Source organism: Conger conger, chromosome 6, assembly GCF_963514075.1.
Source record: "Conger conger chromosome 6, fConCon1.1, whole genome shotgun sequence".
In the NCBI taxonomy this organism is placed as follows: domain Eukaryota; kingdom Metazoa; phylum Chordata; class Actinopteri; order Anguilliformes; family Congridae; genus Conger; species Conger conger.
Genome location: NC_083765.1, coordinates 57,185,998 through 57,474,355, shown reverse-complemented (window position 1 = coordinate 57,474,355; position 288,358 = coordinate 57,185,998). Strand labels below are relative to the sequence as shown.

Sequence of the window (288,358 nt, the reverse complement as noted above, 5' to 3'; positions counted from 1 at the left end):
AAACATAAGTTTGTTTTGTTAGTCCTCTTGATCACATTCATCTGCATAATAAATAATTGTAAAATGCATAAAATGTCAAATTAAGTTTGAAAAGATGTTGCTCTTTCTAAATGAACTGGCACAGGATAGTGATAGTCCTGGAATAAGTATATGTCTTAAAAACCTTACTTTTACTAAAGGAACTTATGGTGTCCTATATACAATACTTGCAGCACTTAAAGCTTGGGTAGGCGAACTTTGGGCGCGAGCAGAATCTGGGCAGAATAAAGATTCTGAATGTATACAGCAGCAAAAAAACCTACCCCCTCCTCTCCAGTCAGCCTCTCAGGGACGCATGCCACAATTTTGATAGGCAGGTAAGGCCGCCTCCTGGCTGAGAGTTGCCCTCATTGGATGTTAGCTTCTGGGAGCAATGAAAAAAGGAAGTCTCTGAAAATCTGTTCTGGTCACAGATATCTGATTTTTTCCCCCCCAGAGCAGCTGTTGGAATGTGAAGAGAATTTCACCAAATATTACCACAAAAAAAAAGAAAATCACCTACCCCAGCGTTAACTTGTTTCTGTTGAAAATCCAAGTAACAATGAGGAAAATCTGGGCATAAAGGATTAGAGTAAACAATATCTTAAGTCATATTCTCTCCTGTATTGCATATCTAGCCAAAACATTTTTCATTTTCCCCTGCACAGTGGTAATCAGCATATTTTTCTCATTTCTCCCCTTATTAAATAATTATGGAAAATAAATTCATTAGTCACAGAGCAGGCGTTGGTTTATTTGTGCCGTTCGAACAGCACATAATCGTGTCCTCTGGGCTGGGAGAAAACTAAATAAAGAGACTGAAACAGCTGCAGCTCACAGAGATGAGTCATACCCCAGGCTGTTTTCCTCTGGGTACTGCTTCACTTTAATGAAGGCACCAAAGGCAACCACGAGCCCTGCAGACATACGTAATAGTTGCCCAAACTTTGCAGTCCACACCTCTGCCATTTTAGAGACCGCATCCTGAGCAAGCAGCTCCCTCAGTTGCCCGTGGGAGGCGAACGGCGGATGATAAATTCTGAAGGGCACTCGAAAACAAAGGTTACAAATCATATCCCATCAAACAAAAAAAGTTCTGCTTGTTCAGTGTGTCAGAGCCACTAGCAGTGTTTGTTCCTAATTGTCTCTGTCAGTCAACAGCCATCTTTGATCCTGTTGGGACTGTGTTGAACAATGTACTCTACCCTTTCTCTGCCCACTGCCCTCTAATGACAACAATCCTCTCTTTCTCTAGCTTGCTGTTCAGAAAGGCTTCGAGAGTCGAGATGATTGCTCTTCAGCCTTTTTGCACTTTTACAATCATTAAAGACAAGAATGTAATGCTTTCTCCAGCTATTACGTTTCAGAGAATGTCTATGGAGTCACTCTTTCTCTCTCTTCCTCTCTATTGCAGTCTTGTCTGTTTTGGAAATCTACGTTATTGATGAGCAACACTTTTAAACCCTGTTCTGACATTTCTTATACAATGGAGGGAAAATTTAATACAGGTGAAACTCTCACAAGTGTACTATTCTACTCCATTTCCCATTGTAAGCCAAACAATAATATTTCCTTTTATGATCACTGCTATATGTTCCACGATCTATGTCACTTTCTCTTTGTTTGCATATTTGTACTCACTTTCCAAAAAGTGCATTGAAAAATTGGTTTTGTTTATTTTTAATAAGGCAGAGCATTGATTGTCTAGAGCCCTCGGGTTTCACATATTAAGTAGATTGCCAATTATTTCCATACATTTGATTTGAACTTCAGAAACGTGGGAATAGATATTAGAAGCTCACTGGGGTTCAAGTCAAGACTCTGCTCAGTGTTACATAAGTGCCCATTATTTGCAAATGCAAATCATTCAACACATAAGCTCCCAATGTGCTGAAAATCACACTCTGAGGATAGTTTTCTTATTTTTCACCCTCAAAGAATGGCACTTCACATTTTATGTAATGAAACTTTCGGTACAAATGTTCCAAATTATATTTTTGTACTGAGTAGAGCAGAGAATATTGTCTTTTGGTACTTTAGCTGCAGTCCCAGGTTAAACTGACCTTGAGATATAGTCCTAATTAGCACACATGTAAATTTTTCCCACTATAAATTGAAATCATTCTGATATTGTATAATCAGCAATACAGTTTCTTGTAATAGTACAGATGTTCTTGTAAAGGGCTTATTGTACATACATATAGTATAGTTTAGAGCAGCCGACATATCCCTGGACAACACAAGACACACTTTTACCTGAGGCTGACTATCAAATTGATGTTTATACCCAAGGCCAGACCATTTATGTGTGCCAGAACTGTGCATCTGACTCTAAAGAGTTAGATTAGTCAAATATACAGTAGACTACAGCTGCCGCATGCCACTGTGTTGTTATTCATTTTGGAGATTGTTGTTGGTTGGGGGGGGGGCAATGGAAGCTTGTCGTTCATCGTACAGATCACTGACAGGGAATGATGGGGGGGGGGGGGGGGTAAAGGGGTTCTGCAGTTGTTCACCATGGGGATTGTTGACGGTCGAAGAGGTTTGTCGCTGACCACAACGGGGTGGGGGTACCAGCAATTGCGCTTGGGGGGGAAAGTACCTCCCAGATCCAGCCTTGCTGGTCCTTTGCTAAATATTTGGTTTTGAATTTTTAAAGAAAAGAAACAAAAATCACAATGACATGGTTGTGTTCTTATTTGTTGAAAAATCCAATGTGACAACTTACCCACTGATGGGTAAGTGCGCACCCCCTACTTAAGTTGCAATAAGTATTGAAATAAGATATGAAGATGTTATGAATACAAAATATTTGCCTGAACCATTGAATCATTCTTTCATTTGGTTTGACATTTATTCCATTATGATATATTGCGCCCAGGATTGAAAAGCGTGACACTATGCCCCACTCTTCCCTCCATAAAACTCTCATCAGGCTGCGGTTTGAACTAAAAGCATAAATGTCAATATAATGCATTGTATTATTGCAAATATAAAAGAAAAACCTGAAGCAAAAACAACATTTAAGTGGCCTTAATACCTTTGTAATTTCTGAGATATAAGTAAAGAGTAACCAAAGGTGGAAGGTCCAGGGGTCAGAAAGTCCTGCTGTGTGTTTCTTCCAGCCGTAAACTCAGCCAGCTGATTTCACCTATTAGTTCTACCTCCTGGCTGAATAATTGTGCTAATTAGCAAATGATTGAAACAAAATACTGGGGAGGATCTTTACTTTCTGAACCTGGATTTTCCACCTCTAACTACTGTAGCGTAGTGTAATTTTCCCACCCAATTTGTTGGTCACTGTATCAACCCAACACAATTAAAACACACATTACAATAAATGATAATTCATTTTATTTTTCACTCACAATCACGATACAAAGCATTAAAACATTAAAAGATGAGCAGTGCTATGTGATTATCTGTACAATACATACAGAATAGTTATACAAATACTTCGTACAGTACCTCTGTAGTTGCAGTGACATTTAATACATCTTATGGCTTGGTGATGTAACGTGAGTCCTAGTGAATTTTCAGCTCTGCTCAAGCTATGCCACAATACTGAGCTCTCAGCAGATACACAGGAAGCAGCTACAGTTTCAGCTGCAGGCCCAACTGATGCAGGGTAGATATGAGGCACAACGAATACATGAAGCACAATCAAATTCTTCACATAGTTAATAGCTGATTTTCTGTTCATATTCGAGCAAAATGGCAAATGTATGATTTCCAATTAGCTACAAATACACCAGATAACAAAAAATGCATCTATCCTCTATATAGCTCATTGTGTTTACTAACATACATGGATTATGATGAGGGGATACTTTAGGCCCAATTTTGTTTTTCTCTGCAGTTTGTTTTGACTTTTTAAGTTGAACAAGGTTACCACCTAGTGGAGAAAAGTCAAAAGTGCACTAACAGCACCTCCATGACAGTCCCTTATCAGAGACTCTCATTACAGTTGAAACATATTGGATCCTGTCTTCAAGTTAATAACAGTAAGAGCATCACTGCTCTTACCTTGACATTAGGGTTTGACATCCAGAACATTGTCATTGAGTACACATTGTGCACCCCCCTACACATTTACATTACATACAGGCTATTCGGGTTCACTGGACCCGAAGGTTATGAGTATGAGGTTTATATGTTTTATAAGTATGAGGTTTGCTGTGTACCTTTACCTGGTCTTCCTCCTACCTTGGACTATTGTGTGTGTGTGTGTGTGTGTGTGTGTGTATGTGTGTGTGTGTGTGTGTGTGTGTGTTTGTGTGTGTGCGTGCATGCATGCATGCATGCATGCTTGCCTGTGTGCGTGTGTACTTTCTCCTTTAGATTTGTGGCATGTTTCATAGTTTGAGTGTGTGTGTGTGTAGTTTTCCACACTACAGAGGGCAAAGAGTGCAGGAGAGCAGGTCTGGTGCGTGGCAGACAAGGTTGCAACATTGTTACATTTCAATCACGAGAACCTGTCTGTTCCCACATTTTCACAGACTCTTTCTCGTCTGTGTTTGCGTGAACCTACACTATGTCTGGCGCATGCTCTGAAAATGAGGATCATCTCTCAGTTAATTCGGAATCTGAGAATGAATTTGAATGTGAGATTGACCTTCAGCCTGCCCCAGGACCAGCCCGACAGAAGCCAGCCCCAGGACCAGCCCGTCAGCAGCAGAGGAGAAATATGGACAGCAAAAAATGGAGATATTGAATACATCGCCAAGAAGAAGCGATGTGATGTGTGTGGACCAAAGCAGGATCGAAAGACTCAGTTCTCGTGCAGAAAATTCATTTGCAACAAACACACTGTCAGACTGTGCCCCTCGTGTGGTGTGTAGATATTGTGTTCAATCAGGGCCGTTTGAGTAATGACTGGGTCTCTGAACAAAAGTCCAGTGAAAGGGCCCTCCAGTTTTTTATGACTGGACTGCATTTGCCCCCTCCTTGTGGCTGGGCCCCAGAAAGCTTTGCTGTTTTCCGCCTTATTGTGGGCATGTGTTCATTGTTAAATTTGTATTCTGTATCCTAATTTCAATTTAATTTAAATCAATAAACACCAGTATTGAAGACAGCCTTCTCTCCTTTATATTTGTTGAAGATAAACATGATTTCTTCCTTCCAGTTTTGATTATTATTGATTTGTTTGACCAAAATCACATTTAATCACAAAAAACGAATACTAATGAATGTGATTTAGCAGGGGTAAATGGCACATATTAACCATATATGCAATATGTTACGGTCTATATTGCTTGTAATTAAGATAAGGTCAACATCTGTGAAGTATTTTTACATAAATTGTTATGACTGTATTGTTTTAAGACCCCAATAATGGTATGGGTCCACCAGACCCGTGAAAAGGTCCTGAGTAACAGAAATATGTCAGCCGCACAAGGGTTAACTCAACTTTAATTCTCAGCATCATCCACACAGGTTTTGATCAATGGTAGACCTACTTGGATGATCACGTTGACTGAAACCAGTTTATTTGTTACCTAGTCCGCCATAATTTGTTAAAACTTCTTTATGAAATAGCCAACACCTAGTCCAGTGCTTCCTAAGCTTGGTCCTGGGCCCTCCTTGTGGATATTAGTTTTTTTCCCAACCACAATTGCAATTCCATTTTTCTTAATTAGGTGCTTTTCATGTTTAAATCGATTATATTTACCCACATAAGCCACATTATGCCAGCAATAGCCTTGCATCCCATTAAGAATAAAATTTTCAAATACAGAAGAGATCTTTCACAGAGTTTCTGGTTATGCCTTCTCCAGTGCGCAGGTTCAAATCTTGTGACATTCTCTTTTTTTTTTTAAACCTAAAGAAAATTCCCATGTTATATAGTGCTTACATGCTATATTGCAAGCAAATACATTAAATAATAACGGTTTGTCGATTAAATGAAAGCGAGGTTAATCATTCTTAATTATTCTCTAGAAGGTTACATTGGTCACATTTAATTTGATCAGTTGAAAGTCATTTACCTCTTTTTATCCATGAACATAGGAATTGTGTTCTTCATGACATGCACAGGTTTGTTGGACATACTGTGGCTTAAAAGGGTAAATAATCTAAACACAAAAAGCACCTAATTACTAAAAAAATTACAGAATTGTGGAATTGCAATTATGGTTGGAGCAAAAACCAAAAGCCTACACAGAGGGGTGTCGGGACCTTCCCTTGTAAGCAGTGGTAGAGTGCAAGGAAACCAGAATTATTGGTGCCCTTGATAAATATGCAGGAAAAATGAAGTTAAATAAATCAATTAATTCTGGAGCCCACTGTATACACAGTCTAAATGAATACGTATATAATTAATATGTTCCCAATACTTCCCAAAAAATGCTTTTGTACCATTATGTTAGCCAGTTAGCTGTAGCTACACTTCCTTGCCTTTTATTACATTTTCAGGCCCAAACGTCATTGACTAGGGCTTTGGTATTGTTGTTGGTGCCATTGACCATACACATGAAACTATCAGTCAAAGTATCCTCACTGTTGCCTGCAGCAATTAGAGACAGATCCCCATAAGAAACCCAAGCTTAAAACAGCCTTAACACTCTGCTGAGTGCAGCAGAGGAGGGCTTGTGTTCCCCACAACACAAGTGTAGGCTACAGATTTAGGATTTGGAAAGAGTTCTATTGTATCATAAAATTTACAGGAAAGGAAATAATGGGTAAATATATACCTCCCATATGGAACAATTACAGTGCCTTTTTCACAGAACTGTATACAGAGCATTCCATAAGTATTTGGACAGTGGTAAAATCTCTGTTCTCTAAGCACTGTGCTCCAACATATTTGATTTTAAATTTGACGTGCAGACTGTCACCTTTAATTTGAGGGTATTTACATCCATATTGCTGGTGTATTCAATCACTTATTTCATGCAGGTATAAAAATAAATAAAAGATTTCAGAATCTACATAGAATACACCAGACTAATCAGAAATAGCTGAGGAGCCAACTTTCCGATTACTTTTGGTCCCCTAAAATAGGACATAGAGTATATCATGGGAACTACATGCATTTTAATATATGTACTTATATTGTATTATTAATTACATATACAATAATTATACCTATGTAATAATTCCACCTATACTATCATAAATATCCAAACATTGCCTGGTTTTGCATATTATATTTAACAAGTATTTACATGTTAAATATAATGTGAGACATAGGAATTTTATACATTTGTTTTTTAAATAACATATTTATATTGTTCTTAATTTCAAATATGACATGCAGCACAATATAGGCCATTTAAAGAAATTTTGAACGTCCCATTTAAATATATGACTTCTCCGTATGGGATAGGATATATTTTGGGACCACAATAAATTGCAACGTGTCCATTACTGAATGCACCTTACGAGGGCGATGTACAGGTTTGGCAGGTTTTCAGCGCGACGCATTCGCTGATTGGCTGATTGTTCTGCTGGTGAAGGAGAAGAACGCTTTCTCAATTGTTTTACTTCCTTCTTCCTCGTATAACGCAGGCTGGTTGGGCGAACAGAAATAGGCCAGCAAGGTAATGAATTGCCACTCATTTCCACAAATATATCAAAGAATGCTGAAACTTTGTTGTTCTAGGCCAGCTAGCAATACCGGTCTGCTATGTCCGAAAATGAACCAATTAGTTGGTTCAGTTAGTTATTATCAATAACTAATTATCTTCTATGCTGTGAGAATCTAGGTAAGCAAATCTAAAATGTGACAATACAATTCGAAGGAATAGGAAGGAATTATATTAAAAATTACGAACTTCTGTAAATATGAACGATAATTAACTTTAACATTGTATCATATTATTGAACATATTGCAAATGTGATACCTATCGAACTTGTTTTTGCTTGTTGGATTTAGTATTGTCACTTTAAGTGGATGGCTTCGCTTTCAGAAGGCGGGTCTAGGATGTAGACGTATTAAAAGAGCGCCAGTGTTCTTTGACTGTTGTACTTTACTTGCATGTTTAGGTGTACTGGAATGCATGAAATCACGGCTTGGTTCACCACATTACATTCATAACTCTTTTTTCATGTTTCTGCATCTGCAAACAAAATGAACAGGACTCAGTTGAAACGTTCGAAGATTCTCAGAATGGCTCTTGACGGCGAGGATTCCATGGATGGCAAGACGGATAGCTTTTTAGTGAGAGCCGTCAAGATAGCTTTTGTGGTGGCTCTTTATTGGTTCGTTTCAATAACTATGGTTTTCCTGAACAATGCACTGTTGGGTAGTCGTGAGCTGGACGCCCCTTTATTTGTGACATTCTTCCAGTGCCTTGTTACGGTGGCGCTTTGCTGGCTCATGAACTTATTGGGGAGGCTGTGTCCGGGTTCCGTGGATTTCCCCTCGGTCAAGTTCGACCCAAAGGTGTCCAGAGAAGTCTTGCCTTTGTCGATCGTGTTCATCGGAATGATCACCTTCAACAACTTGTGCCTCAAAAACCTGGGAGTTGCATTCTACACAGTTGGGAGATCGCTCAGTACGGTCTTCAATGTGCTCATGTCCTATGTGATTCTGAAGCAAACCACATCTTTGTATGCGCTCCTGTGCTGCGGAGTCATTATAGGTGAGTTTGCTAAACGGTAGTACTGTGCTGTTACAGCCTGCTACTCCTTGCTGAAACGGAGGGGCCAATAAATTATTGTATTTGTATAGAATGTCTTAAAGAAACAATGGGTTAGATTGTGTTAAAACATTGTTATAAGACCATTGTAAATCCCTTCCTATCATTGAAAAAATCTCACTCGCCCCCTGCCTGTGTTTTATAGTCCTTAAATTCGGATTTGAAAATATACAATTGACGGACTCTGTACCAAAACATTGTATAGCTATACAGTAATTGAAGCTCATTGGTTAGAATTTGGTTCTAATTGCCACAGCCAATTGCGTGGGGTTTCGATGTCAGCGCGTTCACGGAGAAAGGGGAGGGGTAAACAGTGTTGTGGTTTTTGTTGCTGCAATTCCTCTCTTGACCGTTAGAAGTCTGAAATTACCTTTTTAATTTTCACACCGTACATTTTCAGTTGTAAATTATTTGTTGAAAATGTCGTGACAATTGTACAATTGGCCTGCAATTATGGTTGGGGCTTAGACTTTTGAGGGGTAAAAAAATAAAATAAAAATGCAATAAAGTTGTTTGATGAAAATGGGCTAATGTGTAGTATCTGTCTCCGATATGGCGCAGGTGGATTCTGGCTTGGCGTGGATCAGGAGGGGGCTGAAGGGTCTCTTTCCTGGTCTGGAATCGTCTATGGGGTGCTGGCCAGCATGTGCGTGTCGCTGAACGCCATCTACACTAAAAAGGTCTTGCCCGTGGTGGACAGCAGCGTGTGGAAACTCTCGTACTACAACAACATCAACGCTTGCCTCCTGTTCATCCCGCTGATCCTGGTCTTCGGGGAGGTGAACAAGCTCTACAATTTCAGCAGACTGGACGACTGGCATTACTGGGGCATGATGATGCTTGGTGGAATCTTCGGGTTCGGCATCGGCTACGTTACCGGGCTCCAGATCCAGTTCACAAGTCCGCTGACGCACAACGTGTCCGGCACCGCCAAAGCTTGCGCACAGACTGTCCTGGCTGTGGTGCATTCCGCAAGCGTAAAGAGCGTTTTGTGGTGGACGAGTAACGGCATGGTTTTGGGGGGCTCGTTTGCGTACACCTGGGTTAAAGGTCTTGAAATGAAGAAGTCGCAGGAAGAACCACAGGTTAAAAGCAGAGCTGGTGTATAGGGAGAGTCTCCCTGATGCGTCAGTGAGATTAAAGAATGTAAAGACTGCTCTTTCGCTATTTAAGAGAGCTGGCCTCCCTCTTAAAATATAAGTGTAGCTGTGTTGATAATACTATTTTGTATAGTAGTAGGGTGATTTTTTGACTGTATGGATCTGACGCACAAGTTGCATCAATCAATGTGACCAGTGTTTTGTAGTTTTGTATTTACATTGGGTTCTATTGGTTGGAAGTAGATTTTATTTTTATTATTTTATTTTTTATTTTTTTTATATCTGAAATCATAGCACTCGGTTTAATTTAATTATTTTAATCTTTTGAATTACATGAACATGCACATATATTTTCTGGATATACCTTTTATAATTAAGGTCAACTTCACAACTGAGGGAACTTTTAAAAGCATTGATTTATATTAAACTTGTGGAAATCTGACTGCTTTGCTGTGATCAAAACAAATTTAACACTGAGCCAAGGTCTCAGATTATTTTCTATGGCCATTGGTAATGCTTAACACCAAGATTAATGTCTATGATGCTTATTGATTGTAAAAAAAATTCTGTAATAGTGAAGAAAAATTTAACTGTGAAGAAAGTAATTGAATGTGACTGACTCAGAACAGTCGTACATGCCATTTTTCACACATTGGTGTGAAACTTAATCGCGCGTGCGTGCGTGTGCGCGTGCGTGCGCGCGTGTGTGTGTGTGTGTGTGTGTAGCCTGGTCTGACTGGGATGTGGCACTACCCATTTCCTCACCTCTCCAATTTTATCCTAACATTGTTCATGTGACAACCTCCCCAGATATTCAGATAAAGTAGGAAATGCCTCCATAGAACAATTATAAGTTAGCCTTTTTGTTTTTATTTTGCCGTTTGAATTGTCATTGTCTGACAAGGTGTGCAAACTGCAGCCAAACTAAGTTCCCTAAATGGAATACAAAAGTATGGTCTTGTGATATGGCCAATAACAACTCCTGAAAGTCCCACTAGATGGCGCCAATATCCATTAATTGATGTCTACGGATTTGCACCCATTGGTATGATTCAGTAAATACAGGTTTTAATCTAATATGCTCAGTTGATGACATTAGATTTGTATATTTTATTATTGTCTTATTTTATCTCTCTATTATGCATGTCGATCGCGGCTCAACTTGGACGGAGGACACGCACTGCATCTCCATATGTATTTGTAAGTTTTTTCCAACTATAAACGTTGCTATGGTTACTAAGGGACGCAAAAGCTCGAATCAGCTATCAAGGAACCATGCTGTGTGGAGCACTCCACAGAATTAATTCAACTGATCCTCTCCACTAAAACCAACCCTGAACATGTATACCACACGTTGTTACATTTTTGTCATTTCACAGATACTCATGCCCAAAATTATGTGCACAGATCAGAGAGGGTTTTTATTTATTTATTTATTAGGCCAACAAAGTGTTACTGTGATGCAGTGTGAAACATCTAGCAAATAGTCAACACAATACAGAATTTCCTGGTATTTTTATCTAGAGTTGTTAAACATATCACCTTTTGTATCAGACCAAATTATTAGATGGGCAAAAGTTTTGGAACATGTGACTGACGGGTGTTTCTTGTTGCCCAGATACGTCCTGTTTGATTGGTTACAGGATAAATAGTTCTGGATGTCTACTCTTGGTTTTAGCCTTAGGTTTTGCCTGTGAAGACTGCATTTGTGTTAAAATAACATGCAGATCAGAGAGCTGTCTTTTTGGGAAAAGCAAGCCATTTTGAAGCTTAGAAAAGAGGGGAAATCGATCAGAGCCATTGCAGAAGCATCGCTCAGAGCCATTGGAGATAGATCGATTTCCCCTCTTTTCTAAGCTTCAAAATGCACTCGCACTGGTGGACCACAGTGTGGAGAAAGAAGGGATCTGCTCATGATAACATACAAGGTCATCTGTGAAGCATGGTAGAGGAAGCGTCATGGCTTGGGCTTGCATGGTGGCTTTATTGATGATGGTAGCAGCAGGATGAATTCAGAAGTCTACAAAAACTGCTCACAGAGAAATGCGTCCAAACTAATTGGCATACATTTCACCTCCTGAAGAGGAGATTGAAGGGAAAACCACCCCCCAAAACAAACAATTGAAAGAGGCTGCAGTAAAATCATTTCAAAAGAAGAATGCAACAGTTTGGTGATGTCAATTGGTCGCAGGCTTATGCAAGGGATATGCTACCAAATGTTAAGTGTTATTTACTTTCATTTACTTAAATACTCTCTGTTCCAATACTTTTGCTTGCCTGAAAATTGGGTGGTCTGATACCAAATTTGCTATGTTCAAAGTAGTTGAACACATCTAGGTGCAAATACCAGGAAATAAAAGCAGAAATTCTGAACTCTTGTCTTGTGTTCATATTTATTTATTTGTTTATTTTTAATCTCAACCCCAAATTTAGTGTATTGCAAAAACAAAGGAATTGGCCTAGCTGTTCCAAGACTTTTGGAGGAGACTGTAACTTAATGATACAGGCAAGCAACATTGCCATAGCAACTAGACGCCTTGCGTTTTGTTACTGTATTAAATATTTATGCCCCATAAAACGTCATAAATAAATTGGACACGTATTACAGCTGTAGTCCATGCTTTTCCCATCTTATTTCAGACCTCATCCGCTGGCAGGATAAAGATCAATGTGATAACTTCCAAAGATATTCTTGAAAAGACGTCTTGTTGACAAATCGTCCTGAAATTCGTACGTCGTATGCGTAAAATTAGACATTATATAAGGAAGTGACGTGTAAATAAAGCATGATGCCATGCCTTCGGTGGCGAAGCTTTATTCATGACAAATTCGAACAACTCTCCTCAGAAACGTGAAGGGGACGGGCCTACACGTGCTGAGCAGCCAATCGAAAAGCAGCTGGGCGTGTTGCTCATTTTAATACTTTTTACACGCGTCACACTCTAACCAATAGGATCCACAGGAGGAGGGAAATGATTAAGCCCAGTGTATCGAAGGCTGCCCACAGCTCGGTGCCTGTGACCCAAACTCAGAAGAGTCGGACTACGCCGGATGTTAAATTTTTTGGTGCAAAACATGGGACACGTTTGACACAGCATTAAATAACCATCGCCACCATTTGGATTTCTGAAGGACTGTATTGGAATCATGGTAGTGAATTCTGTGCATTGGTTTCGGAAGGGGTTGAGGCTCCACGATAATCCATCTTTACAAGAAGCTCTGAATGGTGCGGACACAGTACGATGTGTTTATATTTTGGATCCGTGGTTCGCAGGGTCGGCTAATGTTGGAGTCAACAAATGGAGGTGGGTGATACAGGCCTAGTTGGATATAGCGTCTTTTTAAATGTTATGTCTGGACCGCTCGTGCACTAGGGTAACACTGTCTGAGACTGCTTTCTGCCAGTATAGCTAACTAGAGTTGGCTGCTGCATTAGCCGACGCGTTACAATCAACGTGACTGTCCTGACTCATCGCTAAACTGTAACTTACCTAACATTGTTTACATTAACCAGTCAACTAGCCATCCATATTTTAGTGAATGGTTATATATTTGTAAATGGTTTTGAGATTAAGTGAAACTGCAACACGTTTCCCTCATTTTGGGTGACATATTTGAATACGTGTAAGTTATTATGTTCTTTTTAGTAAGTTGCGTGTATTTGTTACCATTTACAGTACAAATGTAGAAAAAGTAGCAAAGTGGTATTTTCTTTTTTTTAAAAGCAACGCTTGTTTTTTTCTAAATCAATTCGTGTCATAAAGTGCACACGCCCACTTTATTTTTGTTTTATAGGACTGCTGTAACACAGCTAGCATGACAAAATACTACAAGGTGCCAGGTTCACATAGTTACATTTTCAATATTGAAGCACGTAGATAAGTTATTTATATCTATTTGACACACAAAAAAAGGAAATATCCATGTGAAAGTTATTCGAAAACATACTTTATATGTTAAGGTTTACAAGTGGGTAGGCTATTCGTTTCATTATCAAAGGCGATGTAGCCCAATGGATTAAAGAGTAGAGGAAAGAGTGATTTACAAGAGTAAAGCATGTGATGTAACTTAAGGCATCAGTCGCTTTTCGTCTGGACCTTGGTACATTCCCATGGACTGCATTTAGAGCGTTTTATAATCCATCATTCGCGCTAGATGACTAGGCATTGTATCGTACATTAACTTCGTTCTGATAGGATAAGTAGTACAATTAGTATCAATTATTATATACATTTAGTATTAACCATTTACTTACCGAAATTCACATATTTTCTACATCCTAGATTCCTGCTCGAATCTCTTGAGGACTTGGACACAAGTCTTAGAAAATTGGATTCAAGACTTTTTGTTGTACGGGGTCAACCGGCAGAGGTGTTTCCTCGACTTTTCAAGGTCAGTGTCAATTTTAATATTTGATAAACACAAGTGTAGTTGTGTTGATTGGTCTCAAAGTGAAAGTGGCCTTTCCTGCAACGAGCTAGTCTAAATACCGTTTTAAATCAGGGGTGCCCAGTCATGTGCCTTGGAGGGCCAACAGTCTGCATGTATTTATTCCAACCAAAGACCACACCAGCAGATTAGTTGTGCCTCTCTTGAATGTGTGTTAATTAGGGAAATCAGCTGGTGTAGTGATACTTTGTGGCCTCAGTTTCTGTCATATTAGCCCTGTAGGCTAAGGCATCCAGGAACAAGTCCATTAAGTGCTGGCAACAGTGAAGGAGAAAGACCACAGCATTCTTCCAAATCAAATACTTGTCTTGCATACTAAGTAGTGACAGAGGTTTATTGGCAGCCACATTAATCCTGTTCCAGAACTAAGCTATGTGACAGTATAAATGCATTAGAATTCCCCAGATGTGTTATTGCATACTTTGGAGGGATTAAACATCATTGCGTCCATTGACACATACCCATGTCCATGCTTACTGTTGTCTGACTTTTTAAAATTAAGACAAAGAAGGAAGCAACGGAGGGTAAGTGTATGTGTGTTCATGGAAACGTATTTAGTTTTCTCTACATGCATACCACATGCTATAACACTGCTATAAATATTGATGACATCTTTTGAAAAAGATTTCGGTGGGGTTTTCAGAACTGGCTCTGTCTGTAATTAAGATCAAGGCATAGTAATGGAAATATTAAAATTTCAGATTTTTTCCAAGATGTGCATGTCAAACTCAGGTGCAAAAGCAGAAAGAACTGCTGTATAATATTAGGCTAAGTCTTGATTCAGAAAATTGTGAATCACAGTTGTGAATGTGTTGTGGACTGTCGAGTAGCCCTGCCTTGGAAAAACAGCGAAAGGGAAATCTTGACAAAGCTGCACATGCAATGGTTTGAAACCTTCAGATCTTGTAAATTGGTAAATTGGACAGTAATTTGAATAGATGTCCTCCCTCACTGGCTTGTATCCCCTTGAGAAAAATCTGATTTGGTTTGTCTGTGCCAGGGAGCTGCAACATAATGTTAGCACAAGGGAATAGATCAAATCTTGACCTTAATATAATCTGCCAGGTGCATCATCTTAATAAACGAATGGGTATGTGTGTTCCTGATCTAATTCTGCCTTAAACATAAATTCCCTACATGAGGTAGCTAATGCCTTCTGTGCCATGCCAAAGGGACGGTAATTGCTTAGAGTGATTCTAATAGTAAAATGAAGAGGAACAGATGCATAAATGCTGTACATGGTACGGAGGTTCTGCCCGATTCCAAGCCGACCATATCCTCTCTGCGTGGAGTTTGCATGTTCTTCCCGAGTGTGTGTGGGTTTACTCCGGGTACAACGGTTTCCTCCCACACTCAAAGACATACATGTCAGGTTAGGCATACTCCAGCCATTGCCCTTGACCAAGACACTGGCATCAGAACTGGAGTTGGTCCCCAGGCGATTCACTGCATCTGTGGCTGCTCACTGCCAGGGCCTAGGATGGGTCATATGCAGAGGACAAATCACCTCACAGGGTTCGACATCGTATATCATTGACTTTAGAATAGCTCAGATAGTCATGTATTGTGTGGCCTGTGGGTTCAGTATGTGGCACATTGTGCTTTCCCTGTATGTTACTGGCATGTAGTTGAGTTTACAATAGGGCTGCACCCATGTGGGTTTTTTCTCTGATTTTATCCCCAGGCATCTGCCGATGCCGATTGTTTCAAGAATTTTAGTGCTAATTCAGACAGAAGAGCTTAAGCTTTTCAGACATGCCTACTCTAATGATAAATAAAGTGATATCATGAATGTAAGAGCTAGGCCAATGTAATTGCAACACACAATAAATTAAATGACAATTCAAGGAGGAAATTATGTTATGTAGTATCATTCCTTTAGCTGGACTTTTATTGATAAATGAACAGCAATTTCAAGAAATCCGCACTGCTCCTTTCTTTTTGGCAGATGAAGGAGGGACTAAATGGTGAATTTAAATACTTGGCTCTTATTTTTTATAGCCCAATTCACAATCGATTTCAATCATCTGTGGTAGAATACCCAATCTGCCAATCCGATTGTGCATTTTAAAGCTCAAAACGGTCCATTTCCATCCTCTACTGATATATCGGTGTGTCCCTAGTTTATAACCTTCAGTGTGCATGACCGACCCCTTTTGATTATAGCCTACATTATAGTTTATCTGTGCACCTGAGGTACAAGAAGGGGATGAGCATGCTTTGATTGTGCTCCTAAAACCTGTATTTGTGCACAATGAGCCTGCTAATTTCAGTTGGGATCAGCTATGCGCAACTGATTCATTTTTGCTTAAGTTGTGTCAGATTTTATAGCACTCCCTTTTTGAATGTCACATTCAACCATGTTAATAAATAGGTTGGGTTACATTACATGTGAATTTAAAGGGAACAAGGTTTGATTATGTTTGAAATTATTTAACAGGTTCAAAGCTACCACATTTTTGTCCTATTCTTAGCCGACTAGACGTCACTACGAGCGTGCACATCAGTTAGCTCCTGCTGTCTTTATTTAAGTGGATCCACTCACATTGCAGGTTATATCTATTTTTGCAAGAATTGTTTGTACACGAGCAAGGTCTAATAAAGTAGAATCAGCTTTTATTTGCACTTACAAAGGGTGTCTGCAGAGTGCATTACTGTTAAGGGTATGCTGGCACAGATTGGAAGGCAAGGCAAAATGGCCAAAGTAGAATATGGCTTTTTTAATAGCCAATGTGTGAAGCCTGGACACAATATAGGCAGGCCATTATGAATGCATCAATAAGGAGCTTCTTTGAATGTGCAAAAATGGATTTGATTGTGTGTATCATTTATCACGCTGTCACATAGATTAGGCCTACTAGTCACCTTGTTGAAAGGTGTTGTGATGGGGAACAGTTTCCTTGAAGTGAAGAGGACTAAATAAGTTGTGCAATCTTGTCAGTTTGGCAAAGGTATAGATGAAAATAATTTTTCATGATCAGCTTTTGTGCTTTAGGAAAGAAACCATGTACCAGATACTTTTAGTGATCTTACATGTGTGGCCTTTGGTTCATTGTAAATTGATTTATACAGCGCTTTGCACTGAATGCCTCTCATTCACACACACTCACACACCAATGGCGAAAGTCTGCCATGCGAGGCACCAATCAGGAATTGGGGGTTGTCTTGCTCAGGGAAACTTTGACACACCCAGGTCAGAGAATCGAACCGGCAGCCCTCCAACTGCCAGCCAGCCTGAGCTAACATCAGCTCTGAGGGCCGGCTTGACTCTGACCTATGCCTTCCGGTGTGTCGCGGCCCTTGAATGTGGAAATTGTACTTCCCTCTAGGGTCTTTCAGCGAACTTATCCCTGGTTATGGGTATGCACTTTGTTGCACGTCGCTCTGGATAAGAGCGTCTGCCGAATGCCAATAATGTAATGTAGTGTATTAATTTGTTTATGTTATGAATTGTTCGTTCCCAGGAGTGGAACGTCACGCGGCTGACGTTTGAGTACGACTCTGAGCCATACGGGAAGGAGCGGGATGCTGCCATCATTAAGATGGCGCAGGAGTTTGGAGTGGAGACGCGGGTGCAGAACTCACACACCCTCTACAACCTGGACAGGTCAGGAGCTCTCTGCGTCCCATTCTCCCTCTTATCCATTTTCTATCCTTGCTTTCTATTTAGACTTATTTACTCATGATATGGCTAGAACTATTCTGAATTTATTTAGTACAGTGGTGTCCAGCCCTGGTTACTTGCATCTCAACGGGGTGCTGATTTTAAGGTGAAAACAAAAACCAGCATCAGGGTTAGAGACCACTGCTTTAGTAGGCTACGTGTTGTTTTTCTTTTTAAATGGACAATAGTTTAAATCAAAGATATATAAGGTAATATAAGGTGACCTGGATGTCTGCAGAGTTCATTTGACAATAATAATTGCATGCAAATTGGATATCTATGCAGTCTGTTGTGTTACTCACATTGTAGCTGTTCTCCATTATGAAACGAAAGACCTTACGTAATTACAAATGTCACTAAATATGTGAAAGGCATCACAGATTTGTGACGTCCAGACTGAATCAGAATGGAACGCGGTCTAGCAGACGTCAGCGGCGCAGCGTGATCCACGGAACGGCCAAAATTGCTCTCGGCTGAGGAACAGCAGAGTGCGCAGCGTGATATAGGCCTGTGCGACCTCTCCGGAGGGGATGATGCTAATAGTCACTCAGGGAGATCTCTTCCCGAGGGTGTGCGAGGAATAGCACAATGCGGTCTGTGAACAGCCCTTTCGTTCCGCTCACGAGTTTATGCATTCTCTGCCGTAGCCGGGTGAGATCAAATTCCAAAATATTGCGTCCTTATATTGCGCTAATACAATGTCAGGCCATTTCTCTTAGGCAATGTCTTTTTTCGCATTTCAGAAATATTATTTTGTTAAATATGTTTACAGTAAAGTAAGACATATTTCCCACCGTGTCAAAACAAAAGAGAATGTATTAGTTACATAAACGTGCCGCTGTATAAACTGTTACCGTGCGTAGCCTAATGTCTGCGTTGAGCTCTAAGGAGGGTTGTTTTCGCCGTCTTCGAAAGCGTGCTGTTGCACATGACTTCCCCAGCTCACAGCAACCGCACTGTTTGTGTGAAACTGCTGCCACCTGGTGGCCGCTGGTGGGGCCGGCAGTCACACTACAGAACATGTGAGGCTGGGTGGGACGCAAATCGGTCACCCTCGCAGACATGTGCTTCCCGGCGCTCTCTTCCGTGCTGCAGCACACACATGGAGGCCTCCTGGCACCGGGGATGTCTGGCAGGAAATGATCCAATGGGAGGAGATAACTGCGTACTAATATAGACGCCGTTGTATAAGCTGGAGCACAGGCCATAGTCTTGTGGTTAGAATAAATTAGAGAGGCATTGACTTAAGGGTGCACTTTCCCCTTAGTTTCCCCTATTAACTTCCTAAAATGCCTTTTAATGTGTTGTAATCAAACAGACAAATTGTAGTAATTTCCAGTAGTTGTATTAACTGTATAATTTCTGGTCTTGACTTGTGTCGATCATTATTATTATATTTTTTATTAATTTTTTTTGATGGGTGCTGATATAATTATAGCTTTACAAATGTGAATAATATTCTCAGGATTAATGTATTCAGGCAGAACATTTGCAGAACAAATTAATAGATCAACTGAAGTCTTCTTTTTTATTCCCTCTGGAAAATCAAGAACTTGTTTGTATAAATATGAATATGCAAAAATAAAATTGATTGATCTACATTTGTCAGCTGAAAATTTGAATGGCCTTATTCCTTTATCTGGCAATGATGCATGAGGAATATTAAAATGGTTTTTTTTGTTGTTTCCTTCACTTTTGCCGTCCATGGAAATGCTGTATTGTACTGAAGAACATTCGTTTTCCTCCCGAACAGAATAATAGAACTGAACAACAACAGCCCCCCACTGACCTTCAAGAGGTTCCAGGCCATAGTCAACCGCTTGGGACTCCCCAAGAGGCCCCTGCCAACGGTTACTAAGCAGCAGCTGGACAGCAGTCGAACCGCCATCTCGGACAACCACAACGAGCGCTACGCAGTGCCCTCATTGGAGGAGCTGGGTGAGGGGCCGTCTGTCTGTCTGTCTGAATCCACCTTAGAGACCTGATGTCATACGGTCATAACCAAACTGCCTTTTTATTGAATGTACTTATTGACATCTTCAGGTACTCTGTGACCTATTGAAATAGCCCCCAAAGCAGGTTTTATATTAAATATCGGTGTTAGAGTTAGCTGCGCTGTTGCTTGTATTGAGCGAACGCTCGTCTTATCTGCATTTTCCTTGTCAGTCAGTGCATTTTATTATGTTTAGAAGACCTCTCGGGGGGGGAAAAAAAGTGCCATTGATATTTTCATGAGGTAGCTAATGGCTTTAATTGATCGTTTTGATCGATTTCCTCTTCAGAGGTGGGTTTGCATCACCGCGGTTCGCGCCCGCCTCTAAACTCACGGCTGTCTGACCTCACATGGGATCCTTGGCAGCGCATGATAACGTGGCTTTGACGTAGTCGGCCGCTTCCTGTTTTGCAGGCTTTAAGACGCATGGGCTGAGCCCGTCGGTGTGGAAAGGGGGCGAGGCGGAGGCCCTGGAGCGTTTGAGCAAACACCTGGACCGAAAGGTACCCGCCACTCCTGCCCCTTCTGCACAGCCAGGAACCCTTTCAGTCCCCAGACCAGTGTGAAATGGCTCAAATAGGGGCTCAAAACAATATTTTGATAACAATCATTTTGATTGGTTGAAAAGGAATAAGGTAGAGTGCTCTTGGGTTTTTATTGGTAGTTACGCTCGAGCGCTGTAAGGCACCCTTGCGACTGAGGGCTATGGTGTAAGTTTAAGGTGTAAGGTCATCAAAATGTGATTAGATCAGAATTAACCAAACATGCTGATGTAATAATAACTGCTGGTAATTGAAAGCAACAAAGTTCTAATTTAGATTTAGAATTTTTTTTAATTTTTTAAAATTATTATTATTATTTTTTTGGATTTGAAAAACATTTCACTATTCAAAGGATTAAGACCCGTGTGCCAATGTCACAAGGAATGAAAGGCCCACACTCCTCCTGGTTTTAGTGTCTAAAATGCCGACAAAACATTATTAAAGAGCAGTGACGTAGGTTTTTTGAAAAGTCCGTAACCCTGCTCCCAACGGTCAGCTCTCTAATTATGTAAAAACATACATCATGCCATGTGTGAAATCGTTTTATAAATAGCATTTTGACTCTAAAATATAATCGATTTGAAAAGCTCGAAAACGCAAGAAATATGTGTGTGGGCCTTTACTGGGGCCCCCCTGTCCTATCTGGCTCATATGTTATGAAATACATTGTCAGTCAGATGCCACAGTGGAAAGTGAATGACCCAGCGACGGTCAGCAGAAACAGCCCTGTGACTAAGAGATGCCTGCTGTCGGCCATTTTCTGATCTTCGCGCTTCATGGCTGTTTAGGCTTGGGTGGCGAACTTCGAGAGACTCCGGATAAACATCTGCTCCCTGATTGCCAGCCCCACCGGATTAAGTCCCTACCTACGGTTCGGCTGTCTGTCATCTCGCCTGTTTTACTACGAGCTACGAGAGCTGTACATGAAGGTGTGTGCTCGCATTTTGTTACACAGAGCCTGCTCATTTCATTTATAGAGCCTGTTTCAGTTTTTCGCTGCTTACATGGTTAGCTGCTAGCTTGTGTCTGATAATATTTGCATATGCTTTTTGTAAAGAGCATTGACATATCACTTTGTTAAAAAGCCATAGTTAAGTTCATTATTAAAATTTTTACATTACTGTTTTACTTTTAGCTGATGCTTTTATCCAAAGTGACTTGCAGTTGATTTGACTAAGCAGGGGCCAATTCCTCCTGGATCAATGTGGGGATAAGGGCCTTGCTCAAGGGCCCAACTGATGATCTTATTGTTTCTACACTGGGGCTTGAATCACCAATCTTCTAGGTCCTAGACAAACACATTAGCCACTAGGCTACAGGCTTCCAAGGTCTTATAAATGAACCATCAATCCAATGTGAGGCTATATGATTGTTTTATGCAGCTATAATCCCATTTGTAAGTGAAATTGTATTAGGTCTTCAGGGTGCCCTTCACTCAGGTGAAAAGCTCTGCTGTTCTGAGAAAAATATCACTGCTGAATTTCAAACACACTTTCTAAGAAGGGAACCGGGATCTGTGTTGTGCATGTGATATCATGACGGTGGCCTACTCCCTGAATTTGCCCCAATTTCTGTGCGATTGGGTGTGTGCACTCCGGTGCCAGAAAGCTGTGTTGCAAGTTGTTGACACAATTGAATACTGTCACAGTGTAAAAATGAATGAACCGAGACCTTTACCCTTTCAGTCCCAAGCCCAATATGGACCCAAAGGGTTTTGGCTTTGGTTGAGAAAGTTTGGGATTTTAAAAGTGCTTTGGGATTTTATGGTAGTTTTGCTTGAGTGCTGTATGGCAATCTTTGGACTGGAAGGGTTAATCATCCTGCAGTGTTGCGTAAAACACAAGCGGACTATGTGTTGGTTTTCTTGTAGTCATTTGAAAGAAATTGATATGGGAGTGTGTCATACCTAACCTCCACCTTCACCCTCCCCCGCCCCCCCCCCTCCCTCCAGGTGAGGAAGCGATCCAGCCCCCCCCTCTCACTGTTCGGACAGCTGCTGTGGCGCGAGTTCTTCTACGCGGCCGCCACCAACAACCCCAACTTCGACCGCATGGAGGGCAACCCCATCTGCGTGCAGATCCCCTGGGACCGCAACCCCGAGGCGCTGGCCAAGTGGGCCGAGGGCCGGACGGGCTTCCCCTGGATCGACGCCATCATGACCCAGCTGCGGCAGGAGGGCTGGATCCACCACCTGGCCCGGCACGCCGTGGCCTGCTTCCTCACCCGCGGGGACCTGTGGCTCAGCTGGGAGAGCGGCATGAGGGTACGGTGCTTCTCCCGCGACATGGGGCACCTCTCACAGTGTGGGGCATCTCTCACAGTGTGGGGCATCTCTCACAGTGTGGGGCATCTCTCACAGTGTGGGGCATCTCTCACAGTGTGGGGCATCTCTCACAGCGTGGGGCATCTCTCACAGTGTGGGGCATCTCTCACAGTGTGGGGCATCTCTCACAGTGTGGGGCATCTCTCACAGTGTGATGGGCATCTCTCACAGTGTGGGGCATCTCTCACAGTGTGATGGGCATCTCTCACAGTGTGGGGCATCTCTCACAGTGTGATGGGCATCTCTCACAGTGTGGGGCATCTCTCACAGTGTGGGGCATCTCTCACAGTGTGATGGGCATCTCTCACAGTGTGGGGCATCTCTCACAGTGTGGGGCATCTCTCACAGTGTGATGGGCTCTGCTGGTCAGAGGTCTGAGGTTCCCAAAGGTTTTCTGCTCGTTTCGTTGAAACTGCTAGGCAATAAATGAGTAAGGAATAATCCACAAAGAGGTGGTCATTACACGATTTTAACGAACGATGTGGGGGCGAAGAACCACCCGGCGCGAAGTGGAGTGCGTTAAACCCGTGTAATGACCGCCTCGGTGTGGATTTTGCTGGCTGTAACTACTTCAAGTGGTTAAGGTGGCTACTGTTTCAGCAATAAGCGCCTTACATTCAAATTCAGCGCTTTATCTTTGACGCGCGCAGTGCTACCAAATATCATAATCAATAAACGACACAAATGTCAGACACCAAAAGACAATAAAAGATTGGCTCAAATAAAGGATTTTTTTTGTTTCTCGGTCATCATCCAAATTTTATTTTTAATTTTTAGAACCAATTTCTCCCCCACATTTTGAATCTTATCTTAATGTGACCACTGTGTATCGAGGTCCGTTCTGTCCCCCAGGAGATTGAGCTATGAGCGGGTCTGAAGGGGGTGGTGTGTACACGGTGTAGTGAGGTGCCTGCTCTCTCCCCAGGTGTTCGACGAGCTGCTGCTGGACGCAGACTACAGCGTGAACGCGGGCAGCTGGATGTGGCTCTCCTGCAGCGCCTTCTTCCAGCAGTTCTTCCACTGCTACTGCCCCGTGGGCTTCGGCCGCCGCACCGACCCCAGCGGGGACTACATCAGGTGGGCTTCACTCGACGCCCTGCAACACGGAGCCCTGCGTCCTGACACGGAACGTGTGTCACGCCTCTTTAACTGGGCCGCTAGTGTCATCTGATCATCTTAAAGGATGTACTAAGACAGCGTTCAGACTCCCATTTATGTAATTTATAATATTATATTATTGGCATTTGGCAGACGCTCTTATCCTGAGCGACATACAGTTGATTAGACTAAGCAGGACACAATGCAGGGCTAAGGGCCTTGCTCAAGGGCCCAACCGGATCTTATTGTGGCTACACCGGGATTAGAACCACCGACCTTGTGTGTCCCAGTCATTTACCTAAACCACTACACTACAGGCCGCCCGTTTCAGTGTGAAGGCCAGTTTATAGTCCAGCGACAGAACGTCACTCGACTAAGATCGCAGAACGTTTCTGTAAGCTCTATTGTTGCCTGAGGTAGACTGTGGTCATTGTCCTTAGCAAAAATATATCCAGTCCAGTCACCCAGAGTACAAACCAAATGTCTCATAGCGGTTCTCTGTCACTGGACTATAAACTGGCCTTAATGACTTAAGACTGACTGTCTACATTCAACAGTACCTGTTGCATCGAAAGTGCTTAGAATTGTTAGTGCAGGGACAGCGGTGTGAAGTCACATGCTTGACAAACGGCCTATTCACTTGACTTTTGAGCTGATGACAACATACTTGGGCATTTATTTTTCAAATAAGTTGACTTGGCTTGTACCCCATTGAGTTGACTAAATAAGTTGAGTTGGCTTGTACCCCATTGAGTTGACTAAATGAGTTGGCATTTTTCTTTGGGGCGTAGGAGATACATCCCGAAGCTGAAGGACTACCCGAACAGATACATCTACGATCCGTGGAACGCCCCGGAGACGGTGCAGAAGGCGGCGAACTGCGTGGTGGGCGTGGACTACCCCAAACCCATGATCAACCACGCCGAGGGCAGCCGCCTCAACATCGAGAGGATGAAGCAGATCTACCAGCAGCTCTCCCACTACAAAGGCCTCAGTGAGTCACTCACAGCTCCACATCACACGGGCCGCCTTTAAAGCACATTGCAACCGCGCTCAACAGAGGTTTAGCCCAGGGGTTCGGCAACCCTGATCCTCGAGAGCCGCAGGGTCTGCTGGTTTTTGTCCTCACCTGAAAATCAAGAAACAAGGTGAGGTGAGTTAACTGACTGCTTTTATTGATCAGTTAAGTGCTGAGTAACAATAAAAGCCAGCACACCCTGCAGCTCTCCAGGGCCAGGGTTGCCAACCCCCGGTTTAGACCAATGAGCAGATGAGCATGCAGAAACTGTGACACAGGCAATTTGGTCTCAATCCCGCATTACATTGAGAAACTATGGAAAGTCAATAGTCTCCAGTCTGGAAGGTGTTCAGATGGAGGGTACCCTCCTAAAATACTGTATCTACCTTGACTATATATTTTATATAGTGTTTTTTCTTGGTAGAAAGGAAAAATTGATCTTTTTTTGCCTCAGCAATGGAAACCGTTTCTACAGGTTTAGATGACCATTGATCTGCAATGGTGAACTCTTTCTTACTATCTACTATGTATTATATACTCACTATGATCACATATTTAGATTTAGGGGGTTTGTTGAAAAAATTTCAGGGAAGTCTACTGTTCATAATAAGGTCCTCAGGTCTAATATACTGTATCTGAACTGTACAATGTAATTTCACGTCAATTCTGCATTGCTGTCCAACAAACCAAACGGCTGTTTTCAGAACATTTTTGAGTCAGAATGTCAGAAATGACATCATTATATCAGCAGGAACACAGTCAAGTGGACAAAGCCGCCATCTGTGTCGTATGTGTCATGTTTGATTGGTTTGTCATTTAGAGTTACAATCGTGGGTGGGCAGGAATAAAAACCCACCCAGCGAGGTAATCCACAGAGACACGTGGAATGCAACCGCCTTGTGTGCTGTGTCCCTGATTTTCCATGATTTTACCATGTCTTGAACCTTTTCTTTAAAATCAAACCAGCAATATCAGCAGAAAAAAATTCTGCTGATATTGAGGGCCAATCTGACTTCCATGCCTGACTTCCATGCTACTGCTTTTTCAGGTTTGCTGGCATCTGTTCCCAGTGTTCAGGAAGAGGCAGAGCCGCCACTGACAGACGACTCAAACGCCCAAGGCAGCAGCACCAGTGGTAAGAGTCACCTGTCACCTTCCGACCTGTGCTGTGCGTTTGTGTTATGTTCCTGTGTTCTGTGTGTTAGTTTATCATAGTTTATTATCATTATTCTAGTAATTTATTATTTTTCATATTCATGTCTGGTGTTCTGTTTATATTCATTAGTCTTTGCACTCGTCTTCCCCTGTGATGTCTGAGTCTGAATGTTTACTTGCCCAGTCTGCGTGCCCCACTTTTCGGGTGTTTACGGTAGTTCCGGGGTTCAATCTTCCTTCCAATCTCGCATTCCTTACTTCCTGCTTTCTCTCCATTTCATGTTTGTACATAGCACTAATATACTAATCCCAAGTAACATAGAAGTTGTACAGTACTAATTATACTAACACACTAATATGTTTGTCAAACTAACAAACTAACATTCACTAGTTTTGGGTATTTGTAATTTAAATCACTTAACTAACTTAATAACGCATCTCCAGTTTCAATTCTGTTCTGTAACTCCGCCTCCCTATTCTATCACTGATTACTTGCTTAGTTTCAGCGAAGTATTTGCACCTGTCTCTCCGTATCTCTGCATCTCCTGATTCTCTGCAAATTGTCTACTCCCTAGTCCGGAGCTGTTTGTATTACGTGTGTCTCTGTGAATCCAGTCCGCGTTTTCGTTTCCCTCTTGTTATTGTCCTATTACCCTTTCATGTGTCTCACCTGATGTTTATTTGTTTGACCGCCCTCACTCCCATGCCCCATCTAGTTTGTCTCATTCCCCTGTGTATTTATACCTGTCCTTTTCAGTTGCACGCTGCTAGTTCGTCTTGTCCTGTTTTTGTTCCCGAGCCCTTTATTCCTTCCCCTAGTTCTAGCCCCCTTGTTCCTTGTTCCTTGTTCTTTGTTCTTTGGATTTCCTGGTTTTCACCCCTGCCTGCTTCCCTGGACTCTTCTTTGCTTGTTGTGGATATCTGTACCTCTGCTTTGTTGGACTGACCCCCTGGTTTTTGACCCTGGCCTGTTTTTTTGACTACGCTCTGCCCCTCCATCTGCTAGTAAACCTGTCATTTTCCACACCCCTGTGTCTGCTTCTGGTTCCTCTGTCCTCCCCGCCGTGCCAGTTTGACCGAGAGCATCGGATAGACTACTCCTCATGCTGCGGCTTTCACATTCATTATCTTGCTGATTTCAACCTGGGCAAAGGGTGTCGGGTCCCTAAATGAAAAAGGGCTCTGCCTTAACCCAAAATAACTACTCTCTCTCTCTCTTTCTCGCTCTCACTCTGTTCTCTCTTTTTCCCTCTCCCTCTCTCTCTTTCTCACACTCACTCTGTTCTCTCACTCTCTTTCTCTCTCTCTCTCTCTTCCTCCCTCTCTCTCTCTCTCTCTCTCACGCTCTGTTCCCTCTGGCATTTCTCCCAGGGTGTCCTTCAAAAAGAAACATGCTCTCAATGGACCTCCCCTGGTTAAATAAATTATCTAAACAAGGAAAAACTGACAGTATCCGTGCAGGAAGTTGATAAAGAACATCCTCTCCTTCTCATATTGTGGCTTATTTTGGGTACCTGTGTGTAAGGAAGGGTTGGAATGTGATGAGGAAGTATGACAGGCTTCATAGTGCAAATTATTTACAGCAGCTCTGAATTGAGTGAGCGCTTAGATAGAGCACACTCTAATGGTCTTTGGCGCCCCCTGCTGGATGTTTTAGACAGGACCATAGTTACATGGATTCACAACTGCATAGCCAGTGAAGGGGTGGTCCACAGTGAATTAATATACTTTCCCGTGTCATTACAAGACCTCACAGAAATGCCCATTAATTTAACCATACTCCTATCTCACTTGCATGCTGTATTGTTGATAACAATTTTGTCCAAAAATATGGGGTCATGAATTTATCTGGACTGGCTCATCGTGCATACGGAATATGAATCAAGGTTATTATTGCTATTCTTTATTGTCGGTCATTCTATACAAGTAACCGTTATTTTTATATTTATATTTTTTTATATTTTTAGTTTGTTAATAGTTAATAGCTGTTAATAGTGTGTATATATATATATATATATATATATATATATATATATATATTGTATTTTGCAATGATATAATCACAACAACATGACAAAAACACAATACCAACACACGCAGTATGTTTCCATTTTAAACGCTTCTATTGCCAATCTACAACATATGTTTTTGATTGATTGCATCCATGTAGTGTTCTTTTCACAACATATACTGCAGGGATCAAGCTACAGCCTTTAATTTAATTCAATCGGCAGCAAATTAAAGCCGTGAAAACCAGTTCTGTGGACCCGATCATTGACTTACATTAAGCAATCCAGAGCAGGAAAGGCTACAGGGTTAAAAAGCACTATCCCATTGTATTGTATTGTATTGCATTGTATTGTTGCAGGGATATAATCTTGGTTAGACCATGGAGGTTAGCCCTTCTTTGAGCTTAGAGTATAGTCGTTGAACCACTTGGATAATGACGTTTGCTGATTTTAGCTGAAGCCCCATATTGATTGTTGGGAATATGCTGAAGGAGGTTTTGTGGTTTCAGGTTTGTTTTGTGCGCATGAGAGCAGACCACTCCCTGTGAGGAAGAGGAACAGACCCATGGAGCTGCAGACAGTGGAGAAGTACCCCCAGCCCAAAGTCCAGCGCACCAGCACCACAGAAGAAGAGGCTGGAGACCAACAGTAGTAACAGGTACAGTTAGAACCTCAAAACCTGGGGTTTGTTTGTTTTAACTTTGTCCCGGCATACTAAATATCCATCCTTTTACAAAGTGCCAGTGATCTACAGTACATCTTATTTGTATTCGAGTTTTCTAAATGCAAAGGACAAATCAGGGGGGTGCCCTTATCGTGCCATGGAGGGCTGAGAGTATGCCGGTTTTCATTGCAACTTATCACCACACCAGCTGAGTGATTTCACTAATCAACACACCTCCAACCAGTGAAATCAGCTGGTGTAGTGTTTGGTTTGAATGAAAACCTGCATACTTTTGGCCCTCCATGGTGTGTGATTGGGCTCCCCTGGTCTTGGTTATGAAGCTGAATATACAGTATGGCTGGAGTCCGTCCATCCTGACCATCACATGATTGCTTTCTAGGTGTACTAAAGTTCAGGGTTTCACACAGAAAGAGTTATTTTCGGTGAACTGCAGACCTCAAATGATCCAGTATTATCATCTGGGCTGCTAGGGGGTACTCAGTATGTGGCATTCCATATGTTTATCAGGCCAGTAATGGCTGTACTTATCTATGTCCTAATCCATATGAAATTGTACATTCTGATCTGTTAAAAGACCTGTAAAATTGATTGATTTCGATTTGAGTTCTTTGGAAAAGGTTCAATTGGTAATTTCGGACTTCTAACGGTCAAAAGGGGAATTGCAGCAACAAATACGCTGAAACCACAACACTGTTCATCCCACCTTCTCTGTGAACGCACTGAAATTGAAACGCCAGAGGCTGTGGCAATTAGAACCAATTTTCCAACCAATAAGCTAAAATTATTGTACAGCTATACAATGTTTTGGTACAGAGTGCCGACCCGTCAACTGCTTATTTTTAAACCCGAATTTAAGGACTATACACAGGTAGAGGATGAGTCAACATGTCAGTGAGCCTTTTTTAATGATAGGAAGGGATTTACAGTGGTCTTGCAACAATATTTTAACACAAAAATCTTACCTATTGTACCTTTAACATTTAATGTTAGCCTGCATCTTTGCAGTATATACAGTATATCTATTACCTATCCTGGAATGCTGATTCAAGGAGCACTTTTTCGACTCTAATCATCTCCCTCTCTGTCTCTTTGTGTGTGTCCTTCAGACCTTCGCATCGAGGAGCCCGCTGTTCCCTGTGCTTCCTTCCTCCGTGGGCATGACCAGGATGTGAAACGCAAACAGTGCAATAGCAAAAACATCTCTAGTGTAAAGAAAACAAGCACAACCGTTAGCGACAGCAAAGCTATGCCGATTATCCTCCAGCAGCAACACAGACCACCCTGAACCAGGATGTATCCATTCTTTGATAATTAGGGGATTGTGGTTCACCAAAGCATTTGTGAAGAGTTTGTGCATACCCAGCCACAACATGTTTCTCTGTTAGCCTATTAGGTGGTCTGACTGGTTTTTTTTTTATTTGATTTGGTGCAGTAGATTTCCATGAACCATCCAGCAAGGGGTGCTTTTAAGAAATGTAAAAACCTGACTGGAGTGATCACAAATGAATTGTACAATGGCAATATAGTGTTACATACCTTGAAAAAGAGCAGATCGAGCAGTCACATATTTGAATGTGTCCAAACATAATGAGTTGCATAACTAAATAATCATAATTGTGGGAGGGTCACACAGCACGGCACATGTGTGTTCATGTGATTTTTCATACCTGTATTACTATTATCGGTACTTTATAACAATACACTCATTGGCAACCCTATGCTTTAATGACCAGTTTACATTCACCGCAATTGAATTGGGAAAAGGTGGAAAACTGAAGTTTGAAGTTCATCTATAGTTTGAAGTTGCAGTAGTTTGCCCAGTTTGACATTCACTCAAAAGCAGATGTGGCAGTTTTGAGATGGGTGTAGGGCCGTAACTTGGCGGAACTACATTGTATCGAATGGCTTAATGGTAAATCTCATTCACAGTGTGCCAAAATGTCCATTTGATTGAAACCTGTGCAGCGTTACTGAAGCTTTTAGCTGATAGTGCAGATTACTTTATGTGAAGACACTTCAGAGGGAGACGATGAGCTAAAGATGAAAACGGGCCGTTGAATGAGATTTTCTCATCGATAGCACACCATAACCCGAGCAAGTGAGAACTGAGAGATACGATCCTCTGATACGATGTCTGAAACGCGGTGAATGTCTCGGACAAGCAGATATCGAATGTAAAGCGCTGATAACAGACTTATTACGGAGGATTGTGATTTAGGAATCGTTCATTTTCCCAGCTCTTTGGTTTGACAATTAGGGGCAGTTGTTTTGATTTATTTATTTATTATTTTAAATATTACCACCAGGTATATATATATATATATATATATATATATATATATATATATATATATATATATATATATATATATATATATATATATATATATATATATATATATATAATAGGTATATTAAAAAGACCATCAGTTGACAACTGTCTTAACATCTTAATTCTAAAAGAGGGGATTATAAAATATTTTGGCCAATAATGGATATTTACTTCATTTTTTTCTCAGAACTGTTTTAGTTTAACAACTGTTAGAATCATAACCATCAGGTTATGATCTGCACAGATGGGTTATCAGTGGGGTTGAATGGCAAGTACTTGGACATAGGGTTTGAATTGGCACGTCTATACTGCAGCATTTTTTCAGAGCAAATATAGTTTGGTGGCTTGGAGAGCTGTATGTAAACTCTGCAAAATTTTAAGGAAAAGGGAGATATGCAGGTTTATATGCTTGCACAGTTGAACATTGAGCAAATTGGCACATTCCTATTTCAGGCAATCGGAAGTAAGCCTTTTGGAAGAAGCTTGGTGTAAAATGTTCTTTGGGCTCATAATATCTGATAGGTGCAGATCAGGGCTTGTTTTGTCAAACAGTAATAAAAATAAATGGTAAAGATTGTCATCGCTGCATGGCAGCAATATTGGTATACAGCTCTGCGTGAACTTTGCAGAAAAAAATAAGTGCAAATACCCAGCTAGATCACTAAACATCAAGAGAAATGTAATAAACTGAATTGTTTCAAAAAACAAGCTACCATATTTATCTCAAATCCCTCCATTATTTGCATGGTTCACAATACTTGATGAGTTTGACACAATAAAGCCTAGCAAACCATCTTTAGTCCGATTAAAATTGAGCATTTTGATTTGCACTAAAGAGATTAAATCAGAATATTCATGAAGACAATATTTCTTTCATGGGGAACAAGAGGAGTCTACAATTATCCTCAGTGATAGATCATCTGCATGTCTAAGAAAATTGGTTTTGTGACAGAGAAATGCTCTCACACATGTAATTGTTAGACTGATATTGGTTATCCAGGTAATTGTTTATTTGATTCGTAATCCAGGAACGTGAATGGAAACAGGTTATGAATAATACTTGGTTCTACAGTGTCCTGAAAGTATTTCTCCCCACCCGGATTTATCATTGCATATTTGCATATTTCATATCTTTAGACAAAATGTAATATTAGATAAAGGAAAACATGATACCAAAATCACCCCTGTGAACAAGTATAATTGCCCCCTTTAACTTAATAACTGGTTGTCCCACCTTTAGGTACAACAATTGCAACCAAGCCATTCCTATTATATGATATTAATCTTTCACATCACGTGAAGGAATTTTAGCCCACTCCTCTTTACAGAGCTGCTATACTTCAAACAAATTCTGAGCATGAAATACTTGTTTCAGGTTCTGTCACAGCATCTCTATTGAGCGTTTTTCATTAAATAAATGAAATACTAATTTATTAAATCTGTTTACTCAGGTTCCCTTGTGTAATATTCAATTTTGTCTAAAGATCTGAAACTATTCTGTGTGACAAATATGCAATAATAGAGGAAATCAGGAAGGGGACAAATACTTTTTCATACCACTGTAGGTAAGATTACTGAAGGCTTGCCAACACTACATGATCTTTGTGCGGGTATGTTTTTACACTACACGTTTGTCTTCTGGACGACATGGTACGTGTGGCATTATAGTCGCTCCCATTCGCCACTGGGAAATGGGTATTGCACAACTCTAAAAATGTTTCCTTAACATTGTTTTGATGTGGCAACATTTTATGGAATTACTTTGTACCTGGAAGTGCAATGTTTGTTTTGAATTGTGCACCTCTTTGTGCAAGCGTGTATTCCATCTGTCCAAATGTTTAAGTATCCAATCATTAAGTGTGTTTCCTGTAGTTAACTGAGGTGGCTGTGTCAAATATTGACACATGGCTTTTTGGCTAGTTTTCTTCTTTATTATTAATATTATTCATTTTATAAACTTTTGTGAAATGGATGTATTATACATATTTTGTTGTGCTTGTTTATATATAATTTGTAAAGTGTAAATACCTTTTTCCCTTATTAAAGTCAGCTTCTGTAAGTAACCATCAAGTGATGCGTATGTGTGTCTTTAAAAGGGTACAGAGTACAGTCTGAAGATTTATCGATCCGTGTATAGTTTGTAATATTTACTTTTTGCCACTAGAGGGTGGCAACAGTAATGCAGTCCATAGGCTCGAACTGAAACCATGTCAAATTTGAATATTTGTAAGTGCACTTGAGACTACAATTGTTCTCACTGCATCCATCTCAAACCGTCATTAGCCTGTGAGTAAACACTTTGCATTGTTTCATTGCAAATTAAGAAGACATTTTTTTTTTTAACAAAGCAATGCTTACATATGTACCACTTACAAACAGATTGTTTCTGTCCTGTCCCATACAATTACTGCAATGCATTTCCTCTTGTTGATATCACTGACACTTGTGACTTCATCAATACAAGCTGCACAGGAATGCACTGCAATAACAATGATTGAAGTCAATTTACACTGGCAGTGCTGTGTCAGGTATAGTGCAAAGTTGCTGAATCTGGACTTACGTAAATGCACCCTGGCAGTGAAGTCATATTCCTATCAAATACATTTTTTACCTTTGCTTCACATGTACACACCATAATCCAGGATGATTTAACTTTCTACTGCTAACATGTGTACCTTTGCAGCATTGGTGCACTGAAGACACACACATTCACGCTATTTCAAAGTCAAAGTGGCCAGAGCCTTCGTCCACAGTGCTGCTCATAGCTCATATTTTGGAGGAGGTGAGCATGATGAGCAGTTGTGCTATCATCATCGATTTGTTGCCAGAAGATTTAATGTCGGAGCATAGCCAGCAGGATTATCGCCCTCTAGCCTTCTGCAGAGCAGTGCAAGCAGAGCGGGGCCGGGTAGAGTCATGTTGTGTCCTCTTCAGACAACCCAATAACCCAAGTGGTGTTGGTGTTATCCAGCAGGGGGCTATCTGCCCTCTGGTGGCCTGCTAGTACTGTATAAACCAGAATTACACAGTACTGACAATCGCCCATTTTATCCATCAGATTTGTACTTTATTGAATGTGCAATCCCTTGTAATATGCTTTAAATATGGTGACCACGTTAACCACACATGAATTGTTTGAGTACAGCACCGAATCAGGAAAAAATATGTCTTTGCCTAAACATAGGGCTCCCAGTATAAGCCTTTGTACTGTAACTTATTTAAGGATTAGAAGCATGCTTTAAGTGTTTGAATACATGGACCAACATCATTTAAATAACCTTGCTGCCTATTCATATCTTGAATCAAATCGAAGTCATTGTCTAAGATAAAGCTTGCCAAAGCAAGTCCACCCATGTCACAGGTGAGAGGACAGTCATTGCAAAGCTACCTGCTTATATAAGGACAACAAACTCCCATCTGAAGTACTACTACTGGTGTGGAAAAGCCACACATTTACATAGCACTGTGCACAGGATCGTGACAGGCAGAGTGAATTCATACTGGCATACTGGTAGATTTACAGTGACAGCTGTCACTACCTAATTAACCACAGTGGTTACGCATCGAAGCGAGGACCACTGAAGTGCTGACTTAACAGTCAGTTCCACTCAGAACCCAGCAAACACAACGTTGCACACTATGTCATAGTACATTAAAGATCAGTTTGCTCTCCCTGTTTACTTATATTTTGGCATTAAATAATAATATATATATATTTTAAATATAATTACATTATATAATACTTTCAGTTCAGACTATGCACACATACTATTTGGGTCTTGGAGGTCCTTATCAATACAAGCAATGCAAATGGTGACATTTGTAACATAATGGCACTGTGGGGGGAAGGGAACACACAGCAGAATGATTAGATGGAATGGGGAATTGGCATGCCAGTCCTCCAAGAAACTGGATTATAATTTGGCTAAATAACAGATTACTAATGGGTCATTGGTATGCCCCCACAATGCCAATTTGAGTAACAGTGCATGAAATTTAAAAGAAAGAAAGAAAGATAACAGTCTGCTGAATTCCATCAAATTAAATGTGTTATTATGGTATAGAGCAATAAAGACAGTTCAAAGCTCACAGCATTAGTCTCAAGAGAATCATCATTAACAATATAAAACTCTTAAATATTCCACTACAGTTTGTTTTGCATCATGTTATGCTTGCTTGTTTTAAATCACCAAATAATTATAAACCAAATGTTTATACCCAGGTATCACAAATAATCTGATCATAAAATTGCATATGTAGATGATATTTTCAAGTTCATCAAGTTTCAAGTTTAGTCTTCCCATTAATTAAAATAACTTTACAACTTTTGCTTGGAACCAATCCGTTTCTATGGATGTGTTCTGACAGGATTTATCAAAACGATGAAGCCACCACATGCTGGGTGCTAGTGCAGCAGTTTCACCCTATGTGCACAAAAGCCCCTTCAGCCAAAGCACCCAGTCTAAACATCAATTATTCATAATATGTATCTCTGCATTTTCTTTCTGCATATTTATATTGTGCATTATCTTATTTAAGTTGAAATCAACAATGTTTACAATTTTATAAGAGAATGAAATTAATGGAACATAATAAAGGCATTAGAAATTCTATTTGAAGTCAAGGTCCTACCAGGATATAGTCTTCAGTCACTTCCTAATACCCAGGATATTACATTTCCATTGGATACCATTTGTAGTAATCAATGCATCAATGAAATATAAATAGCATATGTGGGGTCACTTCAGACTCAATCGGTCACATGTTCCAGATACATTGTCGGAGTAATATTTTATCACTGTATCCCACTGCGTAGTTTGCTCCAAAAATAAGGACTGTTTTACTACTCCGCGAAGCTACTAGTAACCCACAGCTGAAGGGTAAATTGCGGTCGACATATGCGGTAAAAAAAAAAAGACGCGAATACATCGTTTCTATGGTTACCAAGTATGGGGAATGGGAAATGGGTCAATCAATGCAGGTGAAGAGTAGGGAAGAAAAAAAATAAAATTAAAAGGGCAACAAGGGCAGCGGGAAGATACGCCTTCTGGTAAAAAATAAAAAAAGAACTTGGCGCATCGCCTACCGTACCGTACATTATAATGGCAATACGAAGCGCCTGCATATAGTGTAACATAACAGATTATATTGCGGAAAATATCAAGATACTACTACTTAATGCATTTGCCATGTTAATACCGATGCTATCTAGCTATGTTTTCTCGACTACTTTACCTTCGGTCCGGCTATGTATGAATAACTAGTTTTGCTGCAGCAACGCATTCTGAGAATTGGACTACGTCGAAAATTCGTAAATTTTCCAGTGAAAATAGATTTAGCTACTCTGCATACAGTCTGTCTATGGAAATGAGAAATGCACTCTTTGCCCAGCGCTTTCCTCCCCCCCTCCCCTAGTTCGGATTTCCTATCACAGCATCAGCGTTCCGATATTACTTTCTCGGAGGTAGGCTAACGCATGGAGAAGTAGAGGCACAGAATGGCGGACCGAGAGAAAAGGAAACACCCATCACCTGGGTCCCCTTTCCTGGGATTACAGATTGTCTCTCCTCCCAATTTCAGGTAAGGAGAAAACTACTGTCAAAATGTTTGTGCCTGATAATATTCGTGATACGCGGATGCACCGGGCTGGGGGAGGGATTCTGCCTGCCTCTGTCAGATTATTTTGCGGCAGATAGAGATATCAGGCTTGCTGATATTGCTGACTTGAAGATAGGCTGTCCCCTGGTATACTGAAGATGGTTCTGATAGCTGGAGAGAAACGGTGACACATGGTGCAGTTGGTGCTTATTATTGTGTTGTTTTGTTACCTCATGTACATTGACGGGGCGTAGCCTCACTCCCTTAGGTAAAGAATGGAAGACTAGCTCATTTTGTAAAGTGCAAAGTGAAACGATGAATATGGATATCTGTGTCAAGAAGTTTCAAGGTTTTACAAATAAAGGAAAAGCAATGCATTGTTTTTTTTAATTTCAAACTGAAAATACGCGTTGCGTTACTATAGCATAAATCGTTTTGAATCTCAAAGTATAGTTTATGCTTTTTGTATTTGTTTTCTTGAATGTCGTTATTTGAAAGCATGCATTGATTTCAAATGGTAGAACATCTGCCACACGACTTTTGACAGATACAATAATTACTAAATAACTTAAACAGATTTCAGAATCTGATATAAACATGTATCCTCATACTACCATTTCCAGTGAAAAGCGTAGGCTATACAAGGACATATTATCATAGCCGGAAATAGCATTATAACAACATGTTATTCATCCCAGCAGGGAACAGTGCGACACAAGTCCTCAATGGCTTCGAGAACACAACAATGACACTCAATTAACAAAGGTCGTAAAAGTATCGCACGTCATGTAAAGTACATCATACTCACAATATGTAGCTATGTGTTGTACTATGTACGGTTGTTCAGGAAAGCTCAGAGGAGAGTTGAGCGGGGAATGAAGAGCACTTTGTTGGATTACAGTTGGGCAGCCAGGTGAAGTGGGGGATCGCTGGCTCTTGCCAGTGGCCCATGGGCATTCAGAAATGCAGCGCGTTGTGAAAATGTTGCATCCGAAGCAATGTCCCGCGATGTAGAGCAGCGCTCGCCAGGGCCCTGTGCTGCTTTGATTGGCCGGAGTAAGGAAGAGCTGCAGATACCCTGCTTTGATCCGTTTCTCCTACGAGCCAACGGTAGTGATGCGTCGTTGGGAACAGTTAATTCACTGTGCATACTCTATGGTAAATCACCATATCTAAATTCAGTAATTTTATGTTGTTGAAGTTGACTGGGATAAACACGTTGGTCATTTCGTTGTTTTCCAGACAACTTTCCCAAGGTGCTGAAAATTTTAGGTATTTTTTTCTCTGAGTTCCTGAAATCTTGCCTTTTATTATATGGTGCTCCAAGCGGAAACATCTAAAAATAGCAATACTAGCATCACAGTGATTTAGAAAAGGCAGTTTGACTTGTTCTGTATTTTTTTTAACAAATAGCATTGAGCTTATAAGAAGACCCAGTGTGGCCAAAGATTTGTGCATGACAGATGGACACAGTGACTTCCTGTGTGTTGATCCCAAATATAAATCCTCTCAGAGACATTTCCTCTCCCTTTTCCTACGCTTTTAAACCCTTTCTGGAATAATCTGCAGAAATCCCCAGCACTTCGAGCACCAGGCAGGGACTCGGTGACACAAAGGTGTAGCCCTTTAATTGTAACCCTCCACAGAGGTGGGTAAAATCCGGATTTTGGCATAAAGATAATCTGAAGGGTTAATGTACCAGTGCTGGAAGTGTAAACTGAATCAACGCTTGGTCTCCCATTGATGAGTAGAAACATGGAAGGAAAATACAAATGGAATTATTGCTGCGATCTGTTTTGCTGTGGACCTCCAATCAGAAACCGGGGTATCTGCATACTTATGCTATAGGTGGGGTCATTTGTCTCCTGTGTAAAAACGTCACACAAAGCACCTCAGTAAGCTCGATAAGGATTCCCAACAGAAAATAATCAGTGCTCTTAACACATTTTTAAAAGCTATGCTATCTAATTAAAGCAAGGAAACTTAACAATAGTCAAGAGCAACAGAATTGTTTTTAATGTTTTTAAATGGTCTGCATTGGAATTAGCAGTGCATGTACAGTAGACCGTAATGTCCTTCTTTAAAAATTAGGATGACATCTGTGCCCAACTGAATCTCTCCAAAATAAAGGAGCGCAATGCAATATGCCTGGTTAGTGAAAGACAACTGTTGAAAGCCTATTGTATCTCCACCAAAGCAGATATTGCATGCAGGGCACAGATCTATCTCAGGGGGATTTTTGTATTTGTTAATCAGTGGGATCTTATTGAAGCTTATGCACTGCTGGATAATGGGATACACATTAAAGGTAACCCCATAATAGAAAGGAGAGCTCTTCTGTTCTTTCCTCTCAGGAACAGGGCATGGGAGGTTTTCTCCAATAAACCCTCATTGAGTTGACTCTGAGAGACAGGTTTTACTTTGAAGAAGCTCTTTGACCGTTATCACCAATTTTTTTTTCTTTTCTAAAGAGACTGTACTACAAAGTGTTTGTATTTGGGAATTAATGTCTTTGTAATTTTGTTGCATAGTAAAAATAACTGTCGATGTATGCACATTCCTACATGACCAAATGGTTTATTTTTGTGTGAATGATGCTGATTTCTCTATCTCTTCCCTAACCGATCGTACCATAAATAAAAGTACCCACAATACATTGGAGAAAAACACACGCATTCACTTGAGCTCAAGACAATAACTGCTGCTGTGAGAATTGACATAATCCACCAGATGACTTGTGGGGTACTTAGACCATTCTGCATTTTAATAACCTAGTGGATTAACTGTATGGAGCATGCAGTTATTTGTTATTGTCAGATGCTTTACAAACTACATTATTTACCACTAAATGTGGGTCACTGTACTAGTGCTAAGCAACAAAGCATACCTGTACTTCCCTTTGTTTTTCTTCACGAGTACTACATTTTCATCCCAGCCTGATTTGGCCAGACTTCTTTGAAAGTGTTTTTTTACATTGAAATCCTGAATTATAGACATCTCCACCCATTGCATTTAGAGCTTTTGTCAGTGTTTGTGCATAGACTGTTATTGAATCCCATGCTGGACACACAACCCAGTTCTCATTTATACCCCTAGCCTGTCAAGATGAAATCTGAGTGACAAAGCGCAAATCACATTTTCCGTCCTCTCCCTTGTACATTATGTTTACGGACGGTCATTAGTGTCAAAGCAATAGCACTTTGCAAAGCAGATATTGACCATGTCTTTTTTTGTGATTGTGAAGAAATAGATAAACACATATTTAGGCTTCTATATACAGAAGCTACACAAAGATATGCTTTTATCTGTGTAATTAGATTTCTGAGTTCAACTACATTATTTCCTAGAATAGAAAATCTGGCTGTACAATTGCAGTGACTGGTTAGCCAGACTAGAAAAGCTTAGCCGTCTGTCTTCTGTTTTTGTGTCTGTGTGTGCACATGGTGTGTGTGTGTGTGTGTGTGTGTGTGTGTGTGTGCAGGTGTGTGTGTGTTTGTTTATGACAGAGAGTGTGCGTATGTGTGTTTGTGTTTGTGTGTGTGTACATGTGTGTGTTTATGACAGAGAGTGTGCATGTGTGTGTTTATGACAGAGAGTTTGCGTGTGTGTGTTTGTATATTTGTGAAAACATCCAATGCAATGCTGGTTTGTTTCACTGCAGTAATTTCCCTCTTGTCAGGTCACTGGAAATGTTGTCTCCTTCATACCAGGAAGGCCCTGTGATTATGGTGCGATTGAGGCATCTCTGTCGAAAGGTGTGTCTCTAAATCAGGAAAACCTTTTACCGATTTGGGCTGAGGCTCTGTTTTTACACAAAGCACTAACCTCAAAGAGCGACATCACACCCCCCATTAATGTGTTTACCAATGAGGGAAAGGGCAATGCTACCTCTGTAGAGACTCTAAAGTGAGTCTACACTCACATCCTTTCATCCCTGCTGTGACTTTGCATGTAAAGAGCATCATTGTGGCAGAATGCATACAAATTACCCAATTTGTGTTGGTCAAAATTTCTGTGTGTGTGTGTGTGTGTGTGTGTGTGTGTGACAGAGATAAAGAGAGTTGTAGCTGTAGCATTAAAAAAAAAAAAACATTTCTTCTACAAGACAGACTATATTTTGAGCTTGGTGTTGAATTCAGAAAGAAAGCAGGAGAGAGAGAGATGGAGAAACAGAGAGAGAGAGAGAGAGAGAGAGAGAGAGAGAGAGATATGAATAAAACAGTTGCAGTTGCTATGCTGGCAGATCAAAAAAGGTGGGAAAGCAGTGGAATGGCTGTGCTTTTGCAGCAGTTATAAACCAGGCTTTACAGGCCGACCCTATAGCTCTGCACTTCCAGAAGGCATCAGGCTGAACTCCACACCTCCGCCAGGCAGAGGTCATGGCTTGGATTACTGAGGCTCAAAGAGGATCTCTGGATCTCCGTATCGCTCCGCTCCCATCTGCAGAAGCTTTTGAAGAAAGGAAATCAGCTTCAGGAATGTCTTGGAGTATATGAGTACTCAAAGAACGATACTTCCTAAATGTCATTATTTAGGAGGTAATGTGCAATGATATTCCCCGACTCAATTTTCAGCACCCCCCAATTTCCCTGGAGTGTTCTGTGAAATTTCAATTTAGCACAGTCTCTGTGTGTATGTGCAGGGGCTGCCTGCAGCTAGATCTGTATTCTTGTGTGCCTTGAGTAATTTGCCTCATCTTTCAGACTTGGCGTAGTGATGTGTCAGGTTTCTCCGACTGACGAAAACTAATGGCGGCTTGGCTCCTGTGCAGCTATGAGCATCAATTGATGTCTCTCCTGGGGCTTTGATGGAGCCTCAGCGCATCTCTGTTTTCCCCGACTGTGTCATTCAATAGTCACTGTGTGATAGAAACATCTCTCTAAGGTGTGTAACCTTCTCCTGACCTTCTGTGTCCTAGCCAGAGGTGTCGGGAATAGAGGCACGGAAGCAGTAGGGCATGCCACACTGCCATGCATTATGGGAAGGCTCGTATGTTATACTCCCCAGACCAGCGTTGACATTTAATCTGGTGCTGCCTAGCCGCATTCTAAACAAGTTTCGTGACACTGACCATAGATAAAAAGAGACTGACGGGAAAGATTTCACCTCATCTCTGCCATCTTCTCTGATGATAGTGCATGGCGATAGGTGAATGTGTTTTATCTTGGAATGTGATTAAGGCTGGAATATGGAGTGCCTCACCTGTGCCTTCAACTGGGCTTATTTGGGCCAGGTCTCAGGCTGATGGCACATTTCTTCTTGTACATTAAGTCATGCCAGGTCCACACCATGCATATAAAATGTTTTTTTTCTTGGATTCTGATATCTAATTGTCCGATGTGTAGCACTTCCTGTTATGATATAGCCTGTGCACAAAGTGGCTGCATCAGCAAATTAGTCACAGACAGCCAGAGAATGCTGCACACATTCTAACTAGTTACAGACTTTACAATTACAGGTCTGTGTGTATTATCCTGGAAATGTATGTGCTTGTACAGTCAGGTCCAGAGATGAAACACACAGTATGAATTAGTGTGGGTAGTGTAAGGCAATCCTCTAACACAGGGAGCTGATATTGCATTAGAATGTTTTTTGAACTTTTTTAAACGTATTTATGTAAAATAAATTCTGCAGCTCAAGTGCCATTATGTTCAAGTTAAACCTAACAGGACTCTACCACAAGAAGGAACATATACACATAACTCAGGATAGAACTCTGCATATTCAAGTAAGCTATTATCCTACCTCAAGAAAAGAGAGGGGTTAGTTACCTTCTTGGGTGAATTATTTTTTATTCTCAGAAATTCAATATAGTAATAAATGAAATAGGTAAATACAGTAAAATATATTTTGCCCAGTTACACAGCTGTACTGTACATTTGCAGATACATGTACTATTCAGGTAAATTCATTTATTGAACTACAGTATACAACAAGTATACATGTCCCACCCAGAATTTGAAACTGTTCACAAAAGCAATTTCACCACCACCTCTCTCTCATGCCTGTATGTGCTTGTATAGTTTTCTCCAAGTCAGCCTTAATAAGGAGAAACCACATCTGCTCCAAATGAGGCCTGCCAACTCATATCAGGAGTAGTGTTGGCACAGTTTCCATAGATACAGAGGCACTCACATTGAAGATGCGTTGACGACTGGCATAGGCCGGGTCAACAGCGGGAGGAGGAGTGAAGATGGATTTTAGAAGAGTCGAACCCAGAATGAGCTGCTACATAGCCACCTCTTCACGATGTCTCCAAGGAAGACTCTGATTTGCCTTGATTTTCCTGGACAGCCAATTAATTTCAGCCCCAACGCATCACTATTTGCCTCTTTGAATCTCTTTCCTGCGCTCCGACATGCCACCTTCTCCCTCAACCCCCTACCCCACTTCCCCCCACCCCTCCCTGCCCTGCAGGGAGACAGTGCAGTCGTAATTACATTAACCTCAACCAAATTGCATTTTCACTGATTGTTACTTGTTGGTCATGATGTGCAAATGCTGGCAGCCTTCCTCTGATGGAATGGAGAACTCCAATATCCCCACAGTCAGGTTGATGGATGTTGCTGGAGAAGCTAGCCTTCCATCATCTGCACCAGAATGAGCTTGGCCCACTATGCACCCAATGCCTGTGCTCCAGTCGCACTGTGTTAGAGACTACCACCCTACGCCCTGTCACCACACTTTCTTTACATAGTCGGTTTACATGCCATCGACTTGCTACTTTCTGAGGAATAGATACATAGATCATTGAGGTTTTTCTTTTCTAGACACACAAATCGCTTTATAGTGATGAGGGGGAAACTCGCCTCAACCACCACCACGTAAAGTACCCACCTGGGTGATGCACGGCTGCCATTTTTTGGCACAATGCTCACCACACACCAGCTGTAGAATCCACTTGAATCAGCTGATCGTTAATTGGCAGGTTGAAAGAGGCAGGTTTTTTAGCCATGATCCGACAAGAGAAAGAACATTGAATGTTTGCACTCTTGTGTTGCGTTTTCTGTCCCTTGTAACTGCTTAAATTGTGAAAGTGGGTTTGCAGTGCAGTAATAACATAGTTAAGGGCACTGTGAAGGAACGGCGTGCATGAATGAACTCTGTATGTGTAAGGCTGAACAGGTGAGCCGTTCTCATTTCCTATGCAAATTGATTTGGCCGTCTGTGCTCGACAGCCTCCGGTGTGCGGAGCGTGGTGTGAAAGTGGAGGTTTAATAGAAACAGCAGTGAAGCTCTTTCTCAGCCTCTGTCTGCTGCGCGTTGATTAAGGTTGGCAGTGCATTAGGTGTCCTGTTTGCCCTGCCTCTGTGCAAACGATCTCAGTGGTGCTCAGACAGCGCTTATAATCTGGTGTCCACACGATACGTGGAGGTTAATGGGGCCAGTGCCCCTGGGGCCAGTCAATTGTTTATTAGTCTGAGCGATTAATATTCAAAATAATGTAACTGAATGTATATTTTGACTGCCCTTCAGGTTGCTAAAGATCCCTTACAGTCTGAAAATAGAGTAAAGTGATCTCTGTTGAGGAGTCTGAAAAGCAAATACTGGCAACAGCATCAGAATTATCTGCCAAAGATTTACATAGACAGGACAGAGCAGATATAAAGGGGATCATTGTATTAAATTACCTTGTACAGTACCACAGATTTTTTATAGGAAACATTTCCCGGACAGACACTATTATTGAGTGCAGTTCAATGTTTAATGATATGCACTGTTTCTTCCGAACACCAGGGGGGGTTCGTCCTCTCTCCTATCCAGCTCTCTTCCACCATGTAATGGCAGTCATCCAGTGTATGTATTTTTTTATTGAATATACTGATCAATCCTTAGACCTTGAAAGAATAACAGAATAATGAATATAGCTTGGCCTCTAGCCTCTGGGTGAATATTATGCAAAAAAAGAAAACACCAATACATCCTGTGTTATTCAGTATTTAAAATTGTATGTACAGTATTGTGCAGCAGTTGTAGTCCTGGTAGGATGGCAGTTGTAGTAGTAGAAAGAAACTGAAGTAGAACTGTAGTATCAGTAGTACTGGTAATAAAGAATAATAATGGATTTTAATTGTTAGTTTTGTCAGTATAGCAATGGCCATAAACTATATATTTGCTTTTATCCCCACATCATTTTGTCGATATTTGATACTGTGTGATATACTAAGTGTATATCTGGCCAGATGCCAAGGGAATCCTCATGTCAGTAGCCTGGACTGTATCTGCATTTGGTTGCTCTCAAGGAATGGAAGGAAATTCCACTTTGCATGTTCCTATGAGGGCGGCACGGATGGTGCAGTGGGTAGCACTGCCGCCTCACAGCAAGGAGGTCCTGGGTTCAAATCCCGGTTGGCCGGGGCCTCTCTGTCTGGAGTTTGCATGTTCTCACCATGTTCGCGTGGGTTTCCTCCGGGTACTCCGGTTTCCTCCCACAGTCCAAAGACATGCAGGTTAGGCTGATTGGAGAGTCTAAATTGCCCGTGGGTATGTGTGAGTGACTGGTGAGTATGCCCTGCAATGGCCTGGCGACCTGTCCAGGGTGTATTCCTGCCTTTCGCCCAATGTATGCTGGGATAGGCTCCAGCCTCCTGCGACCCTGTTCAGGATAAGCGGGTTAGGAAAATGGATGGATAATGGATGTTCCTATGAAGAGATTTGTCATGATCTGTGTTTTTTTGTCTCCGTATTTTGTATAAGTCCACAGCATTTTGCCTTTTGTTTCCCACTTTGATTATCGTGTACACCTGATTATCGTTTCACCATGTTATCTGTTTATTTATACCTGTCTGTTTCATCTGTTCAGTGCCAGATGTAATGTGCTCCTGCCATTCTCTCCAGCGGTTTCGCTGTCTTATTTGCCTGTGTTTTGACCCACTTCATGTACCTCTACCACTGCCTTTTGGATTATTCTTCTGTTCGTGTGTGACCCACTGTGCTTGGACTTTGTTTGGACTCTTGGTTTTTAATTTCGAATTTCGTTATTGTTTTTGCCTGTTTTGACTGCCCGTGACCGCGACTACGTTTTGGATTTCCTTTGCTGTGCCTGTTAGCCCCGTTATCAAACCCCTGCCTGGACTATTGATTGTGAACTGTGTTACCTGGTACGTTGCCAGCGTCTGATCTTTGCTTGTTTTCCCTGCCCATTTACCAATACAGACTTTTATTGGAAATACTTTGAATTCGCTTCTGGTTCCTCTGTTCTGGAGCCTGACAAGATTAAAATATGTAGAGTAGTTTGCAGCGTATACGTTTGGAAGGATAATGTAAGGTCAAGGAGCCATAGATATGATGAGATGGATATACATTTCAATGAGAATATGGATGTACAGATCAATATCCAATATGACTATGCAATATGACTGCATTTAAACCAGTTGAAAACATGGGATTACATTTCCAGCTGTAGTGTGCAAAACGTAGAGTGAAAAGCAATTAAGCTCTTTTTGATTTATATTTTATATTGTGCATTAAGCCTAATTCCAATGCCACTGCTGGCTCCAGCAAGGCAATAATCAACCCCCTTCTCCACTTCAGTGTTATAGTTTGCTGATGTAAGCTCAATGCTTTGCCCTGATTATTTAGTGTGTCTCTAGCTGCAGCTCCACAAATTCATTTTGCCATTGAGCTTAGCTGTGCTGCCCCTTTTTGGTATTCAAGTGTTTTTGCCTGCCTCGCCTGGGCCCCTTTAAGCAAGCTCATCTGCACTGCCCCATTTTGTTAGACAGAATCACATTTAGCAAGTGGAACAGTGCGTGTGACATGCACTGTGAGCCACATGTGGATTTCGGGATTAGCGCCTGGCAAATCGGCCGCTGCTGCTTCCGGGGTGCACCTTCACGCGCGGCCGCCCCAGGACACGTGCAGGCGAGAGGAACGCAGTGCGCTAACGCAGCCGCGGGGCTAAAGCACCACAACCGCTCTTCAGCACAGATGACCCGCTAAGCCTCCCTGCTGAGATTTTACAGCTGCATCCGGTCCTGCGATCACAGCCACTCAGCCCCCTGCTCCTACGGGGGGGGGAGGGGGGGGAGCGCTCGCAGACAGAGGGGGCAACTCGAGCCAGATAAAGCCAGACCATTAATAATAAAGGAGTTGAGCTTTTTACAGGAGGGGCACCTTCTTCCGAGGCGCACGCAGAGAGCATCTCTCATTTTGTGTTCCTGTGCAGCAGAACGCTGTCGCCCCGTGTAGTTCCCGCTGTACTCTGGATGAACCTGGGACGGTGTAAATAAGAGAGGCATGCTGAGCCGCGGAGAGGGGAGACCAGAAACGTTATATAACAGCCAGCATCGCCCCACGCTGCCTGCCGTTGCTTCCTGCGTCCGGAGCCTCGTGGAGACCGAATGGCACTCCAGATGAGGGGCAGAGCCGGAATCGCCTCTTAAATCGATCGCGCTCGCCCGCTGCGCTCGTTCCCCGGCGGATGCAGCTCAGTTCCGCCATGGGGTCCAACGAGGAAGGAGATGGCTGGATGGAGGACCAGTGGGAGAAATGGTACGGATGCGTGCGGACGCTGAAGGAGCCTGGGTTGTAGGTTGCGGTGTTTCCCGTGGAACAGCGTGACCTTGTGTGCCTACGGACCTGCAGTCTCTCTCTCTCGCTCTCTCTCTCTCTTTCTCTCTCTCGCTCTCTCTCTCTCTACAATGTATGTCAGGCAGTGTCAGATAGGAACGTCCTTGAAGCTGCCAGGTTTGTAAAAGCAGGGACAAATGCAGGATTTAAATTATGCTCTTTCAGGGAGAATTACTCCTAATGCGTGTAGAATAGAATGCTGTTCTGTTGAAAGTTGAATCTTGAATGCTGAGTTGAAGTTTTCTGTCACTGGGTGCAGCTGCTGTGTGTGGTGTGTGGCTGTTACTGTGATGCATAATGTGCTTTAGTGTGCAGTAGAAATACTCTCAAAATAAAGACCTGCTTCCTGAATTAGTGAATGATTATGTGCTTTCATGCACGGTGCATTTCTGAGGTACATGTGCCAGTTAGTTAGCAAATAAGACCATTAATGACTTGATGACTGCGCATCTTTTATATATAATTTGGAACTCAAGTGTGCCATTAAACTCCAGTCAAACATTTACATTGAATGTGAAATATAAATTATATATATATATATACATATATACATATATATATGTATATATAATATAGTGTGGCATGTTATATACATAGATTGTTTGGCATCTTGTAAACCTATAACTCAACGCTTTTCCTACACCTAAGGACATTAGCTAGACAAAAGGAAATAAAAATTATGATGGTGTTCATAAATCCTCTCAATGGGGGATGACTTGCTGAAAGCGCAGGCCTTGCTTATCATTTGATATTTAAACGATGACATGTAATGACAAGACGATAAAGCTTAAAAATGTTGATCGATTGATTATGCACTTAGGGTAACACTATCCCTGAACTGAAACTGAGCAGCAATCGGCTCTTTTGTTTACTATGGTTCATTATTTTCTGCTAATGTCAGGCGAGTCTACTGGCTTTCCTGATGAAGGGAGTGCCCTGTAACATGATCTTTCTATTCTCTTTTTTTAAAATTATCAGCATATGATAATCATCATCATCTTTCCTTGGCTACTGTACATATGTAAAAATTTCCAGATTTGTTCCACTTGTTCTATTTCTCTGAAGAAACTTTCTGAGCCTTTATTTCCAAACTGCTGTCCCATCAGAGGTCATCTAATGTGCATTGTGATGTTGATTCACTGCTGGTTTATGAGCACACAGAGCATGTATATGATGCTGTGTTTCTGTCTGTGGCAATCTTCCTTCTGCAGTGAGTGCTTCAAGGCGGTTGTTGCATTGAGTTTGCCTTGGCATAAAAATGCAAAAAAGGAAATTGAAATGATAGTTTGTCTGGCACATGGACCATCACAATTTCGAGGTGCAACATCCTCTATAGTTTCAGGAAGGCACTGGCTGAACTTGAAATGTATGCCTCTCTTTTTCATTCTGCAGTCCCCCAGCTGAGCTGCAGTCATTCCATGAGTGTGCAAAACGTATGGTCACTAAGTATAAGCAGAGTCATTATTGTCCAGTAAGAGAGATATGCCCTGCCAACAGAAAGCCTTGCCCTGGGGTTAATGGTTTTGCCAATTATATCTCGCTCTGTGAGACTGCAGCTACAGTAAGCCCTGACCCTGTGAAAATTCAGTGCAGACTGTGGAGTGCATTACTGCCTTGAGGGTTAGTGCTATAGCTGAAAGCCTGACATGCTAACCAACTTCTACAGTATGTTCTATAATTTAGTTTGGCCTTTTCAATGGCAGATGATGTAATCCCTTATGCAGAGCTGACATGCTCTACCCTGCAGATCAACCCAGGACCCTTCAGTTATGATTTCAATGCTGCAGACTCCAGACTTCAGGGGGTCAGGGTTCAGCCGGGCAAAGCAAGGTCACTCTGACCGTGGTCGCCCAGCTCCTCGCAGCCTGTCAGAGGAGGTTAAGCCCTGCGCCTTCCGATTGGATCTCTCAGGCCCTGGAGATTATATTATCTTCTCTCTCACAGGCTCAGAGCCCACACAGCACCTCCCTGCCCTCAGTTCTCTGACTGTCTGTCGCTGTAGCTTTCCCCTCAGTGTAACAGCACTGGTCATTTTTCACTCGATTAAAGGATGTTGTGTTTTTCCATCCATCCATCCATTATCCTAACCCGCTTATCCTGAACAGGGTTGCAGGGGGGCTGGAGCCTATCCCAGCATACATTGGGCGAAAGGCAGGAATACACCCTGGACAGGTCGCCAGTCCATCGCAGGGCACACACACCATTCACTCACACACTCATACACTCATACCTACGGGCAATTTAGACTCTCCAATCAGCCTAACCTGCATGTCTTTGGACTGTGGGAGGAAACCGGAGTACCCGGAGGAAACCCACGCAGACATGGGGAGAACATGCAAACTCTGCACAGAGAGGCCCCGGCCAACGGGGATGCGAACCCAGGACCTCCTTGCTGTGAGGCGGCAGTGCTACCCACTGCACCATCCGTGCCGCCCGATGTTGTGTTTTTGTTTTGTCTGACTGGCTGCTGGTGGCCTGTGTGTGAACTGATGGAGGTGGGTTCAGTGAAAGGGTAGTATGTTTTTGTTGTAAATTTCCATTGTAAACATGTATTAATAAAGTGTTTACACCATGGGTAAAAATGCAGGTGCACACACTGTACGATGAACTCTTTGTCCTTGCCTATGAGGTTTTAACACATTTATTAATGTTTTTTCTTATGGTGTATACATTATGTTCAAGGGATTTTCATTTAATATAATGAGAGGGAATTGTAATTAGTTGTTTGAAGATAAACAGTTGAACAGTGATATAATACACTGTATTTGCATATGTAACCATTTTTAATAAAAGTATGCTATGGTGCACTTGTTATGCACTGTTATGCATGGTCGTACTAAGGCAGGTACATCTACTATTCTGGAGACACAAAATAACACAGGTAGAGCGCAGAATGCCAATAATTACATCTACAGCTATTTCAGAATATTACTGAACAATGCCAACCGTAATTACCACATGACTGTAATTGCCTGCTCATGTTGCACATTTTTATTTTCTTGATGATACTTTTATGAACAAATCTTAATGTGTCCTTGTTCATTTTAAATTTTAATTTCAGCAAGCCAGCTGTATGTATATGTAATACTGTAGTTGGAAGCTGGTTGCTAATGCACTGTAGGCCTATATCCATTCAGTTTCATGCATAGCTCATTGCAAACATCACTGTATGTATGCCTGGGATTGAAGAGAGTCAAAATGAATCCATACTACATTTGTAAATCATTTAATTTTCTAGCCAAGGAATATTTTTTAAGGGTTGTCCATTGGTATTTCAATTAAACATGCTGAATGATCCTGAATGATTAAAATAATGGGATTTACATACATTTTAAGAAACATAATAATGTTTTAACTTTGGTCCTGTGGGTAAAACTGGCTGGCTGTAACCTACCAGAAAACCTTGGCACAAAACTAACTAGTGAGGTAACTCACTCTCATAAAATCTTTGAATGTACAGCATATGAGATATTAGCTTCACAGAAATATTAACACTGTGTCTGACCCCTGTAGGCTCACCCATGACATCAGCCTTGATGAGTTTGAAGACGAAGACCTCTCAGAGCTCACAGAGATCACCGATGAATGTGGGGTGAGCCTCAACAGCAACAGTCTTGACATCAAGGTAAGAGCAAACGCAAAAACACACAAATTGCACCCAAGCGGCCAAAACCAAGCTCTGTTTCTGAAGCTAATTTCCTGGCCTTGTTTCGAGACTTTGCTCACTAGTGCCAGTGTGGTTAACTCCAGTAGAGGCTTTTCAGCCACCGGTTTCAGTGTAAGTCATTGGTAACAATACAGTAAAATACAAAGTCAATACCTTTTTTCTGATAAGAAAATTTAGGCGCAGTGGTATTTTTCTTTGTCTAATGTCTCTCCATGTGCCGATTTGTTACGTTACTGTGTTTTTTTGAACAATACACTGCAGGCTAAGATTTTGTGGATGAATTAGGAACAGTTTGTGTCACAGTCGAATCACTGTATCTCATATACTTAGTGGACCCAGACTTATGTCCATATACGGGTCCTACTTTTCCCTACTGTGCAGTCTCTGGCTCCATGTCTGTACATGAAAACTCAACTTAAGTGTCAAAACACATTTCACAAACCAGTGGAAAGTGGATGTGTGGCTTCACCGATACTAGCTTAATTTGTTTCTACGGTCTATGATTGTACCCCTTCTCATTTACCTGCATTTACCAAGCTAAAACTTCAAATACATTGAGTAAGCTAGATAAGCATCAATTGTACAGATGTATACATTAATGAACTAATTCTGAACTGTCATTTATTATTTTTTTGGATGTTATTCATTTTTCTTCTAAACTGGACTTCGATGTAAAACTTATTTGACATCAGCATATCATTACCAGAATGAAATTGCTAATGCATGCAGTGCAGTCCATTTCAAGTAATGAACAATGTCTGAAGCTGCTTCAGTGTCCATGCATAATTCACTTCAGATCTACATCGATTTCCCCTTATAAAATAGAATTGAGGTTGGTGTATTGTGAGTACTCCCAGGTACTCACAGGTAAATGTTGTCTTCAATACTCTGGTCTACAGTCTCATTTTTAGAAATCTACATTTACACTTTTGAGATTGCAGTAATGATCAAATGTAGCTTTTCCAAAGTATGTTGGGTATCTCTTTAAATAATTTATTAGGAAGTAGGTACTATTTTTAATACACTGTGGGTCAGTTTCACAGACATTAATCTTAGTCCTGGACTAAATTTAGTTTTGTATGGAGAATCCTGAAGAATGGAGAATTCAAAATGTAACTTAGTCTAGGACTTGGATCGATCAAAGTTTTTTTCATTGACTGAATCATATTGTAGGACTTCTTTTTAATGTGGTTAATTGTATTACAAACAAATTTGATCCTACGAAGAGCAGCTAAGGATACCTCTCAAACAATTCTTATATACAGTAATTGAGGGCTGATATAAATCACTGAAATTCCAGATCTGTTTACAAAATGAAGAGGTATACACGGTATGTCTATCAGATTAATATTAATGTGGAGGAATCGCGGATTTACCAATATCACTATGCCAGTCTCAACCAGAATGGGAACATAGAAGACCTAGCTTCACACCTGTAGAATGCAGTCAAATGAAGTGAATCAACTGTGCTCAGCATTGCAATTTTGCACGCAAGTTTCAAAAACCCAACCAATGCTGTGCCATGGGGGAGGATTTCTCATCCATTACTCAGCCCGTTCACAGTGGTTGGGTTACTTTATTCTCAGTTTGGTCTTTTGTTTGGAAATCATTTGTGTAACTCACTGTAAGTGCAATCAGTAACTGGAATGTCATGCCTTCAGACTGAGAAGATAAATAGTGAAGGCTATGTGTCTTCATTTAAATGGAATGGCAGTCTGATGGTCATTCCTTTACCTTGGAAGCAAATTATTATACAAGAGATAAACTAATGCAAGATAATGTACTTCAGTATGTAGTGTATGTACTTTAAAGCCCTGATAAAGGCTGCTTTGCTACTGGAACATTGGCAATGAAAAACTTTGGAATAATGAGTGTGTGTAATGAATTTAAGCATTTTATTTACATATATTACTACAAAATACATTATGTGGAATTTCCGTCTGACCATTTGTCTTCAGGTGGTCCCTTTATAGATTTGCAGAATCTGTTCAATTGGCTAAGCATCAGCTGGCACGAGGTGAATATAGCAACTGTCTTGATGACTCACATATCTCAATGTGAGTAATACACAGCCAGAATATTGTCCCTCACTCTCGCACCTCAAGGATATAAAAATATACAAGAAGACTCGGCCACATACCTCTGATCAGGCCATCTTGGGTCCAGGTTCTTGGAGAGAGTCAGGATTGTACACAGCTGGTGGCCCATGAGCAACTGATGGGCTATTGCCCGTAGCCTCACTTGCCATCACTTGATAGGCGAGGACAGCCATGTAAGGGTCATCCTGTTCAATGATTCTCGTTGCCTTCTGAACAGCTCTCTTGGCTTCTCCATTTTCTTGTGAGAAGTGTTGTTGTTTGAAGCCATACTGTTCAGTGCATGTTTTGAAATCTGTTGATGTGAATTGCTGCACATTTTTAGAGCAGACTACAAAAAGGCACAAACATGCTCTTTGGTGCTTCCTTTGTGCTGTGTTGGTCTGCTGATTTCACACTGCTCAAACTTCAATTGTCCTACAGAACCAAACACGCTCTCACTCACTTACATGACGCTATTATGTATCCCCTTGATCAGTACAATCAGTAGCTGCCCCCCATCCTAAAAGGTTGTCTCCCATGCCCCATTTACCTTATATGAAGAGAAGGAAGCCTGCACCATGATATGCTCCTTACACGCCTTTATTGCAGACAGCACTTTGATCCCAGTGGATCTTTGTCAGGTCAAAAAAGTGTTTTAAAAGTTTTTTTAGACCTGACGAAGATCCCCTAGGATTGAAACCTTGTCTGTAATAAAGGTATGTAAGGGGCATATCAGTGAGCTGCGCTTTTCAGCCCAGCCCCTTACTAAATGTGCGTATGCTGGCTATCTTCCTATTTACCTTATAAACATCGATCTAGAATGTCTTTTTCTTCACGAGGGCCTTGGCTTTCAGTTGGCACTACAAAGTGCCTCCTGGACTGCTGAGTACGGTGGTTGTTTTGTTAAGTGGTGGCTTATTTTTCAGGCTACTTTAACTTGCCTCTGATATTACTGTGACATCTGCTCTGGTGTCGATTTTAAAATTAAGCACTCTGCCTTCCATTGATATCATCACCCTCCATGGTGGTATTGATCCACTGATCAAGACTGATCCCAAAAACATCTCTCACCCGATGTTGGCATGTCTGATTTGTATTATATTTTCGACATTTTTGGCTGGGCAGTGCTCTGGTTATGATTTTTAATACACCTAGCGCATTTTCTTCTGTCACCCATCTCATCTCTGCTTTGTAACTTTCTCTGTTTATCTGCACCTCTCCTGTAGCCTCTGCCACGTCATCCCTGAGGGAATCAAGCCTTCTTCCAATTGCTTGGCACATGGCAGTTCGCTCTTTTGGCTTTTAATGAGCTCATGGTTTCATGCCTTTTCAACTGCCATAGCATCAGTGTTTCTTGCAGTTGTAACTTTTAATAGTGATATCTTGCCAAAACCAATTACTGTGCTATTGTGGATGTACTTTGGAGATATCTTTGGCATCTCTAAAATCACAATGTTTGGAGAGTTCATAAACCCATCTAACAAAAGCTTTGATTGGCTAACCCTCTTTCTCATGTCTCTCAAGTGAAAATTAGCACACTGGTATATGATGTTTCTCTGGGGGATGAAATGTTTGCAGCTTTGAAACTATTGTGGCTGTCTTCTTCCGTTATTGAATCAACAGAAAGGTACAGGTTATAACCTATGACATTGCAATACATTTTGACAGCTAGTAGGGGCTTGTTGTATGTTCTGATCACGATAAGTCAAGATGACGTGTACAGACCCTATGAGCACTCCTGTGGTCAAAGAGGAACATTGAATGAATACTGGTGCCTATTAAATGTGAGCAGCCTTTCGTATGACGTGTTGTGTAGGCAGAATTTAGTTGCCATGGAAATAGGCTTCCTTAGCCTGTGTTTTGATTTTGAATCCATTATCATTATAAATGATGAGAGGCATCTTTGATAACAAGCACAGGCTTTCCATGTAATACACTTCAAGGCCAAGTATATAGTATAGTATATACACTCAGTAAGCACTTTATTAGGTAGACCTTGCACCAGCTTGTTAATGCAAATATTTAATCAGCCAATCAAGTGGCAGCATCTGAATGAATAAAAGCATGCCGACATGACCAAGAGGTTCAGTTGTTATTCAGACCAAATGTCAGAATTGGGAAGAAATGTGATCTTGAAAAGTGTCTTTGACTGTGGAATGATTGTTGGTGCCAGGCAGGGTGGTGCGAAAATGGTGCGAAAAAAACAAAACATCCAGTGAGCAGCAGTTCTGCAGGCAAAAACCTCTCTGTTTATGAGAGAGGTCAGATGAGAAGGGCCAGAGCTGGTCAAAAATGGTGGTATGTAGAAGAGCATGTCTGAACACACAACACATCAAACTTCTAAGTGGATAGGCTACAGCAGCAGATGACCAATTAGTAAAAAAATATGTAGAAATAAAGTGCTCAGTGAGTGTATCCAAATGTAGTGCAGTTTCTACTGTAAGTATTTTGACAGTGACAATTTCTGTGGTTTTGGCTCTGTATTCCATCACATTGGAAGTGGAATGAAACAATTAATAATGAGGTTAAAGTTAAGACTGTGTAGATTTAATTTAAGGGTACTTACGCAACCAAGGTTTGCTTGAAGCAGTTTGGCAAAGTACATATTGCAGACATACTTTGTTCTGTGTTCTGGATAAGCAACAACCAGGAGGTTAGACTAGCAAGCTAGCAAAAGCTCACTAAAGCTCTAGCTTAGCTAGCTACCTAGCAGCCAAAAGCACCTCTGGCTTGACCTAGAACCATAATTACTTTAGTCTGATTTAAATCAATCTGCAGCTTGTACTCTCTGTTGCAATGGCTTTCTATTGACTTGAGTGACTTCTAGTGGAGCCAACATCAATTGTGAACAAGACTTTAGTCTTTGACATGTCTATGCCTACTGTACATCGTATGGAGTTTTCTTGATCTGTTTAACAGTTGAAAGTTGTTTTTCTTCACAATTGAAAGTATTCTTTGGTCATCAACTGTAGTGGTCCTCTGGGGTCTGCCATGTTGTTTGCTATTGTTGAGCTCACCAGCGCTTTCTTCCTTCTTAACAGAGTGCCAAACAGTTGATTTTGATACAGTTAATGTTTTGGTAATGTCTCTAATCTTATTCAGATTTTTCCACCCCATGATGTCCTGCTTTACTACCATGGACACTTATTTGTCCAGTATAAAAATGGCAATTTCTAAAATGGCAAATGGCAGGCATTTATATAGCGCCTTTATCCAAAGCGCTGTACAATTGATGCTTCTCCATTCACCCATTCATACACATACTCACACACCGACAGCGTTTGGCTGCCATGCAAGGCCCCAACCGGCTTGTCAGGAGCATTTGGGGGTTAGGTGTCTTGCTCAGGGACACTTCGACACAGCCCGGGCGGGGGATCGAACCGGCAACCCTCCGATTGCCAGACGACTGCTCTTACTACCTGAGCCACGTCTACATGGTAAAGCTAACAGTCTGCACTTTAAAATGATCATCATTCTTTAATTTCAAATCCAATGTGCTCGAGTACAGAGCCAAAACAACAAAAAGTGTGTCATTGTGCAAATACTTATGGACTGCATTGTAAATATACATATATTAGTCAAGAAGTAAGTTCAGTTCTTTCCCAATATGCAGAGTTAAACACGGTCAATTGTTGCCTCAAATCAAACAATCAATCAATTTTCAACCTACTCTGTCTGTAATTCTTCTTTGTAATACATTCTCAGGGTTAATCCATGCCTGTGAAACCCATACAATCAATTTACAAAGACTGTCAATTACCAATTATTCAAACCAACCTCTATAACTGACATGTGTCTTAAATTAACTTAAAATAGACCTTTTTTGGTCACTGTTGTCACTTGTGTAGGCTTGCCTCATCCCCTAATCCCATCCTCCCCTGGGCAGACATCACTTCCAGTCTGGAGTCTGGGATGCTGTTGTGAGCTTGTCAATAAATGATGAGGTCAGGTTTCTCTCACTCCCCATGGGGTGCTGAGCTCAGTGGTGAGGTAATTCCTCACCACGCTGCGTACTGGGCATGTGCGGAGGCAGAATCCTCCTCTCCCTTCATTCGGAGTGGGGCCATCTGCCTTGAGAGAGGATCCATGCCCCCATTATGATGAAGCACCATTTCATAGAATGCTGTTGGTGAACATAATTGGTTAATGGGATGTACTCCCTGGTGACAAAAAAGGTAGGATGTTGTCTGCACTCTGTGGGTCAACCTTAGGCTATCCTGTTAATGCTTTTGTGTCAGGACAGAAATTAAAAATTGTAATGACTATGAAGGCACAGCATTCAATTAGACTGCCACTTTACTGCAGGGAATTTATTGTCATTAAAAGTTTTGTTTTTGTTTTTTTTTTCCCAGAAGAACCTCCAACATAAGATCAACTTTTTTTTTTTCATTATTAAACAAAAATGTTTGTATAGTGTTAATGTAGCAGAGTCTGCATAGTAGATACTCTATACTATTATTCTAAATGTTTGACTGTAGCAGCTCTGATATAATGTGACATTGATTAAATGCACAAGCGGTTATGCACAGCAAGAGGGCTATTTGTCAGGAACTAAATCCATTCTCGTAGAAAATCTATTTGTTGAAGCTTATTCACGTGTATCACTCTACGCCAGTGAGTTGACAAAAGCAGATCCTGTCTCTGTCTCTGAGGGTAGTCCAACCTTTCTTTGTGTCACTCATGACCACGATAATGTGTGCACGAGTCATTCGCTAGTCACACTGCTCATTCAAACAGTTTATCGTTTGATTCAGCCATTATAACAATAGTGATTGCAATGACATGATCTGTTGTATGATATTGTTTTACATTTATCACCAAATTTAATTTAGCTCTTAGTAATCACGATAAGCGTAGCTAATTCTGCGTGAGCACAGGGCTATGATAGTTTGTGGATCGATACAATGCAGTCTGCCGTTCCTAATTACGTAGGCCCAGGCCATGGCATGTCAGCTGAAGGGCTCTGAAACCTGTCGGATGGATGTCACCCCAGGGGCATTTAAGAGGCTGCAAAACAGTCAGCACAAGCGCTGAAATCCTCCAGTGGTGTCTCCCTACCCCATCTCCAGCCGGGTTGCCTAGCGACAGTGTAAGATCTCTTAAAGAGACCTAGCATAAAATGAACCATAAAATAGACCTGGGGTTATAGGTTACTCCATGAGGGGAGCGTATTAGCAGTACATGTGTGATGCTTTGGAGATTTTCTATGTCTCTTTTATTAATAAAGCTATTACACAGGTAGTTAAGGGTGACATTGCCTTACCCCCCCCAAAGCCTTTTATTGATCAGTATTTTATCAAATGACCACACTTTCTTGGTGCATTCACTAGTATACTTTGTATGGCTTTGAGGTAATTTTTATTTTTTGAAGCGGATTATGCTTATCATCAGATGATGGGTTCAGAAAAAAGGAAGAATTATTAATTTACCACACAACAAGGCAAGGTTAAGAAAATGACACAAATCACACTTGTCTTGTGATTAAATCAAAGTGCGGAATTCCAATACACCTCAAGGAATGAAAGCATTTTTGACATTCCGCGATTCATGTTTGAGTGGATAATACGCATGCGAATTCAGCATTTGTGTATTATGATACCATAGAATAGGATTAGCATTCATCACATTCTCTCATCATGCATTAGCACACTTAATCTGAGCTGATCCCAAAAATAAACCCTCTTTTTACCCTTGGCGTAGATCTGTATGCCATTGCGTCACTGTACACATCACCCATTCAACCGTCATCTGGGGCTTAATGACTGTAATTATTGTACGTAGTTGTCATGGAGAGAGCTGATTTTAGCTTTTTGTTGTGCTTTTATTTGTTTATTCTATGAAATCTTTGGAAAAACCAAAAGGCATTTAAGTAGTGATTCTCACAGGTGCTATTTGTTCAGGCGTTATTTTTGGATTCCTTTCTCCAGAGATATAGCTAAATGTCTCTTAGGTATATATTGATTTACACATCCTAATAATTGTCTTTTTTTAAAGAAATTGCAGTTTCTAGGTGGTTTGCTGTCCCTGTGATGGCTCTTACTGGACCGTGCTTCTATCCGGGAGAGGTGAAGCAGAGACCGGGCTAGTACAGCGTAAAGTCACTTATCAGCTTAACCGCAACTCTCTACTACTTATAAGTACTCCACAGAGCAGAGAGCAAGCCAAGGCGGGTGTCACCTGGAATTACAGGCAGGTGGAGAGCCAATCACAGGCACTGTTAAAGAGGCACATGCTGAACTCGCTGTCCTGTGGCTGTTTTTGACTGTTTGCCAAAGAGGCATCGTGATTGGAGCTTGCTATGAGTCAGACGTTGGGATATATAGGGAACCAGACCTCTTTATAGGCTCCACCACTGTGATTGGAAGAGTGTGCTGTATGACTGTCACCAGATCTTCCATAAACACTGAAGATATTTGATTATGGAGGAAAGGTATTACTAGTGTGTATTTTAGCGGTGTAAGGTCTAAATGCCAGTTTTCATTTGTGATGAAAATGATCTGGTAGCATGTATTTGTGAGCCAGCCAAAAGGCAGTAAAAAATATTCTTAGGAATGTTATTGTTGTTATTGTTACTGTCATTGTTATTGTTTTGTTATTTTCAAGTAACATGTCCATGTTCTGTACATCCTATAGGACAATGTCAGTTAATTTGGTACAGCTCTTGAATGATAATAATTAATTTTAAATTATCATAATAATATCATGTTAACCTATGTAACTGTGAATACAGTCTATTCAGTACAATCAGATTTCTGGCTAACATTGAATTATAAGTGTCTACCTTTTGAATAACCCCATTATTAGGTTAAAGCATGATTATTGCTGACTGGTACTGTTTTATTTTATTGTTACATATATATATATATACACCCTTAAAATGCTTATCTGGTTATTTGATTTCACTGGAAATAAACATTGACTTTTGGACAGAATTAGGTAAGTGAAGAAATGCATATATGCACATACAGAGAAACAGAATATTAGTCTGAAATGCAGCCCATCAAAATAAGAAAAGGATTTAGCTTATGATCTCTGGAAAAAAACAGTAGTAAACCCAATATTAAAAATCCCGTGAATATGTCTGCCTCTCCTCTCTCCGAGCTGCCCCTACTTAAAATAACAAAAGCATCCAGCAATTAAAGGGTTACAGGCTCCTGTAAAGCCAGGCTGCAATTGGCTGGCTCAATCCCCCCACCAAGGCTGCAGCCAGCTTCTGCCTTCACTGAAACGCTGTCGCCCTGTCTTTCCAGAGTCATGTGACGCGGGGAGCCAATAGCGGGCCAGGGAAGGCAGAGGGGAGCGTGGCCACCAAGCTGCAGACGGAGATGCTCCATTTGGACCTGATCGATGCCGTGGACGACATTCAGGACGAGGAAGCAGCGTTGCCCACCTCCAAACCGCTTGTGAAGGAACCCCCTCCTGTCACCATGGATACCTACCGGCCCAAGAGACCCACCACGCTTAACCTCTTCCCACAGGTGCCCCGCACTCAGGTGAGCCCAATTAACCCTTCCCTCAGTGCTGTCTGTCCCTGGTACATGTGTAAGGCTGAAAAACAACAGGTCTCTTATCTGGCATGCAGACTGCTAGTAAACTGTACAACACATAAATGAACCTCCCTTTATATGACCACTGAAAATCCAGTGAACACAGTAAATTGACAGTCCTATTTTTGAAATGTTCGGCTCCATAAGACAGCTTTGTAGGGGTATGTTCTGCGTGGGCGACAGTGCACGATTGACTGTGTTTGCGCTTTTACAAAAAAAAGGCTCGTTGTGGTCGTTGTTTTTCTCTCAATCTGTGCTTTCTGTGAGTGTGCGCCATATGTTCCCTCGACTGTTCCTGTCATCTCGCCAGTCTGAAAATAGCGTCACGACAGTGGCGATCGGAGTGACGCCGTAGCTAATTAATTCAGCCGAAGATTACGCAGAGCGTATGATTGCTGTTGACCGATCGAGACAGGCTCTGGAAGCTGGACACACTTGTCATTCAGCCTGGGTACATTGTAACAGGGTGGCCATCAGAAATGATGGCTCATACAAGGAGGTCTCGGTGAGAAGGAACACCTCCCTAGGTTACTTACAGTGCCCAGTGCCCAATACCTCCAATACTGTGTGGAATCCAGTTGCATGCGTACAGTGTTAGAACAGCTGTGTTGGCCAGCACAGATGGTGTAAAAAGGCTTATTGATTCCCTTATTGATATTGTACTGAGATATGGATCCTCTTATGTGGGTTGCTGTAACATCTCAATGTGGATTCTGTGTAGAGAAGTAGTAATGAAAAAGCATTCCCTTCAGCTCATAGAAGGAAGGGGGGGGGGGGGGGCTTTTTCTACTTCGATGAACACATTTTTCATGCCATTAACGCTTGTGATCCGTTTACTTATTGTTGCCACATGTGAAACTTTTAGCCTGGGTCAAATATAATAGGACACTCCTGGGATTTTACAGCAATACGGAAATAAAACGTATCCAGAAATCCTCAATATATATTGTCGTACCTTGATTAATAACAATATGCTAAAATGGTAAATGTAAAATGGTAAATGGTTGGAATTTATATGCTTCTCATTCACCCATTCATCCACACACTCACACACCAACGGTGAATGGCTGCCATGCAAGGCACCAACCAGCTCATCAGGAACTTCAACACACCCAGGGCAGGATCGAACCGGCAACCTTCTGACTCCGGCAACCTTCTGACTGCCAGACGACTGCCACCTGAGCCAATGTAAAATGAAGAACAAATATAGACACAAACCAAGAACCAAATTTATTCAATTTAGTCACTGGTTATGAAATACATCTCTCAAAAGTATCATTGCTCTTCTACTGAGTTTAAAATGGGTCAATTCAACCCAAACCGAACACAAGGGTTAAGTAGGTTCTTAGAAATTATGCAAATTAATGACATATGCTTGACTCCTATATAATCTGACAGTGGAACATCTCCAACATTTGGGACCTTGATGGATTTTTAAAATATGATTATCATCTCATACTTTACCACCCTTGTAATGTACTGTGGGGTCCATAGGCAGAGCTCCAGCATAACCTCTCTCCCTTGTAAGACACTATATCCTGACCAGCAATTTACTGTAATAGTTGCCTTAGTCTAATGTACTAATACCCAATGTATTGGTATATTAAACCATGTGGGGTTAAACAATGATATCCAGGTTGACGTGATTCGTTTAGATGGGCAGGAAGAGGGAGTTATATACAGCCTTCATGGTGGTTCTCGAGTGAGTCTCCAGTTTAATCCCTAATCTCACTGCTGTCAATTCTGCACATGTAGACTGCTCTTGGCTCTGGTGGTGTCTGTGATCTCCCAGCTCCTCTTATTAAACAGCCTTCAGGTCTCACTTCCAAGAACACTCTCGGTGCTGAAATGCATATATTTACATACATTTATTCATATGGCAGACACTTTTGTACAAGGTGACTTACAAAGCCATTGTAGTAAACAATGCCAAGTGCATAAGCACCAGGAATAATTTAGTACTTAGTGCAAAACTCAGTTAACCAACAAACCACTTCACAAGTCAATGAAATTAAATATTCAATATATCCTGTGCTCTGCTCTGTTGCCAACCAGATGTCTTTTTCCCTAAACTGGCACAATGATTTAAGCATCTGTTGTGCGTGTTCACATTAATGTTATTTTATTGCAAGGTGTGAAAAGACTCGCACACTCACTATACGCTCCAAAAAACAAATGACATGATTTGTTGAGCTATGAAAATGGTTGACGTTTTGACCTCAACAGCCTTCATCAGAACATTATTTTCTCTTCTCACAGGTCAGTTTAAACATTGCACCCCACCTTAAAGGTGGACACCCTCTTTCACACTTTCAATTGTTCCTCCGATCCAGAGCCTTGCATAAATGTTCCTGAGTGATATACTATTTTGCTGTTATTCTGAACATGCACTCATGTTGCCCTCAATAAGCTCAGCATTAAGGACTCGCATGTCCATGACAAGTCTGTCAGCCATTTTGACTTTTGCAAATTGTCTAGTGTTTTTTTATAGGAATGCTGGATAGCTCATGTTGGGAAGGCACTGTTTCAGGGTGTAGATGGACCCAAAAGACTCTCTGGTACTCTGCCATTGCAAACTGTGGCCATTTGTGATCATTTATCTGCACTCACCAAATTTTAAGTATAGGGTGCAGCAATGAGTAAGGTGGTAAACATGACTGGGTATTCCAATTTGTGAGGAAAAAAGGGGGGAAAAGCTAACATAAAACTGTACTTTCCCTCTCTCTCTCTCTCTCTCTCTCTCTCTCTCTCACACACACACACACACACACACACAAACACATATCCACAGATGACAAAAATTCCTAGTTCCTAAAAAAAAGTCTATATTTGTTATTTTCTATTATGGGAGCACCTCCCCATGTCACTCCCTTAGCGGCATTTGTACTGTTGCCATGGCGATGGACCTCTATCTTTGCCAAATGCATCACAGAAGTGAGTCAGTGTTAGACTGGAGTTGGGCGAGAACAATGACGTCACAGACAATGAGATATCAGCATCCCTGCTGCCAGTGTGGAGAAGGCTCCTTTTTTGGAAGCGACATATATCAGCACATCGATCTGTGTAACACTTCCTGACTGCAGATCAGCGAGCATTGGCAACTAGCTTGTCACTGTGCTGTGGCATAGTCTGTCTGAAAACCTAATGACTTAGTGCGAGATTCACACAAGCAAAGCAAAATGTTGTTATTCTGTTTCAGTTGTTTAAGCTCAGTAGCCTGTTTGTTTCATGGCATTTACTATGCAGGAATTTACTGTCCGGTCCCATGTATAGCTTGCCTCGTTGAGGCAGTAGATTGGCAGCACTCTGCAACAAACCTGCGAGGGAGGGGGGGAGGGGTCCTGAAATCAGGACAGGGAAGTTGTCGACCCCCATGCTGAACAGCCTCTTGCACTTTTAAACAATCTCCCTTTTACAGGGCCAGGATGGTGTGTGTGTGTGTGTGTGTGTGTGTGTGTGTGTCTGTATCTGAGAGACGGAGAAAGAGAAAAACGCTCCTCTGGAAGGGAAAATGCTCATGTTCCCTTTAAATGTGCTCTGTGCACAAAGCGGTCAATACAAAAGGCTGTGGTCATTCAGCAGAATAAACCCTTTGCTGTGTATCCCCCCCCCCCCTTCTCTCTCGTGATCTCTCTCTCTCTCTCTCTCTCTCTCTCTCTCTCTCTCTCTTTCACTCTCGTCCTTTCTAATTGAATCATAGGACACGCTAAACAACAACTCATTTGGTAAGAAGTACAGCTGGCAGGAGAAGGTCCGGCACTCTTCCCCCCAGAAAACAGGTGAGTGTGGGATGATTTCCGGGTTCCCACCATTGCCTCTGCATTGGCTGCACATCCTTTGTTTAAAAGAGTCACCAGAGAGACAGTGTGTGCTTTAGCCTCTTGTTGAATACACACACACACACACGCACAGACACACACACTCACGGCTGACAGAATGGAATATGTTTGAATTCGCTGTGTGGTACATCCCACCAGTGCCTCTCTTCCTACTGTCCTTCTGTGGTTGAGTTGTCATGGAAACACGTATCTGGCTTTGGAAGGCTCTGGAAATTAAATTACAAGTGTCAGTGCTGCATACGTCTGCTCTGTAGCTCTGTAGTGTAAATGACTTGTGGAACTGTTAGCCATACCAGTTCACCACATACTGTAGATCTTGGGGCATAGCTAGTTAGCACGTACTGTAGTTCCATTGCCCTGTTCACAAAACTTGTGAGCAAAACACACAGTGTGCCTTATTTTAGGAAGTGATAATTGTGCATACATATTATTTGAATTAATTGAAATATTATATTACAGAGAAACAGAGAAACCATCTCATTGTAAATGATCATGTTATCCAGCGAAAGATACATGTATTAATTGTTTGTTATGTGTAATGCACGATCATTGGTAATACAAAAGAAAGCATTCATATTATCTGTTGCATAATGGCAGTTGAAGCCTCATGCATACTTGTGTCATTACCACAGTGAACACATATACAGAGATGAACCACATTGCCAATGCAGTACCCCACATTCAGTGCTGTAAGCATTTGGAAACCAAATGAAAGAATGATGCTTAGTCTAATCAACTGTAAGTCGCTTTGGATGAAAGTATCAGCCACATAACATTAAATATAATATATTTATGATATAATATATATGTTCAGGAATTATCAATGGGCTTTCTACCTTGAAAGCTAAAATAATTTTCTTCCTTTCAACACATCAGTGTGCGGGTGTACAGTAGTATGAGTCATAATCCTTTCTGTTCCCTGTTTTGGCCTAACTTTTAATCTATGCGTGGTTCTGTGTGTGTGTGCGTGTGCGTGTGGGTGCATATGGCTGTGCGCATATGCTTGTGCGTGCTCCTGTGTTTCTACGACAGCGGAACTGACACCCTCACACGAACACGCCTGCCTGAGCGAAGAGGACACGTCGCAGCACGCCGGCAGCACGCAGACCAAAGACAAAGGCACCTCCACGGATGCCCCTCGCCGAGCGACCTCTTCCACGCAGAGCGCGGGGGGCACGCGCTCCAAGCTGCAGGACAAGCCCCCGGGCGCGGCCCGAGGCCCTCAGTCCCCCGCCCAGGCGGCGTCGGGGGGCACGGCGCACCGGGAGCGGATCCGCTACCACACGGATGTGCGTCTGGAGCCCACCGAGGAGATCTACCTGACCCCTGTTCAGAGGACCTCCGACCCCGTGGAGCAGGACCAGCCCTTCCTGTCTCAGGCGGGCGGGGAGAACAACCGCATGTCCATAAGCTCCGACGCCGAGGGGCCCCCGCCGTACCAGCCCCTCCCCGACCGGACTAACCCTTCCATCAGCGAGGAGGACGAGGTGTACCCTCCCTCGTCGCCCTCCACGGTGGCCCTGGACCTGAGCGGGAGAGGGGCCGGAGCTGGGGTCGGGGCTGGGGCTGGGGCCGGGGTCGGGTTGGAGGTTCGCTCCGAGGCTTGCGTCCCAAGGACTTCCCTCAGCTCGGAGGCCAGCGGGCTCTCCTACGACTCGGTGAAGTACACGCTGGTGGTGGACGAGCACGCCCAGCTGGAGCTGGTCAGCCTCAGGCAGTGCTACCAGGGCTACAGCGACGACAGCGACTCGGCCACCGTCTACGACAACTGCGTCTCCTCGCCCTACGAGTCGGCCATCGGAGAGGAGTACGAGGAGGAGGAGGAGGAGGGCGGGGGCTTGAGGCGGGACGCCCCCTGTCTGTCGCAGGACTCCACCCCCGAAGCCGGCCTGCCCGTCTCGCGCAAGTTCCTCAACGTCTTCATGAATGGCCACTCTCGCTCTTCCAGTGAGTCTAATACCTCTTTTGCCATTTGGGTCAATATTAACCTGATTTTACTGCTTGGGTTGCTTGAAATATTATCTAATTTTCTCATGCTTCAAACGTAATTATTCTTATTATGTTCTATATCCCTATAACAGTATCTCAGACATTAGTTATACATTTGGACAAGCTGCTTAGAAGTGGTAGATTGAGAGATAAATGCTTCCTTCAGTTCTCATTCCTGCTGAAAAAAAACAAGGTTTTGAAACATCTGGTAGCTGGTTGACCAGCTCCCAGCTTGACATGGTTTGACCAGCTCAAGTTATGTTTTGAAACAGCAATTTAAAGCTGGAGTATATTTAAAGCTAGCACTGACTGGGAAGTAGATAATAGTGTAAGGTGCTAAAAGGTTTTTCTTCAAAATTTCAGCATGTCTAATAACAGTTGTGAAAGTGTTATAGTCAGGGTCCTCTCACTGAGTGACAGGATGGTTTTGATTGGAACCCGTGTGCCACTATGCAGATATTTCCATTTGTATTGTTCAGGCCTTACCTGCATTTAAATGAAGCTGGCCTTATTTTTGGGGGATATGACTTCCTAGTAAGAAAACAGTACATCACATCATCATATGTGATGACTTAATTATGTGGTGACTTTCCAGTAAATGTCATGATGTCCAATATATCTCTGTTGAATTCTTCCATAAATTATTTTATGCCTGTCTGAAACAATGATTAGCATACCCCAGTGAGCAATGAACATGACAATTTTATATATATATATTATATATATAGATATATATATATATATATATATATAATTGTCATGTCATGTATATATATATATAGATATATATATAAAGAAACACAATAGATCTTTGTAAATTTGTATGCAGGGATATTCTTGTGTGTATAATAGTTTATTAATTTATTTTTTGACTGGTGGTACCCAGTAAGTGGTGCAACACATTCTGACAGTGGCATGAAATGGCTGTCACTATCAGGAGCAGTGATTGACTGTTTTTAGATTGTGTTTAGGGACGCTGTCCTGGCATGAAGCCTCCTGCATTCAGCCATTTCAGACTCTTATTATGTGTTGTTTGGCATTGTGCTCTATGCCTACCATCATAATATGCGCATGTACATTTAAAAATGTATGGATGCTTCGTGTTTGTGCAGGTTTCGACTCACAGTAAATGTTTTTTTCCTCTTTCAATGAAATACATAAAAGCATACAGACATGGTCAAGAGTACGCAGGGATATTCTTGTGTGTATAATTTATATCTCAGCTCAGAAAACATGCATCAACTTTGGCTCTAAGCAATCAATTTTGGGGGGTCATATCTCCAAAAGTAAACATACTTTTGTGTGTAATTTTATCTACAAATGAGTGTCATCCGAGAGCACTTTTCCATTGTGTAAAGATAAAACATTGTGTAAAGATAATACTATTAGCTGAGATCTGACCCATAGAATATTCAATTTGACAATTTTTGGAAAATGTATTCCCATGTTGGATATTTCACCCGACCACTTTGAATATGTTGAAGTTACATCATTAATCAACTTTTATAGAAATAATTAGCTTTGGTACTCCATGGGTTTTGTTTATAAAACACTTCCAACTATCCTACCTTCATACATATGGTGCTGTGGTGCATCCTCCTGGAGGTGGCATGGAATGGCCCATATTCTTGCGAATGCAGCTTGTTTGGTTCTCTGAAATTCTCTAAGATTAAGTAAAAACACACCAATGTTATTTATTTATATATATATATATTTTAAAGGGCTCTGACTTTGTTGAGAGAAATAAAAAAATGTTAATAACATGTGAACAAGGTGCTAGCCCATCTCATTAAAAACATTTTCTCAGCTTTCTGAAAGACAGAGAATAATACAAATGCAGCTTTAACTGCTACCAAGTAGCAACATAAATATTTCCTCTTTTCTTTTACTGAAAACAAAAACACTATAAACTGTAATGGCATGAAGAATATATGGTAGACTATATATATGTATGTGTCCATTACAGACCAGGTAAGTGACCAGGAGTGTGAGCAGTTTGCAGCATCAGGGCAGGAAAGGCTTCACCCAGGCTAGAGCAGTTTCAATCTGCAGTGTTCCTCAGGTTACTGCTATGCGTCCTAGTTACTCACCAGTTAGCTACCAGTATCAGTGAGAGATTTTTTCAGTGTCTATGATGTGGAAAATGCTAATTCCAGTCATGTGGTAAAATCCATTTGAGGAGTGAGCAGCAGAAGTCCTTGCTGCGGTCACTGTGGATATGACTACAGTTTGTTTAAAGGCCTGCTATGTACAGTAAGATGGATATTGATTTTGCAGATAAATAAATACAGGAAAATTAAAGTAGTATCTCTGAGTACTGCCTTAGTGGGAATAATGTAGAACCCATTTCCCCTAAGAGTGTGTACATTTGTTTTACTAGTGACCTTTTCAATGGCGTGTTGTGAGAGTATTAAAATGGTGCTTTAAGTGATGTTTTGTGCAATGTTCACTGGTATTTGGGATTTCCATGCGGGCTGTTGAGTTGTGCTTGCAGAGGGTGGCTATGACCTGGGTCCAGGTGCACAGGTGTATGCTTGTCTAAGCAGGTGCCAGCCCACAGGAGGTAGTGTAGCAGCTGTCACATTCCTGCACCTGCGGCTGCCAGGACGGCATCCATCTTAACTAGGTGGCATCAATCGCCATGGACTTGTAATGGCAACGAGAAAGCACTGATAAATGTAGGCATCGTAACAGTCATTGTGCTGGTATAATTGTTATGCATTAATGTACATTCTGTTCTAGTTTAGTTAAGTGAAATGGATTTCAGGGTTCAGGGAAGTACATTAAAATGGTGTTTGATAGTTTTCACTTGTCTTACACATCACAAAGTCACTATTGCTTTACTGTTAATCACACCAGTACAGAGGTGTTGACAATGTCATTCATTATTATATTCAGTACTTCCAGTACAATGACTCATGGCATTAAATATTAAATGCATAATAAATAAATGCAAAACTGGTCTTACTGCATGAATAATGAGACATTATTCTAATTTAGGTGCTGCCAATTTCAAACTGATACATGCTTTTGTGTTCATTAAAGGTAGTGCATGATTTTCCAATATACTGTACAGTATATCACCCTTTTCAGACTATTCATAATTGCTTCTGTCTTGGCTGAATGGAGCATTCTACAGAAAGACTGATTAGGAGTTTCTGACAAAGTGATGAGCACAGGATTGGTTAAGTGGACCTTCATTGGACCATTAATCAGTTTGTGAAAGAGAGTCACCTTGAGATAACCTCATGGAATTTGTTGTGGCAAATGTGCACCTCACGCATTTTCAACATAGGCCAAATATAGGCTTGTCTGGGGGGAAGGGATTCGTACTGTAGGTGTGTGTGCGTGTGTATGGGGGAGGGGTGGACCGAGTGAATAAATACACTGAGATGAATAAAAGCGCATTGTAAAAATGAATCCTGTACTGTGCCTGGACTCCTTCCAGGTTTTGAAGTGACCATAATTCACCACTGAGTTTTGAATTTGAAAATCTTATTAGCTTGTGTAGTAATCGAGTCTGTCCATACATTACTGTTTATCAATGCCATATTAGAGGATTCTACAGCAAAGGGAACTTGATAACCCGTAAAACAAAAATATCTAATATTTTCAACATCTTATATTTTCTGTTAGCTCCTAATATGTAATGATGTTTTCATTACCACTCAGAGCTATGCATAACTGGAAGAACATTGCAGGATTGTCACAAGAGATTACAGATGTATTTTGTTGTAGGCTGGCACTCGTCTGGTTTAGACTGCATTTATTTAGGAAATGTGTCGTTTAGGTGCGTCAGTGTCCGTTCTGGAGGGTGATCATTTTTTGGCAACACAATGTGACCTCTCGTTCACCCCTCCTGCAGGTGCAGAGTCCTTTGGCCTGTTCTCCTGTGTAATCAACGGGGAGGAGCGAGATCAGAGTCATCGAGCTGTGTTCAGGTAGCACACTGTGTTCCCTTAAGATAACTCACTCAACTGTGCTCTACACAGACACTAGTATCACAGTGCAGTCCATAAGTATTTGGACAGTGATATTCTGTATTCCAGCATTTGAAATTAAACAATAAACACTGAGGTTAAAATGCAGACCATCCATATCAGGTAATCTGTGTAGAAGTTACATCCATTTATATGCATAGCGCCCCCCCTCCTCCATTTAGGGGACCAAAAGTAATTGGACAGTTGGCTTCTCAACTGTTTCTGATTAGTCAAGTGTATTCAATCGTTTCCTTAGTGCAGGTATAAGAAAGCTTTCAGTATCTAGTTTGGATTCTAGGCTTTTGATTGTTATTGGCATTTGTCAACTTGAGGACCAGAGTTGTGCACATGAAAGTCAAGGAAGCCATTTTATGTTGGGAATTAAGAAAAAAAGGTCTGACAGATAGGCCAAACAATAGGCTTACCAAAAACAACTATTTGCATGAGTACAGAGCAAAAAAAACAGACATTGTACCACAGTCCAAATACTTATGGACTGCACTGTATAGAGGTTGACAGGGTGTGGAATACACATATTATATTACTTCAAAATGTTCCTTTTATTATTTGCTTCTCAGTTAGGAATGCTCACTCCGAGGTGTAAATCTATCCGATCCCACCATCACTGGCTAGTTCAAACATCTGAATACTTAACATGCACAACCATTTGTTAGTTGCAGCTATTGCACCAGAGAACTACACAATTTCCACAAGCAGACCACAGGCACTCTCTAGACCACCGTTGATAAAAGCCGTCTTTCTAGGGTCATGAATGATATAGGCAATTATTATATGCATCGGCTCTTCGGGACTGCCAGGCACAGTTGGCAGTAGCACAGGTAGAATTGCAGACTCTGGGGCACATTATTCACTAAGAACCAGTGCATTAGCAGGATTGCTGCACACAAGAGCCCCCAGCAACAATCTGATATCTGTGGAACTGCTATCTGTGAAGATAGTATTACCACAGAGTCCTATATGTTTGATATTGGAATTATTTGTCTGTCTCTGGGGATTAATATTCCATGCTCCCAGGATAATACACATGTAAATTGAATTATTCAATCATTGTTTCCAGTTTATTCTCCATATTTATTTTCCATGGTTTAAATTTCTTACAAAGAGTGAGCTAGCCAAAAGAAGGCCAATTGTTCACCCATTAGACTTGAATAGCTGCTGTTTCAGATGGATAAGTACAATATTGTCAATGATACCTGTCGCCAGTCCTTACAGCGTGTTCCTTGTGGTTCTAGATTTGTCCCTCGTCATGACGATGAGTTGGAGCTTGACGTGGATGACCCATTGTTGGTAGAGGTACAGGCGGAGGACTTTTGGTACGAGGGATACAACATGCGCACAGGTGCCCATGGAATCTTCCCTGCCTACTACGCCATTGAGGTCACCAAGGACCCCGATCAATACAAAGGTACAGCCCTACACAATTGCTTCCCCCCCCCCACAAATTCACTGCCTGGAGTTCTTACTGGTACCTCAGTGTCCACAGAAAATTGGTTTCTGTCATAGTTTCAGCATTGTTATTAGAGTGTTATCACTTTACAGACGAGCTGAAATGCAAGTTAGAGCTGACTGATATTAAATAAGGAGGGGGAAGCAGAGCTACATCCTATGGCTCTGGGGGGAAGAATGTGCACTGTGTGAAAATACACAAGTATTACAATTGCATTAATTTATGTAATATATACACTCAGTGAGCAATTTATTTGGCAGACCAATACACCAGTTTGTTAATCGTTAATATTTAATCAGCCAATCAAGTGGCAGCAACTAATTGCATAAAAACATGCAGATGTGGTCAAGAGATTCAGCTGCTGTTCAGACGAAATGTCAGAATGGGAAACGTGATCTAAGTGACTTAGAATGATTGTTGGCGCCAGGCAGGGTGGTTTGAGTATCTCAGTAACTGCTGATCTCCTGGGATTTTCACACACAACAGTCTCTAGAGGTATGCAACAGTATCTCTGAACACACATTTCTTTTTCATATTGACATGCTGTAATGGCAGCTGTGAAATGACTTTGTTTAAAGGTTTTTTCTGGTCTCTGCTGAATTGTGCTGTGTTGCATTGCTCCCTCAGTGAAAAGCTCTGACTGGGTGGACACATTCCGGCTGAAATATCTGGGCTCTGTTCAAGTGCCGTATCACAAAGGGAATGATGTTCTATGCGCCGCTATGCAAAAGGTGGGTACAAAAGGCAATGTTATAATACCCAGACTGCACTGCACCAGCAAATGGCTGGGGGAGAAAGGGTAGAATAACTAGGAGGGAGAAAACATGGAGGAACAGCAAGGCTGAATTACAGAGAAAGGTGAGGAGAGGGTCAGTGAGATGAGAGAGTGAGAGATGGAGATGGGTGGGATTGGCCCTTATACTGTTCTTACTACCCCAGAGGAATATTGTGAAGCTTTTTTGTGCTCCATATAAAATCATTACTTGTTGTTAATGGAGTGCAGTATAGTATTTTCTATAATCATAATACAACTGTGTGTGTGTTTGTGCATGCGTGCATGTGTTTCAGCATTTAAGGAGTACAACTCTTTTTGTGAAACACGTATGTCATTTATTTGTGTTTTAAAAAAAGGCTTTTAATCCTTCCAGATTGCGACTAATAGAAGAATGACAGTACAGTTCAACCCTCCCTCCTCCTGCATACTGGAAATCAGTATGAAAGGCGTGAAACTTGCTGTTCAAGATGAATACAGCAGTTTTAGCAGAGTAAGTGCCATCTTAAATTATAAACATTTTATAACATTGCTGTAGTTTCCACTCAAATCGAAGCTGATTCGTATTGTCAAGTATCCCAAATATTAGCCATTTCTATTGTGGAGTACTGAGCCAAATCAAGAAAAATATGTATTTTCCCAAACTTTGTGGAGCTCACTGTATATACCTTCCAGTAATTACTTAGATTATGTTTCATAAATCACTCTGAGATTGATCATCAAAACAAGGACTGTCATTGTTATTCCAGTTAATTTTATAATTATTGTTGTAGTGTGATTTTCATCATTATAAACTTTTTTGCCGTTTCTACCACTGCTAGTCCTGTATTTCTCAGGATCTAATAAACCAAAGAAAAATTATGTAATATACAGCTTTTGCCAACTATTCTTTCATGGATGCATACTGCTTCCATTTTAGTATAATTACAAGGGTACCTGTATTTGTACACTGTGCATATTAAGCCCATTCATATTTCTGTGTTCTCTAGGGAAATAAATGCAGTCACTTCTTTCAACTGAAGAACGTCTCTTTCTGTGGTTATCATCCGAAGAACAATAAGTAAGTCAAACCAGATATGACCATATTCTGCCCCACTTTTTTTTTTTGCAACAAACTCTCAAGTTGAACAATAACAATACAATAGCAGTTATTACATTATACCACGTTATTGCTACTACTTGCTGGGTTCTATAAACAATATATTTCATGGTGGACATGCACAGTAAACTCAGTAATACCGATATGCATCTTGTTCATTTCAGGTATTTTGGTTTCATTACCAAACATCCAGCAGATGAGAGGTTTGCTTGTCATGTCTTTGTGTCAGAAGACTCAACCAAGCCTCTGGCAGAATCAATAGGGTAAGTACACATCATAGATTGCGATGTATATCACACCTTTCATAGATCCAAACGCATATAGCAAATGGTAAATTGTGAGGGGCTGCAGACAGCATGTACACATTAAAAGCCAAGTGTTAAAATAAATTGCCAGAGTGGATGCATATAAACTCAATTAGCTCAAGTTAGAACTCAATTAACACCAAACAATTCTGTGTAGCCAAGTGTAAATGAGCAAATATGACACCTGTATGTAGCACCAAGCTGATCACCACATGTTCTCTCTCACCACTTTACATGCTAAAATTATTTTATTAAATTATCTTACATAACTGTTTTCATGGTAAATGTTTATTTTGCTATTTACATTTTAAATTATGTGAATATAATGAAATTATTCAATATTACAATGAATTAATACCATTTTATTTGTTGTACCTTGATGTCTAATCCGATTGTATTCCTGTAAAAAGGGAGGCATTCCAGCGGTTCTACAAGCAACATGTTGAGTACTCATGCCCGACAGAAGACATCTACCTTGAATAGCCAGTCCTGCCTTCCCTGTACATTATTGTATATCATAATATGTTGCATGGTGGGAAACATAAGGAAATTATTACAATGAACACAAGTAAGACATTTGTTTCGGGCCAAGTTATTTCCTTGGAAAAGGTTTGAGTTCTATCAATGATCTTGTTCCAAACTCAAAGTGCAACACTGTGGTGTTAAGACTCCCTCTTGTGAGTGGACATATGACAAATATATATACATATATTTATTTTTCCTGATATTTAACAGTAGGAACAATTAAACAAACTAAAGTTCAAGGTGTTGTACATTTCAAGGAAATTCTGAGGCCAAAAAACTGATGTTTGAAATCATGTCGCAGTAGTCCATTTTTATCAACTCTTCTGTGGTAAATTGATAAACATGACATAATAGGAGAAACCAGAGATTTCTTTGACATCTGTATTTGTACTGGCAAAGAGACCAAAATGTGTGGCAGATCTTTTACTTTTTTGTTTTTATTTTTTGCCCCTAATGTACTGTACTCCAGTTCTAAATGCATTTTGTCATGGTGGAAACCCATATCTTATGTTTGATGTGGATATAAGCATATTTGTTAAAAGCTGTCCATGAAAGGCTTGATGACAGTTGGGGGGTATTAGATGACATATGGGGCTTTCATATGGCTTTGCTTCTGAAATTCCCTTTCATAACTGCAAGAACAGTGTAAGATCAACTGTTTCACCAGTAGACCATGCTTGTAGATCTTTCAAAATGTGCATTTTTACAAATTATAAGAAGAAAATCAGACACTCAAGCTTTTCCAGGACACCCTTCAATTTCTTTTGATGCACTGTAATTGAATTTAAATGTTGGAGGTCACTCACTCTACCCTGTTATGGGAAGTTGTTTTGGGATCTGATTTTGAGGTATTTGAATTATCATAGCTCTTCAGTCTTCCACTAAAGTTATAACGGCAAACCACAGCTTCTTCAACACCACGATATCCTGTTTCCCCAGCAGGTTGGTAGATGGCACCGCCATACTTTTAACACACTTCATTCCTCTTGAATGACAACCCTATTGAAGTTGCTCATTCAGATGAGACTTTGAAACAAACAAAATCCCAGCATTTCCTTGGCTTCCACTCCCAGTACCAAAATTGTCACTTTTATACCATTGAGATAAACCAGTAACCAGCCTGAGAATTCAGTGACTATCTGATACTGTCTGACAGTTTTTCTGTACTACAGATACCATCATTCAGCCCAAGGTTTCAGCAGCGGTTGAATAAAGACCGAGGATTATCTTATCTTGAATGTTTAGGGAGATTTCATTATAATTCTGATGTTTATGATGACGAAAACTCACTAATGAAACAGTGACCCTCTGTTTCATTAGTGGAATCCCAACTGACCTATTCTCTATTTAATAGATGAATCCAGGTGGTATGACTGGAATGAAATGTAGCTAAGGAAATCCTCTGTCCATAGCAGAGATACTGACTTTGTCTGGGAAGCACAAAGTGAGTCAGACTTTCTGTGACATTCAGATCTTCACAAGTAGTGCCTATTTTTTTTATCATTATCATTATAATTACTGTGTATATACATATTTATATATTTTGTTTATTAAGAGTTATCATGGGGCTGTGGAAATTGCTGTTGGTGAGTGGAGTATCTCAAAGTGTGCCTAAAGTAAAACAGTGTTCATGGCACTGAGAAATGTCTTCATTATAAAACATAAAATGCACTGCAGTGCTGCTGGACCATGTCAATGTTCAAATATGAAATGGGATATATGGTATACATGCGTTAACTATATGCATTCATTACATGCTTACATGAATTGTTTTATTACATGAGTTGTTTTATTAGGAGGAATCCTTGGAAATCATGTCTTGAAGAATGTGAATTGTTTTTCCAATTTTCTTTCCTGTTTTTGGGTTTCAAATTTTTGCTGTAGGCACTTTTAAGTTATCAGGACAGGTAGAGGACAATATATGTGTGTGTCACCCAGAGTAAATCTACCAAGTAAGAAAAAAACCGAAAAAAACCATATAACGAAGCACACAGCAATTAAACAAGATGGGCATACATTCTTTAAAGTGGATACCCACTGTTGTGATGCATACTATACAGTATGGTTCTTTAGTTTTCTTATGGTAAACTGAATCTGATACATGCACAACATGGCACATGGTCTTGTTGGCTTTCATTTTTTCGTATTCCAGCTTAGTAGGCCTGGCAATGCTAATGAACTGGCTGGTATCCCAGACTACAGTAAGTCTACTCAAAGCTGCATTATGCCAAAAGTTCCAGTACAACAGCAAGGGAAATCTCATGACAAGGTGGTAACCCAATATCAAAATCAGTGCATTACAATCATTTTGCTGTCTTCCTGGCTCTGTATCGTTGTGATGCACTTACATTGGCTTACAGTTTGGTGTTACAGCAGGTTCATTTTTAATTCAAGAGCCCAGATGTACGAAGAGATGTCTAAGAATGTTAGCATGCTATCAAGAAAGGGACTTTCATTTGTTACATTAATTTGGACATTATTGTATATAAAGTAAGAAATGACTTCAGCCTCACAAAAATTTAATTGTATTACTTTGAGCAGGATATTTTGCACATTTTGTAATATAGCCATTATTCAAGTGAAAATAAAAATTGAGAAAATATCGCCAGCCATTCTGCCTCGAGAATGACAATTTTCTTGACTCACTTTCCAGCAAAATTCCAGCTTTTTTATTTGTATCAATTTTGTTTAATCCAAAGTCTGGCATTAACACACAACAAAAACAGTGAAAAATAAAATCATAACATGTGTTGTAACATTACAATTCATATGATAGTATGTGTTCTTTTTTAAATGTATCTTTTTCCTTATTTAAAATATTTCAGTGCAGGGATAAGTGTCCTGTCATTCTTTCTGGGAAATTTCATATAGAGTATAGGTATTATTTATTTCACATTTTCCCCCCAGTAGTCTACTGCTCAACTTTATTCTGAATTGAAGTTCAGATTTCTAATTTCACTTGCGGACATGCTAGTAGTATTCCTCATCCAGGTTTGGCTCGTAGATGCCCTGTCCATGCAGGAGGTAGGGTGGAATTTGAGGTGGGATGGGCTTCATGCCATAGTCTAAAAAATGTTTGAAGACATTTGAGATCCATTCTTCAGAACAAATGCATACTGTGATTTTGTTTTAAGGTAATGACTATATATTGCTGCATTTTCAAGTGATGTACCTGCTGTACAACAATGATGGCTACACTGGGGATGTGATAAAAAGAAAAGAAAACTACCAGGTAGCCTAATATCTTACCATCAAACAGGGTGATGTGTTCCTTATGAAAGGCTGGGTCAAATATTGGCTCCATTTTCATCTCCGCGTTATCTCTAGGGGAAACGACATCGGTTCTGGTAAAGGAGGCACAAGTTGTATACGTGAGCTGGTATAGGCCTATTCATTATTGGTCATGAAATCATGCAACTTACTTTTCACCAAAAAGTTAAAATAGCAAGCTAGGCTAACGTCAAAATTCCATAGCAACTACATGTCTCTAGCCTATAACTTACGTAACGCTAACGTAGTAAGTAGCCTAATTCGTTAATGTTATTTCAACCGTAAATTATGTCTCCAGAAGTACAGAACACCATGGAGCAGAGTCAAATTGCCTTGTTTAATCGTCCAAATAAGCTATATTATAGCCATTAAGATAAGATACAAATGGAGAGCTGCGTGATAGCATAACGTTAACTACCTTTTCTGCAGTGGGACAGCGAGAAGCATTCCCGCAAACATTAATATCAAAACGAAAATAGCTCCCGTCCTCATTTCGATTTATCAATCTAAAATCATATATGCTGTAATATAGTAATCAACTTCATTGAGGTTTAGCGACATTTATCTCAAGACGTGTGCTTAATTTACATTGCTGCTAATGATGTCATCGATATCTAAAGTCGTTAACTTTTCAAACTAAGAAAAAAACAAACAAATTATAACCGTCCTGGGGGTTAAATCTATGACGTGTGAACTACAGTGACAGGGTATGAAATGGGCCTACACTCGTTAAATTACTCAAATTGTTGCTAGTGAGGATTTTGCAACAGTTAGGTTAATAAATAATACATAACAAGGTTCTTTATTTTGCATTTCTGCAAACTTTGCCTGCCTAGCCTGTTCGTAAGATTCACCTCTGGTTGAAGACAGGAATGCACACTGAATGGACACGTCTCCAATCCATCGAAGATTAATGCGTTCCCATTTGTACTGTTTTAGCCTAGGAGAGGAAGACCTCTAGTGCTACATGAGATAACTGCAACTTCAGCCGCATGTTCTGATCCCGATGGCCTGTGTTTTCCCACCCATACAGCATGGTCTGAGCTTTTTCTCAGAAAACTGGTCAATAATAATATTTGTTATTATTATTATTGCCCAGTAAACATGCTAAAGATTATTTACACATCACCAAGCTGTCCCTGTGATTTAAATACAGTACAGTATGTCACCCATGTTTCACAGTTTATAATGAATAATTAATAATAAGTTTGTTCATGCTGCATTTTCAGTAAAATGTCCATATTTAAATACCTATACATCACATACTTACAATTCAGTGTTCAGTTCTGGCTGCACGTTTATAGAATAATAGAATAGTTTTGTTACTCTGCAGTAAAGGAAACTGCTTTAACCCACCCTGCTAGACTACTTTACTGTGGGTGATTCATTTTCCCTTCATAAAAGTAAAATACTGCAGTCCTATTTTTGACATGTATTATAAATATTAAGATTGGTTGCCAAGCCTTTCTTGGCCATGGCACAGCATCTATGAAAAAATAAGTGTACAGACTAGAGGTCTGCAGATTCAAATCCCACTGTGAGATTGACTGTTGTTGTTGAATCAGGATTTTAAATAATGATACATTTTTTTCAATTACATAATTTGATAATATATGAAAAGATATTTAAACTTCTGTATTCAACTTCATGACAAAATACAGTGTACATGCTATTCCCTCTGTAGTTTTCAGGGTTTTCCTACTAATTTTCTAGGCAGTAGCTACCGTTTTTCTGGCTCACGCATGTAGATTGCTGCCTTGGTTAATTGGTATCCAGGTGCAGTCTAATTACCAAACCAATTATCTGTTATTGTTTAGGCGGGCTCTACTCTATTTAAGACTCATTGTCCCTCTGCTCTGTGCTTGAGTGTTACATTGTGTTTCATACACCAAGCCAGGTAGAGGTAGCCTGCAAGAGATTTAAAGGCGTGTTACTCTGTATTCAGGTAACCGTATCTGTTCTTCTTTAGTATTTTCTTTCACCTATTGAGTCAAAATGCACTTATACCAGGTTTTTCGGTACTATTTTTTGTTTTTTGTTTTTTGTTTTCTGTTCTCCTCTAGTGGTTCCCCTATATTATATTGGGGAGAACCCTTGATTATATGTGTATTATACGTCTGGTACCCCATCCCTGCTCCCTTACAGTAGTATTACAGTGTTTTCACTGAAATAAATGCCACAAGCTCATTCAAACAGCAATATTGCTTCTATCAGGAAAATATCTTGCCTTAGTTTCATTTGATGAACCCTTGTGAAGCAGTGTAAGTATTGATCAAGTAATACTTTGCTTTAATTTATTATTCATAGTAAAAATGACCTTTATCAACATAAATTATGTTTATGGCTATTGGACATATTGCCTGCAGTAATAAACAATTTAGCCCATAATCAAAACAGGTAAATTTGCAATTGAAGGAGTACAGAGTTTGATAAATGAATACCGCTTTTGTCAAATCTGCACCATGAGGAGCTCTCGCAGATGCTGGTCATTTTATTTCTTTGGTTTCTTGTAGGGCAAGGTGCCACTGTCGAGGTGCTTGCTTGCTTACATACTTATTCATTTTGTATATATATTTTTAAATATTGACATTAATAGAAACATTTAGATATAATGTTCCCCAATCTGTCTGTCATTCCACCATTTTGGGATGAGGACAGGGAAGAGCTGGGATCAAGCAGCGGCTGCCTAGAGGTTGAATGGATGTGACAGCCACCTGTTGGGATTAAAAAAACTATAGTACTATCTTTGCCCGATTTTATATTATTCCTCAAGGTCTGAAAAACATGTTTAAGGTTTTTTAATTATATATAATCCAGGGAATTTCTTACCCTTCACGCTGAACAGCGTTTTGGGGGTGCATTGCAAGTGTTTTCGTCCATTTGTCACATTTGATTGGTTAACTAACCTGGAATGATGCAAGTGTCCCTCGTCTTTTGCTATGCCACCGCTCCAGAAAAGCAAACACACATGACCTCCATAAATCAACTGATACACGGCCTATATGCTCCACCCAGAGTCTCATCTCAAACCACGGAGGAGAGCCAGGAACTGGTTTAAGTATCAAGGGCCCTGTGGAAACCATCGGAATGGTAAGCTTTTTATATCTAATCGCAGGTCTCTTGCCCAGGTCACCTATCGCATACCAAGTTGCTTAGCTGAACAGTCCATTCAGCCTGGTAATTGTATTTGTACAGTAGAACAGATTACACCAGCATGTGAGTACCACACTGCACAAGCAATGCCAAAAGGAGGTAAACTCTAAGAAATGGAACTTCTAAGCAAAGTGCTAAGTATGTTTGCAGGAGAGTCTGGTTGAAGATTTATTACATGTCATTTGGCATACGCTTTTATCCAAAGCGACTTACAGTTGATTAGACTAGGCAGGAGACAGTCCTCCCCTGGAGCTATGTAGGGTTAAGGGCCTTGCTCAAGAGCTGTGCGGATCTTATTGTGGCTACATAATAATATGTATTGAATGCAGGCAGCCTCCGGAAGTGAAGAGCGTCTGAATGTGGCGAGCACATCGCAGTTGGCACGTGAATTTTGGCAGGCTGGAGACCAGGAAGGCAACTGAATTCTGGTCAAGTTGCAGTTGCCTGCTAGTGGTGGCATCTTTTGCAACTCGGTCTTTTCCACTATTGGGTAATTGTTGAAAACATTGCAAGTATAAATACACAGAGTATACTGTTTGTGTGTTTATGTATGTATGTGTATGTGTATGTGTGTATATATATATATATATATATATATATATATATATATATATATATATATATATATATAGCTTGAAGGGGTTGCGAGTGCTGAAAAAATGACAAGAGGGTTTCTACAGTGTCAGCATATAGAGCAGTCTTGAAAAACTTTCTAAAGCACTGTGCCAATGGCTGTCACAACAATGACAGATCCCCTGTAGGCCTACTGCCAAGAAATAAAAGACCTCCAAGACATCTAGATGAGGGTGAGACTACCTATTATTTTTAGCCCAAAGGAATTTTTCAGGAAATATAACAGCATTAGATGTGTTGGATACTAAACTGGAACGCCGTTTTGATCAGATTGACATTCAAGTTTCCAGTGACCTGGAAAACATTCTGCTCCGAGCCACTAAGGGGTGATATTTACACTACAGTGAACATACCTGTATACGCAGGTGAAATTGGTTTTAACCACTTACAGGCACAACTCGTGACATATTCAAAGGGGCAATGAATAGAATAGAATATAATTTAGAATTAGAATTTAACTGACAAAAAGTTAAAATTTCCCTTTTTTTATATTTTCATAAATGCTGTACGCTGTCAGGGTACAAGGATTGTCTTATGAGTCTTTTTTTTTTTTATCCCTGCAGCTATGACAGTCAAAATGTGAAACGACTGAAAAAATGCAGTCTCTCTAAACTGTGAAGTAGGTTATATAACATGTTTTGTTTTCAGGATTAAAATTCAATGAGGTGGCTGTACCACAGGGGGTTCCGAGAGGGTGGGTCATATTTCTGATATCGGGATATCGGGTGCATACTGTACACACCTGAAATTAAGAGAACGCTACGGTTAAGGCCCCTATAAACATGGTATTACTCTCAGACAAATGCAGCCCCTCCAAAGAATCGCATCTCAAAAAAGTTTGATTTCCCTGGGCAGTTACGCAATCATTGCTTATAGTAGCCCTGGTCTAAAAAACACACAAAAACACTGTTGACTGGATAATAACCTTTTCTTTGTGCCAATCATCTTTAGGTGTCTGACATTTGTATTGTTTATTATAATATTTACACAGCCATTGGTAGAATTGAAATTCATGGAGAAGGTGATTCATTTCAATTAAAAGTTTTGAAAATGCCGTGCTCTTGCTATCTGGCTCAACATAAGTAAACAAACAGAAATGACTTTTATATTATTAGCCAGTGAGACAAAAATATTATTTTGTCCCTCTAATCCTGCTGTTTCTTCTCGCTTCTGTTACAAGTGTCAAGTAAAATTTATTTATTTTGTTATTATTGTGGGTTGGCATATTATGACAAAAATTACTATTAGTATGAGATTGGAACACAGGACATTCATTCAAAATTAGCATTTTACACAAATTCACTTACAAAGACACTGGGCTCACGTGACGACAGGGCATCGGGAGATAAATGTCACTTTCACTTTTGACAAAGCCCATACCACGGTTTTAGATGGTAAATGATTCCATGTTTGCTATTGTTGTGCTTATATACTATTGATCAACACATGTAGAGTAGAGGTCAAGACTGATATAATTCAGATCAAGATACAGTTACTACGGATGTGTGCAGCTTACTAAATAACCACCTTTGTGGAAAGTCTTTTTCATCTCCATATTCCTCTCTGACAACACAAAATAATGCGCCTCCAGTTAATTACTTCAGTTATGGAGGGTTATTAGGCCAGAGAAGAGGGAGGGAATGCTTATTCAGCAGGTTTCTCAGAATTTCTGGATCAGAAAGACTTGTCAGTTTCCTTGTAAATCTTTTCAGCAATAGCGGTTGCAATAAATAGTTAGGCAGACTCAGCAGGCTAAAAGTGACTAACAAGGCTTGTGTTTTTTCAGATAGTATGTTTATTGGTCCTAGCTTAAGTAATGTAATCATTCAAAGCATTCAAATTGCCAAAAAGGTAATAATTATACAGAACAATACATTTTGTTAGCACATTAGCCATATTGAACAAAATTGAAATGAGCAGTAAATTATATTATCCATTGGAAATGCATGACACTGTAATGCTTTATCATATGGAAAACTGGACTGGTAGCAGGCTACTGACTGAGGAAAGACTGTGCAAAGGAAAAATCAATGAAAAAAAGATTTGACAGCCTTAGTATCATCTGTCCGAGAAGCTCAACAAGAGTTTGACAAGTGGAATTTAAAGGTAGAAAAGGCTGTGACAGGTCATGATATCCCTCTCAATGTGGTTGCTACCTGCACACAGTTGCTGGTTGACACTGTCCCTCTCTCAAAGCAAAGCATAATGATCTGGAAAGTCACTTCAGTTTGCAAAATTTGAACTTTTTTGAGATACCGGACAAATGTCACGATTGCAATCCAGCTAAGTTCGTGCTGGCTTTGATCACAGACCTACTGGGATAAGAACAATTTGAGGAGGCTGTAGAGGTTCACTTTTGGCAGCATTGCTAGCAGATGGAGCCAGGCCTGGACAGTGATTGTCAGGATGTGCTATTATCAGCAGGAGTTGAAATCAAGTCTTTATTTACCTGGACGGACCTTCAAGTCCAAGTTCAGGTCTTGCAGCAATGCTAGATCTTAAACCCAGTCACTTTGGGAAGTGAGAGTTAAGTGCATCATCTTCTACCCAGCTAGGATCCAAGTGTTTCACAGCTCCCAAAACCTCCACCTCAGGTAACTAATTTTACACTAATGTGAAAATCTGAAGGGATTTACTGTGGTGTTTGCTTGGAAGAATCACCATTTGACATGTAAAACTTTCGACTGATCACGTCTGTGTAATAAGTGCACTTTGAACTAAGCGAAAAGTGGGGATGTGTTCAGATTTGACAGGTTTACAAATATTCATGAGGTTCAGTTGTTCCTCCATGACAGAGAGTACTTTATTGATCCCCAGGGACAAATTAGGTGGTCTTACAGCAACAAATGAACAATAGAAATCACAGACAATGCTAAAGAGAATATGTAAAAAATAATCCAGACCAGCACCACATTAAGACATGTTAAAAACAATCAGTAGCCATTGCCCTTGTTATAGTAAAAAATGTGAATTTCAGCAAGTGTGAAAGAGCACCTATGTGAAACACTTGGAAGCGTTGCGTCGACCACTATAAGAGGGACATACGGCTCATCAAACAGGATAGAGAGGGTGCAGACTATTCTGCATGAGCTGATTGGTGCCTTGCATGGCAGCCTATCGCCTTTTTCATAAAAGCGCTATATAAATGCAGAAATAACCCGGCTCTGAACTACGTTAGTGGCCTCCAGAGCCACTTGTTTTCGATGACCTTATTCAGCCACTTAAGGTCACCCCTCTATAGAGTACACCTCCCTCCTGCTTACAGAAGCATAAAACACCACATTGGCAACAACACTGGGATAGAGCATAAATAGCATCGTAATACAGACATTAAAAGCTCTCAGTTTTATTAAAAAGGCCTGGACTGACCTTTCCCATTAATGGTATCGGTGTTCATTCTCCGGTCCAGCTTACAGTCAAAGTGCACCCCAAGGTATTTATACGAGTTTACTCACTATCTCCACATCAATATTGTTGCTTTTTTGTTGTTGAAAAACTCCTCTCAGTCCGTGTCACAAAGTCAGCAGTCACACTCGTGGATTAATTATCAGCTCTTGCTGTGATGCATCCAACCACAGAAGTGTTGTCTTAAAATTTCTGTAGGTTGCAAGTGGGTTTATCGGTCAAAGAGTTCAGTGGTGTACCGAGTGAAGGGAAATGAGAGTTCAATTTCTTGAGGGGCAATGGTGTTGCACACTGTCCTCTTGTATTTTCTGAAAGTATTTCTGTATCCGGTTTATTATTGTGGGCTGAAGCTGAGGAACTAGGGCCGGACAGTATTAAGCATATTGTTCAACTAAGCATGCACACACTGTGAAATAAAAAGAATGGAATTCTTCACACCAACTTTGGCCTGGTAAGAAAATTGTATGGTGTACAGATATTGGCCTTGCTGTACTCTAAAATATTCTATAAGTATTCTCTCAAAAGTTTTCATTATGTGTGGAGGGCGTGCCTCCTTTGGCACTGGAACAATACACAATGTCTTCCACAACACCGGTACTTTTTCCAAAGATTCATTTGACGCTTTTCCCAGGAACTCACCCAGTTGGTTGGCACAGTGTTTAAAAGCCCCCGTCAGGCCCTGCTGCTTTGCTCATGTCAATCCACCAGAGTTCCCTCCGAACCCCCATTCGGTTTGGGATAATGTATCCACCAGAGTTCCCTCCGAACCCCCGTTCGGTTAGGGATAATGTATCCACCTGAGTTCCCTCCGAACCCCCATTCGGTTTGGGATAATGTATGCCCCTGAGTTCCCTCAGAACCCCCATTCGTTTGGGGATAATGTATCCACCTGAGTTCCCTCCGAACCCCCGTTCGGATTGGGGTAATGTATAAGCATGCATTCACCTCACCTCCCTGTGTGCCGTTACTGCTGGTAATGGGGTCAAATACCACACTTCAGTCATGGAAGTTCGAGGAAATGTGGGTGATGTATGTTCAAAATGTTTCAGATTGCCAGTGTGTAGATTTATGTAGAGTTCTGTGCAGCTAGAGGGGAGGTATAATTTTAGCATTGTGGAATATCAGAGGAACGGAGAGACATATTTTTCATACACAAGACACAAATGAAGCATTCAGGACAGATGCGTTGGAGATGCTGCTGGCTTCTGAAATATTACAATCCCCATTATCCTAGTTTAATTCTGAAAACAATACCCTTTAACCTTGCCTTTTAAGACCACCCTATTTGAATGACTACTTAATTCTGTTAACTACTGTAAATGACTAAATGCGATAATAATATCGCAGCACTGCCAGTGACACTTTGTATTAGTCATGCTAACATGAGGTAGTTAGATGCATGTAGTGCTCAAATTCCACACACTTAGAAAAACGGTTGTAGTTTGTGCCAAAACAGTCTGTCTGCACTCTACAAAAAAATAATTTGCCTCTACCCTCTAAAAAATTAAGCTCATAATTAGCATTGGGGTTTTTGAGTAATTTCTACTTGTCGCTTTGCTCTAAAACAAATTTTTTTTTTCAACCATTTTGTTTCCCTGGCTTACCGTAGTACTCTGGATCGCATAATACTGAGTTACTTTTTAATATAGAAAATGGTTTGAGGCACTACTTTGGGTGAGTTTCTCTCAAACTCTACAATTGCAGACTAGCATACTACATGCCAGCTGCAGGATACCGCGGGGGCATGCATGGAGTGCGCAGTGATGTGTGACTCAGGTCCTGAGGGACACTCCCACGCTTGACCAGGGCCATGAAAGAACGATGGAAGGATGTGCAGCATATGTGCAGAAGTGATCCACGATGGCCGCCATAGACAGGAGACTGCTGGGAAGGTCTAAGAACACTCAGACCGCAGTCTCGTAACCCAGTCGTTCCCAAGTCCTCTGAGACCCAGAACACTGCATTCCATTCTTGGCCATTACATTACCACCTACCCATTAATATAAAGAAGCGAATAACCACTACATTCGAGATGAGGACTGGCAGATATTTTTGTATTAAATCAAAACACGGATGATTAACGATGCACAGTTGCCAAGGTCAGAAGAAAAATCCTGTAATTTGATCTGAAAGCACATTCTTGTGGAATTTTCTTTCCTGCTGGTGCATTTTTGCCATGTTGTCAATGTAACTGTATGGCATAAATGTAGGCTGGATGACACTGATCTACTTTCCCCACAGCCCTCTGTCTACACTTTAAGTCTCCTCTTTCTACGTTCACACAAGAGGGTCATGGTATGTAAGGCGAGCTTCATGACATAGCGCACAGGACAGCGGTACATGAAGGAGGCCTTCTCTCTTTGAAGTTCACACTGAGGGAAGACACATTGCCTGTATAATCTCACATACAGTCACTTACAGCCCATAGGGGACAGACACATGGCGTGTGTGTGTGTGTGTGTGTGTGTGTGTGTGTGTGTGCGTGTCTGTGCGTGCGTGTGTGTGTGTGAGAGAGAGATAGATAGAGGGAGGGAGAGAGAGAGAGAGTGTGTGTGTGTGTGTGTGTGTGTGTGTGAGAGAGAGAGAGAGAGAGAGAGAGAGTGTGGGTGCATTAAAGAGAAATTATGAATGTGTAATTAAATATTTGGATAATGCTTGTACATCATAAATTCCTGGATGAAGGGGACACAAAAAGGCTATTGTCCCTCTGAGCTGGATCTGACTCACAACTTCACAAAGGCAAACCCCTGTTGGCCCCGATCCAAGAAAATACACACTCCATACTTTTATTTGCTGATAGGTTTAATGCAGCCCATAAATGCCCCATCTGTATGGCTTAAGGAAAGACTGGACAATGAAATGAATTATGGGCTTCACAAAAGATAACGCTGACTTCAAAGGCCGAAGGGGTATTGAGAACCAGTGTCTTTTACTGTCATGAGCAGCTACTGGTATAAAGAGGCAGGTGTGTTTGTCTTGTACTATTCCTTTGCTGTCCCATTAAATCTTTATGCACCACAGTAAATTGCCGTTTCAAAAAGGGCAGTAAGTCAATCATATAGTACAGTTCTACCACGGGTAACAGAATTTATATGCACAGTATATGCTATATGTTTTTACTTCTACCTATTACAATGAACTCTTTCACCAGCAAACGTATAAATACTTTCAGCACTTCCAAAAGTAACAAGGTAATTAATGCAACAGCACAATTGTTTCTTTTCTAAAAAATCTCACACAGGACATGAATGTAGATGCATAATGGGGGACCTATGCCGTTCCAAGTTGCAGTATCCTCAGTGTCCATGTGGGGGAGCTGTCTTACCAAGTAGGTGCAGATGCAACTATTACCATTGATCTCCTTCCTTAGAATACAGTACATCCTGGTTATGATAACAGTTATCTCCAAAAACATCTCAAAGGGCTAGTATTTTTGTTTTGATTTTTCCCTGCCTTGATATAAGTCTTAAAAAGTAGCCAGACCCCCCAGCCTCCATCCCTTAACTGAAATCCTATTGTCTTGATATCATCCTATTGTAATTGTTCAAGTGACGTACTGCCAAGTCTGTTTGTATATAGTATTTGGCAATCTCAAGCCTGTTTCGTACTTCTGTGTTTCTTTGGAATGATATTGTTGCTGTTTCTTTTCAAAAGGTAGAAGGCAACCAGTGCCATTCTGCATGTACAGAGCCAGTCAGTAACATGAAAGTGTATGTGAATACACGCTACAGGAAGTGCAAGACCCAGATCAGTAGGATTTGTTCCCTGCAAAGTTATAGTACATTAAGTTCTAAGTCTTCAGCTTGGCAGGCTAATTGGCGTTATTGCTGTATTTTTCACTAATTGCGAGAACCATGGTGTGCCTGTGGCTCCCTCCTCTCCATTACACACAAACACAGACTGCAGCCCCCTTCTTTACCACAGAGAGCTCAGGAATACTGTGGGCCAGCAGCTGAGCTTGCTCATCTAGGTATGTGTCCCTCAAAGTCCAACAAATTTACAGGATTGTTTAATATACAACCTATGCCTACAGAGGTCACAGTAAGGACAGAGCCTATCCCAAAGCCATGTTCTTTATTGTTGTAGTTAGTGCCCTGACATAATTCATGACATTTTTTGGGAGCAGCAAATCTGTTTAGGCCTCAGCTGTGCCTAGTGTGAGCACATGGTGCCACTCCCAGCATTGCCAAAAGCAGTCACCCAGTTAACTTGGATACATACTTTTCATGACATGTTCTGGAATGCACACACACACTCCTTCTATAGCTAAAAAGGGTAACTCCACCTCTCAGTCGCATTTTCTACCTTTTGTACCTTAGAGTTATTCAGAAAATGTCATATATGGAGAAGAAAATCTCAACAAACTTCAGAACAGTAAAGAAAGATGAAATGAAACAGGGAGGAAGGAAAAGAGGACTATCTCTCGCTGAGCTATGTGTGCCTCCACACTTTTCTTTCATAGACGTCCCAGTAGAGTGTGGCGCTGCTGCTTCTCCAAGCCTCCTCTCCTCAGGCTGTAACTAACGCAAGGTGCCAGGGGGAGGTTTCAGAGACAGAGACGCGCAGATTGGAATTGTTATTTATGTTTCTCTCTAAGTGCCTCGCCAAAGGGAAATCAGCGTAACTGTGGAAACAAGGCCGCAGTGTGTAGCACGCCTGTCAGCCATCTTATGTTTGAATCTGCACTGCTTAATATATACAGTACATTTCAGACATATAGAGAAATCTGTTTTTTTTTCCTTTCCAAACATCATATATTAGTCACATTTTTAGGCCGCTTATAAATATTTAGGTAAGGACGGGGAAAAGTGACTGGTAAGTACTTCTGTTTGGAGAGAAAGCTGATATTGATGGCAAGAGCGACACGTTGATAGCTGCAATTAGCTGGAAGGTTTACTAAATGCAGATGTCTTGCCTGCTTTTACCCTGGGATAATATGAGCAGCAGGCTTAAGAAAATCACTCTGAAACCCAGGTCCAAAATCAACAGAATCTCCAATCGTGCGTGAAGTGAGGCATTGCAGGATGGTGACTCAATGCAATCGCACTCGTGGCCCTATACAAATTCCTGTCTGGATTTACTTTAACCATCTGTGTTTGGGGAAATCCAACATGACACGCTGAAGTGTTTGGACAGACAGGCGGGGAGATACTCAGATCTCTTACAGAATGCTTGATGCACCTTCAAGATTTTCTTTTCTTTTTTTGTAGCGGGACCAAGACAGATGTTTCTTCTGCGTTGGGAACTGAGCATTGGAAAGTGCACATTCAGCTATTTTTTTAAAAGAGAAACACAAACCTGCCACAATTTTTTATCTTGTGTTCATCTTGGGGCTTAGGTGTTCTGCTAAACATCAGTAAGCTGAGGCACTGCCAGTCTGTCACGACCGTGTCACGACTGAACTACACCAGCCTTAGTAGCCCCCCTGGTAAAGCAAAACGTCCTCAGAGCTACACAATAAAGAGCTACACAGGACAAAAGCATGAGACACAGTAAGTAAAAGCCAAACAACTCTGCGAAGTTGCAGACGACAGCAGTAATGCGAAACGTGAAGTCGCTGAAATGAGTAAGTGGACGAGTGGCAACTTCTCCGCATGATGAAAGGCATCGCCCCAGCAGGGGGGCCTCTAATTGGGCCAGAGACCAATGCGACAGAGGGAGGCAGAGAGGTGGAACCATGTAAGCGAAAACCGCACTGTGACCACAAGGAGAGTGCATTCAGGATGCATGCCGCACAGAAAAGCAGGAACCTCGACGAGGAGGAAAAAAGACATCAGAAAGCTGTTGGTTAAGTTCTGCTATCAGGGTGAGGCTCAAGCTTCCCCTGTGGCTTCAGGGAAGCTGTGGCATCCTGTGCAGAGGAAAGTGCCGTCTGTGTCAGCCAGCGTTCAGGGGCCATAAAACCCGCAGAACTGGAAAATTAACATTCACTGGCAGTGAATGAAGCAGTGCCTGCAGTTCTCATATTTTCATAAAACAGGAATATCCTGTGATATAATCTCATAATGATCTCAGGCCTAATTATATCTAATGATAAACTGCTACCTTTGAAGATATTTCTCTGCAATTGAACAAGTGCAAGTGTGCGTATAATGGAGTAAAGGCAGATATTGTACTGTAGGTGTAGAACATGGGGCAGCACACAGTGTTGGTCTAACTAACTTATTGTACTAGACCCCTTCATCATTCCATCCTGGCCTTATTGGTGCAACACCTGTCCTATGCTTTCCCCTTTTCTCTGAGAACAAATGCTGCACCTGAATCAGTAAAGAAAATGGAGCCAAATAACACCTGCAGTTTGTTGGCAAGATCCAATTTATGCCCAAACACGAGGTTAGTCTCATGCGACCCCTATAAACATGTGGAAATAGGGTTAATTGAACAAAAGAGGTGCACCTGGCTGATGTACTAACATTAAATGAAGTCATGCAATGATCTAGGGTTGCTACCGCCTTTTGTGCTAGGCTATAATTGACATTTCTTAACACCGAGCACTGCTGAATGCCTTTTAAATGCAGATTGGACGTTTTTTTTCTATGAAATGGGAACACCTGTAGGTGTGTATATTGAAGTCCCTGTTATTTTCACATGCTTGAGGAAACCCCAAGTAATAGCATACAGGCCTTTATAATGGCACCCTTAGCCTGACTGCATGTTGACACTGCCCACATAGTTAAACATTGACCATTGTGGCTCCAGTGCAGAGTGACCTGGCCGTCTCATTTCCTTACAAAACAGTTTTTCATTGGGTTAAACATGTTTATCGCTGGGTGGCTGATTATGGTAATGCATTGTCCGAGTATGCGGATGGGCTCCATGGGATTATGGACCAAGTCACTGACGAGCAACCCTGTAGAATGATGCACAACCGGTTCTGTCAAACAAAGAGTTCAGGCAGACAGAATGAGATTGTCTCATCGCTCACTAGCAAACCCTGCTGGCCAATGTTATGCAAGTTTGGCTTTCTGCAGTGTGATGAAAATATCACTTGCCTATATCACTGGATTCAGTTGATCACACCTGCTTTTCTGTGCTGCTTTGAATTAACCAGCAACAAGCTTTATTCTGGGAGCATGATTGGCCAAAATTTAAATTAAAATTTAAAATCGGAGAGAAAAAAAGCCAAAAGCATAAAAATTGTAATTACTCAGGGGGAGTTATTAAAAGGCAATTTAGACTTTATTGTGAAACATTGTAACTCTTAATGCAAGTTTATAATTGCATTTAGAAATAAGCAAAGTCATCTTTATTTAAAGATTGCAGTTTCAGAGAGGATGTATAGTGCAGTATTGCCAAGCCAGTGTTGGACGGAAATACTAGAGCCATTGTCTTTGTCATGAGATTTGTGGGATTTGTAGATGGAACGCATTCACTTATTGTTTATGTAGCCTAGTTACTATTTGCTGTGGTTTAATGGCCACACATGGAGATGTTAGTGTGTGTGCTTCCTGGTTTTGTTTGCAGGATCACATATACATTCAATTAAAGTCATAGTAAATTCAACAGCTGTATTTTCTCTTTTTCAGACGAGGAATGTCCGCTATTTTAATTAGCTGCCATGCTAACCTCCATGATCTTCTGCCTCTTGTCAGTTCATTTACATTTACATTTTTGTCATTTGGCATACGCTTTTAATCTAAAGCGACTTGGTTTCATGTGTGCGTAAGTTCTTCCACAAGTTAAAAGCATCAAATCCATAACTAGCATAGCATGCATGAAGAGCTGTTCTATACAAAAAGACAATAGTCATTGTAAGTGCAATGTTTTTTGTTTTTTTAATTCAGGGTAAGGGTTAGAAAAGAGAGATATCGAAAGCAAAGGGGGGCGGGGGGGTTGGGGGGATCAGGTGGGAGGGAGGACTAAGGTATAGTCTGAAAAGGTGATTTTTTAGTCTGCGCTGAAATACGGGCAAGTCATTCCACCACTGAGGTACCAGAACAGAAAACAGGCATGAACGTGCAGCTCGACCACCTGGAGCACGCAATTAGGGAACCACAAGGTGACCAGATTTGGCAGACCAGTGTGGTCTTCCTGGGGTGTAGGGAGCAATTAAAGATTGGATGTAAATTCGATCAGTCCCCTTAGCAGCCTGGAAAGCCAACACTAGTGCCTTGAAGCGGATGTGTGTGGCAATAGGCAGCCAGTGGAGGCCAATAAGGAATGGGGTCACTTGAGCTGACCTGGGCTGACTGGTGGTCAGGTGGGCTTCAGCATTCTGGACCAGCTGGAGGGGTTTGATGGCACAAGCTAGGAGACCAGCCAGGAGGGAGTTGCAGTAATCCAGACGGGAACTGGTGAGCGCCTGGACTAGGAGCTGGGTAGCTTTCTCTGTCAGGAAATTACGGATATGGCATATATTACGGCATAGATCAAGAACCTGCAGGTTCTGGCAGTGGAGGACATATGTGGAGCGAGGGTGAGGTGGTTATCAAGGGTCACCCCAAGATTCTTGGCCATATGGGAGCAGGATACTACAAAGTCCTCAATGATCAGTGAGAGGTCAATTGTCGGAGAGGACTTAGCAGGGATGTAGAGAAGCTTAGTCTTGCCAAGGTTAACCTTCAGGTGGTGGGAAGTCATCCACGCAGAGATATCAGCCTAGCAGGCAGAGATCTTTGTAGTGACCTGCATATTGGCAGGGAAGGAAAGAAAGAGTTGAGTGTCATCGGCATAAGAATGGTAAGAAAAGCCATGGGAAGAGATAACAGAACCAAGAGACATATAGAGAGGTGTATAGAGAGAAGAGGAGAGGACCAAGGACTGAGCCCTGTGGGACTCAAGTTTGTAGGGGGTGTGCGTCAGAAACTGAGCCCCTCCAAGTGACCTGGTAGGTAGTTCAGGGTCTCAGTCTTTAGTTAAGCATTAATAATAATTTGTTATTCAGCTGATGCTTTTATCCAAAGCAAATTCCAGTTGATTTGACTAACAGGGCACAATTCCCTCTGGAGCAAAGCGGGGTTAAAGGCCTTGCTCAAGTGTTCAACAGCTGTGTGGATCTGAAGACTACACAGAGGCTTGAACCGCCAACCTTCCTGGTCCGAGTCATGTACCTTGGCCATTAGGCTACAGGCTGCCATGTGTACAAAATTACATGAAGTAGAATTTTCCATTAAAATGCTATATAAGTAATTAACACGTGAAAGACTGCATTTGCACTGTTCAATTTTTAAATGTTGTGGTGTCACCAGAATGTGAATTTTTACATCACAGCTAAAGTCATTTCTTCCTCCTGCTTGTCCAAGTTGAAAAGAGCTGAATTTATTTGTTATGAAGAAGCGAGAATCCTCCCCTTTCTTCCAGCTCCCACTTCAGCGGTGCTCGAGCTTCATACAGAATGAGGGAATAGTATAGCGGTGCACCTGGCAGCGAGACAATTCCAATCTGTCGTCAGATACAGTGCCAAGCCTGCCAATGCCCGATGTCTAGATCAAAGCGGGCCTTGCAAAGACAGCAGGAACCCTTTCTCTCTTCCCCCTCGAGGGTGACAGAAACAGCGCGATTAAAAAACAGCTCCTGAAACACTCGCCTTCCCGCCAGGCCTGGAGCTGTGCCTGCAAAGGCTGCGGCACACTTGCGGTGCGGCGTAAAACTTAGAGACGTTCTTCTGTGGCGTCTATTTAAAAATGGAGGAATTCCTCCCCCAATATGGAGGACAAAGGCATTCCTGTCCTCTCGTGCGTTGAGATAGAATTTCAGGGCTGGGGTAATTCTCTGCCCTTGTATTTTTTGTGTGAAAAGAGATCCAGTATAGATCCTACGTGCTCAGCCTCGGAGAAAACCCAGGTGCGGCGTTGCCACACCTCCGCTGCGTTCCCCATTATCAGTGATGAGGTAACTACTGCCCACGGGAACGAGGAGCAAATATCAAACTTTTGTGGCTTCTTGGTGAAAAACAAAACTAACCCAGTGCCAAGAATCCCTAATAATGCCCACACCCTTATTCTGTAACTGATTATAATAGTAAGCCTGGATCAATACCATGCTCTGACCACCACCTGTGCCAATGGTATGGATATGATGTACGATGTATTTGTGTTTGCAAGGTGCTTGAATGCGTTTGCGTTAAATATAATTTCAGTTGGATTTGCTCTGCTGTGAAGAATTCCATGAGGAGGGGATTATAGAGGATCCTGTACTGTTTACAGAGAGTGGAGTTGGAGCTCTTGTATCTATAGCCTGTGTGAGTCTGGAGAGTAAGCTACGTATATATATTCCTGCTCATACAGAATCTTGTTTAATGCCATGATAAAACATGTCTACATTAACAATTGCACTATGAAAGGCTGATTTTGGGAAAAGACCCTTGCACTGTATGTTCGTAAGGGTCAACTCTGCTTTCACCAGCACAGGGCTTGTGGCAGTCGCAGTGAAACAATACTTACATAAGTACATTACATAAGCTAATTTTGGAAAGAAATGTTCTTTTTCACAAAATAACGCTATATAAGCTAATTTTGCAAGAAATTCACCAAGTAATTTAAATTAATTTTGATTATTCAAGACCCAGCAGACCATGGCAACAGGAACATTCATTTTTTATTTTCCGAAATGTAATTGTGTGTTGTTGCTGGAAGGTACAGTACTTACACCTGCTCTCCATAATAACTCATGGCAAAAGCTTCCCTGAGACTTACTTTAATTAAGGTCTTCAATCAACATCACTAAAAATAGGAGGTAGACTAGAGGTAAATTAGAGCCATTGCTTTGCCTACGCTTTCTTGCACAATCTTTAGGAACCAGGACAACCCTTTCCAAACATTTATCTTGGATTTCATTAAGTCCAGCAACCATGAAACCAAGGATATTTTCTTTCTCTAGTGAGTATGCTAACAATAATACAAGCCAAGTATCAAATGATTAAGTGTTTAAGTTAAATATAACACACCTATGCTCTGACACACCTCTGTTAATTTGCCATGTTGATTTTGTCTTTCTGCATGTAGGTAGTTTGCCCATTACTAAGATGTAGCGGCTACGTTGCTTACATTGGAAACAATCCATACTTTTCACACAAATTTGTTTCAGAATTATCAAGCAAAACATTTCTGATTGAAAATAAAAAATGAAAATCTTATAAAGAAAAAAATACTAATAATAATATTTTTGAATATGGAACAAAAAGGTAATTCTTTCTATGCCTGTGCAAATTGTTGTTTTGATACTTTTGACACAAATGTGTATTTAATAGTAGAGCAGCAGTAAGCAAGATGAAGAAGAAGAAGAAGACTTATTTGCTCATTCATATGTGATTGTGTATCATGCACCACCAAGATGACCCAGCTTTATTTCATCGTCTCAAGGTTGCTAGTGAAACAAACTAAAACAAATGTAATTTATGAAATTAAATTTTAGAAAGTGAGGGAAAAGGCCTGTGACAGTTAACAATTAATATTCCAAGGTACAGCGCTTGGATGTTGAAGTAGAATATGGTGCATATTGTGATTGCTGGTCTAGAAGACAGTGATTACTGGTATAGCAGACAGTTATTGCAGGTATAGCAGTACTCACAGTTACTTTCAAAATGGGACTGACTCACGTGGATGGCTGTTTGTTATCCCTCAGTTTCATCTGGAAACAACCGAGGGTCAACAGGGTCACCGTCTCGTGCCCTGTAAGAAGTGGGGTCGCGAGAGAGGTACAAAGAGCACCAGAACCCATTTGTTAAAGCCAAAATATCCGCTTTGGTTGTTTATCGCTGCAGGAACACAAACACAAACCATGTCCTGCACGTTTGTAAACAGCCTCGCTCTTCAGTTGTCCCAAGGTCAGGCTTAAAACAGGACTGTTTTACGTTTACAAGCCCCAAAGGACACATTGGGGGCCAGACTCTGATTGAAAAGATATGCCTATATGGGGTGTAGGCTTTCAGTGCTCATTCCTCTGTTAATAGGATACATTTCTTTGTGCCTCAGCAGAGATTTATTATCTCCTTTCGCCCCTCTGCCAGACGAGGGTCTATTTCCCTAATTCATATATAGTCAGCTTGAAGCTGGTATTATTTATTGTAAAGAATAAGTCAAATATTTAAACTGACTGTGTATGTTGCTAAGCCGTACAGTATAGTATATGTGGGTTTATAAAAAATAAAAATAAAAAACTGCCAGATTAATAATACCACAGAAATGTTTCACTGGAAATGTTCTCACCGACTGTAATCTCCATTGTGAAGCAGGTGTTGTGAATTGAATAAACGTGGCGCTGGCTAGAAAATCTTTTTCAAAACACCTCTTAGAGTGAAAAATGGTTAGGGGATTGCCATTCCTATTTGTACCATAACCAGTACAAATCCCCTTCCTACACACTTCCTTGTTTGCAAAATGATCCTTCGTGACAGCACTGATCTCTCTTGCTAACTTGCGCAGCAAGCACCTAACACCCATCGTCTGCATAGCCCTTGTGATCTGGGTGGTCCTTCTCTCTTATCCTCTCTTTACTCCCTCTTTATGGTCTTCAAGGAACATTAGCTGTGTTCAAACAACCCCAACTATCTCCCGACCAATGAACCATGCAACTTCTTCCCTCCATTTTTCTGCAGAAACACTCCCCTTCATTTTTCCACATGCTAGTGCATTTTAAGTGTATGTACCAGCACAGAAAACCTGCCACTCAACCCTGTCTGACCTGAAATGTGTCAGTCATTTTTGTCAAACTTTATTTGTTGTTGTCATGTACTTGAGAGAAATCTGCCAGGTTACTGTATAAATAGCCAGATTAGGCTTGTGTGAGTCTGTTTGTCAACAAGTTGGGTTGGTGTCCACAGACAAAGCAGTGTTGCCTTTGTGACTTTGAAATTTACATTTACATTTACATTTTTGTCATTTGGCAGACGCTTTTAATCCAAAGCGATTTACAAGTGCATAGGTTCTACCACAAGTCAAAGTATCACATCCAGAACTAGGAAAATACACATGGAATGCTGTTCTAAACATATAGTCGTCATCATAAGTGCAATTGTTTTTTTTTTTTTTTTTTTGTTTTTTTTGGAGGGGGTTAGACAAGGATAGGGATATCAGAAAGGAGGGGCGGGGGAAATCAGGAGGGAGGACTAAGGTAGAGTTTGAAATAGTGGGTTTTGAGTCTGCATCGAAATAGGGGGAGGGATTCTGCGGGCCTGACAGTGGTAGGCAAGTCATTCCACCACTGAGGAACCAGAACGGAAAACAGGCGTGAACGTGCAGCTTGACCGCCAGGTGCACGTAGAGAGGGAACCATAAGGCGACCAGAGCTGGCAGACCGGAGTGGTCTAGCTGGGGAGTAGGGAGTGATCAAGGATTGTATGTAAGGTGGGGCAGTCCCCTTAGCAGCCTGAAATGCCAACACTAGGGCCTTGAAACGGATGCGTGCGGCAATAGGAAGCCAGTGGAGGCAAATGAGAAGCGGGGTGACATGAGCCAACCTGGGCTGACTGGTGATCAGGCAGGCTGCAGCATTCTGGACCAGCTGGAGGGGCTTGATGGCACACGCTGGGAGACCGGCTAGGAGGGAGCTGCAGTAATCCAGGCGGGAAATGGCGAGCGCCTGGACTAGGAGCTGGGTGGCGACTATATGTTATATTATACAGAAAGAACCTGCAGGTTCTGGCAGTGGAGGATACTTGTGGAGCCAGGGTGAGGCAGTTCTTTGCCGTACGGGAGGAGGAAACTACAAAGTCCTCAACAGTCAGTGAGAGGTCGATTGACGGAGAGGACTTAGCAGGGTTGTAGAGAAGCTCAGTTTTGGCAAGGTTGAGCTTCAGGTGGTGAGAAGTCATCCACGCCGAGATATCAACCAAGCAGGCAGAGATCTGTGTGGTGACTTGGGTATCGGGGGGGAAGGAAATAAAGAGTTGGGTGTCATCAGCGTAAGAATGATAAGAAAAGCCATGGGAAGAGATAACAGAACCAAGAGACATGGTGTATAGTGAGAAGAGGAGAGGCCCAAGAAGGGTCAGAGACTGAGCCCCTCCAAGTCACCTGGTAGGAGCGACCAGAGAGGTAGGAGGAAAACCAAGCGAGTGCAGACCCTGTGACACCCATCCCAGACAGCGATGAGAGCAGAATCTCATGGTTGACTGTATCGAAGGCAGCCGACAGGTTGAGGAAGATGAGGACAGAGGAGAGGGATTTGGCTTTAGCAGAGTGGAGTGCCTCAGTGACCGCGAGCAGGGCAGTCTCAGTGGAGTGGCCACTCTTGAAGCCAGACTGGTTGGGGTCATGGAGATTGTTCTGGAGAAGATAAGTGGACAGTTGGGAGCAGACCGCCCGTTTCAGAGTTTTAGCGAGAAAGGGAAGAAGAGAGACAGGCCGGTAGTTGTTCAGGGCAGAGGGGTCAAGAGTAGGTTTTTTGAGCAGGGGAGTGACTCTGGCCCTATTCAGGGAAGAGGGCATGGTGCCGGAAGAGAGGGAGGTGTTGATTAGAGAGGAGAGAAAATGGAGAATGTCATTGGATATAGATTGTAGGAGGGGAGAGGGGATGGGGTCAAGAAGACAGGTGGTCGGGCGGTGGGATGTAAGGAGTTTCAATGTGTCGGCGTCAGAGAGGGGAGAAAAGGAGGCTAGGGAGTTGGGGAAGGTAGGAGGGTCAGCAGGGGGAGAGGGTTGTGAGAAGGAATTGCGAATGGCATCAACCTTCTTTTAAAAGAAGGAGACAAAGTCATCAGGTGTGAGTGATGAGGGGGGTGGTCGGGGAGGGGGGGCCAGAAGAGAGGAGAAGGTTGAAAACAGTTTGCGGGGATTAGAGGCGGCCGTGTTAATTTTTGAGTGAAAGAAGGAAGATTTAGCTGGAGAGACAGAGGAATGGAAAGATGATAAGAGGGCATGGAAGGAAGCCATATCACTGGGGAGACGGGACCTTTTCCATTTTCTCTCCGCTGCTCGCAGTTCGGTTCGGACAGCTTGTAGAGCATCAGAAAGCCAAGGACTGGGGGGGGAGGCCCAAGCTAGTTTGGTGGTGAGGGGACACAGAGAGTCAAAGGAAGATGAGAGGGAGGACATGAGAGTTGTAGCAGCATCATCGGGAGACAGTCGAGAGAAAGACTCCACGGATGGTAGGGAGGAGAAGATTGTAGATGAGAGGGTGGAGGAAGACAGGCGGCGTAGGTTCCGCTGACAGGTGACAGTGGATGGTGGGAGAGATGGATGGGTGTTAGAGGAGAGTGGAAGAGAAAAAGAGATGAAGGAGTGGTCAGATATATGGAGTGGTGTTACAGAGAGGTTGGTTGTTGTGCAGCTCCTTGTGAAGATGAGGTCAAGAAGGTTGCCTGCTTTATGGGTGGGAGGGGAAAGAGTGAGGGTAAGGTCAAAAGAAGAAAGGAGGGAGAGAAAGGTAGACTGGGTGGACTCAGAGTTGAGGTTGAAGTCACCCAGGAGGATCAGGGGGGTGTCATTTACTGGTGAGGAGCTAAGGAGGATGTCCATCTCATCCAAGAAGCTCCCCAGAGGACCCGGGGGGCGATAAACAACAATAATAAACAGTTTGCACTGGGATCTGGGAGGGAAGATGAGGTTTGAGATAATCTGCCCATGTTGGCAGGAGGCGAACCTCCTACCTGACTGGGACCTGGGGAGAGGAGAGAGGACAGGAATGGGAAGGAAACGCATGGAGGGAACTAGGGTGGACAAGAGGAATACTAAGTAGTGAAATGAGGGCAGGCAGCGAAAACAAAAACACTCATCAGGCTCTCAGACAGCCTTGATGAACACCCGTAGATAGACACCCTCGACTTTGTACCCCTGCGACTTCGTACGCCGAGGCAAGTAGCCGAGGCTGCCGCACACAGCTGCCGCTGGTGCGCTACACAACTGCTTAAATAACACTGACGCTGAATGCAGAAAATGCTACCAACCCACTGCACTAATGCACACTGAAGTGAGTTCAGGTGTGCCAGTTATTATACCCTAAGCAGGGTGCAAACTATTGGCTCCTCCTACAACAAAAGCTGTGGCCTGCCAGCCAGTAAAAACAATAGCCTAACTCAATAGCCTAGCTCACCTGAGAGAAACAAACACCTAACCCAGTTTCACTCTAATCTAAATAAACACCACTTGTATTAGCTAACAAACAAACAAATACACAGCAGAACACTATAATGACAACTAAACTGAATTAGAAACAGCAAACAAACAAATAACTTAACTAATCCAGGAGAAAATGCTACCAACCCACTGCAGAACACTAATGCACAAATTACCCATTTAAAGATTGTGATGATTCCTTCTCAAGTTGTAATGGGGCAGTAAAGCTCCAGTAGACTGATTATGTCACATGGGTGTTAATGGGTTTCCTCAAAGCTATGGTGAGGGCCTCACATTGGTATAGCAGATAGTCTTATAATTGCTGTGTATTATCATTTACAATATAACTACTCAGACTGCTGTCGGAAAATTATGAATATGGCTACAAAAAGGTGAAACTCAAAACAGATGCATCATTATTATACTCTAGTCTGCGCATTATGGGAAATCAGCTGTACAAAACCCCAACAATCTGCCTCAGACTGGTAACCTGTAGGAAGCAACTGAATGAAACAAAAATATTGATCTCAGTGAAACTGAATTAATTGAATTAATGGGAACAAATGTAGTTATTTTCTCTCATTTTACTGTCTCGTCACATAATCATTGCTCAGCCTGATTGCTTTTATACTTTTCATACTACCCACAAATACAGACAGGAACAGGCTGATTTTTTTTTTTGATTTAGCTCAAACATTTAGGACAGAATTGTGACAATAATTATCCTCCGGTTCTCTTTAGAATGACACTTTCCTGTATTGCCAGCGACAATCCATTTTTCAAATGGCTATACATTTACAGGCTTCTTTCCTGCGGACATCTCATTAAGAGGATTTATTTTCACCACGCATTGGGAGAAAGGCCAGTATTATGCAGATTTGCCAATCGCATAGTGACACGAGATGGCTCATCATTTTTACCCTCCTGACAGGACATCACGGAGAACACTCAGAAGGTGTTTCTGAAAATATACAGTGGCAAGCGATTACCTCTTAGTTTGGCTCCAAAATGATCCTCTCATTAAATTGAAAATCAGTCATACATCAAATTGCATTATGGGATGGACTGCAGATGACACTGGGCTGTCCATATCTCTTGCTCACCTCCTCCTACCTCTGACAAAGAAGAAACAGTCAAGGAACTGTGCTCCACCAAACCCCATGGTTAATACTTTTCTTGTGAAAAACTTTTAAAAAAGGAGACAGAAATTGAACTTGTCAGGGACGGATGTCCTGACACCACTTTATTTTTGTTTATCACATTATTATCATGGTACCTTTGTAAGTATCTATTATTTTAAGAGCTCTGTGTCAGAAGTAATTTCACAATATTACTTATAGCATGTGTGAGCAGCATGTAGGATGAAAGAGAGACCCTTGGTTCTCTGCCAAATGCGTACTTTACCATGCCATTACCATATAGTATAATTGAAACTTGATGTATACATACCATTCGCTTTAGGTTTTCTGGATGGAGTCCATAAGTGTCTTTAGTGATCCCACCGAAAGTCTGCAGTTGAATGTACCAGTCATACATAGTGACAAATTTACAATCGTGTGGTCCATAGAAATAGTAATTTCGCTGATATACAGTGCAGTCCATATGTGTTTGGACAACGACACAATTTTTGTTGTTTTGGCTCTGTACTTCCTCAAATTGGATTTGAAATGAATCTATGAGTATCAGGTTGAAGTGCAGTCTGCCAGCTTTAATTTAAGAATATGTACATCCATATTGAGTGAGCCATCTAGCAATTGAAGCCTTTTTAATGAATAAATTAAGAAAGAACTGACCGAAAGAACCCCGCTCAACCTCATGAAACATAGTGGAGATAATATTATGGCTTGGGCATGTTTGGCTGTCACTGGAACAGGTTCACTTGTATTCATTCAAGATATGACAGCTGACGGCAGCAGCAGGCTGAATTCTGAAGTGTACAGAAACATCTTATCTGCTCAGATCCAACCACATGCCTAAAAACCTATTGAATTTTGCTTCACCTTGCAGCAAGATAGCAACCAAAAAAAACACACTGCTAATAGTTTTTCAGGGCCAAAAAGCGGAAGGTTCTTGACTATAGCAGTGCAGGCTGACCATACCCAGCACCTGGTGATGTCAATGGGTTGCTGACTTCAGCCAGGCATCAATTGCAAAGGATTTCAAACCAAATACTAAATGTGATCTTTATTTATTTAAATTATTGTGCTAATTTGTCCAATTACTTTTTATCCCCTTAAATGTGGTGACTTTGTGTAAATAAATGTTGTAATTCCTACATTAATCTTTGGATATGGATGTAAATAACCTTGAAGCTGACCGTCTGCACTTTAGCCTCATCTTGTTTCATTTCAAATACAATGTGCTGGATTCAAAAGCCAAAACAACCAAAAAATCTGTCACTGTCCAAATACTAAGACTGCACTGTATTTCTCATCAATCTGGCACTGCTGTGTTTCATTAAAATGAAGATACAGTAAATATACAGCAACCACACAGATATAAACAGGGAAGAACAAGTTCAGCTGTAGAGCTTGAGAATTCTTCAATTCAGTATAAGAAAATGTGAAGAAAGGTTAAATAATTACAAATGTAAAATCTGGTCCATCTTGACTATGAGAATGTGAAGGTTTTCTGTTCAAATTACGAGCAGCTCAAGTGCGTATCTGTTCACAGCTGACAGGTGGACCAGCCTGCCATCATACCTTGCGCTCCTTTTTATATTTCTCTTTGTCGTCGTACCTGTTTCAACATGTGCCGTAGCACTGGTGCAGAAATCATTTGAACACAAAGTACTGGTCTTTGTGAGGGTGGGTCTCTTTGTCAAATAGCAGATGGGGCACGGTACCGGCTCGTGCTTGTTTGCCGCACATTAGCTGCAAGACGCCGATGCTGAATTAGTCACGCCCCCCAGCTGCGAGCACACACATGCTAATTGGTAACAGATCTTTTTTTTTTGTTGCTTTAACCCACTCCTACCCTCCCCCTGCTCCCCAGTCTGAAACATGCAGTGCTGTGCAAAAGTCTTAGGCACAACATTTTTGAAAGTGAAGACGCTTTCAAAAGTGAAATACGTTTCTAAATATCGAAAAATGTATTACGAGGGACAGTAAACAGTTCAAAACTAAATCAAATCAGCTGGTACCTGTCAGTTGTTCCAAGCACATTGGAGAGCTTGCCACAGTCTCACTTGCTTCTGGCTCTCCAGGTAATCCCAGCCCAAATCCCATAGCCTCGATCAAGTTTTTATCAAAAAGTGGTTGATTACCTATGTTATTCGATTTAATGAAATATAAACATTTCTGTTGGAAAATTAATGTTTGCTAATCTCAAATTTGGCACCGTAATGCAGAAAAAAACATTTAAAAACAAAAAAAACATTTAAAAAATCTAGGTTGCTAAGGCTTTTGCACAGCACTGTAAACATCTCTAGTTGGAGAAGAAGCAGCTTATTGAAGCATAAATTAAACAAATGTGGTGAATGTTATATGCAGGAAGCTCTCCTTCCTTTTCTGTGAGAGGAGAGGACCTGCTGTACAGTAGGTGGTAGCACGTGCTTTGTGTCACTTTAAGTGATACCATAAAAAATATAGGTTTAGCAGCAGATTTAATCCACCAGTGCAACCACCGAATAGTACACAAATACTGTACCTTGACATTTTGAAAACTATAAAGCACCTCCATTTGGAAATAGAAAAATGAGCCCTGCCTGTTCTGTAACACAAATATTAGGGCCAATGGCATTGTGGTCAGAGTTAGCCTATGCATTCGTTTACTCTCATTTTCATTTCACAAATCTGTTCCAGCAGAGACTGATAAATGTTGAACATTTTGCGAAACTAGTCGGTAGCTATGACAGTTTGTATTGTTGAAACTCACAAATCCCACATGCAGGTGCTTGAGAATCTGTACCCTGCTTCTTCACTAACATGAAAAGGGCAAATCAAATATTCTGAATTTGTGAGGTCATTGTCACGATTGTGTCACTGTTCCATTCTCCACTGAAGTAGTGCTATGCAGCAAACACATCTATCATACCTTTTAGAATCGTTCTCAGTGGTTTCTTTGCATGTAATTGTCAGACAACTGCCCATGTGTCAACACGGGTGAATGTGGCCTGATGAAAGACTTGTGATGAGTAATTGTGATCTCAGGCCCCAGGGCCTGCCACTCACCAATTCAATGTCTGCTCTGGGTAAACTTTTTCTTTACAAGGGTGAGGCTCAGTACTGTGAGGGAATTATTTGACTAGTGAAATCATGTGTGTGTTTCAATCCATCAAGATTATTTAAATTATGTCCGATATCAACGTATCTAGGATCAGCAAGGGTTGTGAATTTTGTGGGCTACGGCAACCGATTTCCAGAAACATCGGCAACCGAGGCTGAAATGGAAAGCCGTTCCAAAGCCGTAAACGTTCCTCATATTCATACATTTGCTAAGTCTTTCTACGGAGATAACTGCAGACAGCTCCTCTGTGCAGAGAGGCAGTCAAACACCTTTTGTTGAAATATATAACAAATACAACTCTGACCAACTGATGTTTGATCAAAACTCAAGTTGTAAATATGTAAAAATGTTCTGTTTGTCTTATTGTGTGTATAGTCCAAAAAAGTGTGAATACAGTGCTACAGTACCAATTTATGTTGTCTACCACTGCGAAGGAAGAAGAGGATATACTGATATACTCACCAGAAGAAGCTTCTCCCAATTAGAAACTGAGGGCTGTCACCTGTTCCAAAAATTAATTTCGAATGAAACTCATAAATCAGAGAAGTTTGTTAAATTAGTTTTTATTGTCAAAATTTCAATTAAACTTTGCCTAAATGTATAATTGTTATGGCCCAGGTTTAATTTCCCATTAAGCCTGTCACTACATAGCTGCAACACACAATGCTATAACTAAGAAATAATGACAACAGTTATCTTGAAATTTTATTAAACAAAATAAAGCCAGACACTATCGTAACAAAGCCAATGGGACAGTTAGCAATAGCAATAAAATGACTCAGTAGATCAACTGTTTCTGAAATTAAAATTACAATAGGTAACTTTGGACTCAAGAGAGGAATTCTTCTCTGTAAATGTGTTGAAATGCCATTGGCTGTGGCAATTAGAACCAATTTTCAACCAATGTGCTTGAATTACTGTACAGCTGTACAATGTTTTGGTGCAGTGTCGGTGCATCAGCTGTATATTTTGAAACCCAAATTTAAGAACTGTAAACACAGGCAGAGGGTGAGCATGTCAGTGAGTCTTTTTCAATGATAGGAAGGGATTTACAATGGTCTTGTAACAATGTTTTAACACAAAAATCTTACCTATTGTACATCATTAATTCACAACAATGGCACGGCATACTTTAAGTAAAATGAACTGAACTATAGCCTTTGAAGGAAAAGAATGTGTCAGCCTTTGGAAGGTGAGTCGGGCAGTTGCCACTTGCATACCTTCCAGGTGAATCTCCTTGGTTATTATTCCGTCTCCAATGACATGAAAACCATACTATGTCTAAATGGCACAACCTGAGGTGTGGTGGAGTTACTTTTCTTTTTTAACTTCTCCGTTTTGAATGTACTATATAGCTTGTGGTTATGTGGATAGCATGACCCACACATGAACTATTTTGGGTGAAATTGCAGAGCAGCACTTGATCTTCACTGACACCCCCGCAACAGTGCCTCAACTCCCACAACCTCCAGGTATGGTATATATTAAAGCCCAACAGTGTGCTGGCAGCTCTCATCCTTGTGCCACTCTGTAGCCCACCGACCTCCGTCATTGTGACGGAGGATTGTACTTCATGTATGACTGCTGACCAGTTAACCAGAGTCACTGAAGCTTCACGATGAGGCAGGCACAACCCTGCCAGCTGCAATCCTCTCTGCCTAAAAAAAAACGATTATTCAATTATGCACTGTCCTGTTGGGCTGCAGGTCAGAGTCCATATTGGCATGGCCAGCAGAGTCGTTGACACTGAAGACACTGATAAGCAGACTTGATGGATTTATCCACTCAGCTCACTCTGTACTGGTTGCGTGCTCTATCTTACCACTTGGAAATGCCCTCTACTTCTGAGTGAGGAGGTGCAGGAATAGTAGGATTAGCCATATGGGGGATTGCTGTTCGTGGTGACACAATCATCATCGCCACCTGTCGAGCAGCTCCACGTCTGGACTGCGATGCAGGGATTCAGGTAGTGTGCTCACACTTCACCACCAGAGGCTGTCTTGCAGCACAGCAGCGCTGCATTTGGCATACGTTATTGTATCAGGTGCCGGTGAAACAGCACCCACTCCAGTTTGTCTACTGCTAAGGAAGCAGCATGACAGCAGCAATGCGGTGTTGAGTGACTGCACATTTACCCCGCCCCCTCCCCCCCCACACACTTCTTGTTGGCACTGATGTTACTGTCTTATGAGTGGAAAAGTACTTGTGTAACACTGCTTCACCTAAGTAACTGCCAAACGGTACGCTTTTAATGTTACAAATGGGCAGTATTGAATGGCTAGAGTAATTAAATTGCAGTCATATTCTAGAGCAGCTTTAGTACTTCTGATTTAACACTTCAGTCTCCTTTTACACAAATTGCATTTGCAAAGGTGTTACTCTTTTCCAAGTTGTAATAGCTGATTACATTTTGTTTTATTCAGGGGTTGACAGATATCAACAAGGGAACTAAACTTAAATAATGATTCACAGCATTATTCTGCTCCACAAAGCTCAGCAACTTTATAATGCTGATCTAAAGTTAATTTAACTTTGGTGTTCTGCATTGTCATTGTGTTCCAGATAATTTCATGTTGCCCGTCTTTGTCGACCTGAAAGGGAATACAAAGTGGAATGTGAGGCTTTGTAGTGACGGAATGAGCTGAGAGGCCCACCTGTTTCGTGTCATGAATATTCATGACGGCATATGGCGCGGTTCAGGAGCCTCTTGTCGGAGACGCATTCACTGAAGCTGCTAATTGTAATGTTTAATTTGAAAGCAAGCTGCTGCTGTCAGGCAACCTCTTCTAACTGACTGTCATTCCAAGACGTATTTGTCACACCGCTGCTAAGAAGTGGTGACAGATGAATGAGCCACATAGCAGATTTTCCATTGATGAAATACAGAAGCAGGCTAGGAGTGCTGCCTAAACGCATGTGATGAAAAGGTCTGCATGACTTTGCCAGTAGCAATATTTGATGACTCATGCTTTAATTTTGAGTTTGAAATGAACGTAAATCATGTACAATATGTACCTACAGACTGTATTTACGGTATGTATGTATGTATGCTTGAATGTATGACTGACTGTAAAAATGTGTGTCAAAATGTAAAAAGTGTTTGCTAGTTCAGAGCCTATGCAAACAGAAAATGTTCATGATTCCAGTTCTTCAGTGCAGAGTCAAGTTTGAATGGGAAGTACCTTTTCATTCTAGTACATTTAATCATGACAGAAGGAAAGAAACCCATAACTCAGGAACAGTTTTTAAATCTATAACTCAGAGCTATTCCTTGATCAAGCATAATCTTTGGACATTTTTCTAACTACATAAAGAAATGTTTACAACTTTGCTTTGTGCACTGTGGGCCTTGGAGAATCCATAGACACCCTTACACTATCTACTGTACGTGTGTTCTGGGAAATCAGAGAATCCAATTCTCTGGGGTGGGGGGGGGGAGAGAGGGGTTGGTTATGTAGACAATGTGCGGTAATTTCGACATGGTGAAACAAAAGTTATTCTGCCGCTACCCTTAATAAGCTGTACCTCCTGTGAGATTAATGATCCATAGTTAAATGTAAATTAAAATGAGAAATTAACTACTTTACTCTTGCCTGTTTTTGTAGACAGAGGTTTAATAGTCTGTTCCTGTTGCACATCATTTCTTACACATTTCCTTCTGTACCAAATGTTTACACTTACACAAATGTTAACTGTACCATTCGCTCAATATACTGTATGTTAAACGCTACACACTGCACTACCTCCACTTCACTTGTCACACTATTTTTAAACAGATTCATGACTAATGCAACCAAAGGGTTTTTCAATGTTTGCACAAACTGAAAGCATTTGCACCTGCATCTGCATCAGGTATTCTTATCTGCAAAGTTAGATAACATTTTTTGAGATTTATTTCAGACATGGTGAAGAACACCCCGGGGTGATATGCACTGTTGTCATGACTATTATGAGTCAGTGTGAAGGTCTGCCCATGCAATTTCAATTAACCAGGGGTTTCAGAAAGCATACTTAGATGTGTACAATATTACTCAAACCCAAGATGTGTACAGTATTACTCAATGCCAAGATGTGTACAATATTACTCATGCCCAAGATGTGTACAGTATTACTCAAACCCAAGATGTGTACAATATTACTCATGCCCAAGATGTGTACAGCTGGAACTCACGCACATCTCCAACAGAGCTGTGTGCTCAGAGATGGAAAATATTTAGACTGCAAAAACAACCGATGGAATTTACCACAGAGCAACACATTCTTTGAGAGAGAGAGAGAGAGAGAGAGAGAGAGAGAGAGAGAGAGAGAGAGAGAGAGAGAGAGAGAGAGAGAGAGAGAGAGAGAGAGAGAGAGAGAGAGAGAGAGAGAGAGAGAGAGAGAGAGAGAGAGAGAGAGAGAGAGAATTTGGCAGACATTGCTCAAGGTTATTCTAAATACCTTATAATTCAAGCAGTACTTATATTTACACATTCTGAGATAAACTAGGGTAAATAAGACAAAACACAAATGAAAAAATAAATGATATTTTATTACCATTAAGATGAGAGAAAAAATATGGATGAATTCCATATTCATGTGAATGTGCATATGAAAGGCTCTCTTGCAAGTGCAGCATGGGCACTTTGTTTAGCTCGACACTAATCAGGGCTTTTGGGAAAATTGAGGATAATGGGAGTTTGGTCAGGCCTTTGTTTGCAGGGGGAAATTAACAACTCCACCATAAATCACATGTCAATGCTTGTACTGTAGATTTAATTCTGCTCAGATGAAACAACAAACCAAATCAAAGTATTTACAAAGTTGGAAACACTCAAGTACTGCAAGTTTCAGACCAATAAAAACAAACATTTTTTTTACAACCCACAAGCATTGTCTTCATTGATCAAGACAAACAAAACAATAAAAGTTCAAATACAGAGTTTGAACAGTTCCAACACTGTCATTTACAGTCGGGTCCAATCCTTATAAAGTATTAATTCACCTTTAATATGTTGCAATTATTTTGTTTTTCTGTTGAACATTTCAAAAACAAAGCTAGGGGGGGAAAATGGAAGCATTTAATAACACAGTGCTAAAAAAAGACCCCAGACATTAAACAAATCTGTGACCTAAGATTAGGCCCTTATTTGCATCCCCTCAAATGGGAAAAGACCACTGTCGTCTTTATCTCATGGCAACTATCTAAAAGAGTGTCCGTGTTGTTCTGGCCAAACTCTCAACCTGGCTTCCTCAGTCCTGTCACATGACCATCCCTCCAGTTAACTTGATGAATAACTCCCTTCTCCACACCTTAAACGGATTCACGGTGAGAAATCTGGCAGGAAATGGCTGGTGTGCCTCACCCAAGTAGGTGCTACAGAATTGTGGTTCTTCCTTCATGTTAAAGCACTTTGAGCTAATTAGAGCTATAGTAATATACATCTAAAGCCAGGTGGTCATTTCTATGTGTACACAATGAAACAATATTGCATTTTTGTTTAAATTGAGAACATATTCTAACCAGTAATGGAGATTATCAAAGCGTTTCAAGAAATATTGAATGAAACAGTCTGTTAAAAATCTGTTGGTAGTCTGTTAAATTTCCGTGTGGGATACTACTGTTGTAACTTTGATTTAGGGAATTAATCTGAATTTCTCTGATGAAGTCCAGCTGTATGGATAATGTATAATATATAAGCAATATAAATCATATGTGAGAACATACACAAAATGAGTCACAGGCCATGCCTGTTGCAAATCCTGCCAGCATCATCTTACTGTAAGATTCACTCCTGGATTTAATCAACATTTTTCTTTAATTTTGACGCAATTGCATACATTTTTCATCATAACCAAACATTTTCTTGGTGTTACACATCATATTCTTAAAATAATAGCACTCCTTTGACCTCTCCCTTCAGTGCTCTCCCCCAACCCACAAGGCAGGAAACCTTCTAGACCTGATCTTTGTGAGGAACTGCTCCTCTTCTAACCCCACTGTTAACCCTCTTCACATGTCTGATCACCACTTAATTTCCTTCTCCATCTCCCTTGCTCCCCTGCCTCTCTCCCCTCCTCTCACCCCGACTGTTTCAGTCCGCTGTAACTTTCACTCTCTGTCACCCTCCTCGCTTTCCCCCAGAGTCACCGCTTCTCTCCCTCCTATTGAATCCTTCTCCAAACTACCCACTGACTCTGCATCTTCCACCCTGCTTTCCTCACTTGACACTTGACCCTGCCTTCCTGTCCTCCTGACATCCATGTATTACATATACATTGGGTAGAATACTATGTGTTGCTAAGTTCCATCTTGTTTGCATTATTGTTGACATGGCATGGCTGCATATGCATTCTTACTAACCCCTTGTTATTTAAGAATAGGAAAATAACAGGTTAGATCACTGGCATGTGCAGTGATGTGATTGTGATGATGTTGAATCACCAGAGTATTCAGACTGGGTCCACAGAGTGAACTAAGCTGTAATCAGACCATGCATCTAGACTAACATACAGTACAGTAGGTGTGCTCTGAGTCTCTAGCAAGGGTTGTTTCAATGACAGGTGGCAATTACATCTTCCCTCTGTTCTTTAACCTTGCTCTGTTGTTATATCTAATAACATACTGTATCTATCCGATGATTCATTGCCATTGTCTCTCTATCTTTCTTTTTCACTCTGTCAATGTTTCTTACTGACTGCATTGTTTTAAGCCCTTCCTTTTGCCAGGAAACTTTTATGACACATTGTTATCAGGGACCCATGAAAAGCATTTCAAATTTCAGAACTGTCATACTGTACGTGGTTTTAATAACTTCCCTGAAAACATAATGTGTGCTTTGTTCTGTTGTATAGATCATTAACACAAATAGACTGATGCTTTTTTTAATCACTTTCCCTAAACTTGGCAGTAAATCTCGGTTTACTGCCAAGTTTAGATTGTCTAAGTTTTTCTGTCACAGTAAATCAGAATACAAACAAATAGCCACGCTAAACTACAGACCATGTTGAGTACAAATAAGTAATAGTCGGATTCAGCATTTCAAAATATAGCTTAGTGTTAGCATTTGTGTATTTAATAAAGATGTCTCTGTTGTTAAATTACCTTGCTTGAGGGTACTTTTTAACAAACTTTTCAACAAAGCTCCATTTTGTAGGCTGTTTGTGCTTTGCATTTTCACTTGACAGTTATAAGCAGGGCACTGATATTTACCCAAACAACAAAGAGCTTCAGCTTCAGATCTGACAAACAACTCACTTCAACGTCCTGCTGGGAAAAACACCTGCACTCAAAATGAATGATGGGAAATAAAATCAGTTAACATGAGAGCTTTGAATCCATGTTTGCTCTAGATTAATGACACATGCCAGTACTGAATAACAAATGTTTTTGTCGAATCTTTCCTTTTAGGTTATCTGAGAAAAAGTAATAGCCTTGAGGATTCAGGTGTCAGGATCAAACTATCGTCTCCACGCCTGACACAACAGATAGCCAGAGATTGTTGTGCTCTGGATGTACTTCAGGGTAATATTGGAATCTCCTCATGCACAATAACAGAAGGTCAGCACCTCCAGCCCTAGTTAATGCTGTCAGCACTCTCACAGACTTCTGCTGGGAGCTCTTTAACAGAATAATGCTAAAAGTGAAACTGTCTGGAGAAGGGCTCTTCCCACTGTAGGTACAGTTATTGTTTTCAAAAATAGGTTAATGCTGTAACTGCCCTATTTTCACTTGAGAGATTGTAATTCTCTGCAAATTGGCTCTCCAGCTATAGCTACTGTATGTAGCTTGTGCCTCTAATGATCTCACAAAAAATAATACTAATAATATACAGTATAGGCTTCAACATTTGGACAGAATGCTGACTAAATAAATAATATAAATATATACTATACATTTAAATAACATAAGTAAATAAATGCACTTTTCCTCTGGGTTTAGCGAGTTCATTTTTTGCCGAACCTGCCAAACGGTTTGTGATGGAACACTTGTATCTAATCAAACTGGAGGATAAATGTTGATGCAGTGGAGGTTATATCATCCAAAAAAGTCCAATTGCAAATGGCTCCCGCCATTTCATAATCTCTGCTGTGGTTTTTTTTTGCACGGGTGAAAGATGGAATAAGAGCGAATTCATAAATATAGGAGCAGGTTGGACCTTGTCCTGGCCTCAGGAATAATGACTCTAGACTGGCAACATCATTAGCTGCGACTTGTGAGATGTGGAGAATCCATGGGGAACTAATACAGGAGACACAATCACTGCTGCTGTGTGGTAATTGGTTACTTGCTGCATACATTGGCCAAACACAAAACAGACCTTTCACCCTAATATATCCGACCTTCAAGAGGCAGTCGTCCGGGGGTGTCAAAATGTGCCGCGGACTGGATTGAATTATAAATTGACTACTGCAGCTGGCAGTTATTGACGTGGAGGAGGAGGCAGCAGTGATTTCTTTCTTCCTTTTTCTGTCCTTAGGCAGTTGGGTATTACCTGTCAGCCAAGTGCCTTCAGGAGTGACAGAATAAGGATGTATCCTCCCACCAGACCTTGGTGGCTGCAACCAAACAAGGAATGAATGCTTGCATCAAGCTGGGTAATGATTCCCCAAAGAGAATATAGTCATCTGTTCATTATGTATTATACATCACACTTTCTCAGGGTGGCTTGTGTTTCTTCTTGATGCAAGAAGTAAAGATGGCAACTGTAGTTTTATTATTGCCTGTGTTACACTTTCCTTCAGTAACACTAACCTTGCATGCAATATAGCCCACACATTGTGTACTGGTCAAATGTAATTGTAACTATCCCCATATCTCTGGTAGACAGGCATGACTAGGGAGTTAATTTCTCTAACCTACATACTTATTTTAAAAACCAAAAATTATATTTTGAATGTAGAGCTTGGGTTTTAATATTAATTGGCATGTAGTGTTTATCAACTTTAAAGGTTTCACTGCATAGCTTAGCCTAGCTACTACAATAACTAGCATGCTAATGATAGCTGTTATGTAGTGTTATATTTGTGACAATCAAGAATTAGTTATATATCAGTTGTAACCATTAAGAAATTGTATACCTCTCGTCCATCTTGATTGGCTAGTCCTGGTATTAGGGAGACATACAGGGGAACAATAAATCAGAAACTTGTCACTTTGAAAATATTTTAGCAAGTTCATAAAGACAAGACAGAATTTGTAGGGAGTTTGCAATCGCACTGTTATGGGCCACCACTACGATGGTATGATATTTTTTCCCTTTAAATGTTACTGAACTACTCAATACATGGTAAATATTTTACTAGCTTAGGGAAAAATTCACCTGTCCATCAGTTAAGCTGCACCAAGTCATGACTGTTCAAGCCTAACCTTTCAAATGCAGTGTGATATGTAGCAGAACGTGATATCACAGTCTCCAAAGGAGAGCATAAGATTGTCTGTGCTGTCGGAATTGATCACAGAACAAGGTCAAGGTATGTTTTGAGCTGGTAGCCGACAACCTACCAGCGCCAGCTAGAACCAGCTAGGGCAACTTTATCAGCAGCTTAGCCATGGTAGTTGACTAGCACATATCCATTTAGACCATTTTCAATATGGTCAAGCTGGAATAGCTGGATTTTACTGCAGGGACTAAAACGAAATACATTAGAAGAGTACTTTTCAGTACTAGTCATTTGCTTTATGTTGTATTTAAAGAATTGCTTTGGTTTGTTTTGGTGATATTGAGAGTTGTTTCTTGGAAAAATAATTGATGGTAAGGCACTTCACCCTGAAAGGCCATCTATGTTCTTCAAGAGGACGAAGAAGAGCTTTTAGATTGCATTCAGAGCAGTTACAAGAGCTTGTTGTTGTTGCCCAGAAAAGCACATCTAGATCCACAGGGCTCAAATGCCTTTAAAAGTCACCAGAAAATATGCCAGAGGGAGAAAGACATCATGGCGGTCTAACATTTTTACATCAGGTACTTATTTTCATTGGCAGGATTTTGGTGGAACAAAGAAGAATCCGTTCACTTTGGGGCCATTGTTTTTAACAAGGTATATTACTTGTGATTGCTGCTGGAGTTATTTATTTTTATTGCCTTGATTCTTTCTTTTTATTGCCACTCTCATCTCTAAGGGTGTTAGACCGTTACCAGTTGATAGGTGCATAAATATTTAACCCAGCGAGAAACCTGTCATCTGCCCATCGTTTGCTGTGACCAAAAATAAGAAACCCACAGGGGAGTAGCATAACTTTACACTGTGAGTGCTTGTTTGTGCTTTTGTGTGTGCGAGGCATATGTGCGTTGTGTATGTATGTGTGTATGTGTATGTGGGTATGTAATACTTATGTCTGCATGTTTTCATGGGTGCATATACATGTGTGTGTGTGTGTGTGTGTGTGTGCGTGTGTGTGTGTGTGTGTGTGTGTGTGTGTGCATAAGTGCATGCGTGTTTGCATTGGAAATCTTCCTTGAACAGTGCAGTCTGGTTCTAACAAATCACATGATTTCACATGTGAATAACACTTTCTCACATGAAAAGAAAATATGTCACAGTCACTGATTTGCATGGCAGATTTTCATGTCACTGTCTTATTAAAATGTGAATGACAATTTTCACTTGAGAAAACAAAACATGTAACTTGTACAGGTTACATTTTTCTGCTCTCATCTTACGAGTGGGATTACTTTTATAGTTCACATGTGTACTCTTCACACAGTGATTTTTCTTTAGAGAATAGAATGTGATTTGTCATTTGGAGAGTCTAGATACTTTACACACAGATGTGAGTGTGGACGTGCTCTGAGCTTAACCCTTTAGCTCTGTGATGTGGACCTACTTCTGAGGGCTGAGAGTTGAAGAAGTGTACCACCTGGGCTAAAGTGTATAAAGTGCATTTATAAGGCAGTAAGTGCACACAAAAAAATATACGAAAGTGGTAAATAGCAGGGTTTGAGATCTGACTGAAATAATGAACAGTTTATATGGTTTGGAAACTTCTGCATTTCTAACACTTCTGGAAGAGGTGAAACTTTCCATGTGGAGTAACAGAGTTTCAAATAAAAACAGGCCACACACAGGGAAAAAAACAACAACATGATTTTCTACCAATTGTTATAATCATCAGTTAATGGCCAGGGAGAATGTTTTATAATTCCAGTTCAGCTTTTTTTTGGCATTAATGCAAATCAAAACAAAGTTATTATGCCAAGTGCAACATTTTTAACCAACTCCAGCCTTTCATTAAAGTTTTTAAAATAGAAATGATGTAGTGCATGATGTATTTTGTATACAGAAAATGAAACGTAACAAAACCAATATTCCCTTTCTACTATTTACTTCATATTGAAAATAGATCTGCTGCAGGTTTTACCCATTGATATCATACATTAACACAGTCTAATGAATTATCAGAAAATATTGTTTGAACCGCAACACTAGTCATGCACTGTGGGTGTACGCCTAGGTATATCAGTTTTCGCCAACAAAAGACCAGATTCTCAGAAGGGCAATATTGCATAACGGAGCATCCGCCCAATTTAAATAACTGGAAACTGCTTGCTTAAAAATCTAACCAATTAGACTGGAGGTTCAGCTATCTAGTTTCACCTGTGCCTTTTCCTTCGGAATGATTGCCAGGACGACATCTGCAGAGCTTCTTCAAGCCATGAGACAAACAGTCATTGCCTGCAAACCACAGATGAAACATAATTGCTCTTCCAGCTTGCATCCAGTGATAGGGAAGAAACCTGAAATGATCCCATCGCTTTGAGTTTAACCTACAGTCATGCGTGACTGTCCATCCCTTAGGAAAATAGCACACTGTAAAGGCTAAAACTAATTTCTGTTTTGCCTGGAGCTCTTCCTGTTCTTACAGCAGAACCGACAGCCAATATGAAATCTTTACAAGGGCAGATTTCCACAATTAAAAGGCCAGATAATCACCTTTTTATTTCAAAGTCAAATATTCCCAGTTTAGGATAGGACTAAAATAGCCTTTACATTCTGCACATTCCGTGACTTTCACCACTCCAGGAAAATGAGCCCAAGCCTGAAGATGGCCCATTTCCAAAATTCCTTCAGTCAATCGAATCAAGCATCCAGTGCAATCTATTCCATTTTAATTTTGTCTTCCCATTTTTAAGTAGAATATCTAATGGATGGGAGCGGATGGAAACACTTATGCTCAGGTAATAGGGAAAATATTAACCAGAACAGCTGAAAAAACTACAGTTAAAGGGATCCATGTGGAAACCCACCATAAAAATTCCAGAGTTGAAATCAGGATCATGTGGGTTAGCTCACAGGTGCAGTGGTCTCATTTATCAAACGTGTACATGCACAGATTTGTCCATACATTGAATGCCTATTTCAAATCAGTGCTATATGCAATTTAAGTATGTACACTAACACTATTTGTGCATGTGCCATCTAGGGGATGAGAAGTCACCTCGTAAGGCATATACATTCTTTGAATCCCTTTGTTTGTCAAATAAGAGAGGAAGTTTGTATCATGGTTGTCTCAGGGCATTGCTGTACCAGTTCATTTCAACAAGCCAGCAAGTAATGTATAACTTACAGAAGACTTACACATATCGGCAGTGAATAACAGTGAGAGGTGTAGTGAAATAATACAATGCATCATATAAAGTAAGAGCCTCAGGACAATAACTGTAATGTGTTCATATTGTCTTAATTTGAAGATTTGACAGACAGATCAAATCAATTAGATGTGATGCAGCTCACTTGTTACCTAATCATATTACTGAATATGTCATAGGTACAAATTAAGGGCATTCACTGGCTGTAGAAATATTGCTTGTGCACAAAAGCACATTTATTGGATATGCATTCATAAAAAAACAAGCCTGTGAGTGGTGTACACAGGTTTGATGAATGCCACATTTTGACAAGCATGACAAGTATTAAGCTCACTCTGGCAGAATCCAGTGACCCTTTTATATTTGTAAAATTAACGGTTTTTCTGAAGGCCAAGATATTTTTACGGCTTTTAGAGGGTGATTTCTCCAGAAAATGCATTAAGATCCCATTATCACTTCATAACTCCACACCTCATGGGGCATTCAGTCACAGAGGCGTCACTTTCACTGCACAGATGCAATGATTCACTGGCTTTCTACAGCTTGCAGCCAGACCTTAAAAGTGACTGAAGTTCATCACTCTAATTCCACTCATCTGCTTTCAGATTACTCATACTGTTGAGAATGTTAACCTCCTGCACATTGTCAAAATAATTTGTGAGATTAAAATAGATGCTGAAATGTTAAAATAATGAAAGAGGTATGGTTGTAAATCAAGAAACGATTATTTGTTTTCACTGAATACCGAGCCACATGTCAGAATATTTATGCAGTTCATTATTACATTCATTGTTACTTCAAGTTTAATAACTTGAATTAAGTTCTAACTTAGATAATTACTGTACATTACTAAATAAGCGCTAAGACAGTACAATAAGGACAATATGTACTCTATTACTGTACATACTGTATATTTCAGTCTGTAAGTATTGTTGTTTGGCTCTGTACTCCAGCACATAGGATTTGAAATGATACAGTGAATATGAGTTTCAATTGCATTTCATTTACACGTATACATAGTTTAGTTTATGTATATTTTCATCTTTTTTTTTATTATTGTGAGCCTTTGTGGCTGCACTGTTATAGTGTGATACTGTAAGTATTAATGTGTCAGAATGGTTGTATTCTCCGCAAACAAATGAAAAATTCATATCTTCATTAAATTTGTACTTATATTGCGCAGTGTGTTCATACTTCTAAGACGGATGTGTGTGAGGTAATGAATGCGGGTGTGTATATAAACGTGCAGCAGATGAGATTGAGAAAAGAAAGCTGCTTTTGGGTAGGCTTCCATGCCATGTTATTGGTTTTCACATTTTGGATAAATGGATGAGGTCATGCAGTAGTGGCCCGAGGGGACTGTAATAATACCCCAGAATTCAATTACCGGAGCTCTGGAACAGAAGTGTCTTCAGCGCGGTCATTTCAGAAATGTAGGTAAGCAGGGAAAGTTTCCATCTGCATATATAGAGTAACCCAGACAGTTCTGAAAACCTCATTTTATGCCTGCTCCCACATTTACACCTATTCCCACAAGGCCCGGCCTATTGTATGGAGTGAAATCACTTTCACTAATAAGATACGCAAAAACAAAAACTGCTTCTCAGTTCTGTGCTCGTTCTCCCAAGACCGTGCTCTCGCACGGTTTCTCACAGTTTTGTGCCCTCGTTTCTGTTCTGAAACCGGAAAATACGTCAAGGGGTTAAGGCTGGCTAGATGATCACCTGGTCAATAGAAATCAAATTGAAATTGAACTGCAGCCTATGTTCTTTAGAAACACAACAAAATCTGCAATCATTGAATGAACCAGAGACAAACATTATATTCATGTCAGGCAATTAAATGAAATGTATTCATGAGGGAATGCTTAATCGAATGTCATTCCATTAGCTAACTGGCTAATTTAGGGTAATGGAATTCATTATCCAAACTTGTTTTGACTCAGACAGGGTGATGTTCATTTCTAGTTAACCATGGTATTGTGCCTTCCTCACATTTAGCTGCATTTGTAGATGCTATACCTACATTTAGGTTACATTCCAGCTTTGTTCTAACATTCCATGGCTTTGGTATGAAAGGGGGAATCCTGGGTTACTTGACCCCGGAATCAATCAAGGAACCTCATGCCGGAATGTTGGAAACAGCGCTTGGTAAAGTTTTGTTTTAAATCCTGTTTTAATTTTTAATAATAATTTTGAGAGATTTTGTGACATTCTGTGAGATATAGGCAATTACAACAAGTCTGCTCCCTATATGTAGGCCGATCAGCTAGCTGGTTGGCGAGGATGTAACATAGGTATATCGTAAGCACGTTGCTTCATTTGCTAGCTTATACATTTTAAAGCAAGCCATAATCTGCTGACATTCTTTTATTTTTTTATTATGTGTGAGGGCAGAATTGAGCACAGAACAGAGAAGCAAGTGCGTAGTTCTTGTTTCTGCTTTCTTTCTCTTTTTTTGTATTAGAGACAGTGATTTCACTCTTCAGTACTATTGATTACCCTGTGAAAGTATTATAGACAAGGAGAACCATTCCCAGTGAGACATTTTGACTACATCACACACAGCAAAATAAGGGCAGCCATTTCAACAGGTTTGAGAGAGCACAAAGGAGCGCTCCCCTATGCGTGTGTAGGCACTGAGGTGGGGGAGGGGGGGCAGGTGGACAGCCATTAAAATGAGGTAGTGAGCCTCTCCTAGGGGAGTGTTTGAGCCCTTTGTTTGAGCAGAAGAACCGCTATGTTCTTTATATCTTCTGCTTCTTCCGCCTCTTCCTTTCAAAGCCGTTTGTGTTAAGCACACCTGCACTGACCTAAGTGCCTGTGCATTCCACTGTCGCTCATGAAACCACACCACCACAACATCTGCCTTTATCTGAAAACGTGTGTTTGGTTTTGGTCTTTTGTAGAAATCAAATGTTTGCCTACTGCTAATTGTGAAAACATTGTCTCCCATGCTCCTGTTTTTAGAAGCATATACTGTACGTTCTGCAGCTTTTACTTTTTTTACTTTGTTCTGTAATGTATTGTACAAAATGTACATGTACTACATAATCTGAGCTTTGCCATTGAAGTTCTGTGCATCACTATAACGAATATGAAATTAATCTGTGTTTTAAAATTCTACTCATATCCTCACCGTGCAGTGACATTACATCTGAAGAAACACACATTTTGAATGTGCACACAGTATTTATATAACTGATTTAGAGTAAAACATGGGGTTTGCATACCAATTTAAAAAGATAACTCAATTGGGAGCCTGAATGTGGCTTTAGCGTGTTTTCTCTTAAGAACCACTTTCACAGAAAAAAGGAGAAAGAAAGGAAAACAAACTGTCCAGGATTCTGTTTTAACATTTTTGTTGAATGAAATACATTTGATAAAAAAAACCTTTCACAGTGAGTTGCTAAAAGATAGAAATGCAGACATATTAGTAGGCTTATTTTTCCTTTGCTTCCGAGATGAGTGCTTTGCCATACTCTTGTCAGACATAGTGGTACATCTGTTTTGAATAGTGTGTAATTTAGAAATAGGCTCATTAGCCTTTTATACTGTTTGTATAAACCACATTTTAAAAACAGAATTAATGGAAACATTGTACCATCTGCTGTCTTGTTATATCCAAGATTTACCACTATTTTTTGTTTTACATGTAAAATACAGTAAATATTCAATAAATGATAAAATAGCAACATGTTCTATTTTCTGTGAAGAATGATTTGCTGATCAATACTACTACTTTACTATTATTATTATTATTATTATTATTATTATTATTATTGTTGTTGTTGTTGTTGTTGCTATTGTCATTTTTATTATTATCACAATAAGCAAAGCATAGTCTACAATAACAATATATTGTGTTGATAAAATCCTATCAATGTTATCAAAGTTTTTCAGTATTTTACTTAAAAATCCATTAGAAGTTTCATGAATTGAATTGAACTGAATGTTACCCAAGTGTGTTTGTTCACTATTAGTTAAGTACCATTACATCACATAGCATCAGGTATGATAGAGGGATAGCTGTGGGGTACCTTGTGAAGTCAGTTCAGTGTCTCCATGGAATAATCAATTTTAAATTGACTTCTGGTTTTCCTTCATTTCATTATTTTGAGTTTTTGTCTCCAAATAATGAATATGCATAGGGATGTAACCTGAAATTGTGGGAATACAGAGCAGTTAAGTCTAGGACTAATACCTCCTCTGCCACAGCACTAAAAATAGTTACTCTTCACACTCTGTCTCTGTTGGCATTTCTGAAGTCTCTTTGGCTCTTTGGCATTTCCAAAGTCAGGTACTTGTAATCCCTTCCTGGGGACAGAACACAGGTCATATTGAAATTGGATTGTTAATTTTTTTATGCTCTTCCACAAGCAAGGATTTTGACATTAGACATTTTGTGGCCAGCCAATGTCCCATATCCTTCAGGTTTCACAGGTCGCCGATTTTAGAAATGCAAGCCCCCTATTCCTTTAACAACTGCCTGGCACTTCATTAACCAGGACCTCATTTCCTTTCGGGAGAGTGTCTGTGCAATAAAGGCCCTGTCCTGAAGAGTGTTATGGGCACATCCAGTGCCAGATGTGGCCATATAGCTCTTAAGCATATGCCAGATAATGAGTTTGTCATTTACAGCTTATTGGTGTCGTCATGTATTCATTATTAGACTAGTCACACTAGCTTTTCAGGGTCGATCAACAGTTCACAAATTGCACAGTTTAAGCCTGGGAGACAAATTGGAGACTAGGGTACTGTCTAGATCTGTATAGTTCTGTATAGAGGTGGTGGGGAGTGTTGGGGAGTAGTTTAATTAGACTTTACAGCGGCTTGCTGGTAGTTGAACAACATTCAAATTTGTGTCGTAGTTGTAGTAAAAGTTCATTACTTTTTGTAATTTGCAGGTGTAGCCAACTACAAGAACTAGAAACAACTACCTGGACCCTATATATTTTTGTTCTTCCAAACCCCTTTAACCAAATACTGGCTCCTTTCTCCCCTTTATATATTTGTTTTTACAAACTAGCTTTGTGAGTAAATATAGTTTTGCAAGCTATGTTTCCCTTTAAATGTATAGCTTGACTGTAGTTTAGCTACTTTCAATGTGAAGTAGTTATTTGTTTACAATTTCAGAGTAGTTTCCCCAGCATTGGTGGTGGGACAATGATGCAATGACAGGGTTTAGATTGATGGGATTTATACAGCATGAGGCTTATTCAGACCGACAGTATGCATGTTTAGTTTTACTGTACAAGTTCTTGTGCTTAGGTGGGGAAATATATTTCTGTGGCTCCAACATTGGACTTGGTTTTCCTGTAAAGTGTCACACTCTGCTGTGGCATTATGGGATTCTGAAAAGTAGACGTTTGCGGCCACTATGGTTCCTAGGGGGTTAATTCATCTGACAATAATCTATTTCCTATTTCATCCATTTGATAAATGCAAGTAAAGCTTGCAACACTTGTGAGTTCCAATACATAAAAACAGTACCTTCATTGTTTCAAAACAGGCAATGTTTCAATCCCTCTTCTGGATCAATGATTTGAGGGCGAAGGATGGAACTGTTTTGTGCAATAAAGGTTTACGTCAGAGCTCTCCAGTGTTGTGGATTCTATTTGCATTGACCCCACTGCCCAGTGCCTCAAAAAATTAGGATGTGCATATTTTTGATATTTGGAATATATTTAGTCCATTAGCACATCCAAAATGTGAGGTGGAGGCAGATAAACAGCTATTCTCAGGTGACTTGCAGCTTCAATGTTTTAAACATAGATTTATTCCTCATTTAAACATGCAAGCCTTCTACTGACAGATCCAGAACAATGTATTCTTATCACAGTAAAATATGGACCATAAATCAATATTAAAAAGACTTGGTTATTACTGTTTGGGAAAAGATGGGAAAAGATGGGAAAAGAATCACAAATGCAGACTCACATTGCAAAATCTTTCTGCTTTAAGATAACAATGTATGCTGATATTGTGCTGTGAATGTGCAGAAATGGCCTCTTGATTTCACAATGTTTTAGTTTAATAGTTTTCCATAATTTAATTCTCATGTGTGTTTAGAGGAGATACTCTACTACAAAAGCATTATAAGTGGAACTCTAGGCCTTTTTTTGTTCACGTTTTTTGTTCACCCATGAGTGTGTGCTCAACTTGAGCAAATGTTTCACTTTCCAAAGCATGCAAAGATACACCTCCCAGTACTGAGTATGCTGTAAGCCTGTGCGTAAGAATATACTGAATACCTGGTTAGAAAACACGTGTAACTCTGACATAGCAAAAATGCTTAAGCAGGTGCTTAACCCTTCCTACTGCCTACTGTATGTCTGGATGAGAAACGTACAGTTTTGTCAGGTAAATTAAATTTTTTGATGATAACAATGATTATAGCCATTAATGGAAAAGTCAAATGAATGTTAAGGATAGCAGGCTAAAATGCATACAATAAATATGGAGTCTACTCAGCTGATTCAAATATTTTTGAAGTAATAGTTTTCCATACTGCTTTCCACTTCATGATTAATTATCCCACCAATCATGTGGGTTAATTAAACAGAGATTCAGTTTAGTTGAGAGTTGCCTGAAGCCAACTGAACTATATGGATGTCACAGCATTGGTGGTCCTAGATCAGTCTAATGGGTGGTCGCTACACAGCATGTGGTAAACATTTGCAAATCTAGCAGTCATTCTGTTTTTACATTTTAGAGATATTTGTATTCAATAGTCAATTGGATTCTTTTCTCCTCTGAAACGTTTGTTGCGGTTTTGAAAGACATGCTGCTGTTATAAGTTTAAGTATTTATGTGAATTTTCATTGTAGGCTATATCTTATGTTTGTTGGAAAACATCACGGTTGATGGCTCCACTGACATACAAGTTACTTATGACTTAATTTGGCTTTGTGCTCAGTGATCTTGTGCATTTATGATACTGTAACAGATGAGCTATGTGAGAAATCTAATGTGGGCATTTAATATGTGGAGAAAAAAAATAAAGAAACCTTATACTCTGATACTACTATTTTATCTTTTTTTGGCTGTTAATGCATGGAATAACCTGTGCGCTTCAATAGCCTGTGTGCCTGTTTCTTTTCTTAGAATTATGACCCTATGCATACTTTGCTTTGATAAGAACACCAAGTGACAACCACAGAACCAAGAGTACAATACATTTAACTTGTACCTCCATACACTTCACATTATCAGTTAAGTGAATCGTTTGTGAATTATTTTAAATGGAGTTAGAGGCGATTGTCCATCATGCAGGAAGTGCAGACAAGTGGAGACAGACACTCATTGACAGGCCTGCATCTTCCAAAATCCTATTCATTTTGATATTTGGTGATTAAAATCTTTCTTTAACAAGCACAATTTTTCTTTACTTTGTGAGAAAGAGCAATAAAGCACATCACAGTGAAAAATTATGCCATTCCAGTAAAATATGTTCTCCAATGGAATATATGATTTATTGCTCATGGCCATGGAAAGAGAAATGTTTTCACAAGACGAAAAACTACATTCACCTATGGTTACAAAAAAGTAAGCTACACCTGCAATGCCTGGGGCATGCGTTTACAAAGAAAGTTTGTATAGATACAGGCTGTTACAGAGAGCTCAACTAAAACATTGCTCATAAAGCACCCAGGGTCATAAAAAAGCCATGGTGAATATGTATTACAGGTTTTGTTTTAAACCAGGATGAAGAAATCACAGTTGGGACATGCCTAATTGGTGACAGCAGGAGGGTGATTGCAAAGAAAGATGATTCATTTTCACAGTTCACATTCCACTATTAGTATTATCTTGAAAAATTGTAGCTGGAAATATATAGTATATACCGTAACTCATTTTCTTTTTATTACTGATGGGCATACAATACTCACAAGACCTCAGCTAAGGATAAATTTCATGCTCATGATAGCAGATGGATAATTGTGATTATGCTGTATAATGATATACACATGGGTGGGTTCAACTCCAAGTAAATAACTAACAGACATTAAACCATACTCTAGGTTAAACATCCTGAGATCCAAAGTGTTCATTAAATGTATCATATGAGTACAGAATTGAGTTATCTTCACCTTATTAATTATTGGAACACTGTGCACATTTCCTTTAAATGGCCTAAAAGTTTTGAAACTTTTTGGATATTTAAAGGAAATGTATACACTGCATTAATTCAGCACTAGTGATAGTTTTGTGTGACTGAACTGTTGGTCACAAGGGCTACTAATCTGATGGGTGCCACCCCTGCCAAATTAGCACTGTTAAAATAAATACATTAAAGAGGACTCAAACAATACCACTGCATAGGGAGTTCCCTGAGGAAAAAATTAATTATACAGCCCTATTAAAAAAAGTCAAAACATTAGGTCACATGCAAGTATAAAAAAAAAAAAAACTGTTCCTCTGCAAAAGTAACAAAAACTAAGATAAGCTTCTGTTTCAATAAATCTTTCCTCACTTTGCTTAAGGGTGAAATGTATGATACTGTCCGACTGCACATTTGGCAGACAGTGCCGAGTCTGTCTGAAATGGAGAGCATATTTCCAAGGAACAACAGCAGAACAGTGCAGTCTTCAGTGTAGCCCAGACAATGTGAGTTTGAATATTCCCATTCAACATCTTTTAAGAGCAACTTTTATTTTCCTTAATAACATGACCCGATTCCTCAAATACCAGAAATTTTAGGGAAACAAGGAAACAACAAGTTTTTTTCTAAAAATCTTCTCAGAATTTAATTTTTCAATTTTCAGTTTTGGCGTATTTCAGTGTATTTCTTCAACTATATTCTCCTCATTGACAATGTACTTAGTATGCAATTTCTTTGGCAGTAGACTTGGCTGCATGGAAGGTTTCATAGTTTTGGTTTTTGAAAACTGCCAAGAGAAAACGTCTCCCACTGAAGTCTATTGAGAAGTGTCCAAAATGGCCAAATTAAAAAAACATTGCCATGCTCTACAGTATGTGGGTGAGTTCTGCAAAGAAATTGATTAAAAAAAAACAGATCACCATTGGATGGAAAATCCTGAGGATATCCAAAGCAGACGCTGCCACAAAGGTGTGATATAGTCTTGTGTATTAACGCTGGACAGGATTTGTTGGGAGTGACCGAGACAGCTCAATGTCCTGATGTCTCGCAAGTGATACAGTGCCAGTGTCTGGTTGTGTCAGCATGGACATGTGAATGGAAGACATTGCCAGCAAAGGGAAGTCATAGACAGAAGTGTACTCCAAGACTGTGATGTCCATTAATTCATTTTAAGTAAAAGATGAAGAAGGTGAGCAGCAATGCATCAGTTGAGTGCAAATTACATCCTGGGCCAAGCCAATATGTCACGTCCATACCCTTTTTCCCATTGTTTCTTCCTGTCTCTTTGCTGGTACTCTTTCATCTTTGCTTGACTTTGGACTGCCTGTATTTTGGATCTCATATTTGTTTGGACTGTCTACCTTGTTTTGGAACTCCGCCTGTTTTTCTCCCTGTTCTGTGCTCTGCTTGCCCTTCATGTACCTGTCTGCCTGATTGTGACAATTGGCTGTTTCTGGATTGCGTTTTGGATCTGCCCTCTGTTAATAAAGCCTGCCTTCTTCATGTCATCCCTGAGTCTGCTCATGGTTCCTCTGCCCCGTATCCTGACACAGTGGTTTCATTTAAAATGGTGCTGACGCAGTGGTGTTTCCATTTCTTTTTGTTCATTGTATAAAATTGTTATGAAACTTAAATGAGAAAAAAGTTAAAAACCTAGAATTGATCTCATATGTCTCGTCACTAGACTACGCAAAAAAACGTCTGTGCTGTGGTAAAGATGGTGGTCTGCCCTGAAAAGAAATGCATTAAAAACTCTCCTTGAAAATTACATGAAATGAACTGAGTTAACTAATCATTTGCTATTTCAGATTAGCATATAGTATTACACTATGAGAGGTACAAAAAGGCATCATGGTATATATTGCTATATACCTCCTACAAATGCCCATATTTACCCTCAAGCATTAAAAAAAAAAATCAAGGCACTATAGCATCTCTTCTGCAAAAGCATTGATTAGACCTAGATGAAGATTTTGCAAACATAGAGGAGGACATATACTGTACGTCATAAAATAAATAGGCTATATAACTACAGTGTCCAATGCCTGTGAAATTATTTGCATCTTTTATGAAAACTCCATACTGTGTCTTTGAGGACCATTCAGAGCCTACAGTCCGAACTTGTAAACAGCCTTCTTCTATTAAAACCACAGATTTTCAATTGGGTTCAAGTCTGGAGACTGCAATGGTCAATAAAAAACAATTGTATGGTCAGTTAACTCTTTTTTGATGTTGAAGTATGCTTGGGATCATTGTCCTTGGGAAAGATTAGTTTGAACTTGAGGTTTTTGGAGAAAATGTCTTGGTACTTGCTTGAGTTCATGATTCCAAGGGCCCCAGGACGAGTAGATACAAAACAACCCTATAACATCAAAGATTCTCACGATAGGCATGATGTCCATTTCCAGAGTATCTTTCTTCTGATGCCAAGCCAACTGTGGGCGTGCATTGCCAAAAAGCTCAATCTTGGTCTCATTTACATTTGGCATTTAGCCGATACTCATTTGACCGTTTGCTAGTTTGCTGATTACCCTGAATAGAGGCTTTTTCTTGCAAACCCCTTCAAAAACACCTAATGTCTTAGAAGTGGTGCCTAATATGATGATAATTATGATGATAATTATGATAATCATCACCACATCATGGGTTGTTGGGACCTGCAATTCTGATTTCTGTAAATATTCGGTAATCTGAGATGCACTCAGGCAGTTGGTAACTATGTTAGCAAAAGTTATCAATAAAATCTTTAAATCTATTTGAAAGTCAGGCTTTGCTAACAAATATTATTCCATACTATAATACAAGGCAGTGAACAAGGCAAATTATAGACGGAGAAAAAGATTAGCTGAAGTGTTGATCCCAAGGGAAGTCCTGAGATAGTTTGAATGATGGACAATTATTTTTTTAACATGCTCTATGATTGTTTTGATTAGTATTCCCCCGTATTGGTGGTTATTATTATTATTATTATTATTATTATTATTATTATTATTATTATTTTCTAAATATTGTTTTTTGGAATGCATTTCTGAATCTAGTGCATATTTGAAAAAAGCAAATATGACTAGAAGCAAGAAATCTTAATTTAATACAACTTCTATTTCACCTTTTGGAAAACAAAGATCTTTTTGACCACTGACACGTTAATGGGACATGAATCAGAAACAGCTTCTCTGAGGATGTATCAAATATGAGACGGTGTAGAATGCATTCTGAATCAAAATCACGCAGAACCACAAAAGTGCTTCTCAGAAATATGCTTCTCAGAAATGCTGCTGCCAGGCCAGAGGTACAATAAACTGTACACTGTTGCTGCTTCCATGCCATTCCCTTTTTTGATCTGTCAAAATGAAGAAAGAATTGAGGAGATAGGACAGACAGCTAAACAGGACTCTGACACTACTGGTGCCATAGCACTGCGAGCCTGATTATCCTGGTTCGGCCCATGCACCTATTTTCAGCCATACGTTCATCTGTTACTTGCTGAATTATTCCATATAGACTAAGAACAGTAACTAGAATGAAAGTATTTGATTATAATATTTAAGAGCATCAGCGTAATCAGTGCGGACCTCTGCTAAGGAAGGAGGGCTAAATGTTGAGTAATTTCCCAGCACACCTGAATATTCCTCAGGCATGTTAAAAGCATTAGCGGCAATAAAATACCATTATTTAAATGAAAACAATTATTTACTTAGACCATCCTGCAAATTTTAAAGGAAATTGAATAAGTGGGTTAAAGTGTTTCCAGACTCCGGCAGAGCACTCAATCACGCCGGTGTGCGGGGCTGCAGAGGGATTGGAGGAACCGGTTCTATGGGCTGTGGTTCTTCAGTTTACACTGGCAAGAAGTGCCTCCCCTCTCCCCCAGACGAATGTGTGGGTGCAGGCAGGAGACACTGTTACAGCAGTGAGACTTGATTGATGCCAGCGCCTTGCAGGCACCTCAATCTTGGTTGTAGCGACGGTTCCAGGGTTGTCCTCGTCCAATATATGCTGTAAGGCAACGGACTCTTAGCCTATCCAGAGTCACTTTTCATAGTCGTATCAGGATTCCAGTCGTAGCAATTACGCAGTACGCAAAGTTTTGTGCCATGTACAATCAGCCGATATAAAACCCGAATGTCGTGTTGTGCCTCTGAGTTTCGCTGAGAGAAAGTACTTTCTTTAAAGCCATCAAAGTAAATGAGGCACCTTATTGAAAGTGGAAGACTGCCAGAGTTCAGTTTTTTTATGGCAAGCAAAAGTCATCTCTTGATTTTAATTTGATGGTCATTATGTCTTATGACTGGGTTTCTGTAGATATCATCCTCTACTGAGGTTTTTTTTTTTTTTTATGGCTTCGTTGACAGCTTGCAGGGCCTTTACCTTTGATCTTTCAAATCTAGGTCACTTCATATTTGTCTGTATTGTAGGTAAACCTAATATGTGTTTCTTTGTACAAAATCACTCAACCATTTTCTTCACTTCATTTATAATAATATCCTGTATAGCACACTGAATAGTATTTTTGTCTATACAAAAAAGGTACTGGTAAAAACATTCGAAATACACATACTGTAGTTGTATCAAGATATACTTCTATGCGTGTGGTTAGTCATTTGATTCTATAAATATAGAAAAGTTGTATCAATGTTTTGGAACCATTTGATGTGGAATATTTAGATGAATAAAGTGTTGATAATGTCAAGTGCTTTGAAACTCAAATAGAAATACAGTATGTGTATTGTAATGATCATGATGAAGTATATTGCATGTGACTGGATGATATACGTATACTGAAAATAATACGTAATGAGCACAATGGTGTGTATATTTGCATGTGAGCTGATGATATTAAAACCCTGCGTTGTTATGTGTGAGGGGGAAAGATCAATGATGGATACCCTGCATGGCGTAAGGTGCTAGCTATTGAGCTCCCATTAAAAGTAGCTATTGTCAAGCTGCCTCTAAGTTTATGTCTGTTGCCTTTTATGTATGTATGAATATCTACCTCCCCTGCATCTCCTCCTCACACCAGGCTGAGGATCCAGCTTGACAGAACGGACCAGGAATGAGCTGCCCATATACGCACAGCCCAGCCAAGGATCGTTACAGTATCATTGCCTCACAGTAATGGGGCTGTGGCCAGTGGTATTTATGGTATTTGTTCAAGTCATTTTCCAGGTTTTAAATATAATTGTCTGCACAGGATCATCCATGTGCATTGTGAGCCAAATACATTTCTCTGAATGGGTTTTTCCTACTTGAATGGGTTTATTTTCACAATTGATTTCTCAGAGAATATTATTGTTGGAATACTTTCATATGAGAAATGCTTTAGACGAGGGGGAAAAAAATCCTCCTTGGAATTGTGTGCTCTGTTTCTTTTTCCTCCTCTTTTGGAATACGCTACCATGGGTTTTCCTCATTGTACCAACATCTCCCGTCACTTCATGCAGTTCTAAGAAGTTTCTTCCTATAATGTCCATCTTCTCAGTATTTCACAGATGACTACAGTGTGTTTCTTCAGTTATATCACTCCAAAACATGCATAGGCCTATGTGCAAATACTATATACATGCCTCACTACCTAATATATTTTGCAAAAAAACCTATCCTCGATTTTACATTATTTTTGAGCGTACAGTACATTTACCATTGCACCCGACAACCACCATACAGGATGACTGTATGTAATACAAAATAGAACTTGCTATTATATTGTTCAGTGATTCAAAACCCGTAGACTTTAAAAGGCATTGATTTTCAAAATCAATATGTGTCTGGACTAAATTGTGTGTCTATGAGCCTTTCTCATTTTGTTAAACAAGGCGGGGTAGCTGAAGTGTGTCTGGATTTCTTTTTTTGACAATTCCTCCCATGAACCCCGAGAGTGCAATGCATCACCTCACGTCTACAGCTCTAACTGCAAATCATTAGGTTACACGCTATCCAGAATCTCTGTACTGCAGATAAATTTAACAACAGGACAAGACTTTTGGGATCCTGCCAGCGGACTGCCCTGCTGTGGAAATTATGGACAATTTTATTCCAATGAAAGCATCCATGGTGGAAACCACAATGAGATGTCAAGCTATTATGGGGGTGGGGAGGTGGGGGGTCCCCTAGTGGCCAGAGATGAAAGCACGCCAGTTGGAAATTGAGGTGGAAGCACTTTAGCTGCTTTGTTCATGGCAGCATTGGGTCCCATTAAAGCGCAATCTTTCTTTCTGCACATGCTTCTATTAATATTTTTGCATCTGCGAGGAGATTATCCAGAGAACTTTTACCAGTAAGGTGTCAAATGTCAATGATAAAGCATTTCTATGGGAATTCACGAGAACCAGTACTGTAGTTATTGGTCTTGTGGTAAATCACTTAAATTAAATTACATAAAAATTTGTATAGCGCTTTTAATATAATACGGTACCAAAGACACTTTGCAGAGTAACAGAAGGGGGGGAAAGGGAAAATGGAAATAGCAGCCCTAAGCCTCTGAGCCCCCAAGTAGCACCTGAGGAATAAAAACCCTCAAACAGTGATGAGAAAAAACTCCCTGATGGTAAGAAATCTCAGGAGGAACCCAGCTATTGGGGATGCCCATCCTCCGCTGGCCTATAGGTTAAGATGGTAACAGTTGTGGTATTAAACTAGCCGGTAAACTAGAACGTGTATGTATGTATTAAACTAGCAGTTCATCCTCGGGGTAAATCACTATTTGAAAAGTTTTCTCCATGTAATATAATGTACTGCCCATGTTCATTGACCATTTTCTGATATTTACTGCTGTAGTGTGTTTTATTGCTTGAGAAGAAACGGATGAAATATTGCAGCCAGAATAAATAAAGTGAATAACATCATGGTACATACAAGGAAGGAGGGCTAAATGTTGAGTAATTTCCCAGCACACCTGAATATTCCTCAGACATGTTAAAAGCATTAGAGGCAATACAATACCATTGTCAGATTACAGGAGATGGATCATGTATTTTATTGGATAAATACTGAGATTAATAAATCACTTGAAATGTTGTAGTAAACTATAATAGTTTTTGGAAATTTTAGAAACTATCTCTAATAGTTTTTGGAAATGAAATTATTTAGTGTCAGTGTGTTGTTGAAATGTCTGTGTGTTTTTATGGTAAGCCAGCACCATTAGGCCCATAAGCCCATATCTCCTGAACCCCCAGAACCCCTAATGCTATATTACAAACAAATTACTGAATCAAATAAACCTCAGATTTATTCTAAACCATGGTTGTACAACTCCGGTCCTAGATAGCCGTTCTGTGTGCTGGTTTTGGTTCCAACCTGTTACTTTCATTTTAGTTTTCGGACCGCTTTATAGACTACACTGGTTCACTCCTGTACTGGATCACAGTGAACTCCTTAGGATGCACCTGCAGCTGCTGCTGATAGAAATGACCAAGATGCAGTATGATTGAGCTAATGAAATAATTAAGAGCAGTTGCCTCAAAATCCTGAAATGATTTGGCACTTGCTGTGCACCCCTGTTCTTTATGCACCTCATATGACCTTTTGTTCGCACAACATTTTGAGTTTTCCTTCAACAAAATCACCCGAAAAAAGTTTGTACAGAAAATATAACCCACCTGAATTGTTTGATCTGACTTTTAAAAAAGCAATTTGTGGTTACATTAAAAGTGGAGCCAAATCAGAAACACCAGCAGAAACGCTGGAATTCTGATTGCCAGTTACAGGGGAAAAAAAGGTTTCTTGTCAATGAGTGCTAGCTAACCCATGTAAGTAATTGGTTTATAATGCATGATAGCTTGGTCGGTACATTTTCAGAATAAATCTTTGCCTGTAAGAAAATATTGGGCACAGAATATCAAAGCACTATGTATTATTCTGGGTCCCTAGTTCAGTCTATGGCGTGTGCTGCTGGTGATGCCATAACGGAGTTATTTTTAAAGACTCATTTCCCCAGGGACTGCAGGGAATATGACTCATCAATGTCCTACGAACTTTCTTTCATCAAGTATTTTTCACATCATTAAGTTTCAAAGACAGCAATGACCAGGTGCTGTGTATGTTTTGTTTTTTTCTACGCAGGACAAATGTTTTCAGCTGTCTGCAGTATTCAATGAAAGTCCATGCAAAAGCATTTCAATAACTCATTCAACTGGTTAATGCCCCCATAAAGTCCTTAGCATACAAATGTAGTGAACATTTTGTAAAATTATTTTGTTGGTTATTAACAATTAGTTGATTTATTGACATTTAGTTGAGAAACAGAAATCAAAGAACATACATTGATTTCATTATTGATCTATACGCGATGATTATGGAAGCGTGTCAAAAGTGTGCATTTACATATGTGTTTCACAAACAATAATATCAAACTATCAAAATTAGTCATCAGTGATTTATCAAAATACCCAGCAAAAATAGCTAAGCCCATCTCTGCCCATAAGGACATACTGTACCCAAAAATTCATTGTCTAATAATGTCACACTTTGATCCCAAATTAGTATCCAACATTAATTTTTGAGTGTGGGTTGGAGAGAGAATGTCATATGGAAATATTAAAGAGTGAGCAAGTTATTAAGCAGCATATATTAGAAGTTAGAAAACTTTAAAACTTTAAAGATAGCAAGAATAACAAAGGAGAGCCCACAGTGATCTATTTTTGAGCATAATTAAATGAACCCATTGTGTAAAGTAAAGGTAACCCGATGTACAGAAGTATAACAACCCTACTTATCTATTAAAAACCACAGCCAAGCAGTACCAGAACAAGTAAGACTGTGTTGGAGCCTGGGTTGGTGTGTTCTATCCGTCCTTTTGAATCCAGTTTTGGGATGGAGGGTGAGGGTAAGGTCCACCCCAGTGTCGATTAAATTGGGTGACTGGAGACAGGAGATCCAGTATAGCCAGGAGAGCAGGTGAACATTTTCTCTTCTTCAATCAATTGCTTTCACTGTAAGGGGTACCACAGATTAATAAAAAAAACAGATTCCCATGTATCAACAAGGATGGAGATTTGAATCAAGATGTGCCTAAATTGAGACAAAACAGACAACCAAAGAAAGGCATTTTTGGTGAAAATGTAAAACTGTGCATATTTCTATCACTTCTTATTAGTATCAATGTCATTAGTTCCTGAGTTAAATGCTGTTAAATGCTTTTTTAAAATTAGGTCCCCTTGACTTCATTTGCTCAGTCATGAGCTTACCTCTTGTATGAATCTTCCACCAAGGTGAGAAGTGTATACTTTGAAACATGTATTTGTGTCACCGAACAGAATACATTTCTGTGGACACAATCTGGGCCATTACTGTCATGACATAATAATTCAGTTCCTGTATGCCCCAGGACAAAGAAATATTGTGAAGCGTTAATAAATGCTAAATCTGTTTAGCATGTGTTGGGTGTGGGGGTTGATATGGGAGGGGGTTACAGTGGGCTGCCACGATCCATCAGAAAGCAATTATTTGCAGGCCCTGCCTTGTAGCTCCACTCAAAAAAGATTTATTATCTCCAAGGTGTACATTTGCATGGTCTAAAGTGGAAAATGGCCTGTAAAGAGTATAGCAGGTGCATGACGAATGGATTTGAAACTTTTAAATCGCAATCCAATACAAACCTTTTATAAAATAAAATTGGAGTGCTATATACAGAGGCACATGGTTAATTTTTCATAAATGGAGTGTGTAATAGTCAAAACATTTTCTCATCAGAATAGTAATTGCTGTTAGTTGTATGTCATCATCTTTGATGTCCAGACGGTTGTCCTTATCGGATACTGTAAGAATATCACGGGTGTTGCAATTTCTCCATGTATAAGAGTATCCTATGGTGTCTAGGAATGGACAAAACACGTTTTCTTCATTATAAGATTCTACTTTATTTAAGCATTTTCAACAACGCTTTCTCATCTTTGAAACATACTGGCATCAAACTTCTGCACTGAGTAAGACATCTTCTGCATCTGTAGTCACACAGCCTATGTGTTGCATTGCCCCCTCTCTGTCTAGGATCACAGGAGCATTCTTAGTTTTATTCTTACTCATTTTTCTAAAACTGGGCCATTTGGGAGTGGCATCAAAATCACAATGGATATTTAAGCATCAACAAAGCATTTACAGTAAGGCAATGCCATAATGACGGTGACACTTAATCTCATTAATCTTTTCTCATTCAGCTTTCATAGCATAGTTTGATCTGACTCAGCATTTACAGTATATTACCTTCATGCATTAGATTAAACATAGAATTGCATATGATTTATTAAATCTTTCAATTAGTGGGATCGATGCTGGATGTTGTCTCTGAACCGAAGCACACAGATTTTTTATATGCAAATTTTTTTCACATGCATATTAATGTGCATGTGATCATTACTGCCTAATTCATTTAAATAATGTCCTTACTTCTGCAAAAATGTATTGTTTATTGCAAGTGCAAATACATTCTCAGGTTTTCTTTTTCAAAAAAAGAGGAACCATTATATCACCACAGTGTATCACAGTGTATCAGTGTGTTTACCAAAATCAAGCTATGCTGGCACCCATCATCCAGGCATAAAACATAATTTTTATTTGGAAAATGTTGTCTGACAAGTTCACGAATTAAATATCCAATTATTGGGCTCAAATGCTGTATCTGTACTCTTTACATATGTTTCCTGTTACTTTATGCTAATATGAGAAAAAATAACTTTTCTTCAGGGGTTGCCCAAAGAGAAGCCTGATAAGAAAACAGCCAGTGCACAGTAGAATTGAGCACATACTGTAATTTTAATGCATTTTAAAAAGGAACTCCGAGGCTTTTAATCCATGCACTTCCAAGATTGACAGGCAGCACCTTGGGAGGTAATGGCTATCCCAACCTCCATTCCCACTTGTTATTTGCAGTAGAGGTTGATGTCTGCTGGGAGTGATAATAAAGCATCAGGATGCGATGGCTAGTGAGGCATGTATACAGACCTCAGTAGGTACTGTTTGAGTGGCTTCAGCCTTCAGACCATCGTAATGTGTGTGGGTAGATAATCCTGACACATTGGGCAAGCTTTATAGTTCAGCTGCCCTCTAGTAGAGAAGGCCTGGCTTAGAGTAGATTAAGCTCACTCCACCACCTCTTTCACTGGGACAGTCACTGCTGCATGCTGCCCATCACATTGTGCTTCCATGGTTAATTGGGGTGGCTTGGTGCACTGTACAGTAAATGTTACTATGGAAGGTCTTACAGCAGGAGTGCCCAATCATGAGTGTTAAGAGTATGCAGGTTTTCATTCCAGCCAATCACTACACCAGCTGATTTCACCGATTAGTTCACTCCACCCTGGTTGAAGGTGTGCTGATTACTTAATTCAGCTGGTGTAATGATAGGTTGGAATGGAAACCTGCTCACGTTCGGCCATCTGTGGCACATGATTGGATATCCCTGTCTTAGAGAAGGGCTGTAATCAGACATGAAAAAGTTTTCTAGATTTGGTTATGGAAGCTCATAATGTTATACACACGTGTTCTTATTGGTTTATTATCCCAGAAAAACTCATAAAGAATTTCAAGTTTTGTATCTTGATCCATAACACTGACTGTGTTGGAATTAGGTCTTTTTATTATTATTTAAGTCTTATTTACTTAATCCCCCCAGTGAATAAGGCTTACTTGATTCCATGAATCCATCCTCTAAGAATGATTACACTAATTAGTGGAGAGTTCTGTTGAATAGAGAAACACATTGTAACATTATTGTATGCTATAAAATAAGTATTATTTTTTGTTGCATGGTAAACAGAAATGCCATTCACACGCAAGTGTTATCAATACCAGAATACCATCGATACCAAATACGATTTAATGGATTATATACCATTATTAAGCAGGTTCAGATCAAAGCCCGTGGCTAGTTATAATTTTAATTTTTGTTTTCTAGGTTAAAAAAGAAATATGCCATGATTGACAATTCAAAGAAAGTCATCTCAAGAGAGCATCTTTTGTAGTTGGAAAATGTCTTCCCGGCTTTCAAGTTTTGGACTGAAGTCATGAATTTATTACAGCTCTCTCAATCCCTTTGGTTAAACTGTTTTGCCTAACATGCTGCCCTATTAAAGATCTGAGGAAGCTGACACACATTTGACATTTTTCTATAGAATTGCAAAGAATGAGTTATTTTCAGTTGACAATGTACCCTATGATTAGGGTCACCCAAGCTTTCTCACCTGAATCTCAGTCTTCCTGCAGCATGAGGTCAATAGAGTTTTCTTTGATCACAGATGTTAGACAATTATCACATTACACCTCCCAAGGCATGGATATTGACAAGTCAGTTGGTACTTAACAGTGACTGACACAGTAGTGTCGCTACATTGTCGCATGCCGCATTCATAACCATCAAAAGGCCGTTGCATATTTTTTTATAGTATTCAATATTTTTATTTTATGAATCTGTGAGAAGCAGCCTACACGCATAAAAAATTGTCTGGGCCGTCTCTATCTGTGACATGATATCACCTGACTTCTTTACATTGTGTGTGTGTGTGTTTACATTGTGTACTTATGAAGGCTATTTTTCTGTTTTAATTGCAGTGCAGTCCATAAGTATTTGGACAGTGGGACAATTTCTGTTCTTTTGGCTCTGTGCTCCAGAAATTAAACCATAAAAATAAGGTTTAAGTGCAGACTGTAGACTTTAATTTGAATGTATTTACATCCATATTGGGTGATCTGTGTAGGAATTACATTCCTTTGTATACATAGTCCTTCCATTTTAGGGGATCAAAGGTAACTGTACAGTTGACTTTTCAGCTGTTCCTGATAAATCAGATGTATTCATGTATTCAATTGCTTCCTTAGTGCAGGTATAAGAAACCTTTCACTATCTGTTCTTGATGATAGGCTTTTCATTGCATTTGGAGTCTATTATTAGAATTTATCAACAGTTGTCCCAATGACAGTCAAGGAAGCCATTATGAGGCTGAGGAATAAGAAAAAAAGGAAGCGACATAGGCCAAACACTAGGCTTCCAAAATCAACTATTTGGAACATGAGGGCATATGGACGTAATTCTTACATGGATCACCTGATATGGTTGTAAATACCCTCAAATTAAAGGTAACGGTCTGCACTTTAACCCCATTATTTATTGTTTCATTACAAATCCAGCGTGCTGGAGTACTGAGCCAAAAGAACAGAAATGATACCACTGTCCAAATACTTATGGACTGCTCTGAAGGTAATGGTATTTATTGCATAAGGACAAGATGAAATAACAAAGCAATTGTAGATTTCCATTAAAGGGACTAATCTATCTAAGCTGCTGTTTATCCATTTTAGGCCATGGAATTATGTACAAGCTAATTACCAGTACATGAATCATTGGACAGTTTGAGCATTTATGTAAGTACGAATACAGTGTTTGGCTACTCAAACTGTCTGATGGTAAACCAATGAGAGCATGTGAACATGACTGATAACTGATCATGTATCTGTTTTTGCTTTATAATTAACAAGCATATCCAAACAGGAATAATCTGAGAGCATTTGATTTCTATTAATTTCAGCGTTCTATGTCACCGACAGATATAACCAAGAAATTAGAGAGTGGCTTTAAATTAAAGCCTGTTTAATATTTCAGTAATTATTCATGTTTTGAGTTTAAAGCTATCACATTATTACTGATTAAGTAAAGTAGCACTCAGCTTCAAATAGATGAGCAATATTTAAATGAGCTACATTTGTATTCTTGTTGCATTTCAACTTGATATTTCACACGCGCTATTTTACAGTGCTACTTTTTATCCATTTATACATCTGGTCATTTTACTGAATATTTTACTTTTCCCAACATTTAGAAATAGACATGTAGCACAAAGTGCTGATACGTGCGGGGGAAAGGCTTGGAGTAGGGGGTTAATACACGTGCTATAATCGCGTCATTGTGAACTGCATTGGAGACAATTGCGCAGTAACATTTAGTAGCCTCGACCTACATTTTCTGTTGCCCATTTCCACTATTTATTATTTTGGCATGAGCTTTTAACAAGACATAACTTAGCAAATGACACAACGAACCGTCAAGACCACGATAAAATTAAACACACCCCCGGGGGTGGTCCTGCGTATTTCATATAGTATCTAAACAAAAGCACGAAACTAATACATTTTATAATCCAGAAAGATTATATATTACCATTTAAATGTGCTGTGAAAATACTCTTGAGCTCTCCGATGTTTCTATTTTGAACCAGCTAGTTATTTAACTTTCCATCCCCTGTGTAAGAGTTGGTACAGTCCGACGCCTCTTTTGATCCCTCCAGCGTTGTAGGGGAAGGCAGAACATGTTGGAGGAAGTAGTAGTTGCACAGAGTAGTCAGTAATAGAGCGGCGAAACTTTTCAATTTAGGACGCATAGTCACATAGGGTATCGTGGGAACACGAAGAATCAATCCGACCATGATATGAAATTAGTCTCACATCCCCAGCTTTAACTGGCCTTCTTTCTAATCGGCAAATAAGAGCTTTTGCAAAAAAACAAAAACAGAACTTGCAGAGGCAACCTCCAAAATGAAGCTTGCCTGGGTGCTTTGCGGCACTGTTATAACTTTGCTATTTCGCTTTCAAGGTAAGTGCAGCCTCGGAGAGATTGCCTTTCTACGTGTGTCCTTGTATGTCTTTCAAAAGTACGTTTAAAATACACGATATATAGGGAATATGAACGTCCGTTCTTGAATGTGTCTGCTGTCAAATGATGTTGTGAACTAGACGCGCAAACTCGTGTTCCGTTCAACAATACCCCTTTTTGCTGAATAGTCTTGCAGCTGTTTACTATGCTCTTTGGTGATCTTTGCCATTGTATAATAGGTTATGATGTAGGGGCCTGTTTATTGTGTCTTTTTTGTGCTTTTGTTTTGTATAATAATTTGTAGGCGGACGTGATTTATGGTAACATTTTGCTAGCCTACCTACGATATTTGTAAATTTCGAACAAATCTCTCACAACATTCTCCAAAATGAAGATAAACTGTTTCTTTTTTCTTTTTTCTTTTTTCTGCTGGAAAAGGAACGCAACATGAATGTAAAACAATGCAGAACCTACACGTTATTGCGAAGATTATCAATAGTATGTATTGTATTGAACAGTCAATACTATAGCTATATTATTTTAAGGTTGATTGTTCTATCCTCGGATTTGTTCAACGTATAGCCTATGTAAAGCGTTTTAAAACCACAGTGCACTCCAAATGTAAGACAGGATAGCTCAAACTTATGCCTTTGTTTGTTTATATTACAGTCTGTTAGTCCATTAGTCTAATTGAGTTCCATTATGTGTTACTACTTACGGTCACTTACAGGGTATTTAACTGGATAGCGCATGTTACAGTATGATTATAACGGTGGCTATTGATTTAGATAATATACTGTGTCAAACTTTTATAATGTCTAATTTTATAATGTCTTATTTGCATAGAGGTGTTAATGACTTGTTCACGCCTGCATCCAGTCCTGTGCATCATAGCCCCCCACTCTAGATCATGAGTAATGGGGTTTCAAGTCCACCACTTTAGCAGCTTGTATTTACAGCATGTTGGAACAGCAGTCTCGCGCAGGCTGGAATGTTGAAACCTGGCCGAGGTGTCGCGGGCAGCTTTTTAAAGATACAGGGAATGTCTGATAAACTCTTTTTGCGATACTAAAATACATACAGTTCAATTTGCAGAATACAGTGCATGAATTCTAAGCTCTTGCGTGTAAGCCAATTCAGGCGTGCATGATGTGTGTTTTTTTTTTGTTTTTTTTTAACAATTCCCCCAATTCCCCCAAGACCACAGAACCCATGCAAATCAAATTGCATTGTGAAGCTGTTTACACGTGTACTCTGATAAACACTTTCTCAGCAATATTGTGGAGACCACAGTTGTTTTTAAATATATTCATTTTTTCATTTTAGTACAACTTATTAATTTTCTGTTTGTATTTTGAGCAACAAGCTCTTAGAATACAATGGTATATACTGTTGATAAACAATTCGCAAACACAATTTACAGTATTCCTTAAAAATATGTTTACTTTAGTAAGCCTATGCACATTTCCTTTTGGAAAGGAGTCATATGTTGCCGTCGATTGTAGTTGCTGTGTTCTCATGTACCACATTCTTTATTGTTTTAGGATTAAACATTGTGTCTGCAGCATTATTTAAAAAAAATGTTATAATATATTTGACTTTCATATAGTTTAGCTTTGAGTATGTGGTGTGTTTACGTATAGTCCTATACAAGCATTCATATTGTGGGAAGTAGACAGCAGCATAAGCCAAGAAAGTTAAGTCTAATGCTTTTCTTGGTTTGCATGTGTATAGTGAACCTCAGTCACAACTTGGTGAAAATCCTCTCCAATATTGGCTTAATTATATAAGCATATGTAAATACATTTAGCCAGCTATTAATAGGCATTAATAGGCAATTCAAATAAAAAATATATATCTACCTTATAATATATCATATAATGCCTTGAAGAGTAAGGCCTCAGAAAAGTTGAATTTAAAAAACCTTGTGTTACAACCGAAGTGTTGCAACGTTTAACCAGGAAAAATTGAGAACCTTCCTGAGTAAATGCGATGAGAGATGTCAGTGGTTAAAGATGGCATTCCCCATGTCTCAGGGGCATAATGTAAGATGTGAGCAGGAACAATAATAGGTCTGTGAGTGGCCCTCATTGCAGAAGGTTGAAGCACCACTGATAAAACACGGTTTAGAGAATTGTTTTTTGTCTGCGGTGAACAGCTGAGGCTGTAGTTCACAAAATTGCTCCTCCAGGGACATGTTAAATGGAAAGGCCTCTCTTAGTCTGTGTTTTTTATCAGTCTTTGGAAGGGTCTGTCAGGAGAAAGCGAGTGAACCCTGAAGTCTTAAACAATTTTGGGCTGAGTTGAATGCACAAAAGACACGGGGCAAATTAACTGCTCTTGGGCCCAGTGTTAAACAAAAGGTATGGGGGCTCTGACCTTGTAAATACGCACTCTTCTACCTCAGTATCCAGAAAGTTCTGCCATAGTTGGTGGCAGTCATTTTGATGTGGGAATATTTTCTTGCTGTGCTCTGCTTTAATTTTTTTCAGAAACATTTCAGTTCAATCCACGGGGGAGCAGTGAGGAAAGTGTGCTTAAATAATTTATCATGCTGGTAGGTTTTGTCAGTCACATCCATTTCTTTTCCTCCAGTTTATGAAAGTTTGAGGTTTTCAGTCTTGTGAAATGTAGGCTATGCAGTAGCAAAACCCTGCAGGACAAACATAGCGGAACTTTCACAGATTCAGTGGCACCCATGCAACCTTGCAAGTAAGCAAGTCATTTTCTCTTTTGTTTTGGTTTAGTTTTTCCGTATTGTGTTGACAGTTGACATCATAAATAATGATGATATTATCATCATGCTTTTATATCCTTCAATTTCCATACATATTACATTATGTAACGTAGGAAGTAAAGTGACTATTTTGGTTAGGTAACCATGGTGATGGATTACTACTGCTTGACCAGTGTCATACAGCTTCCAGGCGTTTCACCCCTTTAAGTATGGGAATTTGTGTGTGAATGGAATACTTTGAGCCGTGACTTTCCCATTTAAGCATTGCCTTCATCCCCACACTGGTTTGGCTACTGCACCAGGATTGTGAATGTAAATTGGCCATTTTCGATCCTCTAAAACTCAGGGGAATGGATTTTTACCTTCAAAGTCAAAAATTGTCCATGTGACCCATTACTCTGCAATTTGCAAGTAATGGTGTAGTACAATGGTATGTATGTCTGCTTCAGGCTGCACATTTTTTGGCATTAATGTCTGTTACAGGCATTCCACCTTCAAAATGCTTTTTCGAAATGCTCTCAATGGCTGTCCGTCATGCTGTTTGCGCTGTTCCTGCTGTTGGAGCGTGACTTTCCCTCTGTGAGTTTGCCCAGATTGGTGCGATGTCTGTTTTGTCGGTTAGTGATTTCAGTCTTACCGGCATCTGTTCAGCAACTTAGTCCAACCTTGGACGGTGGACCCCACTAGTAGTTCATAATTCTGCTTGAGAAGCCCATTATGACAGCTGCAGCCCTGAATGTACATGAACGTTTACATTTTGGACTGCGAGATATGCGTCATATCTGTTAACTATATTTTCAGTTCCATTTAAAACATTTTTTTTTTTTTTGGAATCAGTTGGGGTGCAAGTACATGACAAACTTGAGATGTGGAATGGAGAAACAGTGGTAATTTATCTCATTTGCTTTCAGGAGAGCAAGGCAAAGTGTGAAATGAGTCTCTTTCTCTGACCGGTTCAGGCATACTACTCAGTAGTGTCAGTGGGAACAGTTCCAGTACTTACCATCTGTGTCTTGAAAAACATCAATGTAGTTGGAGCTAATGAAGTAGGTGTGAAGAGATGATGGATTCTCCTGCCTTTGTCAGTTTGAGATATAACTGATAACATAGGTCTGGACTTAAAATGAAATGCAAGTGGCTAATTTCTTCACAGCTGTCTTTACAACTTAATTTCGGCAATTCCTTAAGATGTTGGCTGAATCCCAGCCATAGATACTTATCAATAGGCCTCTTTACAGTACAAGCTGACTGATTTCAGCATGGTATTTGCTTCCATGTATTCCACTATACTGCTTTTGAGAGTGCTATTTATTCCTCTTCCTAGGGAACTAAGTCGGGTGACATCTTATGGTGCATCCACTGCTTGAGTCAGAAGTTTGAAACCCTGATAAAAGGGGCAACGTAATTAGCATCACTCCAACCATACCAAGTTTATGCCTGCCCAGAATAAAAAGATTAACACAATGTTCATCTTTGATGCTTTGTTCTTGGGGGTGCCCGAGATTCCGACTCGGAATGAAGACATTCATAGCCGTTTGATTGGACTTTTCCTAATTGGGAGCTGGAAACTGCTGACTTTTGAGATACCATGAACGCACCATTGGGCTTAAGCCTGACTTCAGTTCATCCTTTACCGTCAGTTCCGGCGCCACTGAGCTTGGGCAGAAGTGCACTTGTAGAGCTATGCATCCTAGTTTGTTGCGGGTTATGGCTTCTGAACATGCGCACACTCTTTCAGATGCATTTGAGTTTTTGCATTCAGTGTATGCTTCACCTCAGTGCATCAGACTCAAATTGACAGCGCGACTCCAGAGCACATTTGTGTGGGTGTCGTTGGAAAGAGCAAATCAACTTTTTTATTATCTGCTTACTTGTGGGGAATGGGGGGTTTTCCTGCCTCCTGGTCCCTCGTGCTAGGTAAGGTTATAATAACGAGGGCACATAGCTGCTGTCTGACTGCATATCAGATGCTATCTTTAGGCCAGGCAGGCTGGCAGGGACTATTTTCATTACCCTTAATGTTTGCAGTGTGCATGGTGAGTGGCAGGAACCATATCTCACGCCGAGGCCAGAAACAGCCTCTAAATGGAAGAATGATATGAGTGCAATAAGAAAGCCTTAGGAGATGAGTGCTTTGCCAATGGTTGAGAGAGGCACATTGCCATGTGTGATTTTCCCTGTGTAACATAAGCATTAACTTACGGTAAGCGTTTGAGATCTAACAAATTTCTTTCTTTTCTTTTTTTTGTAAATATACTTCTTTCTGTCAACTAAATGGTGTATATAATGAGCCTAAACAATGGCCCATTGGGAGGGTGAAGGCAATAGTGGGAAATGTGAATGACATTGGTGTGTTGTTGCTTCAGATGTCATTACACTTTGGACTACCTAGGTTTAAAATGAACATGCCCATGCTATTGTTCCCACAACACAGTGTTGAACAATCCTCATTAGCAATCCTAGGGGCAGCCTGTAGCCTAGTGGCACTAGTGGACTGGGAAGGTTGGTGGTTCAAGCCCCAGTGTAGCTACAATCAGATCAGCTGTTGGGCCTTTGAGCTAGGCCCTTATCGCTCCAGGTGGATTGGCCCCTGCCTAGTCTAATCGACTGCAAGTCGCTTTGGATAAAAGCGTCAGCTAAATAACTTTAATGCAGTGATATTGGTGTTCTGTTTCCCCAGATGTCATTGTGCTTTGGACTACATAGTAGGTTTAAATTGAACATGCCCTGGCCATTGTTTACACAACACACAACTCACTAGCAATCTGGTAATGTCAGCATTCAGTACCTGAATCGGTCACATACTGCTGCAGTGTGTCTGCGTTTATAAACCAGTTTAGTAAATGTGCGGTAAACTGGTGTGTCATGGATGTAGTGGAGCGGTAGTGAGAGCTTTCCCTTTGGTGGCAGTGATGTCTGACAGTTATTAACCCACAGACTCTTCACATCCCCTGCCGGTACAGTTTAGATCAGTTTAAAGACCTTCGTTAACAAAAACAACTTTGGAGACCGAGACGGCCCCTGAACTGGCCCGGGTGGGGCCTGGAGGACGGGCCGGGGGAGGGGCGGAGCGTACCCCTGCTTAAAAGCGTTTACCACTTTATAGTGCTCTAATGGGTGTGGGGGCACCAATGAGGACAGGACTTCTTTTGTCCCCCCAACCTCCACCCATGCACACACACCCAGCACCTTTCTCTGGTTGCATTCTCACTGTGGCTGCGACTGTTTTTATAGTGAGTTGCAACTCTTTGGTTTTTTTTTATTTTTTTTTTTACCCTGACCATTTGTCTCTCTGTCCCAGTTCTGTCTGCAGACCCTCCCCCCCACCCCCTCAGTTCTGATGTGGCCTGCAGCTGTTGCCCCTCATTGTTAGTCTTTGAAGGTGCTGTAATCGAGTGTTTTCACATTTCTTGCTAGCCCTTAATACCCCTCCACCCCCTCCCTTTGCACAGATATTCATCCCTTTTCGGTGAGTCAGTAATGTGCCGGTTGTCATTCAAGTGGAGAGAATTGCAGAATAATGAATTATCACTTTTTAAAATAAATTTGGATGGATAGTGGTCTATATGCCCTTCATCTTTAACAAGATTATATCTGTGAAATCTGTAGGACTGGCGTGCAGTTTTTTGTCATTGATGTCTTCATAGCAGCCGAAGCAGCTGTCCTGTTCCTGCGATGTCCTGATGTTGGAACTGTCTTTACTCTTGTGCAAAAAAAGATCCATCACTTTCTACATGGCACCTGGAAAAGCCTAAATTAAGACTATTCCCACTGATGACACTGGCGTTTAAAAACATTTCACAAACTTTATTCAGATTAGCTTGTCACAAATAAAACTTTTTTATTAATACATTATTTTTTTACTTCTTTTCATAGTGCTTCCTGCATATTATCCCCACGGATGGTAAGGAATATGGTGAGGGAGGCCATAAGCAACCCAAGGATCTCAGTTTAAGAATTGCAAAGACTGGTTGTCTTTGGGTCATCAAACCTCACAAAACGTAAAATGGCACCTCCAGCAAACTCTTTGGAAGGGTGGCACGATCTTACATCTTGAGTTTGCCAAACCCTCACTGGAATTATGATTGGGAGAGTGCTATGGACAAATGAGACCCAAATTGAACACCATCAATACACACCGTCAATATGGCAAAATGGAATGCATGCAAGGAGAAGCACCTCATACCTACTGTGAAATATGGAGGTGGGTCATTGATGTTTTGCTGCCAGTGGTCCATGGGCACTATTTAAGAACAGTGAATTCAACAAAGTACCAGGAAAAATTGGCAGAAAATCTGGTTTCCTCTGCTAGGAAGCTGAGTCTTGGTCATAGATTGATTGCCCAACAGGACAATAACTCCAAGCATACATCAAAATCCACACAGAAATGGTTAAGTAAAAACAACAACCATTTTTTGCAATGGCCATCTCAGTCTCCAGACTTAAATCCCATGAAAGACCTGTGATCTGAACTGAAGAGGGGGGTATCCCAAGGATAAGTTCTGCATGGAGGAATAGTCAAAAATCAAATCCCCCTAAATGTGTTCTCTAGCCTAATCACAAACTATAGGAAAAGACTCATGGCTGTTATCTTTTCTAAATATTAAGCCAGGGATGCCAATAATCGTGGAACCTGTTTTTTGGGGAAATATTTATTTATGTAAAAAAAAAAAAAAAAAAAATGTAATTTCTTTGATTCCATGGAATCATTAATAAAGCACACTGCTTTACACATGTTGGAAAATAATAACTAGATTTTTTTAAATTTATAGCATTTGTTGAGCAAATTCATCAAGGGTGCCAATAATTCTGGAGCCTTCAGTATGTTGGGTTGTATGGAGTATCACCATTGTTGTCCTTCATTTTGATATACAATGCACTGCACGCCAAATGTCACTTCTTGGTAAAGGCAGTGTTGGTGAAATGTGAATGGTGTGTACCACACTAGCATTTTGACCTGGGGCCAGGGGGTTCCTTTCTATCTAAGTGGTTATCCAGTATTAATCAGTCCTTTATAAATAATGCAAGTGTGTCCCCAAGGATTTTCAGTAAGCAGGGCAGTGTGATGACTGGGGGGTTGTATGAAAAAGGGGGAAATGTTGGGGATGTGGATTTGCACAGCATGTGTTTACCTGCATGTGTGTATGTGTGTGGGGGGTGGGTGGGTGCGTGTATATGTGTAATATATGAAATATAATATAGCATGTAATGAAATTGAGTGTATTGCACACACGCTCACACACCATTGTGCTAAATTAGTTCCCCATCTCACGCATCATGCTTCAGCAACCTAAATATAGATTTCCTACTGCAGAATTATGGTTTAAATGGAAGCTTTTGCAAAAACAATTAGTTGCTATAAATGACATCAATGAAATGAAGTATATAACTACAAACAATTACTATTACAAATTGTTGGGCAATGACATTTTCCCATGGCCTCTGGATAACTGTAGCTCGAAGGAATGACAATTTTAGCTGAGATTATTTTGCTTTATCTTAAAGCTTCAAATACATTTTTGTCCTTCAGCTGTATTCTATGAGTTGCACATTTAAACCATGTTGCTCATGTTTATACTAAAGTGATAAGCTGCGTTGTTTCACCCAGAATGCTAGAATGTGTGTCTGTGCTGATTGTGACCAGCGATTCTGTGGATTACCATAACTGAGACTGACACTGTACCGAAATGCGATATCTGCAGTAAGTTAATTTTTGTGTGACATTGCATGTAATACTTGGTCACTTAAGCTGTGCAGTCATGGCAGTACATATTATTAGAATGAGGGCTGTTCACAATAAAGTGTTTATTTTAATCGGATGTAAAATTATTCTGTTTCCATGAAACACCCATTCACTCTCGCCTTGATGTGCAAATCCCCAAGGGAGCGGCCATGTTGTGTTGCTCTACAGCTTCCAACCACGTTCATGTCTTTCTCTGGGAATGCTCATCAATGAAGGGGCCTTAGCAGCGGCCTCTTAAACAAACAGTATCAGCCCCAAATAGGCCATTCAGACATGGGCCAGGCTACCAAAGTGACTGAAAGAGCAGCTTCCTAATGAAGTCGCCGAACTCAAGAGTCGCATTGGCTCAGGTCCTTTCAAAGAAACCTCTGTGAACAAGGTGTCAAAACAATCCAACCTCCTTTTAGTAAGTGTGTAAATTGTGCCTTTTGACAGTGTAGCGCAGATCTGAAGGAGGATACGGAAAATGGGGCGCAATGCTCGCTGTTAAACAATGGTTCTTAAAGGATATCCTTTGTTTTTTCCTCTCTACCACCCTAATGATAAAACGATTACATGCATTAATCCAGGGTTGTTTGTGCTCGTGCTATTTTTCTCAAGTTGGGGAAAAAAAGGTGCAGGAATCGGAACGATCTTTATTTCAGATTCAGATATTAAGAATTGAATTAGCTTGAGTCAGTGCTGTAGTTTTTAATCAACAGTCTAGCGTCTGCTATAAAGTTTCTGATCCTTATTTAATCCCTGCTTTTTTCAAATTTAGCCAACTCTTGTCCATTGCTAAATTGAGAAGAGTGCAGACAAGCGTATGTTCTTCTGTTATGTGCACAGCCAGCCACCTCTGCTGTTCTGTCAGCAGTCCAGGCTGCTTTGCTTGTGTCATCAGTATTCTCAGTTTGAAAACTAGGCTGTGCTTTTTACTGCCAGATGAAATGGTGGCCAATTAAATAGACAAACCATTTGACCATAGGCACTATGGCATATGCAATTCAGTCAAGCCATTTCGACGGCTGACAATAGAATTTCCAATTAAAATATTCCCAGTTTAAGTGTTCTACAGAATGAATAGTTCAGTATTTGGTGAAAATATGTATTCTGATGTTTACTGATGACCAAGCAGTTGAAGCAGATGCTGTACATTTGTACATGCACAGTACTGTGGCTTTCGCCTGGTTAAAGCTGTTTAAAACGCTTTTAACATCGGTTTTCTTTCTGGCTCAAATGATATTTTTGGATCATGCATTCAGTTGTGCCTGGTGGCGCCACATAATAATAAATATTATTTTTTTCCAATGACAAGCTGCTCACCTCATTTTTATTTAGCATAAAAGCAAAGCAGGCCATTGACATGTCAATATTACATTTAAATTTAAATTTTCCATTTACGACTGCAACGATGCAACACTGTCGATGCTGTTTTCTGTCAAGTTGACATTGTAGGAATGAAATGGAAACATTTATATATAGACTAATCTACATGAAGATTACAAATAGGTAATAGGTAAAACATCTTTTTTTTGTTTCTGTGTCTGATGCTTGTGCAACTCCAAATAAACAACCTTATTCTTCTTGGAACAGCCTGATTTGTAGACTTTGGATGCTTTGTGCCAGGGGTACTGAAACCTTTGGAGAGGTTTATAGAGCAAGCCAGAATGCCGTCCAATCAAAGTGCTGCAGGTTTTAGTGCAGGCTTGGTGAATGCCCCATGGTGTCTGCTGTATCAAAGAAAAAAAAAAAACATGCAGCAAATAAGCATCCTGGCGGCTTTTCTTCAGCCTTTCAGTGGACTAGCGATGGCCTATCCTTTGGGTGGAATTTGTGGAATCTAATTGATTTTCCCTCGGGTGGAGGGGAGCAGAGTATAATTGTTTGAAATTGCATCTGAAGCAAGTTGCCGAAAACAACAGCAGGAAAGATGTATGAATTTAAACTATAAAAGTCTTCTTGGGTTTAATTTTACGACCCGCTCGCTCCCGAGTGCCATCTGTGGACGCTTTTCATCTGTTCGGTCCCCCTCCTGCCAATTAAGAAAGACCGCTGTCCAGATTCCCATCCACAGCAGTCTGCTTCTGATGAAAGCTCGCCCAGTTTGGGGCCCAAGGGCTTGGCCATGCTGAAAAGCTGATGCGTGCACATCGGTAGCAACAATAAAACCCGACACCCATATAATCCCTCATTTATGGCCCTTATACTTCTGACATACTGGAATATCTGACATCACTGACTAGCGTCTATATTTATATGCACACAGTTACTATATTTGACTCTGTGCTGGTATCTGCGTTAATATTCTCAATAAGCTGTTTGCTTGAAATACAATGGGTGCTATTATCCCTCTATACTGTACATGGTCATCATAGTATCCCAAATAAACCCTCTGAAAGATATGCTCAACATTCCCCACTGACTACACTGTGTGCAAGATACAGTATGCTCACTGTTGCATTCTTTTTTATTATTTATCAGATTTGAACAGTTCTTATTGTTCTTGATCATCTTCTCTGGAAACATTTTTCAGAACATTTCATTCTTTTGTTCAGAAATTCCATCATATTCATACCTGTTGTAAGTTAGAGGCAAAATTTCATCTAGCCATTGCTCCAAAAAGGCCAATTTCTTTGGGTTCAACAGATAGAGAATGAATGATGTGGAAACTTTTACATATGCATGTTTATTTCTGTTTGGGATATCCCAAATCAGATGTTTAAGTGACTCCATATTCCTTTTAATAGAGATGCATCCCACATCTTATACTGGGTTATTCATAGCTGGCTTATTGGTTTATTTGGGTTATGGCTAAATAAGGAATAGGTGGCAAAACTGGAGGTGAATATGTTATATTAGCATCAAGGAGTGATTTGCATGTCTTGGTGGTCTCTTATGAGGATACGTTTCTGAAGAACAAAGAAATGTTGAAGTTCAGGTTCAGGCAGGTCTGTCTCACTGGCTCAGTGGCACCTGTGTTTCTTCCATCACTCTTCTGTGGCGTCTAAATTGGAATCTGTAGTTCTGTAGTTTTCAAGTTCCAGAAAAGTTGTTACTCCCAGCTATCTCTCCAGAAGTGCTCCCCAGGTCAGGACTGTCTGGAACCCCAACCAACATGTCGTTCCATAAAAAGTAAAGGACTGTTGCCAAGTAGCTGCCACTGTACTATGTTCACCTCCCTCCAGGTGTTCAGTTTGTCTTTCAATACCCCCTGCTACATTACATTACTGGACATGCAGTATGTAGTGTGCCAACACAAAGAAAGTCTTCCTAATGGCAGTTCCTAGTGTATACCATTTCCATTAAAATGGTTAATCCCTGGTGTTTAGGTATATGGTATACAGTAGGATATGTGGACTGTCAGGTTTGAAGTACAAAATTATTTTCAAAATTCAGAATTAGGTGCAACAATAGTAACAGAAAATGGGAGATTGTAAATAATATAATTATTAACCTTTATATTTAATATAGAGTTTTACCAGTTACAGTTGATGATCGTTCTCGTATTTGTTGTGGAAGTGCCCCTCTGCTGCAATAATAATGCCTTGGTATCCAAAAAGCACTTGCATTTCTATGACCGTAAATAATTGAATACACACATAATTGATAATTTAAGTTGCGAGTGACTGCTTCACTCATGTAATTTTCATGAACACTTTCATTTTGGCTTTCTGACATTCCTGCTGCTTGGACCTTTAAATGTGTATCCAGCTGAAGCCCTGTCCCTGGCATTTAGTCGTTCTGCATTGCGGTCACCGTTGGCAGAATAGAAAATTGCTGTCGGCTGCTCTGTTCCAAGGTGCCCGCCCTCCCTAAAAAAGAAAAGTTGAGCGCGACGCGTGGATTAGGAAATGAATCTGGGGATTTGAGAGGTGCGTGGTGAATGCGTCTCTCAGCCCGCTGCCCCTGTCGCGCCGGCCCACACCAGAGCTCTGACAGGTGCCGTGTCTCGGACCAGTTGCTGGGGCGGGCGGAATAAAGAAGCTCCTCTTGCCTTTGGCGCCATCGGGCTGCCTGTTAAATACTTCATTGGCAAGATGCCCTCAAAATGGCTCCCTCCCCTCCTCCCCGGTTGACACAGCCACTTGCCACCCTCACCCTGTTTCTTTTTCATGCAGCGGGCAGTCTTCTGATCTCATCGTGAGGTGCCAGACTCTGTCACAGTCTTAATTTACCACATCTACTTTTGGGATTATTCATTCCAAATAATAAATAAATGATTTGTACACCCTGGGATTTAATGTTGAGATACAGTCTGGTCTAAGAAACGTACTGTACTTGATTTGGCTAATGGTGAATTTAGTGTATTTTGGTGTATTTTGCGAATGTCAAACTCTTAGCATAAATCATTTGTTACCTTTCAATATACATGTCAGTATCATGCTTTGGAAGGAATATATCTGAAATTAAGCTTGTAGTATGAAACTGCTACATTCCTTTCCAAGTGTGAAAAGTAGAACTAGTCTAATGTATTGGGCAAAATGAGGATATTTTGCCGAACAGGGTATAATGTTCGGGCTGTATACCAGTGCATTATTATGTATTCTGAAGTTCATTCCTGAATAATGGCCCCTTGGTAGCAGTTTGTTTACAAATGGCAGCAATCGTCATGATAAATAATCTCCTTGACTGCGCTTCCACAAAGTATCAGTGCTCCCCGGATGGTTTTCGTGCTGTGGTTTTTGAACATGGTGGGCAGAGATTGCCTTTAATGCAGGTTTGTCTATTTTTCATGCGTAACAATTCTGAAAAAAATATGTTGTCTATGTTGGTTTAGTTCAGTTTATAGTTGAGAGATATATGTGTTGATGAACCTGAACAGATTGTTAATATTCTGAGTGTACAATCAGGTGGGAAATTGATGGATTGGCTTGCATCAACCTGTCCAAAAGGTTAAACTCAGAATGCAACCAACTTACAACTTAACTGTCAGAAATGCAAGCTCCCACATCATTGCTCTCATACTGATCTTCCATAGTCATTCTCATTTTACTAATGTGCAAACAAGTTTGGTGCTTCTTTCAACCATTCAATAAATTGTGGAGTTTATATTATCAATGTATGAAAAAAATGCATCATTGATCATGGCCTGTTTTTTTTTAACGCACATTTTTAAAGACGAGTGTAACTTCTGGAGGAGTCATGGTTGTCTTTTCATCATTGCTAGGACACAAGTAGCCCTTGGTTCCCCCCTGTAGTGATTTAGATGTCACTCCATCTTCCTGTGGCTCAGGTAGAAGCTATTCTTGGCACCTTGTCCTGCATTTTCGGAACCCCCTCATCACCTCTGAGATTAATGACCTTCTGTTCACCAAATGGGTGGAGTAGGTTCGGTCAGGAGGGGGACATAAGATCGGGGGGCGGTTGGGGGGTGGCGAGGAGGGGGTGTTGCGTGTGACAATGCTCATCCTGCCCTTGACTGCAGATTGACCGTGATCCTGACGGTGGGATGTGGGGTGGCGTGTTACAGACATGCAGGCCGTGTGTGCTGCCACTGCGATATGAGCTGTCAGTGGCTGCAGTGGAAGGCACAGTCTTAAAATAGGCTGCGATGATAATGAGAGAGGTGCTTGATGGGTAATGTTGTCACTTGTCACTGCAACTCTGGAATTGTCAGACATCACCTGTGACAGTTATGTATTTTCTTCTTTTTTTTTTTTTTTTCATTGAAATGGTTCTTGTAATATATTCTACATTTGGTAAATTTTTTACCGCTGGGATTACAGGGCTACGGTAATAACTAATATCTTGAGGGTTTTTTTTCAGTGAGGAAGGCTAATTTGTGGAAACTTGATGTAATACCAATTTGTCTGGACATTAACATTAAGAAATCATTCCGCCTCAGTATATTACATCTACTTTTAAAACCAAGATAGTGTTATTCTCTGAGGGGAAAAAAAGAAAATCAAAATAGATTTTTTGTTCAGCAGTTAATTTGATTTTGATGGACATTTATAAATATGGTTAATAATTGCAATACAAGTGTTCTTCAATTTGTTGGCAAGCATTAGACCATCTTTGATTTCCCTTTGTTTTTCTTTATAGTAGGACCACTTGCTTTCCCTCCTAAATTTCAAATGAATGTTTATTATTTTTATGTGGAGTGCAAAAATTTGTGCACCCCTATTTTAAATGTCTGTTACAATGAATCTGTATGCGATCAAAAGCAAACCTGACCTCTAAATGGCAGTTAATGAATTATACAAAAAAAGGAAAAGTGCCCAGTGCAAAAGTTTGGGAACCCTTTTGGATTATTCTTTGTTACTTTTTAAAAAGATGATTACTAAGACCCAGGCCCAGATCCAGGAGATTCCCCCAAGAAGGAGAAGGCTACAAATGCATATTTCCACTGTCAGAAACATTATTAGAAAATGGAAGATAAATGGAACAGTGGAAGTCAAGGCAAGGTCTGAAAGAGCAATAAAGATTTCCGATAGAATGGCTCGAGATCTGGTGAGAAATGCTCAGATGAACCCCCACATCACTGCAAAAGAGCTGGAAAAAAAGAGTAGCAGACATAGGTCTAGCTGTTCACAGGACAACAATGCAACATACTTTAAACAACAAAGACTTACATGACAGAGATGCCAGAAAGCCTGAAGCCTGAAGAACAATGTGCTTTGGGCTGACTAAACCAAAATTGAGTTATGTTTGGAGAATAAAAGGGAAGTATGGAGGTAGAGCCATTATGCTTTGGGGTGGTGTGGCAGCTGGGGGCACAGGAGACTCTGTGCGAGTGGAATGTAGAATGGATTCCACCAAGTATCAAGAAATTCTAGAGGCTAATGTTCGAAGGTCAGTCCAGACATTAAAGTTGAAGAGAGGTTGGGTATTCCAGCAAGACAATGATCAAAATTATACCATGAAGTACCTCCAGGAAAGACAGATGAAGGTTTTGGAATGGCGAGAATCGAAATCGAATCGAATCGAAAGCTGGCTACAGGAAGCATTTACAAGCTATTATAGTGGCCCGAGATGGAGTTACAAATCACTAACTTACAGGGTTCCCAAACCTTTGCACAGGGCCTTTTTCCTTTTTTATTGTTTTGTAACTGTAAAAAATTCAAATAAAAGGTAATCTTGCTTTAAAATTTGAAGAAATGTTTAAAGTTGTTTGATTTAGAGCTCAGGTTCACTTCTGTTCACTTAGATATTAATTGTAAAAGGCTTTTTGACCAGAGGTGCCCAAAGTTTTGCACACCACTGTATATATCAACAGTGTTAAACCTAGCACCTGGTAAAGCTCGGTGACTGCCTGCCTGCAAAATCCTTGTGTGTTCTGTTCCTATTTCCCAACTGTCGTACCCCAAGGCCATGGGGAATTTCGGCAAAAAAAGTTCCGTTGTCTCCTTTTCACTTGCAGCTAGCCCATTACATGGAGTGGTCCACTTGGTATAATAGGGTCTTAACTTAGCAGTGTTATCGCCATCTTGAATGGTTTTTAAAAAAGTTCTTTACCCCATTCCTTTTTTTAAGTGTTAATTGGTGTCTCGAAATAGCAGCGGTGAAGTAGAATTTCTCTCTGGGTCAATCTATAGACACTCAGTTGGAAGAGGCTTTTGGGCCAAAAGATCTGGGGAATTCGACCTTGGTGTAATTAAGAGGCTGGTCTGTCGTTGGCCCAGGGCTGTACTGTACCTCTGCAGCAGATGGTGTCTTGGAGGAACACTGACGTCTGTGCTTCCACAAGTCTGTGTCCGGGCCAGCTCCGAGAGCCCGGGCCGTGACTCATCTCACGGTAGTTTGCTGGTACGTTTCCCACAGAATATGTGTAAGCAGGATTTTGCTGATGATTCTTTGACTTTTCACTTTAATCGAATGTTTCTCGTGAGTTTCCTCTTAATGATTCTGGGCCGTACCATTTTTTGTACATTGTGAATTTTGGTTTTATTTATTATCTGTATATTTTCTAAGAAGTGTGTGCAATTGCCCGCTATCAATGGGGAATGTGGAAAACATCAAAGGACATGCGTAACATGTTTGCTAAATATGACCTTTTTCTGAAAAAAGGGATTTTTAATGGAATATGAATCCGCCGTATAAATATCCATAATTAAATCTGTTACTACCTTTGACACGGGATGCCACAGGAACTTTTATTTATTCATGCTTCATGTTAATGCTCTTAGCTGGTACATGTAGGCTAAATGAGAAGAGAGCAAATGTATTCCAGATATTTTCTGTGATGATTTTCTGCCTCCATCTTCCCATGTGAATCTAGTTCTCCAGAGTACATTTCCCAACAGGAAATCCATCTGCTTTGTGCACCAACTGTTTATATGCATCTGTTTTAATCGCCAACTGCCAAAAGGACCTTTATAAGGGACAGAACTCCTTTGATATAGAGTTTAATGGCAGTGCACTGCAGGGGGACAACCAACTGAACAGACTTTCCCCCATAGACTGTGTGTCTCCGCTATAAGGAGCCAGATTATTTCTTCAGCCAGTTTACTCCCAAGGTAACAAAGCTCTTTTCAGAAGGATATTTAAAGTACCCCTCATTTTACAGTATTAGTCCTTTATTAATACTTTTTTTAGTGTCCTGTTCAGTGTATTACACATTGTGTGGCTTGGCATGTAATTCTAAGATCACCAGAGTAAATCTGTCGTTTAATTTCTATGTGAATCGATTTCTGATGAGAGAACCATTTCCAGAAAGAATTTTATAGAACGGGTAACAGAATAATAACTGAATTATTCTGCCAGCACTGCTGTAGTAGAGACTAATCCCATGCTCATGTTTTGGTTTGTGGTTTGGAAGGTCTGTCAGGTGGCTTTTTAGATTTTACCCTTCCACCCGCATTTTTACAGAAATTTTAAGTCACCAGACACAGAATGAGCAGCTCAATGGGGAGTGGGGAGTACCGTCTGTCACCAACATAACTGCATTTCAAGATGACACCAATATCAGACAAGCCATTTTGTGTTACACACAGTGAGATCATTCAAAATGGTGTTCTTTCTTTGGCAAGGAAATTGCCATTAATTAGAAACAAAGAGAAACATGTTTTTATTGTTGTGTTCAAAGTAAGGGATATCATCAGTAGGGTAGAGCAGCAGGGAAGCTGTGCTCTCAGTTGGAAAACCATAAAAGTATCCTAACCGAGTAGTATCTAGCAACTTGGTGATCATATAATTATAAGTAGTGCCTTTTACTATGCAGTAATTAAGGTCAGGCTTAATATTGTGAATATTAAAAATAATGTGTTCTGTATCCACTGCCTATGCTCCATTGATACTCTAGGTATTCATTTTTATCACCAAAGAGCATCAGTCATATAAATAATGGCAAAAAGATATAATTAGATATGTACTTGTTTCTTCGTGTAGTAGCTACTGTATATGTAGCAATTAAAAAATATGTTCAGCAACAACAATGCAGACAACAAAACATCAAGGCCGTGTTTGTATTCATTAGTCTGTTAAATGTAACCATTCCCTGAAAAATTATACATTTTGTTTTTGTTTTTGTATGAACAGTTAAATGTCATTTTTCAGTGTGTTTTGCCTGCTTACTTATATTTTGAGTGGGCCCAGGTGGGAGAGTCATCAGCATATTGTAGTGTTTTTTGCATTGTTATTTATTAGAGTTAGCGCTCAGTCTCATGTATACCCAGTTCTCTGGTCCCCCTGGATAATCTGTCTGCATGAGCAGAACAATTACTCTATGCTCCCGTCTCATTCACCGCCCACTGACAGGACTTCTGAGAGGCAGAATTCACTGCATATGGCTCGAGTGCTTTGGGACAGGCAGTGTCCCTTTGTCATAAACCCAGTAAGTTAACTCACAAAGGTCTCTGAGCTACTTTAAAAATCTAAATGTAGGAAAGCTGTTTGTCACCCTCCAAAGCACACCGCTAAATTAAAATGGCATTACTTTATTATTAGTTTGAACTCTGCTGTGTGTGCTACAGTCCCTTGACCAGGTGTGCTAGACTGTTTTGATACGAAATGGTTGAATACCAAGGGCGCTTTGGACTTTGGTCATTGGCTGTCTGGCTTGTGTGGGCTGTTCCGCTCGATATCTGCTTTGGCTGGTTGCCAAATACAGGCCTTATTCCACCTGGTGCCATGCAATGACCTTGATGTGATCTGGGTTGGGACTGCAGGCATTGACCAGTGTGTCAATTGTGTAATACGAAACTGCCTGGAAATACTGTTTCTTGTAAGCAGGTTTTGGGTCTGGGGTTGAAGGAAGGGGAGGCAGGAGAGAGGTAGTTTTTCTCTCCACATATCTGTGATATTACCTTTGGTGAGTGACACAGATGGTGTGTCTTCATTGAACAGTACAGAGGGTTTTTCAGGAGTAAAATGACATTAGTTCTATGAAGTATGCTCAGGAGTATTTATATATATATTCACCTTATGAAGACTATTTATTTTGAAAACTTTCTTCATCACACTGAACTTTCCCCAGATTCAACTTTCCATACTTGTTGATGTTTTCCATGACCTTCTGGATACAATTTTCAATCTAAATTTGAGCTACTTCATATTTATATGATGGATATACATACATGAATTACCGAGACCAGTCATTGCTGCTCTTAAACCCAAGCATCTCTTGGATGTGGTCTCCTGGTTTCCAAAATCACTTTGTCCAGTATTTCTTACCATCATGAAATGGGGAATGCTGCACAGCTTATGGACTCTGACATCTTTTCTGAACAATCAAGATATTCAAAAGTATCAAAACACTTTATTTCCCTCTTGCTTCTTCTTCTGTTGAATATTTAATAGAGTCAGTAAGTGTGCTCTGAATGAAAATTACTTCCACATCAATGGTTAACTGGGTGAAAGGTTATTAGGGGTCACCCTAGCTATAAATTGGACCCTAGGCTTTTGTCCTCCTAATGGAGTCAAAGCCTTTGTCTTTTGACTCTTAGCCTGCGAGTACAGTGTGACTCTGACCTGCTTCCGGTCTTGTGATAATCACAGTGCTTGTTTTGTGTCGACCCAAATGTTCTTTGGAGGATTTCCATTGCAGAACTGCCACAGTTGAGCATCTGCCACCAGGCATCAGATGGTAAAATTCTGATTTCTGAAATTACCCATACACAACCATTTCCCTTGCTGTATAAGGAGAGTTCTCTACCCTATATCTCTGGAGGACCCTGGTCGTCCATTGTGACGATGTTGTGAAACAAACCAATGAACGTCACTTGCGTGGACTGAAAGGAGGAGGAGAGCAGATGACTGCTGTGACAAGACAAATCCATATAGAAGTCCTTTTTTGAATAAAATAAAATAAATCCCAGGCATATGGTTTGGTTCAATGGCCCAGTGTCAGTCCGTTTTTGTTCGATTTTCCCCCATTTCTACTGTCCTGTCGGTCTTACCCCGTCTCGCGGCCCTAGCCCGGGAAAATCCCATCTTGAACAGGCTCCCGTTTCACCCTGCAAATCACCCCTGACCCCTTCTTTGTCACTCTGTAAGTAGGAACATAATTTTTGTTCCTCTTTTTGTGTCTGGAGACCAGCATGTGCAGTCCATTGGGACTTAATGCTGTTGGCAGGCTTAATCAATCATGTACCAGCTTGCAGTCGCAGCATTGGTTCAGTGCTTGTCCTGAATTAGTGTCCCCCTGTTACCCCTGGTCTTAGCTGAACCCGGGCCATGCATGGAGCTTCTGGCCATGTGTACAGACCCCCTGAAATTGTTGTGGCCCCATAAAAAGAAAAAAAAACATAAAGGAAACCCTTCCCTCTAAGACGACAGTGCAATGAATCACCACTGCAGCAGCACAAAACAAGCTTTTGCTTTTGTCTTCACACCTTGCAGCATTTGTTTGTCCAATTGTATGCGTGATGTGTCCAAATTTATAAGTGAAATTCTGTCTGAATATTTAGCACAAGCAATGTTGTGAACCCTTCGGGCTATGAAGCATAATTACGAAAGAACATCATAAAAAGTCATCATAAAAACTCAATGGCAGCGGCTGCCGAATGTGCTGCCCTTCTTAAGAAAGAAAATGGAACAAGTGAATTGAATTGTGGACAATAAGTTAGCACAGGATTTTTGATCTTCAAAAATGTGCCATCTTCTACTCATATATGGATCACACAGCTACTTTGATATAGGGATTGTACCTGTTAATCAACCACCAATTCTGGAAACACTTCTGGCTCCCTAGCAAACTATTCCAAGCCAAGCCCATCTTCTTTTTAATTTCTTTAAACAGGCAATATTTTTTTATCTCCAGGTTTCTGCTCGCTTAATAGAGCGGTTTGTTTTAAACCGTAAAAAAGCTGATCAGTGCAAGGAGGAAGTCCTTGACTGAAAGCTGATGGATATTGTGCTATTGTAATAGTTTTGATCATGGTTTTCCTTACATACTGTGCAAAATTCATAGCTGTGGGATCTTTCTCATGATTTTGCTGTAATATTGCATTCATTTGCTGCATCTCCTTGAATCAGTTGAGCAGTACCTACTTTGAAATTTGAACGACATACATCAGAAGAGTTTCTTCCATCGTTCACGGCTAAGACCCATTTAGGAATATGTTTTTACAGTAAAAGCCGTAGGCCTGGGGTCTTGTTTATGTTTCCTGTCGGATATTGATGTTCTTCTTTCTCACAGAGGAACATTCAAAATGCTACATTCTAAAACCAAGGAAAGCCACATGGTGTTCATATACTACCATGCAGCTTACATGTGCTGACACATTTCCCTGTATGAAAATCTCAGCTGTTTAGCAATATCGGGTTCTCTCTCCACGGACCGAGGGATACGAACACTTAATTCCTCTTCTGATGCCCTTGTGTTGCTCGTGGGGCCCCTGAGTGGTGGGGACTGCCTAATCTGCATTCCCGTGGCAGGGGTTCCTCTGAGTCAAGGCCTCTTTGGTGTGGGAGAAGGGAACACTTCAAGCCAAAATATATAAGACCTATCAAGATAATTCCATGCAGCTACTTTGAGAAGAAGCATTTCAGGGCCTTCCTCCCTGAGTCTATGACATGGACAAATGGTTGCTATTTTGGGTCATGTGAAAGCTCAAAAACATGCTTGTTACTTTAATGTTAATTACAGGAGGTGACATAGTACAACAGTCAACATTATATGTACTGTATGTATCAATGTAAAACTTGGTATTGATGCTTATATGGGAAATCACAAGGTGTTCACTCCTTGAAAGGGGGATTATTTTGTGGGAGTTTATTTCTGATTTACTGGAGTGCTCGCTCAGTGTGGCATAAGTGTTAACTTTTGGTTTGCTTGCTGGAAAAAAGACCGGATTGTTCTTCCTCTATGATGTCATGCTGAGAAGGTACGAATGGCTCTGAAAACTCTTTCTTTCTCTGGCGTCCAATCAATCTAGTTGCCTATGTTTATGTCGCTCAATTTTCTTTTTCTCCAGGTTGAGTCTTACGGAGGACAAAAAGTGGTGGGTGGGGGTGGGAAGGCCTCCAACTTTTCACATTTAACTGCAGTTTGGAAAAGGCCTTTTATTCAGCCTGCACCCCTGCTGTGCATTGTGGGAGAATCTTCCAGCTGCAGAGGATTGTGGGAAAAGCTGTGGGCCCACTCATCACTACTGACAAATCAATGGGGACCCTCACAAATGCAGACCCCAGGAGACTCCCTGGCTGAGGTGCAGGAGCAGTTGGATGCAGCCTCCAGGGCATAAAAGACATTCTGTGCTGGCCTCCCTACTTTAGAGCAGGGATTACTGCTTTCGGTACATTTTTCCTTCTTGATTACAATGCATTCATTTACTCGCTGTCCTCAATTCTTCCCGCCAAAGGCAGTACTTAATTTGTTTAATGTTTGTGTTGTATAAGTGTCCTCCTTCAGTGTATCTCTCTGTTTATACCCTCCACTAATGGCAGTGTCATTGCCTTGTCATTGCCTCTAAAATGTGGCTGTTGCCTTTTAGATATAATATACTGATACACGCGTATATGCAGCATAATCTCCCATAAAACAGAATTTGGATCTGTTTATTTTTAACAACAACAAATTCATGTTTTTTGAACATCTGACCTCTAAATTCTGTTAAATTTTGACGTGTTCCAACCATATTTTGGGAGAAATATGTATCTCCCTTTGCAGTCTGTGTAGAAAGGAGGAGTATGGCGTGATCAAGCACAAGTTCAGTGTTCAATGTCAAGATGATTTTCATCAGTGGTGGGTGGGGGGGGTGGATTAAATAATGTTGTGCCAGCACCTCAGGCCCTGTGCAGTGTGGGAAGGCTTTTGCCTTGCCGCCACCCCTTTATATAATCACCCAGGAACAAACAAATTGGGATTTTCGCTGGCGCTTTGTGCTGGCACTGGGGGAAACTGCAGCTGGATAAATGTGACTATACTGTTTGTGCCCCTATACGGCAATGACTATGTAATACTCAAAGCAGCATTGGGAAGGATGAGCTAGTGTGAGACGTCTTGTATTCATGGTGCCTTTTTTAACCGGTTTCTAATAATCCACCTGCAGTGATTGAATCCTACATCTCTGGAAGGTCCTTTGAGGGTGTCCTGGGATGGTGGCTTGTCTTGTGCCTACAACATTGCTGAAGGTGTTCCCCAAGGCTCCATATTTGGCCCACTCCTCTTTTCCCTTTTTATGCTTGAGTCTGTTTATACTTTATCTCTTGGGTCTGTTCTCTCCTCACATTGTTTCTCATGCATTTTCTATTCATTTGTGTCTCTCTAACTCAATGAGGTCTCAGGGGGTTTGCGTCTTGGCTATACTGAGGACTATGGTGTTTTTCATTCTGCCCTCAGTGTTGCTAGACTTCTCCTTCGATATAGATGTGAAAGGACAGCTCAGAGTTATTCCTCTACAAGATGCCTAGGATCAGGGGTCTAGCACAATATTCTGGGCCCTGTGCAAATGCATTAGACTAAAGCTAAGTTTTTAGTCTTGGCCATTTGACCCCCCCCCCCCCCCCCCCAGTAGCGAGTTCCATTATTTCCCCAACTGTGACGCCCCTGTGAGATAACCATAGATGACTAACTCTCCTTCTCTTGCCAAGTAGTGGCAGTGAGTCACTGAGTCAATGAATCCTCTCCATCAGCTCCTACTCTAGTCTACTCTGAGAAGTCATTGGTGATTTAAAGGTTTAACTCAATCATGTCACTTTTATACTTGTGGGGAAGCAACAGAAACTAATCTAGTTGTACATATAGGGGTTGCAGTGGGCTATAGCCACACATTTCTGTCGGGGATAAGCTATGTGCATGTGTGAATTTTAGAGGCATATATTATATGAGAGCCGTTTGAAGATAAATGCCTCATTGTTCAGAATGACTGCTTGAATAAGTTGCTCGTAATGATGGCATTTGTTTTGGAAAAACTAGATTGCTATCAAACTGTAGGCTAATATATTATTTTACAATAGCTCATAATTAGTCGGGTAGTATGGGATGATCACCTAAAAACATTAACTCAGATGTTTCAACTGTTACAACTTAAGTGTAAAACCTGTCCCTTTGTGAAGGCTTTCCAATATTGCTTGCATATTTATTATTTACTGAATAGGTAAAATATTGCTTTTGAATTCACACCATGAATAAATCTGTCTTTAAATAGAGTTTGTCCCTTGTATACAATAATTCACAAGGAAAGCTGTTGTGTCAGCAAGAGCCATTAGCAGTCCGGTTAGAAAGTAGAGCACCATTCAGCTGTACTTCTGCTCATTTTCTGGTTTTAGATACAAACTCAAGGGGTTGTTTGTCACAACAAACCGATATGACATGACAAATAAGAATATGTGTTCATGTCTGCGTGTGCGCACGTGTGTGTGTGCATATGTGTGTGCTGCAAACTGGTTTTCACCACCCATTGTTCATTGAAAAAATTCTGTTGGAAAAAGTGTTCTTTTCATATCCTGATTTAATCATAGTGTAGAAAACTTTGACAGCCCCGCTCTGTCTTTAGAATGCATAGTCTAGAGAGCAAAGGAATGGATTTATGTGGGTCCCTGCCTGCTGCTGTGATTTTCTCTCTTCCTCCCTCTGGTATTTAGTTGGATACATGTTCCTCTGAAGGCTGTGAACAGAATTCTGTGGTCGCAGTTATCTTGGAGATGCTTCTGTGCATCTATGAAAGCAAAGCAGTTGTCGTTCACTTTGGGCCTTGAAAACAAATCTCATAACGGGGTGAACAGTTCTCTGCCTTATTTTCTTTTTGAGGGTCGGAAGTGGAAAAATAGTGTTCCTGCTGGTCAGGAATATGCTGGGCTGAGAACTAAATTAAAACTAACCACTGTGTATTGAGTTCATAGAAAAAAGAAAACAATTTTGTGTCGACAGTAAACATTATTATTGGATTTTGTAACTGTATTGTGTGTATTTTATTACCATTGCGAGAGATCCAATAATAATAAACTTTGGGTGATTCAAATTTACACAGTACTCTTCTGCATTTTTTTTATTGATATGAGACATGAATTGATAAAGCAACTCACGCTTTAATAGCCCATGAGAAATTGCTTTTGCATAAAGTTGTCATACAGGGTACAGTAAAACATGGCACGTTGTCCTACCTAAAAAGAATGGCAGATAGAACCTGTAAATAGTTTAATGCACTGCTGTTCTTTGCAAAGGGGCACCATCTTCACTTAACACTTCAGAGCATCACAGACTTTCTTCAGGTCTGCTTCGAGGCTTTGAGGCAGTTAGTTATGGTATCCCATCTTGCTAGTGACATGAGATGCTTAGAATTGAGTGCCAAAATGTCACATTAAAATCAGGAACATTTGATTGCTTGCAAGATGCAGGTGTACTTGTTAAAGCCTTTGCACACTACTTTTTCTGAAGAGAAAAGGTCAGTTATAAAAAAACATGAAAATAGGTTTTTCTGAATCGTTTATTTCGTATTGCACTGTCTTTCCTTTGAGATGTTATAGTGGATAATTGGTCATTGGTCTGCAAATTAAGATTGATACATTTGTGAGGGGGTATGAGCTTAATTAGACCATCAATTATCTTTAGAATGAACCCTTAAATTCAATCCTTTTTTTCCAGTGTCAGGTGACAATGTAGGAAACCTACGTATATTTAACACAAAATTACAGAAAAGCCTCTACAACTACATAAAATGTTAGATAAATCAGTATTTGTTCATTCTTTCTTTTGTCTACCCTACTACCACTCAATACAATTTTTCCATCTTTCCAGTCAACAAACAAGTTACAGCTCTGTCTTCCCAACAAAAGTTACCAGACATGGCAATGACACTTTCCCTTCAAAAGAAGTTCATATAAACAGTTACCGACACACCTTAGCTGCCTTTGTGCATCCAAAATGGCTAAAGGAGAAATTTCTGATGAGATTCAGTATAAGATAATTGAACTGCAAGGAAGGTGAAAGTCAAAGGAAAATAAGTGAAAAAACTTCAAAAGATAATTGCAAGATACAGAGAAAATGGGACTTACAAGAACTGGTAGCCCACCGAAACTATCATCACCACAAAGACGGAACTTAAAGATTTTATCTTTGAGAGATCAATCGCGCTCTGCTCTTTCTTCGGATCTGGAGAAATCTACGGGGGTTTCTGTCGATCCTTCCACTGTGAGAAGGCAACTCAATAATATCAATCTGATAGGATGTGTACTATTGCTGTCATAAAGCCTCTACTGAGAAAAGCAAATACAACGGAATAAAATGTGCACAAGTACACTGAAACTGGACACCTGTGATGTGCAATATTGTTTTATGGATTTATGAGTCTTCAGAAGTAAAATAAGCCAGTATGTACACTGCCAAATCAATGAAAGACTCTCAGAACCATTTCTACAACCGTCAGTCAAGCTTAGTGGAGGATCAGTGCAAGTTTGGGGTTGTGTAACGTGGAGTTGGTGATTTGGTTTTTATTGAGGCCATCATGAATGCTGATAAATACAAACAAATCTTAACCATTTCTGGACAAGGAGCCATATATAGCAAAATGATGTCTCCAAGCACACTGCTAAGAAGACCAAGCTGCTGGTGTTCTCCCAATGGATTGGCCACCCCAGACTCCAGACCTCAACATCATTGAATGTATTTGGGATTACTTGGATCAAAGCAGAAAATGCAACTTATAAAACTGGCCCAAAAAGAATGGAACTTCAAATAAAGGCAAAGATTTGACCGAGTAAATACTGAAAGATTTAATATTGCACAAAGTTACAAAGTTATGGAGATTTTTCTGTTAAATATATGTTATATTTGTCTGACACTGAAAAATAACTTGCACTTAATGGTTGTTTTCACTGGAAAGTAAATCAAAGAAAGGGTAGTTTCTGGCATTTACACAGTACTGTACCGTATTTATTTTGACATTCCTCATCTTGGAGCTTTAATAATGCAATGAACTCATCGGACTTAATTTGAGGAATGAGTTCTTGACATGAAGTTGAGGTGAAGGATGGCCATTTTCAAAAGAAAAAAAAGTTCATTTTATCAATAATAATGTTGAATTTTTGAATGTTACAGCTTCTGGAACCAAATTAAAAATATAATGCAGCATATAGGTTCAGCATATCATTATGAAGTTTAAATAAAAATATGAGACTAAATCCAGAATAATCATTATAATGCACAATGATCATCACTTTTGACAGGAAAAGCAACAAAGCAGAATGTTGTATCTATGAATGTGAACATGTTTAAAATATTGGATTTCTGCTTTGTGTAGTTTCTCTGCTCTCTGTACGTGACATGCGGGTGTGCTGTTGCAGGCATGGCTTTAGTTGGTCTTGGTGGGTTGCTTTTAATTGTGCAGCTCCGAAAGCACTTGAGTGTCCAGACGGGGAAAATGAAAGTGAAAACTGTATACTTTGTGCTGCTCGTGCCCACATCACGGCACGATGAGCTGCTTAATCTGTCAGAACGGACTTGCTGCAGAGATCAAAGGCGATCTGTTTGTGTGTGTGTGCAGTGCCTGCAGATATGAAAATAACACTCCGTTCATGCAGTAGGTCCCTGAGGCTGAGGCCTGTTATCTTGGTCCAGACCTCCACTGGAGATCTTGGCTGGGAGATGGTGGCTCTGTACCTTCCTGCCTGTCCACATGGTGTTAAACCGCAGTGCCAAATCACAAGCGTCACAGGACTCGGGACTGGGGATTTAAAGTGGGTCATATTGTGCGACGTCTGTCGTAGTTTAAGGCTTGCACACCTCTAGATTTGCTTGAAAAATGCGGTACGTTTTTGTTTTTTGGGTAAGGAGGAGGGGGTGAAGAGTTCAAACCAGTTAAATGTGGAAATTACTATAAAGTCAAGCAGAAGATGGAAGGACTTAAATTCAAAGTCCTGGGTGCTTTAATTTATGTTGATTTAGTCTGCACTTTTTGGAGAAATATACGCCAAAACTTGTTCTGGAGATGATTGATTCACCAAGAGCATGACACGCATCATGACCTGTTTGACAAGAGCCTTCCAACTCCCCAGCATAGGGCTGGGCAATGCATGTCACTGCCATAGGAGAGAGAGAAAAAATAACGGATTTCTCCTGGTTAGTATTATTTTCTGCCATGGTAGCTGGTTTTCTGGGTCTCTGTGGATGCAGCGTACTGTAGGATAAATTTACTGTGCATTACATAAGTTCCAACATATGTTTTTGGTAGGGGTTTGCCTTGGGGCTCTTGTCTTGTTACCATTGTCTTTCATCTTCTATGGCTCTTTGGCATTTTCTTACAGAACATAACTCTCTGATCATTACATTGCTGGATGAGTATCAGGGAATCCAACACTCACTGAGATTATGGTGAAAATTTCCCGACATGCTTGAACATGACATGTCGCTTGTTGGGTGTTCACAAGAGATCCAAAAATAATTATAGAAAAAATCCCCATATCTTTACATTCTTATGCAGCCGTGAAATGCTGATCTTGGATTATCTTGAAATTCTCAAAATGAATTATTGTTTGTCGTGCATAGGTTACCTTTGTTTTGTTGTTGGTGATTTGATTATATGTTTGTACTGCTTCTGTGGTCTTTAGCAGTGATATATGTATATTTCATTGTTATAGAAACTATATAGAACTAGACATTTTCAAAATATGAGTTATAGACATGGGCTATTTTGTCTGGGAAGTCATTTTAAAATGAAACATTCTAGTAAATGTTTTTTTTGTTTGTACATTTATTTTCCTCTATTGTTTGACTGCTGACTGCTCCCTATTTCAGGTGAAATAAAAATAAGGAACTAATAAACTGCAAAATGTAAGGAACATCAGCATTGAATATCCCTTTTTCTGTGCGCTTTCCATGGAATGACAGTTTGAAGTGTGGCTGCTCCCTGTGGATCCATTGAACATAGCATAACGGTTAGTTTATGTTAACTTTGAGTGGGTTTCTTACTGAAGTCTTAATGCTCAGAATGTTAATGCCCATTGGACTCTGTCCATAATACTTTTTCTGTGTTTTATGGTTTGTTGCATATTGCATTTCTAAGCGTGTGATACCAAGCCTCAATGGATTAAGATGAAAAATGCTCAATGGATTAAGTTGACTTTCAGGTATTATTTTTAAGTTGTAGATATTCATTGAGGTTGTTTTGGATCAGTGAACAGTTGTCCACTTTAATGTCAAACTCCACATTAAAGCACAGAAAAACATTTACACAGAAAAACTGATTGACATATGACAGAATATAATCACGCTAACTGCAAAATACAGTTTTGTAACTTTTGTAACAACAAATCACTGAACTTTTGGGGAAGTTCTCAGAACCATTTCTAAATGTTTTTCTCCATATTGTGTCTTTAGAAAATGGCTGACAGTGTCTCTATTGGTCCTGGCCCAGCAGGACGTAAACCTAGGCTCCGCCTCTAGCTGGGGATGTTTGAGTTTGAGGTGAAATACTGTGGGAACTGCGGGAAGAGTTTTTGTCTTTTGTCACACTTTCTCTGTGTGGAAGTACATTTTGAATGCTCAATGCCCCCTGTAGAAAGCCAATGAATATGGGTCTGACCTGGTTATATATACTTTAATCATATTTCATGCATGCTTTCTCAGAAAAATAGCAGAGATACACGCACTATTGGATCATTTTGACAGGCAGAAATGTTGTAGCTCTCTTGATTATTAAAAAGGCATCACAAATCAGATCATCTTGACAATGACACGGTTGCTTTTTTAATATACTGTATTTTATTCAACAGTTTTTTTCAATAAGAATTCAATATGTGGGACATTTTTTGTGTTGCTTGCAGGAAATTCATTTTTTGATTCAGTTTACTTCAATGAAAATAAATTCTAGGTCACAGTGTAAGAACCTCAAATTCATGTGGGACATTCTCTTTCTCTGTAGTATTTTTTGATTCTGTTGCCAGAGTGTTGGAGTGCGTATGTGACAACTTGCATGGAGACATCAATTGTCCTGGGTACCCATCTGACGGGCACTATTGTGCGGCTTTCCTTTTGAGCCAGAGAGCCGGGAATCGTCTACTGGCCACTTTTAAGCGTCCTGCCTCACAGTTAAGGAAAAGAGCCTTGCGGTACTCCAACAGGAACCGCATGGATACACTGGACTTAATGAAGGTTCTGTCTTGATATACAGTTATAATGTTGCTTTACAATGTTACTTTACAGTTATTTAAATTGTGTGCCAAACTCGAGGCCTGCAGGCCAGATTGTGATCAACTTTTAGTGTGTCAAACATCCCCCCTCCCTCCCCTTCCCACCCTGGCAGTCTCCCCCTTCCCCTGGCTTTGTGTAACATTCATCAGATCTTTTCACATATGTTTGCCACTATAAAAAAAAGGATCACAAGAAGCCCCCCCCTCAAATTTTGATCCGGTCCGCATAATAGTTGGGTGGGCCCGTGAAATAGCGCAGAAGTGGCAGTGTCCATTCGCAAGGTGGAGCATGCGGTGCGCTGCCTTGGTCACACTATGCGGCATTGACGGTGTATGCCCCCTACTCTCATTCGCTTTAAGTAATGTTAATCTAATAGACCTTTTTCACATAAACTCTGCCAATATTGAAGTGTAAAACAAGTAGTATAGCATTGCTTCACCCAGCTGTTAATGAGGACTGACAGCCAAGCAAAGCTTCTAGTTTTTGTAAGTTACTGTTATGCTCAACAAATAGCCATTTGAGCTTTCAAAAAACCAGTTTTCCTTCTGTTAAATGTGAGGTTAATAGGTTTGTCACTTACACCTCTGCTACCTTGTTCTTTCGGTATGTGTACATGTTTTCATAATGTATGTTTATAAAATGGAGGATTCTATACTACTCTGAAGTATTTCTGGCCTTTGATTTGCTTCATAGTTCTTTACATGGCCCCGGTAGGAGTTTGACAACCTTAATTTAAATTACTGCCTTTTAGGTCGGCAATTGGAAAGTGCTCCTCAACCCTCTGGCTTTCTTTGCCCTGTGTACAGTACTGTTCTTTCATCCTGTTAATCATGTTCATAGAAAACCCCATATTACATCGCCCTCCAGCAAACTTCAAGTCAAGTATTGACTTGACATCACTTTGAAGTCCCTAATATATCATCTGCTGTGCAATAATTCTTAACTGAGAACCTGTAACTGATCTCTGAGATATTATCTTTCAAAGGACTCTGATTTGGGACTGTACAGGGGTACAGCAGGTATTGTCAAATTAATTTTCAAATTGTATCAATAAAGACATCAGCCATTTTCACGAGAACAATCTCATTATGAGCAGTTAAAAAGCAGTGGCCTGGTTAAATGGGCCCAGTGTATCAGTATGATGCTTGACCACTACCTCTGCTTACATGGATTTTGTCTGCCCAACAGTTCAAATGGAAAATGATGTCTACAGTAACACATATGCCTTTGTCCAGCTTAGCCTTTCATAGAATGCCAACCTTTCAGGTTGAATAACAGGATGTTGTTTGGGTAGGGCAGTGACTGGACAGAGAACTGGCAAAAGAATGACAGAAACAGTGACGTGTGCCTGATATCTTAAAACCTCCCCTACCCTTTTTTTAATTGAGGCAACTCAAAAGCTAGTTGGGTCAACTGTTCACAAGTGTATGTCATTTTCTGTGTTTCTATCGCTGTTTATCTAGCCACTTGGCTACCTGAGAGGATAGATGAACTGGACACAGGGAGATATTGAAAGTCTGGATTGCACTGGGAAGGAGAGAGAGAGTGAGAGCATGTAGCTTGTAAACAAACATAAACGTCTTCCCCCTTCACCCTGACGGGATCGGGGGTAGAAACAACAAACTAAAATAACAAAGGCAAATAAAACCGAAACCTTAAAGGCAGCTTTTCAGTGTTGCTTTGCAGCTCTCCCGAACACAGCACTTTCATACACAGCTCTCTCTGGTACGGTGGTTCCCCGGTCTCAGGCACCTAGTGTAGAAAAGAGCACATATTTAACAGCCCGGACTAGTTAGAAACGTAGTCCTGGTGTGTGCCTACTGAACCAGTAGCCGTGGTCATCGGATTGTCCTGCTTCCTTCCTGCAAACCATGTCCTTGCCTCAATATCAAAAAAGAAAATGATGGAATAATTAGGCAGGATGAAAGTCACTTGCATAGAATGTGTAACTGTCACAATGAGTGGATGTGTCTAACAGTCAAAACAGGCTTAAGTGATGTTCTTGGTCTTTCCAGTTGGTCAGGTGAAACTGTTGGTTTTCAGCTATGGGTCAGACAAAATAATTGACATTAAGCTTTTTTAGACACAACAAAGGCTAATTTGTTCAAGATGAGACCAAATATTTTAATTTTAAGAGCTAGAGTAAAGGGGCAAGACACGGACACCTTGCCCAGATGCTGTTCTGTACCAGCTCATTTGAATGCTTTGGAATACAGATGTTATGTCCATTTTGTTCAAGGATTGCTCTTGCTCTGATCAAACCAGCCTGCTTACCTGACCAGAATGGCCACTTCCTCTGTTGTGCTAAGTAGCTAGTCCAGTACTGTCTCTTCTGTTTTTAAAACGATAACACCATTAAAACCTACTATGATGGTCATTGTCTGAACTGAAGTATTTAATTACAGTGTGTTTTCCACTGTTTGAAAATGTGCATGGAATTTATTATACAGTAGGCCTCCTATGTCTATTGGTGCAAATTAAATGAAGTTTTTATGTCTGTAAACAAACCCCTCCCCAGCTAATAATTTTAATAGGATCAGTGCTTTTATCTAGCTCTAAGTAAATGATGTGTGACAAATTTGCTGCAGAGGCCATCTTAGAATTGCCCTCATTATATACACTCACTGAGCACTTTATTAGGAACACCTGTACACCTACTTATTAATGCACTTATCTAATCAGCCAATCATGTGGCAGTGCTGCTATGCACAAAATCATGCATATATGAGTCAGGAGCTTCATGTAATATCAACCATCAGAATGTGGGAAAAAAACGGCATCTCAGTGATTTTGACCGTGGCATGATTGTTGGTGCCAGACGGTCTGGTTTGAGTATTTATGTAACTGCTGATCTCCTGAGATTTTCACACACAACAGTCTCTAGAGTTTGCAGAGAATGGTGCGGAAAACCAAAACACATCCAGTGAGCAGCAGTTCTGCGGGCAGAAGCACGTTGTTAATGAGAGAGGTCAGAGGAGAATGGCCAGGGTCGAAGCTGTAACACAAATAACCGTGCATTAACAGTGGTATGCAGAAGAGCATCGGCCCATGTTTATTGCTTGCTCAAATAAACATTCAATGTATGGATAGTCATATCTTTTACACTTAGTTAGTGGTTACCTCTTAATCTCTTTTTGTCTTTTTTTGACATCTTCTCAATCATCAGCTCTTGGATGGTGGTTCTGGTGTGACATGGGGCGGGGGGGTGCAGGGATGCAGTGGGGCTGGCAGTGTGCCTTCGATCAGAGATCAGATAGGCCTCACATCTCGGCACTGGACTTTGCTGTTGATTGGACGGCTGCCAGCCACTACAGCTTCACTATGGAATTTCTTGCATGCTGACAAGAAAGTGTGACGGGCCCTGAAGAACGGCCAAATTCCTGATAAAACGCACTCGCGCTTTTCACTCCTAATCCAGCCCGTCTAGCTCAATATATCTTTTCAATATTTTGTACATGTCAGTTTTTATTTTTTGACTTCAGTGCAAATACAGATGTTAACATTCCTCGTGCATCTGCTAATTTCATATAAAATGTTTGGCACATATTGTTTTTAACTGGGAATGAAATATGGTTTGATTTATCTAACAAGTGCATAATTTAGGGTTGAAATGGGGCTTTATAAAAGATGTGTATGTTCTGTGCAGTTTCAGAGTATTATGACTATTAGTAAAATGTTTTTAAGAAGTCGTAGAAGAGCGTACTTCTCATTTCATTTCAGCTAGCTGCCTGCAACATGAAGACACATCCTTATTTTTGCTTATTTTATTTTATTGCTTGTTTGACATACAGAAAACTTACATGTTATGGAACAGTGTTGGCTAGGCCACCAGAAAATCACAATACTATTGTTGTTTAATGTTCGTTGGAAGAACCATATTCTATAATGTGTATGACTTCACTTAGGCATATGCCATTATGTTAAATGTAGATGAAATTGAATTGAATGGGACAATTCACACTGCTTGATCTACTGTATGGTTCCCCAATCTCTGGCAGTATAGATGCCATGCAGAGGATACTTACACACAGGGCTTTTGAGGGAACTGACACAGAATACCGTTTGGCCAGAAACAGACTTTGGACTACAAGAGGATCACCCAGGGTCACAATTTTCAAAGCAAGAGCCTTTGTACTCTCAACCAAGCCAATGTCAATTGTTACCAGTCAACAATACCCCCTGCCCTTTGCAAGATCCGCAGATCCACTAATTCTACTACCTTTATCTGTTGGAAATGTCCTGTGAATGAATAGCACCGTGGTTTAAAATCCAACTATGACTAGCTTGAAATTACGTTCTACCAGCTGTTACAAAACATAGCTTGAACTGGTCAAACCATGCTAACAGTATTTATGGCGTATGGAGTTGGTCTGACTGGCCAAACAGCTAACAGCTATTTCAAACCTACTGTAGTTTCAGCAGGGCAAAGCCTCTGCATTTTCGGAAGAACGTGAAACCCGGAGCAGCGCTTGTCTAATTCGGTCTCCCGGCCCGTCCGACTGACACGGCCCATTGCGGGGGCCTACGTCCGTCTGCCTCTGACTCACCCGTGAAAAGTGCAGCGGATTTTTACTGCGTATTTGTTCAACTACTGTTGAACTAGCGACTGGAATGTGCCTCTTGGGAGATGAAAGGCTTGGCGTTTCGGGCCAAGTTCCAGTGGGCTTGCGGGGTGGGCCCGGTTTTCCTGGAGCAGAAGCGACCCGCGGCACACTCCCTCCCTGACCGGCGGGGTCGCGGGGTCACGGGACACCCGCGCGTAGCGCCGACCCTTTGCGCCGTATCCCAGCATGCCGCAGAAAAGGGTCCTCTGTTTCCCCCGCCTCGCACCTGCTCCCCGTTTGACAGCCGCAGAAAGAGCGCGGAGGTCCGTCCCTGTGCGCCACTGACAGCCCGTGAGATCTTCATCATTCATCAGGGCCTTTTGATCCACGTGAGGAGGCTCCTCTCGGGCTGAGATGCTGTGTCTTTTCAGAGGAAAACCACGATGCGCGGTGCAGAGGTGGAAGCCAGAGTTCTATTTGCAGGCCCTGCTTTATAGAACAGCCATAGATAATTGTGGCATTTCAGTTCAAATGTGGCACCTTTAATTACTATAATGTGGTTTCATTGTCAAAAAAAGCCCACACATATTGGTTCTGTTGGAGGTCTTTTTAAGTAATAGCTGTACTGCTCAATTTGATATTGGCTGGTGAGTAAAAGAATGTGTTTATATTTGATCTGCGTAGACGTGGGTGGTGATCAGTGATCTGTACCTGTCCAGAGATTAGCCACCAGGGGAGTAGCTTTTACCTGGTGCAGGAGTGACTTCCTGAACGTGACTTATTTCAGTGCTTCATTAATACTTTCATTTGTTCCTCCCCAGCACAGGAACCTGTCAATGTTGAAAAAGAAAATGTATCGAGCAGCTTTCCACATCTCAACATGTTTCTCCTGCTTTGTAATATCCGCTTTAATATTGGCTTATGTCAAAAGCTTTAAAGAAAGACCAGAGCCAAACTGTTTTGTGACAAACTTATTTTTTTAATAAGGTTTAATCGGGTTCATATCCTGCCCTAAGGAATATTAAAAACAAAGGCTCCATGGCAGTTCTTTTTTTGGGGGGGGGCGGACTTTTTAGTGAGGAGCTCCAGTTTCTCAAAAATTCTCACCACAATCCAACCCCCTTCCCAACCGTTTCTAAAATGGGTCCAAAACCTCAAAGTACAGAGAGTGAGTGCCAATGTCATGTAAAATGGCTGACAGTTATGGAAATTTATTAAGAAATAACCCAGCCCCGCTCATTGGCAGTGATGCCCAGCTGCACAGAACTTCATGGCTGTCACCTCTGCTGACTTTGAGAGGGCCTGAGCTTCACCATGTTTCTTTCTGCAGTGCTTAGGCCTTCCAGCCTCTGCAAGTCATTTACTGGCATGTCAAAGATGCCAGACCCTGGATGGCAGCCATTCTGCCAGGGTTAGACCCAGGTGGTGTGTGTTAGTCTGTGTGAGTTTTTGTGTGCCTGTGCATCTGTGTTTGGGTGTTTGCGTGTCTGTGTGTCTGTGAGTCTTTCTGTGTATGTTTGTATTGTGTGTTAGTCTGTGTGAGTTTTTGTGTGCCTGTGCATCTGTGTTTGGGTGTGTGTGTGTCTGTGTCTATGAGTCTTTCTGTGTATGTGTGTATTGTGTGTGTTAGTCTGTGTGAGTTTGTGTGTGTCTGTGCATCTGTGTTTGTGTGTCTCTGTGTCTATGAGTCTTTCTGTGTATGTGTGTGTTAGTCTGTGTGAGTTCATGTGTGTCTGTGCATCTGTGTTTGTGTGTGTGCTTCTGTATGTGTGTCCGAGTCTGTGTGTGGCTGGGTGGTCCCTGCAGTTGCCTGTTATATCAACACACACGTGGCTTGCCAGTGTTGTCCTTCAGTGCCAAATCTGAGTGTTATCTTTGAACGTTGTTCAGGCAGCTATATTAATTACATGGCCGGGATTTTCTCCGCTTCATAAAGTAGTATGCCGTTAGGACTTTTTCTACCCATCGATCTTCACAGTTTATGACGCAGGTTTCATAATTTTGCAACGCTGAACCAGTCCACTGGGGCCAGCATTCCTGCTCTTGCCCCCCTCTGATGAGCAACACGACTTCAGACGTGCGAGCCCTTGGACAGAATTGGCCAGCCTCCAACGATGCGGTCAGTGGTGTTGACAAGCGTTCCTCCCCTCATAACCGCCGTCTCCAGCCGCGGCGCGGCTAAACGAGCCGGCCTGACGGACGGACGGACGGGCGAGCGGAGTTTTTCGCCGAAGGCCGCGGCGCTGCTGGTTTACTCCGGCCCCCGTTGTCACGGCAGCGTCCCTGGCCCCGCTCACCTGCCGCAGCGGCTCTCTAATGCGGCGCTCGGCTGGGCCCGGCGATCAGATTACCCGCTTTAATTAAGCCCCGCATATGAGCAGGCGAGAACAGCGCAGCTGTCAGGCCTGTCCCCTGCCGCTGAGCCCCGTCCTCCCCGCCGGGAACGGCCCTGCCCCGCCCGGCTCCGCGGGGGCGGGGGGGAAATTCGGGACGCGTCCCGGCCCCGGGGCGTCGAGCATCTTGAGACCGGGTCCAAGGGCACCTCGTCTCCCCGCTCGAGATGCACAAACGCGGCCAACGCCGAGTTCTCCGTAAGCAATTTGCAATGCAAAGCGATCCCGGCTCGTGTTCGGCTCAAACTCTTTGCCCTTTTAAAGTCTTTGTCAATTATCTGCGTTTTTTAATCCGACATTTATCATCTGAATTTCAGTACATTACTGTGTATCTTATGCAAATGTAATGCATGCTGCATATTTTGTTTGTGTGGGGTCAGATCCATATTAAAATATCCATATTACGGCCTTAATGTATTTCACTGCTTGGAGGTATAAATCTGCTTATTGGAATGGAGATATTAATCGAGCAGAAAAAAAGCATTTTCTGAAATGTTGCAAGGAGTTTTATTACCCGGTTTTATTATTTGGAATATGCCCATTTGAAAAGACAGATTCCTCCTCAACTCCTGCTGACAACTGTGAACGAGCGGTGCATACTGCCTTTCACTGTAGCATTCACTGAAACCTCCTGACAATGTCTGCATGCCTTTATGCATTTAGTTGCTACCCCATGATTGGCTGATTAAACATTTGCTGGTGTACAGGTCTACCCAATAAAGTGGTCACTGAGTGTATATCTTATTGTATATCATATTGTATTTTGCAATCGTTTCATCATCAGCATAATCATAGCCCTGGGAAAGTACCTATATTGTATTTCAATGGCATTTTGAATTATTGTTAGTATTTGACAGTATTGAATGTGTTGTCTTTCAGGTTTCTGTTCAAACACTTTGCTTTAAACGACATGCTTTTGTTCTACATCAGTAGAAGAGGTATGTAGGGGGTGGTGATTAATAACCATGAGGAACATTCAGAACTACAGGTTGGGACTCTGAACATGTATTATGCTGTCATAAATTGTAATATAAAAAGATAATGGTAGCTGGTCCGGTTCGGTATCTTCCATCAACCGCGTCTCCACAGTGGGAATTAATTGCTCAGTTAAAGTAACTCAGTATTGCTGCCTCCGTATTGATAACAATGTTGAGGGTTGAACCGATTCACATTGAAAGCTCTACAAAGGGACTTTTTATAGTTTGAAATATCTTAATTTGCTGTCCACAAAAGTTAATCTGAGCGAACCATGATTCCATTGCCATCCAATTGAATCATTAAAGCACATTTGGAGGAGTAAAAGTGAAGAACTGACTGTATAGGTAGTTAGTCCAATTGGGACAGTTGTCTTCATGGGTTTTTTCTGGACTGCTGGATTTCATTTTTGTCCAGTGATTTTAGATATTTAGAGAGGTTTTTGATGATCTGCTGGCTTTACAGCAGCACACACTGTACAGGGCATAACATAACCTAACCTGAAATAATATTTTTAAAAACCCAGACAGCAAAATATACTTTTAATAGCCTGCAAGCTGCTTTTTATAACAGTTAGTATCGGCGTTAAAGGTCATAAGATTTTACATGGAATATGGAGAGAAATGTCAGCGTAAGAAAAATAAAATGTGCTGAGACAACATGTGGATTGTTTCTATTGTAGCTTGATACCCTGTGTTTAATACGAGATATAGTATTGGTCAACTATGTGTAATTCCTCCTCAGAGTCCTAGTTTGCGTATTTAGTCACAGCTATTGAGAAATAGTTGAACTTTGTAAGGCTTGTGGTGCGGTGCTGGGCGGGTCTCCCATGCCTTATCCTTTAAACCTCAGCTGAATTCCTCCCCTTAGGACACCGGGCCTTTTTCCCCTTGGCTCCCTGAAGCTGCTTCCTTTCCCATTGTAGCCTTAGATAGACTTGGTTTTGTGAGGACAATAAATACACTTCAGGCCAGAGCCCCTCCGCGTTGTGACTTGGGAGGTCCCCCCCGTCATTAACGGCCCTCTTTTAACATCCTCCATTACGTGTCGCCGTAGGAGCCGGTCAGGAAGTGTCGTGTGACGGCGTGAGCTCTTCATAGTCCCTGCACAGCTGTCTCGCAGTCTCTTGTTTTCACCTCCCCCCTCACACCCAGCCGCCATAAACCACTCAATATTTGTCGCAAATTTCTTCTTTGGTTTGTGTATTGACATTAAAATTGAAAACTACGTACCTCCTACAAAATGGCAACATGTGGATGTCGGTTGTTTTTTTGGGCCTGATCGTAGTAGTACTGGAGCCAGGGATGATTCACAGGTGGTTTTCCTTTGCTTTCGGTGTTAGACAAAAGCACGGTCCGCCCTCGAACGTACCTCTGTGGGCTTCTATAGTCCCGTAACCACAGCTTCCTGACCCTTTAGGTTATTGTGTTTTCTTACAAACCTCAACCTGTAGCCTTCCAGGAGAAATGTGGCAGACTTCCTGCTCTTTCTCTCCATCATTATTAGAGCTTTTGCTGGGCTTTGTTTTACACTCCAGTCGGTTTGCTGGTCACTTTGTGTTTAAGGGATTTTCAGCGTCAAACTGTGTTTTCTGTTGCAGTAATGAAGTACCCTATAAATAATGACTCATGAATGACTCTCTGAAGTGAACTGGTGTGATGTTCTCACGCCGTCGTGTTTGAAACGTGTTGAGATGGATCATCCGTAATCCTGTTCCGATGCCACTTCACTTGGGACTTCAGGAAATAAACATAAAACTTTTTGATTTCGGCACTGAAAACAAACGGAGGAATCTGAGAGGTCTTATCGGCCATGGCTATCGTTTACAGTGCTTGGATGCTCGCAGGAACCAACCCTGTCGGTTTGCTCAAAAGTTAATCCCGAAATCCCACTAATCCTCCGGAAAATTCTTCCTCCTCTGTCACTGGAGATGCTGCTGGAATCAATAGCCTTTGTCTTGTCAAATTGAGTTCTGCTACCCTCCCGTCTCAAAGTAATGTCACTTGCAGTGATTCGTTTTTCTACCCCCTTCCGAAATGCGCGGGCCTCTCCGGGTTTGTCCCGTTATTGAACGGGGGGGTTGCGTTACGGCCTCTTGGACAGGGGCCCTGCCCACCGCCCCTCCCGTTTGGTGGGAAATGGATATCATTCCCCGATTATTTCCAGCAGTCCCAAGGCTGAGGCACGGCCTGTCATCCGGTAAAAACTACGCTTCAACGCGGACGCATGAAAATGTGATTCAAACTCCCCATTCATCCCAGTGTTGATGTGCTTAACCCGGTCCTGTTTTTGATTGCCTTTAACACCCCTGGCCTAGCTTGTCTTTTACCCCACTAAACAAACACTGCTCTTCTGCTTTCTTTCTTCCTAAATGTTAGCTGCTCATTCTAAGTAGCTTTTACTTGATTCCAACAACCAGTTGCAATGAGAGAGAATTCAATTGCAGCAAGAATCACCACTTTCCCACATACTGAGCTATATTGAGTGTAAGGCATTTTGTGATGAGACTTCTTGAGTTCAGTCCTGCTGGCTACGTATATGGGCTGTGCATACATAAGCAATATAAATGGTGTATAAGCAGAAAAAGAAGTACGGTGTACTAAGATAGTGTAAGGTCTTAGGAAGGAAACTACTCGTATATAACATTGTCATATTTCATCATAGATGCCTTGTTCTACCAGATCATTTGCATATTTTGAAGGCTACATTGCACCTGCGGTGAATAATAAATGTGTTCTTATGTATGTATTTATTCATTTTTACAAAAGTAAAGGTGATCGGACATTGCGTTATGACAGTTCATGGGTCCAGCCCCAGAATGTGGCCCTCGGTGTGACTGCGTTGCTGGTGCGGTTAGCGGGAAGGCGACTTATGGGATGGGTGGGCACAGCACGGGGAGGTCATAAGGCTAATGGGGCAGCACACCTGTGTAGGGGAAGGTAATGTCCCTGGTGCTGTTTCTTCTTTCGTCATGTCCCGTCAAGCAGGTACGGTATTAACATTGAGAAGTCAGGCTAAGGCAGCAATGCCAGATGGGGAGGTTGGCTGGGACCTTCATAAGTTGAAGTGCAAGGTTAAATGTAAATTGGTTTGCAAGGAACTGAGGGTTTGCTGCACCTTCCAGCCTCCCCCTGCTGGTTTTATAATAGATCAGAAATGTGTAAATATTATGATATTGTTTTGTAGAGACCCAGGAGACATCAAATGTTTTTCCAAGCTGGTGCTCAGGTGTTTGATCCTGATGGATTGGCACTGTGGTTTGTTGACAAAACAGTGTGGGAGGTGTTGGTTACTTTGGCTTCCGAGGACATGGTCGGAATCTTGGAATTGACACATAGTCGGGTAATTAATGGAATATACTTGAAAATACTTTGCAGAAATGCATTTCATTTCATAGGATACATTGCATGAAGCTGCGACGGTCCTTGAACAGTTTGTTATTCAGTTAATTTCAAAATAACAGTATAATACAACGGAATTAGCTAAATGAATATAGTGACAAAAAAAATGCATTATATAACATGGCAATCAGAACATCCAAATCAAATGTCCAAATCCACAATGTTAGCCAAGAAATCTGAAATCTGAAGAATTAAGCCATAAAAAAATAAAACAAGGTTCCTAGAAGGGGGTATGGAGGTGCAAAGGAATAACCAGTTTTGGGTGTCTATTTAGCAAATAGATTATTTCATTACACGAACTGTTTCTCTGTCTTCAGTACCATTTTATCATCCTTTGCTTTAATGTGTAGAAGTTATATAGGAATCTTAGTTATTTTGAACATGCATGGGTGTATGTTATTGCTTCTGGTTTTAGAAAATTGCTGTTCTCTTGCAGTACCTTTTTAATGCGTACAGCATGTGAAAAATGTGGTTGGTTTTTTTGTGGCTCAACTTGACAGGAGAGCACAGTAATCTGAGAAGAACTCTAATTGTGTGTTGCAAAAACCCAAACATATACCAGTTATTTTAGCCAAACCTCTAATACTTCAGACAAAATGGCTGACTGGCAATTTTAATGTATACTCATGGTTTAACAGAAAACCCCATCTTGCCAGGCTTCCCAACCTATAAAGCTGGAATTTCTTAGCGTGTAAATGTGTGTGTGTGTCTGTTATATAGTCTACAGTATGTTATATTCCCTCGTAATTCAAACCCAAGTGGCATTGGACGGATTTGAGAATGTGGCAGAAAAGCTTGTGGAATGTGGGTAACCCACATTGAGAGGTTGGAGATGGCATATTGAAAGCCTCTCCTCAGGTTTCCATTAAGAACCAAAACTTTTCCTGGGTCCAGTCGTAGGAAAGACCTTTGCAGGGGAACAGGGGGAAATGCCGAACACATCTTTTGTCATATTTTACTCCGTTTGAAAGTTAGACGGGAAATGAGGAAATGGGAATGAATGGCAGTAAAGATGGCCGTTGGTGAATTACGGGGTGTTGTTGAGGGTTTTAACTTCTCCAGCCAGGCCCTTCTGTGTGGATTGATGCCATTGTAGAGGTTAGCCTCCAGCGCTGTGTGCCTGAACTCATTGAGTCTCACTGGGTCACTGATTAACATGCCGAAAGAACTGGCAACTTTACTCATAATTTACTGAAAAATGCACTGCATATTCTCCTAAACTTCAAGCTGTGTTACTGCAGAGTTGGTCCTGGCTGTGTCCTGCGTAAGATACGTGCAGGCACTCACCAACACATATACACAAGCACATATAAAATAATGTTGTTATTAAAAACATAATATCAAAAAATATGGGAGAAAATGCAAATAAGTAGTTTAGAGGTTTGGATAATGTTCCCTGTTTTACTGGTGTGACTACAGGTGCAAAATGGAACATTGTTGATTGTTACCATCTTTCAGACCATGACTTCAAATTTAGGGGAACACTATCTAGATAACATCATTCTGATTAATAGGCACAATTCAGTGTTATAGGCTGTCCCATATACACCAAGAATTTGAAAAGGATTACAATCAACCTATACCCTTTAGAGACACTAAAGATTTAGTTTATCAACACAGTCCTTTCTATGTGGGCTACACAAATAAAGCAGTCTAAATTTAACCGCTCGTGTTCCCTCCCCACTGCCAGTACAGGCACGGAGGGCCGGACGTGGTTTCTGAGTGCATCGGGTAATTTATTATGTCAGTTCTTCCACCCAAAGAGTCCCGAGTGCGGTGTTGTTGAACCCCGTCCAGCACTCAAGTGGCTCCTGCTTTTTTTTTGCCATTGCTCACCCCCTGTGGGTCAATTGAGAAGTGGACCTTTGAAAGCAGCCCCCTTCCAGTGCCCTGGCAGGGCTGAAGCATCGATGTCCTCTACGAGTGCTCCAAAGTGCTCCTATTCATGCCCTGCCAAGGATGACTCCTGCTCTCCCGTGCTCCTGCATGCATTAACCTCTCACGGACTGTGTGGTTCCATAACTTTTCTATGCCAGGACAGGTATCAGGGTAACACTTCACCTGAACCCTTCGACGTAAGGCTGACATTGTACATATGACTTTACAGATGTTACAGGATGACAGTTCATGTCAAATGATGTTACACAAGTTTTTTCTTTCGGGATTACTGGAAAGTACCTGCCATGACAGCTGTCATAACACTGGCTTCAGCTAGCACACGTACCTAAATTTGGCAAGTGACATAACCTGTCATGTAAACATTTGACATAATATCTGTCATTACTTGTGTGACAACATTTGTCATGAACTGACATCAGATGTTACGTCACCTTGTAACAGCTGTTATGTCATGTGTATGTCTGTTATAACCGTGTTATGTCACCCTTATGTGGAAGGGGTCAAGTGAAGTGTTACCGGTATCAGTACTGAAGGGAAAGGAATTTACCTTTTTATCAACACTATATGAGGAGGGGAAGCTCCTGGGGGAGTGTTAACTTGTTAACTGACACCCGGGAGGAGGCCGTGAAGGGTGTGACATCACCGCCTGTCGCCTCTGCGTTCGAGTGGGCAGGTTGGTAGCCTCTTCCTGGGAGGGCTCAGTTGAAAGAAAAAACCTCCACCCAGCTGTCATGTCACCTACTGAACAGGAGCCCATAATTGAGTATACCCTCTGTGTGGAGCTGCGTGGGAGGGCTGAACACCGTGGGATAATCTGTCCTCTGCATTTGACCCTTCCTAGTCACTTACGAGCAGTGGGCAGCCGCAGTGTTGTGCCAACTCCAGTTCTGAGGACAGTGTCTTGGTCAAGGGCAATAGCAGGAGCACACGTAACCTGACATTCATGTCTTTGAGTGTGGGAGGAAACCCGAGTACCCGGAGTAAACCCACGGAGTAAACACACAAACACGGGGAGAACATGCAAACTCCACGCGGAGAGGATCTGGCCCACTAGGAACCCAGAACCTCCTTCTTGCGAGGGGACAGTGCTAACCACTACGGCACGACAGTCCGTGTGATACTCGCTGTAACGGTCGTCGTGGGTAACGGCGTTCCTCTCCTCCCCTTCACAGGTGCGGCGGAGAACGGCGAGTGCTCGTGCGGGAGGAACCACTTCACCTGCGCGGTCAGTGCCTTCGGGGAGTGCACCTGCATCCCGGCGCAGTGGCAGTGCGACGGAGACAACGACTGCGGAGACCACAGCGATGAGGATGGCTGCAGTGAGTACCCCTCCCGCCCCCCTCCCGCACCCCCCGCCCCCCTCCCACACCCCACGCCCTCCGCCCTGCACCGGGGACCTGTGAGGCAGCCATTTATTTGTTGGTGTGCGAGCGCACGTGCGTGTCGAGGGACCTTTTTCCAGACTTATTTTACGGGTCTCTCGCAGCTGCTGCTGTGAGGGGCCGTTAGTACACACAGGTCGTAAAGCCAGTGCTTCAGTCGAGTTTGGCGATGAGTCCGTCGGGATTTGCCGACCGCACGCTGTCGGTTAGCTGTTAGCTTGACGTAAAATGAATGATTGCAAGTCCCCAAAATGATTTTGTAAGTTGTCGATGTCTTGGGGTTCAAGTGAAAAGATTAAGTTCATTTGAAGCGTTTGACACTGGCTTGGAAACGCAGCGCAAATTAATTTCACGATGATAGCCAAGCGTCTTTTTCTGTCTGTTATCTAATGCTTGCATGAGGGTCAGCACTGTCACGGATAAGCTCATAGAAGCCATGACAATAGTCACAGTGTTGATATGGCTGTTCAGATCTATATCAGATCTATCCTTACCTCTGTGCAGGTCTTATAGTCTATATGGACTACTGTATCGATAGTAAGCAGGACGTGAACCACAGGACATGCAAATCTCAAATTCACTAGATGCTGCCGAGAACCGTATGCATTTGTGTATGTGGTGAGTGCAATGGCGGGGGACTGAGCTGAAACCAAAACCGAGGGCAATGCGAAAAATTGGATCAGATTACTGCCCAAAATGATTCATTTGTCACTTGGAAATTATACAGTGTCAGGTAAAGTAGGTTTGCGTTTTTCTATGAAAGTTTATTTGTTTTGGGTAGTACAGTGTATATGTTAATAGTATTACACTAATTGCATAAAGAACTCATTACGGTGGTTGTATTGAGTTACATGTGTCTGTGCTTGCTCTGTGTGATGTAGTGAGAGACCTATAGAAATGACAAGTATTCCTTGCTGTAGGGGCTCATTGCAATGATTAACACAAATTATGAAGCTGAAATGCCTGGTCCCCCAGAATTAATTCCTCCATGTTGAAGTCTGAAAAGGAACAGATTTGTACCCTGCAACCAGACCACAATCATTGTCAATTAGGTGTGTGGGCCCAATTTGATTACATTAGACTTCTCTGCCGTCAATGGTGTCTTTGTGAGGAAGCACTGCGGTAAAGGTCTTAATGGACCGTAAACCATTAAACGGGGAGGATTGGTTCCTCTTGTAAATAAATAAAGAACTGTTGTTACTAATTTTGCTTCCATTAGCCTAAATTCGGTTCAACAATTTGTCAAACTGGCTATGAAGAGTCAAATTAAAAATTAAGCAGAAGGTATTTTTGTGGGTTTTAATGTGTTCTCCAAATTGTAGGTAGCACATGTATGGATAGTCAACCCATGGGGTTTTGGGGACTTTGTGGTGGTTTGTTGGCTGCTCTATATTTGGCCTTTTTTTGTACCAAACATTTATTTTGACACCATTCAGGTTATACATTCAGGTTATATCTAATTAATATATTAACATTATGTGTTCACAAATTGATTCTTGAATTACAGTATCTATTTTTGGGGAATTGGGCACCTGATTATGCTAATAATCTTACATAAAGGGGTGGGGTGTGGAGGGTTGGGGGGTTATTTCAGTTTGGTCATGTAAAGAAAGCAATATTTTCTCACTAAGTAGCATGCGCTTCAGGAATGTTTGGAGGCAACGTAGCACTTTTTGGAGATTATTTTTGAAGTAAACTCTTGATTTAATTAGGATTTGGAATTCCAAACAAACAGTGTATGTTTTGAAAGGTCCCGTGTCTGATTTCAGTGAGGGAGAGATACGGACAGGGTGATCCCGCAGAGCTGTGGGAAAGCCTGCCGTGGGTAGATAGTGGCACCCTTCTGGGACCTGTACAGTGTACTGCAGCTTATGAAAGCAGACATTTTGTGAAGAACGGAGTCTGGACGATATGAAAGGGCCGGAGAAGATGACTAAACACCAGGGCTTGCCATTTACTAGTTTTAGCTTCTAGTCAACATTACATCCCCCATAGTAGTATATCATTTACTTAAAGACGAGCAGAAAAGAAAGTTCACTAGCTTCCGCGATACATGCACAAGTGAAACAGGAAGTCATTTGATTGACCTGCATGTGCACTGGTACATGTCAACATAAATCTGGTACAATCTCATTTCCTAGGAAGTGGATGGAAAATGGACTTCGTATGGTTACGAAGAATTGAATAAATTGAGCAGAAAGTTATTTTTATTTCAGCTTGTCTTTAAACCCATTCAATTTTTCTGGGTTTGTCCAATGGCTGTCCTCATGGAAAAAAATGGCTAAGTGATTGAGTATAGATCTCTCTGTGTGGATTTTAATTATTTATCTGGCAAAAACATTGTGGGTAGCTTGTTATTAAATTAAGAGTCGGACGATGCAGCAGTCTGTGTACGCCCCAAGGCTGGTGGTTAAATTACCAGCAGAAACTCTAAATTTACAACCGTGAGCAAGGTACATAGTCAGAGGTGCTGCAAGTGAATGCCTGCCTGCCTGTATAACTGGATAATGTTTTGTTTTTTTAATGAAGTTGCTTTGCTCTGAATAAGAACATTGGCTTAACTTTATCAAATGGTGAAACAAAACCCAAATTATTTACGATATATATATTGGCTCATGCAGCCACCATTTACAAAAAAACAGCCTCATAATTAGTGCAGGTATTATTTCATCAAGTTATAGATGAATGAGTAAAACTTTGACAACCCTTATTATCAGTACTGTATATCTTCAACTCCTTTTATGCTGCCTCAAATTTAACTGGGATAGATTGGATGAGACCAAATTTGATAATTTTTACAATACCAGATGATTCAAAAGCACACATTGACTGATTGAAACACAATTTTAGTGTAGCTTCTGTTTATTTTGTTTTTAAATGTTATTCGGTTACTTCTTGGAAACCGAACCATAATAGCTAGCATGGCTAACGCATTATATGCAAAGCCTGGTGTCCGAGGGTGTAAATGTAGTATTGCCCAGTTTTAACACGGAGAAGAGGAAGCTGGGAAAAGCCATTACCTGGTGGAACTAAGGCAGCTGAGGGAAGATATTTATAACCGTCTACTGTCGGTCTGTTCTTCCTGCCTGTCTCATCACTTTCTCCCTCAGGAGAGTGTCATGGCACCATCATCCGATTTTTGAGCCCCCGAACTGTGGCGCCCTCCTACTGCGGAGCCCCCCTGCCATGAAGAAAGGCTTGTGCACTGCACTTGAGGGTGACTGCTAGTGCTGCTGTTTTTTTTGGGGGGGTGGGGAGGAGGTGGTGGAAGATAAGACCAGCTGCACCCTTCAGTTTGAATGCTGATGTAATGCAAAGCCAATCCCCGGCGTCTTCAAACGATACGGCCAGGTGTGTCGCCGCCTCTGCCGTTCTCGGGCGAGGAAGATCCTGCTGCTTTTTCGCTCAACAGAAGCGAGATAGCGGTTCCTCTTAATCCTCTTGCTTGTTCAGAGCCAATCGCAGCACAGGCCTTCCAGCAGAGAAGCCTGGGTAACCGGTGTGGGAAGAGGGGATCTCGTAAGAAGTAGATTATGAACAATTTTTCTCCCATTTCACCTCCGGGGGAGAGTCGTTTTCTGATAACGCCATTATCTTGGGTGTAAGAGGAAACCCAACAGCGAGGGAATGCATCATGTCTTTTCCGTCCTAGGCTTTTATTCTTATTTGCATTCAGAAATTTGCATAATCCTTCCATTGCTGTAAACTTTTGGCAACGGACTACTATAAGCTTGCATGGCACCAAAACACAAGAAATCTTCTTCCTTTGAAAGTATTTGCTTCAGCATCACCACAAACCACCCACCTGGATCTGAAATGTCAAGTCAGCGTGTTTAAATAAATAAATCATCTTTTGCAGCAATCCTTTACACGATCTCCTCATTACGCTAGCACCTCTCACTCAGAAATATCTGAAATATCACTCAGGGACTTCAACTGGGAATGGTGTTTTAATTAGGGCAGGGATACCGTAATGAGGTCTAGTGAGTGGCATCCTGACACAGTATCTTGATTTTGCATCTGACCACAGAATCAGTTGACCATGCAACTGCAGTAGTAATTTAAATGCCATTAGCGCTTGTATATAATGGCACCTGTGGGGTTTATTTATTATTGCTTTTCCCCTTAGATTTTGTAGATAATGGCCAAATGGCTCCAATTTCGCATACACTTGGCAAATTAATTTGAAGCTTCCTTGTGTTCGAGTGGGTATGTTATAAAAGTGTGTGCCAAAAATACAGTTTTGTCATTGGACAACAAAGGCCTGAAATTATTGGGAACACAGCCATTTTTCAGGGTGGCGAAAATAGTAGCCACTACCGTCTACTCTAATGTGTATCGTTTGCTCTCTGGGTGTCGCTCCATTTATTGGCCTTCTGCTGATAAGGCAGTGTGTTTGATGGTTGGCTGATGGGGATCAGCCCTTTGTTGGAGCCTCTATGTGTAGCTTCACAGAACAGTCAGCTCACGTCAGGTGACTCTTGTTGCGTTTGGGCCTTTCGTTTACATGACACCTGCGTTTTCGAGGACTGAAAACGATAACTTTTGAAAACGGGCTCCAGAGTGGAATTATTTGAAAACGCTGTCCTTACCGTTTCCCTGTAAATGGGTAAAACGCAATTCTTGTGATAACGGTGGGAGGAGTGCGGGGAGGAGGTGGGTGACGACGTGAAACTGTGACGACACGGACCCTAATACTCATGCGCCAATCAGTCTAAACACGACAACAACAATGGCGCCCTTCAGAGCTGTGTTTGTGCTGCGCCAAGTACTCTTTCCACCTCTACGTCTATCGCTTTTCGCCCGTGCTTTCGCCATGTTTTTGTTTTGGTTTGTAGATGCCGTAGATGACAGCATGCACCTGCATGTGGTGGTATTCTGTGGTATTGAGTTGCAAAGCTACACCACCACCCACTGGCCTGGCATGCATACTACAGCGTTTTCAAATATTTTTGCGTAACCGTGTAAAGGGGGATCGTTATCATAACGTTTTCGTATGAACAGTTTTTGAGAAACCATTGTCGTGTAAACAAGGCCTTAGGCTCCTTAAAGAGAAATTCGAAGAGAAAAAAAAATGCATTCTGGGGTGGGTAGAGTAGGTGTCCATCTCATTTGCATAAAATATCATCTTAACCAATCATTTGCCGGTAGTGTTCTTCTTTGTATTGTTTCATAACAGCTGGTGCACTGAAAACGAGCCATTAAATTAAACAGACAGATTTGTAGGCATGAACAATTGTTGCAAAATTGTTTTTCAAATGCACATATTGCTTACACTTGCTGGAGAGGCTGCATATAAAATTAAGGAGCCAGGTTTTGTAGCCACTTTGATCAAGTGACTAGTGGCCCTTGTGGTTAAAATTCATGAACAATGAACAATTCAGTCGTAGGAATGCTCTGTTTAATCAATTCATATTGCATCCCCTGAAAGTTCCTCTCACCATACAAAAGAGACTTAAAATAACTTTAAAAAAGTCTAATTATTCTGAAGATTAATGTGGGTGGAACTGTACCACAGAGCCCTTTTTACAAATGGTCATTTTTTTTGTGCTGATAATTATATTCCCTGACCTTGAAATATGGGGTGTACTGTACTGTTGTGGAATCGTGATGTTTGAGTGAATCTGAAGAGAAAGGCGAGAGCACAATGCTGCAGGTGGAAGATAATTTAAAAGTTTTTTGTTTGAATTGTCTGTGCCTGATTTTCAGATGTACTCTATTCTGTAATATATTGATTCGGTCTGTCTGTATTATATGTCTCTTACAAAGGACTTTGCAGAACTGAATGCCATGTATTACTTTGGAGGCCGCTGTGGATATAAAACGAACAACCTGACTTGTAAACATGTGTATTTTCTTCCGTGGCCCTGCTATAATATTTGTGCATATTATGCTGCTGGGCCAGAAATCAGATAACGTTTGCCATACCAGTCTAAATAATGAAAACAAAACCGTCACGGTCACCAAACCAGTGTGTGCTCCCAGCTGATACAGAATTCACAGTATCAACACAACACCAGTGATGCACTGTCAGCATCATATATCTGGCTCCTCAAAATGGCACAGTACTATCACATTACATTACTGTTATTTAGAATTTTATTCAAAGCGACTTATAGTTGATTCGACTAAGCAGGGGCCAATCCCCTCTGGGCTTAAGGGCGTTGCTCAAGGGCCCAACTGCTGCACAGATCTTATTGTGGCTACACCGGGGCTTGAACCACCAACCTTCTGGGTCCCAGTGATTCTGGCTGCCCCCAATACTATTAATATGCGTATTTGTTGTGCCATGATAATAGCGGTGAAAATGCATTTAGGCATCTGTAACTGATCTAACCTGAAAATCACAGCAAAGATCTCAACTGGTGAAACGTTGGCCTTGGAATATAAATAAACATATAGAGGCTAATAGCTGGCAGTAGGTTGGTAGTTTGTGTGTGGTTCTCCATGGCTGTCATGCTTCAGTCCCCAGAGAAAATAAAAGAAAATGACTGTGCTCCACAGCTTCTGCACGGAAGTACAGTGTGGGGTTATTTTATTATTCCTTCCTTGGGCAGTTTTATGGGAAGGCAGCACGCTGGAGACGCTGGAGATCATGTTGCAGGGGGACCGGGATTTAAATGCGGTTTATAGGATGCGTTGTTAAGGAGTGCCGTTCCTGTTCACAGCATTAGAGGTCTCATCTGGGCTGTTCGGCAATTCTCCAGAGTGCACATCTGTTCTGCGACCTCCCCCACGCTTTCTGCGATAAGCAGTTTACACCAGATATATCAGTCCCTGTGGTGCTCCTTAGTACATTGGGTCCTACACAGGGGTCCACTACAGATCTTAAACATGTTAATGATACATCTCTACGAAACCGATCATGCTACCTTTTGGGACATGTGAAGACAAGAAGTTGTGAATGTGTGGTATTAAATTCCTTAACGGGCAATTCATATCTTCGGCGTTATTTATGCAAGTCTCCCTTGTGTCCAAGTAGGACTCCCATCAACTTTATTTGACACAAGATCCATGCAAGTAGCGCTCTGTGTGGCAGATTTTCATCTGAACTTTTCTGAAAAGGAATGAGAGTTTGAAGAGCTTAGCCGATCAATTTGAAAACAGAACATTTTAAACATGACAAGTATTGTGCTGAAGTGCAATCTTTCAGTTGTAAGTCTAGCTCAGTTGGACATAACAAGTACTTCCAAAGATGGTGGGGTTAGTGCAAGACATTCCTGTCCCGTTTTCTTCATAGGTTGAACTTAATTTGCAGGAAACCAGGCTTTCACCTCAGGGTCTACTGTAGACACATACTATGTTGGGCTCAGGTATTCAGATCTTATGCTTTCCATTTTGCACCATTTTGGACTTATGTTCAATATTTCATTAGCTGTAATAGAATTCACACATGAATTGCATGTGAAAAACGATATTTTGCCTTCTAGTTCATATGGCTAATGATGTAATACTCTTTTTTAAAGAAGACCGAAAAACTGTTAATTGGACGGACATTACTCATTGTGTCATGTGTCCTTCCAGTGCATCTTAGCTCTGGTATATTTTGTAATGGTAAGGTGTACCTGAACAAATGTGGATTTTTACCCCTGATGATCATGTATTGACAGGAATTCAGGGTACAGAAATAAAGGTTTCCTTTATCAAGATTGGCAATGCATATGGTCTTGAGCAAAATTGCGCAAGGGAAACTGGTGATGAATAGACTGAGAAATCTGGCATTTCAGCATTCCACGGAAGACACTTGCATGAGACTGTAATGTACTGATAAAGAAGATTAAATGGCACAAGCAGTTCTCACCAAGATTTTTTTTTTGATATGCAATACTCATTTGATTTGGCCAGTCGTGTGTGCTTGTAAAAGCAAAGCTTTTATTTTATACTTTAATTGTATTTTTTATTATATTACACTATTGTATTCTATTTATCGTCATTTAAATTGTACTATACGTTTTTAGATTATTTTTTAATTAATATTTTAGTTATTTTAAGTCATTCAGTTTTCCCTTAAAAAAAGATTTACCTGGCTGAATAAAGGTTAATAACTAGTTAATACATCGTATCTTGCTGACCTACTTAATGCATTTTTCCTATCCAAGCAGTCCTGCAGGAAATAAATGCATCCTTTAGTGAAATAATTTCTGTACCCTTATTTGACAATCAAGTTTTTTTTTTTTTGTTATACATTTTGTATAATGTATAGCCTACACTAATCAAATAATGGAGTGAACAAGCTCGATATCATGAGTAAACATAAATTATCTTACTCTTGTCTCACTCTTATTTTCAATAACTGTAGTCGTGCTTCTTTGTTCATTTAGCCTCTATGGCCTAAGTATTTCTTCTACACGTGTGTGGTTCTTGGGATTGCATGTTTATTTATTTGTGGCCTGTTCCTGTGCCCAACCCTTGGCTACAAATTCTGATGGTTCCAAGGGAGACCCCAGCCTGTGGTGATTCATGAAGTATGCATGAAGTGAAATTTAGGTCAGTAGTGCCTTCACCTGTGGTTCAACTCCATACCAATGATTTATTCATGCACTTGGGCGTTGTTATGTTGTCGTTGCAAAACGCTACCAGCGTGTTGAAATTAATAGTTGGCGTCCCATTTCTTTATTGAGTTTTGACCACAAATGGCCAATATTTCATATTGACCTAAGCTTGCAAACCACTTTTGGTGGGGCAGGAGGACTCCATAAGTATGGAATCTCTTAATTCAATATATTAATCCTCTTAACTTAATTTACGCTGCCCTTTTACACAAAGATTCAGCCTTCTTCATAATAGGCAAGGAGCAGGGACGGAGATTAAATTAGCTTGGAATTCATCATTCCTACGCAATTAACTTGGTTTGTAATGGCCGTGCAGCAGTAGGACAGGGTTTACAGGGACATGGATGGAGTAGCCGCTACCTAGTCCATGGACGAATGGTTAAGGAACAGTTAGGATTATGTTAATAGAGAAGACCCCAGACAAAGTTATAATGCCTTTTCAGGTAAAGGACATCTCCTCCTGTAGCCTGTTGGTAGGCCTCTCCTTTTACCGGTCACTGAGTGTCCTTCATACAGAAGCCCTCAAAGATGCCCCCTCTTACTGTACACTACTATCAAGATTTCTGTGGAAATGGCTGGGCATTTTCAAAAGTCAGTGTCTCCCTTTGCAATTCTTGGCTCGCATATATAAATTACCGAGTAGGTTATTTATATTGAATGGTTGTTGTAACTATCCTGTATCCTGGGCAGGTTAATTTCTCCATCCAGGCATGCCTCTTGTGTGTTACTGGGTCTGATAGTGGTGCCATGTAATTGATTATCTGTAGTTGTGTATTTTGCAGGTGGCATTCTGAACTATGAGCTAATCCAGTAACAAAGTTCAAGTGATTGTTCTCTTTCTGGAGTCTCTGATTTTATTGTGGTTTTAGTGTATGTTTTCAAGTGGCCCAGGCAGTTTTTGTATGTAATGAAGGTAATTTAGGATATTTACAGACGTTCCTAAGAACCCGCTGTTTCGACAGGCTTGTCATTTAAAGCAAAAAAATACTATTCAGGTACAATAATTCCAAAGCAGCTTGTAACATTACAGCAATACTATATTTCCAGAGGCTCTACATATCACATTTATTTTATTGCATTCATTCACAAAGGGACATGAAGTTGTTTTTCAGTTTTTTTCCCCAAGCAAATTTCAATTGCACAAGCAGGAACCATTTTCAGTCCTGTTGAGTTGTTGCTGCTTTGAAGTACTTCTCTCACTGTTGCACAGTGGAGCGCAGACTGCATAGGAACAGGTTCCAACTGGAGATTCAATATTTTTCTTTCTTTTTTTTAAATTGGATAACATACACATAACCTCAGGAGGCATACTGTGATGCTGTACAAGCTGCCATAAGCTGTCTGGGGCATTTGAAAACCTACATTAAACCTGAAATCATAAACCTGAAGTACTACTGAAAAAACTCCAGAAAGTGAGCTATCCCTGTAAGGCATTGTTCATCTGGGCAGGCATCGTAAATGCATTAAAAGAACCTAAGGTCATGGCTGCGGTGTTAGCTCAAGTCCTTGCCCTTCCCGTGACTGGGGTCCGTATGCATTTTTAATCACCCATGCATATTTTAGCGAGGCCTTTCTGTTAACTGAACTGTCTGTGGCTCACCTCCCGCAGTGTTGCCCACCTGCTCTCCGCTGGACTTCCACTGCGACAACGGCAAGTGCATCCGCCGCTCCTGGGTGTGCGACGGGGACAACGACTGCGAGGACGACTCGGACGAGCAGGACTGCCGTGAGTGAAGCTGCTGCTTGCGCGCTTCTACACCGGCCTTGTCACCCTATGTTCTTCCACTCGACCAAATTAAGTTTTTGGAGTGTTTGACATAAGATATAACATATCATCATTTTAAATTAACATTTTAGTCATTTAGCAGACGCTTTTAATCCAAAAGGACAAGTGCATAGGTTCTTCAACAAGTTAATTTAGTCATTATGTCTATGCAAACATACTGACGAGAGCAGGTCATGTAGCCTTTCCCTACCACTGCGCATGAGACGCACATATAAATCATCACCAACACTCACCAACAGTCTGTAGCCTAGTGGCTAAGGTACATGACTAGGACCCAGATGGTTGGTCCCATGACTGGGACCCAGAAGGTTAGTTGTTCACCATAAGACCCACACAGCTTTTGGGCCCTTGAGCAAGGCCTTTAACCTTCAATTGCTTCACAAGGGGATTGTCCCCTGCTTAGTCTAATCTACTGTAAATCGTGTTGGATAAAAGCGTCAGCTAAATAGCACATTATTATTATTATCACCATTTTAGCTGCCATTTTTCTATCTAAAGCTTTGATTTCATTGTACCGGCACATTTTACAGTCACTTAAATCAGTAATGAGAACTATAAATAATCAAAGCGTCCAACCCATCGGTACATTTAACCACAACGCTACAGGGGATTCCTGTGCCCTTCAAAAGCTCCCATTTGGGAAACGTGTTTTGTTTGAAGCTTTTATGTAGCATTTATTTCACTGACTGTAGCCAGAGTTGTGTCAGCATCTGACTTATTTGAATTGTGGCGGCCAGCTTTTGACTGCTTTGTTTATACATTATCCTCTGAGCCTGGGGGGAATTCGTAACAAGTGTTTGTTACTAAAATAGGGCCCAGCTGGTGAAGGGCTTTCCCTAATAACAGGAGGTATATAGGTTTGCTAATCCCTCGACAGTCCCCCCCGGCTTTTCAGCAAAGTCGTGTGGCCTCACGCAAAATTGGGTCTTCTGCTAATCAAGGCGTTCTATCCCGCCTCTGGCTTTAATCTCCACATTCCCCCTCCGCCACAGACTCTGTTTACTCACTCAAAGTTTCAAAGCAGATTTTTTTTTCTTCTTCTAATGCTGCCCTCTTTCCCAGAATAGCCAATCTCTCAGAGTAACTTCACACTGATGATGTCTTGGCTTCTCTGCGGTACGATGCTGGCTGGCCCTCAGCCACCTGCAAGCACTGCACAACTTCAGCAGCAGTGCAGTCGCTGTAGCAGGTATCCCGACATCTTAATTGGGACACCGGCCCTGATCCATATTCACCTTCTAAATGAATATGCACAAAAGGTGCATGGAACAGATTTATCTTTCACCTCGAAAGTTCACCTCAATAGTCAGCACTACTCAGCTGATGCAATCCTTTTGGATGGTTCTGAAAGTATAGTATGGTAATAGTGAAATTAGATATTTTTGCTGTATACTTAAAGTGGCAGTTTTCCCAAAAATGAAATTAAGGTATATATTAAGGAAATTAGCTAACTTTTATCTCCCAAAGGATTGGGATGAAATGGACACTGGCTAATGTATTTTAACCAAGAGAAATATTGCCATTTGATGTACAATAATCCTGTGGAGTACAGTGACAAGGGAGAACTCTGCATATTGTTTTACAGTTAGTCATATTGTTTTAAAGTGGACTCATTAAATCTAAGAGACTATCTATTTTGTAATATTTTGGGATTGGTGCTTTATATCTAGTTTAATTCAGAGTTATGGTCTTTTCTTATTCATGGTTTGAATATACTCTTATCGAAATGCTATGTTAGATGAGCCCATGATAGTTTAGTCCAAGATCAGTTTAATTAGTCAATATATATATTTTTTTCCTCTTAGCTGAAATAAAATTCAACTGGAGTAATTGTTTGTACTTTTGGGCTGAAGACCTGTAGCAGTCCAAATTTTGTGTGCTCAAAAAAATATCTGTCAAGACTCTAAAGCTACATCATCTGATATTCCATTATAATAGAAGGTTGTGAGTGGGGGTGGATGTTGAACTGCTCCTGCAAACGGTATCTGAACAAATCTCACGTGTCATTGCAATTCCGGAGTCATCCAGGGGAATTAAACAGCCCTTCCATTTTTAAGAGTGACAGTTTATGAGTGACAGCCTACCATCCACCTCTTGATGTGTTGTGCCCCATCTCCGAGGGATTATTTATGGCACCCTTCGCCTCCCTCCCCAATCTCAGATATCGGGAGGAAAAGCCATGTGCAGCTGTAAATAAGCCCGCTGACAGTGTTGATGGTTTTTAGGGTTTGGTGTGCAAGAGATGTTAGTGACATTTTTTGCCAAAATTAGCTCTTAATGAGATCAATCTAGTGGGAAAAGATAGGATGTGCCATCCTTGACTACATTGAAATGAAGGGTAAAAAAAACTAAAAATCCGTCCCAAAAACCTTGGTTCTTTCATCTTCAAGGGTTCAAGTTTTTTCGATTCGATCACTCTAGCACTTGGAACTGTACTTTCCTCTAGGGTCTTCAACGCACTTGGTTCTGATTTGCACTTTATTTTACGTCTCTCTGGATAAGAGTGTCTGCTAAATGACTGTACTGTAATGTAAAGTAAATTCAAACAGATCCCCCAATGAGATCTATCTAGTGGCAAAAGATATAATGTGCCATGCTTGACGACATTGAAATAAAGGGTAAAAATTGAGGAAAAAGGACTCATCTCAAAAACCTTGGTTCACTCAAACATTTGTGTCCCCTTGTTTCGCTCCAGCTCCCCGGGAGTGTGAGGAAGACGAGTTCCACTGCCAGAACGGCTACTGCATCCGCAACATGTGGCACTGCGACGGTGACAACGACTGCGGGGACAACAGCGATGAGCAGTGCGGTGAGTCCCCCAAGTTGTTGCCTAGGATACCTGCCCTGATCCCCCCCCCCACCCTGTCCACCCTTGCCACAAAACTCACCGTCTCTGTGGAGCACCAAAACATCTGTGCTCATTATCCCCTGCGGAAATGGAACTAAGTGGTCCCGCAGGCTTCCTGGAAATTAAAACCCCCAACAGGCCTTCTCTAGCTAATGCTGCTGCCCAAACCAAAGTGAGGTTAATGGGTTAAATGCCCTTTCTCCCCTCTGGAGGTCATCCGAACACTAGGAGATTGTCCCTTGCAGACATCTGTTTTTGGTTCTTTCTCTTTCTCTCCAGATTCTTAGAGGCTGGCTTGATTTCCCCCCTTGTCTGGTTGTGATCTGTGAATCCCTAGGACATAATTTGTAGACATAGTTGTCTGACAACTGAAAAGACACCTTTCTTTTCTCCCTGTACCCAACCCAGTTTTTGCAGGTCTTCCGGGAAGATCATGTTGACTAATTACTTTCCCTGTGACAGACAGAGCTGGTACACCGGTCAGTCTTTGATTTGGCTCCCTCTGTCTGGCACACTTAATTCCCATCAGTAATTGCTTCCACTCCCAGTCCACCAATAGTGGCTTTGGTCTTTGCTGTGTCATCTCAGCCTCTCAAGGTGAGAACACAGTAGAGTGTGATGATGTCTGCTATGATCACTTTTCCCTGGGGCTATTGACTGTATGTAAGCATCTCCAGTTCTTCCCTGTGTATAGATAGAGCAGGTGGACAAATGTTTCTGACACCAATAGCACCTGGGGATTTGGCCTTGGTCATAAAAATCCTCTTCTTAAGTCCTGTTTTTACTTTTCCCATTTGTGCTCAAAGGTCCTCAGAGGTTAGTTAGGGCTCTTCAATATTATTCCCAAGGTTGCACGCACTCACTTCCATTTGCTAATGGGTTATTTATATTTGGCTGCCTTACAGGAAGTCCAAGGGTGTTTTACTAAGCTCGAAATGTAGCAAGGGGGGAGCACTCCAATGAATTGCTTTCCTCAGATCTTTATATGAGAGCTAATTTTAAAGCAAATAAGCAAATCGTTTATTTTGCTCTGGCTTAGAACCAGAAGGCCCCATTTTGCCATAAAACCCATTATGAAATTTGATGAGTAGGAAAACAAACATAATAACAGATGAAACGGACTCCCATTAAATGTCTTTTATCTCCCTTTGTCAGCAAGAAAAGCCTTTTGACTAGATGGGTAAACTGCCCTGCCCACTTCCTGAGTTAAAGACGCCTACGTACATTCTAAAGCATGTATACTATCAAATCATGTTCTGCACTGGGGAATTGGACTTCGTGCACTTTTAACATGAGCTCAAACCTCCTCAAAGACTTCGCTAATCTCAAAGCTTTGTAGCAGACGGCAGAGACGTCGAGATACTGACCCGTATCGCCCCCGCCCGCTTCCTTTTTCCAGACATGAGGAAGTGCTCGGACAAGGAGTTCCGCTGTACGGATGGGAGCTGCATCGCGGAGCACTGGTACTGCGACGGCGACACGGACTGCAAGGACGGCTCGGACGAGGAGAACTGCCGTGAGTTTGAGGGCACAGCCCGGCGGGGGCGGTGCAGATTGAGTGCGCCTGTGGCTCGACCCTCAGGTCCCTCCACCCGCCCGCACGAGGGGGGGGGATCCTGAAACACGCGGTGGGGTTGCCGTAAATCACAGGCCGAAAGCTGCGCTTGACATTTAAGTGCGCCGTACGATAACATCCTGAAGTAAGGGCAGTGAACGGAATCATTTGATACGACCCGCGGAATGCCCAGCATGTGTGCACCAACACCCGTCCCTCGCTGTCCCTAGCTGCCAAACTGGCTAGCATGGCTAACGTGGCAGCTGTTAAGCTTGAGCTCAATGAGGAACTAGTCGGTATAGGAGTGTAGTCAGGCCATAGATATTTATGACCCTCTGCCTCGTGAAAGCCACTGCGGTGGAGTCGGAGGGTAGATTTACCATACCAAATTTCAGAGAGGGTTCCTCGGTAATGTATCCATCAGGAAGAATGGTAATACCGCACTGTAATGAGGCTGGTCAATTGCAAATCCGTTCAATTGTTATGCATTTCTTGGGTTTCAGGCTTGTTTGTTTAAAAGCAGTTACTCTCTCGTTCGATGGCCCAAACCCAATAAGCTGATTACTGTGATCCTAAAACCTAAAATAGCCTGGCCGGAGCTGCTGGCTGTATGGTTTACTGTGCTCTGGTACTTCTCTACAGTTTATTCGCACCCTGACCCCATCCTTCACTTACTTAGTTGTGAAAGTTTATTGCAGAAAGTTTAGGTGTTTTTCTTTCTCCCAACAAACTTTAATCATGAATCATAAATTATTGCTTTTACAGCAGTCATAATCCTCTTGTTACATATTTGCCCAGTCTTCAATTAGAATAAGCATCCCACCAAGATTTCCAATCGCTATGACCACTCATTACAGTCAAGTTCTGAACAGAGAGGATTTTCAGCTGAAGATCGTATTGACTTTTCTTTCCCAGATACCTCAGAATGTAATCTTTTCCGAATGGAATTGAAGAAGCTGTCAGCTGAACGACAACTGAGATATAGACATGTCAGAAAACCAATTTTGATCCAAAAGCCCATCTTTTGCTTAGCAACATCCAGGACATGCCTTGGCTTTTCACCTGTTCCTTGCATCATACACTTATTTCAAAGGTTTAGATAAGCTCCTGATTAATTATTTTGCTAACTTTTTATCTCTCCTATGTCCTGAATGAAAGTTTAAACATTTTCAAGGATATAATTTATGAACATGATTGATAAAAATGGAAATGTAATAAAGCGATAAGCAACATAGTTTTGAGCTTGGATTTTCTTTTGGCTTTCAGATGATGTATGAAAAATCACATAGGCATGAAGATATGTCTGGATACCTGGTTACCTGGATACCATAGGAACCGTTCCCAATAAACAGCTTTTGCTAGCCATGTTAGATTCTACAAAAAGTTCCTCAGTCCTAGTGTTGCCTACACCTGCTCTCAAAAATCCCAAAACCCCAGGGATACAGGGCGGATGGGATGTCCTACTCTTAGATATAAATTTGATGTCTAAATTACTGTACAGTATATGGAAGATCAGTGAGACTGTGGGCTGGCCCACGTGAAGAGAATATTGAAAATAATGGCTGGCGGTCCTTCCTCTTCAGAAAAGGGCCTCTCAGGAGGACTTCAAAGTGCGGTTCTGCGCTGTCGACTAGCTAAGGGCACGGCTTTCATCTGTGCTGATAATAGTCCAGGCTGCAAATTGCCAGGGCTGGCAGGGAGCTTGGGGAATGAAAGCCTGTTGCTTCTCACTGTGGGGAACAGCCTCCCGTCTTTTCCTTAACCTGAAGCTACAATGAGGCCTTTCACCCCAATGAGACGAGAGACTGTGAGGTATCCAATGCTTGGCAGTGGAGGGTGGGTGAGGGCTAATGGACTATTTGCACTACGTCATCATCAGATGCTGGTCTGTAGATGTTATGGGTTTGCCGAATGTATCTTATCACAAACTAAGCTGAGCTATAAGAATAGTGTGTGAGTCATGGTAATGGCCACTAGCGGGATTCTTTGTTTTGTAGGTGTTGCTCACAAGGCACGCTGATAGTAAACAGAAATATAGATGCTGCTCGTTGGAATATTTACCTCGGTCCGTGGTGTTAGCCTGTTTATATTTGCCACAATTTCAGTCTAACAAACATGAAGGATATTCATGTTCATCTTCCTGTCACCTCACTGTGCCGACTGTAGTTCTGTTTTGGTATAGGCCAGGTTGACTTCCAGCATATCTGATGTCTGCTCCTCATTGTGTAATGTTGGTAGACAGCATTCCTGTTGAACTGCCATGATTTAATTTCATCATAGGCCATCATAGAACTGTAGAAGCAAAATGTCCACACTCTCTTTGCTCTTAAAGGACTAGTGACAGTTGGGAGATGAGGAAGATAAATATTCTGTTTTTAAGTTGTTTGGCAGTCATTGTCATGCAGTGACCTGTTTTTAAAAGTTGCTAACCAAACGCACTGACCAACAACTAGAACACATCTGACCCGAATTGCAGCACAAAATGGTATTGTACAGCATGTCCTCCTCGTCTTTGGTGAAAGACCAGAAGGTATCCAAAAATGCCATTATTGAAAGTGGTGGGAACAGTAGCGGACACCTGCCAGAATAAGCTATTTTATTCACACTTGTGTGTAAATCCATTGCACCATAACAAGGACATTTCAGCAGAAATTGAGAGACTGGTATAAGTGCAGGATGGGTAAAAACCAGGCTGACCGTAGGCACTCAATCTGTACAATATTCTGATTCAATGGCAGCTTTGAACCCTGAAAATGCAAAGTCAGGTTGGTACACAGACCATCATCTGCTGTCATATAATTCATTATCTGTAATATTGCATAATAGTATAACCCCATTAGCACTTTAACAGAAAAGACGTCTGTTTGTGTTGCGTTTCCTGTGTCTACAGTGCGTGTTTTGTGAACTCTGTCATGGTGTCTGTCTCCCATGCAGCCTCGGACATGCTGATGGCCACCTGCAGCGTGGAGGAGTTCCAGTGCGCCTACGGCCGCTGCATCCTGGACATCTACCACTGCGACGGGGACGACGACTGCGGGGACTGGTCCGATGAGTCCGACTGCAGTAAGAGCATGATCACGCCACCCGCTCCTGTCCCACATTCCTTCACTGTTTCTGCAACACTGCACCGACAGGTCGGAATTACAGCGGCATGACGAGAGCGCCAAGCCTTCATCTCCATTTTATTTTGGATATCAGTGACTATCTGATATCGGATATCTGGAAATGTTCTTGTTGTTTGTTCAACACAATGTCTGTGCTAAGGTTAAAAAAAATCTGTGGGGAAGTGAGTACTCGTGTATGTGCATGTGTGTATTTGTGTCAGCATCACACTGTGCCTTCACAGAAAATGATAATTAGCCAGTTTGCAGAGAACTTATGTCAGTATATTTGGTAACACTTTATTTGAAGAGTCCATAAGAGCTATATACCTTTATAAGCGCTACATAGCACATTCATAAGCACTACATAAGGACTTATGCCAATAACAGACATAAGGATCTTCTGTCAGTTCACTTGGGATGTTATGTTAATGTACCTTACTGCCTCAATGATGACACACCATATGCTTATTTGTGGTTATTGACAAGTGCTTATAAATGCTTATGAATTTGCTATTTAGTCCTTTTTAAGGAGTTAGCTACATCTAATGTAGGACATAGAGTGTTTGGAGTCAGGCTGGGCTAAAAAGCTATCGCAGGATAGCATTTTTTTTTTTTGTAACCGCAGTAACAACTATCTCCAGCATGCGGTATTAGATTTCTTAAGCATACCTGATGCGGTAGCACACTTCAAATTTTCTCATTTTCTCCAATTTACTTAAGGGATGTGTTTTTCAAAACTAATAGGTAAGTTAACCAACGTCGGATAGATACAAGTGATGTTTTTTCTCCCCCGGAAACATTTCACTGAAGCTTGAACCTGCCGTGGTTCATATTGCGCAAAACAAAAAAGCTATTTGCTGTGCCTCGGGAGCTATATTGTGCAGCCCTAGTTTGTAGTGGGACGGATGGTTATCCCTCTCACAAGTATTCCATACCGTCTGCTACAAACAGGTCCTCACACACACATCTGCGCCCGCTTTCCGCGCGTGTGGAATCCTGGCCCGCGCTGAGCTCCCAGCTGTGCGCGATAATGGAGTTACAGTACGAGCCCTGCGCGTCTCAACAGGAAGCACATTAACGGAGCGTTCCGCGTTACGCTGTTCAGTCAAATACCCCAGGCCTTTTGTCTTTCTGATATTACGCACACGGCGCCGTGCGGCTGAGTTTCTGCGAAACGTCAGTTATCCCGCCATATTATTGCTCACTTGTAAGGTCGTTTCATTTAAGAAGGCATCAGGGGTAGAGCTGCGACCCTAAGTAAACGATGGCTGTGACTCGCTGGCCGGACGAGCTCTTTATTTTGCGTTTTGGCCCTCGCTTGAGTACACAGTTGTAAAGATACAGAGACCGCGAGGTCAGTAATCATTAACACCTGTGCAAACCAGGTCAGAGCCACTCTAGGCTTGCGTTTGGATTTTCTTGAAAGCCCCCTTTTCCGCATTGCCCCAAATTCCTCCGCGCTTGTATTTATGGTGTGACTCCCTCATAACTCAGAGCTGAGAGTCGGGGGCCGTATATACCCACAGTCAGGAGCGGCTCTACCTCTGGCGAAGTGCAAACACAACTTATGTTCAACCAATGGAGTAGGGTTTTACAGTTTTAGTTGGTTGTTTGTCATTTTTATTGTTTTGTTTACTGAAACCCGGAGCTGGCTCTCTGAAGCTGGCTCTCTGAAGCTGGCTCTCTGAAGCTGGCGTGTGAGAGACAGGAGTTAGGAGTTGTGCTTTCAGCTGCTACAACAGTTCTTTTTAATATATGATTTGCAGAGGAGGAAAGGCCACGCGGTCAGAAAGTAAATGTCCTGCCATGCGTGTCTTCCAGTCAGCCAACTGATTTCACTCATTAGTTCTTCCTCCTGGCTGAAGAATTGTGGTTATTAGCAAATCCTGGTGATTGTAACAAAATACTGGGGAGGACTTGGACCTGGATTTTGCACCTCTGATGATTTGTTCAATTTCTAAGCTATATTTTCACCTCACCTCATCTAACAAGAGCATTTTATTTGAAATGTCGCATGTCAGATGACTTCCTATTGATGTGAAGTTATGCGTGTACTGTCGGACTGTATAACAAGAAATGACCACATTTCACAATCAAAAGAATTGTGTTTTTATTATTATTTTTATTGCTGAATCATTACAAAAATGTGATTCATTCTTTGTAAAAAAACGTTTACACCATGTTCATGTTCACACCGCATTTTTAATAACACTTGCAGGAAGATGTTTAACATTTTTCAGAAATTTGAGCAAGCTTCAAAGCAACTCAAAACACGCTGAACAATGTGGCAAACGGACATTCCACTGCTGACGACTCATCTTGGGGAGGAATTCCTCAGTCTTCCCACTGTGATGAAGACAACATCAAGGCAGCTTTGTTTAATACAAAGATCTGTACTTGGCTCCGGCTTACACAAGATGAAATATCTTAATCTTCCTTGGCTTTTTTTTGTCCATAAATTAGTTTTGTGGATGTGATAGACAGTGTACGGCACTAGCTGATAAGTGCACTCCTACAGAGCTTTTTAATGACTTCATTCTCCATGGTGAAAACCACCTGTTATTTTGATACTCTTTACATGAGTTTTATTAATTCGCTTGTTCAGCTATTCCATACTTGTTGAGCTAAAAGGATTTGAAGAGGTGTATGTATGTGTGTGTGTGTGTGTGTGCGCACTTATGTGTGTGTGTGTGTGTGTGCACACATTTCCCCTATTCATCCATCTTTTCATTCTCCATTGCCTTTCAGTCTCAATTAAACCTGCAGGCTTCATTTTCTGTTCATCAGCATATATTGCTATGACACATTTGAATAAAGTACAGGGACATGCACATTAACAACGAACAGGATGTGGTTTAGTGCTTAACATATTATATTCATATTTATATCCAGTATATGGGAAATTATTATTTCACTCTGTCGAAATGTCATATCCATGAGATAACTGGGTTTGATTCGCGCTTGATTGTACGTGGCTCTGGATAACGGCTGTAGTGTAATGTGGTGAGTAGATGTACTGAATGGTTATTGAACACTCCCCAGCCTCCCATCAGCCCTGTCGCTCAGTGGAGTTCATGTGCAGCAGTGGCATGTGCATCAATGCAGGCTGGAGATGTGACGGGGAGTACGACTGTGATGACCAGTCCGATGAGAAGAACTGCAGTGAGTACAGTCACCTGTGTTTGTGTTTACTCCTGCGGCTGCGTGTGCGCGTGTCTAAAATGAGTTAATTCACGCGCTTTTTTATCGAAAGCACTTTAAAATTGATGCCCTTCATTCACCCATTCACACCAACCAGCTCGTCGGGAGCAATTGGGGGTTAGATCTTGCTCAGGGACGCTTCGACACATGGGGCGACATTGACTCGGGAGGTAAGAGCAGTCGTCTTGCAGTCGGAGGGTTGCCGGTATGATACTTCTCTGACTGTGTCGAGGTGTCCCTGAGCAAGATCTCCTAACCCCAAATACTCCTGACGAGCTGGTTGGGGCCTATGCATGGCAGCCAATTGCCGTTGGTGTGTGAGTGTGTGTATGATGGGAAGCATCAATTGTACAGCACTTTGGATAAATGCCAACCATTTATCTAAAGGGGGAACAAACTGGCAACTCAGACGGACCACTCTTACCTCCTGAGCCAATGTTGCCCAGTGTCAGTGGGAGTGTGTCTGTGTCCCTGTGTATGTGTGTGTCGTTGCGTGTACGGCCTCTCTCTCACACTGCTAAAAACTCTTGCAGCCACGTCCATGTGCACCACCGATCAGTTCCGCTGCGCGTCCGGGCGCTGCGTGCGGTTGTCATGGCGCTGTGACGGCGAGGACGACTGCTCGGACGGCAGCGATGAGGACAGCTGTGAGAAGACGGGTAAGTGCCGTCTCTGCGCTTCCCCCGAAACTCACCCCTCCAGCCTTCCCCCGGGGAGTCACAGTGTGGGGAACCGAGAGCATTCCCACCAGGCAGTAGCTTTTACTGTTCCTTGCCTGGATCCACGTGGGCCTTTAAAATGGATGTAAATTTAAGCCTGTGAAAGGAATTGGCAAAAACAACCCAGCTTTTTAAACGGTGACCGTTCCATTTAAGAAGGTCTTTTACATTTTTTATGTTACATTATGGTCTTTTGGCAGACGCTCTTATCCACAGCGACATACAATAAAGTGCAGAACCATAACCAGGGATAAGTGTGCTGAAAACCCTAGAGGAAAGTATGGCTCTAAGTGATAGTCATCACATAGAAAAAAAAAAAAAAAAAAACCTTTTTAGAATAATCCGATAAACTGACCAAGAAGTAGCAATAGAGCAATAGCACAGTTTTCAATTATAACTCTTAGAATAGTAAAATAATTATACATCAGTGCAATTGCAGCATACAGTATCCAACAAGGCTAATTGGCACGCTAACCCCCACCCTCTGCCCTCAGACGCATCGCCCTGCGCCCCTGACCAGTTCCTGTGTGGGAACGGCCGCTGCATCGGCCACAGGAAGGTGTGCAACGGAGCCAACGACTGCGGGGACGGCACGGACGAGCGGCCGCACCAGGAGTGCCGTGAGTGTCCCCAGCCTCTCACCCAGCCTCTCAGTGTCCTCAGCCTCTCAGTGTCCCCAGCCTCACAGTGTCCCCAGCCTCTCACCGAGCCTCTCACTCTCCCCAGCCTCTCACTGTCCCCAGCCTCTCACCCAGCCTCTCACTCTCCCCAGCCTCTCACTGTCCCCAGCCTCTCACCCAGCCTCTCACTGTCCCCAGCCTCTCACTGTCCCCAGCCTCTCACCCAGCCTCTCACTCTCCCCAGCCTCTCACTGTCCCCAGCCTCTCACCCAGCCTCTCACTCTCCCCAGCCTTTCAGTGTCCCCAGCCTCTCAGTGTCCCCAGCCTCTCACTGTCCCCAGCCTCTCACTGTCCCCAGCCTTTCAGTGTCCCCAGCCTCTCAGTGTCCCCAGCCTCTCACCGAGCCTCTCACTCTCCCCAGCCTCTCACCCAGCCTCTCAGTGTCCCCAGCCTCTCAGTGTCCCCAGCCTCTCACTGTCCCCAGCCTCTCTGTGTCCCCAGCCTCTCAGTGTCCCCAGCCTCTCAGTGTCCCCAGCCTCTCAGTGTCCCCAGCCTCTCGCTGTCTCCAGCCTCTCAGTGTCCCCAGCCTGTGTGTCCCCAACCTCTCGCTGTGTGATTGTGTGTGAATGTGTGTGTGCGCGCATGTGTGCGTGCATGTGCACGTGTGCATATTCTAAAGAACTACACTGCGCACAAATTATTTGGACTAATTTTCAGGGTGTCACATTCAAATTGGCAGATAACATAGCCTAGAGACTATTTACAGAATCGTCCATCAGTGTGAATGCTCCCACAGTTGTCTTTATAGCTACCGTTTGTAGTTATAGTTCTTGGTGTGGACAGAGCTTAGTATGGATTTTTGCTTTGCGGCCCCGTGTGTGTAGGGTTCTGTGTGAGTGTTTGCGTGCGATAGTTTTGCAGTCTTCGAGTGCGGTGAATGTAACTCGTCTTCGCTGTCGTGTCTCAGGTCCCAGGCTGAGTGAGGGGAGCTGTAACCTTAGCAACGGCGGCTGCAGTCACAAGTGTCACATGGCCCAGGGCCTGGTGCAGTGTTCCTGCCACACCGGCTACAGACTGACGGATGATGGGAAATCCTGTCAAGGTAGGAGCGGGAGCCTGCCAGTTACACAACTGTCTTCACCATATAAAAGCTAATTATAATATAAGATTAACTGCACAAACTTTCAATGCTGCCAGTGTAGTTGCTTGGGAAAGTAATGCGACAATTTCCTTAGTCCCACAAAGTCTTAGCTGAGCTGCGTTCACAGTGAGTGGTATTACTGGAATAATAAAATGGAGTTCCTAGCTTCTCATTTTTGCCTGTGGAATAGAATGGCTCATTTTGAAACTTTCCCTTGCATTATATCCTGCAGGTCACACATATTTTTTAGCTCCTGCCTAAATAACCATTTCTAGTTTTAGATGAATAGGGACAATAACTATCAGAATATAAAAAGACTATTATCCTGATATTTGCTATGATCAGGGAGGGGACCTTTTTGTATGTGTATCTGTCTCTAATTCACACCTTCCTATTGTCAATGCAAATTGAACAGATTGCTTGATTCACCTTCAAGGTTTGCTTTGTTTGCACACAAACATGACTGTATTGAGCTGCAGTATGTGATTCATAAAGAAATTAGGGATTTGGATGAACTTCCAAACTGGGAGAATATTTTAAAAAATCTGGAATTAAAGGGAAAACGTAAATGGCCTTCGTCATAATAGGATGTCATGATCCATGCCCCCCCCATTTCCTTCCTTCGCCCCATGGACCCACCCAGATGTGGACGAGTGTGCAGAGGAGGGCTACTGCAGTCAGGGCTGTACCAACACGGAGGGGGAGTTTCAGTGCTGGTGTGTGCAAGGCTACGAGCTGAGACCTGACAAGCGCAGCTGCAAGGCGTTGGGTAAGTCGCAACGAGTGTTCACACCCAGCTATTGTATGTTAAATGGTTTTATTTACACGCTCGTAGGGTAAAGTTTCTGTTCTCGGTATGTCGAGAGTGTCAGGAGGTGTCTGAGTTAAAGTTCAAGCGCCGGTCAAAGGCCAATCCAGCTTGGAGCTGGTAGGAGTTGCAATAAAAAAAGACAACATTCTTGTTCCGCTCGTATAGCTGCTCGACACTTGACTGCACTTACCGTAGGAATGGTTTTCCAGTAATAGGCTTATGTGTTTAACTGTTGCCGTTGTCCTTATTATCCACGTAAAGTAATCTGGATTAGGGCATTTACTAAATGCATCAATGGTAACAAAATACCCCCGCTGAAGTTTGTCTGAAACCAGTTTTTCAAATGCTGCTTCAGTAAAATTATGAACTTTTCATTTGTTTTCGAGCTTTGATTTGTGCTGAATCCATATTAATGTATTACACATGAATTGGCTCCAACTTTGCATTGGAAGTGAAAAAGCCCCATTGGGCTTGTTAAATGGTCTCTCTCTCTTTGTTTCTCACCTCTCATTTTTTGTCTGGGAACAGGTCCAGAGCCCGTCCTGCTCTTCGCCAACCGTATCGACATCCGCCAGGTCCTGCCTCACCGCTCCGAGTACACTCTCCTGCTCAACAATCTGGAGAACGCCATCGCGCTGGACTTCCACCACAGCAAAGAGCTGGTGTTCTGGTCCGACGTTACTCTGGACCGCATCATGAAGGCCAACCTCAACGGCAGCAATGTAGAGGAGGTGGTGTCGACCGGCTTGGAGAGCCCAGGTACTGGCAAACCAACGTAAAACGTTCTCACAGCATTGCTGTGACGTCGCAGCAATGCTGAGCCATGCTAGTCATGGAGTATGTTGCATGAAAGCTGAGGTATTATCAGGCACATCCAACAGTCCTTGTTCTGAATTTACTCTTCCACAAAGATGAGCAGGTTCATGAGTGATTTGACCCACGCAATAAAATAGCAACTCATTGCTATTACTGTACCTACTATGCATTTTAAAGACATGGAAAAAAGATTTGCGAATGGTTTGTACTTGTTTATTTGCAGATGGCTCAATGTTTTTTTCCTGCCAGCAGGACTGTATCTATGTGAGGCGCTGAAATGTTACAGTTTTCAAACTCCAGTGCCAAATCAAAATTGGTCCCAAGTGCACATTTTTGTTAGATGAATAGCATTAAAAAAACCCTGAATATTGCACTTAGCTATTTGCCAAGTAGTAAATGTGTAGAACATGAATCATGCAGTACAAATAGTAGTATATATCATTTAATTATTTTCTGTAGTATGTTATAGAATATGATAATTTCTCAGACCTTTCCTGAAATTAATCATGACCTTCAGTTGCAGGAAAAAAGTATGCAATATTTACAGTGTTTCAAATGAACCTCAAACCACCATGCTGCTGCCAGATATGCAGTAGATATGAAAACAATTGTTTATTCTGAATATCTGGCAGCAGCACGGTTGTTTGAGGCTCATTTCATACCTTGGACCCTTGATGACTTAAAGCCATTTAGCCAACAAATGTGTTACATACTGTATCAGCATTTCAACCCTAATTTGGCACACCTACCTCTATTTAGCAACAAGACCTCTAGCTGTTGAATGAGGTGTGCTTTGTTAGGGTTGGAGTGAAAACTTTCAGGACAGTAAATCTCCAGGAACATGGCTGGGGACTACTGCTTCTAGGACCAGGGTTGCCTAACTCTGCCGTAAACTATGGGAATGAAAGTGTCTTCAGGTTTAAGCTGTTAAAGCCTCAGTCTGAAGTGTTAAGCCTCTGGATGAATACACCTCCCCAGGCGGATTAGCCATCGACTGGATCCACGACAAGCTGTACTGGACGGACTCGGGGACGTCGCGCATCGAGGTGGCCAACCTGGACGGCACCCACAGGAAGGTGCTGCTCTGGCAGAGCATGGAGAAGCCCCGCGCCATCGCCCTGCACCCCATCGAGGGGTACGAGTTTACCCGTCTGTCCTGGTCAGGAGGACAGAATCTCTGAAACCAAGATTTCTTTAATTTGATAAAGAACAGCACATTGTACATACCTGTTTATAGAATCCTGTTAGTGTTTTTTTCGTCGGATGTATAATGTGACGGTATCCATTGCTTATAGATCTTTATTTTTATGATTCAAAGGTAAAATGGAGAATGAACAAATCGAGACCTGAGAATGATAAGTTTCTAACTGGCATTTTTTAGAAAAATGGGCACTGTTTGAAATTTAAATGCTTGTATCTGCTTGGAGCCCATTCACAGTATAACGTCAGTGAGACAAGTACATTGTATTTTCAATGTTGTGCAAACCTCTTCACTATTTTCAGGAAGATCTACTGGACAGATTGGGGTACCACCCCTCGCATTGAATATGCCAACATGGATGGGTCGAATCGACGCATCATCGCCGACACCAACCTCTTCTGGCCTAATGGGCTCACCATCGACTACGCCGGCCACCGGATATACTGGGTGGACGCCAAGCACCATGTGATCGAGCGGTCAGACCTGGACGGCCAGAATAGGAAGGCGGTCATAAGCCAAGGTGGGGTCCCTCCCAGCGAACTTCATACACGGGAAAGAGACCTCGAGACTGGCCTTCAGAGTCAAACCAAACGGACCCCGTGAATTTGAATACTTTGGGCTTTGCCGTGGACCTCTGAAGTTATGATATAATACTTTGGAACATTTGATTTACAGCCTCCTACATTAAAGCTAAGAGGACATTTAATTTCCTTGAGCCAAGATGGCTGGCATTGAGCTTTACTCTGTACTTCTTCAGAGTGATCATTGAAGTTCACCGGTATTGAGTCACAGTGACATATAAATTGACTAAGGAATGCGAAGCAGAGATCAATGCCATATCCCCAATAAATGCTAAATGGGCAGCCCTTTGTAAATTGACTCGTAAAATCATGGTCAGAAAAACGGGCAGTTGCTTTCCTCCCAAGTTTGCAGTGCACTTAGTTCATACCAAATAAAGCTAACCTGTTTTTTGGCTGGCGAAGCGCAGAAGCCACTCTGGCGTGAAAATCTTCTTGAGTTGTTTACAGGGACATTAAACCATCCTTGGGCTACCAGATCAGAGCCTTGTTCACGAGAGAGAATTCAGACTCCACATAAATTATATGGGGCGAAAGAAACAGAGAAATGGTGGGGTGGCTTTGTGTCCTTTAGCAATGCTGGGCTTGATTGAGGTTCTGTTGGTAGGAGCTGTCTCAAGCTTGGCAATACGAATGCAGGTACCCTGACTATCTCTGAATTGCCCAACCAAAACCACTGCAATGCAGTGTTGTCAAAAAACATGGGCTAGCCAGGGACTTTTCCACGTTCGTGGGAGTGTGGCTAAAGGCTGGCTCTGCGAGAAAATCCTTTAATGATGTGTATTGTGAGGATAAGAGTTGGTAATGAGGTTCTGCTCAGAAGAGCAGTTCCCACTCAACCCTACTGTTTGCTCAAACAACAGGCCGAACAAATGAGACGTGTGCTCCGGGCCCTTAGCCGTGACAGAAGCTGGACGGCTGCCAGCACGTCTGCGTTTGATGTGGTTCGGGTTTTTGGTGGTGTTGAGGGGGGGGACATACTGATCTTGGCTCACACCTGTGCACCTGCGTATTGTGGTTTTTTTTGTTTTGTTGGTTTCTTTGGAGGGGGTGAGGGGGTGGTGGGGGGTCGTGCGTGATACCAGGACTCGCAGAGAAAGGACACGTGCGAGAGGCTCCGGGGAGCGCTATGTGGACAGAAGCATCCGTAGGAAAAATCTCTCCGTGCTGCAGCTGTCATTCCAGCCGTCGCGGGGCCAAGGGGGAGAGGGGTGCTGGCATTCCTCGCGTGCGCTCGAATAATTGTTGGAAAAAAAGTTAAAAATAACTGACTTTTGTACTGCAGCCAGTTGCATGATATGGGCGTTGGGTTATGGGCTCAATTGAGTTATATATTATCACCTATAAAAGTGCTGAAAATTTAGCATTAATCTCAAAAAAGGAGTTGTTCACAAATTCTCCAACAAACAGCTTTCCGTTGACATGGCCAAAAGCTGATCCCTTCAGCTGGTCGTGAAGTAAGCATTTACAGTGAGTATAACTGGTTCATTCCTGTACCCCCGCGTCTGAAAGCCCAATTTTTTTATTTTATATACTTGCAAACTAAGGGAGTTAACTTGTTTTATTAAAAAGGCCATTGTCATAGAGCATTTCAGTGCTGTTATACAAAGCAGAAATGTACCTTACTTATTTATTTATTTTTATTTTTGTTTTCAAAGGTTTTGCTGGCATACACAGGCAAAACCTGACTGCTAGACAGCTTTTCACTGTGATATTGAGACGAGTGCTCTGTGCTCCCGGGGGGGGGGGGGGTGTTGACAGGCGAACATGGACAGCCAGGCAGACAGACAGACAGACTGACAGTGACAGACAAACAGAGACGGGGAGACAGAGGGAGAAACATTTTCCATGCACCCTCTGTGAATGCAGTTTATTCCTCATACAACACGACTGGAATATCACTCCTAGGCCATTCTGTTGTCTCTCCTGCTCAGTAGCTTTTCCCCTTTGCAGTAAAATTTCATATTTTTTATTTCATTCCTTTGCCAGAATTTAATGCCAGCATTCCTGAGTGGCTCAGACAATTTATACACTGTGAATTGTAGTGCAGCCGTATTGGTTTAAAGAAGACTGTGATTTTTATGCTGTCAGGATTGCTTATTTAGCCTTCCCGTTAAAAAAAGCAGCTCAATATACACACTTCAACGGAGCTAATCAATAAATAATGGAATAATGTTTGAGTACCAGTTTGGAGGGTTTCCACAGGAATCTCTAGTCTCTACTGCAATAAATCTATTGCACTTAGCAAAGTCCGAATAATTAGAAACAGCCCAATTCAAAGCAGCCCCAATTAAGAGAAAACGGGGTGATGTTCTAACATCTGCCAAATTCTTAGTGGGAGGAGAACTTTAGACATAACAGGGTAATATCGGTCAAAACTGGAACCTGAATAATTATTTTGCCATTACGCTGTGGTTTTTAAGGTTGCGGTGTTATTTCTTCAGTTCCCTCACTAATGTTTCCACTCTTGTGGTTTTTGTATTTTTAGAAAACTATTATAACGGAATGGGAGAAGCATAATACTGTATCTCCAGTAGTGTGCTTATGAGACTGTGCTTATGAGACTGTTCTCAAAATAATAACATGTTTTTATTTATTTTTATTTTGTTTATAGCTGGCAAGCACTGAGATCTGTCACGGGCATTCTGTGCAATGAGGGTAGATAAAAATAAAAAAAAAGACTCAGTTTTCAGTTTGTCTTTTGCTTCAGCCAGCACTCTGGCCACACAGCTTTTTGTATTTTAATATAATACACATTTCTTATCAATATGATCTATATTATCTATATTTTGCAGGCTTGCCCCATCCCTTCGCCATCACCGTGTTTGAGGACAGTTTGTACTGGACCGACTGGCACACCAAGAGCATCAACAGCGCCAACAAGTTCACAGGGAAAAACCAGGAGGTCATCCGCAACAAGCTGCACTTCCCCATGGACATCCACACCCTGCACCCGCAGAGGCAGCCCGCAGGTCAGCAGGGGGCGCTAGTGGCCTTTTTCCTCTAAGGGCCTGTTTATAGTCTGACAGAGTGTCGCTCGACTGAAATTGCAGAATGTTTGTGAAAATTATATCACCCGACGTAGACTATGGTCGTTGTCCTTAGCAAATGACCATACATGTATACTCTGTCATTGGACTATAAACTGTCCACTCAGTTTTCCCATCAGCAGGACTGAATCTCCATCATTGTTGTTTTTGTCGTTCTTTCAGGGGGGCAGAACCGCTGTGGGGACAACAATGGGGGCTGCAGCCACCTCTGTCTGCCTAGCAACATGACCTACACCTGTACCTGCCCCACAGGTTTCAAAAAGGTCGACAGCCACAACTGCGCTGAGAGTGAGTACAGCAGACTGTAAATCGCACACTGTGTACTTGATTTTGAGTAATTTAGGATGCAGGGTAATTTTTCCACTTGCATTCTTACTTCATACTGCCCCCTAAAAAGTCTAACAGAAGTACCTCGCCTGAATATTGAACTTAACAGCCCATGAGCCACTATATACTGTGCTGCACTGCCATAAGATCAGTTTCTTTAGCAGAAGTGAAGTATACAGTAATATGACTTCAAGTGGTACTGCATGTCTCTGATTAATTTTTCATTACGTTTCCACATTAAGTTTCACCCATTTTTCTGTATTGCCTGTTGAAAGCAATATAGCCTTCTGGCTTCAACACTAGCTTTTAACACTGCAATGTTGTGTCATCACGTCATGGGTTTGCTGTAGTGACTTTACTGTAGAAGAAAGCTTTGCTGTGTGTGTCTGTGGTGACCTGTTGTTAAACCTAGAAGACTGACAAGAGACCTTTGGTCTTTGATCAGGTCTTGACAAGTTCCTGCTTTTTGCCCGAAGGACGGACATCCGTCGGATCAGCTTCGACACCGAGGACAGGTCGGACGACGTCATCCCGCTGGCGGACGTGCGCAACGCAGTGGCGCTGGACTGGGACGCCCAGGAGGAATGCATCTACTGGACCGACGTCACCACAGACTCCATTAACCGAGCCAAGTGGGACGGCTCCCAACAGGAGGTCAGTGCCATCGGAGCTGGAGACGCCAAGGAAACTTCCACTCAACTTCAATTACTCCCGTTTTACTCTGTGCCTTTCCATCTAGAATAACCTGTCAAAAATCCTTTTACACCTTTCTAAAATAAATATTGCCACCTACTGGTGTCTATTAATGTAGCAAGGTATGTTGTACAGATGGGAAGGAGAGATTAACAGGGACTGTCCAACTTTTGTTTTCATTGGCATTTGACATGGTTTTTAATCATCTTAATTTCTCCTACTTTGTTCCTTTCAGACGGTTGTTGACACCAGTCTGGAGAGCCCAGCTGGTCTTGCTATTGACTGGCTGACGAATAAGCTGTACTGGACAGATGCTGGTAACACTTTCTTTTATAAGTGAAGATTAATGTTGGCATACAGTTTTGTTCAGTTTTTTTCAAAGCAAATGCATGCTGTTGTAGTTTTAACCCTTCTCACACTGTGAATTTTAACACCAATTTTCAATCTTGAAAATGGCAGATTTGGAGTTTCTTTCTTTCGTGGTACTGCAGTTGGTTGCCTTTATTTGTTTAAATAACTAAATTGCTGTTATTAAATGCACCACCATATGAACCTCAAACACTCTTGGTCACTTAATACATTGTGTTACAAATCCAGTTCTTTTCAATTCATTGTGTGTACCCAATGATATATAGGTTCATGTGATGAATTTCAGTGATTACCCTTCAAGTTCCACACCCTGTATGTACCAGATCAGATCTGTAGTGTGTACTGAATGCGTATGACCTCTGTTTTCCCAGAATGCACCTAACGTTCTGCTCCCTGTCCCCCTGTGCCTCTATCTGTCCGTCTGTCCCCTCAGGGACGGATCGTATCGAGGTCTCCAACACCGACGGCAGCATGCGCACTGTGCTGATCTGGGAGAACCTGGACCGACCCCGGGATATAGTGGTGGATCCAATTGGACGGTGAGTGTCCTGCATTGAGAGGCTCTCCAGATCAGGCTGGGAGATGTTTTCAGACTGGATGTCTGGATGTCAAGTGAAAAGGAACAGGTTTGCCAGTCTTGATGTGGGTATGGGGAACCAGCACACTGATCTGTTTGCATTTACATCCTCAGGTACATGTACTGGACAGACTGGGGTGCCAGCCCTAAGATCGAGAGAGCTGGAATGGACGCCTCTGACCGAATGGTCATCATCTCCTTCAACCTGACCTGGCCCAATGGACTGGCCATTGACTACCAGACCGAGAGATTGTACTGGGCTGATGCTGGTATGAAGACCATCGAGTACGGGAACTTCGACGGCTCCGAAAGACAGGTAGCGTGCAGTAGAACGGTTGCGAATGCTACAGGGCACAACAGGATTTGTGTGCAAACTTGCTTTAAAGTTCCTTTTTTTTTTTTTCATAGAGAAGGAGGTATTCACTCTTTGAGAAAATGTGGGAATCTGTGGAATTTGTGGCTCAGGTCATATTTGGCAGGTTCCCAAACTTTCTGACTCTTAAGACTTGAACAATCAATACATTTTCTGTGACCCAACCCTCATAAAAAAATAGCCTTGCATATGTTCAGATATGGAAGTCATACAGTTTTTAAATAAAGGTAATCTGCTCTCTCCTATGTAGTGACTACTGAAGTTAGATTACTGCCATTGTCTAAGGAAAGGGGAATTCCACGTATCTTACAGTGTGACTCATCTCAATCCCTCTCATGTCTCACCTGTGGGCCTCTACCCACAGTTTAGAAATCAGTAATATGCACCATGAAATAGTTTTCATGCCTTCTGGCTAAAGGCATGGTACTGAATGTACAACACAACCCCCCTAGATTATATTACACCACAGATTCCACACGTTCACACTGGATTAGGAAAGTCTGCCTTTAGATTTAATGCACCACACACTTTGAATGTTTTACAGAAGTCTGGGTGTGCTGGTATTGCTGAGACATTTTTAGCGATTTTATTGTGGATACATGTAATTGTTTTTAAGGTCTGCTGTGTTTTAGCTTCCTTCTGTGCGTTTCCTTTTTTATACCATTGTTTATTATTATGAATATTTTAGGTAGTTGTAATTTTATTGCCGTTTTATGATGTTCTTTTTTTCCCCTTTGCAAAGGGCACACTTGCGAAAGAGACCTTGGTCTAAAGTCTATCCTCTGTATAAGTTAAGGTTAATAATGAATCTAGCCAACAACACCAATAACAACACTGCATTTGCTACTATAAACGGCTACAGTGTAAACAAAGAAGGGGCCTTCTGTCCTGACCGGGACCTTTTCGTAATGGAGTCATTCTTTCGACACGCCTCTACATATTTGCGTATTCTCATAGGTATTGATAGGCACTCAGCTGCCCCACCCGTTTGGCCTGACGCTCCATGAGGACCGGATCTACTGGACGGATTGGCAGTCCAAGAGCATCCAGAGTGCGGACAAGCTGACGGGCCTGGGCCGGGTCACGCTGGCCGAGAACCTGGAGAACCTGATGGACATCCACATGTTCCACAGACACCGCTCGGCAGGTGAGGGGGGTGGCTGGGACCGTAGGTTCATACGGCGGGGCAGCCTGTAGTCTAGAGGCTAAGGTAATTGACTGGGACCTGGAAGGTTGATGGTTCAAGCCTTGGTTTTGCCAGGATAAGATCTGCACTTAATTGCTCCCCGGGTGCCGTACGGTGGCTGCCCACCGCTCCTGAGTAACTAAGATGGGTCAAATGCAGAGGACAAATGAACCCACAGGGTTTATAAGAGTATATGAGAACTTCTTCATCTACTGTACAGTCTTGTGTAATAATTCAGACGACTACTCTACAGTCTGAATTAATAAACCATCCATTGATTCACAAGTTTTCAGCCTGCAGGTCTTTGCTATGGCTGGCTATTTGTAGTGGGTCTCATGGATTCAGAGATTTTTTGCAGACTTTTCTTTTTTTTGCAGTTCTGCAACTTTCTCCATGTTTTGCCATGTCTGCGATTTCCCCCCGTTTTTGCAGTTTTTTGCTTTTTTTTTTTTTCCCAGTTTTGTCAACCGTCAACCATAATATAGTAGCCTGCAGTGTGAATTGTATAAACCTAAGCATTTTAACAATATTAGCGAATGCCTGGAGAAACAAAGTGCGATAATGACTGTCAGTTGTTGGAATCGGATGTTTGACCACCTGTCAACAGTGTTCATGATGAGCGCTCCTTCCCCCGTTACCTTCCTGTCTCCCCTGTTACGGTAACATTGTCAGCTCCAACAGGCATCCATCAACTCAAACCACACAATGGACAAAATGTCGCCACAAAACAACTTTAAACAAATTAAAACAGACTCACGGTAGCCATGTATTATCATTTCAGTAATGCATTTTGGGTGTCTGTTAAAGGCAAAAAAGCATGCTTATTCTTTCCTTGATGGACCAGAGCAAATAAATCAGGGTCTACCCAAACTGTGGGTCGGGGCCTCCTGTTAGGTCTCTCGATTTCAGAATGGGGTCACCCGAAAATCGTTTAAAAGTTAAAATGTCATTTTTGTGTCTTAAAAAATATGTGAATGTAGGCCACTACATTTTTAACATTACAACAACCCAGCTATGATAAAGCAATGTGGCAGGAGAGGTTGTGGTATATTTCTAGTACAGTCTTGCCTAAGGGGTGTTGGGGTTGTGTAAGTTTGTGAACACTCATTTGGGGTCACATCAAAAACTTTGCAAACCCCTGATTAAATAAATGGGTCTATCAATGGCATGTTACTCATATTTTCTTTCTAGCAGTAACTGCCCACTGATTTATTTTTTGTGAGTTCAAAGCGCTTCTTTCTGTTGCCACAGTTTTGCATGTTCTTTCAATCGTTTCCCACTACTCTGCATAAGACTATTAATTAGCAATGTTTTTTTTAAATACTCTGTCATTTGTACTTTTTTTCCCACCAACAACCTGTCGTGACTGTTCTGGGACTTTAGCCAATATTTTCTGTGACAAACACCCAACCTTAGTCATCACTTTAATCAGTGCATCAAAAAAGTGTCCATTATTGCACACTACAACAATCTACCACTCATCACTGTAATTACTATCTTTATTAGAAGTGTCTCATCTTGATCATCTCATGCTGTTTGTCTACACCTCATAAGTCTGGTCCTGGAAAGCCACAGGGTGTGCTGGTTTTGTTGTTACTCAGCACTTAATTGATCAATTAAAGCTACACAGTTAAGTCACCTCACCTAGTTTCTTGGGGCTGATATTAAGGTGAAAACAAAAACCAGCACACCCTGTGGCTCTCCAGGACCAGGAGTGAGGACCACTGACCAAGATATTCTCAAATATACAGTATATTCCTCCACCATAGTTGGATTCTGTTGTTCCTGAGGTGACTAAATATGGATCGTCAGGATCATACTTCAGTTGACAAAACCGAATCGGATATCCCATCTCTCCCCCCCCTGCAGTCCAGACCCCGTGCCAAGCCGACAACGGGGGATGTAGCCACCTCTGTCTGCTGGCCCCTCTCCCCAAGGGCTTCAGCTGCTCCTGTCCCACCGGGATCAACCTCCAGGCGGACGGCAGGACCTGCTCAGAAGGTGAAGAGAGCATCCCCCTCCTTTCCACCCCTCCTCCCCTGGTGCCCCACAGACTCCTCAAAGAACAGAGCTCCTCTTTGAAATCCGAACCCCCTCTTTCCGCCTCTAAACCCCGGGGATGAAACGGCCTCCCCCAGGACCGTTTTTACACCCTGCACCTGTCAGTCCTAGCCAATGACCTCATCCAGTGTTAACTCTCACCATCAGGGCTACACACGTTAGCTGTTCTTCGGTTCTGTGTGTCATGCACTTGAGTGGCCTCTTTTGCGTGGTTGTTTGGCTATGGGACATGAGGTTATAGCTTGTGTGTGCATTTAAAGTGACAATTCATTCAAAATCAATGCTTTTCTTTTTTCCAGCATATGAAATGATTGACATATTTAGAATTTCAATATGACATATTTACTATATATACAAAGAAGAAATTTTAGCAAATTCACTGTTTACACAAACAGCAAATCCACCAGTGGCTAGTACTGTTTGTGATGATTTCCAAAATACATTGGAGTCTATGAGCATTCAGAAAATGCCTCAAAGTCCATGCAAAAATTACCTACCAGTAACTTCTAACCGAATCACTCAGCCATGCAATTATTTTTGAAGTTTAACATGTGTTTAATATCAGATGATACTTTAATAGTAGCTTAGAAAAGTATGCTTAAAACTTAAAAGTCACATTTCCACAACTCTTATTATTCCTAGCTTTCTGGAAACTGTATGCTTCTCTCTGCCAAAATATTCATAATAATCTAATATGTCAGTACAACATATTTAACTTACAAATGAACCGCATGGCTGAGGGATTTGATTAGAAGTTACTGGAAAATAATTTTGGCATAACTTGTACCTTGTAAAATCTCTTAAGTAGTTGCGTTGTAGAAAGCTTACATGTGAGCTCATGATTATGGTTGGATTCTCTGAGATGTGTTGAAAGTTGGGTTTTGCATCAGTCAAGACATACAAGTGTTATTCGCTTAATTATATAGTTCTCCTCCATCTGCATTACTCTCCTAATTTTCTTTGAAGGAATGAACAGCTTCCTGGTTTTTGCTCGGAGGACAGACATTCGCATGGTCTCCCTGGACATTCCTTACTTCGCTGATGTTGTGCTGGCGGTCAACGGATCCATGAAAAACACTATTGCCATTGGCGTAGACTCAAAAGAGGGTAAAAAATTAGACCATGACACACTCCCTTCCCAGCTATGATTTTGATACAAGTGACAAATGTTATCACACTCAGAAATGATAACTTAAAATGACATACTGCTGGTTTTCAGGTCAACTACTCCAAATGAAGTGCTGAATCATTTTGGAGAACAGAATCTACTGATAATTGTGCAGCAACATACAAAAAAATTTAGTTGCTAATTTTCCAAATGTTCCTCCTGCAGGAAAAGTGTACTGGTCAGATAGTACACTGAAGCGAATCAGCCGAGCCTACATAAATGGCACGGAATATGAAGAGGTCATTTCAACTGGTAAGAGAAAATTTGACAAAAAAAACAAAACATACTGAATTATGGCTCACAATACATTTTCCTTTCAGCAGATTAATAGCTAGATTCCATATATAATTGATGTATTATTCCTTTAAAAATGTGTGGTTTGTGTATTTTGTAGAAAATGAAACCGTATTTGGGTTGGCCTGTTCTGGAACCTCTTGGGGCGGTTAAACCCTCCTGTCTTTCTCAGGGTTGATGACCACAGACGGTTTGGCAGTGGACTCTGTGGGCCGGAAAATCTATTGGACCGACACCGGCACCAACCGCATCGAGGTGGCCAATCTGAATGGGTCCATGAGAAAAGTTCTGATCTGGCAGCACCTGGACAGCCCCCGGGCTATAGCTCTTTATCATGAGATGGGGTATGCAAAACTGCTCATTTGAGAATAAACGAAGTATACACTCTATGTACCTCCTTTCTAATGTTATCTACTTGTCTGCTAGAGTTTTGAGGATTACACACACTGTTCCCTGGCAGGTATATGTACTGGACCGACTGGGGAGAGAATGCCAAGCTGGAGCGAGCCACTATGGATGGGACGGACCGGCTCGTTCTCATAAGTAGCAACCTGGGCTGGCCTAACGGCTTGGCTGTTGACAAGGATGGGTCCAAACTGCTCTGGGCTGATGCTCACACAGAGGTTAGTGGACCAACTGAATTAAACTCTCACAATAAATACACATGCACACACCCACAAACACACACATACACACATACATGCACACACATACACACACAAACGCGCATCACTTCACATGTACTTTACAGCCACACGCATACACTCACGCACACACGCACATGCATCACTTCATGTGCTTCACACATACACACACACACACACACACGCACACTCACGCTCAACAACAACAATGTTCTTTAAATAAATGTATTAAGGATTATTTCAGCGTGGAAACATCACGTTTCTTTATTTGACCTAAAGAATCCACGGGAATGGGTCAGAGCGGAGCCCGAGTTAGCGTTTGTGCCACTTCTGTCCTCACAGCGCATCGAGGCGTCGGACCTGAACGGGCAGAACAGACGCACCCTGGTGTCCCCGGTGCAGCACCCCTACGGGCTGACCCTGCTGGGCCCGCACATCTACTGGACCGACTGGCAGAGCCGCAGCATCCAGCGGGCCGACAAGAACTCCGGGGCTAACACCATCACCGTGCGGAGCAACCTGCCAGGCCTGATGGACATCCAGGCTGTGGACAGGGAGAGTCCCCTGGGTGGGTATGCTAGGCTGAGTATGGGCCGCACTATAGCCTAGTGGCTGTGGTGCTTGACTGGGACCTGGAAGGTTGGTTGGTTCAACCCCCCGGTGTAGCCATGATAAGGTCTGCACAGCTGTTGGGCCCTTGAGCAAGGGCCTTAACCCTGCACATTGCCCCAGGGGGATTGACCCTTGCTTAATCTAATCAACTGTAAGTCACTTTGGACAAAAGGTGTCCGCTAAATTACTGTAATGTAATGTACTGTAATGTAATGGAAGAGTTTGAGATTTGCATTACATTCCCCTCATCAGATGGCAATACTGCCCTCTTGTGGAAATGTTGAGTCTGGATATACTGTATTATCTATGGCTCTGGAGTAAGCCTTGGGCATTAGACTGATTAAGTCTTACAGTTGGTTGTAAAATTTGAAGGCAGCAACTTTCCTAGACCAAAATCATTACGTTTTTACTTTACTGCTCATTTGATAAACTATGAGACTATAACTCCTTTTACTGGCTGTGTAGCAGACCTAGTAGAGGTACTTCCTTGATTGGCTTGACACAGCTGGCTTTAATAGGGCTGCATTATAAAAACAAAATCTAAGATGAAATCTTATATTTATAGCATCACACATAATGTGGTTTTTTGTATTTGGCCTAGTACAGTGGTCCTGGTGCTGGTGTCGCATTAATATCAGCAACTAATTCAGACCAAAGAAAGTGGTGAGTTAACTGCGTAACTGCATTAATTGATCAGTTGAGTGCTCAGTAAAACGATAGCCTGCAAACACTGCAGCTCTCCAGGACCAGGAGTGAGGACCACTGGCCGAGTGAATGCATTCACTGGCCTGTGCAACATGACCGATTTTAAAGGCTGCTGTCTTTAAAATGGCTGCCCTGGCATGGATCTTTGAACAAATCGGTATCAAGGGTCTGCCCTCGTTCCATTCAACCTGAACAAAGTGAGTTCTGCTTCTGCTCTTATTAAGACAAACCACCCTAAAAGAACTGGCATGCCTTGTCTGCTCTAACTTTCCATTAACCTCCTTCATCTCATGAGTACAGTCTTTGGCTGTCAGCTGACTCGGATGGTACAGTATGCTATGTGTCTCAATTTAAAGAAGGGATATTGAGAGATAGAGGAACAAATTGGTTCCTGTTCAAAGTCGCATTCAGGCCACTCGGCAGCACTGATGGTTATTGACCGAATGAGGAAGAGGAAGAGACGTTTCCTACAGGAGACCTGGATTTTAAACTGGGATGACACTCGAATCGCTCATACGAGTGGAAATGAGCCCTAATCAGAAGAAGGAAGACTGCACGCCTTAAAAATGTGGATGTCATTGGAAAAACCTCCCCTCCCCCTGGACGATCCATCCATTCCTCCTCCGTTTTGACTGAGATAAATTCTCAATGGCATTCACTCGCACAAATCGTTACATCAGCTTCAGCTTGTACATCTCTCTTTTCTCTTTTGATTTGTTGTGACCCATATGGCTCACATCTCTATATACGCTGTCATGTGTATGATGTGTGTTCATAGCTTGTGAGTAAATTGCTCTCCATAAAAAATGTTTGGAGACGGTTTCTGTCTGGAAAGAAGCGTGTTACCAATACTGATGGCATACCAGACCCGGGGGGCGCGAGAGTCTCAGGAGGGGTAATAGTCAGGGCATTGTTAAACACGTCTGTCATTTAGGACACCGCAACAAAAGGAAGTCATTGTTAGTGAAATCAATGGGCCGTGAAATGAGACATTAGTCTTGGTCTCTCGCATTGCGCCTGGCTGATACTGCCCCAGAACTCTATGCTCGGATATGCAAGGAAATGACATCGTCCTGCCCTGCAAGCACACTAGGCAGCTAGCACTCTTGACAATGTAGTTTTTTTTTATCAGTTTTAGTGCTTTGATTTTATCAAGTGATTTTCTGCCTTTCGGGAGGATTTAGTTCCTTGTTAGTTCATGATCATGATCAAAGAAGCAAGATGATTCCGTTTTCTAAAGATGACCTCAAAGCCTGAAGCTAACAAGGGATTATTTTTGGACTAATTAGGCTGCTTTTGGAAATGTCTTTAAATCAGCAACTGATTGATTGATACTTGGAATAGTTGATTAACCAAGTTCCAATGCAAGCAAGATCTTGCATGTACCGAATAATCATGGCATAGGCCTACTGTTGACTGAAAGCCTTTAAAGAGCACTCAAAATATGTCAGAGCAGGGCAGAAGAAATGAAGTGTGCTTTGAGACATTTCGGTTGTGTTGGTGGTTTATGGTTCTCTTCTGAAACGCGTCATGCCAGCCAGTGGCTCCCTTTCACATTGCAGCCACAAGCCGCACTTGCAGAGTGGGGGCAGAGGAGACCCAATAATACATGTGCAGGGGGCAAGCCAGGGGTGGCCACTCGAGCAATGAACACTGAACACTGACATCACCAAATCCCTCCCATACTGTATATCCCTCGGTTGAAACCAGTTGTGCACCACCCTGCGGGGGACATTGGCTCACTCCCGCACCACAAGTGGTGCTTTTACCGAGAAGCTCTGCATTATCTTTTACGTTTGTCCCTGTCCCCTAAAACATTTGACACCAGTAAGGCAATCTCATCTGATGTACCTGAACCTGACACCCCACTCCTGCTCTGCAGGCTTCAACAAGTGCGGCAGGTGGAACGGGGGCTGCAGCCACCTCTGCCTGCCCAACCCCAACGGCACGTCCTGCGCCTGCCCCACGGGCGTGCTGCTGAAGGAGGACGGGCGGTCCTGCGACGACAGCCCCGACACCTACCTGCTCTTCTCCAACCGCGCCAGCATCCGCCGCATCTCGCTGGACACCAGCGACTACACCGACGTGCACGTGCCCATCCCCGAGCTGCACAACGTCATCTCCCTGGACTACGACAGCGTGGAGGGGAAGGTGTACTACACCGACGTCACCCTGGACGTCATCCGGTACTTTCCTGCTCCCCTCAGTGTCGAGGAACATTGCAGTCATTTCAAATGAAATCGCTAGGAATATGTCTTAGTGCTTCATCACGTTTCTGAAAATAAAAACATAAACGGCATAACTCAGTGGCTGAAAAAAATGAAATGATGGTCATTGCATATGATTATATGTGTGCAAATAATGTACTGTATGTAATTATATACTGTATAAATACATTCATTAAATATAGACTATAATTTGTATAAGTATTAGTGTACCCATTTGAATCATCCCTGTGCTTGGATGAACAGTGATCATAGTAGGCAGTTTATAAATAACGTTTATCTACTCGCCAGACGAGCCAATCTGAATGGCAGCGGTATGGAGACCGTCATTGGTCAGGGCCTGAAAACTACCGACGGCCTAGCGGTGGATTGGGTGGCCCGAAACATGTACTGGACAGACACGGGCCGCAACACCATTGAGGTGGCTCGGATGGACGGTTCCTGCCGCAAAGTGCTCATCAACAACAGCCTGGATGAGCCCAGGGCCATTGCTGTGTTCCCCAGCAAAGGGTGAGTGGAGAAGCCCCAGTGCCTTCTGGACATGTTGGTAGCATTGCTTCCTGAAAGACAAGCTGAAATCAAAATTCAAATCAAAAACTATTTGTAGATTTATTTCTTTTTTTCCACCCACTTCCTGGAAAGCAAGATTCTATGACATTTGACGTCATCGTGTACCTGCGTATTCTTCCCCCCACACAGCCATAGGCTACGGCTCTGCTTCCCCCTCCTCATTTAACATCAGTCAAATTGACTCCCTGCCCTCCAGAAATTCCCCCCACAAGAACAGTTTCACTTGCGTAGACATCATATAGTGCAGCTCTAACTTCCGTTTGAACTTGTCTTTAAAGTTCACTTGAAAGTTGGTTGTTTTGACGGCAATCCTTATGTTTACTAAAATAAGACAATGACTGACCTGACTGACCTGACTATGGAAATTGATTGATTTACTTTTTGTGTCTTGCGTAAGTAATGTTGCTAAAATTGCTTTGTATTGATTGTGTCCTCCAGCTATTTGTTTTGGACAGACTGGGGTCATGTTGCCAAAATTGAAAGGGCGCACTTAGATGGGTCTGACCGCAAGGTTCTGATTAACACTGACCTGGGCTGGCCTAACGGGTTGACCCTGGACTACGATACACGCAGGTGAGAACACAATTAGCTGAGTACATAGTGTGCTTCCTGTAGAACAGTTACACTCCCTTTCTTGCGTGATATTTCAAGATGTAGGCAGGCAAAACATGTGATTGGGATGTCGGAGTGTTCAGTGCAACCATTTGAAATGACGTGTATCCTCTAATCTTTGAAGGATTTTCTGGGTGGATGCCCACCTGGACAGGATCGAGAGCTCGGACCTGAACGGAAAGCTCCGTCACATCCTGCTCAGTCCAGTCTCCCACCCCTTTGCTCTCACGCAGGTACCTGTCATCCGGTCCAAACGCCACTCTTTCTTTCACTCCTTTGCTAACTTCCTCTGCTCTTTCATATGACTAACATAACTGTTCCTCCACCATCTCTAAATCTCTGACCCTCATTTTTCTTCTCCTTCCCCCCCCATTTTCCTCTCCTCTCCTTCTTTGTCTGCCTCTTCTTTGTCTTCTTTTTCCCCAGTTGAATCCGGGCTCTTCCGCACTAATCCCTCTCTTCCACCTCTCGCAGCAAGACCGCTGGATATACTGGACGGACTGGCAAACCAAGTCCATTCAGCGCATAGATAAGCACACGGGCCGCAGCAAGGAGACGGTGCTGGCTAATGTGGAGGGATTAATGGACATCATTGTGGTGTCTCCACAGAGACAGAGCGGTAAGACCCAGGGGTACGGCTGGTTGTCATCGACAGCTACTGCCCTCGACCCCTCTTTTACAGTGCAAAAAACATAATGGGAAATCTCACCTGATTCCACCTGCAGTAGGTTCAAGATGGTGTAGTCCTTGCTGTAGTTCCTTTCAAACACAAAGTCAGTTTGCTGCCTGACCTTAAAATTGCCTTGATCTTACACTGAAAGCTAGAAGTGCCATCCCTTATTGTAACCTACTTTTTTCCCCAGTGATCTTTTTGAGATGTAGGTTTGTGTGAGCTGCACTCTCAGAAATAACAGTGGAGGTACCTCATTTCCTAAATGTACCCTGGAAGTACACAATGTTCTCTTTTTTGTTTTCTGAGCAAAAAAGATACAAATTAATTATACACAGTAGTGTGCAGTGATGATTATACACCACCACGTTTGTCTAAAAGGGGTCCTAATATATTACTTATTTAAAATGTTTTGGTGAAAATGTATTGAACAATACTATTGTAGGCAATGAGAACAAATTGCATTGGGCTAAAAGTATGGCTAATAGACAGAAACACTGAAAACATAATTTCTTTTAGAAAACGACTTTTGCATAGCATAAATGCATGTTTGAAGGCTCATTAAACAATTTGTTTAAACTGGTTTGAAGCAACATTATTCTATAATAATCACATTATTATTACTTCTGATGGTCAGTTGTTCCAGAATTTAAGGTAACACAAACTTTGAGCAGTATCACAGTGTTAAACACGATGGCACGACGGAAGGAACTCTCTGAGATTGTTCATAGCCACATTGTAGCCTTACATGATGCCGGTTGGTCACTTGATGAAAAGACTCATCTGGTGACATAAATTATTACTTGGCCCGCTCAAAGTCCAAACCTTAATCCGATTGAGCAAATCTGGGATTTGCTGGATACCAAGACAAATAAATCTGTTGTAATATCGAAAGAATCTCTTCTTCAAACCATCTGGAATGTTTATATATATTGTTATCTTTTTACTTATTTTCATCTACATGAACCAATATTACATGAAATAAATACTTGAATAGTACTTGGTTTCTGATTTATCTTCATTGTGTTAAGTGTATAATCATCACTGCACACTACTGTATTGCGAATTTGTACCTTTTTAGGCACGTTACTTACCTTTATTTCTAAGAGTGTGCGATGCAGTGGGTTATTGTTGTAATGTACTCAATTGGCAATGAATGCGTCCCCTCCCGTTATAGGCACCAACCTCTGTAGCGTGAACAACGGAGGCTGCACTCATCTCTGTTTCGCCAAGACCAACAGCTTCGTCTGTGCCTGCCCAGATGAGCCTGAGAGCAAGCCGTGCTCCACCAGTATGTCAAATCCTCAGTGCAGTACAGTTATCTGTCACTTCCTGTGTCATGTCAGACACCATTAATCGTTTCCTATCTTTGTCTGAGTGAAATTATTAAGCATGTGTTCAACTCTGCTCCAGTTCCAGGTTTCGTCCCTACGTCTGCTGACCATGGTGGGACCAGCTTGCCATCGCCAAACTTGATCCCAAAGTCTGTCACAGACAAGCCCAGCCTCGGATTGCCGGTGATAAAGTAAGCATTTGTGGAGTTTAAGATCTTGGAACCATCCTTGGCTTTTGGATAGTGTTTTAAATTTAGACATGTTCAATATTTGTTCAGTATATTTGCATTACCAGTATTTGGCGTAAAGTCAATTGAAGACAACAGAGTATGAAAAAGGCTTTTTCAATTAATGTTATTTGCTACATTTCTGAATTACCAGTGGTCCAAAATGTCAGCATGTCAATCCCCTTTGTCATAATTTGTATTGTTCTTTATTAGCTGAAGTCTTGGTTCGAGTCATTTATGTACTGCATAGTTAATGTGTTCTTATGTACTTATGTAGCTGCACAGACAAGATGTTGACCCTGGAAGGCTGTATGCAGAGCAATGTGGTGACAGCCACACACGGTAAAAGCAAATATTCTGCTACTCCATCTTGACTGTACTCCTCGGTTTCTATCCGGCCATAAAAATGTGATTTTAACTTCACCAAAAAATCTGTCAAACTAGGTTGAATTCATATGATTTATAACTGGTCCTTAATAGGGGTATGGAAATTTTTGGGTCGGATAACAGTAACCAATATTTGGCGGGCCAAATAATCTGTGAAGATAAAACTGCCTCTGTTTTATATTATGGTACAAATGCACTCTACAGCAAAGTTTCCACACGGATACAGTAAAAAAATAATTTGCATAATAAAATACTTCAGCTTGCCTACCTAATTCTTAAGCATCATTTGCTCTACAAAGCATATTTGTTATTAAAATAAATTATTATGCATTGGGTCCCTGTAGTAAAAACAACTTTTATCTGAAGTGCAGTTCAGTCTTTGCCAACAAACCGCTGTAGTGTAATATAAAATAGACATTATTAATTCAGTTTTGTTTTGAATTTAATAGTGCCCCTCTTTTGCCTTTGAATTGATATTCTTGTGATGGTTAAGAATGAGTATTACTTCATAAAACAAGTATTGATAATGATTCTCTTACAGGGGCAAGTCTTCACATCAGTTATGTCATTGGAGGCACGCTAACAATCCTAACCATCCTGATTCTTATAGCAGTGTTCATTATATACAGGTAAGTCTACTATAATCCTCCATCAGGAAAAACACATTATTGCTATTGGTGCATGCTCTTTATTCCACCAGTGTTCCTGATAAGTCCTATAATCTTGTTTACTATAGTACTGGCAGCTTTGTCTGTAATTCTGTAATCATATGAGCTAAAGTATTTACAGAGTCCATTTTCTACCAGGGTAATGACTCCCATTATTTTCTCTCCCGCAGACACAAAAAGTCCAAGTTTGCAGACCCGGGAGTGAGCAATCTTACTTACAGCAATCCCTCATACAGAACATCTACTCAAGAGGTCAAAATCGAAACGGTGCAAAAGCCACCTATTTATAACCAACTACGGTATAAGAAAGAGGTAAAGAAATATATACAGTACATTTATATATTGGTAGCTGTAATTATTTTGTTGTTTGCTAATTTGTGTGTAATTACCTGATATGCAGATTCTTGGACAATAAGATCACAAGATTCCCTCAGGATTTTAATGTGATCAAATAATGATCAGGTTGAGGTCAAGGGATATTGCTGTACAACTTCGCTGGCCAACGGCAGCGTGAAAAGAAGCGCATTTGGCCTGCATACATTTGGAAATGCGCCCATACCTGTTGGACAGCGCAGTGTGGCTGGCCTATGGATTCCTATGGCCAGCTGGCCTATAGATGGGTATTCCAAATTAGGACAAAGGTCAAGCAACAGAAGATGTGTGGTTCTCTTGGGTTGGGCTTTTGAGTCTTGAGGCCTGTATGACAATAGTTTCCCTCCCTGTTAAGTCGTATATCTTTAAGATCTCATGGAAATATATCTATATATCTATATATGTGGGAATAATATACTTGAATGATTTTAAGGGCCTTGCCACAGGAAATTGATTCAGGTCACGTCCAGCCCCCCAATGGTCATTACTGTATTCATCAGGGGTAGGTAATTCCAGTCCTGGAGGGCCGGTGTGTGCCCAATTACCCACCAATTACACTGGCTAATTGAGCTAATTGGCTATATAGACCAACACTGGTTCACTTATAGATTGGATCATGGTAAAAAGTTTAGGGACATGAGAACAGTCTTCGGCTGTCATTCATGCCGAGAAATGTAGCTAAAATGTCAGGAGGCTAAAATCAGCCATCATGAAATCTGGACCTCAAATCCAAATCCGGCCCTGGTTTTCTTTTCTCATAGGTAATTATCGGAATAATTAGTTCTACCGATTGGTCAGACTGTCTTCACACCTGATTCAGAGGTAAAGGGAGGGTGGAAAACCAGCAGTATACTTAAGTAATTAAGACCAGAAGATGGCATGAAAACCGTATTGCCCACCTCTGATCTACATGAAGCTAAAGTGCTATGATATATATAATTCCCTAAGGCTTGTTGATATAATGCATCCTGCATTTCATTCTATGCAAAACACTGTCCCAATGGATTTTTTGGCAGGCTTCACTTGTTTACTGAAATACCGAGTACTTTCTATTGCAACAATAGATGGTGGTTGCATATAGTCACATGATAATCGCATAATCCACAGATAAGCATCTTATTATTAAGTGAACAAATTCATAACAACCCCCCCAAACAAATAGCGTGTTTTTTGAACACAAAATTGTGAGCACACACATACACTCCCAAGTTTCCAGTTCTAGAGAATAGCATTGTAGTTTCTAGTCATGATATTGCAGTCATATAATATTATGTAAATGTATACAGTAATTGATGTTTCATCCTAAAGCCCACTTTCTTTCCTTCATTACAGCTCTCTCATCCTTACAACTCGCTTTCACCTTTTATATTTTGACCTGTTTTCCACAAACTGAATGAAGGTAGTCAAACAGCATGAAGGAATCGAACCACTTGAAAACTAATTTTCCTCTCGATTCCTGATAAACATTCCTCCTCTTTGAATTAAAAGTTCAGGATTCTCACTGCATGTTTTTTTGAGTGCTTTGATGAGGTACTTGAGTGATGTACTACTTGTATTGACTGCTGTTGTTTGAGACTAATATTTCACAATTAGTCATGAACCTGTGATGATCTTTGACGTGTGATGATGTGACGTGTGATCTTTTCCCTTTCTAGTATCTGTAGTAAGCTCAGCCCCCCATGCTTGCTTTTGTTATATTATATAAGCATTGTTATGAGTCTATACTCCAGTGGTCTCCAACCTTGGTCCTGGAGAGCTACTGGGTTTGCTGTTTTTGTTATTACTCTGTGCGTCAACAATTAGAGCAGTTGACGCGCTGGGTCTCAACAGGGTGCTGATTTTAAGGTGAAAACAAAAACCATCAGACACAGTAGCTCTGCAGGGCCAGAGTTGGAGACCAGTGATGTATGCATTTTCCTGCTTCTGCCCTTGTGAAGTGAAGTGTAGTTTAAGTAGTTTAAATTAACCATTCTGTTAATTACATATCCTGTATGTATCCTACTTCAGAACATATTTCCCCAACAGACCATTTCAATTTGATTATTGCAACATCTTTTGAATTACGAGTCCAGTAATTCCCAAAACAAGTTTTGGAAAAGCTACTTGACCTCACAGCTATCAAGCTTTACAAATATCAGTATGAATTGGCCCAGATGAAAAATGAGCAAGGCCTATTTTTGCTTTTAATGCCTGTGTGTACTGTATGAACAGAACCTACAGAGTAAAGTTCTGCTATCACTTCTGTCATGGTATAGGATTGTTACTGCTTTCCTAATGATCCCTTGTGACCGACATCCCTTGTTCCCGCCCATAGGTTAGCAACGAAAACAGCTACGCGAAGGAGAAGATCAAGATCGTGGAGGGCATATACCTGCTGTCCAGCGAGGAGCTGTACTGGGAGGACCTGAAGCACATGAAGCCGTCACGGGGCGGTCTGCACGTGTGCATGAAGACCGACACGGTGTCCATACAGGCCAGCAGCGGCTCGCTGGACGACACGGAGACGGAGCAGCTGCTTCGCGAGGAGCAGTCCGAGTGCTCCAGCCTCAACACCGTCCCCGGAGTCACGCCCGAGCGCTACTCCGCCCTGCCCGACACCGGCTGGGCCGCGCACTGCAAGCCCTCCACCGAGAGCGAGGTGTGAGTCCTCCCCAACTACAACTACAACTCCCATCAGGCCAATGTCGCCCCCCCCCACTCCCCACACCGTGTTCTCCCGTGTCCTCATACTGCTTTCTGCTGCCTGCCGGCTCGCTGCTGCCCCCGCAGGCCGAAGACTGGCAGACGTTCTAAGACACTTTCATGGACATGTTTGATAAAGGAAGGCTGCAAAAAATATATATAAAATAAAATCAAACAAAAAAAGTAAAATTGCAAAGGACCTGGAGCTGGAGCCATTTTAAGAACTAAAATGACTTTTGTTGGACTGATTTTTGTGTAAAATATGAGCTTTGAGGTTTTTTTGTGGGGGGGTTATATGTTCCAGGACTAATACACAGAAAACGTTTTGATGCCAGTCATGTAATTATGAGCTCTATTTATGAACTTTTTGTACTTTTCAGTTTGTTGTTATACTAATGTGGTGGAAAAATGGAAATGTAAACATTCATTCTCAGAAAAAGGTTTGCTATAATATATTTATGTCAGTGATGGAGCGGAATAGTTAGCTTGGACATTGCAAGCTTGCTTTTTTCAAAGGTGTTTACAGGATATCTAGCTGATATTCTAGATTATGGATTACCCACCCTAGTGAGAGATCAGAAGAGCAATCGGATTTGTTTTACCACTCACTAGAAAAGCCACTGCATCCAGAACAGAATACTCCGCATGTTCAGGTTAATGCAGAAGTAATGCAAAAGTGAACATTCTGAAATTGTGTCCACGTTTGATACTCGGGGAAAGCAGGTTCTATGAAGTATAAGTGCCAAACCTTTTTAATTGTGTTTTTATTAGTCCTAGGTTGTAACGCATTTCTGACAGCTTGATCAAACTAGATTTCCAATACAGTACAATTGCTCCATCTCTAAAGCACCATGCACTTATCTATCACCACTATAGAAAATTAGGTCTGAATATATAACCTCTATGATGCTATTTAGAATCTACAAGTTCTGAATTATTAGAATTACATAAGCTTTATTCTTGCAGCAATAAAAAGAACATGAAATAGTTCTTAGGAAGAAATCTGCTTTTACTTGGGCTGGGGTGGGGGGGGGGGGTACAAAAATCTGGATATTTTTCTGACATTTTGTTGCACAGATAACTGAATAATGTACTGCTAATTCTTAGAGAAATTGGTGGCTGTGTAATATTGAGGCAATGCATCTGTGGACATTCTGTCAATTTTGTACTTTTTTGTAACCTGTCATGAAACTGTTGGATGCTTATGAACATTTGTGAATTCTAAATACATTTATCATGAAGTTAACTCAAGTTCAGCCATTGTGCTGATTTGCTGCTAAAAATAGCACTGAGACCCATAGATAATGGTCTTGGCAGCTACTTACCCTAAGGTCTATGTGAGATGTCTCACAAATACACACAACTACTCAATACTTCATCCATCAGCAACAATAACTCATTTGCTTTTAGTTGCCTAGTTGGTCTTGTACAGATTCGTTGAAAAACATTTTTGTTGAAAATACTGGTTCCTTGCATTGATTTTATTGTATAAAATGTGTTCTTTTTGTACAAAGGGATTTTGATTGTTTTGACATTAATTTTACTCACTGGAAAAGAAAATATTTGCTGGATTTATTTAACCATTGTTTGTTTTTAACCATGTAAATGATATAGCTGATGCCAGTTATTTAATAGTGTTTTTACGTTCCAAAATATTGTTCAGACATAACTGTTGTAAATTTAACTGAAATATTTATCATTTCTGTATTTTGCTGTCATGTAGTGTGTAAATATGAACATATTTGATATGTAATTCTTTCATTTACAATACTAACCAGCTATGTTGTCATTGTACAGTGGAATATTCATTGGCTATCTTGTGATATAAAACTGTATTTGCATTGAAATGGAAAAATGCACCGTTTTTATTCAAAGGACTTCACCGGGCTGTTTTGATAAATTGTTCCTGCGGAAGGGCAGTAAATAATTTTTGAAGATATGAAACTGGTGATTGACATCAAGATTGCAAATCCACAAACTACTCTTAACATCTATTGAAAATTTCTCCTAACTTCTCATACTTATAAACAACACATATCTAGATAAATCAGGTTATAACAGAATTTCACCTCAAGTTTCAAACTATGAAGGTATTGTACCTCATTTCCATTCTTTATTGATTGATTGATTGATTTATTGTACCATAAATCAATCAATCTGTTCTTTATTGTATCATTGAATATATTCTTCCATTGTAATGGCCAATAATGAATAGCATGGTTATATTCAGTGTACATATACAGCAAATTACAAGAAATTATTATTGTGAATATTTTAGTCATTAAAATTTAAAGATGCAGAAATGAAGATTCCAATGGACAGTGTTTACTGTACACATGTTTGCAGCATTATTCATCAGCGATGTCAGGTATTACAGGTTATCCTGTTCACAGCGTAGTAATGACCAAAGCACTGGGACCAGATTAGAGCCAGCAAATATCTAGAATTAGCTTACATATTTTTCTGAAGTTAATATTTAAAATATTCTCTGAATATTTACTGAGAATAAACTTCAATTTCAATATTCTCAAGGTGGAGACCACTGTAAATGGGTCGAACAACCATTGAAAATGCAATAACTTCCCAAGATGGATTCACCATCTGACTCATTTCAGTCTGCATGGTAGATTTTAATGTAGCACAATGCACATCATTATACACTATATTGTAGTTGCAACTGTGTTATGTCCCTGAAGGATCCTGTGAAACGAATTTGGAGAAATGTTTATTAACCTATTTGTAGATCATTGCAATCCATTTTACATGCTGCTGGACGTTTATAGGCCTATATAAATGAAATTAATCTGCAAAGAGTTCGCTACCAATACAAGAATATAAACCGTGCAATGAAAAAATATTTGACTGTTTTGTCTAATATTACATGTTGCCTAATGATCTGAAACCATTCAGTTTTAAAACATGCAATCATAGAGAAAATCAGGAAGGGGGCAAATACTTTTTCATGACACTAACTATAAGCTTATTGTACTTTCACTTTTGGTATCAATTGCATGAGACAAGATTCTATTTTAAAATATGTGATTTCCTGGCTAGTGCAGGACCATTGGCAACCATAATTATAGCGATACCAATCTAGCTGTGTAATATAGTTCCATAGATCTTAAGGTTAGCCTGCTGGCTCACAGTTCAATGCAAAAGTAGGGGACAGTGACACAATTTTTGTTGCTTTGGCTATGTACTCCAGCACACTGGCCTGCTCACTGGTATTGGCACCTATTTGGTCTTCCAAAATCCACACCTAGAATTAACTCAAGACTTATTGTTGACTTTCTTGTGCATTAACTATGACGAAAGATGCAAATACATGTAGCTGGCCAAGCAACATCTGAGCCTATTGTCCCATGTCTTCCCCAAAATTGGGGAACTATGTATAAAAAGGGTTGTAATTCCTACATGGATCACCCGATATGATGTAAATACCCTCAAATTAATTCAGGCAGTCTGCACTTTAACATCATATCATTTAATTCATTTAAAATCCAATGCGCTGGAGTACAGAGGCAAAAATGTCCCGTTACTTTTGAATTTAACTGTATGTAATCATAAATCATTGTTTTGCGCATAAGCCTCTTGTGCAGGTGGTACATTCACTGCAGTATATATAATCATTATAGATGGATAGCTATAATAATTACTAAAGTTACAGAAGCTGTTTCAGGGCAGGTTGTCAGAAGAACATGGAAGTGGAAATTGAATTTAAGTTGCTGAAACATCAAATACATCAGCATTGAAACATCCATCCATCCATCCATCCATTATCTTAACCCACTTATCCTGAACAGGGTCGCAGGGGGGCTGGAGCCTATCCCAGCATACATTGGGCGAAAGGCAGGAATACACCCTGGACAGGTCGCCAGTCCATCGCAGGGCACACACACCATTCACTCACACACCCATACCTACGGGCAATTTAGACTCTCCAATCAGCCTAACCTGCATGTCTTTGGACTGTGGGAGGAAACCGGAGTACCCGGAGGAAACCCACGCAGACACGGGGAGAACATGCAAACTCCGCACAGAGAGGCCCCGGCCGACGGGGATTCGAACCCAGGACCTCCTTGCTGTGAGGCGGCAGTGCTACCCACTGCACCATCCGTGCCGCCGCATTGAAACATTAGCATTTGAAAATGCAGTATTTGGTATATTTTAAATATTTTCAAATAAAGGTGCCTAAACAAATGTCCTGTGTCAGACAATGCAGACCAGTGGATGTGAATAAATCCTACAGACAATTCCCTAAATTATAGAATATTATGTTGCTCGATTAATGATACATGGTGTGGCCTATTTTATTTTATATAACTAATTATGTAAGATTTGAATCATATAAATGGAAATGAATCTGTACATTTCTGAAGTGTAATGTGGCATCATTGCTTTCCTGTTGAATTCTGCAATGGAGTGAAGGGTAGGTTGACTTACCTTGTGATGTTAAAATTAAAAACAAAACAAAAAAGCCCAATCAATGTTCTGTTGGTTGTAGCCTAATTTCAATGATCCATAACATATAGAACGATATGGAATATTTCCAAGGACATCAATGAAGCTATAGCCTACTAGTAGCCTGTAGGCCTATATTACATTTACATAAGTACCGGTACAAGTATTTTTGAATATGAGCAAACATTAAGCATTGTTAAATAATGTGGCCTATGTCAATATAACCTATCCTTCATAAATAAATAACTGAAATCTACTGGGACTTAAATAATTTAAATATACGTATGACCCATGTATGATCAGGTTGAACATTTTGATCCACACAGCGCACGTTTGCAGTGTAAACGAGGCTGGTTGACGCCGTACTGTGAAAATAGTAGGACGAGCCTACACGGGCTAAACGGCTTAGCTGTTGTCGTCTCCCTGCACTGGTCCGTATATGCAATGAATAAATAATTCAAATAAGCTTAAGATATAGGCTAGCGGAGAATGCTAGCTAGCCGTGCCATTCATTTCCAATGCAAGTACAAGAGGGTGTGCGCAGTAAATACTGTTGTATATGGGCTATTTCCTTCGCAAGCTTAAGTCCTGAATTTTCAATGAAGAGTTAGCTACAACCTCGACGGCAGTCTATTTTCACAGTACAAACAATGCAATGTTGCTGTACACAGTAGCTAGCGGCTACAGTAGCGCTCCAATCGCAGTGAACGCGTGCGTGCTTGACTTGTTGAGGGACAGGCAAGCTCCCTGAATCTCTTCAGCCCCTCCTCCCGACTCCCCGCCCTTGGAGGCGTTTCAAAGCTCGGGTAGCAACTAGCAATGGCCATGCATCAGTACTAGTTAAATGCCGTCATATTGCCGTCCAAAAGAAACAGGTAACATAATCTACTATTTCCATCATTGCGGAGTTGTGATATCTTTCGTGCATATATTTAACGTCCAAGCATGAATGTGATCTATTTAATTCATTTTCCGACTCATTTTCTACAGCCTGTTGTTACGTTTCCGTGGCCTGGTATTGAATGGTATTGCTTTTTTGTTAAACAATAGTCTGTTATGTTGTTGGCAAGTAAGGGTAATTGCATGGTGACATGGGTACATGTTTGTTTTCGAAAAAGTGCTGTAGTTGTAATGTTTATAGAAACGCTGGCAATTTGCGTGCGGATGTGGTTATGCTGGCAATTGCAGCAGGGCCCGATCTCTTGTGCCAAATGATGCTCGTGTATCATAATCTTACCTGCTAGCTACAGTATCTTAAACAGTAGTCTACAGCTGCACCGCAATGTAGAAGATGCATACAATGATGGCTGTATAGCTGCTTGCAAGCGATTTTGACATCACGATTGTTATTTTGGTCCAGTATGTACGTAACATTACACAGAAGCGAGACCTGATGTAAACATCCTCTCTCAGCGCCCATAACTGGCCTGCTGGACTTTAATGACATCCCCATCTGGATTTGTCATAGGTTTTCTATATGTTTGAAATAAGAAATATTGGCATTGTTTCCGCGCATTTTTCATACAGATGTTTTCCAAGGTTAGCGAGGCTTGTTTTCTTTCTTTTTTTAAACTGGCTGCAAAACATTATTGAAATATAAAATGTTTGATCGTGTTCAAACATCTAGACCAAAATATGTATATTTTTAAGGTAATCAAAACTATTTTAATCACAGTTTAAACTGTATATATTTAATTATTTATTAAACATCACGTGTATCCATAAGGGATGGGCTGTGATGTAGCCTAACTGCACAAATAAGCATCCCCATTTGGAAGACGCATTATCTTTAAGTCCATTTTAACCCATTTGCCTGGATCAATATGAAATATGAAACTGCTGTCCCTCCCCTGAAGAATCGCTTAAAGCACGTTGCATCTGTTTATCCATTCGACAGAGACGGAAATTGGTTCTTATCAGTGCTATGGAAAGCTTATTTAACAAGCCGGTTGTATTATGCATCCATTGGAAATAACAGTTTTGAGTTTTCTATAGCTTTGAAACCTACTGTACATTCTTTGTGTGGCCATTTGTCATTTGCGTTGTATGTGTTTCTATATCTGTTTAAAGAGAACACGTCCAGTATTTTCCATTAAATACTTAGTGTGGTCAAGCAAGATAACGTACTAGTGACCGCAAACTGTCTTCATCTGATTTGCATACTGGAAGTTGTCGACCTGTTGGTTATTATCGTTCTCCTCATCTGAGGTATTGTGTGACCAGGAGCGTTTTTGTAAATGGGGTGTTGTCTTGTTTTTCACAGAAAATATCTTGAGGACCACAAGTCTGGTTGTAAAGTTGTAATTACAGTGAACGGTATCCATAGCTCTATTTTAGGAAAAGGCTTCTAGCCATAGTATGATGTAATTCTAGTTTCATAATAGTGGTTGTATTCTTGTCATAATAACTGCATCACTAACCAAAAGCAGGATTACATTTAAACTTCATATCTTTGTAGATATAGACAGGTTTATGCAATATTTTCACAGAATAGTCTAGATTGTTTTAAACTTTATTTGGTTTTATACCAGGTATTGTAAGGAATCTAGATTTTAGATAACTATGAAACACTCAACATACTGCACGTCTTGTTTTCAATTTTGACTGCCTCTAGAAAGAGATGTATGATGGGGTATGCTAAATTCAGAATCAGTCTAATGTTGGTCCCTGTCACCCAAAACCAAAACTAAATTAACGTTTTGAAATATAGCCCAGTTAATTTCATACATTTTGGGACAAATACATATTTTTATTGATTTGGCTCTATACTCCACAATTTTAGATTTGTAATCAAACAATTCACATGTTGTTAAAGTGCAGCTTTTCAGCTTTTATTAAAGGGTATTTTCACCAGGGCTTTCTTCTTAATAATGCTGCAAACTTCTTAATGATGTTGATTTTGGTAAGCCTAAGGTTTGTCCTATGTTCTTATTTCTCAGCCACATAATGGCTTCCTTGACTTTCATTGGCACAATTCTGGTCCTCATGTTGTCAAACACAAATAACTGACTCCAAAGGCTACCAGAAGCCTAGAATCAAGATTAGGTACTAAATGTTCTCTTGTACCTGTACTAAGCAATTGAGAACACCTCAATAATCAGAAACACCTTGAAGTAATTAGTCCCAAACATTATGGTGCCCTGAAATGGGGGGACTGGGTATAAAAGGTATTGTAATTTTTCCATGGTGAAACCAAAATAAAAATATCCTCTAATGAAAGCAGAGAATCTGCATGAATTGTTTGATGATAAATATATAATTGAGGCATACACAGGAAAATCAAGAAAAAAACACATTACTGTGCAAAATAATTAGGCACCCTAGATTTTTTAAAATATTGTATTTCTTGGATATTTTTACATTTATTTATTTTTGTTTTTTGCATTAGTGTGTCAGTACAAAATAGAAAATTTGAGATTTCCAAACATTCATTTTACAAACAATTAAACATTAAGCTAGCGTGACAGCCAAAGTCTGCAGAAGAACTGTGGCAAGTTCTCCAATACCAACCGGTTTTCTTATAAAACTGCAGGACAGTGAACCTAAGAGAACTAATGCAGTTTTAAAGGTCACAATAAATATTGATTTGATTTAGTTTTTAACTGTTCACTGCTCTTTATAGTACATCTTTCAATATTTTAAACAGTTGATTTCATTATTTTTGAAATGCATCTTTGCTTTAGAGAATCTTTTTAGATTTTTGCACATTATATCTTTTTTATCCCAAAAATGAAGGAGATCACTATATTTGGCTAAGCGCCCCTACCCCTTAATATGCTACAAATTTGCTTTTGTTTCAGTTTTAGATATACAATAATCACAAAGACCTCACCATGGCGGATGACAGTGAATGGATGAAGTTGCCCATAGATCAGAAATGCGAACACAAGGTGAGTTTTGATGCAGATGGTCTATGTATAGGCCTCACGTGTCCATCTATTTTCACAGGAAAAGAAATATGAATTGTCTTTTGTCGTGAATTTTTTTTTTTGGCAGCATGAAGTTGGTGAATTGCTGTAAGAAAACCTGCCATGCTGGTCACCTAGAGTTTTATGTTGGTCCAATTGAAATTAAATGATTTTGGCCTACTGCATGTTAGTTTGTTATAACATATTTTGATACTATGTACCGTAGATTTGACTGAAATTTTTTTATTTAGTTAATTTTGGAATGTTTCTACTCACTATTGTAGTACAGTACAGTATACAGTATAATATGATTCTTCTATACTGCTCCAAATCATATTCAATAATGAGTGAATATCTAGCAAACAGCCTGAGCTAGCTAGACATTACAACAGAAATACATTCAAGACATTATAATCTTAATCTTAAATTCCTTTGATTTTGTATATCACATTAGTTTTTATTCATAGTATTAAAATTACACACAGGCATTACATTTCTCAGCACACACATGGAAGTTCAGGGCTGTAATAACAAATGAAAGCTAAAGAGTCTTCTTGGATATATTAACAGTCAGAGAGTAATGATCCAAATAATGTACATGAATTTGTTGCGGTTTCATATGTCAATAGAATACCCCCCCCCCCCCTTCTGCTACCAAACACATTGCTTAACCGCTACCAAACACGTTTACCTGTGTTCGTATCCTCTGCTAAGGTGTGGAAGGCCAGGGTAAACGGCTACGAGGAGGCAGTGAAGCTTTTCCAGACTATCGAGGATGAGAGGAGCCCCGAATGGAGCAAATACCTGGGGCTGATTAAGAAGTTTGTTACTGACTCCAACGCCGTGGCTCAGCTGAAGGGCCTGGAAGCGGCGCTTGCTTACATTGAAAATGCTCATGTCGCCATTAAGTGAGTATCTGGTTATGGTGTCGCACCGTCTACATCTAGCGACATGGTGTGTACACAGTGTGATGTGGCATCAGTTTAAAAACCACCATGGCTTACACGAAGAAAAGGTTAATTGCTGATTTTTTTTAGAACTCTCTTCTTTTAGCTGCGCTCGTTCCCTGAGAGAACTGCTTAGGGATATATTTGACACTTTCCTAAATTAACCTATTTATGGAGCTCCATCACACTGGCTCAATGTGTGAAGTCTTGACTAGGACAGGGATAATACTGTTTTATTTGTATTTTGTATTTGTATTTGCTTCAGAGTGCTGAGCTCCTTTATATATTTATAAAGTATGTCTGCAATGGAATCTGAGAGACTTTTTGTGGGGCTTGAGCACAATGCTTAGAGAGAATTAATCCTCTTTGACAATAATTACTGTTCTGTTCCTGCTGCAATTTGGATTTGTTGTGATTGCAGCAATGGGGGGTTGCAGCACTTTGTTATTTTATGAGAAATGTCTGTTTGTGGTGCATTGGAAGCTGGAAAACATTAAATGTGGTGAAACTGTAACCAACTGTTTTTCAGAACAACTGGTGAGGTGGTCTCTGGAGTGGTCAGTAAAGTGTTCAACCAGCCCAAACCTAAGGCCAAAGAGCTGGGAACTGAAATCTGCATGATGTACATAGAGATAGAGAAGGGCGAAATAGTCCAAGAAGAACTAATCAAAGGGTTGGATAACAAAAATCCCAAGATTGTTGTGGCTTGTGTTGAAACAATGAGGAAAGCTCTTAGGTGAGTGTGACTTTGATTTAGATGTGGGTACTGTATCAGTCCCTGTGGTGTACATACTGTAAATGTGAATTTTTGTACAATTTTGTGTGACACTAATGTAAATAATACTCACAAATGTTTTTCACTTTGACTGTATTACTTTTAGTACGGTGGTAGTTTGAGGACAGCTGGAATATCTTATCTAAATTAAGAAAACAGTCGCTATTTGAAGTAACCCACCATTGTGGAAATTCATGGATAAGCGGATAAGTTATTTTGTTCCTGTAAATTTAAGAATGCCATTCATGTTTTACTAAAAACATTTTTTTGTTGCTTGCTTGTTACTACTCATAGCATGAAATAAACATGTTTACTCTGTTCTTATTGAGTGTAATTTTGCTCCTGCAGTGAATTTGGTTCCAAGATTGTTTCACTAAAACCAGTTGTGAAATTGCTGCCAAAACTCTTTGAGTCTCGTGAAAAAGCAGTCCGGGATGAGGCTAAACTGCTGGCAGTAGAGGTGTATAAGTGGATCCGTGATGCCCTTCGCCCTCCGCTACAGCACATCAATTCTGTACAGGTAATATTAACAAGCTTACAGTCCTCTAGCCAGTTCAGTTCATGGCAATGGGGCGTGTGTAAGGTACTATTTGGAGTGCCTTAGTTCTCCATTGATATCACTTTGCACTGTATTTCTGACATAGCAAGACATAACAAGGCATAGCAAAGCATGTAATTATGTTATGGCTGTTATATAAAGAAGCCAAGGGCTTATGTTTAGCAATCTGACACCACAACTGACTTGTGTGCGCCATCCTGACCAATTTCAGCTCACTCAAGTGGCTAAATGGCTCAAACAACAAGTTTGTCCTGAAGTTAAATAACAAAAACAAACATTGTATGAGAAGTTGGAAATGCGATTGAATAATGCACAGCAAGAAAATGTTAATGTTAAATGTTAAATGTTAAGAACAAAAGTTGTCCATATCCATGTGTAGGCTGTATAGTGGGAAGTTGCTTTAGGCAGCAATGGGATGTGCATATTTATTTATGTGTTTTAATTAGCTGGATTAGGCCTATACCTTTCCGTACAGTTCCATCCTCAAAGGTCTTTCCCCAAGATGTAGACATAGAAGGGACTAATGAACAGGATTTTAATCGGTTTTCATCCCCCAGTTGAAAGAGCTGGAGGAGGAGTGGGTAAAGCTGCCAGCCTCAGCCCCGAAACAGAGACGGTTTCTACGCTCACAGCAAGACCTGAAAGCCAAATTTGAGCAACAGCAGGCAGCTGGTGGCGGTGAGGTGGATGGTAAGATCTCTTTAGTGCAAGGATGTCAAACTAAATTCCCAGGTGGCCGCAGGTTTTCATGCCAATTAAGGCCTCAAGAACAAGGCCCTCCAGGACTGGAGTTTGACACCTGTGAAAGCAGTTGTCTGCATATTTCTGTATTTTCCATTGTAATGCTTTTTGCTTTTTGGAGAAGATGTACCTTCTGACAGCCCTACAGGGAGAGCGCTGGGACCCCTATAATAAATTTCTCAGCTAGAGGCACATTCTGTCTTCTACATTCTATTTGAGGGTCTGTTCTAATGCGATAATATTAAGTTAAAACAACAAGGGTAATTTAAAAGGCATTAGTGGATAAGCCACCATTGACATTACTGACTAGATTTACCTTGTGTGTTTCACTGATGCATCCATGAACCTTCCTCAGGTGATGATGATGAGGAGGCCGCCCCACAAGTGGACCCTTATGAGCTCCTCGAGGCTGTGGAGATTCTCTCCAAGGTTCCCAAAGACTTCTATGACAAAATTGTAAGATGGAAATTGTACCCCTTGGGTTTTTGTGTGTGTTAAATTATGTAATGTTTAGTGGCTGAGGGTTGGTATTTTCCATTTTTTCTTCCCTTTGTTACTCTGTAAAGCGTCTTTGTGACCGTCTTTTGTGAAACGCACAGACTTATTATCTTTTTTTTTACCCATACTAGGGTTTTGGTTAGGAAAAGAACAGCCGCGTTTAACCAGACTAGTTAACATTTTTACATGCTTCTTTGCAGGCAGTTAATCTTTTGCAATGAGTTTTTAAATGTACTGTAGTTATTTTCATTCTGTGCTGTTCCCTTTGAACCTGTTATACAGTGAATACATAGCAGCCTCAATGTCTCTGATGTGCTGTTTCAGGAGGCAAAGAAATGGCAGGAGAGGAAAGAAGTGCTGGAAGCAATAGAGGTCTTGATAAAAAATCCCAAATTAGAAAATGGTGACTATGGGGACCTGGTCAGAGCGCTGAAAAAGGTAAACATAATTATGTGCTTTAAAGATTTAGCTGTATCTATCTACCTTAATGTTCCTGGTCTTTCATTTATATTCTGAACATTTGTCTTCTTGTTCTGTCCTTTAGGTTGTAGGCAAAGATGCTAATGTCATGCTGGTGATGCTCGCAGCAAAATGCATTGCTGGATTGGCGACCGGTCTCAGGAAGAAGTTTGGAACATATTCTGGATATGTAGGTTCCCTTGCAGTCAGAAACATATGTGGTTACTTCTGAATATTCTCAGCGCTTTCTGCCCCACATTTTCCTTCCTTCAGTATTATCAATGTAGCTGTGGCTCTGTTGCTGAAAATGAGAGTGATCATTGATTCTCTTTAAAGGTGGTGCCAACTATTTTGGAGAAGTTTAAGGAGAAGAAGCCACAAGTGGTTCAAGCCTTGCAAGAGGCTATTGATGCAGTCTTCCTAACTGTGAGTGAGACAACAAGGTTATGTTTTTACTTAATTTTGTAGTCCTGCAAAACTTCGGAATGCAAATCTTCCATATAGGTGTGGTTAATCAGTGTGTCTGCAGGCATATGTGTTTAAACTAATACAGTGACAGTACTTAAGTGTCCGTGTTATTTCCTTCTTGCACCATACCAATCGGTTCACCAGCCTTTCCCTCCTTGTAGACAACTCTTCAGAACCTCAGTGAAGATGTTCTGGCAGTGATGGACAACAAGAATCCATCTATTAAGCAGCAAGCCTCATTGTTCCTGGCCAGAAGTTTCCGCCATTGCACTCCTTCCACGTTGCCAAAAAGTGTTCTCAAACCTTTCTGTGCTGCGTTCCTCAAGGTACAGTCTCAGGAGTAAATGGGAATTGTATTACATTATTGGCATTTGGCAGACGCTCTTATCCAGAGCGACGTACAGTTGATTAGACTAACCAGGAGACAATCCTACCCTGGAGCAATGCAGGGTTAAGGGCCTTGCTCAAGGGCCCAACGGCTGTGCGGATCTTATTGTGGCTACACCGGGACTAGAACCACTGACTATCAGATATTTAAATTATTTTAAAGATCATTAGATTAGGCATTGATGAAGATTTTAGATTATTGCAACCAAATCTACTACAAACAATAACTATTAATGTAAATATTACAGACACAGTTATTGGCATGCCTAGCTATATGGTATCAAAGTGCACATCATTGTGATTGCTTGAGACACACAAACCACAAATATCAGCATGGCTACATGCTTCATCATCACTAAACATACCATAATTATTGAAATAACTGGAACAGTTTTTATGTGTAGTATTTGGTGTCTGGTTCTTTATTTATGCAATTTGTTGTGGACATTGAGCAATATTTCATATTTCACACGCATGTAAATGTGCTGGAGAGAATGAAAACAGTGACAAATGTTAATTAACTGCTGTATGACGCTACAGTACACTTCTATTTATATTTTATTCTATTATTGGCGAGTTGTAACCCATGTGAAACAACTCAACTTCTATGGTGGCTTAGAGAAGCCACATGGAGATTTGAAGACATGTAAGTGTGAAATGGCTCTGAATTGTCACTTGCCCCACTGGGCAAGTAGCCAAGCCATTTTACTATTTACAGTCTGTGTTGACAGTATTATTAATATTTAACAATACTGAAAGGTGTGTACACAAGTGAATGAAACAGGATGGACAGCTGAGTAAGGTGTTTTTTCATCAACCATGACAGCAAGTGAATGACTCGGCCCCTGAAGTGAGAGACGCTGCCTTTGAAGCTCTGGGAACAGCCATGAAGGTGGTGGGGGAGAAGGCCGTCAGTACTTATTTAACTGATCTGGACAAGCTCAAGCTTGACAAGGTGAGACACTTTATAGACGTTGGTTTTATAAGTGTGACATTGCTTCATGTATTGGCCTTCATGTCAACCTGGCCGTTTCTCTAGAGCAGGTTTGTGCCAGACAAGGGTCAAACAAGGTTACTGTAGACAATTTGACAATCACTTAAAAAAATTTAGATTTATAGTGAGGATTAGCGTCTTAGACCAGTATTTATGTATTGTTTGCTATTTGTCTTTACTAAATCTCTAAATCCACAGATAAAAGAATGTGCTGATAAAGTGGAGCTGGCTGGTGGCAGGGCTGGGAAAGCAGGAGGGAAGGCAGTGAAGAAGGAGAAACCTCCCAAGGCCCAGCCTCCGGATGAAACCCAGGCTAGGCCCTCCGGACCTTCCAGGAAAGGTCCTGCCTCTAAGGTAACTTCCATAGCAGACCTGGGTTAAAATTATTTTCTGCACTTTTGAAGTTTGCCTGGTATATCGGGACAGGTCTGTTCCATTGACACCTGGTCCTTTTCACCATGTTCCCATCACCAGTGTGAGATGGACAGTAGCTGACATACAGGATTTGTGTGGATATAATGCTATTATACTGTCAATGATACACGTTTTTTTTAATAGACTGCTGGCCCTCTGAGGAAAGGGAAACCTGCAGGAGCAGCAGCAGGCGTTAAAGCAAAGAAGGCTCCTGAAATAATGGAGACTGAACTCTCTGTGAGTTGGGACTGAAGATGGTAGAAGGCACATGTATGTCAAAACTATTTCTGTCCCACTGGTGATTAAGTGTTATGTGTGTCTGTTCCATAGCTGGACGTGTGTGAGGAGAGGTCTGGCCTTGTGCTTCCTGCCTCCTGTATGGAGCTGCTGGACAGCCCTAACTGGAAGGAACGGTTGGCCAGCATGGAGGAGTTCCAGAGGGTGACAGAGATTCTTCTAATTTTTGAGAATGTGTTAGGTTACCCATGATGAAGTTTAACCTTTTCTCATTTTCATTGGATAGGACTACAGATGTTAGTGTACCCACAAACAAAGTATCTTGGAGGATAACTGTTGTGTTTTTAATTGTTACATAATTTTTCAGGCTGTAGAGCAGATGGACAAAAGTGACATGCCATGCCAGGCTCTCGTCAGAATGCTGGCTAAGAAACCTGGTTGGAAGGAGACCAACTTCCAGGTATGCCTCACGCGCCCCCTTTTGCCGTGCGGGACACTACTGCGGTTACGATCCTACGGTGGGCCTCAGCGTCTCTGTTACGTGTTCAGGTGATGCAGATGAAGCTGCACATCGTGGGACTGATCGCTCAGAAGGGCAGCTTCTCCAAGACCTCAGCCTTTGTGGTGCTGGACGGACTGGTGGACAAGGTGGGAGACGTGAAGTGTGGGGCGAAAGCGAAAGAGGCCCTGACCGCCATCGGAGAGGCCTGCTCCCTGCCGTGGACAGCAGAACAGGTCAGTCCTCAGTGGGCATGTCCTAGGGTCCAAGCTATGTCCTACAGCAGTGGTCCTCACTCCTGGTACTGGAGAGCCGCGAGGTGTGCTGGTATTTATTTTTGCCTTAATATCAAAAACCAATTCAGATCCAAGATACCAGGTGTGGTGAGATAACTGTAATTAACTGCTTTAATTGATCAATTAAGTGCTGCGTAACAACTAAAAGCACACCATGTGACTCCAGGGCCAGGCATGAGGACCACTGGCCCAGAGCTTGGTTTTATTGGTTAAGGTTTTATTGGACATTTTTCAAAGATTAAGTGGCTGAAGTTTTACAAACATGTTAAAACTAATGCAGACTCATTATGAAGGAAAGTATACAGAAGTTGGAAATTCTAGAGCTTGATGGCTCCATTAATTCTGCTGCTGCGCCACAAGCAGTATTGAAGAAATACTAATAAATAAATAAAAATCTCTTTGGTCCATCCTGCAGGTTGTGTCTCTGGCCTTTTCGCAAAAGAACCCTAAAAACCAAGCCGAGGCATTGAACTGGCTGGCAAATGCCATGAAGGAATTTGGATTTTCTGGGTGAGTTTGGACAAAGGCCCGACTTGTTCGATTTAATTTGTGGAATACTGTTACTTATATAAATATTAATATAATTCCAAAGTATGGAAGTATCAAACTGTACTTTTGACATCCCAGTGTAATTGAGTGTTACCAATGTATTCTACCTCTTCAGAATAAATGTGAAAGGATTCATCAATAATGTAAAGACTGCTTTGGGTGCAACCAACCCTGTGAGTATACCTAGCTTCTCTATTTGAATTATATTATTATAGTTAGTGTCAGGCCACGGTGCTACAGCAACATTTGCACTCAAATTCACACTCATTTAAGTTCTAGCGCATATTTGCCCTGTAACTTATGTGCATGAATTGTGCCGCAGGCTGTGAGGACAGCTGCGATTGCCCTGCTTGGTGTCATGTACCTCTACATGGGAGCCCCACTACGCATGTTCTTTGAGGATGAGAAGCCAGCCTTGCTCTCTCAAATAGATGCAGAGTTTGAAAAGGTACGTTTTGTTGATTAATGCTTCAAAAGGTAGAGCAAGGCCTGGCCTTGTGATTTAAGTTCTTTCCCTTGTCCCTTCAGTCTCATATTGATGTGTTTCTGTCTTGGTCCACAATGTTTGGCACGTAAGATTAGAGATGGATGATGGCAATTATTTAGAAATATTTGAATGTCTGGCTGCATAAGGCATAGATTTAATAAACTTCAGGTTTGAACATGGGCATATTTTAAAATGTAAATGATTACTGACTTACTGTTGGTTTACTAACCAGCATTGAGATTTGACACTTCAAGTTGAAGTAGCCAGGTGTAGAGGACTGTCCCATTGTGGTGAGGTGACTGGGGGGGGGGGGCATGTTTGTAATTTAGATGCAGGGCCAGTCTCCCCCCTCCTCCTTCAGAGGCTCCCCCAGGAAGGGGATGGAGACAGAAGAAGATGATGGTGAAGAGGTGGAAGAGGAGGAGGGCAGAGCCAGTGACATCATGGACCTGTTGCCCAGAAGTGACATCAGGTTTGCCCTGTCATGCAGAACATTGATGTGTTGAGTGCTGTAGTTTTTAAAGGCAATCCACTAATTTCTCTACTTCTATCTGCAGTGACAAGATTACGTCCGAGCTTGTGTCCAAGATTGCAGATAAGAACTGGAAGATCAGAAAGGAGGGGTTGGATGAGGTGGCAGCACTAATATCCGAGGCCAGATTTATTCAGCCGAATGTGGGTGAACTCCCTCATTCACTCAAGGCCCGACTAACCGACTCCAACAAGATTCTGGTAAGAAGCATGTACAGTAAGGAAATTGAATAGCTTGTGATTCACGGACTGGTTTATGTTGCTAATACTTTTTCTTAATTATTATTTGTTTACTTGACAATGTTATTAAAGTTGCATAAAAACGTTAATTATAAATTAATATTGAGACTCTTTTTCGTGTCGGCCATCTTCGAGTTAAGGGGGATGGGCTCTGTGATGTTCTCTTTGCATCCTAAATGCAGTTAAGTGCTGCATACATTCTCAGCAGTATACTGTTCTGTAATAGCATGTCCCTGTTCTCAGGTCCAGCAGACACTGTCCATCCTACAGCAGATGGCCACGGCCATGGGCCCTGCTCTGAAGCAGCATGTTAAGAACCTGGGCTTCCCCATCATGACAGTGCTGGGAGATAGTAAGGTACAAACCCCAGGAAATAGAAAATAGAAATAGATTGCTGTGTCTGTGCATGTGTAGGTGTGTGCTGTGTTTATAGTTTGTGTGTTCTTATGGCTCGACCCCTGAAACTATCCCTGATGCTATCTTCCAGGGAAGAACTCAGCCAAACCTGTTGTTTGTGGTTGTGTGTATGTACAGTCAGGTCCATAAATATTGGGACATCGACACAATTCTCCTCTTTTTGGCTCTATACACCACCACAATGGATTTGAAATGAAACTAACAACATGTGCTTTAACTGCAGACTTTCAGCTTTAATTTGAGGGTATTTACATCCAAATCAGGTGAATGGTGTAGGAATTACAACAGTTTGTATATGTGCCTCCCACTTTTTAAGGGACCAAAAGTAATGGGACAAACTAACAATCATAAATCAAACTTTCACTTTTTAATACTTGGTTGCAAATCCTTTGCAGTCAATTACAGCCTGAAGTCTGGAACGCATAGACATCACCAGACGCTGGGTTTCATCCCTGGTGATGCTCTGCCAGGCCTCTACTGCAACTGTCTTCAGTTCCTGCTTGTTCTTGGAGCATTTTCCCTTCAGTTTTGTCTTCAGCAAGTGAAATGCATGTTCAATTGGATTCAGGTCAGGTGATTGACTTGGCCGTTCCACTTCTTTGCCTTAAAAAACTATTTGGTTGCTTTCGCAGTATGCTTTGGGTCATGGTCCATCTGCACTGTGAAGCGCCGTCCGATGAGTTCTGAAGCATTTGGCTAAATATGAGCAGATAATATTGCCCGAAACACTTCAGAATTCATCCTGCTGCTTTTGTCAGCAGTCACATCATCAATAAATACAAGAGAACCAGTTCCATTGGCAGCCATACATGCCCACGCCATGACACTACCACCACCATGCTTCACTGATGAGGTGGTATGTTTTGGATCATGAGCAGTTCCTTTCCTTCTCCATACTCTTCTCTTCCCATCATTCTGGTACAAGTTGATCTTTGTCTCATCTGTCCATAGGATGTTGTTCCAGAACTGTAAAGGCTTTTTTAGATGTTGTTTGGCAAACTCTAATCTGGTCTTCCTGTTTTTGAGGCTCACCAATGGTTTACATCTTGTGGTGAACCCTCTGTATTCACTCTGGTGAAGTCTTCTCTTGATTGTTGACTTTGACACACATACACCTACCTCCTGGAAAGTGTTCTTGATCTGGCCAACTGTTGTGAAGGGGTTTTTCTTCACCAGGGAAAGAATTATTCTGTCATCCACCACAGTTGTTTTCCGTGGTCTTCCGGGTCTTTTGGTGTTGCTGAGCTCAGGTGCGTTCTTTCTTTTTAAGAATGTTCCAAACAGTTGATTTGGCCACACCTAATGTCTCTCTGATGGGTTTTTTTAATTTTTCAGCCTAATGATGGCTTGCTTCACTGATAGTGACAGCTCTTTGGATCTCATATTGAGAGTTGACAGCAACAGATTCCAAATGCAAATAGCACACTTGAAATGAACTCTAGACCTTTTATTTGCCCCTTGTAAATGAGATAATGAGGGAATAACACACACCTGGCCATGGAACAGCTGAGCAGCCAATTGTCCCATTACTTTTGGTCCCTTAAAAAGTGGGAGGCACATATAGAAACTGTTGTAATTCCTACACCGTTCACCTGATTTGGATGTAAATACCCTCAAATTAAAGCTGAAAGTCTGCAGTTAAAGCATATCTTGTTCGTTTCATTTCAAATCCATTGTGGTGGTGTATAGAGCCAAAAAGAGGAGAATTGTGTCGATGTCCCAATATTTATGGACCTGACTGTATGTGTGTAAGTAGTCTAAATTGTGTGTTGTTCAAGGTTTCACTGCTCTTGTCTCTCTATTCCAGAGCAATGTGCGAGCTGCCGCCATGGCAACACTGAATGCATGGGAGGAGCAAACAGGCATGAAAGAGTGGCTAGACGGGGAGGACCTCTCTGAGGAGCTCAGGAGGGAGAACCCCTTTCTCAAGCAGGAGGTACGACGAGCTGTGGTCTTCTTCGTTCATATGTACGAACACCGGTTTAATCCGCCTTGGTCCAGTTCTTTGTTAGTCCAAGAGTGTAATCCGGTGTGTATGCAGGGGTGTTTTTGTACCAGTCGGTTAAGAATGTGTCTCAGAAGTACGGGTTCAAATTATTCCTCCCTCTCCAATCTTAAATGTGTATGGCTGTAGAAGACTGAAAAAAAATATTACTTGATTAATGAATTGCTTTCATTACACTTGCCATGATTCAAAGTTAATGCTTTGACCCTGAACCCAATCTGTCATAGATTCTTGGCTGGCTGGCAGAGAAACTTCCCACTCTGCGCACTGCATCCCAAGATCTAATGTTCTGCATGCCCAACCTGTACACCTGCCTGGAGGATCGGAACGGGGACGTCCGGAAGAAGGCCCAGGATGCTCTGCCCACCTTCATGATGCACCTGGGCTATGAGAAGATGGTCAAAGCCACAGCAAAACTTAAGGTACGCTTGTTAGCAGTGATTCACAGCGTTGTTTCAGCTGGTTAGCCATGTAAGCTTCAGAAATATTTTGAATCAGGTGAAGTTCAATTTAGTGAAATCCTTTTTTCCTCTTTCCAAATATTTCCTAACTCCTTAATACCACTTCTTGAATAACCGCCCCGGATTGAAAAAAATTATATAAACTGACTGGCAGATGTTAATAATATATTTTAGAATTACCATTAGGCCTGTTGATTCATTTTTAATTGCTGTAGTGTTTTAATATCCACAAGATAGCTTTTTAAAGCCATCTATAAACATGGCTTTCAAAAAAGTATGCCTTGAAAAGACCACATAATCTGTAATTAAAGGTCTCATATTGTGGAAATGACATTTACAGTGCTATGTGGATTATAAAAGATATCCATATCAAATCCATATGCTTGGCACAGACAGCGTTCTGTTTGTTGGAGCTAACTATCAAATCAGAACAGAGGTTCACTTGTATCAATGAGCCTTAAAGACACCCGTCATTAAAACAGCCTGTTCTTGGTAAAGCTCATGAGAGGTGCTGGACAATGAACATGGATAAACATAAAACTGGATAGAGATCGTTTATGGCACTTAAAACACTGGAGAGGAGCGGAATACGGGAGATTTAAGCGTGCTAATTTGCCCATATACACAGATTTGTGTTATGTCATCATCCTTCATTTCCTTTTTCTGCAGCCTGCCTCAAAGGACCAGGTGGTGGCCATGCTGGAGAAGGCACGCGCTGTAATGCCCGCCAAGCCTGCTGCTCCTGCCAAAGCTGGCCCGTCAAAGTCTACCACCAGCGCGTCTGCTGGAAGGCCTGCCAACGGTTGGTTCGCAAGGGTTCATCGCACTACGCATTTTCAGAAGCTTAGAATTACTGTTCTGTGTAGTATAGCTTATGGATTTCAAGCCTTACAATGTGCAAATCCCATATCAAACCATTGTGATATGTTTTAAAAATCTATTTCAGGTGGTTAATTTGGTAATAACTCGCTGTTGAAAACTCACTCTTAAACATGTAAGCTAGAAACCTGTTGTTGTAATCTGCTCTATAGATTTATTGGTAATTTCTCTCACATCTGCCTGAATGATTCTACTAATTACGGTATAATTAAACATTACATTTCATTACAGCATTTAATGGTTGGCGATAATATAGTTGAAAAGGTCAGATTTAAACTGTCTGTTTAAGTAATCATGACTCGTGTCTGAAGAAGTTGACACCCCCTCGTCTTCACCTGCATGGTGCTATGTGCCAATACCCATTTTAATTTAATTAATTTGCTCTGCTAGTATAACATGATCTTAATTAGTCTTTGAAAAGTCAGATTTTAAGGTCTGTTTTTATCCGTGACTCAGGGACAGCGAAAACCCAGTGTGAAGACTCTGGCGCCTTTGAAACCAAACCAGACACCAAGAGAGTCAAACCAGGGGCAGCCAGAGGAAAGGTGAAGATCGCTCCACCATCACATTATAATTTGTTATTTAGCTGACGACAGTTGATTCGACTAAGATATCCCGCCTGGAGCAATGTAGCGTTAAGGGTGTTTCTCAAGGGCCCAACAGCTGTATGGATCTTATTGTCTGAATCCCTTCTGACCCAGGGAGGCGTTGGGAAGAAAACCCCAGTCAAAATGAATGCCAAGGAGGAGGAAGACAGGTGTGGGCCCATCTTTGTCTTGGTTCCCAATGCAAAAGAGCAGAGGATGAAGGAGGAGAAAGCATTGAAGGCAAGGCGACTCAGAGTCTCTTTCTCTGTAGATCAGTCAGTCAGTATGGATTGGACCTGGTGCACACCAGGGCTGGGAAAGCATATTTTTTACAGGTCATTGCTCTGTGCTGCAGATCTTGAAGTGGAACTTCATGACCCCACGAGATGAGTATGTGGAGCAGCTAAAGGCTCAGATGTCCACCTGCCTGGCCAAGTGGCTTCAGGACGAGCTCTTCCATTTCGACTTCCAGCACCACGTCAAAGCCATTGGGGTCATGATCGAGGTGTGGTTCATTCTCCCAAGTTACAAAACTTCATACACCTTCCGTTTACTTTTATAGACTGCTGGGCATGGCAGACTGCACAAATAGCACTGCAAACACACAGACTGCTGTAAGCTACCTGCAAATGTAGGGTAATCCTTCATCACACACAGTACAAGCCTACACACAATACCATGACTAATTGTGAAAACTTGGCTGATATGCACATGTAAGATGTGATCATACTATGTTCCTTGGAAGCACATTTACCCATGTTCCTCTTCTGCATGGTGAAGCGTATGGAGGACGAGATGGAGGCCACCATCGGCTGCCTGGACCTGATCCTGAAGTGGTTCACGCTGCGCTTCTTTGACACCAACACCAGCATTCTGATGAAGGCCCTGGAATACCTCAAGCTGCTTTTCTCCATGCTAGGAAGGGAGAGCTACCACCTCAGTGAATACGAGGCCTCCTCATTCGTCCCTTACCTCATCCTCAAGGTGAGTCACCCATGGTCAAGTGCCGCTGTTTATTCATCATAGTGTTCCCTGTCCTGACAAGACAAGAGGTCATAAGTCAGGGACTATGAAAAGATAAAGAAATGCTGATGTAAAAATTCTGCCAAATCAATGACTAGTGCTGTTTGAAGTGATGTTGCATGTAAAGTATAGGTTTGTATTAGTTTGAGCACCAAAACCAACAGAGGATGCTCAGAACTAAGACTAGATATTTCCAGTGTAGTGGGAAAATCAGTTGGAGTTTGCTGGTGTTCTTCCTTCCTTCAGGTCGGGGAATCAAAGGATGTTGTTCGCAAAGATGTACGCGCCATTCTCTCCATGCTCTGCAATGTGTACCCTGCCAGTAAGCTCTTCACGTTCCTCATGGAGGGGACCAAGTCCAAGAACTCCAAGCAGCGAGCAGGTCATTGGAGGCTACAAACCAAGCCATCCTGTTTGTGATCATTTTCTTTTAAAGGCCCCATCCAAAATTGAACTATTCTTCACCGATATTTCTTTGCCACTTTCCCAGAATGCTTGGAAGAGTTGGGCAGCTTGATTGAGTCGTACGGGATGAACGTTTGCCAGCCAACACCAGCCAAGTCCCTCAAAGAAATTGCTGTACACATTGGTGACCGTGACACCTCAGTGCGGAATGCCGCCCTCAATACTGTGGTCACAGTGTACAATGTCTGTGGTGACCAGGTCTTCAAACTCATTGGCAATGTAAGTTGCTCTGTCCTAAAATGTATCTCAGGTGTGTAGCTTGAAAAGTTTTATTCAGATTATCTGCATAACATTAGTACTTACAAGATAGCATTGAGATCTTCATATTACTTCACTTTACAATGGTTAATGCTATATAGGAGTCATAACATTATGGGCTGTTTTAATGAGGGACCTGACATACTGTATGCTAAATTATATTCCATATATTCCACCATTTGGAAAACAGCAAAAATATAAAGACTTTAGGAAGCCTGTTTCATTCAAACTGAACTTTGTGTCTATAGCTCTCAGAGAAGGACATGAGCATGCTCGAGGAGAGGATCAAGCGTTCTGCCAAAAAGTCCCCAGCTGCGCCCATGAAGCAGGTGGAGGAGAAGCCCCAGAGAGCACCACCCGGCAACCACAACGCCAGCCAGACACGCCGAGCACCGCAGGAGGAAGTGCCCAATAAGCTCAAGTACGCACCTCGCTGCTGCCATCTTAATGGCTGCCTCGCCACATCGCTGTGGTCGGAAAAGCTCTTCAGAGTAGTGCTTTCGCTTGCATTATCTCCTCTCGACATTTTTCCTGACATGCATGCTTTTCAAAGTGTCCTGTTCTCAAGCCCTTTTCCCCCCTCTCTTAAAGTGTGCTTTCTGACCTTTCTCACTGCTTTCCCTGGACAGAATTATGTATCGCACTTATAGGATGTAAGTATCTCCATTTATAGCATAGGCTTCTTTCCTCATGAAGCACTCAGCAGAATGAGGTGAAATTAGGCCTTAATGCAAAATGAAATGGACGTAGACATGAGGAGGAATGGACTGATCCACTGATGTTGTTAACCTTCCTTGTTCTCTGAGGGAGGTTTTCTTCATCGCATGCTCTTGAACGCTTGTAAATTTGTTTTCTTTTTTTTTTCTTTTTTTTTTCATCCTTTGTGGACCTTCAGCACCCACTTCTCTCTCTTGCAGTCAGGCACGGGCCCGAGCTGAGCAGTCCCCCCCTTCGGTTCCCAAAGAGTTCCAGCTGGACCTGGACATGATCGAGAACGACCACACCAGAGTCTGCGAGCTGCCCGACCTGGTCCAGCACAAGTTGGACGAACTTCTGGAGCCTGTGACCATCCCAGAGCCCAAGTAAGTAACCAACCTTCTGGGTCCCAGTCAAGCAACTTAGCCACCAGGCTATAGGCTGCCCCCAATCTGTATCCGTGCCATTGTATGATGTGGAATCCAGCCCCAAGCATGGCCATGACTACTCTCTCCCTAATTGTTAGCAGAGGTTGTGGCAATGTGCTTTGGTGGTAAATACACTGAAGCACTCAAAATATGACTTTTTCTTTTATAAAAATACCCTCACTAAGCAATTTAATTGTTAGTTACACCAGCTTGTTACTGCAAATATTTTATCAGCTAATCATGTGGCAGCAACTAAATGCATAAAAGTATGCAAGAGGTCAAGAGGTTCATCTGTTGTTCAGACCAAATGTCAGAATGGGGAACAAATGTGATCTAAGTGAATTTAACCTTGGAATGATTGTTAGCTTCAGACAAGGTGGTTTGAGTATCTCAGAACCTGCTGATCTCCTGTGATTTTCACGCACAGCAGTCTAGTCTAGTGTTTGCAGAGAATGGTGCGAAAGACAAAAAACATCCTGGGAGCAGTAGCTCTGTGGGCAAAAAAGTGTTATAACAGTGGTATGCAGAGGAGCATGTCTGAACTCAAAATGCATCAAACCTCTAAGTGGATAGGCTATAGCAGCAGAAGACCAATAAGTCTAACAAATAAGTCTAATCAATACCAAATAAAGTGCTCACTGAGTGTATGACTGACTGAACAAAATAATACTTATGCCATGAAGCTTTTTTCTTCTATTGGTTTTGTTAACATTTGTGATGAAAATCTGTCAGTGTGCAGGACTGTAATAATAATGGTTTCAGTTTGTTAATCTATGTTTCTGTGCACGTCCTCAGGATCCGTGCTGTCTCCCCCCACTTTGATGACCTGCACAACAGCATCGCCTCCACCATCAACTTCGTCATATCACAGGTGGCAAGCGGGGACATCAATACAAGCATCCAGGCCCTGGCACAGGTGCACACAGGCTGTTGGCTTTGACATTTTTATACATGCGTTGCGATAGGATTCAGGGGTACTACATCTTCTTCCCTCGTTAGCATTTCCAGTCAGGTAATGCATTAGTTCTCCAGGACTGTCGCAGCGCTCCGTTTTATTGCCCACTCGAATCCTCCATTTGTCTCTTTTAGAGCGCTCCTGCATGTGCTGTCAGTATGGCTGTCCATTTGTGCTCATAATGTGATGAGGCTAATGTGAAAGCAGAGTGAAGGATTATTATGTGAGATGGCAGTATCGCTCGGGCTTGGCATGCTGTGCTCCTCCGTACAGAATTGGGAGAAAAGGTATAATCTGGATAGCTAGTAGGGAAATAATAGCTGTATTGTAATCAGTTCAACGAAATACATCTAAACACAATACAGTAAATTCAATTCTGAAGTGCAACCCTCATGTCAATGATGAAAGAAAGAGCAGGAATGCAAGATCATAATGTTTTTCTGTCCCTGTTTTATTAACAGAATTTCATCATTGAACCAATCGCCATAAGGCTGACAACTGTCATACTTTTGTTATGACAGATGTTACTGTCATAAAATTTACAGATAAAAGTATGACAGTTTTATGTCATTTGACATAAAACCTGACATCTGTTTTCCCATATTGTGACAGGTGTTATATTGTGTGTATGACAGTGTTATGTTAGCCTGATGGCGAGGGGTTCAAGTAAAGTGTTACCCAAATTACTGCTTAGACCAAGGCGGGGGAAGTATGTTTGTCTCACCCTCTTCAATGAACTAAACTAAGCGAACGCGTGTGAACTCACTCAGATCGACGAGGTACTGAGGCAGGAGGACAAAGCGGAGGCGATGTCGGGTCACATCGATCAGTTCCTCATCGCCACCCTCATGCAGCTGAGGCTCATCTACAACACGCACATGGCCGACGATCGCTTGGACAAGGCCGAAATCTTCAAGCTCTACAGCTGCATCATCGGAAACATGCTTTCTGTGAGTCCTGTCACGCACAAGCAGGGAGAATTCCCTCCATTTGTAAAGCTGGAAATCTTGGTCATTTTTACATTGGAGTTGCCACGCAACAGGGGCCTATCCATTATTAAACAGGCAGAATGTGTGGTCAGTCTGCTGTTAAAAACTGAGGCATTTCAAGATGAAGTTGGACATTTCACATTTTTGTCAGTCTAAAATAGTGGATACAATGTAATAACCATATACACTCAGTGACCACTTTATTAGGTATTTATTAGATTTAGTTTTTAGGCCTATTAGTCTTGGATATTTGGATATTTGACTTACTGTTGCCTTGTCAGCTTGAACCAATCTGGCCCTTCTCTCATTAACAAGGCATTTTCACCCACAGAACTGCCGCTCACTTGATGTTTTTTTTCCTTTTTTCTTTCTTTCTATGTAAGCTCTTGAGCCGGTTGTGCATAGATCCCAATTATTTTACAGCAGAATAGAAGCATCACACAGGTCTAGCATTGCACAAATATCTGCATAAATTACTGTGTCATTTCCTTCAAATGCTTCTTAAGAAACATTAAATGTCGGCTGCTGAAGAAAGGGGAAAGCTCACATTTTAGTTTCACGTTAGGTGTCTCAGTGCCGGGCTGAAACAAAAATCAGCACCAGCACCATCGGATAAGATTGGAGACCGCTGCTTTTTTCTGTCCGCTGGACTGATTGTGTTAAAATAGGCTACAGAAATAGACACTTCCGTTATCCCTGGTATTTGTTCCAAACAACACAGTCTACTCTGCCATAGAGGTATGGCCCTGAGCTTCCTCTTGCTCTGTAAGGAGTGATGACTTCCACCGGCCAGGGATAGCTCTTCTGTGCCAACACATCCATGAAGTGGGCCATCTGACCAGCAGAATGAAGTCCTATTTATACATCAGTGCTAAAAGGGATGTTCTCACAACCTCGCTCCGCGGTCCTGTTTCTGCTGTTCTCCATGGTAATCAGTGCTAAAAGACCTTGTGCGATTGCGTCGAGCTAACGGGATGTTCTCACAGCCTCGCTCCGCGGTCCTGTTTCAGTTGTTCTCCATGGAGGGCCTGGCACGGGAGGCGTCCATGGGCGTGCTGAAGGACCTCATGCACGGCCTCATCACGCTGATGCTCGACTCCCGGGTGGAGGACATCGAGGATGGCCAGCAGCTCATCCGCTCCGTCAACCTGCTAGTCGTGCGGGTGCTGGAGAAGTCGGACCAGACCAACATTTTGAGGTGAGGTCTCCTCCAGGGCCTTCCTGAAATATGGCCCAGTCCCAAATCTGCGTAAAATTCCATTTTGCTAGGCATAGACCTCTATAAACTAAATTTGTGTTCATTCATATTTATTGAAGTTAAATCCGCTGTTTATATTTAAAGACCCAGTATTTTTCTGACTTTTAAAGTGTTGATTAAGGAGTCTACTTTTTTCCACATTTATAAACAGGAAATTCATGAACTTTTGTTTTAAGTATGTAAAGACATAAGAAGGCATATTCATTTTGTGATGCATATTCAGTTCAAGTTCACTTATGATTGGATGGCATAAACATGAACCTCCTGTACCAAATGCTCCTGTAGTTGTCAGATTAAGAAATGTCTTACTTTTTTCAGGATAAAGAGCTGTACTGTATAACATACATTTAATATGATAGTATTTGGGGTCTTTGGTTTTTTGTGTGCATCACTGTTAATTTCATGTTGATTGCACAGGATACTTAATGAAATTAATTGTTTCTTTTCTGTTTGTATTTGGTGTGTTTTTTTCACCCGTTAGCGCTCTATTGGTACTGCTACAGGACAGCCTTATTACCACTGCAGGGTCTCAGAAGTTCTCTGAGCTGGTCATGAAGGTAACTGCATGTCTGGCTTTAACTTTATTGAGCGTAGTTGCGTGAGGACATTGAAGTGGGATGAGGTCGTTGGGTTAGGAGATGAGCTGAAGTGTGATGAGGCTGTTGGGTTAGGAGATGAGCTGAAATGAGATGAGATGGTTGGGTTAGGAGACGAAGTGAGATGAGATGGTTGGGTTAGGAGATGAAGTGAAATGAGGTTGCTGGGTTAGGAGATGAGCTGAAGTGAGATGAGGCTGTTGGGTTAGGAGATGAAGTGAGATGAGATGGTTGGGTTAGGAGATGAAGTGAGATGAGATGGTTGGGTTAGGGGGTGAGCTGAAATGGGATGAGATGGTTGGGTTAGGAGATGAAGTGAGATGAGATGGTTGGGTTAGGAGATGAGATAAGATGAGATGAGCCTGCCCATCATTCCCAGTGTCCTCCATCCCTGTCTCTGTCCAGTGTTTGTGGAGAATGATCCGCTTCCTCCCGGAGACCATCAACAGCATCAACCTGGACCGAATCCTGCTGGACGTCCACAACTTCATGAAGGTGTTCCCCAAGGAGAAGCTGAAGCAGCTGAAGAGTGACGTACCCCACCGGACCCTGAAGACTCTGCTTCACACTCTCTGCAGGCTCCGAGGGGCTAAGGTACGCTTAAAGTAGCAGCCATAATATTGACTTCTCGCCACTGCAGTGTGCCATTTCGCAGGGGGTGCCCATAAACTTTCCCACTTTGTCACCGCCAAAACCAGTGAAGAGGCATTTTTGTCTAATAATTTTTTCCGAACCATATGTTTTTTAAAATGTGTTTCTATTACAAGGCCCAGTGGTACCTGTCACGCTAAACCAGTTCTAAACGCATATGCTGTGAAAGGCATCTTCTGGAATTGTTGTGGTGCTCAAATGGATATACTTTTTGTATCTTGTTGTCAAATTGGACTTTCCAAATGCCCCACTCCCCCTCCCCCATACTGTGCACTGAAACAGATCCTGGATCACCTGTCCATGATCGAGAACAGGAACGAGTCAGAACTGGAAACCCACCTCAGGCGGGTTGTGAAGCACTCCAATGACCTGTCCATTATGAAGTCAGACAAAGGCACAGAGAAAGGAGCCATGCGAACGGTATGTTCAACACACACCCTGTGCAGCATCGCTAACTTACAGCAACAGCTCCACACAGGGCAATTCAGTCTCCCCACTGACTGCTGCTGTTCTTGTCGTATAACTTATATAACTTCTTCCTGATGATAGCTGTTAGACAGGGATGGGCAACTCCAGTCCTGGAGGGCCGATGTGTATGCAGGATTTTACTGCCACCAGTTACCCTGGCTCAATCAGCTAATTAGCCCATGCACCATGACCGATTCACTAGTAAATTAGACCACAGTAAAATGAGCATTTATCAGCTGTTCGTTATTTCACAGTAATTCAATTATTAAGAGCAGAAGTTGGTCTGAAATCCAGGAAGAGATACGGCCCTCCTTGCCCATCCCTGCTGTAAACAGTCTCACTGCTATGTGGTGATGGGGTTTTTTTTTTCCCCCTTAACTTTCAGGACGAAAAAAGTGGCAAAGCAAAAGTGAGCGATATCTTGTCGGAAATCTTCAAGAAGATTGGCTCTAAGGAAAACACAAAGGAGGTGATGCCAGTTTCTTTTGTGTGTAGGTGCATTAGATACGATGTGTAAGTAGTGTGGCGCTCGTCCATGTTGAAAGCCACTTCCCGTTCTCTGGCAGGGATTAACGGAACTGTACGAGTACAAGCAGAAGTACTCAGACGCGGACATCGAGCCCTTTCTGAGAAACGCGTCGCAGTTCTTCCAGAGTTACGTGGAGCGAGGCCTGCGCATGATAGAGTCGGAGCGCGAGGGCAAGGGCAGGATCACGCCCTCCAACACGGGTACGCAGAGTCCTTATACAGAGCTGTCTTTCCCGTTTCAACATCTCAGTGCATCAGGGATGTGGCTGCTCCAAAATGGCAGTCTTCCTGTGGGACTGCAGTGACCACTTTATTATGAAGTATTTGTATTATATGTACTTGAGAACTATTGGCTACCTGGTAACTGGTGCAATCCATACGAATAATGAATAATTATTCTAATAATAATGCTACATTCGTAGATCAGCACAGCAGTGACAATATCACACGGTAAGTCCCAACTTCAAGTGTATTATTGCATAATTATTCTTATGGATTGCACCAGTTACCAGGTAGCCAATAGTTTTCAACTACATATAATACAAATACTTAATAATAAAGTGCCGTTACAACAGAACGGAGTTCTTTTGATGTGTTGCTAGGTTACATATCTCCGATACAATGAATCAACCAAACATAAACATAGCGGTTTAGTTTTGTCAAGATAGGAGTGACTTACCGTGTGATAATGTCACTGCTTCGAATATCTCTCAGTCAATCATAATGCAAGGTTGGAACTCATGTATAATCTGCCAGTCTCAACAGTGGGCTTCAGTGCTTTATGAGGTCCAGGTTGTGGATGAGACAGGAATGTTAATAGTTGATGTTAACTTCATAACTCTGTCCTCCTCCACCCCACAGTAATTCCCCAACATGGCGCAGATATCACTGCGTACGTGTCGAGTCCCAGCAGTACGACTCTTGGTACCAATGGGGAGGACATCAAGCCTGCTGTATACTACGAGAGGTTGAAAATACTGAGGCAACGCCACGGACTGGAAAACAACTCAAAGGTACCGATCTTTCTCTGTCAAACTTGCCAGATTGCCCGATCAATCAATCAATCAATTAATATTGATTGATATATTGATTGCCCACTCTTCACGTTAAACGTTGTTTGTCATGCAATAAATAGCAGTGCCTCAATGCCTCTCCCACTGATAAGTTTGTCCTTTTGTGTTACTTTTTAAAATGGAATTGTCTTTGTTATCTGTCTGTGTAATTGGATATTAATCAGATGAATCAGTTTACCAAGCCAATCTACTGGGATTTTACACAGAATTCAGACATGCAATGTGCCTTTGCGTTGCCAGCTTTTAGTTAAGTTGTTTTTTTTCTTTTTCGAAAATTGCAAACAGATTTTGAGTACAGATGGTTCTCTTAACGGCAATTCGCCGAGGTCCCCGCGGTCGAACGTTAACGCGCGGGCAGCGGGGTGATGTGACACGGCGCTCACGCCTTTACTCCCCCCCCAACCCCCCCCCCCCCCCCTGCGAGCAGCAGCAGCAGCAGCAACAGCAGGCGCAGGAGGACGAGAGACCCCCGCTAACCTCGCTGCTCTCCAAGCCCTCCGTGGCCTCCTCCACGGACATGCTGCACAGCAAACTGTCTCAGCTGAAGGAGTCGCGCGAGCACTACCACCAGGACCAGCCGCTCTCCCACAGCCCCACCCGCTCCTCCTCTCCCGCCGCCAACCTCGACGACCTCAAGAAGAGGCTGGAGAGAATAAAGAGCAACCGCCAATGAGCAGTTTGGCGGCTAGCGCCCTAGCTCCTCCGTTGTCAGGTGTGTGTATATATATATAAAAAAGGTCTAATTGTATAATAACCTGACTCCTTTTTGTTAAGAGTATTGTGGCACAATTTATTTTGTATATACGCTAGGTTTCCCGACCACTTGAGCTTTCCAAAAAAACAAGTAATTCTAGGATATGTACAGTATCTGTGCTGGTTGCTGTAATATGTGTAGTGTAGTTTTTTTTTTAAAGAGATTTTAGCGTTCCTAGTAAATTAGATGTTTGTCATCAGAGTCCTAATTTATGTCAGTCTTTGATTAGTCTTTTTTTGTTATTTATTTGGGGAGGGGGGTTGTGGGGGGGGGGGGTGGCATGCCTCTTTTTAAACTGCAGGGCAGAGTTGAGGATTTTATTGAGGACACTGTGGGTTTTTTAATCTTTCATTTTATTGAATCCTGTCCAATTTTATTCTGTATATTTATTTTCATAGGTGTCCATAAATGGTCCATTAAAAAATGACATTCCCATTACCATGGGGGTACTGTTGGTTTGCTGCACTATTCGAGCCACTGCATAAGAAAATGTACTTGCTTGTTAGACTCTACTTTAATTTAGACTAAAATTGAAGGACTTAAAAGTAGCTAGCTGAATGATGGCTATCTGTGTTAGCTAACCAGCTACAACCACCAAGAACAATGAAAAGTATGTTTTCATGGTTTGTAGCTACCATATATATGTGTATGTGCTATATGGATAATTACCCTGTGTGAAACCTTTCTGTATATGCATACCATTGACTTGACTCAATGTAATTACGTTTAAAGTTTGCAAGTGTTGCAATCACATCAGCTACTAACCATGAATAATATTGCAGTGCATATAAATTTAATATTATTATTTGAAATGTAATATAGCTACTGAAAATTGTGGCAGTATGGATGATGTGTGTGTGAATGAGAAAGAGAAAGAGTGGGGGAGCATGTTTCATTGGCACAGGGATTTAAAAAAATACAGCTTCAGGAAAGGTTGTTATTTTGTTTTGAAGGAGCAGTCCCTACAGTTCTTATTGTAAAACTTGAAGTACTGATTCTGTCTCAGAGTCATGGTGCATGGCATAAAGTGATGTTTTGTAAATACTGTAGTTTGCATTCAGGAAAGATGCATATTAAAAACAAGGGTTACTTATGTTCCAATGCCTCTCACATACTGTAGCGCACTACAGTTTCTGATTTGTATTTATTTAAGATGGAAGTAGCACTTAATCATTTCTTTAAGTTTAGGTGTATCATCTATAGTGAAATGGCAATAATAAAGATATGTTTTTTTAATAAAACTATGTGTTCTTGTGTATGTTTTGTGAGGGATGACGTATGGGGGCAGTAATTTGCTGTGAAGAGTGTTTGCTTTGACTGAAAACAACAGCAAACAGGGTGATTTTAAATGTTCTGGTTTTTTGTTTTGGTGTGGAAAACAGTGGGGCAGTCGGCATGACTTGAGCAAGATTAACATTTTCTCACACTAATTACTTGTTTCAATCTAGTCAAATGTTATTTCACGATAAGGGATAGTTGGCTTTCTGAGAAAGATGAAAATCCACTTCACGCAACTCCACCGCAGCTTGTAAAGATGTACCTCCAGATTTCCCTTAAAAAAAATATTTTAAACTTATTTTCAGTTGGAAATATTTATTACAGTGCATGCAATCTAAGACCAATATGCTGAAGGAAAGGAGTGCTGGTACAATACATAACTGAAATTTATAACTAAAAAAATTAATCCGTTCATATGTACAGAGCATATGTATAAGCATAATGTTGCTGGACAAGCTGCTTTACTTGAAAGTGAATATTACTCAATTATCCTATGGATTCCATTGGAAAGCCAATAAGCCATCATGCATTTCTTTGTAGGCTGTATCTAAAATGGCCTACATTGCACACAAACTGCCTATCAGTATGATATTGCCAGCTAACCTTATATAATGAAGGTCAATAGCCAGCACTTCCGCTTTGGTACATTGGAAATTTCTGTACCCGCTGACCTTGTATTGAGTATATCATTTCCCTATTTTCTTCATTTATAATATAGGTAGCTCATTGCACATTAATAATTCTGGAGGGCACTGCTCAGTAAACTAACAACTATACCAAATAATACAGTAATGAAATCTCAGTGGGATACCATTCTACATTTTAGCCTGTTATCATGTGAAATCAGTTTCATTGTTTGAAATCCTTGAGTCTATGGTGTTATATTGGATGAAAAAAATATACTGTACATAACTGCACACATCTGCTATTGAGATGCATTTTAAACAAGACTGTGTTGGACTCACTAAAACCATAGTAACAGTACTGTGTACCTTTGTGACAAATTGAATCTAATATGATTCCTAAAAACCTAATTTCATGTATCTGTTACATACCATTACTTGATTTAAAATGTATCTGAAACTGGAGGTTTTTAAATTGAGAAAAGGATTAGCATACATTTTCAAGCCAATTTAAGACATTATATAAATCAGGGATTTTCACATTCAAGTGTGTATGCTGGTTTTGTTCCAAGCATAATTGCAACCTCTGAATAGTAATCAGTTGTTAATTGTTCTTAATTAGATACTTAATGTCTACTGAAGGATAATGTACCCTCGTAAGGTCATATTATGCCATAAATAACTACAGGGGATATGCCATGATTAATAAATATTCCCCATTCACATCCTAGGTCTTTTCACCAGCCTTAGTTTTCTATAAAATCCTGTATTCAAAATAGTTCCTTTAGAAGGAGGTTTTTAATTGATTCAGTTAAAACTGCATCAGTCACTGAAACTAGACTGGGTAAAACTTTATTTGAAGGGTCCTACATAACTAATCTATATAGCTCATTCATAAGCACTACATAGCATGCTCATAAGCAAATGGCAAGTGGTCTCACCTATATTATGTTGTATTAAGTGTGTTGGAATTTAATCACATGCTTTCAACAATTCAATTAATTGAGGTTTTGTTGAGTCAATTGGCGATCTAAAGACCTTTTTTTCAGTCTTGCTGAACGTTGCAGGTATGGTAAATAGTGTACAGTAATTGCTGTCTGCACACATTTCTGCACTCATTTTAAGCCCATTCACATCAGTTGTCGAGTGTGTCATTGATGGTGAAGCTATGAAGTAGAATGAGTGAACCTGATCCTTGTGGGATTTCACTTTTTCTGTCTTGATAAACATTCAATTTAAATTGTCAGTAACCACAAGCTACTGTAACTCCTTTACCACTAAATGTTCTTTGAAGGAATATATCAAACCATAATTTGCTTATTCAGGAAAACAATTTCTGATGACTACGCTGTTTTGGTAATGATTTGCAAATCGGTGCGTCTTTCAAAAGACTTTTAGTTTGGCACATACCATCAGTGATATGCAAGAATATAAAAACGGACAGCCTACTTTTAACTATACATTTTTTAACTATGGAAATGAAAGTTGGCTATTTTATGATGTGAATCTGAATTCTGTGTACCGTGCATAGATGTATAACACTTCTGAATAAAGCATTCTAGATCAGTGAGAAAAACAGAGGTTTGCCTATGATTAACTGAGGTTTGCTTTTGACCAATAGTATTCATTGTGTCCCCAGATCTTGTTTTATTCTGTTCCTAAAAAGGGTGCTAGCAAGATAAACACATTCTGCGGAAACAATGATGGTTTTAAACATAACAACACGAGTGTATGGCCAGCCTTTTGAGATTTCAAACAAATTCATTGCATCAAGATTCCTTTTAAATTACTTTGGCACCGCTGAGCATTTCCTACTATGTCAAATGGAATAGTTTCTGAGATGAAAAATGCATGAAGTATCTGTAGTCATATTTATGCAAATGTATAATGTGTTGTCTTCTCCATCTGGAATAATATTTGCTTTATGAACTGCAGTAATAATATTCTGTCTGAGCATCTCAAAACCTTTCAGACAAATGGAAAGGATCAGCTCTTCCTGCATCTGAAAGGCATTTGGTTTATTATCATATTTTGATTTCAATGTCTACAGTGGTCCAGTGGATTTTACAGTCATCATGTTTTTTGGGATTTCTGCAGAACTTTTACTGTTTAAGAATGAAAAAATAAATAAAAATAAAAACCTGAAGTTGAATGTTTTAAGAAAAATGCACTCTTCTGGCAAGAAGACTTAGAGTATGTTTCTCATTTTTGTTCTGTTACTGTCTGCTGCTCTTTTATCTTGTTTCAAAGGGAAGTGTTAAGTTAAGTAGACTTGAATGCAGAAGAAACAAGAAACTGATTTGTTGCTGCGCTTTGAGGGGGTTGTTGGATATGTTACAAACTCACCTTCCCTTTAATTGAAGGTCTCACACCAGTCTGTAAGCTGTAGGTGTGTTTGATAGTTAATTGGTAAATGCAGTGTATGTGTCTATTTCAGTAGGAGAGCCCTCAGTCAGTGGGTGCCTCCATATGGAGTCACCCCTGAAGGTATTGCTGTGAAATATAAAAGCTGGGTAGCTGGGGCGGGAGTGTTGGTTACTGCAGTACTCCAGTTGGTAAACAGTGGTACTTAAGGGGATTTCGTACTCTACAGAGGAAGAAATGTCCCCAGTGCAGTTGTGGAATTGGTGAAAACCCAAAATCTATCCAAGTCAATGTTTTCCTTACGCCAAAGAACCTTTGTGAAACCTCAGTCTGTTTTAGTTTTAAGTCCCTTGAGTGGGTCAAGCTTGGTGCTTTATCTTTTAGAACTCAGTGCCTATTTATTTCATTTGGAGTGTAGGATTCCTTGTTGCGCTCTCCCAGAGCGACAAGGCAATTCATTTTGAGGACATAATCGTATGTTATGGGGTTGTGTTCTTTACAAATGGAATACAATCCTCATTAAGGAGCTAATACAGCTAAGTCTGCTGCTCGCATGTCCAATCCTGCCTCAGAACTAGAGCTGAAATTGTGTCACAATTTTTGTAAACTGTTCTACATCTGGGCTCAGGTTTAAAATTGCAAATTCCCTTACCCTTTTCCCATCTGTATATTTTCATTTAGATTTGACACATTTTTTAATTCTCCAAATTTGTCCAGCAGATGGCCTCTCAGCATCAGTTATAACACAGATGCCCTGGCTCTTTTTCTTTGGCATATATATATATATATATATATATATATATATATATATATATATATATTTATTGATTTTGCGTTCGCATATGTTTTTGCATACCATTCAATTGTACTGTATTTAACCTTTTTATGCACAACATGGATCAAAACTGACCTGACACTGCACCATGTTACTTTCCTGTTATTTCCAGTCTTTTCTCGCATTGCTGTTGTTTCATTCCTATTTTTATATAAAGGTAATGTCTGGTAATGTTGCATGACCTTGTCATTATTTTTGGTTAATAGGTTTTCAGACTGCAGTCTGACTGCACTCTGAATTTGAACACACAATGGATACATTATTAAGTGAAACTTTTAGTTAAGTGTCCTTGCCAAGGAACTTGAAGGCCAAAATGCTACACAGGCTGTTAGGCCAGGGAAGGATATACTGCCCTCCACTGTTCTGTTCCATGTGCCCCTGGAAAAAAAATAGATTGGTATTAAGTGGCCGTACATTAACTTTATACTCCATGACATTTCCTTTAACCACAGCAAAAGGTTGCTGATAAGACTGTGGGCTCACAACATTTAGAGTTGCTTCACACAAAAAAAAGATAGGCTGTTAATTTCCGAGCCATGTCTCTAGCTGAAGGGACATTTTGGCTTCCATTTTACCTTGTGGTTAAAGACTCATCTGCATAAATTGTGTCAGTTTTCTCCTCCTAACCCAAAGTGGCGGTTTGATTACATATGTATAATTGCCTTCCATAAATGCCAAACTGCTGAGGAGATAGTAATGTGTTATTTGTGACCTATTGCTTATGTAAAAATGGGAAAACGACTTGTTTGCTCACATTTAAAAGGAAGGCCCTGAAGTTATTTTATTTGACCAAATACGCTAGATATCTTTGTAATGTTCATTGTAAGACAATTTTATTGAAGACAAGGAAAAACATGTGAAAAAGTAGCGTTTGGGCAGGAAAAGGTATCATGGATGATTTAACACCTTCGTAAATGTTTTTTGCTCTACGTAGCAATTATGTAGAGCTACTCAGACCTGGCTATTTTGAGTGCAATTTATCTCCACCCCATTCGCCTTCCTGAAGATTACAGTGGCAAGAAAAATGTCAACGTGATTAAAATGTGTGATATACACAATTATGTCCATTTAAACTGTCAGGATTCATCATCAGTAAGCCCATTTCCATTTGTCAGGCCTGTTATTTTAATCCAGCACAATCCAGCACAGCACAGACAAGCACATATTGACAAGCACCTATTTTTTGCAAGATGCAATTGTGAAGCGCTACCAGTAATTCAAGGCGCTGGCAAATTGTGTGCAACTAAATTGCTGTACTTTGGCGACTCTAGGTGTTCGTGCTACAGTTTTAAAATAGGCTGCTTCAGTAAGCATAAATTAAGTGTGGGTGTGCTGGGGGTCTGATTACAATATTGATTACAAGATCACCCAATTTCTTTTCCTTAGTTCCTTAGTGCCACAGCCAGCTTAGTGCCATGGGGCGGCCTGTAGCGTAGTGGTTAAAATACATGACTGGGAGCTGCAGGGTCAGTGGTTTGAATCCCGTTCTAGCGGCAATAAATGATCCACACAGCCGTTGGGCCCCTGAGCAGGGCCCTTCACCCCACATTGCTTCCCGGGCACTGCACTGTGGCTGCCCACTGCTCCTAATGACTAGGATGGGTAAAATACAGAGGACAAATTACCCCACAGGGTTCAATAAAGGTATATATTATTATTATTATTATTATTATTATATTAGCTTATAATTTCCTCATGGCCAAAGAGTAATTGTGGTGTGAGGCTCCATTAACGGGCCAACAGCAGGCAGTTGCCACTGGCGAGTGAGTGTAAGTGTGTGTGTGAATGGATGAATGAGAGGCATCAATTGTAAAGCTTTTTGGATAAAAGTGCCATATACTGTACTGCAAATGCAGTCCATTTACCATTCAACTTGACAGGCACCGCGCTTGTGAGTTGAAAAGAAGATGGTGCATTTAGTTTACAGTTTATTTGAAATGAACAAAAAACTCACCACTTTCAATACATTTCATTTATACTAGACATGCACTTGATAAAAAGAATGCACGCTCCTTTGGGAACAGCTCCGCAGACAAACAGTCCCTGTGCATAACGTGCAACTCTGCCTCTCTCCATATTGAAGTCCTGTCATGTGTCCTCTGTGAGGTCACTGTCACATCCCACGCATATGGCGAACACAGCATGCCACAAAGAATGTACTTTCAGAGGGCTGTATGCTAATGTACCACCTGACCAGACCTGGGTCAAATGCAGATATTAATTAAATAATAATGAACAATTAAACAGAAAAGCTGTTTTGGTAAGACTTTGCAAATAAGTTGGCCCAAAGAAAATATTTCTATTTGAAGCATTTGAAAATACTTTCTTCAGAAACCAAATACAATTAAAAAATTTGTCTTTGAAATTTTTGAGAGAATTAATTAACATATTATCTCAAAGAAACAAATATGAAGTGTTTTAAAATAGTTATAGATAATAATTTTTAAATTATTTATACAGTCCCGGAATGTAGCCGCTCTAATGGAAATTGGGCCCCCAGCATGCCAGGGGAGGTGATGGCCCAATCAGGACTGAGCACACCTGCCATGTATGGACAGCCACACACTTTATTTTATTTTATTTTATTTTATTTTATTTTATTTTATTTTATTTTATTTTATTTCAGACTTTTCTCCCAATTTGGTAGCCAATTATACCCCGTCTGATCCAATTAGAGTTAGTATTAGATACACACCCCTTCCCACCACGCCCCAAAACAGCCATGTACTTTTACAGCAAGGTTACGCAGTCAGGAAGGTGGAGCCACATGGATTTCATGATGGCATTTCTTTATCTGTTAGCCTTATCCGTTAGCAACATGGATTATGGAAGAAAAATGAAGGGGAAATCCACCGTAGGGTCAGATGGGAACATGGACTGAAGCAAAAACGGCTGTTTTGGGCTTTACCTTGTACAGTTATCTGGCTAACTCTGTAATCCTGCTTTGGGGAACAGGGCCCTGATCATGCACTCATGTTTAGGGCCATACACTCACCTTGCACCCTCTGGTTTACATCTATGTGGTGTGTTACTGCACATAATATTTTTGCTCTGTGCAACTGCTGTATTCACACTATTATATTTGTATCACTAACTGCTGTATTTATACTGTACTATATTAAATGTGGAAAAACTCTCTTACTATCTGGGGAGGCAATTTGCTATGTCAATGTTTGTGCACCTATTTATATTTTCATGAATAAAAAGTGTCACTTGTCACAGCCCTTTAACTTGATACATTAAGCCTCCCACCTGAAGTTCTCACCTGCATTTTGCACCCAGTTGCCCCCCCGAGTCCTTTTTCCCTGCATCACACAGACTCCTCCCCACCAGTGGCTGATAAGTTAGTTTTCACACCTAGGTGTCTTCCAGGTGAAAACTGCCATAATCCCAGTAACACTTTGTTTGACAGTGGTCTTCATGCCATGGAAATGACAGTGTCATTACCATGACATAATACCTGTCACAAAGTGTGATGTCCATTCAAAAACAATGACATACTATTATTATGAGACAATCTTCGGTTCATGTTATGACACAACTGACATAACCTGCATAGAAGGCTCACTATGACAGGGGTGTCATACCACTGATTCATCATGACCTTTGAAAAGAACTTTGTCAATTAATAGCTGAAAGCTATGTCAAAATGTGCCAATCTGCGAAGTGATACACCATGCAGAAACAGCTTGTCGTGAGTTTATATTCTTTTCTTTGTAGGTTGAGAAGAGTTCATCTTGATAGATAATGCACCAATGTTCATTTGTTGTGAAACGCACCTCTGGAAGAACCTTATCTTCTGAAACCATGTACCCCTGCAATGACTCCTTTAAAATACATGTTTTTCCTTCAACCGATGGCCATTTTCTATACACCCACGGACCTTTTCCATAGACAAACATTTTTCATAGATGAAGGGTGTTTCCCTTAGCTGACAGACGTTTTCCATGAACTGACAAATATTTTACTGAGATCTCGTCTGAGGTCCATGAATTTACGGTCATTTTCCTGAGATGTCGTTTGAGGTCCATCATAAGCTAACGTCAGTTCCCCTGTGTCTCCCAACTAAAGCTTCACCTTCACCTTCATCTTGTAACTCCTTATGACATATTAATGACATGTTTCACTTTATTTGACATGGTCTAACTAATGTCATGACACTGTCAAGCACTTCATATGACAACAAAATTTAAGGATACCCCCAAAAGCTTCAGCTTGAGCTTCACTGTCATAACTACCAATGACATACTAATGACAAATAAAAAAAAATCACTTTATTTGACATGTTCCAAATGATGTCATGACACTTATAACCACAACATAAATTACACAACATAAATTAAATGGACAATTCTAATTAAACTTAACATGATCAGCTCAGGGAAACTGCGTTTATGGGAACAAATTCACCTCTATTTTAAGGGGTACATGGTTTCAGAAGATAAGGTTCTTCTAGAGGTGTGTTTCACAAATTAACATTAGTGCATTATCTATAAAGATTAACTCATCTCAACCTACTAAGAAAATAATATAAACTCATGGCAAGCTGTTTTCTGCATGAAATATCAGTATTTGGCAGGCTGGTGCATTGTGACATAGCATTCAGCTATTAACTGACATAATCATTTTCAAATGTCACGATGAATCAGTGGGATGACACCTCTGTCATAGTAAGCCTTTTATGCAGGTTGTTATGTCAGTTGTGTTATAACACAAACCAAAGATTGTCTCTTAACAATAGTATGTCATAGTTTATGAATGGACATGACACTTCATGACAGGTATTGTCATGGTAATGACACTGTTATTCCCATGTCATGACGACCACTGTCAAATAAAGTGTTACCATAATATCTAACAAAACTTTTAAGGCTGATTCCTGAAAAACACATATTTCAGACATATATATTTTAACAAGCCATATCTCCAAAACAAGTGGATCAATCCCAACAAGTAATCGCTAATTTTGTATCTCTACAGATTTGGGAGGGTTCTGGATTTTACTGAGTGTTCTTATGCAGCGAAATCAGTAATGCTTGATAATCCGAAGGGCATGTACCAGAAAAGTATAAACTTTGTTTCTTTCTGTAATGAGTCTGACTCTTTGACCTTTTTTTTTTTTTTGGCAGTGCAATGACTTGCCCCATTTTGATATTTCTACAATTTCCCCTTTTTCCTTCACACCACTCACACTGTGCCTGTGTCTTAAGATACACCCACGTTCCTATGTTTGATTTCTGCACTTTGAGTCATGATCTGTGTTTCCTGTTATCTGTTTTTGTCTAAGTCCTTAGCGTTTCCATATCTTGTTGTAACCTTTGTGCTCACCGTAGTCTGTCAGTTCATTCACATTAATTTCACCTGTGTCTCACTTCCTGATTGTTTCACACACCTGATTATTATTTTCCCTTGGTTACCTGAGTATTTAAAGCCCTCTGTTTCTGTTGCTCATTGCCAGATTGTCATGTGCTTTTGCTATATTCTCCAGCATTTATTTCAGTCAGACTTCCTCTGTTTCGACCACTTTTGTTTTGGAATTCTGTTTTTTGGTTTGTACTTCTGTTCTGATTCGACCTGCTGAATTTTGGTTCACTTTGGTTTTTGATTCTGTTTATCCACCTGTTTGGACTGCCTTATTGTTTATCACCCTCTGCCAGTGTCCGCAACCATTCTTTGGATTGTCTGTGTTGTTTCTGTTTGCCTGGATACTGGACCATTGCTTGGACTTTCCATTATGAACTGCCTAATCTACATTATACCAATTTGCTGGTTCTCGACCCCTGCCTATCTGATCCGCTGCAAAGTTTACTGTCTAAAATAGCATTGCTTTAGCACTGCTCTTTGATTAGGATACTTAGGAGTTTCAGTGTTGAATGAAGATTGCACATTTTAGGCATGGATTACTCTCATAGGCCAGTTTCATATACAGTAGCCATGGTCTGTAGCCATGCTGGGTTCCATATACTCCCGGTGTTTTGACAGCTTGGCTGAACCTGTATTGTTTGCGTAGGTGTTTACATTTACACGGAAGAAAGATAACACAATTACCTGACTCTTTTTGATTGCAAGCTCTTCATAATAGCGGAAGATTATATTATCATTAAGCTAGTTTAGTTAATCACTTTCCTGAGGCAAATTTAGACTATATACTGTAAACAAAGCAACCAATCATAGTGAGGTTCTGAAGACAGATCACAAAATGGGACCGTCATAGAAATTAATTTACAAACAATGACATTGCCGTAGGCGGCACAGATGGTGCAGTGGGTAGCACTGCTGCCTCACAGCAAGGAGGTACTGGGTTCAAATCCCCGTCGGCCGGGGCCTCTCTGTATGGAGCTTGTATGTTCTCCCCGTGTCTGCGTGGGTTTCCTCCAGGTACTCCGGTTTCCCCCCACAGTCCAAAGACATGCAGATTAGGCTGATTGGAGAGTCTAAATTCCCCATAGGTATGAGTGTGTGAGTGAATGGTGTGTATGCCCTCTGATGGACTGGCGACCTGTCCAGGGTGTATTCCTGCCTTTCGCCCAATGTATGCTGGGATAGGCTCCAGCCCTCCTGCGACCCTGTTCAGGATAAGCGGGCTAATATAATGGATAGATGGATGGACATTGCTGTATTATATGTTGTATATATTTAGGTGGGGCAGGTCACCCCAGCTACTGTACTGAAGGGAAAACATTACAGTGACATAGGGTCAAGGCATCTCATCATAAACATCATCAAACAGCAACATAGCATGTCTCACTCTAGGGAGAGGTTCGATTTTACTTTAAAGCATTCCCTTCTCTTGCTGTCTTTCTTCAAGGGAGGTATCTTGTGATGAAATGTGTGATGTTCAAGAGGCAAACTTAACAGGTGATCTGCAAGGGATGATAGACAAAGAACAAACCATAATGAAACCAATGGGCCCTCGCAAACATTATCACCGGTCTTTGTGGATTTCTTAAACCTCATTCAAAATCAATAACACTCGGCAGAAGGTGGAAAATCTAGGTTCAGAAATAAATTTTTGGCAGCAAGAACATGAAAGCCACTCTGGATTTTCAATCACCTGGATTTGCTAAATTAACGCAATTCTTCAGCCAGGAGGTATAACTAATTAGTGAAATCAGCTGGCTGAGTTTGTGGGTGAAAGAAACATATGGCAGCACTTTTATTTTCTGGCCCCTGGACTTTCCACTTTAGCACAAAAAGTAGGCTAAAGTATCTGACAAACTTCAATTCTGAGTTCTTAATCCTCCCACCCATCGCTCACATCCCCAACATGCACACATGAATTATTCACAAACCTCCAAAAAAATATTGCCTCCTGGGTTTGACACTGCACTGGTTCACTCCTCTCCTTCACGTGTGGGCATTGCATTGTGATATTTCTCTTCTTCCTTTCCCATCACGTTTTTTCCAAACCAAATGGCCTCAGTTTTAGGCTCACACTACCAAATACCCTGGTATACTACCTCTGAGACAGATATACTTACAACTGATGTGCATTCCAGACTGTAAATGTTTTTGGCAAACTATGTTTCCAAAACAATTTTAAATTAACATTTAATTTAGTTCGCCACAATGTCTTTTTAAAACGGATGGATGCTACTTCGGTCTAACAATGCCAGCTAGCTGATTTGTTGCTTACCTGTGATTTATTTTATTTATTTATAAGGTAAGGACAAATATAACATTGATTAGTGTATTATAACAGCCAAATAATTGTAAACCTTTGTTCTCTGCATTTTCCGAATCAGCAGCCATTTTGGTTCATGGTGCACTACCTTTACGAACTGTTAGCTAACGTTAGCTAATGTTCTTGGAGAACAGAAAAAAATGGGAATATATTCCCAACCATTAGCTAACATTTGCCATCTTGAAAGCACATCTGATCTTCATGTTCTTGCCAAGTTCACCAGCACAGACAAAGGTGAGCCACCCCGTGAATCTCCAGTGAAGAAGACTTGGTTGGACATGATCTTTATTCTTATGCAGGAGCCACACTCCTCCAAGCAACCAGGAAAGCATGTGATCCAAAAAAAGATTCAGGGTTATCTCTAAACTCCACAAATGGAGACCCCAGTACAAAATGACTGGATAAAACTAGCTGAGACCAACAAACACCCTCAAACCCCAACAGTGTTTACCCCTCCCCTGTCTCTGTGAATACGCTAATGTTGAAATTCCATTGGTTGTGCCAATTAGAACCAATTTTCAACCAATGAGCTTGAATTATTGCACAGCTGTGTGTCAGCTGTATATTTTGAAACCCAAATTTAAGAACTACAGACACAGACAGAGGGTGAGGGTACCTATTGTACCTTTAAAATCAAGTCAAAAAGGATCCCACATTGACGGGTTAAAGGCACTGAGTATTTCCAGCACTGTATATCCAAGAATAGAAATACTCTGAAGTGTTTGTACAGAACTCCTTTTAAATATGTGCAATTGAATTGCTTTTAAATGAGTCGAATAATATATACATATATTGCAAAATACATAAAATAATCAAATGCTCAATTAATTCAAATAAAAAGTATTAAAAAGCCTCCAAATATTTGAAATGTGTATTTGACCCATCTAAACATCTGAAATGCAGTTTTAACATTCCAAAAGTTCACTCAATCTCTGCTGAACACATGATTAAGCGAAATGAAATTAGAAAATATGGATTAGTATGCCACAAATTTAACAAATAGTCAATATCTTACACTATTTCATGGGAGTAGAGCCAGTGTCCTACATTCTTGTGTCTCTCATTGACCTGCAGCATTTTGTGTGCTCAAAAGTTCTTTCCTTTAAACTAATCATTGATCTCAATCGGTTTTCTTTCATTTTAATTGATTAACAAGTGTGCCAATGATCTGACTAATCAATTGGAAATTAATATGCAGCTTAATGATAAATACAATTTACACAATCTATTTTAATCACTAAGCAGTGGCAGAGACCTCCCCTGAGGTCATGAGTATCAATACAGCAATGAATTTACAAAATCCTCAGTGTGATGTATCTTTTTTTTGAGAAGTGGAGGCTAGGCTACTTAGTGATTAAAACGGAATTAATGATTTAATATGAAGAAGCTGCATATTACTTGCCAACTGATTAGTCCAATTTTGAGCTCACAAGACGCCTCTGCACTTGATCCAGATTGCATACGCATTGCCTAAATAGCTGCCATCGGACTGCATAACTGAAAACTGCTTTAATTTCAAATTATAATAAATTCACTTGAACAGGAATTTCTTGAATCTATGTTACATTATGTGTTCATGCATTCATATGTTAATAAAGCCACAGAAATTGTATAGTGCACCAGCATTTGAATTAAAACCTGACGTGGATAGGTTAAAAGGCAAAATGCATTATTCAACACCAAACTTTCACAGAGCCTGTAGACCTCAAAACTACCACACAGGCAAAAGAAAATGATGTTTGCGCAAAGTGACACTACCAATTCCACTGCGCCCAGGCACGTTGCACATGCATTGTAACTAAAATAGGTTCCGATTGACTTCCAGTCAGATTAACGTATTCATATTTTCTCAGTTAACTGATCTGTTGCTGTAGCATAACCTACATCTGATGAAAGAAACTGGTTCTAATATCTGAATATTTCGAAAAGGTAGAGTGGAAGTAGGGATTATAACAATCAAGCACTGAATTTAGAAACCAACTAAAGCCAAATGAATGATGCAGCAGGTTTAATTGTGCACAGCCCTGCATGTTTTATATGATTTTAAAAAATGTCCTTATTCTAACAAGCATGGACTTTCATTGCTTGTGTTCAGATATAAAATAATGGGACCACTGCCAAAGGCAATCATAATAGGTAGAAAACAAAGGAAAATGTTAATGAAGCTACCAAATGAGTTTATTTTCTATGCCCAAAGGAACCTTCTACCTCAGCCAGGCTTCAAACAGGCGCATGAAGGCTTCCCAGGCTACTGAAATATAGAAAATCTAGAGCAAGCGCAAGGTCAGTACTTTGATATGAAAGATATCATTCTTCTCTGCTTATGCTTGCTATTTCTGAGTTCCACAGACTTCTTGCTCTTTTTTGATGCATTGGTAATGGCAGTTCGACAAGAGCAGTGTTCTGCTCTCCACAGTGTCCACGGAGACACTGAGATGATGAAACCACTATACTCAAAGTACAGTATAGCTCAGTAGAACTGACGAGGCTTATAAGGCAGGATGTATCATATGATATTATTGTACTCATTACTGTTCACATCACAAGTTAAACCTGGAGTCATTGGAACAACAAAATTCAGGTCATATCTCAAGATTTTCCTAATTAGTCCATTGTACCGATCGAGAAACAGAAATGTTTAATTTTGGTCCTGTTCTATTAAATATGTACGTGATAGTGAGATTAACACATGATATGATATTCATGGTTGCCTTGCTGCAATCATAGCAACAGCATACCAGTGATGACAATGAAATCCGGTTACCACTCTAAATATACTGTAACTGGGCAGGTGGGCTCCGGTTAAGCTGTTTGAAGGGGTTAAAGGGAGGAACAGTGCACAGGGTAATGATTATTGTCATCATAGCCATCACAGATGAGTCCTTGTGCACACAAAGTACCAAGCAAACTCATTTGAAGTGATCAGATCAACTTGTAATTTCTATTTGGCAAGCAGGATTTACACTGCTGGTCTCAAGGGCATGTGGCTGCTGTTTAGCCAAGGGACACAGCGGTCACAGCTGGGCTGTTTTTAGATCAAAGGAAGAGGTCACAGCAAGCTTTAAAGGCAAACCTGAAGCACGACAGCAATTTGATGAAAGACTGGAACTCAAACATTTTTTTATATCTCATAAGGTGCAGTAAATAAACTTGAACCAACTGCCATCACTGCAGATGGCGGGGTCCTTTTTTACCCCTTATGTTGAATGGGCTAAATTAACCTACTATAGATAATGATGGTAAATGGAATGCATTTATATATCGTTTTTACTCTCATTCACTCATTCACGGACACACTTACACACCAATGACGATTGGCTGCCATGCAAGGCACCAACCAGCTCATTGGGAGCTATTTGGGGTAGGTGCTCAGGGACACTTTGACACCCAGGGCGGGGGATCGAATCGGCAGTGTTAATACATAAAGCAATGGCGTGCTCTTTCTGTGGGTCTTTCTGCAATTCTTAGCTTTCTCCTGTTCTCTTCTCGTTGTTCGGATCATTCAGGTTCTTAAGATTATTCATGAAAATTCCAGCCCTGATCCCCAAGAAACCGTATATGACCTAAAGGCCTGATCTCTGTGATTACCCCATCCGAAAGCAGTCAGAGTATACCCTGCCAGGAGCAGGGAGAGAGGTCTGAGCTGAATTTAAGGAAGGCGCTTAACGCCTATCAAAAATAATGACCTTAGTAAAAGTTTGTGTACTGATGGGAAATTCTGCATACATATTTACCAGATATAAAGGGAAGAACTTGACAACATATCCCATGACTGGGATTATGCATACCCATATGAATTGTGAATAAATAAACAGAGTACATTTGTTACGTGTTATTTGTCACGATAAGGTTAGATTTATCTGTTCTTATGTCTTGGCCAGGACTATATGTGGTTTGTCATGGCCTAATGTGTAAAACCTGAAAAGTGGGTGAACCTTCCTTTTTTTTACATCACTGTATTTATAGCCTGCCTGAATGTATTGGGAACACAGTTACGGATTTTGAGAAGCTCTCTTTTCATCCTTCATTTTGCTTCATTTTGAGTATTTTCTCCTCTGTTATCTCCCTTTTCGACAAATGTGTGAGTCCGAGAGCTTGTCTCCATATCTTTTGCATGTTCGGATGGCCATGAGATTGACACCTTCTCTCTATACAGAACGCTCTTAGCAGTCACTGGCATGTCACCTGTGCATACAAGCATCCATCCACTGTGAAATTTCTGTTGCCAGTTCTATATAGTCACTCTTCTTTTTATTTCCCTTCTGTATGCGAGCATCTGAGTCCATGAATAAAATAGGGCCAGGGTAGTGACAGTTGAGAGCCTTCAGGGAGCTGTCGTATCAGGTTAGACTTTACATAAGCCAATGTGCACTCAGAGGTTCCCAACTGTCATCCTGGGATCACTAAGTAAACAGCCTATCACAATGACTCAACTTGATAGGGTGGTCCATGAGGAACTAAAGCACCAAAACTGCACCTTCAGTTTGGGCAGAAAGTCTCCCGCTACACTCATCTCTCCCCGTCGCCTATAGCTACTGGTTCTGGACCACATAGTATATACAGATGGACATGCATATTCTTAAATAACAAGGCCTGTAGGTAAAGCTTTTTGCTACCATGCCATGAAAGTGCACTGAAACCCAGTGGACCAGCGCATAGTCACTCATGACATGTTTCAGAAGAACAGAAATCATAAATAAATAGATAATACATTCCCATCTTGACAGCAGAGATTTTGTTCACATAAGTGTCTGCGTGCTGGCAGAAGATATTCCGAATTTGTTTTTGTGTGTGTGTGTGTGTGTGTGTGTGTGTCAGGAGTGTAGAAAAGGCAGCCAAGCTCTACCTCCTTAATGGTACAGTATAGCTGGCAGATTCTCCCAAAGGTGGGCAGGTGCCAGATTATTGAATGTCAGATTCATTGCCAAAATATCACAATGTCATTTGATGCTTTGAAAGCCCTATATTGGGGCAGCGTTTCAAAAAGTGATTAAAAATCCATAATATTCAATTTTTTTTTTCAACACCGTTTTTTTACATCAAAATTCCTAATAAAACATCCTGGAGGTGACTACCAATGTTCAAAGCTGCGGGCTGTAAGAATCAGTAAAGAACTAGCTAACTGTACCATATGATATGTGTCCTGTGTTCAGTGAACATGTTGAATGCTTGTTGGAAAATACAGTAAACTATTTTAGCCTAAAGTACTGAATATTTTTATTTACAGATTTACACATACTATTGTTTTTTTATTATTATGGTTCTCGTCAGTACTATCATGGTTGTTGCTGTTCTGATTTAATTCATTCTTCATAAAATAATTGACATTGACGTTTTTCATAAAAGTCTTCATAGATTTTTAATGAGGTACAACAGAGACCAATATGACTGCACAGTGCATAATCTGCTGTCTGTCACTTTGGAGCTTTGGACGTACAGTATATAAAGTGGTTTTCAAACAGAGACCAAGATGACGTATATTTCACATATATTGCACATCTACAGTCTGAAGCCACTGCTGTACTGTACATGTGATCTGGCCAATATGACATCCATGTATATTTTTTTACATTGAAGCTGCAGCTGAATGAATGTGTGTATTCTGAAGATCCCACAATTAATCTCACGCATGAAAGTGGTCATGAGATTAATATCTCATTTGCAAAAGGCATTTTGTACTCAGCTGGTGGCATAGAGTGGGGTTAAAATGGGCTTAAAGTAGAAGACTCTTCCTCCATCCAACCCTGAAATGAATTCTAGGATACAATGGGGATTCCCATCACAATTGTACGTTGTATAGATTTTACTGTGAGGCGGATCTACTAACGCACCAACCACCACAGTAATGCATATCATTGGAATTCCATCTATGGAATTCTCTCGTCTATGGAATTCTGTAATATAAATGTAAATGGGTCTGCATTAGGAAACGTATTTAAATGTTAATGCCCCATCCTTCACCCAATGACAACAACCCAGATGAAGATGCTATAGAATCTGTGTGTATGTGCATTTGTATGTATGTGTGTGTTTGTGTGTGTGCGTGTGCGTGCCTGTGTATGTGTGTGTGTGTGTGTGTGTGTATGGGGTGAACTGACTAACTGGTACTGTAACTCAAAACAGGAAGAGCAGATACATCATTGAAAGTACACCGATGCGTTTAATCAGAATCATGTTCGTTAAATAGTGGTCATGTTAATTTCAAATAGATTCTCAAACATCATCAAAGTTTGTGTCTTTACCTTGTCGGTGACTGCCCGTGTTTAATACAATTTTGACAAAAAAAATGTATTACGTTTAACTCCAGCACCCTTCTGTGAACATGAGAAGGGATTAAGTTCATGTTCTAAGTAATTATAAGCAACAGGAGAACTGTGCTGTAAGAGCTTGCTCTGATGATTGGATAGGAATACCTCTCACTTTGAACACATTGTGCCTCCGGTCTTGGAGATGTACAGTCATGGGCATTGTAGAGCAGCTTTTCAACAGAAAAAATTACCAACATGGGGAAAACTGAGGAGTCAAGTTCCCATCTAATTAAGTGCTTCAATTAAGTGATTTAAATGGCACTCAAGAGAAAATCTATCATCTCATTCCCGGTGTGCAGGAAAAATGCTTTTTGAAAATACAGTTACATCAGTGCTTCCCACTGCTTCTGATCATGGTTTTCTGAGATACTGTAATTAGATTTAAAGCTAGTCTGAGCTGTTGCTGTGAATAAATGCAGGTATCTAACATTGTCTGTATACATTTGAAATAATGTTTAAGCATTGTGGTGCAAACTTTCAAGCCAACTTGTTATCAACTATGTCTCCAGACACAGACTTAGCGGTGGGCTATGAGAAATGGAGGCGATATTTTGCTGATGAAATGTGTCAGGGTTGTAATTATCTGCTTTACTGTGGGAGCTGTACATGTATGGCAGCTCTGCAAGCGACTCATTATTTAGGACGCAATAGTCTGGCTCCCAAAACATTTAGCCTGATTGGAGATTTACGCTAGCCTCACAGATTTCTGAATATATTAATAATTAGCATTGGTAGTTTTGGAAAAGTTTGAAAGCTGAGCACATTTCCATGGAAAAAAAGTTTTAAAATACGCAAATGAAAAAAAGCTTGTCAGATTAAATATGCAACAGCATTTCATGGATGTTATGTGTTCTGAAATTGTTGAAATTATATTATCCACGAGAATCCTTGTGCTCTACAGTGCATGCATAGTTTACTTTTCCCCTATAGCTTTATTTCCCCCCAAAAGAAGGCTTGTGTTAATTAACCATACAGATGGTGTCTGTCTACATTACGATCCAAGCTGCTTACACAGTATCTTACTTCCTCGTGTATAGTACAAGAACATCTCAACATGGATTAAAAGCCTGGCTAGATAATACTGAACTGTGTCCTTTAATCTTGGGAGCCTGTATGTGCAATCTCGGGTTAACCCTCTGAGACCGAAAAATGTGTCTAAAAGCTAAGATCATCGCCAAGCTGATGGTTAGAAATTGTTCCCTAATAAAGAAAGCCAATCCTTTCCACATTCAAACAGGGGTGAGGTTCACTATAAATGTACCAATGCAAAGCAAAGCACTGATATGCTTCAAACGGTCCTAAACCAATCGGAGCTGGAGAAATGTATACATTTGTACAGTTAAGCTAGTTGTATATAATTTGTCTGTTAGATGTAAATAGTACTCTAGTCTAATGCATTGCACAGTTTTGTTTTCCAATTTGTGTTTGCTTATAATTACACTCTACATTTTTACTTTATTATACTTACTTATTCATGCGATTATCTAATCAGCCAATTGTGTGGCAGCAGTGCAATGCATACAATCATGTAGATATGGGTCAGAAGCTTCAGTTAATGTTCACATCAACCATCAGAATGGGGAAAAATGTGATGTAAGTGAAGAAGAAGTCAAATAAATACCTAATGAAGTACTCGGTGAGTGTATATTATACTGTTTTTTTTTGTTGTTTTGTTTTTTCAGCCTTGAAAGCCATCATGTTTTGGCTGTGTGTTATAAAATACAAGAATTTCACTTATGTTTTTTCTGTTTTGGGTGTTCGTTGCTGTTCTTACAACACATAATGCAATGAAACGACAGTCTCATGTAGCTGAGACTGAAAAAAATAAGCCATGGCTTGATGGTGAAGGTAAAGGCAGACTAAAGTTATGAGTTAAAAACAAAAAGGACAAAATATGCTTCGGTCTCCGAGGGTTACGATATTTAAAAGTCAGGCCTTCTGAATGCCATTGCGATCCTGGAGAGTGTTAAGGAGTGGAGTCATTTATCCAACTTTTTTTTTGGTATCAATTCATATCTTGGAGAATGTTATTATCTATGAAGGGTGCTGCATTTTGATTTATTCGTTGCTGCAGAAGTGATTGTGTGAGTGCATTATGCCATCATTATTGCTTCAAGCTTGACCCAGTTTTTCCCCCCTTCCACAGTGCAAATCAAAACGAACTACAGCAGTGCTTATGGGCTTTATCTCTATTTTCATCATGGGTTATTTAATAAGGTAAGGATACAATAAAGTAGCTGTCAGAAGAGCTTTCCGTCTTTCACAGCGCTGGGAAACAGAAAGGAATGAACAAAGTTTATCAGTGGCGAAGTGGGTTGAGAGGGTGCTGAACAGCTCTGCGATTCTGCCAACACGCTTTCCTCAATTACAGCTTAGTTTCATTAGAAATCTGTGGTGGCATACCTGAACTGGAATACTTTGTTGAGAGAGGTTGTATGACCAGAGACAATGCAGTATTACCACCCTCTTAAACATCATAGGTTATGAGCATTTGTGTTAGCTTCTTTTTCTTTTCACTGCATAGTAAAACAAAAGCCAATTATTCAGATTGAGACCTCTGGAAGACTTTTTATTTTTTTTTACTGTGATGACGCATCCAACTGAAGAGGAACTGTAATGAAGTGTTCTCACTGTGTGCTCAATGCAGAAACGTTCAATATACTTTGAAGACCGAATTAAACCATTTCCATTTTACTGCTAGCACAGTTATTTCATATTTTCAGCTTTAAGCGAGAATTCCCGCTTGCTTCAGGTTGATCCTAGCTGCTGTGCAAAGACAGCCTGATGCAGACCTGTAAATTCAGCAGAAACAGTTTAAACTCTCAAATCTATCTAAACCAGAAATCAAGAGATTACTTTAAAAAAGGCCATTTACCCAGAATATATGAATTTTTAAGGGACAAATTTTCAGCCGGGGGTCAGCCAATTTGCGTGGCTTTGGGCTGCTTCCACACGCCATTCTGGAGGCTGAGAAGAGACGTCTCGGGTATGGCGGGGTGCGATTTGCTGCCATCTGTTTAGCTTCCCACCCGTCCGCTATAAGACGGCCGTACGAGTGGGTTCTATGCAGGATACAGATTCAATTATTTTGTCGTTGCGCCTCACCGCTCACAGCTTGCCCTCACCCCCCCTCCATCTTTTATTTTCCCTTCAACGTCGCCCCACATCAAATTACCTGGATGCTTTTATACATTGTCAGTTGCTGTTGGACCCTTTGGATCCTGCCGGGTGCCCGGACCAGGGGAAAGTGAATTATAGAACATGCTTCATGTGAAAAGGGTTTCAGGGAATAGGTTTTTTTCCCTCCCTTTCTCATTCTTTAACTTGCTTTCATTTCATTGCTACCCATTCCTCCCCATGTCTCCCTCCACCTCTTGTGTTCGATGTCTGTGTCGGTGGAACTCGGTTACCCTGGAGAAAAGTTCTCAGAGTGTCACACAATAGAGATTTGGTCACCGGCAGATGTGCTGCTTTTGCAACCCTGTTTGTGCTGCTTTCCTGCCCTGTTTGAATAATCACGTTGGCGGAATTTAAGATTTGCAGGCAGGAGTCATGCAGTGCTGCTCCACTCTTGGCATATTATTTTCTTTTCCCACTGAGTGTCGCATACTCATGTGACCTGAAACCAAAT

General features: G+C 41.1%; 5 protein-coding genes and 1 long non-coding RNA gene across 7 annotated transcripts; all 6 read left to right on the top strand.

Moving 5' to 3' along the window:
* Positions 1-7,521: 7,521 nt before the first annotated feature.
* slc35c1 (solute carrier family 35 member C1) lies at positions 7,522-10,027 on the top strand. Of its 2 annotated transcripts, XM_061246591.1 has the most exons (3): positions 7,522-7,559; positions 8,099-8,604; positions 9,223-10,027. In XM_061246591.1, exons 2-3 carry the CDS (start codon positions 8,130-8,132, stop codon positions 9,768-9,770), a joined length of 1,023 nt encoding a protein of 340 aa, XP_061102575.1. In that variant the 5' UTR covers positions 7,522-7,559; positions 8,099-8,129; the 3' UTR covers positions 9,771-10,027. The 2 variants fall into 2 exon arrangements, with proteins under 2 accessions (XP_061102575.1, XP_061102574.1); XM_061246590.1 differs by lacking the exon at positions 7,522-7,559 and having other exon boundaries at positions 7,980-8,604.
* A 2,715-nt stretch (positions 10,028-12,742) lies between these two features.
* Positions 12,743-30,998, top strand: LOC133130178 (cryptochrome-2-like). Its single transcript, XM_061244509.1, has 12 exons — positions 12,743-13,066; positions 14,045-14,153; positions 17,675-17,817; positions 19,628-19,812; positions 20,282-20,370; positions 21,198-21,338; positions 22,361-22,672; positions 23,658-23,809; positions 24,622-24,824; positions 25,897-25,983; positions 28,522-28,670; positions 29,804-30,998. Exons 1-11 carry the CDS (start codon positions 12,909-12,911, stop codon positions 28,662-28,664), a joined length of 1,722 nt encoding a protein of 573 aa, XP_061100493.1. The 5' UTR covers positions 12,743-12,908; the 3' UTR covers positions 28,665-28,670; positions 29,804-30,998.
* A 16,052-nt stretch (positions 30,999-47,050) lies between these two features.
* Positions 47,051-77,236, top strand: LOC133130864 (C-Jun-amino-terminal kinase-interacting protein 1-like). Its single transcript, XM_061245794.1, has 12 exons — positions 47,051-47,121; positions 50,713-50,824; positions 60,195-60,437; positions 64,192-64,270; positions 65,363-66,277; positions 70,185-70,260; positions 71,553-71,717; positions 72,381-72,498; positions 72,916-73,032; positions 73,529-73,599; positions 73,803-73,901; positions 74,354-77,236. The coding sequence occupies exons 1-12, from the start codon at positions 47,051-47,053 to the stop codon at positions 74,424-74,426; spliced, it is 2,139 nt and encodes a 712-aa protein (XP_061101778.1). The 3' UTR covers positions 74,427-77,236.
* A 2,380-nt stretch (positions 77,237-79,616) lies between these two features.
* Positions 79,617-80,814, top strand: LOC133130250 (uncharacterized). The gene is made up of 3 exons (XR_009708932.1): positions 79,617-79,683; positions 79,953-79,999; positions 80,754-80,814. It is a non-coding gene; the product is annotated as an uncharacterized LOC133130250 (long non-coding RNA).
* Positions 80,815-140,121: 59,307 nt separating this feature from the next.
* On the top strand, positions 140,122-234,707 carry LOC133130307 (low-density lipoprotein receptor-related protein 4-like). Its single transcript, XM_061244784.1, has 38 exons — positions 140,122-140,389; positions 184,747-184,893; positions 195,118-195,234; positions 197,990-198,103; positions 199,542-199,658; positions 202,632-202,760; positions 205,844-205,963; positions 206,536-206,661; positions 207,216-207,341; positions 208,309-208,443; positions 209,126-209,251; positions 209,822-210,052; positions 211,088-211,244; positions 211,613-211,830; positions 214,684-214,860; positions 215,101-215,226; positions 215,711-215,919; positions 216,194-216,275; positions 216,761-216,866; positions 217,019-217,220; positions 218,235-218,424; positions 220,333-220,464; positions 221,491-221,631; positions 221,858-221,944; positions 222,159-222,330; positions 222,447-222,609; positions 222,973-223,198; positions 225,830-226,133; positions 226,464-226,682; positions 227,181-227,315; positions 227,479-227,587; positions 227,781-227,973; positions 229,202-229,315; positions 229,438-229,549; positions 229,863-229,927; positions 230,514-230,601; positions 230,811-230,952; positions 233,327-234,707. Exons 1-38 carry the CDS (start codon positions 140,332-140,334, stop codon positions 233,654-233,656), a joined length of 5,745 nt encoding a protein of 1,914 aa, XP_061100768.1. The 5' UTR covers positions 140,122-140,331; the 3' UTR covers positions 233,657-234,707.
* Positions 234,708-238,971: 4,264 nt separating this feature from the next.
* LOC133130773 (cytoskeleton-associated protein 5-like) lies at positions 238,972-265,858 on the top strand. Its single transcript, XM_061245597.1, has 44 exons — positions 238,972-239,030; positions 241,956-242,045; positions 242,778-242,971; positions 243,540-243,746; positions 244,134-244,305; positions 244,902-245,034; positions 245,441-245,541; positions 245,908-246,021; positions 246,128-246,232; positions 246,379-246,468; positions 246,672-246,836; positions 247,724-247,852; positions 248,090-248,245; positions 248,450-248,542; positions 248,636-248,746; positions 248,910-249,002; positions 249,092-249,277; positions 249,753-249,847; positions 250,002-250,059; positions 250,209-250,334; positions 250,703-250,845; positions 250,931-251,105; positions 251,388-251,501; positions 253,369-253,497; positions 253,794-253,988; positions 254,697-254,829; positions 255,363-255,451; positions 255,608-255,733; positions 255,849-255,998; positions 256,274-256,477; positions 256,763-256,898; positions 257,007-257,200; positions 257,488-257,660; positions 258,157-258,321; positions 259,159-259,279; positions 260,089-260,268; positions 261,318-261,505; positions 262,047-262,122; positions 262,567-262,755; positions 263,095-263,232; positions 263,666-263,749; positions 263,847-264,009; positions 264,670-264,821; positions 265,309-265,858. The coding sequence occupies exons 2-44, from the start codon at positions 241,989-241,991 to the stop codon at positions 265,552-265,554; spliced, it is 6,048 nt and encodes a 2,015-aa protein (XP_061101581.1). The 5' UTR covers positions 238,972-239,030; positions 241,956-241,988; the 3' UTR covers positions 265,555-265,858.
* The last annotated feature ends 22,500 nt before the right edge of the window (positions 265,859-288,358 follow it).

Coding starts and splice junctions, on each gene's coding strand:
- LOC133130178 (XM_061244509.1), top strand. CDS start 12,909: ATGGTAGTGAATTCTGTGCATTGGTTTCGGAAGGGGTTGAGGCTCCAC. Junction 17,818..19,627: donor ACCCTCTACAACCTGGACAG/GTCAGGAGCTCT, acceptor CCTCCCGAACAG/AATAATAGAACTGAACAACA. Junction 21,339..22,360: donor TACGAGAGCTGTACATGAAG/GTGTGTGCTCGC, acceptor CCCTCCCTCCAG/GTGAGGAAGCGATCCAGCCC.
- slc35c1 (XM_061246590.1), top strand. CDS start 8,091: ATGAACAGGACTCAGTTGAAACGTTCGAAGATTCTCAGAATGGCTCTT. Junction 8,605..9,222: donor GTGCTGCGGAGTCATTATAG/GTGAGTTTGCTA, acceptor GATATGGCGCAG/GTGGATTCTGGCTTGGCGTG.
- LOC133130864 (XM_061245794.1), top strand. CDS start 47,051: ATGCAGCTCAGTTCCGCCATGGGGTCCAACGAGGAAGGAGATGGCTGG. Junction 64,271..65,362: donor CTCTTCCCCCCAGAAAACAG/GTGAGTGTGGGA, acceptor TTTCTACGACAG/CGGAACTGACACCCTCACAC. Junction 72,499..72,915: donor TATGCGCCGCTATGCAAAAG/GTGGGTACAAAA, acceptor TAATCCTTCCAG/ATTGCGACTAATAGAAGAAT.
- LOC133130307 (XM_061244784.1), top strand. CDS start 140,332: ATGAAGCTTGCCTGGGTGCTTTGCGGCACTGTTATAACTTTGCTATTT. Junction 223,199..225,829: donor GGACAGGGAGAGTCCCCTGG/GTGGGTATGCTA, acceptor CCTGCTCTGCAG/GCTTCAACAAGTGCGGCAGG. Junction 227,974..229,201: donor GTCTCCACAGAGACAGAGCG/GTAAGACCCAGG, acceptor CTCCCGTTATAG/GCACCAACCTCTGTAGCGTG.
- LOC133130773 (XM_061245597.1), top strand. CDS start 241,989: ATGGCGGATGACAGTGAATGGATGAAGTTGCCCATAGATCAGAAATGC. Junction 257,661..258,156: donor GAAGTGCCCAATAAGCTCAA/GTACGCACCTCG, acceptor TCTCTCTTGCAG/TCAGGCACGGGCCCGAGCTG. Junction 262,756..263,094: donor GCAGGCTCCGAGGGGCTAAG/GTACGCTTAAAG, acceptor GCACTGAAACAG/ATCCTGGATCACCTGTCCAT.